This window comes from Trachurus japonicus, chromosome 8, assembly GCF_045865225.1.
Source record: "Trachurus japonicus isolate A0001 chromosome 8, Traja_1.0".
Taxonomy (NCBI): domain Eukaryota; kingdom Metazoa; phylum Chordata; class Actinopteri; order Carangiformes; family Carangidae; genus Trachurus; species Trachurus japonicus.
The window spans coordinates 33,782,548-34,044,417 of record NC_140914.1 but is presented as its reverse complement, the minus strand read 5'-3'; the positions used below and the strand labels follow the sequence as shown (position 1 = coordinate 34,044,417).

General features: G+C 43.1%; 5 protein-coding genes across 55 annotated transcripts; 3 read left to right on the top strand and 2 right to left on the bottom strand.

The window, feature by feature from the left end:
* Window positions 1-14,751: 14,751 nt before the first annotated feature.
* On the top strand, window positions 14,752-15,291 carry LOC146983881 (GTPase IMAP family member 4-like). Its single transcript, XM_085785327.1, has one exon. It carries the CDS (start codon window positions 14,752-14,754, stop codon window positions 15,289-15,291), a length of 540 nt encoding a protein of 179 aa, XP_085641453.1.
* A 2,990-nt stretch (window positions 15,292-18,281) lies between these two features.
* LOC146983880 (tetratricopeptide repeat protein 39A) lies at window positions 18,282-31,560 on the top strand. 2 transcript variants are annotated; one of them, XM_085785315.1, is made up of 18 exons: window positions 18,282-18,606; window positions 19,212-19,316; window positions 19,843-19,974; window positions 20,257-20,309; window positions 20,989-21,056; window positions 21,199-21,263; window positions 21,347-21,446; window positions 21,543-21,608; window positions 21,721-21,832; window positions 21,941-22,008; window positions 23,163-23,222; window positions 23,481-23,642; window positions 23,742-23,833; window positions 27,290-27,410; window positions 27,496-27,607; window positions 28,081-28,195; window positions 29,250-29,366; window positions 30,592-31,560. In XM_085785315.1, the coding sequence occupies exons 1-18, from the start codon at window positions 18,572-18,574 to the stop codon at window positions 30,698-30,700; spliced, it is 1,692 nt and encodes a 563-aa protein (XP_085641441.1). In that variant the 5' UTR covers window positions 18,282-18,571; the 3' UTR covers window positions 30,701-31,560. The 2 variants fall into 2 exon arrangements, with proteins under 2 accessions (XP_085641441.1, XP_085641443.1); XM_085785317.1 differs by having other exon boundaries at window positions 18,285-18,606; window positions 21,721-21,829.
* Window positions 31,561-31,904: 344 nt separating this feature from the next.
* Window positions 31,905-34,262, bottom strand: gadd45gip1 (growth arrest and DNA-damage-inducible, gamma interacting protein 1). Its single transcript, XM_085785318.1, has 2 exons — window positions 33,835-34,262; window positions 31,905-32,201 (listed from the first exon to the last, which is right to left on the bottom strand). Exons 1-2 carry the CDS (start codon window positions 34,224-34,226, stop codon window positions 31,910-31,912), a joined length of 684 nt encoding a protein of 227 aa, XP_085641444.1. The 5' UTR covers window positions 34,227-34,262; the 3' UTR covers window positions 31,905-31,909.
* Window positions 34,263-63,641: 29,379 nt separating this feature from the next.
* Window positions 63,642-209,340, top strand: nfixb (nuclear factor I/Xb). Of its 50 annotated transcripts, XM_085785263.1 has the most exons (15): window positions 64,705-64,940; window positions 74,479-74,562; window positions 83,313-83,348; window positions 109,195-109,726; window positions 179,987-180,052; window positions 183,918-183,992; window positions 185,430-185,550; window positions 185,888-185,923; window positions 186,659-186,789; window positions 190,532-190,606; window positions 196,209-196,334; window positions 200,811-200,986; window positions 202,720-202,867; window positions 204,740-204,831; window positions 208,967-209,340. In XM_085785263.1, the coding sequence occupies exons 1-15, from the start codon at window positions 64,938-64,940 to the stop codon at window positions 208,979-208,981; spliced, it is 1,716 nt and encodes a 571-aa protein (XP_085641389.1). In that variant the 5' UTR covers window positions 64,705-64,937; the 3' UTR covers window positions 208,982-209,340. The 50 variants fall into 50 exon arrangements, with proteins under 50 accessions (XP_085641409.1, XP_085641428.1, XP_085641391.1 ...); XM_085785265.1 differs by lacking the exon at window positions 83,313-83,348 and having other exon boundaries at window positions 63,681-64,940; XM_085785266.1 differs by lacking the exons at window positions 64,705-64,940; window positions 74,479-74,562 and adding an exon at window positions 79,714-79,878.
* A 12,239-nt stretch (window positions 209,341-221,579) lies between these two features.
* rad23aa (RAD23 homolog A, nucleotide excision repair protein a) lies at window positions 221,580-236,506 on the bottom strand. Its single transcript, XM_085785260.1, has 9 exons — window positions 236,240-236,506; window positions 233,833-233,994; window positions 233,514-233,710; window positions 230,293-230,336; window positions 229,337-229,464; window positions 228,214-228,301; window positions 224,419-224,549; window positions 223,131-223,292; window positions 221,580-221,868 (listed from the first exon to the last, which is right to left on the bottom strand). The coding sequence occupies exons 1-9, from the start codon at window positions 236,303-236,305 to the stop codon at window positions 221,755-221,757; spliced, it is 1,092 nt and encodes a 363-aa protein (XP_085641386.1). The 5' UTR covers window positions 236,306-236,506; the 3' UTR covers window positions 221,580-221,754.
* Between the last annotated feature and the right edge of the window lie 25,364 nt (window positions 236,507-261,870).

Sequence of the window (261,870 nt, the reverse complement as noted above, 5' to 3'; positions counted from 1 at the left end):
ACGGTGAACGTCGATCAACAGGATTCAGCAACTCAGCGCGAGTAAACCAGCTCTGTAAGTAACCTTTTCATGATTTCGGAGTTTGATTTAAGTAAAAATAATACTGTTGAAAGTGGTAGCCGAATTAAGAAGAGTACACACACACTCAAAAAAAAACTAGGCCACAAAGGCCTGCTAGCAGCATTTGACCGCACTCAGTCCAACACAGCGAGGCTGAGAAAATAGTCATGTAAGTTACTTGACTATACTGTTTTTTATGTTGAAATAAGCCAAATAGCAGATAAGAAAATACACACCATAATAACTAACTATTTCGTTATTTTCTCGCCGAATTACGAAAACTAGGTCGTTGACTAGGTGGCGAAGGCCTGCTGCTAGATGCTAACAGCATTAGCGCTTGCAGTTCAAACTGGGCCCCTCCTCTCGGGCTCAACTGTGTGGCCTCCTGCCCCTGACAGCAGCAGTTCATGAGTCATTTTAATGAACTGATTCTAACTTATTCAGTACAGTCAAAAGAACTGCTGTGTGTCTCAAGCGACGCCATGTAAGTTTCACATGATGGCCTCTCACAATTACAGACACTGGCTTAATTTGAAATTGTTTTTTGCATAAGGTACAATATGTGTATTGTTTGTTGTTCAACTGTGAATTGTGCTTTGTCAAATAAAGCAACGTTTGAGTAATGTAAGTAGTATGTAAGAATTAGCATGGAGGTTTCTGTAGAAGGGTAAACCTTTTCAGTGTACCATAACAGTAGTACTTTATTTCAGTGATCGCAAAGGCAAGATGGGTGTAGCTACATGCAAAAGTTATACTTTTCATTTAACTCTAATGTCCCATGCAAAAAAATTGTATACTTGCTGAAAATATAATGTAATTAATTACTTTTCACATTGTGCTTATACTATAGTGAGGAGATCCCCAAGGAAAAGCCAGCAGCCAACCACTTCCTTGACCTCACCAAGGAAGAAGGCGGCTGTTGGCTTGCCAGGGGGCACATCACCTGGGAAGAGGGGCAGCCAGAGGCCAACGAAAAGCACCGGCCTTCCCAGTGTCCCATGCATATACAATGAGTTGAATTGTATAAAAATGTAATGTTTTTGAGGTGATTTGATTGCATCAATAACGAGATCCCCTCCCATCTGTTGTCTGTTACATCCTTATATTGTACTCAAGTGCTCAACTAAAATATTGAATTGCCATACTTCCTCAAATAGTAGCCAGGGCCTTTATTTACACAATTGCTCAGTATGGCCTTTTTTTCTAAATACCTCAGTTTCTTTTTGCACATCAGTGACTAATCTCATCGTTCAGTAGCTCATCTTAATCTTTCTCACGTGCTGGTCTCCTCGCTGCGTGGTCGGACCTAGGTCTCTGTCTCCGTTGTGCACACTGTAGCACTTTGCTCCCATTCAGGTCAATCAGAGCATTTTCACAGCGTGCACTGCAGTCCGAGCAGAGACCTGCGGTGCAAAGCTGTCTCTCTCTGAAGCAGAGGATGAAGTTAGCTTCACTCCTGTCAGTCTTCATAGATAGTCCAGAAAAGTTGAGAGATTTTCTGATCATATTCTTGTCAGTTTGTTCCAGGTGGCGGAATTATTTTTGTTTCTTTGTTTTGACCTGGTCTTAATATGAAAACCAGCTATTATTTAAGGAAATATGTTAAAGACACACATTTTAGTTGTAATAAGATGCATTTTCTTTGCAATTACTTTTCAGAATTTCAACGCAAAGTCATAAGGAAACTTCTGGATATTGAGGACATCCTTCACGGCCAAAGCGTCCTGTTGCAGGTGGGACAGGTGTATATGGTGGTGGTATTGCTGGCAGTAGTTAGTCTGTTGGGTGGTCTTTGTCTTTTTTGTTGCATCCGGACCGTCCTCTCCACCTCAAGTGTTTGGGTCCCATTGAGGCACAGGCCCAATTCCAATCCAACCCCTCATGGACTCACTGACTTAGAGGCGCGTTCACGGGAAGTCCCTGAGTGTGTGAGGGCTGTTCCGTTGTCAGATCATCAAGTCAGTGAGTCAGTGAATGAGCCCTTACCGTAAGTCAGCATCGATGCTGATTTACGGTATGGGAATTACCCACAGTTCATAGCGTTGTGAAGTCAAATACAGGGGCAGCCTTCTGAACATGAGTGTTAAAAAAAATAAATTTAAAAAAAAGTAAATAAACAAATGCAGTCAGAGAGCTCTGCCGCTCTCTTTATTGTTAATGTACAGGAGCGAAAAAGAAACGTAGAAGAAGTTAACTGTCAGTAGTAACGTGCAGTTTGTGATTATTGATGATGATTTGATCAGATCTGATCCAGGAACATTTTGTTTTGAGTCTGCCCCCCTCACACACCTTGTGCGTGTTGAAAGTAAGGTAAATTATCAGTCCACAACATGTTGTTGTCATGGTAATGTGTCGTGAGAGTGTGTAAGTGCTGTTCCATTCATGTTTACAGCATCTGGACCCTCACACACTCTCACACTCTGTCACTTAGAGCTGACGTCACATAAGTCAGTGACGGTTCAACCCTCGAGTCTTTAGGGGGTGGATTGTAACTGGTGGACGGCCATGCTCACCAGTTCTCCGGGCTTGACGTTGCACTTTTTAAGTGCTGTTTTCATCTGGTCTTTAAATCGCTTCTTCTCTCTTCAGTACATGAAATTCTGATGTTCTTTATGCAAACTGAATAAAAACAATGCTACATGAAAACTCAGCTTTACCATCATTTTCCCAGTTATTGCCTCTTGTTCTGAGTTTTATATTGTTTTGTCTTTCTTCTATTTCAGATTGCTCACAAACAGCCTGATGGCTAGCATGAACATGAGGGGGAGGGGGATTAAGATGGCCTTCCGGCCTACGGCTCTACATGCTGTTGTCTTGGGTAATTACAATATTGTTTGTTATTAATGTTTTTACTTTACTAGAATTAAAGTTTTCAAACTCTGACATTGTTATTGATTTTGTATTACAGATGCCATCAAACACTGGGACAAGTCAGCTGTTGTCATCAGCTGTTAAAAAACATGCCCCAGGAAGGTCTGATGGAGGGGGTACGACAAAAGGAACCCGGCAAACAATGTGGCTTTTGATACCCCTTAAATGGCGTCATTTGCAACCCTCTCCTCTCCCCATAACACTGGCGAAAGTTAAATAAAGTTTTATAATGTTGAAGTGAAGGTTTTTAAAATAAATGTTTAGTTTCATATTTTTACACAAGTGAGTATTTTTAATTGAATTTGTAAAATGTTGTTTGTTTCATTAGTGTTGTTGTGTTCAAGGTTGTTTCTGTTCATTTGTTTAACAATAAATAGTTCAGTTTGAATGTTTTGTGTCTTCAATATTGTTTATACTGTATTTTTCAAAAATATTGTAGCTACTGAAATTAATTAAATGCTACATTTTGTAAAATATGATTGGTCATCACGTAGCTATTGCATATTGCCTTAACTTGGACAATGATAGTGTAAAATGAAACATTTGATTTGGCACTTTTCTCTCGCTCTGGATGTTTTAATATTACGCGAACGTTATTGCTTTTCAGCAACGTTTAGTAATAGGCCAGATCACAGCTGATTAGGGGGACATTTGGACGTCACTTCCAGGACGTGGTCACCAGGACGTCCTCTCGACGACATAAATTTGACCGGTAAGTGGTCGGTCAGGGTCATTAAAAAGCCGTCGAGGTGACGTCCTGGTGAAGACGTCCTGGAAATGACGTCTAAAACATCGCCGATTTGGCCTAGTCCGGAACGTCACCGAATGACGTCAGCTCGACGTTAACTGGACGTCATTTGGCTTGCTGGGTAGATTAACATGGAGGCTGGAAAGTTGACGCAGTTGTTATTGCTCTGTTTTGAAATGTTTTGTCTGAAAAAAAAATGAATTGCCTGTAATGCTTGTAGTTGTTATCTCCTCATAGTTCAGTTCTGTAACAATCCGAGTGAGTGGACATTTCCAGTAGGCTAATGTAGCAGCCTATTGAGTATTTGATTATTAAACCTGCACTCTGGGGCGGTGCGTGGCGCAGTGGTTAAGGCGGCCGCCCCATGTGGAGGCTGCAGTCCTCAACGCAGGCGTCCCCGGTTCAAGTCCCGCGTCGGGCAGCCCTTTCCTGCGTGTCATTCCCCCTCTCTCTGCCTCCCCCTTCCTGTCTATCTACTATATGCTATCAAATAAAGGCAAAAAGCCTAAAAAATATACTTTAAAAAAAAAACCTGCACTCTGCAACAATGTATCATGCACTATCATTATCGACGCACGGTCAGCACCTTGACGACTCCGCCCCCCCCCCCGCCACAAAATATATTTCTATTAGGGCCCACGAGGATAGCCGCAGGGGGGCCCCGCATGTTTACGTTACGGCGCTGGAATAAACTAAACAATATAATCCCCAATCTAACATGTAGGCCTATTGTTGTGCTGAAAAAGCCACTTTGCTTCCATACTGAATGAAATGTTGAAAAAACAATTTGGCAAGTTCATTACGTAAAGTCCCCCCAAAGAGGCATTTTAAAATTTGTAAAAATGCTCAGCTATGACTATTTTTTTTTAATGAAAATTGCTTTCCTACAAAAAAGTTTTCAAAAAAAAAACTCTTAAAGAGGCTAAAAACATGTCTACTATTTCTCCCTCATTGAAAAATCCAGATTCTATGAATATTCATGAGTATGCAACAAGTGCATAGTGTCATTCTCTCAATAAAATGTTTAAATAACACTTCTTAGATCAAGAAGGTCTTGTTTTGTTTTATGCCATGAAAAACACTTACATGGTAAGTAAACGTAATGACGAAACCAGTATGTGTTAAAGGGATGTTTCAACATTTTGGCAAATTCGCCTATTACCATAATCCCTATAGTTTTAGAAGTAGGTTCATTGGCTGTAGTAATAGTTACAGAGAGACATGTTCCATGTTTGGTATCAAAATGTAGATGTTTGGATCAACAGCTCTCCATGCTAACATCCGGTTAAGTTATCATGTTTGGTTGTAGGCTACTTCTCAAACTAATGTGATGAAGACTGGACTCAATACCTCAATGTTTTATCTCCTTCTGTTTTCTTTCTCTTTTCTCCTGCTTCACTTTCTTCAAGTTTACAAAACCACAACGCAACTACAACTCAAGTATATAATATATTTTCTTGTGATCACACATTTTGTGCACGGCTGCTCATCCTTATCCTTGTAAAGCAAATTTGGACAACTTAACTATCAATATTTACCTTTAATAATTTCCCCCTAAATAAAGTACACAATAATAGCAATCATGGGTACATACATAAACATTACTCATTTTTTCCACCATTGTGTCAAGGCAACACTTGATTAAAGAAGGTTAGAAAGACTTCAAAATATCATCAGTTTCAACCGTAGATAAAGTGCAGGAAAAACACAGTTTTTATTTGGACCTAACCAACTCACGTATCTCTCCGGCCCAGGGTTAGCGCCCGCCAATCAGCAGTTGGTTAGCTCCAAATAAAAACTGCATTTTTCCTGCACTTTGAGGGTCTGGAAAAAATTATATTATAGCGAACAATGGAACTGTGTATTTTTTTTTCAGGTAAAACCTCTTTTAGGCCACAAAAATAGGCCGTTTCTTTGGGTCCATTCACAACAATGTATGTTGTAAATCTCTGGGCAGGGCTATGGGCTGGCGTTGCTAACGGGAGGAGTGCAGAGAGTCTTCTACTGCAATTAAAGTACTTAGGGGCTATTTGTAGATCATACAACCCCACTTTTAAAAAAATGCTACTATCCCTTTAACAATTTAAACTGTTTACTCAGTTGTTGTTTTGTTTTTTTATTCTTTATGCAACAGGCGCCTTGGTTAAAGCGTGTGTGCGTATGGGGGGCTGTTCAGATGTAGCGCCCATTACTTTGCTGCATGGTCACAGGTTGGAGCATTGAAGGAAGCTGCTGAAGCTCCACACATGATTCAGTAGACTAATTAATGATTATTTCTGTTGGTGTGGAACAGTCATGTCACCAGGGCTGTCACAACCATGAAACTTTGGTGGGCAGTTAATTGCCATACAAATAATTGCAATTAGCAATTTAATTGGCTTTTTCTGATCATTTTAATCCACTATGATATTATAAGTAGTGATGTTACGCTCAACACCGCCTGCTCGACGAATCGAGCATAATGAAGTGGAAGTGTCAATATCTCAATGCTTTAAAAGGGGTTGTATCGCCCCCAAACCAATACAAATGATACGTTTCATAAATATGAATATTTAAAAGTTACACAAAGCCTTGTCTCACACTGATCACTGCCCTGGTTGCATAAACATGTCCTCCCATTAACCCATATAAAAATTCTTCAGATTATGATAATAGCTACTTCTCAGAGTTATGGCGCATTTCCACTAGCACGGCTCGGCTCGGTAAGGCTCGGCTCGGCGCGCTATTTGCGTGTTTCCACTAGCACGTAGTACCTGCAACCAGGTACACTTTTGGTATCACCTCGGTTCCAAGCGAGCCGAAGCGTTACTAAAACGTGACATCAGCCGACTCCCTTCCACTGATTGGCCGATGAGTGTCGTCACTGGAAGCGACGACCGACAACAGAAATGTTCCTGCTGAAGCCTGAAGCCTGTTATTACCAGAGAATTTCTAATATTTAGACTGGCTCTGTTATTACGTGACTTTATTAAGTTTTAATATTTTTTCATGCGAGAAAGTAACTGTTTAGATCCCCATGTGCGGTTAGTTTATCCAAACGACGGCTGTTTAGAAGTTTGCCCCGATGTTTTTCGGAGAAGTGAAGCTCCAGGTCCGAGCAGCGACCGCGACATCACAGAGGCAGCAGCCCGGTGTTGTGGCCCTACTGGTTCCTAATTTAACTGGTTCCCGTGCTGAACAGCTGCAGATGTTTTGCGCTCCCTCAGCAGATTCGTCACAAATTCACAAACATACACAACATATTACCAGCGAGTTTCAAGCCACAATTCACATCTACCGCGGCGAATATGCTGCTGTGAGTGAGCACTAACAGTTACGTACCAGCCACATGGAAAAAAAAAATAAAGTGGAGAAAAAATAATCTTCACATATTTGCGTGGGTCGGGACTCGATCTCGCTTCAGCAAAACCAATTACACCACTAACCACCTGTCTACCTCTGTAAGCCACTCAAGCTCACAGGTGCCAGCCGCTTCACTGGATATCAGTCAATTACGTCACTACAGGTAACGTTTTGACTCGAGCTGACCTGAAACAACTGGTTACCATCGGTTTGCCTTTGGAATACACGGACAATGCCTCGGTGTTTATTGTTCTTTTTCCTCCAGTCTAATCAACATATTCAGCGCTACACTTCTCTCCGCACACCACTACACACTATGACAAAGCCTGTCGTGTTGAGAAAGTGATGAACTAGCTCGGAAATACTGTCAAAATACGCTAAACAATATGTAAACACAAGCGAAACACTTTAGCCACTGCATGTGTACATGGGTGAAAAACGTACGACTTGCATTTAATCACATTACTGTATTGCGAATGTTTTGTGTACTTACATTTCTTTACACTTCTCTACAGATCTTATTAAACGCAAAGCGTATTTATTGGCGTGCATTAAAAGAAATGTCCATTTAAAGTCGCCTTCGAATCAGTGCATCACTTTCGGGGCAACTGTGTCAAAGTGGTTTAGTGCTTCAGAAAGCTTCGGTTTCACCACCACTAGTTAGCCTACTGTATAAGCCTGAACATAGTTTAATAATACACATACCTTAGGAAGAAGAACTTTAGGCTTTGTAACTAAATCCATGATGCTAAAGTCAATAGATGCTCATCCAAATGCAGTCATCAAATATTAGAAACTAAGCTCCATGAGATAAAGAGTTTGTGGTGCTAATTCTCCACTCATGTGTCATTAAACCACATAGAAGAAGGAGGCACAACGTGATGATGTCATTAAAAGAGGACCAGTCAAGCCTCTAATCATGGATCTATAATAAGAACTATACATCCATGCCTCTAATAGTGGAAAATGACGAGGAAATAATGGTGGAAATATGACATTAGTTTCATCCAGCTGTTTTTATACAGATGAATGGAAACCATATTAACCATTAAGCAAAATAATTGAGATCAGGGTAAGTAATAATAACTGTGACAAGCCTACTGTACATGTCATAACTTTATGAACATGTAGCCTACAACAATCCAGAAAAACTTAATCTGATCTGTTCAAAATACTAACTGCTTTTTGTGATATCATTGCAAATAATCCATTATTTTTAGAATTTTGTTCAGACTCTTTCCTGCTGCACACTGAACCTGTCAACTCTCATTTCGCTGACCTACCTTGGCATGAGGTACATAACATTAAAATTATAAAACTGCTATAGGTAGTGAAGTAGCCTAACAACTTAAATACAGTAACACATGACAGCCCATGTGATTATATGAATTACAATTCTTTTACCTGAGTTTGTTATACTATATTAAATGTGGTTGTGTCCAACCACAGTTACACTTCAAAGTCTATAGAACAATAATGTAAAACTGTGCAGTAACGTTGAGCACAGTTTGTGTAATGTCCTGTGGATATGTCTTCTAGTGATGTGTGGATCGATACTGAAATATCGATACTTCCGATACCAGGTCTGTATGCTCTAGAATCGATTCTCAAATGAAAATATCGATACTTTTGATACTTCAGTCATTTGTGGTAACGTATATCATTAACAGGAACACGGTGGAAAGTAACTAAACTATTGATCTTGTCTAAATGACACGCGGCTGGTCGGAACTACTTTTTCTTCTGCCTGGGTCAGTCTCTCTCAGTCTGTGTAAAGTCAATGGGGGAGCGGAAAAGGAGTCAGGTGTGGAGCTATATAAATGAATAAATAAAATTATATCAATAATACTTTTGTTTATTATTTTCTTATTTATTTTATGGTTTTATTATTTTACTTATGTTCTTTTTTTAGTGTTTGAAACACCATTTTCACATATTTTGTATGATTGTGTCCTCTGTTTGGTTTTTAATGTTGAATTAGCTGGGCTATATTGTAAACGAGGCCGCTACCTTCAGAGTTTAAAATAAATAGATAAATATGTTATTCTGATGTCTTGTATCCTTAGGAAGCTATGACTTAAAATACACTACTTTTTTTCTTCTTTTTTAAAAAAAAGATTTACCAGGCACATTAGGTGCCTTTGCACAAAGTATCGGTATCGGATTGGTATCGCCGATACCAGCCTGAATTTTACTCAGTATCGGATCAGAAAGGAAATTTGTGGTATCGAACATCACTACTGGAGACACAGCTGATTTTAACATTTGTGTTTATTAACATGTTGAACACAGATACATCACAGGTTTAAGATGTTTGATTTCAGACTGCTGCAGTCAGTCTGTTACAGCTCTGAAACAGTTAGAGAGGATATTAATGACATAAAGGATCAGTGCTGATTAATGAAAATGTTCATATTAAATAAATTAAAGCAGAAGTAAGCAGAATGTTTGTGTTAATATAAGTCTTAAATAGTTATATCTTCCAACGGCAATCACTTATATAGAGTGTTTGGTCTGAAACACGGGTCTGTCAGTCACTCTGCTCTGCTGTAAGCCAAGGAGAAAACTTTCCATGTATCCTACAGCCTTTATCCAATGAGGAGAGAGAACGGCATGAAGGGGCGGTCCTCTCTGTGTGTGCAGCTAAGGGATGCGCGTGAATGTGGTGACGTAGGGACGAGGGCGGGGACTGCTAACTCCATCGGCTGACAAGAAGTTAGCCAAAACCACCGGATCGCTTACTTCTGCTTTAAATATCACTGAATGGAACAGATACTTGACACAACTCCCACTATAGCTCCCACTGCAACTCCTTTTGGACCTGCAACTGCACCTCCAGCAACAGCTGCTGCCACACCAACAACAAATGCATTCCTTCCCTCTGCTCTTCTTCTTGCTTCTTTACGATCCATAGCTGGATTTCTTCCCAGTTTTTGTTATTTTTCTTGGTTGTTTTATGGTAGGGCTAACAAAATTTTTGGTGGGGCTAACACAATTTTTGGTGGGGCTATAGCCTAACCAAGCCCCACCCCGGCGCCGCCTATGTCTAGCAATCTCGTTCTTCACCTTATCATGATCTTTACTGGTGTCAACCAGTCCTCCTAAGATGGTGTTTCCACAGGCGCTCTTTCCAACTCTTGTTTTCCCGAGAAGTACAATCCTGATTTCTGTGGGAGAATATTAAAACTCATTATTGACCATTGTTGTTAACAGAGTGTAAACTAAAATTACAGCAGTGTGTCACCAGAGAGAAACAGCAACTGTCTTTAGAGTCCAGAAGGTCTAACTGAAGGTCTAAACAGCCATTAAATACTGGGTCCAGAAAACAAACTCACTTCATCACAGTCACATGAACTCATTTTTACCACAGGCCTTGAAGGTTGCTGTGACGCTAATGTGGAACAAGGAACAGGATGCAGTTTGGGTTTGATGGAAGGTCTAAACAAGGTTCACAGTGTCTCCTCTCCTCTCCTCTCCTCTCCTCTCCTCTCCTCTCCTCTCCTCTCTTCTCCTCTCCTCCTCCCTCCCTCACACATCGTGTGTTGTGATCGTGTGTCACCTTTCCTTTGTCCTGAGCTAATAAAGTAACAACAATAGCTCCATAGAGGAGCCCATGTGCTGCTCATTCTAACATCACATCTAACATAGTAGGCTACCAACTCTCAAGTGCTAATCTTCTGCTTAATGAGTAGCTCAACTTTAGAATAGAAAGGTATATTTTTCTAAATGAAGTCACTGTAAATGAAAAAAAAAACATAATCCTACAAATAACTTTGAATAGTAAAAAACCTTACCAGTCATGTTTGTCTTTTCCAGGTGGAGGATGTGTTGAGTCTCTGCTGCTGAAGAGCAAGTGAATACATTCAGTTCACTTTCCTCTCTGTTTTATGATGCTGCCCCCGCCCCCCAACACACGCACCCCACCACTCTCAGAAACATGTCAAGTTTCCATTGATAAAGAATATAGTCAGAGGGCGGAGACGCTGCCCTGTGATTGAAGACACCGTCAGCTTTGATGGAATCAACAGTGTCTCTGTCCACTATTGGCTGTGTCCTCAAACACATCAGACTCAGGATGAAACAAGTTACAGAGTGCCCCACACATGTTTTGTATCGTATTACAGTAACTGTACAGTATTCTATCTTTCTAACAAGACATTTCTATTCCAATGCAGGATAACTGGTTACTGCTCTCTCTAACTTGCAGCAGGTAGAGAAAAGTAAAAAACAAACGAAAAAAAAAAACACAGCTGCCACCTATTGGCCATTCCGTAAAGTGTCAACCGCTGAAAAGAACAGACAAATAAAACAACCTGGGCTACTTGTGCCTGTTACAGTTTTTTTCTGAATTGCTAAAGCACTAATTCCTGTTGTGTGAATCAGTTGCTCAGTTGCCTAAACTCATTCCCCGAATCGAACATCCTTTTGACAAAATCGTAACCATACACCTTTTTGGTCTCCAAAATTAAAGAAAAAAAAAAGATTTCACAATTCTGTGGATTTAGCATTTACTCTGCATTCATCAAACATGATACTGTGAAAAAAAGTAATTTTCATCATCATCCTGAAATTGATTAATGCAGAAGGTCTACAGCCTAATGTGATGTAAAGAGTAAGTGACTACACAACTGACGGAGTCATTGATCTTCACCTGGTCGTTGGGCTGGGTCAGGCCACTTAATCAACATCACATGCTACATTTATCCTATTTACACTTCATATAGTGTAACAGCATCGTTTTGATGGACCATCTCAACTACAATGTTTTCCTGCTGGGGTGTGAAGAGAAGTGTCCTCCCACCCCAGTATGGCAGTCTGGCAATTCTACAAAAAGTGAATGTGCAAAATATTTTTATTTTATATATATATTCCAGAAATGAGGTCTACATTAAAAATATATATACATATACATATACATATACATACATATACATACATATACATATATATACAGTAACTTTCATTGATAAAACAGTACAGTAAAGTACATTCTACCTGTTGTCTGAATTCTCCAGATTACATGGACGCAGAGAATCCACTGATGTTTAGTTGGACTCTTTGTCCTTCCTCCCTCATTGTCATGTACAAAGACATGGTTTATGACAGTATCAGAAATGATCACTCCGTGCCTTTTTGTGGGGGGCAACCACCAGTCTGACATAGGCCTCTAATTGTCTAAATGGCAACACTTAATTTTCTATCAAATGTCCCATCATTCCAACAATTTTTGCCTCCTATGGTCGGAATGACGGTATATTTTTTTTTCTTTTTTAAACGTCCTGCATTTCCAACAATTCCTTTAATAGCGTTTCCCCAAAAGATTTTGCACTGGTTGGGCTTAGGCAATGAAGAAAGGATTTGGTTAAGTTTAGTAAAAAGACCAGGTAGAGGCTAGACAGGCAGACTAGTCCCTCTCTGCGCTCTGCTGCGTAATTACGCACAACCATGTGGGTATTCCTATATCAACATGTCTTAAAGAAGGGAGTCACCTGTTGAGTAACGCACGTTTCCTTATATTGAAAGCCTTGTCGGAATAGCGGTATGTCGGAATGGTGGGATGTCGGAATGACAGCATGTAACCCTTTCTGCATTCTACAGTGGTTTATATTGGATTTCACACCATGAGAAACAAGTGTCATCAATTTTGAGTCATTGTGTTTGACAGATGATAAATGTGTTTTATTTGTTTTTAAGTTTTGCCACTTGTATTTACCATTATGCATCACAAGTGCATCACAGTGACTGTGTTTTATTGCATTAGAATTGTGTTTAGAGTTTTGCAAAAGCAATGACTGAGATCTGAAAATAATGTTTTAAGATAGTTTATGGTTTTGTCAGAAGGATGTTCGATTTGGAGAATGAGTTTAGACAACTAACCCACTAAACTCGCTTCGCAGTAGTACAGCCCTCTGCTTCCCTCATTGTCGTCCCATGATCAAGGACATGGTGATGATCTTCCTCGACACCTTCCTCCTGAGTCTGATGTGTTTTGAGGACACAGCCAATAGTGGACAGAGACACTGTTGATTCCATCAAAGCTGACGGTGTCTTCAATCACAGGGCAGCGTCTCCGCCCTCTGACTATATTCTTTATCAATGGAAACTTGACATGTTTCTGAGAGTGGTGGGGTGCGTGTGTTGGGGGGCGGGGGCAGCATTATAAAACAGAGAGGAAAGTGAACTAAATGTATTCACTTGCTCATCAGCAGCAGAGACTCAACACATCCTCCACCTGGAAAAGACAAACATGACTGGTAAGGTTTTTTACTATTCAAAGTAGGGATGTCACGATTACAGATTTTCTTGGTACGATTATTGTCAGAGAAATAATCACGGTATTACGATTATGATGATTATTATTATTTCTTTTAAACACTATGAATGTGTAAAATCAAATATAGCCAAAATATACTTACATAACTGATTGTTTAAACAAAATATTTGAAATATGTATTAATATAGGACCAATTATTAATCCCCCATGGGAAATTTTTCAAATCTATACTTTAATCTTTTTTTTTTTTTAATTACAAATGACACGCTTACATTTAAATTCCTACCAATTCAGTGTTATGTACTGCCTGACGAGCCAGACTATATCACTAAAATGTATAGTCTGGAAACGACCGGTAGACCTCGGCTCAATCCAGGGGGCGGGATGAAGGCTGTCTTTCAAACTGCCTCTGCACGCAATAGGCTACGACCAATCAGAGCAAAGAGCGGGATGACGTTAGCCTGACAAGCCAATTAAAATTTATGTCGTCATCACGTTAAGCCCGCCCAACGACTCTCTAAACAGATAGAGCGCTGTGATTGGTGAACACAATCGGTGTTCGAAACTCAAAAAGTTCCTATGGCTCGTTTCTAGACCCACCTACGGAGCAAATATTTTTGCTGCCGCTAGGGTGCGTCTAGATTTCTAGGCTAGTACATAGGTACATAGTACGTACATGTAAATTTACCAGTATCTGTGCATTTACCTTTACTTTGCCGACATGGTTCTGACATATTATCTTTTTTGGAAAGTGACGGTATTTAGGAATCTTTAGATTAATTAATTGTGGCTTTTAATACCACGATTAATTGTGAAAACAAGTAATCGTGACATCCCTAATTCAAAGTTATTTGTAGGATTATGATTTGTTTAATTTACAGTGACTTCATTTAGAAAAATATAATTTTCTATTCTAAAGTTGAGCTACTCATCAAGCAGAAGATTAGCACTTGAGAGTTGGTACCATGTTAGATGTGATGTTAGAATGAGCAGCACATGGGCTCCTCTATGGAGCTACTGTATTGTTGTTACTTTATTAGCTCAGGGCAAAAGAGAGGTTACACACAAATCTTTTTTACAGATCGCCGTGAGCATTTGCGGATCTGCCTCAGCAGATGTTGCAGAAATGACGTGTAAAAAGACAACCAATCAGAGCTCCTGCCTGACTTGGAACTGATGACAGACATTTACAGATCTATTATAGATCTGTTCACACCTTCACAGATTTCACTGTCTGTTAACAACAATGGTCAGTAATGAGTTTTAATATTCTCCCACAGATCTCAGGATTGTACTCGTTGGGAAAACTGGCGTTGGAAAGAGCGCAGCAGGAAACACCATCTTAGGAAGACGAGTCTTTGGATCAACATTGTTGTGTCAGAAGGAAACAGGAGCTGTTGATGGTCAAACAGTGACTGTTGTTGATACTCCAGGTCTGTTTGACACAAGTAAAGGAATGAACCAAGCCAAGAGAGGGATCGCTAGTTCCGTCTCATTTGCTGCTCCTGGTCCTCATGTGTTCCTCATCGTGATGCAACCAGGCAGATTCACTGAAGAAGAAAAAGAAACAGTGAAGATCCTTCAGAGGATGTTTGGAGAAGAAGCAAGAAAGTACAGCATGGTCCTGTTCACCCACGGAGACGACCTAGAAGCAGAAGATGCTACCATAGAGACACTGATTTATGGGATTCAACCTCTCAGTGACCTCATCACTCAGTATGATGGAGGATACCACGTGTTCAACAACAGAGACAAGAAGAATCATGACCAAGTCACTGAGCTGCTGATGAAGATCAACAGGCTGGTTCAGAGAAATGGAGGAAGCTGCTACACCATTGAGATGTTCCAAGAAGCTAGGAGAGCCATCAGAGAAGAACGGAAACGTCTGAGAGATCCAGCTATGGATCCCGAAGAATCAAGAAGAGCAGCTCTCAGAAGTGTGGGAGGTCCAGGAAGAGCTGTATCTGAGGCGGGTTGGTGTTGTGGTATTCTTTAAGAAAAATGACATAAAAGGCTGAAAACAACAAGACCAATGAAAAGAAAGTTATGCCACCTTTAAAGATCAAGTCAACAATAACCATATTACATTTTATGTTATTTTGTGTTGGTTTGAATAGTTAGAATATAATTATTTTTCATGTTCTTATGTTGTTTCACTCCACCGTGGCATTATCCATGCTGACTGCCATTATCTACCTACAGACATTGCAACATGCTCTTTAGCACCACTTAATGGATGAGAGTGTACAAGGCAAAGTGGAGAGTCATGAGACGAGTGAACTACAGTATGTATGACCCCTTGTAACACCTGTTGTTTTTCTGAAAGTTGTTATGCTCGTACAAATCCATTGAATAGCCACCAGGCAGGGATTGAAGAAGGGCTCGCGAAATCGTATGAAAGTCTATGGCAGCCTCTTGGATGACAATGGCAGAAGAGCTTGATAAAGAAGGATACAGGGCTGAAATCAAGGCTGCAGAGCAGTCAGCAGAGATAAGGTCACGGGATGGGAAAGTACTGGGAAAGTACAGGCTCACCAGCATATAAGCCACACACGGATGATATGAAATCAATCGCTCGGGCGCTCTGTCGCTCTCTTGGCAGTGCACGAAGTTCTGAACTTTATTTTTCTTATCTTTTGCCTATGTATGCGACTCGGGTTGTTTTTCTTTTGCTTTGTTCTGAAGTAAATTAAAGACAACTCTACTTGAAGATCCATCTTTTCCAGCGTCGTGTTTTGAGTTTTTGAGTTTATTTTACTTAAATGGAGAAGAGAATTTAAAGGCCCAAATAGGACGATATATACGTTCTATATATGTTATACATTGGCAAGCTTGTGTCATTCTGTGATATTTAATATTGATGATTGATTAGCTGCAGCCCATAAAGAGGGAATCATTAGTTCCATCTCTGTGTGATCTTAATGTGCAGTTCATTACTGTAGTTTCCTTTTAACTTTGACTTCTAACAATTACAACATAAAATCATTGAGATCAGACCATTGTTTATCCACATTCTGGTTCACAACAGTTCAGATTAAAAATGACACAAATATTTGTGATGATGATTTTTGTGCCACTCTGATGTGTTGACAGCACTGAGGTCTGCAGCCAGACTGTCTTGAATGATTTTGACTTAAGTGCAGTTGTTTAGCCACAGGGTGGTGCAGTTTCTACATGAATAGTAGACCTCAGTGCTACCACGGCGGATGGTGGCCAACACAGCCCAGGAATGTCTTGAAGTAGGCTACAAGTATAACTTCAGTTAGACTCAAATGTAACTTAAAGTACACTCAAACTTAATATTACAGTGTTGATATTAAAATGTATACTTATAAAATATGTTATCATTGCATGTTACAATGACAATTTTGAACATAGCCTACATTTCAAAATATATCAAAAATGTGTAAAAACAAATTTCAAATAAGTACACTTAAATTTCACTGTATTTTAGTGTAATATATTTCTTTCTGGAGTAAAGTAGTAACTGCTTCAGCCCGGCCCAAAATCTCTAGGCAAGTAAACGTAATCAGAAAATGTAGAGGGGTTGGGTGGGGGTGACCCAGTTAACAATACAAACATCATACTAAATTGGCCAGGGTGCCACTTAACGCCAGCAGGCTCTCGATACAAGAGTGGTACAAGGTCTTCTTAAGCTTGGCGTCTAGATTCTTCTTCCTGAGGACCCTGGACAGACAATGTAGTGGCCTTCCTCATTGTTGGGCCCATGTCTGGATCACTGGAAATGACAGTAAAATACACCCTAACATACAGTAGGCTAAAGAGTCAACATGTCAAAGTCTGTAATATGATCTTACATTTTTCTACTTGCAAAAACGTTGAGTGTGGCAAAGTGGAGAAACACTTTAATGTTCAGGATGTGAAAAACAATTGTAGGCTACTCATGTCTCTGCTACTTCATTAACTATTAGAAGAATCCAAACGCATTATAAAGTGTTACCATAACGAATAATTGAATAAATAAATCTCATAATGGTGTATCATCAGGACATGGATCTGCCTCACCTTAACTCTTGATTTCATCAAGTCAGCAGCTGCACCAACAGCCGCATCTTTGCCTACACTATAAATATGACAATAGTGCCCTCATGTGTTAGCTTTACAAAAACACATCTGACTGAGAGATGCGAATCTACATTTTTGAAAAGTGTTGAGTAAAGAAAGAAGTAGCGTAGGCGTTATACACTGAAATATCGAATTAATAACGAATCAATTAATAATTTGTCTCCCCTCCCAGTAAAGTAATGACCTACTTGGCATTTTATCTCCTACTGGCCTCGAGCAAAACTGATTTTCGTCCTACATATTCACATCCATATGTCAGGTTGTGTAATGCTCATGCTATATTGTTGTGTGTGTGTGTACATGTCAACTGTCATTTATGTATTTTATGTATATCAAGGCAGCTTTTTACCATGCCCTGAGTCCACAACAAATTCCCCCTGTGGGACATTAAAGTTTATTCTATTCTATTCTATTCTATTCTATTCTATTGTTGTTGCATTCAGGAGACATCGTAAATTATCTTCCACTTAGGGAAAACCCATTAATTCATGTCTCAACTAGGCTACATTAGTGACACTACCCTACCCGATCGTAATTGACATTAACATGACTGGTAAATTAACTGATGTGATGTTGATCAAGGGCTTAGGGGTGAATATTGTTTTCTGAGTTAACCATGACAACGCACATTTCCAACTTTTTTTTTTTTCTCAACTTGGTCGCAGCGTACGTTGCCTTGTGATAGTTTACTGAACAGTTTTCCTGGAAGTTTGACGGTTGACCATTATTTGGAGGATTTACTGCGACCCCTGCAGAAAACAGAGGAGAAGTGACGTTATTATAGTTTCGGGGGGGGGGGGGGGGCGTTGCGCTGTAGGCTACATGTCCCCGGCTATCAGCCCCTTTCATTCAGATCCTGTTAGTTGACAGTGTAACGAGTGCGTGGCAGTGGTGTCACAGAGGAGGAGTCAGGTGCGCCTCTATTGCGCACACTCACACACACTGTTGGATCTACACATATGAACACAAGCGACCTACTCTGCTCCTCCTGAGCGCTTCACTCGATTTTAACCAACCAGAAAGTTTTTTTGTTTTTTTTTAATTACTTGATGCCAGCTTCGATGTCGCCGGTCTAAGTTTGAGTGCTTGGTTTTCCAGTGCGAGTCCTGAATGCGTCTTGAGTTTCTGCGATTTACCTGTGAGAGCTCCTAACCTAACAGGTGTTGGGGCACGCCGCCCGGAAAGCGAACATGTCCAATGGGAAAGACGCAAATGCTGCAGTGGAGTGAGTAGCTTTACACACTGACAAACTGAAAACCCAGAGTCGCTAAAAGTCTGAGTGACTCTCACCACGAGTCATGATGTTAAAATATCTTGGTGGTCGAGTAGTAACCGGTTTGTATTTGCTCAGGCGAAACCTGCACTGGAAATACAAATACTTCTTATATAGCTTCGTCTGCAATAAGAAATGTCCATAAACCGCCTTCTGCTCTGCGTTTTTCTTTTTCTTTTTGGTTAGAGCGGGGTTTGTCAGCTGGCAGGTGGATTAAAGTCACTGCTGTGTGGTGGTGGTGGGGCGGAGTCCTGTGTATGCTACTTCTGGATGCTTTCAATGACTGATGCAGAGTGTGTGGATTTCCCGGTCCACACTTTGGAACTAAACTACTGATGCTTTTGTCAACATTGAACACTTTTCACATCTGATTTGCTCAAATTGCATCAAAATACATTATCTGAAAACTGGAGTGCATATTATTCATTGAGTGTAACACATGTTCATCAGTGCTGCTGACTTAGGCTTCCTAACCTCACCTTTTCAGAGCACACAGGCCAGTTACACTTTAGTGCATTTGCATGTGTTTGTTGATCCATGCTTGTTTTGTGTGGCAGCTCTTCGCAGATGACCCTGAAGGAGTGTCTGGATGAATGTGTGGAGGCCTTGGATCTCTTCCTTAACAACCACTTCAGCGAGAGCCTGGAGAGGCTGCGGCCAAGGTAACAGAATAATCCCGAGTCATGTTTGTCTCTACAGAGGTTTGAACCAGCTGTTGCTCCCTGAGCTTTCCAGTAGGTTTGTACTGTAACTTCTGTAGTTGTACATGTTCGCAGAGGAAGGCCATGCTTTTAGAATGATATCAGCGGCATTTGGCCTGTGCTGGTAACCTCTGTGGTGCGAATTGTGAAGTAGTTTAGTGGTGCTTCCTGTCAGCCAAGACATGAGGGTGGCCCTGGCAGGCTTCACTTCTCCAGGATATGAAGTGTTTGCTGAGGCTGACGCCCAAGGTTTGAGTGACTGAACAGCCAGGAGAATGGCAGCCCTGCAAAATAAACACAATGCACAAGACCGACTGGGATGGTGGAGCAGATAGGATGAATAAAGAGAGAAAGATATTTACTCTTATCTTCTCTCAACAGGAAAATGTGCAGGCCACACGGTAGCTGTCCTCCTAACATTAACTCTTGTTTGCTCACCGTGTGATGTGTATGATGTTGATCCTTCGCCTCCATGTTTCCTATGTAGAATCAACGAGAGTATGTACCATGCTCTTATCTACGCCACAGTGCTAGAAATGCAGGCCATGATGACGTTCCAGCATGATGACATCAGCAACGCAGGAAATACCATGAAGAGTGCCCAGGAGGTCTGTCAGAGGTCAGGACGTCTCTTGAGTGAAGACTGTGGATTGTTTCCACCAGCATTATTTTTCTCATTATACAAAGACTATAATTTAAAAAAAAAACACTCATCTTCAAAAACACCCCGGCTGCAAGAGGCAAATTTACATAGGTGCATTTACATGGTTCATCTCTGCTAATTTGACTGTGTCTTTATGAGAGAAGCCACAATAAAGTTGCTGTAAAGATAACCGAATTGGACACAGGCAATTCATGGATGCTTGTTGTGTTGATAGTAAAATGTTGTTTGCTGTTTCAGGTTTCGACAGAAATCTCCAGGTCTGACCAACAAGTCTGAATCTCTGACTGAAGGTAAAAGGCTTGAAGGTTGAGGGTATATTTTCTCTATACCCTGTGTTGTGATTGATTGCGTCCTTTTTAAATCTACAGATTGTTAAAAGATCAATCGTAACTGATTGCACTGGGAAAGTCAAGTAGTTTTTTCAGATATTTGATGACTGATTGATTAGAATCAATTTATCCTCAGGGGTGTACTGTATGCCAGTACGTACAGTATGTCTTTGCCAAATGTCAATGTCAAACATTTAAACAGTTATTCACTCAGGACCACAACTGTAATAATGAAGTGTTCTTTGTGAGACGCCATGAGATCAATCATGAATATGATATGACCATCCTCTGAGCCATGTGGCTGGTGAGGCTAAAAGCTACTTTAGCACTGTTGGTGTATGGTGGGAAAGAGTTGAGCAAATCAGGGATTTATCATTAGATAATGGATGGAATGGATTTTGCAAATGCAGTAGGAAGATTAAATCTTTTTCAGGAAAAAATGAAAAGATTGACTATATTCTTCTGAACCCACTCATCAAATATGTTGAAGTCATTTAGAGAGAGTGGAGGGTCAAGTCTGGAGGCTCCTGTTCTGTGGATCAAACCTACAGCACTGTCTGGATTTTGTGCTTTATTGGTTGTTGACAAATGATCATTTCATGCTATTTATCAGTGTGTGTGTATCAATGTGTTTTTGCAGTGCAGCTTCATGCTGAGGTGTGTTATGCAGAGTGCCAACTCCAAAGAGCTGCTCTCACCTTCCTACAGGTGCAGTAAAGTACCCCACCTTTTGAAACACAGAAACAATGATCAGTGAATAAAAAAATATAGGTCTCATATTTGTTGTATTTTAACCACATTTAATCAACATCTGATCTTGGATGATTTAGTTTTATTCTACTTTTTGCAGGATGAGAGCATGGTGAGTTTTATCAAAGGAGGCATCAAAGTACGAAACAGCTACCTGATTTACAAGTAAGTTAACAGATAGACAACATTAGGTTATCACACTGAGCTGTGGTGTTAATTATTTGACATGATTGTCTTTTATCTTCCAGAGACCTGCATTCCTTCATAAAATCTCGCAACTGTATTAAAGGACCCAGCCACATGCACTTAGAGGGAGGAATATCTTTTGGAATAGGAGCATTTAATCTGGTATGTCACTAATAATCTTAATCAATGCTACAGGTGAACTGCACTGTGTTTTGTGTGTCTGCACCACAGACTTCATCAGGTCTTCTTTATTCACAGACACTCTCTTTATTTCCTCCTCGGATACTCAGAGTCTTGGAGTTTGCAGGCTTTTCAGGAGACAAGGTGTAATGTTTATTAACGTCCCTCATTGTGAATTCACTTTTTAAACAACTCACTCACATTCATGTTAATTCATGTACATAAATCACTCATAACATGTGTGGCCCTGTTGTAGGAATATGGTCTGTCTCTGCTGAGTGATGGTGCCACAGGGATGAACCTGCGCTCCATGCTGTGTGCCCTGCTGCTGCTCTGCTACTACACCTTTCTGACCTTCATACTAGGTAGTGGTAGCTGTACTGTGCCCATAGGTCGCATCGTATCGTGTCGTATACTGTAGCAATGCAACGCTTCGTATCACATCAAATCTCATTTCTTTGTTTCTATCCTCACAGGGACAGGTGAGGGGGAGGTGGCTGAAGCAGAGAGGCTGCTGAAGCCTTTCCGTCTTCGTTATCCGCGGGTGAGTGCAAACAATTAAGTCACTTTGCATATCTGAATTAAAGGTGTTGATCAGGGTTGTGTGCTATTCTCGTGGAATGGTGCCCCAATGACGTACTGGAGTACACAAATAAACAAGTCATGGTGAGAGCTGTTGTCTGTGGAATCACCTGCAGACTTGGCAACAGTAAATTTCACAGTGTTGAGGGAAGTGAGTTAAAAATGGAGGGAATTATCATAACTTATTAGTTGTTGTTTGTTATCATTGTTACGCTTATAATTTAATTTTAATCTAATTTGTGTAGTTTATGATTTACATTAATTTACACTGGACTCACCAAAGGATTAAGGAGATCAAAGGTGGAAAAACGCTGCCAAAAAAGTCAAACGGGGGAACTCTGTGCATGAACTTTGACCTACCATGCTTGCCCTAGCTGCTATTTTCACATGCAACAAGGGGCTTTAAAATGGTTGGGATCAGCTGTTTTCTGGCCTAATGTAACTCATTTTAAGACATTCCCACATGTTACCACATCTCAGAAATGTAATTGTAAAATTGGCAAAAATTTGGTCCAAAACTACAAAAACAAGATCCAGGTTGTAATAAAACCTGATTTTTTTTTTTTTTTAATTATTATTGCTGATGAATTCAGACTGTGGTTTGTAATGTGTATTACATGCTGTTCTTTTTGTTGGTTTGTAATGTTTTGAAGTTCCTCATTCAAAGTTATGTTCTCTTTTGTTCGCATTTTTTCTTTTATTTCTATCGTGTATTTGCACACATGCAGTTGTTCCCTCACACCCTGATTGCTTTCATCCGATTCCTGCTCCACCTTCCACTTCCACAGTCTGTCCTGCTCCCTGAATCCTGACGGCATCTTTCCTTCCTTTATGTGTACTCACACACCTTCATGTTATCACTCTGCTTGACTCACATTCCTTTAAATTTACAGTCCCTGTTTCTACTCCACCTTTTCCCTACATGCCAGCCCATCCCAGAGAGCAAACTTAAAGCTCTGACACAGTGTGTACCAAACCACAAGACTAGTGTCTTGGTTACACACACCAATAGTAATAATTTGAGAGTAAGTTGACAGTCTCTTGTAATAATAAAACACTGGAGGCTGAAATGACATTTCATGTGTTTGCCCCCCCCCCCCCCCCTCCTCTGTCCAGGGAGCGATCTTTCTCTTTTTTGCAGGCAGGACTGAGGAGATCAAAGGAAACATTGATGAGGTGTGTTTCAGAAAATGTGTCTGATACAAGGATAGAAATGATGATGACTGGTGTTTTATTACCTGCAGATTAAATGTTCTTAATACAACATTTAATATATTAACATAATAGTAATGTGTGGCACCTTGTAATTGTAGCAATACACATTATCACTATGTTTTAGCCAGTGAGCTCTAAAGGACACACAACATACCTTGAATGCATCGTCACTGTTACACATTATTCTGCTGTATGACATCATTTCTCTGATGCTATCAGGCGGTGGCGCTCTTTGAAGATGGCTGCAAGGCTCAGCAGGCATGGAAGCAGTTCCACCACATGTGCTACTGGGAGCTGATGTGGTGCTTCACCTACAAACGAGCGTGGAAGATGGCCTACTTCTACGCAGACCTGCTGAGCCAGGAGAGCCGCTGGTCCAAGGTACATACCTGTGAACCGTCAAGTTTTTGTCTCGATTAATCTTGTCAAACATCTTGAAGAACAAAAGGAATGAATGCTGCTTGTATGTCTGTCTCTCAGGCCATGTATGTCTACATGAAAGCTGCTTACCTCAGCATGCTGCCTAATGACGAGTCCAAGCCATTTGGGGAGGACGAGGTTCAACTCTTCAGGTGATTATGTTGTCATTTTTGACTATTGTTCTTAGCCTCAGAGTGAGTGCATATAAACTAAGGGGTTAAAGTGGCATTGTTCCCACAAAGTTCAAAGACAGTTAATGACTTTGAACTTTGTGGGAACCTGGAGGGTTATAAAGTGGATCCATCTGCCAGGGGTACATCAGGACGCATTCAATGGCCAAAGCTGCAATGTCTTCTGGGAGGGCTTATGGTTGAACACTCGAGGAAGTTACTGAAGAGGAAGTTAACGATAATGCCACACACATTTTTAAAGATCTTATATAATTACCAAGTGCAGAGACATTTCCCCTCAGGTAGAGGAAGTAATAGTTATGACACATCAGTCAGATGTGACTAGATGGACTAGATATGTTAGACATCTAGTTGAAGTAATAAGAAAACTGATCTTTTAGTGTTCGGTATGCATTGACCTTTGTGTGTGTGTGTGTGTGTGTGTGTGTGTGTGTGTGTGTGTGTGTGTGTGTGTGTGTGTGTGTGTGTGTGTGTGTGTGTGTGTGTGTGTGTGTCATAATTAGGGCCGGGACTCGATTAAAAAAATTAATCGAATTAATTAGAGGCTTTGTAATTAATTAATCGCAATTAATCGCATATAAATATTTGACCTGAGAACAGTGAGAAGCATTTTTTTTTCACATGGATTTTAGTATACCATTGAATGACTGAATACATAAGCTTAAGCATTCAAGGTGGTACTTAACCAAGACCAACAGACTAGGGATGCAAATTATCGATTAATTCATTAATCGATATTTGATACATACAGATTAAATGGTCTTTCCTTCATAATGAGATGAGATGCACCTGTGACAGTGACAGGTCATAGATATAGCGCTGCAGCTGAGCAATTAGCGCTATATAGCGCATTTAGCGTGCGCCCGTGTCTGTGTATCTATGTGTAGGCAGAGATCAGAGATGGTGTTTTAAATAACCATGCTAGCGTTTCACCAGCTCTCATCTCTGCCAGTCAGCCTCTCAAACTGCCGCCTCTCTCGCGTACGGGCGCACCGCACGTAGACACACGTGAGAAAAAAAATTAAAATGCGTAAATTTTTTTAACGCGTTAATTTTTGTGTAATTAATTAATCGTAATTAACGCGTTAAAGTCCCAGCCCTAGTCATAATCTTCATCATTTTGATCATTCAAAATGTGTCTGAGAGCGAGAGAGACAAGAGAGAGAGAGCCAGTGGTAGCAGGTGGAATTATGGAATTAATAGAAAATAAAGGGAAAAGACAACATTGCTTCAGATTTAAAAAAAAAAAAAAAAAAAGCAGATTTAGTACTGACTGAGTTTCCTATCATTGTAATGGCAAGAATTGTTGGAATGTATGAAACTTAAACTGAACTCAGAACTGGTCTAGTGGGGAGCTGTGGCTGGAGAGCCAAAACAAAACTCATCTTTGAAATCTTTAGGCCTGGACCAGCCATTCAAGGGCTGTTCCCTCTGCTTCATGGGCCTGTTTCAGGCCACACTGTCTTCTTCCACCACTTCTACCCTGTTCTCATCACTATCTTAATTCCTACTGTCAGATATTAAGTATGAAAGGAGGCTCCCACATGCTTGAGCTTTACACATGTCCAGAGATTTGATATTAGCCTACCCTTTACAGCAGGTAGCCCACACACACACACACACCTACCTGTTGCTGTGCTGTCTCTCTCTGTTCCTCGGCTCTGACTGTTCTTTTAGGCTCTTAATAGCATGAACGGCCCAACCCGTCCGGACGTGCTGGTTGGAGCCGGATTCGTGCTGAGAATATGACTCAGTGAGGCCAGGCTGGGCCTCCTTCTTCTTCTTCTTCTTCTTCTTCTTTTTTTTCACATGCCTGTAATGTGCCTCTGCTACATAGCTAGCATTAGCATTAACAGCACCAGTCTTGCGGAAACATTGTGAGTTCAGCATCAAACCTTACATCTTTATTAACCATCTGCGTTCCGAGGCAGAAAAAAACACTGCAACAACTCTTGTCACTACCACATCTTTTCTGCTACATGAGTTAGCATGCTAACCAATGTCAGCTCGCCTTGTCTTTTTCCGATAGCGAGTCACTAGAGCCTCCTATAGAGGGTAGCCTATGCACGTGACGTCACAGTACTCGGAAGTCGCTGTGGAACGTCCACTGAGTGGCAAAAAGACGAGTGGCAGAGCCACCAAAGTTTAAAAACGAGCAAGTAACAAAGCGATTTCCTCCGAGCCCACACAAGTCTGACATGTCTAGCTTTGCCAGCATGTAAAGCAGCATGACCTAACAGAGCTGCTAAAAAGCTTGAGGATGCGTCTCACTTTGACCGAGTTACATTCAAGAACCTCAATGACAGGTGACAATCAGTGTTTACAGTTTCAGGTGTCATAGTTATGATGGTTAGACAGATAAATTAGTCCTCTAACACATCCTACAGTTTGATTGGTCAGAGTTTTTCAGGAGCAACTTGTGTTTAAGCGTCGGGAGTCACTATCAGGACGACAGTAACAGCTGTAATCTGTCTGTCACTCTGCAGGTACCGCGGTCACACTGTGTTACAGGAAGTGGAGCAGACGGTTTTGGGGAGCTGGTTGTCGATTCCTTTTGACATCAATTTGTTTTGATATAAGATATTTTATCCAGTTTATGAGTCCACCGCTATCCGCCAGCACGTTGAGGGAAGTTTGTTTTGCCACTCAGTCCGAACGAACGGGGCGTTGGTTGCCGAGGGCAACGCGACGTAAACGCATACCCTCTATAGCAGTGGTTCTCAACTGGTGGGTCGGGACCCAAAAGTGGGTCGCGGACCCGTTCTGGATGGGTCGCGGACAGCTGGTCAAAAAAGTAAATAATATTTAATGCACATCTGATGTTGGACATGTCTTTTATTTTGAAAAATAACTTATTTTGAAAGGCAAATGAGACACGTCGTGAACACATGCAGTTGTAATGGTCCTCCTCAGTTTCTTATTATTTGCTCCATTTGCTCTGAATGCAAAGATATCAGTTTCTTATTAATGTGGCCCGAATGCCTTGTTTTGTTTTGTGGGTCTTTATTTTGTGCAATTTGATATTTATTCACTTTTGTGACTGTGCTCTGAATGCAGAGATGCATTAGAGGTCAAATATATCGTTTTGTTGGTCTCCATTTTGTGCAGTTTGATATTTTTGTATTCACTTCCCTACATGCAGTTGCATGGTCCTCCTCAGTTTCATTCATGTGCTCTGAAATGTACTGTACTTTGCTCAATAAAGAGCAAAATGAGTTTTTAAAGGCTTTAAAAAAAAATCTTGGTTTGAATTCTATAAGAGTGGGTCGCTCCCATGGGAAAATGTGGAGCCCAGAGTGAGACTAGTTGAGAACCCCTGCTCTATAGCACTCAGCAGATTATATTCTTGCCAAGTGTGATCACCACCACCTGCTGGGAGGTCCACATTCATAACCATATATTGTCCTGTGTCTTTAGACAAGTACATACCTTCAAGCAGAAGATAGCAGGAAAGTCTCCTCCGACTGAGAAGTTTGCTATTCGTAAAGCCAGACGCTACAAGGCTCACTCTCCAGTCAAACTCCCAGTACCAGTGCTGGTAAAGCTTCACACACACAAACACACTACAGTGTATGTTTGACTCACAGAGTGGTTCTATAATATTGTTTCCTGCTACCTTTTAGGAGATGATGTACATGTGGAATGGTTTCAGTATGATCAGCAAACGACCAGAGCTGACTGAAGGCATGATGCAGACTTTAGTGGAAGCAGAGCGCACCCTGCTGGAGTCTCCAGGTAAAAGAGCATACCCTTAAAGGGATAGTAGCATTTTTTTAAAGTGGGGTTGTATGATCTACAAATAGCCCCTAAGTACTTTAATTGCAGTAGAAGACTCTCTGCACTCCTCCCGTTAGTAACACCAGCCCATAGCCCTGCCCAGCGAACAATGGAACTGTGTTTTTTTTTTTCACGTATAACCTCTTTTAGGCCGCGAAAATAGGCTGTTTCTTTGGGTCCATTCACAACAATGCATGTTGTAAATCTCTGGGCAGGGCTATGGGCTGGCGTTGCTAACGGGAGGAGCGCAGAGTGTCTTCTACTGCAATTAAAGTACTTAGGGGCTATTTGTAGATCATACAACCCCACTTTTAAAAAATGCTACTATCCCTTTAACCACAAACACCCACTCCCATCCCCCGCCTTTGCTTAAATCTTAAACGTAACTATTGTTTTAAGACGAGACTGACGGTGTGTGCTCTCTTATACAGAAAACGAGTATTCAGTAGATGACCGCTGTGTGATCCACCTGCTGAAGGGTCTGTGTTTCAAGAACCAGGGTCTGCTCCAGGCTGCTGAGGAGTGCTTTAACAAAGTGTGCTCCAGGTGAGCTGCAGTAGATTAATTTCCTGCTTAACCATTCTTGAGAAATCCATTAATCCTGCCAACAAAAAAACCCTCAGTGTTTGCACTGCATGTGAAAAGATGCACCGTTGCGCTAACATTGATTTGACTGTGTGTCTTGTTGAATTAGGACCAGACAATTACTGAATGTACAAAGTTTCAAACTAAAATTTCTATACGTCATTTACACAGTTAAAATAAGAACAAACAGATTCAGTTTAAGGTATTTCTGTTGCCGGTGTAAAACTATGGCATTCACAAAGCAAGGAACAGAAAAGTTGTTTAAGAAAATGTTTAAAAAAGAAAAAATAAGCGTCTACAAAAAAGGAGAAAGAGAAAAAGAAGGGAAAAAAGAATAGATAGATAGATAGACAAGCGGTGTCCACTGCTATTTTGCTTGTTATTAATATGTTTCATCATCTTTAATTTTTTGAAATAGTGTATGATATTGGTGTTGATACTAAGCCAATGCAATTAGAAAGGGGCAGGTGCTATAAGTTTTTCTTCATCCTGCTCCTTTTCATTTATGGTGACTATGTGTAGCCTACATTATGTAGATATGTGCAACCATGTGAAGTATGTAAACCATGAATGGAATAAATCAAAAATGAATGAATGAATACAAATAATCTGGAAAAGCCTTTATTCTGAAGTTTTACTTGGCTGGTTTCTTGGCTTTTCCTCCTATCTGTCCTTCAAAAAAATGTCTACGGGCATCTCTTAACTGGATGTACAGGTATTTATAGGTCTCAACTTACCTTCCAAGTCACACAGGGAATATTTGTATAGTAGTCAGGAATGGCATCATTATGACGGAAGAGGCTTTCAAACAGGCTTGTGCGAGAAACATTTTGTTTCCTCATTCATTTCAAAAGTCATTGACCTGCATGGAAAAACAAAACCCAGCTGTTCAGCGGCATTACTGTGGATGTCACATACAGTGCGGTGCGAGGTTCTGACATTTCAATATGGCAAAAATGAGATGGTATGCGACAGTGACAGTTATGTAATTCCCCCTCTGTCTGTGTGTGTTCAGTGAGAAGAAGATCAGGTTTGACCACTACCTGGTGCCAAACTCTGTGGTGGAGCTGGCTCTGCTCTACATAGACCAAGGCAGAAGGGATGAGGCTATTAAACTACTGCACAAGGCCAGGTAAGTTACAGCTGCACCATCGGAGAAACGGTGAAATCCTCCAACATAATTTAAGTCACATTATAAAGTACAATGTTATTTTAACTCCTGTAACTTAAAGGGATAGTATCATTTTTTTAAAAGTGGGGTTGTATGATCTCCAAATAGCCCCTTAGTACTTTAATTGCAGTAGAAGACTCTCTGCACTCCTTCCGTTAGCAACGCCAGCCCATAGTCCTGCCCAGAGATTTACAACATACAGTGTTGTAAACAGACCCAAAGAAACGGCCTATTTTCACGGCCTAAAAGAGGTTTTACCTGAAAAAAAATACACAGTTCCATTGTTCGCTATAATATAATTTTTTCCAGCCCTTCAAAGTGCAGGAAAAACACAGTTTTTATTTGGAGCTAACCAACTGCTGATCGGCGGGCGCTAACCCTGGGCGGAGGGATACGTGAGTTGGTTAGGTCCAAATAAAAACTGTGTATAGCGAACAATGGAACTGTGAGTTTTTTTTTCAGGTAAAACCTCTTTTAGGCCACGAAAATAGGCTGTTTTTTTGGGTCCATTCACAACAATGTATGTTGTAAATCTCTGGGCAGGGCTATGGGCTGGCGTTGCTAACGGGAGGAGTGCAGAGAATCTTCTACTGCAATTAAAGTACTTAGGGGCTATTTGGAGATCATACAACCCCACTTTAAAAAAAATGCTACTGTCCCTTTAATACAGTAATGCTGTGTTTTCAGAACATACATATGTTACACATCCAGCATTTGGCTGAAAATCATCTGTAGCCTATAGATTATTATGAGGGTAGACATTTTTAATTTAAGAAGATTTTAGTGATGTTGGAAGAAATTAAAGCCCTTACTGCCTTGCACACTAGGATTGTATTTAACACACACAAATGGACATTTTTGTATCCTACTATCAAGTTGAGAATGGGCCCCAACACTTATATTACACAGTAACTACAAATTACAAAGTGACAATTATAAGTAACAGCGCTCAGTTGGACAAGAAATGTGCTGCATTCAGGAACACTAGAGGTCACTGTTTGCCTGTTAATGCAGATGGACATAGACTGTCCCGCATTCACTAATATAATAAGGGTAATAATATTGCCTCTATATTAAAGATGTCACTTTTTGCTTCAACTATTTTCATCTGTCTGTCAGACAAGGGCATTACATGTGCACAATAAATGTTCTGTTGTCTAACCCTGTGTGATGATTTGACTTGTAGACAAAACTACAAAGACTACTCCATGGAGTCTCGTACACAGTTCAGGGTGCATGCCGCTCTGGCCAAACTCAAGGCTGACCCCGGTGATGAGGAGGACACTCACCTGTAAGACCACATGTCGTCATGACAGCGGAGGCTCCTCATGGTGGACCTCTCCACTTCCTTCACACTGTTGACTGTTTTAAAATGTTTTAATTTATATTCCATTCATCAACAAGTCAATACTGGTATTTTTGTGCCATACTGTGCGATTACATGTCACGGGACTAAGGTATAACTTGAATATTTACAAGAGCCGCCCTGTCCACCCAGAGGCTCCAAGCAAAATGAACACGGCGAGTTGAACTTTTGAGTTGGGGGACCTTTAAAGCTTCACCGTCTTCCATAGGTTAACACAGACTTGAGTGTATATAGAGTGGACGTTTTATTTTATGGATGATTTTTTTAATATTTAGATTGAAAATTTAGGAACACTAATCAAGTCAAGTTGATTGACAAGTCAAGTTGATTGACAATCACTATAAATATTAGATGTAATAAATTGTATGACTGTATTATAATATAGATATTGTAAGAGCTCTACATAGTGATTACTTCAGCATTATGTTGTTTCCCAAACAGCTGTACAACAATTTTATACAGAATTGTTTTAACTAATTTAGATATAAGTTTACAGGCTTGAATAATTGTATAATCCGACATACTGCAGCCAGTATCCTGTGCTCTCTGACAGATGTTTTGTCACCACACTTGTGTCGGTCTGTTTATGTTAAATGGGAAAAGACAGAAGCATATTAAACGTGTATTAAACATGTGGAACAGCTGCTGTTCTAAACTCACCATTGAAATCTTGGTGTGTTTAAAGGATGGAAATTCAGTGTTTAGATGTATCTGAATCGATGTGTGTTCTTTCCAAAAACTTCCAAATGTCTAAAAAATATTTTTGCACAAATAAATCTTACACATGAACATCTGCAAGTTGTCTCATATCAAATCACATATTAGCATTATTCTCTGGTTTGTCATCTTGTAATATTTGTCTTCCTCCTTTGAAAATATTCTAGACAAAATGCACAGAGATTCATTTATTTCAGTGACAGCTTAATATATGGAAATTTTCCAAATATGCACACACAAAAAAACTCTAGATAAAAGTTTTATACAGAAGAAGCAGAATGGAAGGAGTTTGCTTAGATCTGCGTGACAACAAACAGATTCTGCCCGGATACAACTGTCCCATTGAACTGTGCTGTGAGCACTGTCCAGCTCATTCAGCGCTGTTAGACCAAAGCCAGTCATTTCAAGACAATGTCCAAGACTATGAGGAGTCAGCAGGCGGTGTGACAGGAGCTGCCACCTGTTCTTCCTTCAGTCTGCGTTTGACTAGTTTCCTCTTCTTCTTCTCTTCCTTTTCTATCTCTTCAACCATTTCCAAGAACTTGGGGCTACGGGGGTCTATGGCGTAGCCAAAACGCTCTCTGGCCTGAGATAGCAACTTTTCTTTTCGAGCCTTCTCCTCCTTTTGCTTCAGTTTGGCTTCACGCTTCTCTCTGCGCCAGTCAGCGACCATCTTGGGCATTTTGGCCATGTTTGCTGCTATGAGTCTCTCCCTGTGGTGGAAATAGAAAAGATGAGTAAAACAGATGTTGATGCGGTGCTGGGTGCATAGTTGTGTGACGGGCAGTCCACCGCTCTGGTTTTGGGTGAAATGTTTAAACAACTATTGGATGGATCGCTCTGAAATCTGGTTCAGACATTTATGTTCCCCTCAGGACGAACTGTAATAACCAGCTCTGTTTCAGCTTTTCATCTGGTGCCACCGTCAGGTCAATCCCACTGGATCATATGGTCAGTGCTTTGTTTATTAACAAATACATGCAAAACTAATGACCACCCCCATCAGCCTTAACTGTACTGTGTGTTTAGTGCTCATTAGCATGCTAACTTGCAAAACGAAGGTGGACAAGTAAACAATGTGGCAGATAAACATCAGTGTGTTGGTATTATGACCTGGAACATTTTAACTGCATGGTACGGATGTGTACGAACTGACAAATGTATCATTGTGGTGGTGTTGCTAAAACTGAGGCCTGAAATTTAGGCTACAATTAAGAAAAAAATCAATTAAAAAAAGGGGATTTATTAGGATACACAGTCCGACTAATAAAAATGAAATCTGACTTCAATCCTTTTCCAGTTTTTTTTAGGGGCTGCAGGAAATCATGTCATTGTTGATTGATCAACCAAAATCCATGTAAACACACTGAGTTACTAGATTCTTATCATGAGGTGGAAAAAGCCTGGGTAGATGATGCAAATCATGAGTTTCAACATTTTCTATTCTACAGATTAGTTCAAAATTATAGTTTGAATTGAATTGCCACAAATGGGATGGCTTATTTACCAAGGTCAATGGTTGAACGACAGGCAAAGAAAATCATATTGTGCTTATTTTCACAGATGTAGCAGTTGTGATATGATCTAGTCTATGATCTCTGTTGGGGTTATTTTGGCATTTCATTTTCACTGAAAAATAAACAAAAAAAACAACTGAATATTATGTTGTGTGATTTTTGTTGGGTCTGGTCCAAAACAAGCAGATTGCAATAAGCCACGTTTCCATTTCAGTAATATGTCAATTGCTGTTCAGTCCTAATGAAGGATACTGAGCATAGACTGTAAAGTGATGAAGTATGACAACACTATGCAAACGAATAGAAAACCCAACTGTACTAGGACTAAAACCATGTGGTAAAAAGAAGAACAAGCAATATATTATATAAAATATAAGACAGAATGTTTTATAAATATGGGCCAAACAACAAGATATGAACAAGGTTTTAAGTTGTAATGAAAAAGTGACAGCACCATGTAACTGATGACAATTATCATGGCTCCTTAGTAGCAGCAATAACCTGATAGTTGTCATAGTTTACAGTTGTATTAACCTGTGCACAATATCTTGTTGTGAACTATCTTGCAGTCAGCTGAGTGTTTCACTCAAAAGGTGAGACGATCTTTAGAAATAACTAGTGTTGCCAAACGACCTTGTGGGAATTGATTATTTTTTTCAGTCTATGTAGTGTCTTATGTCAGTGGACGTTTTAATACGCTCTAAAGAACTGCTACAAAAACTGTTTTGATGAGATATAAAATGAAAGACTGAACTGGGATCAGAAGTTAGGGTTGCACAGTTTATCTTTGCTGTCCGATAATTGACGCACTAGCGTTAGCATGACTTACTTTGCCAGTCTTTTTTCGGTTTCCTCCTTCTCCCTGATGCTTATGTTTTTCAGCATCACCTCTAACGGAGGATGCCACTCGTTCTCCTCCGTGATGATCTTGTCTAGCTGCTCGTGGCTGGGCCAAAGCGACGCAGGGTCGATGCCCGATGCGGAGCCGTAGCGGCCGAACAGCTTCCTGTCGTACCGGGCCGTCCGCTGCCACTCCGGCGTCTTCTCGTCGTCCCGGTCCGGGATGTACGGCTCCCGGAGGTTTCGCCTCAGCGGTCTGGGGTTGTAGGACGCTGTCTGCAGCACCGAGCCACACGGACACTTTGTGGGTTTACAGGATGAAATTCCCTGTAAAGTCCTACAAAACACCGCTGTCCTCCTGGACAGCATGGACGCCGCCATCTTTCCTCTCCCACAGGAAGGACCCCGAATGAAAAGATAGGTGACCTCCGCAGCGCCTGTTCACAAACACCGAGGAGTCCAAGTTTTCTGCCACTGTTGGAGTTGGAAATTGTTCTTTGAACAGGTAAAACCATATTGCACACTATTAAATGCAAGGTATGTTTGTTTTTTTGTTTTTTACACAGCACGTTCTGTTTCTAAATGCGTCAATCAAATTGTCTGACGAAGTATAAAAGGCATAAAACAGGACATTTAAAAAAAAAAAAAAAGGAAATGGAGGGAAATGTGCATAAACAGCGTATTTGTTTATCAATATATTGTTGGCATGTGAGTATTTTCGACTTTTGTCAGTTCTGTAGGCCTACTACTGAAAATGTTGTGTTTTTTTTGTCTGTTTAAAGGGACAACGAGGAGTTTCTATTCGGTTATAAAAAAGTCTCACGTTAATGTGGATGAATCTATGCTACCCACACTTGTTAATGGGCCCATTTTCGATAAATATATCGTTCTGTCTCTATCGTTATTTTGTTATTATTAGTGGTGGCGGAAAGGTTTCGTGGCCAGTCATGACGCAGCTGAATCACCGTTTATGGTCGGAACTACGACGGTATCTGAACCTCTTTGAACCTCTGACTTTAATTCTTGATGAATGAAAACATGAGTCTGTCTTGCACCGGTCAAAGAATTTTACGGTGCACGCGGAGGCTCATAAATGTAGTGTGAAAACGCTTTGCTTTTCCAAAACTCCTCGTTGTCCCTTTAATCTGTTTAAAGTTCAAACATTGCATTTGTGCAGTTGTACCAGGATTTTCACTGATTACAAACTAACTTGTAATCATTGATGAATTGTGGTTATGAGATGAGATAAATGCAGAGAAATAAATATGGTAGGTTGTCGACTGCTTGAGTAGAGAACATTTAGCCTTTCTAGACTGGTTTAAAGTGGTCATAGGGCGCTTAAACTGTAATCTGTACAAAAAATAAACACTTTTTCCTTCAAGAGTGCTCTGTTGTATCCGTGGCAGATAGTTTGTTATACTGAGCTGCTGTAGTGGTCAAAGGTCAGAGGGTTATTCTGTTGAATTAATCACTTTTGGGAGGTGCTGTCAGCGACTTTGGTTTCCAGGAGTTAGCTGCCATGGTTGGGGACATGTTATTCACTCACCATCCCCGGTGACTTGGAAGGAGTTGTGAGCAGGTGGGACATAGCCAAGGCACCAGAGCAAGACGGGGAGCTGAGACTCTTTTAACACCTTCTTTGAACATTTAGGGACCAGCGGGCATGGGAATAAACCTTTGAAAGAAAGGATCTTTGTTTTAACCTCCTGAGCTCCACCTCCTCCTTCCTCCTTTAGCAGCCTCCACCCTCCCTCAACTTTTATATTTAATTTCTAGAGTTAGAACAAATGGGGTTGCTCTGGAGTGCAGCACTTACAGAGACAGATGTCATCGCTTTTGTGTCGTGGGAGCGTGCAGAGCTCTCCATCGTCATTAAAGATTTAGGGTTCCCATGGCAGGGGTAGCACTAGGCTGGAGGTGGGGGTGGGCATGACAGAGGCTTAATTTGGCTTAGGAGCGATCTGGTGCCAAGCCCGGGGCTTTAGGGATCACATCAACGTCAGTCACAGGCAAACAGGCTTGTTAGCAGTTAGACGATAAGGGGATGGTGGCAAGATGACAGGTCTATTTCTGAGTGAGTTTGTGAGTAGGAGGGATGGCTGCTGTATGTTGAGGGAAGTTATATAGAACACACTCACCTGAATTGGGACTCTGCTCCTCCTTGCAACGGCATTGCAGTTAACAGTTGCATATAACAATGTCCTTGTGTTGGATGTGAGGAGTTGCAGCTGGGTGAGGTGGTCTAAGTACGTCCAGTTAGATGAGCAACAAAGGCTCAGCCCCGTACACTTTGACCTCCTGCGCTGGTCAGATGCGCAAGCAAGGCCACATCTGTTCTTGGCAAAAGACTTAAAGATCAACCGCAGATCGCTCAGATGACGCAGTTGTGGTGAAGTTGAACCCAAGGTCACAGCCGAGCCGTGCCAACAGTTCAGGTGATTACCATCGAAGAATAGAGCCTCACTAGTTTGACTCACAAGTGTGGTCAGCGGAGCCCCAGAGAAACTCACAGACCACCTTCGTAGGGATGGAGGGACTCATGCACACCAGATCTGGTGTTGACAACTGTGGCTTGCTGAGGTTTAATACCAACACTGGTGCCTGCTCCTGCTCCTTTTGGTTCTGCGGTGCCAGGACCTGGAAAAAGTTACCTATGCACATTAAAATAATAGGCAACCGATACAATTTTAACTTTACCCTCCAGCCAAAATGTGCTCTGCTTATTGTTAGTGCGCTTGTTTATGCTTCAGTGTGCAGTAAAGGTGTGTGTGCGGAGTTAAACACTGAAAGGCAGTTTTTACATTCATCTGCTGGAGGAGGAAAGTTTCACCAAGTTTCACAAAGTGTCACTGTGTGACGGTGCAACTCTTTGGAAGCCAGGTGTGGTCAGATGCAGAGTTTGAGTTTATACACACAGTCTCCTGATTTTATATATAACTCCTGATTTTATACATAACCAGTACAGTAATATTTATCATTTCTGGATTTTCCAGTGAAATAGAGGAAGTGGATGTGGTTTGCCTTTTTTTATTTTAATAATAACAATTTTGTGGGGAAAAGATTGTTTTTACATGTCTTAAAACATCTGGATAGGATCCTTAGGGTTCTTGCCCTTTTTGTAATTTGTATGAATGTTTTTACAATTACATTTCTTATTTTTTCACTTTTCAAAAGCCGTAAAACCTGATTTTACATGACACGGCATGTTAAATCAGAAAACAAGAACAGAAAATGAATCTCTACCTGTTTCAGTAACCTGTTCGGCTTTAAAGAAAATATGATTTGCTGGTTTGGATTTTGGTTGTTTGTTGAACAGAGCAAGACATTTGAATTCATCCCCCGCTTTGAGCAGGAGACTTTTTCTTTTAATGATTGTAGTTGAACATGTTTTAATAATCATACCCTAAATGAAAGGCACCGTAAATAAAATCATCACCAGTGGCCGTGTCCATGTGGGCCACCCTATAAAATTTTAACGGTCTCCACCATCATATAAACACATGCAAAATTCATGTTTATATGTGCAGGAGCTTTGGTCTCGTGTCAGTGACCTTTGCCTAGCTGCACCCATTTAATCCTGTTATCACAGCCCGCGATTTTATAAGTGGTGCCCCCACCATGCAGCTGTGGTGTGGATACTTCATTAGGATGCCATGTGGAAAATACTTTAACCTTTTCTGAACCTAATGAACTGCGCAAAAAGTCCTGGGCTTATTACTTAGTTGTCATGTTAACATATATCAAGGGATTTTCTTTGCAGTAATAGAATATGCTCTCTGTCGCGCGCACACACACACACACACACACACACATAAGTAAGAGAGCCAAGGTTTGGTTTTGTATTTGCTGTGAAGCAATTTGCCAAGCCAGTGTTACTATTTGTTGACACAAAGAAGAAATCATAATAAATTGACTCTAAATGAACCACTCTTTTGTTGGCCTTAAACAATGACAGGGTTTTACTCAGAATCTGGCACCAAGAATGAGATTAGTCAGCATTTCCCCAGAACAAGGGATGAGGACAAAATCCAAATAAAAGAGAGCTGAGCCCCAAAATATCTCCATTTCCTGGTAATGGCAGCAAACTGTGGCTAAAGTCAGAGAAAAAAAAGAGGCTCCTTGGTAAGACGAGTCCCTGCAGTACGGGTGATAAATTACTGCTCTCTGCAGGAACATCACACAGAAATTAATAATCCTAAGGTAACTAATGTTGTCCTTGGCAACGTCGATGTAAATTGCCCATAGACAACTTAAGCTTCCTCTTCAAACATAAAATCTGCACGTCTGCGTTGCATTAGCCTACTGATTTCTCAATTTGTGGTTAGAAAAAAAAGGAAAAAAAGGAAAAAAAGACCATCGTGCTCACAACAAAGCAATAAGGAGTGTGCAGATTTTTTTTTCTTTTTACTGGAGCTTAAGTCATGGCTGTGATCACTCTTACAGCTCTCCGCAGGCTGCTTTTTAAACACCCCAACCGCCCCCCCACTAATGTTAAACTTGGACTTAACCCAATTCAGAACTGCCAGCGTAAGCGGTTTTATGGAGGGGGGGCTGGTGGAGGAGGAGGAGGAGGAGGAGTATGGGTGGTGTTGGGGGCTGATGTCTGCGAGGGAGAGCAGAGGGCAGAGGAGGATAGTGAGCTTTCAGTGGGGAGCAGCAGAGTATTTTATGGTAATAGATATACCACATGGAGATCCAGTTAGTGATGTGTTTTGAGTGCAACTGGGTGGAGAGAGAGACAGAGGTGGGTGGTGTGTGTGTGTGTGTGTGTGTGTGTGTGTGTGTGTGTGTGTGTGTGTGTGTGTGTGTGTGTGTGTGTGTGTGTGTTTGTGTGTGTGTGTGTGTGTGTGTGCGCGTGCTGGTGGGGGGGGGGGGGGGGTCTCAGTGCCCTGCTGCACTCTCCACTGAGTCTGTGGAAAAATGCAGGGGTGGCTGTGGCTTCCTGAAAGATTCATCCACCTGGGCAGAGGGGTGATGGAGAGACGAGGAGAGTGGAACGGCGTAACCACCAGAGAGCTTTTATTTCTGCTCGCTTTGCAGCGAAAAAGTGCAGTAAAAAACGGTGAGCCGGGACGCCCCGGACTCCCACTGCACTTCCTGCCACATAATGGCCGTAACATTTTACCTAAATTATCGTGCATCACAAATCTTTATATCTCACGCTCATGTAAACACCTGAAGAGAAGCACAGTCCTATAAACATATACACACGCTGGGTTTACATAAGGATTTGGCATTTGTTCCGGGCCTGTAATGGCAATGGATTCCCGCGGTAGTAAACAACTGTGCCACTCTCTGCCCCTGATACATTAAGATTTTTTCCTACAAATGATCAAACAGCCTTGGGAATTGAACAGATTGCGGTTTATAAAAACTGTGTATGTGCCCAATTTGACAGATTTGTAAACAACCGTGATAACATCCCCGAAATGTTTAGTTATGATGGAGCTCATAGTTTCTCCTTTCTCTTTGGGAGTCCTCAGGCCTACACAGCCCAGCCCAGGGTCCTAATGAGATGATGAATGGGAGCATACGGAGTGATGGAGCCGCTCGATCCACCAGTGACTGCTAATTTAAGGGGAGATTCATCAAACGCAGGCCCGGACTCGCAAGCACCTTCATAAAACAGAGCCGGGGTCCAGTGAAGATGAATGGAGGTAATTATCAGCTCTACCTGCTCAGAGCTGTCCTCCTCTTCTCCGAGGCTTCCTGGGGTTCCAGGGCTCCTTGTCCATCTGCATGAAGAGCTGATGCTTAAATCAGATTCCTCTTTTTACTGACGCATGTGAGCTGAGTCTGAAGAGAGAGATCGTTTCACGTTAGACTAACAGAGACGTGCTGCTGCTCTCTACTCACACAAAAAGGCCTGAATGCCTCATTCTGCACATCACTCTGGCACCAGACGACCCAATCACTGCTCCCTCTCCACTGATACAGTGGGACTGTCTGTGTTGCAGCTATCTCTTGGTCAACAGAGCTCTTACTGTTTGCACTCCCAGTTGGCATTATTGTAAAATGTCAATGGTTTCTATGAAGTCTCCTGCCAGAGGCACTGAGTGTGCCTCCTTGTTGCCAAACCACCAGAGTGGTGGTGATAGGGCAGTTAGGTGTAATATGACGGAAACTTGTACAGTGCTGGAGTTTCATTTATTTTCCAGAGCCACCATCAGAGGTTTCCACCTCAGTTGGCTCCTCCAGATTCACCCAAAGCCGGCAGGTCTAACGATAAAATGAGCTGTTCACTAAAAAGGCCTCCGCTGAACTGTCCAATCACAGTTTAGTAACTTGGTGCAGCAGAGCTGGGTATATTTCTCAACATGCTGAAGTGACGCACACAGGGCTTTAGAAAGAACAATACTCAGCATGAAACTTTGGAAGACGGTGCCACGTCTGATTCTGTCTAAAATGAAAAACACAAGCACTGACGTAGCTACATTTGTCTGCTTTCACTAATAATAACACATGCTACATGCTAATGTTAGCTGTCTACATTAAATAGTTCTATCTTCCGACAGCAATCACTTATATAGAGTGTTTGGTCTGAAACACGGGTCTGTCAGTCACTCTGCTCTGCTGTAAGCCGAGGAGAGTATACTTCCTTGTATCCTACAACCTTTATCCAATGAGGAGAGAGAACGGCATGAAGGGGCGGTCCGTGTGCAGCCGAGGGCGGGGACTGCTAACTCCATCTACTGACAGGAAGTTAGCCAAAACCACCGGATCGCTTACTTCTGCTTTAAGGCTAACGTTAGCAGCTGTTTTGCGCTTTACCTACTTTAGCTGAAGAATTGAACACTCCATTACTTTCAGCTAAGTTACCCAAGTCACTTTTACAGACACACTTGAGTCAGTTTTCATAGTTGAACCTTTTCCCTTGACAATAGTTTTCACTCTTACAGTATTCATTTTTGTTTTGTCTATTCAAGTTGAATCCTTCTGTTAATCTTTTTTTAAGAGGGGAATGAACGTTAAAAAACATAATAAAACAATGATGGTCAAAAGAATTTACAATACAGATTACAAAATTGTAATAACACACAAGACAACACATATGACAAGCATAACCATTCAATGAAATGCCACTTAAGACGTTTTGCATAATCCAAAAGGTTTAGGTAGCTAAAGAAGAAGTTTCCTTGACTTTCCCCCCTACCACCATAATAAAGCAGTGATATGAACTAGCCAAAACACTTAATGTACTTTCTTTGTTCTCTCAGTCTGATTGCGCTCTAAAAGGCTACATCAACAGAGAAAAATTGGAGAGTCAAAACCGAGCAGGTTAACTACAGGAGGAGTTAAAGTACAGACAATCAAAAGAATACAACTGTTTCCCCTGCTTTCACTTACCATAATTACAAACAACGTTGTTAGAAAGAATGCTCACAGTGGATCCTGAATTAAGCTCTATCCATCCAGGCCATCACCTGATTGAACCTGGACACATGTTGTGTTCTAGCTGGACGGTCCCCTGAGCACCAAGTGCAGGGTGCTGAGTCATGGCTTGTGCACAATCACATGCGGACATAAATTCACATATATAGGTCCAGACACTTTGACTCATTTTGTAGATTTTTGGGGATAGGGTGGGGGGGTCTGCAGAGAGGGGAAATTTAGGAGGAAGGGAGGGAGGGGAGGTGTGTGTGTGTGTGTGGGGGGGGTACATGTGGCACCAGCCTGGCGCAGACATCGTTCCCGTTGCTCCCTTAGCTGCGCCGGCGCCATCTGTCATCTGCGTGAACATCTGCAAACCCAAGGTGCCCTTGTCACCCAATGTTAGAGCAGTATGTTTGGCTTTTCCATTAAGGAAACCTGGAGTGATTCACCAGAACAAAACCTATTAGACTGGATGGTGTAGTGGTGAATCAGCTGGGTTGCAGAGGCACATTAAATAGTCGGATTCCTCCTCAGGCAACGCAGGCCCGCCTGTCTAGCATGTCTGGCTAGCATGACATCTCATCTACTAACTGACTGACAATTTGGCCTGAGTCTGCCGTTTCTTTATGAGCCCCGGCTCCTCCAGATTTCTTCCTCTGTCTCTCTGGTTTTACCGCAAAACAGATGGCTTCACCCCATCCTCATTTTTTAATCTATCTCCTCTCTGTGCACTGGAGGTTATGACCAAAATTGAAATCATGTTCGCATTAGACCCCGGGCGGCTTGAGTGGCTGCACCATGTTGTGGTCCTTTTTTTTTTTTTTTTTTTGGCGCAAATATTTGCAGTTGCATTTCTGGCCTCATCATCTTGATTGAAAAGGAACACAAAACAGATTCGAGAGTATACGGTTAAGACTGAGTAACATACACCATGAACGCCGCTCTCGCCTTTGATTCTGGTGCAGATATTTTCAGACACAGGGAGCCGGTGGCAGATGGATTGCAGTGCTAAGACTGGACAGTGTGTTATTCACTGCTGCAGCTCTCTAGAGAGCGTTGCAGTCTATTGCATATGGTGCTGAGCTGGATTACAGCAACAAGATCACAACAATATGCTCATTGTCCACCATGCAGGGATATAATCTCAAGGATTACTCTCCGATGAAACTGACCGCAGCCTCCCTGGATGATGGCTATGCGGTGATAGGGGAGATTTCACGCAAGACTTGGCTGCGAGCATCCCTGTTTTTGTTTTTGTTTAGATTCTTTTTTTTTGATATTTCAGGCTCTAGAGTGTCATTTCAATTGTCTTCCATCTTTGTCACCCTGCTTCGCGCAAAGCTGGATGCGGCGGTGGGCAAAGCCTCGCTTCTCCCCCACAGCTGCCTCTCCAAAAAAGAAACGGGCAGAAAACACGCGAACAAGCGAGCTCGCCGCCATCTGCTGCAGTGAATGAGTGAGGATGCTGCTGTCAAGTTAGTTGTGAATTCGAAACAGCAGCTGAGAGGACACACTGTGCCCTGACCACACAGAGTGGCACCGCTGCTGCCCGGCTGCCTGGCACAACAGGCTCCATCTGACACACTGATGAATTCACACACACACGATGAAAGATTTCGGGCCAAGAGCACAGACATGATTTGAATGTAGTGTGAAGCTGGAAACCTATTTTTTAATTAGCATCTTAACTCACAAGGTTGCAGAGGAAAAAGAAGTTCAGCGATGATGTCACCAACATATAGATTTATAACAGTGGACTGTGCGCAGGGGAATTTGACTATATAAGGCCTGTGAACTTGTGTTTACGTCTCCCTTTTACTTCTTTTCTTTTTCTTTTTGTGAATGGAAAAAGTGACCTGCGCTCTTTTGTGAGCAGGCTATAAGTTTTTGGAAAGCCTTAAAAAACATTCTTTTCAACAAAGTGTACTTAAATAACAGAAGAAAAGAGGAATAGGTATCAAGCAGGCATAGACACTAAGCATACAAAGCAGAACCCAAACAAACACCCTGGGAGCCCAACATTCAGCAGCGGCCAAGAAGGGTCTGGCGGAGTGGACTGCCTTTGAAAAGAGCACCTGCATGTTATAAGAGTCTCAAAAACAAAACGTCCGGCCTCAACGACTCTTTACAACACTGACACTCACTGGGTTTTTTCTTGTGAGCAAGTTTGCATCCGTGGACAGAATCCCTCACACAGGCTACTTGATGTTCGCCTATTTGCAATTTGTCACCTGGCTTGTTTACTTTTCTTTCCACTCATTTAGAACTCACCTTTGTCCGAGCGGGCTCATTAGCAGCGGCCTCGTTCCAGGAAGAAAACCACCAGGTTAAAGCCTCCCATTTCTGAACCGAGCCACACGGCTCAGGCGCCGCACTTTAAATGAGGCTTGGCCTCTTTTCTCATGGGGAAGCTGTGGAGAGAGGAGCCAACAATGTGTTTTCACTTTTATGTATTTTCATAAGTCATCTAGTTGGCCATTAGGCCGATATTTTGCACAAGAAACTGCATCTTTTCCAAAAAGGCAACATGCTCAAGCTAAAATTAAAATCTCTCTCCCTCCTTTTTCTTCCACTTTTTCAGCTTTCACTGCTCAGTTGCCTGCAGCAATAAGACTTTAACCGACATGCTCACCACACATTTTTATGCAGGAGCAGGTTTGTAACGTGGACAATCATTTAAATCCCAGAAGTTTCACATCTGGCAACTGTGTTGGTCTCAGTGTCCTGAAAGACAGACTGAAGGTACAGTGAAAGGACTGTATGTAGTGTGTAGGTGGTGCTGGAGTGTGTGTGTGTGTGTGTGTGTGTGTGTGTGTGTGTGTGTGTGTGTGTGTGTGTGTGTGTGTGTGTGTGTGTGTGTGTGTGTGTGTGTGTGTGTGTGTGTGCGCAAAGGGACTATAGACACCTGGCCCTGTGTGTGTGATATTTAAAAGACCCAGAACAAATAGTGAGCCTGTGATCCAGCTCCAGCTTTTTGCAGCTCCATGTGTCCACGTTGTGTTGTGAAGACTCGTGAAACTCATTTTACAGCGTGAGTTATTTGTCCAGGTCCAGAGCAGATTACAAAATGTGTATCTTTATCTTCAACAATAAATTACAACCAAAGAATTGAAACAGTTTGACATTTATTTCACTTATAATCAGTTCCCCAATTTTACAAAGCAAGAGGAAAAATATAAGAGAAGCAAAGTAACAGTGTAATGAAGAGGCTGTTCTGTTTCTGAGCCTCAGAGTTAGATGAGTGTAATCGAGCCATTTAAATGGTTTGAAGAATCATGTCAAGCCAATTTTGTGTAAACGCTGAGAATCTATTGATTTCTATTCACAGAATCATTTTATTCCTTTAACTTGCTTTGAGGCCCAGGTTATTGCTCGTCAATAGAAAACTACATCAAAAATATTTAATGAATATATAAAGCAGACTTTGGCATGTCAGAATAAATACTGTGTGCAATAAAATCATCTTAAACAAAGAAAACAAAACCAGATTAGAGCAGTGAAGCTGGGGAATAATCTGTGCTCATTTGTTCACAGTTTGAATCACAGCTCTGCATAAATATATAAATTATATTATTATTATCTAGGCACAGCTATTTTGCTGTCAAATGTTGAATTTGATTCATTAATTTTAATGTATACAAATTGATGCACTGTACAGCTGCATTGTGTAGAAAAAAACAGAAAGAAAAATATGCTATAATAAAAAGGAACCTGGATGAGCAGACACTCAGTATTTTAGGGCTCAGATAAGCGTGATCAGGACATGGACTGAGGCCTCTGGTTTTCTCTTCAGGCAGAAGGAGTGTAGGCTGCACTGGAGTGAGGAGAGCTTTTTGAATTTTATATTTTATCATATGTGATTTGGACTCTGTCTTCTCTCCAATATCCCGGGACTAGTGAGTTTTGCCAAACCTGCGAATTTGTTCCAAGCAAACACAGTTGACTGTCGCTTTTAAATCTCACAAGGGAAGAAAGAAATGAAATAAAAGAGGATTATAAGTAAAAAAGACTCTCCTTAGAAACTACAGAAAATATCCCCCACCCCCTATTCTAACCCACACTGTCCCTTGACTCTATTCATTTCCTTCTATTATCACAAGTAAGAAATAAAAATGTGAAATAGATAAATGAATGAATTCGTTCATATGGACATCATACACTCCCGGCGTGTGTGTAGATATTCTTGCACATTTAGTGCCCAATACTTTCCAAAGATGTCATACCTGAAGCTGATAGATTTCCCTTTGATTTGATTTCTCTGCACTTTTAATTTCTTCCAGGTATGTAAAGGGTGTGTGCCAGCGCATGATGGGGAGGGTGTCAGACTGATCTGATTGGTGGAAAATGAGAGAAAGAGAGACGGAGAGAGGGAGAGAGATGGATGAATCAGGAGTGTAGAGAGAGGAGGGGATCAGCTGAGAGCAGACAGAGAGGGAGGTAAAACTGAAAACAGATGGCAGAGCTGGCACCTGTCTTAAACTCAAATCTGTTTGGAGCCGTTTTCCACATGTCTTAAAAAAAAGGGGGGGGGGGAAGGCCAATTCTGCATATTATGCCAAAAAAAGACACTCTCAGGTTTTAACCCTTTGTGACCATGCCCTCCCTTTAGCTTTTCAGTCATAATAGGATGCCCCCCTCTGAACAGGAGGAGATACAAAAACCCTCTCAAATCCTTCCACTCTGTCTCACCCGGGCCTTGTAAGCAAACAGAGGGGGCATTCAGAGCAGGAGAGAGTCTCATTTAAAGCATTAATCTGTGGGCCACATGCTGCACAACAGCAGAGCACCAAACAAGCACCACGGACCTGACAACACACACACACACACACACACACACACACACACGTACGCAGACACTGGGAGCAGCCAGGATTGCCCAGGCTAAGCATGGCATGTATTTGGCAAGTGAGGAAGTCTGTTCCAGGTGGCTGCATATATAAGTTGCAATCAGCCGCTCTCCTTCAAAGAAGCATACTGGAGCTTTAACATGTTAGAGCCCATTTACTGCTAATCACGACACTCTGCCAAAAGAGTTCTGCAGAGAAAACTATCGTTAAGAAGATATTTTTGAATGTTTTTTGTCTTTCAGCCATTGTTTTCTGTTCGTTTCTGTAGCGGTACGAAAATAAAGTTGCAGAGACTTAGTGGAGATAAATAATCCATCAGGGTGAATGCTGTCTCTGCCAAGTTCACATGATGCAGAGGAGGGAACTGTTTAGAAAACTCTCATGTGATGATGAAGTAACTTTCTCCCTGTTTGTTTCGCTTTTTCTGCGAGTTGAAGATATTCAAAACCACATCAACTTCATTGCAACTTCAAATAACTTTGTTTGTAGTGTTTATCCATTTGGAACTTCGTTTGTGTAAAAGCATCAGTGCGTACATGAATCAGTGAAAACCACTGGTGGCCTAGTACACAGAGAAAAACAAATTTATAAGAGCAGATAAAAACAGCATGTGGTGTGTGTTTTTGTAGTTGCTGAGAGAACTATTAGATTTACTATTATTTTAACTGTCATATATGATCCGTCTTCCAGTTTCTCCAGCTCGACTCAGTGTCATAGATCATTTTATCACAAACTAACATTTGCTTAATCTCATTGCTCAATGTTAAACAATAGATATCGATAATAATACTGTATAATTTTGCACATTTCCATTCTGTGCTGCCCTCCAATAAAAATTCCTCTTTTTACATAATTACATCATTAATCATAATCTAATAGCATAATGTGTTATTCTAAAACAGACATTTCTGCATAATGACTACTCTTACTGTTGCTTGTGTTTACACATATTTACAAATATGTGTCAAAGCTAATTCCTCCGCATGTTAAAGGAGAATTCCGGACATTTTTGACCCCTAAATCGTTGTTCTGATGGTCACCCGGTGTTGGGGGGAGCAAAAAACGCCACTAAAATTGATGCAGGCAAACTGGAGTTACACCATGGCTAGACGGGGCTAGCGATAGCCACAAGGCTAAACTATGGGGACAATTTTTTCAATCACAACAAACACTCAAAAAACAATCAAATATATATGGTACATGACTGGAATCCTTATGACACACCAGTGAACTCATATAGTGTAGAGTATAAACAGTATAAACTTTGTGTTTTTGCATGTAGTCACTCACCTCAGACAGCCGAACTCTGAAACATCCTGGAAAGACATTACTATCCGATCGCAGAGCGCCTGCTCTCCCCGCCACAGAAACAAACACTTTTTCCCTGTTGTGATGATTTCTTTACAAAAATAAACGGTCGAGCAGTGCGGTGGTAATGTCCAAAATATCTCTGACCGTTTATTTTTGTAAAGAAATCATCACAACAAGGAAAAAGTGATTGTTTCTGTGGCGGGGAGAGCAGGCGCTCTGCGATCGGATAGTAATGTCTTTCCAGGATGTTTCAGAGTTCGGCTGTCTGAGGTGATAATAATATAATACATCCATGGTGATAACGTGCAAAAACACAAAGTTTATACTGTTTATACTGTACACTATATGAGTTCACTGGTGTGTCATAAGGATTCCAGTCATGTACCATAGATATTTGATTGTTTTTTGAGTGTTTGTTGTGGTTGAAAAAATTGTCCCCATAGTTTAGCCTTGTGGCTATCGCTAGCTCCGTCTAGCCATGGTGTAACTCTGGTTTGCCTGCATCAATTTTAGTGGCGTTTTTTGCTCCCCCAACACCGGGTGACCATCAGGACAACGATTTAGGGGTCAAAAATGACCAGAATTCTCCTTTAAAGGTGATTAGATCAGACATCCTTCTACTTGTAAAGCCAGTAGTTTGTCACTGTTGTGAGCATTATTTAGGCCTATGTTTTAAGTGGAAGGAAGTAGTGCTCTGAATTCTGATGGAGCAGGTGCAGCACAACAAACCACAACCAGAGGACGTGTTTATATCAAACACTGTAATGAAGCAAACAGGGAGTTATTATGTGGGTCAGTGGTGGTGTGTACAACAGACCACACCACTGTAACAGCCAACACATATCAAAGCTGATCCTAAAAGACAGCAATCTGTGGGGGATGAAAGAGTTCGAGGAGGACACAGAGGAGCATGTTGCTATGAAGGTGTGGTGTCGAGCAATGGTGACAAATAGTTAATAAGTGTTAACAAATCAGTTTATAACATATTTCTTAAGTTTGATCAGCATGTAACTCTGCATGGGCGCCATTTTAATTCATGCAGTTAATCAATTTAATTATTGCCAAACCTGCATTTTAAAGAGTGTGCACTTTTTTTTTTTTTTTAACAATTTCTCCAAAACAGAAAGGAGCAGCTTTAGCAGCAGTGTCTGTAGTCCTCCACAGCCACCAGCAGAGTGCGCCAGAGGACCCGGGTCTGTCCTCGGGCTGTCTCGTCTTTATTCCACACTTAATCTGCAGCTCACAACTCTGCGCGCATTCAGCTCCTCACTCCAACACAAAGGACGCACTGAGCCAGAGAGCGTACACCTGTCAAAGGTTGTTGTCACCCACGCCTTTCAACTCCCACCAAAAGTTTTATATACTGAAAATAGCTCCTTTCCTTCCCTCCTCTCACTTTTTCTCTCTTTTTTTTTCAAGGGAACCACAAATTGTGTCCAGGTTTTCACACATAGTAACTTAGTGTTTTGGGCAATTTGGAACTGAAACAATTACAAACAAACCTGTATTATACCCTTTCTCCGCCAGTGGATCTGACTAGAAAAGACAAGAAAATAAAACGTTTCTGTTTCCCCCCTCAGGTTATTTTAGATTGTGGGCTCATTTTCTAATTATGGTGGCCGTTCTTTAAGCATGCACTGCATGTTTCTCACTCATTTTCTAGCATTAATGAAAATCTGCACGCACCGCTGCACAGAAAAAAAAAACCCTGAAGATTATAGCAGATTTTCAAACCTTTGGCAACACGTTGCTTTTGTGATTTAATAGACCTAATGATATATAATAAATTGTCATCAGAGTAACAATTATGGGATCTTTCACTTTCTCTGCACCGTGCTGGTTCTTTGAAAAACCGTGTGTACGTGCGCGCACGTGTGTGTAGATAAAGTTGAGAAGTGAGACCATGAGGAAAGTTGTGTGTTGATGTTGATAGATTTCAGCCTCTTGCTAGTGCTGGTGGTGCCCAGAGGCTGTTGCCATGCAACTCAATGTGGCGCGCGCGCGCGCGCGAACACACAGACACACAGACACACACACACACACACACACACACACACACACACACACACACACACACACACACACACACACAAGCACCAACAATGGTCTGCTTTATGAGGTGCCCACTGATGCCATGGTAACCTCCTCGTTCTGGGCAAGACGGGCAGAGCGGTGTGCCAAAAAAATGCCATGGCTCCTTTTTTTCCCTTTCTCAAACCACGTTGCCCAGAAACCTTTTGAAACTTAATAAGTGAAACCAGTGGGCAGACAAATTACGACGGGAGTGTGGAGCGCGGGGGAGAGGGTAAACTTTGGAGTTTTTAGTGTATCCTGTCTCTCAAGCATAAATTTAGTCTTGAGTGGAAAAATGATGGTGGATGATGAGAAATTCACAGTGAGTTCTGACTCTGGAAGAACTTCATTAGAGGGGAGAACTTTGCGCACGCGCGCGCGTGCCTACGTGCACGCGCCTCGGTCTGCTCTACTCTGCTCTGCTGGGGAGCGCGCACGGGAGTGTAGTGCGAGGCGTGCAGCACGTAAAGGTGAGCGGGGTGCTGCAGAGTGGTGCACTTCACTACAAATGATCCGTGTGAGCTCTTGACCCGTGGTGTGAGCGCGCGGGAGAGGGAATGTGGTGCGGTTACATAAGGCCGCCAGGCCGGCCCTTTCTGCAAAGGTAGAGGACAAAGGCTGCGGAGAGAGAGAGAGAGAGTTGCTCTGTTGGCAGAGACAGTTCAGGTGAAATGGCTCTGATGGAAAACTCAAGAGCTGCCGCGCTGCAAGTTAGCGCCACAGTGTGTGTGTGTGTGTGTGTGTGTGTGTGTGTGTGTGTGTGTGTGTGTGTGTGTGTGTGTGTGTGTGTGTGTGTGTGCGGGGTACGCGAGGGACTGTGAGTAGGGTTGCTCTATCCATTTCAATATTACCGGGGGTCATATAGGCAGTGCGCCCAGTCCCTGTGCTTTTAGGCCCCGCTGAGGCCTGGCGAGATTAAAAACAGGATTGAATCATGACTGGAAGCAAGCGATGGATGGAGGGGGAGGAGGAGGAGAGATGGGGTCACACAATATAGCCCCGTCTAGTGCTTAAAATAGGGATCCAAGCCAAGCGTGGCCCGTCGAGCAGGTTATCACAGCATAACTGGCCCTGTAATTGCCACTCGTCCCACACCTCCTCCCCCTCCACGGTCACCCACTAACGCATGTAAAACACAGAGAGACGGAGCCGCAGCACTCACGGCAGGATCACCACTTGGGAATACACGCGATGTTAATGGCACTCTCTCCTTCACAAGCTGTCAATGCCCGTTAATGAACCCATACATAAACATACAGGTCTGTGTCGTCACACGAGGGGCGGGGGGAGGAGGAGGAGGAGAGAGAGAGAGAGAGAGAGAGGAGGGTCAGGTGAAGGTAGAGACAGTGAGGACTGCATGGACTGCATGGGGACAGAAAGGGCGCGCACAAGTGAGACAGATTAATGAAGACAGCATCACCACGCGTCAGAGAGCTCCGGCACAGGCGGATTGATCAAATAGATCCAATGCATCAGATAAAATCCGCCGTTCCATTGGATTGAGCTCGGGAACTCAAACAAAAGGGCAAACCCAATTTTACTCTCAGACTTTGCTTTTTATTTTCTATAATAGGCATGACTAAATAAAATCCACAATAATGCCGTCCTCATGTGAAATGACTAACTGTTTATACCACATAAGAAAATGACTTTCGTTTGTTTTTATTCTGTTCATCAGCAACAGATTTCCCTCTGGTTTGCATGCGCACGAGGAGCCGAGGAGAAACATGGAGGTGAATGTTTGGAGCCTTTTTCTTTTGTATCACACACAGTATAAACAGTTCACTTTTAGCACAGGTGGCCATGGAAAAGGTGACTTGTCTTTTCCTGTTGATCTGAAGCAAACCACAGAACACTCAGGATATCATGGGGCAGGAAAACACGACTGTGAATGAGAGTGACCTCAGTCTATTTACAACTGCATTATGATATGTTGTAAACGCTTTATTACATGTTTATATTCTGCGTAGACATGATAAGTCCCTGGAGGTAAATGTTGCCTTTGATTTTATACATGAATCCATTATATCAAATATATTTACTTGTCTCAGAAAAAATTATATCACAAAATAATTATTATTTTAATTATATAGAGAATTTATATTATGAATATTGAGTATTATATAAGTCTATTGTTGTGGATATGCTGATTTAATCACTATTTGCTATAGCTTAAATTTGCAACAAGGAATTTAAGACGTTTACATGAATTATAAAAAGCTTTCAGACAAGATATGATGTAAGATAGGCAAATGTAATAACAAACAAAATAAAACTATAAAATCATGAATTGGTCAAGGGTCAGATTAGATAAAACTGAAAGAAAAATGAAAGTGGAGTCACAGTGCAGAGAGACACGGATAAACAGTTTTAAGTTATACTTAATAAAAGCCAGAGAGGAGAAGAAAATTCTCGAGTCAAACTCGATTTAGAAGAAAAAAGTTTTCTGGGAGTTTGGACCAGATTTTTGGAGCGAGCAGTAAACTGATTCTCCATGTGCCGTTCGGACTGTGGGGCCAGTGAGCAGACCGGCCCCTCAGTAGCTGAGAGGTTACAACAGAGCAGAAATGTAGCTGAACCATCCTCTGCTGTATAAACCAACAAAAAAATCTTGTTTTGCTCATGTGGCATCTTAAATCTTCTTATTCTTGATATTGTTTATGCTTAGGATGGTATTTTGTAATTGCTGTTGAATTCATGATGTAAGATGCAGCTTATAAATTATACCGCCCGTAATTTTACTTTTACAACATGGTATATATTGATTTGCTGAACACCCCCTTGATTTTATATTTTTGTGTCTGTGGTAGTAACATGTCTGCCCAGCACTCACTGAAACGCTCTCAGACTAATTAGGACTAATTGGACCGAGAATCTGGTGTCACTCACTGAGGAGCATGTAGATGGAGAACTGACACGAAAGCTGCAGCCAACTGTCAAAACAGGTCATAAAATGTTCAGAAATAAAACGTCATAACGGCCCATAAAGTAAATGATTCAAACCAGATTGTAGAGCAGTAGGCTATATATTTTCCTAAAATGCAAATGTAAAAGTTGTAAAATCCTCTAGATCAATTAAACATTACAAATCTTCAGTGTTTCTTTAAAATAACTGGTTCTTGCTGACAGAGGAGTTTACTGCCAACCTGTGTATCTTGATTGGAAGCTCATTTGACTTTACACTGTGGTGTGTTATTGAGGTGAATAAGACAAATAGGAAGTTGTTAAAAGGGAGCACATTACAGGCATTGTTTTCAGCTCTGACCTGCCGTGTTGTGTGTCCAGTTGAAGCCCTTCAGTAACCTGGCTCAGACATCTGAGCTTGGCCTGGGGCCTTGGACCACATATATCAGCACAGAGCACAGCAGATAGATATACTACATGATTGTTTCTGACCGGCAATGTGACTCTTGAAAAATGTTCGAAATATACACAAGCACTGCAAAGATGCCACACGTGCAAGATGCTCTGTGTGTGAAGCGTAAAAAGCGAGGTGTGAGTGTGTTTGGTGCAGAGCTGGTGGCTCAGTAAGTCTGCACATGGCAACAGGAGCAGTTGGACTGGCAAAGCAGGAGGCACAGCTGCTTGGAGAGGCTCCGTGGCATTTCTGTGTCTGTGTCCCCTCTCCCTCCACACACACACACACACCAGCGCATACATACAGTATATACCCACACATACACACACCCTCTCTATCACTCATGCAGCAGCAGCATCCTGGTACCAGACTGCTCCTGATTGGTGACTCCATCCGTGTTTTTTGCCCTCACTCAGTGTGTTTTATATAATTATATATTTATCAGCAGTCCCAGGAAGAGGATTTCTGGCGTGGCAGTGTGTGGAATGGCGTGGGAGAGGCAGAGTGACCCCGGGCTCAGGTGGCAGCTGTGTTATGACTTCTCTGCCAGGTCATGGTGGATGGTAGGATAGATGCTCCCCGTCTCTCCCTCATTCTGTATTGATCAGTCCGTCTGTCTCTTGTCTCTTGTCTCCGTCACATTCTCTGCTCTGTCTCACGCTCACTTCCAACTTCTCTCATTCTGGATGAAGTATCCCTCCGCCGCAGAGTGTGACAGTGTGTGGCATAATGTTTACATGTTGTGCACGGTGCATGTTTCCACACTGTACATGTGAGAAGACTGCGTCCACTCACTTGCTGTGCATGTGTTTGGCACCTAAGGCCACAGAAACACCAACAGAGACTGGAGTATTTTTTGTTGCAGTTTTCTATTGCAATCCTCTCGTGAAGTGACGATGGTGATGTGTTTTACATTATATTTGCACATGTGGAAGATTTCTTCAAGTTATAAGAGTAACAGTGACACTTCCCCAAAAAATGTTACTTAGTTTCTCCTCCTAAATTCTAATCACAAAATAATTTGGGTGATTGACTCCATCAAAGATATCTAGGACTTATCCCAAAGGATAAGAGCTTTTAATTAAAACCTTTTGCCACCGGAGGAAATGATTCAGAATATTATTAAGGCCATGATACTCTTTTGAAGCAGCAGAGACAGGCACATTTTTTTCCCTGATCTGCGCCACTATTTTCCACCAGCAGCCCTTATCTGTGGTGCAGGTTGCCTTCAGTTTCATTCATGGTTTCAGTTCATTACAATGACTCTTTAAGATGAATGTAAAGTGTGTGACTTTCAAATGATTCATGCGAGTTGTCTGAGGTCTGTTATCTCTGTGCTTTTGACCTTCAGCTTTTCTGTGACATAAACACTCACAGTTTGGATCAGATCAGGGAGCTAATTTATTCCAGATTTCACATATTGACAACATCAATCACACCGATCTCTTGGTAGCGGTTGCTTTATTATTTCCCCTCATGTGGCGGTTGGTGTTGATCACAGAGGTGTCTCGAGGCCTGACACAGTTTGTAAACCCGAGGGTTCCTCTCAGTGCCAGCCTGCTGCGCTCGCTGCTATGTAGGGCAGAGCTAGACCCTCTGCCTGGGTGGGAATGAGAGGGGGTGGGGGGTCGAGGATGGTGAGAGAGAGAGAGAGAGGAGGGAGTGGGGGTGGTTGTTGAGAGGGATGGCAGCCAGCACTGGGGCCCCATGCAGGGATGCAGGAGATGGAGCAGGGGAGGTGGGGGTGTGGGGGGCTGAGGGGTGACAGGGTGCTACAGGGGGCAGGCTGGCCATGGCTGGCAAAGGAGCATTCCCTCTGTCTGTGGACATGCAGTGTCTCAGCTCCGTGGCGCACAAAGCCTGGGGGTGTCAGGCAGGTTTCACTGGGATTATTCTTCAGAGAGTTTTAGCTTTTGGCCGTACAATTCATTCATTTATCATAATTACACTTTTGCTTAATGCAGCAGAATCATGCCTTTTATTTGCCTCCCATTTTTCAAACCCACCACCTTCATTTGGTACTGCAGGCTTTCTCCGTCCAAACTGAAATAACTGTGATGACAGAATTTTGATCATCAATCCTGCTGATATCTCCACTTGTGACCCCTCAGGTTTTTATTGGGTCTCCTTAAGGAGGTCCAAATCCTTACATTGGGAACCAGGGCTTTTATCATTGTATGAGCAGGAACTTCTTTTTCAAGCATTTAATTCAGGTGTGACCACCCTCTATCATCTTGCCCCCCTGCTGTCTTGTGCCCCCCCTGCTTCCCACCCTCACTGTCTACCTCTCTCCCATCTTCTGTCAATCTGTCTCCCTCCCCGTCCCCAGACAGACCCTCCCATCAGTGCCCATTTCCCTCTGTCTGGCTCGTCCCCTTCCTTTCACCCAGATGACCCTGCCACCGCCCCGTTCCTTCTGTCTGTCTGGCTCTCCTCTACCCAGATGCCCCCCAAACCACTGCCCATTCCTTACCATCCTCTCTTATCACTATATACTACATCTGTCTCCCTCTTTCCCCTCTCTATCTCTTTATCTCTGTCCTCTTCTCTCTGTTTCTAACAGTGTCTTTTTTTGGTTGCTTTCTCCCTCAGTCTCTCTTATCCTCGTGCTCTCCCACTGCACAGATGCCTGGCTTGGTTTGCAACAGCTGTCTCGCCATGTGCCACTACCAAGTGTTGCCTTCGACTGCGGGGCGAGTAGGGATGGTGGTGGTTTGGGGGGTGGAGGGCGCAGAGCGGATTAGTCATGAATATTCATGTACTCTTGGATGTACTACCAAACAGAAAATGGCACCACAGAGGAGGCTCCACCCATTTTTAAAAAAGGGGGAGCAAGTGAATGTGGAGGGAGGCAGGAAAGGAAGGAGGAAACAGGGAGGAAGGATCGGGAGAGTCAGGGAAAAGTGACAGGGGAGTATGGGAAATAGAGGCAGATGGAAAGGGGTTGACCAGACTGAATGGCAGAGATTCATATAATGACCCCCCCCACCCATTCAGAGGTGTGAAAGAGGTAACACAGTGAAGCCCTGTTTACATTGCATTTTTAATCCGGTAATGTTGCACCTTTATTTCACCTTCCTATTCAGTGTTAAAGGTACAAACATGGAGGAGGGGTGGATGTAGTCACAGAGCTGGACCGATGTCTGCGTGAACTGGAGAATCGGCACCCGTCCTGCGATGCCACACTGTTGTGTTACGTCACACCTCTGATTAAGAAACACTGGAATATACTGTCCAAAATAACACATGGAGGCGGCAGTGTGCCATCTTTGTTTGGCTCAGAGTAAACAAGCAAAATATCAAGGTTTTTTTTAACAGCAATATATGAATATTAATTTATTTTGTGAATTTATGGATAAACAAGCGCCTTCAGCCATAGCCTACTAGCTCTGTGAGGCTCTACAATGAGCTAAATGCTAACGTCAGCATGCTACAATTTTAACATGCTAGGGTTTAGAGGTAGACTATTTATCTATATTGCATTTACCATGTTAATGAAAGGGGTTCAGAAAGACACAACAGTAGCTTCCATGCACACTTCCACTGTATGGGTTGGCATTAGCATCGGTAAAACATATACAAAGGTACAGGAAATTGGAATAGGCTATAACTGACTGTTTAGAGATGAGGTAATTAAAGTTGCACATGACTATATGAATGATGTTTGGGCCACATATTTGAGTCTATAGAGCTGGTGCAGTGCCCAACTGATGTGTGGATGGGTCTGATGATGTGGGATTATAATTTGACTTCTGCAATTTTTTCTGAAATATAATTTATTAGCATGGGATCATTATTAACTTGCTAGCTAGACTAATATAGCCTGCTATAGCTAACATACATAGGCTACTGATTGTATTTTTTGTCAGCACATTAGCTATATAGTCAGCGTTGACTTTGTCGGCACAGCAAAATTTGCTCGGGAAAAATTCTAACTGTTAGTGAACTGGGCAAAATGATAAATGATGTGCTGCTGCCATCTTATTGACACGATAGTTTCCAAAATTACACTCATTTTGCGAAGAAGTTACACTTGTTTCAGCTTAACAGAACAGACCGTTTGAGTGGGTCTGGCAGTGGGTGCAGACTGTGATAATCCTGAACTAATGTCACTTACAAACAGATGATAGGCTTGGGATGAGTCATGTTGAGCTGTAATACACATCAAATCTACACAGTTTGAAAGAACAGGTGTTTTATTTCTTGCTAGGAGGGTCTTTCTTTTTATAGGCCTATTAGCAAACTCCATTTCTAAGATAACATTAACTCATAATGCAGACTGTTGGTGGTGAAGGTAAGCAGATGAGATGCGTTTTGCCAGGATAGTCAGAAGAGATTGATCTCACATCCTTTGGAACTAGAAAATCTTTCATCGTGGTGGCGCTATAGGGAAAAAATTGGTGAATTACAAAATCATTACAAACCATCCTCAGAGGGGCTCATGTGTGTAGCAAATGTAATGATAGTCCATCCAACATTTGCTGAGATATTTACCCCAATTCCATAAATGTCAACTTTATTGTGGTGCTGGAGAAAAGGTCAGGGGATTACGAAAATAAGAATGTCTTCACTATATTCTGTGCCAATCTGATCGGTAGATGCCGAGATATTTCACAGGATGAGTAAAGGCCAAAAATGTCAACCAGATGGAGCTAGATGAAGAGTCAGGGATCACCGGAATCAGTTGGGGTTCTTCCTCTGGGGAGAATGAATGTCATGAATTTCGTGGCAGTATAGTTACTGAGATATGTGACTCCGGACCACAATGGTGGATCGACTAACCAACCAAAAGACGCACACTCCAGCACTGCCATCCCTGGAGCCACGCCACAGGCATGGCTAAACATGACAAAAGACAGGAACACAACAAAAAAAATGAGCAGATCTCAAAAGCAATAACTGGAATGGGCTGTGAGGAAAGATACACAATGAGCAAAGCGAAACGGATGAGTGGTGAAGTGTGGCCATGGGGAGATTCTGTGAGTGAGTGAAGCAAAGGATGAAGAGCAGGAAAAAGAGAGGGGGAAGGAGGAGATAGCAGATAGGAGATAGACAGTTGGGGTGAGGGGCAGCAGATCTAAGCGGACCGAGGCTCTGGTGGCTCTTCCTCTCTCTTTCATGGAGAGCCAGGAAAACAGATTATAGCAGTCCTGCTCTCTCCTGCGGGGGGTGGAGGAAGAGAAGGGGGGGAGTGGGGTGGTCGACCACACTCTTCCTTCTCCCCCTCGATTCCCCTCCCCCCTCCCCCCTCAGACGATGACACTCTCTGGTGGTACCGGCTGGACCCAAACCAGAGCGAATGGAATCACTGAGCTGCACTCTGCCGGGGAGGAGTGTGTGATCCAATATATCAGGATGACAAATGGTGCAATTTGATATAGACTTTACAAAGGAGAGACGTTTTTTTAAAGTTTGAAGCTTTGTATTGCGTCACAACCAGAGTGCTTTTGAAGGACGCTGTGTGGTTTTATGCTCAACACTCAGTCCCCTGCTTATGACCCCTCACTGTGTGTGTGTGTGTGTGTGTGTGTGTGTGTGTGTGTGTGTGTGTGTGTGTGTGTGTGTGTGTGAGTGTGTGACTTTCCCCGGTGCCTCTGAGAAGCTACGACTCGTTGAGGGAACAAGAGGGTTTATATGTGTCTGTCATCCTTCACTGTGTGGTTCACCAAGTGCTCACTGCACTCAGTAAACACCTTCCTCACACTCGTATCCACTTACCCAGGCAGCACTGCATACACAAACACACACATTAGACTACAATACACAATAATGGACTCCGGCTCTCTCTTCTTTTCTCATACACACAACACACATACAAACAGTGAGTTAATCAGACCTATAAACCCTCCTTGCTGGTAGAAGATAAGCGGTGTGCTGGTAGCCCTGCCCTCCTGAGAGCAGCACTCCTCTAGCGGTGCCGTGGAGCTGCCTGATAAGGCAGGGGAGTGTGGGATACCCTGAGAGATCCAGGCAGGCACACACACACACACACACACACACTGCTCAGCATCAGTTAGCCAGATCCTCCACTGAACCAATCAGCAGTTTTCAGAGCCTAAGGCTCCTCCAATCATCCTTCTCCATCAAGTGTTGTTCATCTCACCGCTCAGCCTGCAGGTGGATGCACTGTGTGTGTGTAGTTACTACACTGCCTTACATTACTAATGTCAGAAAATTGCACTCAGATAAAACTTGATCAGAGAGCACAGACATCTCCATCTGTTTTTTTTTTCTCTGTCTGACAACGAAATAAAATGTTGTTCTCCTGTCAGGTTCAGTGTAGCTGGGACAGAATTTACCTGCCTATAAAATCTATAGTCAAAATCCTAATCAATCATTAAAAAAAGGAAAAAAAAACCTTTGTTCTCTGCCCAGTAAACACTCGTATATTTGAAGTAAGTGGCTTCAAATCTAATCCTGCTTAACAGTGTTTTCCTACCTTGATGTATAAAGGGCCAACACACTTTCTCAAGGGTCTTCTGGTAATTAAGCACTGTTTCTAAACTAAACTAATTAAGCCTCAACCTGTATTTCAAAGACTCTCAGGGACCCGGTTACTTTTACAGATGAATCAGTATATCCTGTATTTCAACATCAAAAGTTATTTAAAGGAAAGGAATATGATATAGAATAATCCATTTTAATATCAAAGGCCACAGAGCTCTCTGGAAATTACAGTTAGAAAAAGTAAGTTAATAAACTACATCGTTAATCATGAACTCAAAACTAATGACCTACAGTGTAAGTAGTTTTCTTAATGTTCTAGTCAAACACTTTAGTCAGTTAAACACTGATCCACAGCTATTATTTACTTATATTGTACAAAATCTTGCAGCTGTTGGGTGTTTATTTATTCTTTATTATTTTAGTCTGTGTAAATGTGGCAGTCATGTAGCTCGTTCTGTCTTTTTAACAAGAACTAATTCATTGAAGGGAGTTTGTGATGAGCTGCAGGCAGCACAAAAGTCCAGTCCAAAACCTTGGCCTTTTTTTTTTTTCGTCAATGCTTTTCTTCATTTTGTTTTTTTTCCTTTGGCGATGAAGCATTTGGCTTTGAAGGCAGTAATAAAATGTTGGGGCCTCCCATCAGCGCTAAAATCAAAGTGAATTTATTTCAGTGTCCTTGTAGAGCTGCACGGCCCATTAGTGAGTTTCCCTTATCTCACTGTCTTACTCCTAACGCTGCTCTGTTCACAGTCAGTCAGTGAATGAACTAGTAGCTTTTAGATCCTTTTTAAATTGACTATTTTAATTTTTACCCTTTTATTTTATTTTTTTTACAATATACTTTCACTGTATTTCAGAATTAAATATTGTTTTTTTTTCTACATGACATTTACATGACAAACATTTTATTATAAAACTTCAAATTTTATTTTTTAATAAACTTTTTGGACTGTCTATTAAAAGTGATGCATTTTATTAAGTTTATTAAGTAAAAGATTACATTGTAGACAAGCAATGTATTATTAATAATATTCTAATATTCTAGAGTCCATTTTGTTTCTTATGGTTTTTTAAATGTAGATACTATTTACTTAATGATAATACTTTAAAGATATGACATAAAATTACAGGTAAATAATAAATGGAGGACTTTTACTGTATTTATAATGTGGTGATGCAACTTCTATTGATCATCTGTATGTTTTACCTTGATTTTCATCCTCTGAATTATCATTATCAAAGTCTTATAATATTAAGGGCATGCCGTTTTATTTCCAGATTTGAGGTCATGGTAATCTAACACCACTTGATTTAAAGTTGCTGCTATTTTTTTTTATTTTTTTTATTGCTGTGACTAACGGAGGGGTTTTAAGATGAGCTGACAGCATGCTTTCCTTCACATCCTAATTTACTTGCTCCTGTGAACCGACCAGTCTGTCTTCACCGGTCATTCCCATGTTGACACTGAGTCTATCTGTATGTTATAGTGTCTCAGGATGTCGGTGAATCAGTGCAGACCACCGTGGCACCTCTTGGAAGTTGGCGCAGGTCAAATGCGTCTTAATTCAAACCAAAAGAAACGAGAAAATGGCCCTGAGTCGGGCCGGTTCCACTGGCCGTGCCAAGGTCAGCATTCCTGCTCAGGCCGTTGCCTAGTGGAACTTTTGTTTCACAGTTTGTGTAAACCTCCAGGGAGAGACGGTATAGGAGCGGGAGAGGACACACACCAAGGAGAGGAGTTTGAAAAAGAGCGCAAGCTGCTGTTAGGACGAGTATAGAGAGTGGGTCAGATGTTAAGGTAGAGATAGTGGACACGCGACTTTATTGACCTGTTAATTAATCCCAGAGTGATCTTAGTTGATGAAGTGTCCTGATATTTGGTTTCGAGTCGACCTCTAAAATGTGATTATTTATCTGACTAAGCAAAGATTGTGTACGGTCCTGAGTTGTCAGTGTGTTATAGTCGAGGGGAGCGGCTGGAGGTCTTGGCCTGGGGTCAGTGTGGTGCGATTGACGCGTGGATCTTCATGCAGCACTGCGACTGCCTGCTCAGACAAAGATCACTCATCTGGAGTTAAAACAACATCAGCATCAGTGATCATGGTCTTCGGTCTAAACTGCTTCAACATTCACTTTTTGATCCGCGTTTCTATAACGCTGAGTTTTTTTTAAAGGCGCATCACACATTTATGAGCTTTTAATCGTTAAGAAGCAAATTAATAAGAGGTGTTGAGGTCCACTACAGGCCGTGGGGAAGTTCAATACTGCACTAAAGCCACTGTGTTTGGGCTAAGGTCACATCAGGTCAGGACAAAAATAAACTAATTAGCCTAAGCATTTAAACTTGTGTCTGTCACGCCCTCGTTTTAACTTTGATCCTACGTTTCCAGCCTCGGGCTTTAACCATGAGTTGCGCGGCAGTTCGCAGCCTGAATGATTGAGCAGAGCAGACGGACTGAATGTTAAAGACACAACATGATGTTGACACTAGACTAGACAAATACTACCACCATATAGATGAAACGCACTGTAGCAGAGGACTGTGCTCACACAGGCCTCACGTCTATGGTGAGGACGCAGCTTCAGCTGGAGGCCGCTCACTTGAAAAGGCCACACACACACACACACACACACACACACACACACACACACACACACACACACACACACACACACACACACACACGCACACACACACACACACACACACACACACACACACACACACGTTAAAACGAAGCACCTGAATAATTAATCAGACTTTAAGTACAGAAATATGATATCTGTGCATTTCTCCTCTGTCTCTTTATTATTATTGTTATTGTTATTGTAATTATTATTATTATATCAATTATTTAACATTGGCCTATTTTTATGATACAAATGAAAGAATTGGGAGCTATACTAATAATTTGTGTGTGTGTGTGTGTGTGTGTGTGTGTGTGTGTGTGTGTGTGTGTGTGTGTGTGTGTGTGTGTGTGTGTGTGTGTGTGTGTGTGTGTGTGTGTGTGTGTGTGTGTCACTGCTTAACTAACTGTAAATGAGGTTATAGAAACTGCACTTATTAAATGTTCTAAATAAAAAGAGAGGAGCTATATTAGTCAATGGAAAGACAGTAGCTCTGACATATTTAATCACACATTAATTCACAACGTTTTTCAAATGAAAACGGGTCAGGTGCACCTGCTGAATAAAGATAATTAACTGATATTATAGCAAAAAAAAAAAAGTACAATAGAAAACTTGAAGAAAAAAAGTTTGTTTTGCCATTGAAAAAAATCTAAGGCCATTAAAATGCCACTTTTCTCTCTGTTCTCAATCAATATATTGTCCCAGATTTCACAATATTACTATTGGATCTATTTTTTATTCTAAAGTAAAAATGAATATATATGTTCTTATTTTGAAGGTGCATCTTTATAATCTGTTAGTCTTATGCAAGGAATCAGAATAATCTTCCCAGCCAGTGATGTTGAAGAAAACTGAGGCTCCACTGGAATAAATCCTGCCTCAACATTTGGAAACTAAAGCTGCTGCTCCGCCTGTTTCTGTGTGTGAGGACAAACTCTGAGTCCATCAGCTTTTTATTTATTTGTTTGTGAAGTGATGAACTTGAAACCAGAGCTCACTAAACTGAAGGCAGGTGGGATCCATTTTGACTGCAGCTCATCATTTTGTTTTCGTGACGTCTACAGTTGCGCACTTCCGTAAAAAAAAAATGCTGTGCTTTCCATAAAAGGTCAAAACATTACTTTAGTAATTTATTCATGAACAGACCGGTCTCTGTCTTAAAAGGAGGGTCCGCGGAAATTCCACCTGAATTTCCGGCCATAATTGGATATTTATGGTGAATAAACATTGCGTTCATACTCCAGCCAGGAGTGGAGCACCTGCTCTGTGTGACCTGTCTGCACAAACTTTAGTCTGATTATTCATGACAAGATAAACACGGAGGACAAAACGGACATGCTTTTATATAGTTTGAGCTGCAGTGCAGTAGTCAGCAGTGACTGCTGAGCACACAAATCTTTAAAATAAGGCAAGACATATAAATCACTGTATAAACCTCTGACCTTATTCCAAACACAGACATGACATTATATATGTCTGTCCAATCATTTTTAATTTATGAGAATTAAATCAGCACTGCAGCACTTGAACCTTTTTCTTTACCTTTATGTCTTTCTCAGAGGATCCATGCGAGGCATTCATAAGTGTGATCTCATTATAATGTGTTTTAATAGGGGGGACTTTTATTCATTCATTTTTTTTATTTTAATGTAATTCCTGCAGAAATATAAATATAGTCACAGGTTTTGTTTAGACTGTGTGTTTTTCAGCAGGTGGAGGTCATATTTCACTCAGGTCCACGCGCACGTCTCCTCTACATTTAGACTGGATTTTAAACTTTTCACAACGACGCTCACTGTCCCACGTTATTAGAGTTTCTCCTAACCTGCCTCCCCCTCCGCTCCCTAACCTCCGCTCTCCTCCCGCCCTCTCCGTCGGCCCCGAGCTGCCCCTACACTGTTGCCGGTGAGAGCTATTAATCCCCTGCGTCCATGGTTTACTCTGAGCCCGTATTTAATTCCTCTAAACCCCCAGCTGCCGCCCTGGTTACTCACTGAACACGACAGACTGTGAACCGCTCTGGTTATTAATAATTCACCAGCCCTCCGCTCCGCTTCTCCGGCCGCGGCCACAGGACACCGCGCGTCCTCAGTGGTGCGTGTGTGCGTGCAAGCCTTTCTGCTGTGTTCGAATTTAGCAGCGTTTGTTTACCGCTTGATCTCGGCTGCTCCGTCTCTCTCACACTGAGACTTGCATTTCACCTCCTTGTCATCATCGTGTGTCCATAGAGCTGCTACACACTGTAGAGCCGCGGCTGCCAGTGGCCACCAAGTCCCGCTACACTCTCACCAACTCTGATGTCTCTCGTGTTGCGACACCCGTGCTGCCACATGGTGAGTTGTGTTTCAGACGCCGCTGCCGCTCTCTCAGACACTTTCCCCGGACACTGAGGAACAGGTGAAGGACCGAGGAGGAACTCCACTTTCCCCCCCTTCCTCTTCTCCTCTCTCTTATCAGCGAAGCCGGAGCATGCACAGGGGGAGAGAGCGCGCTGCAGGAGCAACAGCTGATCTGGGGAGCGCGTAAGCAGAGAGTGCAGGCTACTTACTGTCGGTGCACAGCCAGACTCCTGCGCTGTCGCTCGGGCTCAGACGGTGACTGTGTCGGTGGCGCAGAGCGAGGAGACTCGGTGGACATTACGGACTGGAGAGAGAGAGACACAGAGAGAGACAGAGAGAGAGGGAGAGAGAGAGGAGCAGCACGCGCTGACAGACAGCAGAGCTCAGACCACTTTCATGGAAATATCACGAGCTCACCGCGAACATTAACACTTTGCACGAAGAAGTCGGGAAGCCGGCGAATTGGATTACAGTGCGCTGTCCTCCTTTTGCCTTGACTGAGAAGAGTTGACTACAAATTACAGAAAAAAATGTTTACCGGGCATCAGGCCGTGTATTAGGGCTCTTTTGCTTCCGGTACAAGGCCCAGCTGAACAAGACACCGAGCAGTTTTCTCTCTCCCACACACTTTTTTTTTTTTTTTTTTGGAAGCCGAACTTTTGAGAGTGGAAAATGGGTCTTTGAGAGTGTTGGCACTTTTCCCTACACCACAATGGTACGTGCTATGTAAACCAATAATTTTCCCATTTATGCAGTCAGCTTTCAGATTCATTGTAGTTGTTCATAGATTTAATGATACACAGAGAGAACTTTAAAGTCAAGTTTAGTGGGCTGACTTTACCCACTTCATAACTCTTGTGTGTGTTAGTTATTTACTTGTAGCTAATGGGTAACAATCACTAAAGAGTTTGCCAAGTCCCTCCACCTACCTGTGTGTTTACTGTCTCAGCTACACTCATTATGGTATTATGGTTATTTTTAAAGAAGGGGGTTTGCCTTGCTGAAATTATAAGTGTACATTTAAAACGTTGCTTTTAGGAAAACATAAAACTCCTTAATAGTTTCATAATGTGGTGCCAACATTTCTTTCCAACCTCCTGGCCAAATCAGTATCAGCCCTCTCAGTTCACCACCGGATGCCCACTGCCTTCTGCCGTTTTATCCACATGGAGCACATGCCTCCTCTCATTGCAGCGGTCTGTGATTTGAGGCTGTCAGTGGACTATTTATAGCCACATATGTATAAGATGGGTGCTATTGATAACGGTGTAAGTAGCTAATAAAGAGGCGCCGTTGAGAGAGTCCCCCAGAAGCCCAATCTGCGCCTAAAGGCAAAGTTTAACATAGTTTGGAAACTTGGCTTTAAGACGGTGGAACTTCTTGTTCCATTCAATTATGTGCCTATTTGTTTTGTGCGTAATTACGCACAGCGGTTTGGACCGGTTACTTCATTATGCAGGTGATTTGTTCTTGCAATTCAGGGAAATCCTGTGACATCACAGGGTGCGAGTTAGTGACACTTAACCTGGGTCAATCTAAGCTTCCTTTCAGGAAGCATCCACATCTGAGATTTTATTCTTGGTTTCATTAGGCCTATAAGTTCAATTGGCTCTTCTGAGAAAATCTGTCATTGTTTTCCGTTTTATCGTCGTTCACCCTGAACAGGATATTTGTTTTAACTGGCAAATGTATCCCCTGTGAGGATGTGAAGACATGCGTTTGAATGCTGCGCTTGAAGGTCTCAAAAATTAGTAATAAAAAGTCTGTACAGAGTTGTGATATATAGCTTACACATCCTTGACCTTTAGATAAATTCTTTTCTTGGCATAAAATGAGTCAAGTCAGGCATAGTTAGGGGAACCTCCCACATACAACCTTGAAGCTGCTTAGACTCCAGGAAGGGAACTTATTTACACATGAATATGGAAGATTATTAGTATGAATAATTATTTGTTTACGAGCTTCCTCACTGACATGGCAGCTGCCCAAAAAGCTCATCAGTAAAAATGATACAGAATTCAGGACAGGCCTCACTTGGGATTATCTTGACTTGTTATTCTCCTACTTATAGCAACAACTCACCTCTTCTTTTTTTTTAAGAAAAGACTATATTGTGAATTTGTGCCAAACATCTCAGTTGCATGTTAGTCAGAATACACTGGAGGCATCTGTCAGTCAGTGTCAGGACTCAGTTAGCTTCTCCCTCCTGAGGCTGATGCTCCATCCCAGAAACACAAACACCAGTCTTCTGTCGAGATGATCTATATCTGTGGTTCTGCAGGTTATTGATCCCCCACCCCACCCCACCCCCCTTCCAAATATGTTTAAAAGCAAAAAAGCAAAACCTGACCCTTCATCATGAAACTGTAAACATGACAAATTATAATTTGTAAATTAGACCTTTATATAATAAGCAATCCTCCTCTATGGTCAGCATATGTGTCCTGTGCACTACTAGTAATCATGCAGGGCTGTGTATATAGCTGTGGTAATTGTATCCCACAGTGTTTGTGTGTCTCTGTGTGTTTCTGTGTGTGTATGTGTGTGTGCAGCCTGCCACATGATGATCAGACAAGCGGTTTTCCAGTCTTGTGTGATCTCCCTCTTGGCTGTTGCTGCCAGTGATGTCATCCCTCACTGTATACAGAATATTATGCTATTATGTTTGTCCTGGCCTTGACATTTCCCTGGAAAAATAAATAAGGCTTCAAGCAGGCTATGATAGCTCATGTGGTGTGTAAGCTTTTGCCGTAGTTTAAAGATGGAAACTCTGATATACAGTCAAACAGCGTAAATATTAGGATAGTGAGCTCAGATAGGGTTTGGCAGGTTGATTGGTTTTTAAGCTGTAACTGTTGTAGCCTGGTTGAGCGAAGAGGACAGATCGAGAGGTGCGGCCATGTGACCGGACCGGCGTCTTTGTTGCACAGGAAGAATCAAAAGTTTCAGACGTAGTGTCACTGTTGACAGTTGAAGAGTTGTGGGCCTGAAAAAAGTTTGGGGCCAGACAAATGGTAGAGACACAGAAAAGAAAAAAGTTATAGGGCCATGAGAGTGATTTAGTATCCACTTCCATAAAGCTGGAGGACTCACGAGAGACAGATTTAAGAAAAGAAAAAAAAGAAAAAAGGAAGAATCAAAATCGAAGCAGCAGATGCTGACATATCCTGACTTTCAGTTCCTCGTCTCCAAAAAACACTGGATACTACTTTTCCCACAATTCAATTCATTAGCATCTTTCGTTCAACCCCTCATGTCTGTTTAATGCTCTCATCTTTTTCAGCTCCGTTCCCACAGTTAATAAAGCAGGTTTTGTTTTCGGACGTTACTCCCGATGACATCTCTGTGATAGCATAATGATCTATTTTCTCAGGCGTTTAGAAAGATGTTATACGACTGCAGTACCCTGAAGAGTATTAATATAAAACACACCTGAAAAACAAGAGACAGGCTGAAGGATTTGAGAAGCACAGGCTAACAGAGACGTAGAGAAGAGAGCTCCAAACTCCTTTTGTTTTTTAATTCGGGTCAGTCCTATTTAGCCCTGCGTTGTCAGCACTCACTCTACTTTTTCATGCCTTTCAGTTAACACAGAGGAAGCTGTTCCTAACAGCAGTGCTTCTTCTCGTGGAGCCTGAAAGGATGGAAGAGTCAGTTTGATTCAGAGGAGCTGCAGAGCTCTTAGTGCAGGTGAAGGCTGCAGGGTCACATTCACTGTCAGTGACTGCTGAAACTCAGTTTGCTGATACAGTTTAAGAGTTTTCTGTAAACAAGTGAGACTATCTTAAACCGAAGCAGACCACTCTGGAGTGAGGATAATTTGAGGTGAGAGCTCAGCTCAGAGCAGATTAGTTTGCTTTGGAAACTACAGATCGCTTCACACAAACCCTGACACGTTTCTTTCATTTGTTTTGGATATTTTATTTTTTTGCAGTGCACGGCGAAGTCTCGCTTTGTCTCATCCGGCTCAGGCTAAGGAGACTCCTAACTCCTCCATCTCATTTCTGCCCCTGCCTCAATTACTTTATCAACACTTAACCCTCGCATTAATTGGTTTCACAAAACACCCCAGACTGCACACCAGCTGTGTAGCCGAGTAATTTGAATCTACTTAATTTGGGAAGGTGTTGCTATCTTCTGCCTTTCTGAGTTTAATTTGGAAAAAAGGAAAAAAAAAATTCACAACAACAATACATGTATTTTCTCTCTTCACTCTCCTCTTTAGGGTCTTAATGAGGAATTAGAGCCAATAGCATTATTCATTAAACAGAGCTTGCCAGCTATTTATCACTGTAACAATATTAGCATATTTGTTTAAAATTTCAACACTTTTTTTAGCATTCGTAACCAGGTTTAGCATTTTTAATAATCTGGCATCCAATGCATCGTACCAAATTGAATGCTGAAAAAGAACCAGTGGCAAGCCCCAGAAACATATAAAAATCCTTCACACACACACAGACACACACACGTGTACACACACTGCTCTAATTACTGCCTCCCCCGCTCCCTGTCTCTTATTCCTCACCTCCTGAGATGCAGGTGTAAAATATCACATTTTTCCAGCATTTCTCCCTGAGGTGGCACTGGCTTGGACTCACACTACGTAAATTTCCCCTTTCATATTCCCTCGCACATTTTTTTCTACAAACAAGTTCCCCCTCCCCTCCCCTCCCTTCCCTCTCTTTGATGTGTTTGCCACATCTGCACAGGTTTGTTAGCTTGTTACCAGGTGAAGAATGAGGATACAATTAAGGCTGAATGAAGTGGGACTGGGTAGGATGTCGGCGATGTTTCGCAGTGGAGAAGAAAAAAGTCTCCCCCACAATGCTCCAGAAAAACTGTTGAGCTTGCAGAGGAAAGATCAGAAGGTTGTTTAACAGTTGTTCAATTGCGAGGGTACCTGCATGTCTCTCGTGGATTGTTGTGTATCCAGAGGCCCTGGGTGGTTTTTTGTGCTGCCTGAGCGTGACCAAGAAAATGAGGAAGAGGAGGGATGGTATATATATATATATATAGCTGCTCAGAGCTTCGGCAACCAGTCTCTGCATTTGCAGAACAACTCTGTCTCGTAACATTTCATTATTATCTCATAGTGTGGTGAATGTGCAGGTCACAACTTGTCCACCAGAGCGTTGTGGAGTTGTTGGATTGTGTATTCGATGAGTTTGATGAGGGAAACCAAGAAATCCCATTAGCCTCCGTAGCGTAGCTCTGGGCAGCTCGCGGCTCTGCTCCACCGTTCTAAAAATAGCTTGCACCGACAATTAAAGGTAACGAACCTACTGCTAAAACTATAGGGATTATGCCAATGGGCCAATTTGCCAAAATGTTGAACTATCCCTTTAAGATGAGAGTAGTCATCCTGGAACACATCAACTAGATGGTTCAACAATCCATACTGCCTGGATAATAACTTTAGCATTAAACATTATGGGTAATGTTATTCTGAGATTGACTAGGTTAGTGTCAACACTTCTAAGGCTGCATCAACACTACTGTATTGTAGTTTGAGATTCATCTCACTGCTACATTTATGTCCAGTTCTCTCAAGTTTTTAAAACTCCTAAAATAAATCTGCTGGTCCTGTTCTGTTTTGAAGACTCCAGGTTGTGTTGTTGTCTGGACGAGCACAAGCAGACACCATGAGAAAACAATGATTCAGACGCCCTCAGTCACTCCCTGGGTCTTGACTAACAATGGTGAAAGCAATGTAGATAATGAAATACAAGTGTTACCGACCTTGTTGTCTTTGTTCGCAGCTGTTGTTCAGTTAAATTCTGCATTTTTATGCTAATAACCTTCTTTGCTGTTCCTCATTCATCGTATTTTCTGTGATGAACCAACTGCAGAGTGGATACTCTGCTTCCTATACAAAGTGGTATGTGAGTATGATGTGAAATGAGTTTGCGGGTGTGACAATATGGATGGTGATTATTCCTGACGCGGAGCTAAAATAGTCACCTGGTCGTCATGTTTTGTTTTAAAATGTCGTAGCGGTGTGGATGAGGTCTAAATCTCACTAATTAACACAGAAATGTGAAAAGGACAAGCTGTGGTTTCAGCAGAGTTAATACAAGGTTGAACTATTTCAGCACCCAGGCTCCAATTATGGATGGATATCTTATTGTGACAATTAGATTTCCAGGATTTTCCTGCCATTTTAGAGGGTTAACAAGTAAAATACACCAAGACTACATCCTCATTAACACATTTAGGCCTAGCAGGATTTTACTGCTCAGCACATCAGCTACTGACAAAGACAACAAGGTCGGTAACACTTGTTTTTCATTACTAAGGTTCATGCTAAGCCTCTTTTGCGACCTTGGGTGTATTCATTCATATAAAGCATCATTCAGACAAACAATTGACATTAAATCATGACCTTCTTACCCAGCAGCAGTTTCTATTTCTAACATATGAATAAAAAACTAATTAAAATCACCTTTCAACATCAGTTGTGCTTCTGACCACCGTACACCTGTGAAGCCACTGTCCCCTTTGGCCTTTCTCCTTAACTCCTGGGGGAGCGGTGGGGTCTGGCTCTGTTTTTAGCTGCTATGTTCACCAGCTTTAGCTTCGAGCTAACTTTGCCTGTCTGCTGTGGGCACATGGCTTACAGCAGGGTCAGCCTTTGTTGCCATGAGAGCAGTGAGAGACAATTGAAGCACTAAAGTTGGCTGTCTGAAGGACCAAAACAACGAGACACTGTGAAGCCTAAAAGAGTTGAGATGTCAGATAATAAATTCTCTAAGGGTTCATCATTATAGGACTGACCCTCTTCACTACATTTGACACATTGTTATTCTTGTTAATGGTATTCCCTAACACTGCTCTTGCTTTGCAATGCATCACAATGTATTGATCATGCTAATGATTCCGATGTGCTGGAGACTCTTCTCACACCTGCACCTGAGTCATGTGGATGTGCAAACATCCTCACCAGGAAGACAGCCCAATGTTATTATGAAAAGATGTTTAAATAATAATAATATTATTGAAAAAAGGTTCATATTTTCCCCTCCTAGGATTGTGTTGGAATGACTATTTGATTTAATCACTGAGAAACAGAAACTGATGGGACTACTTAATACTCAGGGACAGATATTTAATCTCAGCTCAGCTGATTAGAAAAGCAACTATAATCAAATTTCCCAAATAATTTTAATAATTTTAAGAATAACTTTGGGGATTCTTGGTTTTGGGTGTAAACTCATTGCAGTTTTTTCCACTACTGAGGCAATGTATATCTGTGTCGAAGCATATCCTCTCTAAAGGTGCTTATTTTATGCAGGTTCAGATTGTTATTATTAGAGTCTTGCAACATTATACCGATTTCCTACAGAGAAATAAAGAATGATTTTTTTTTTTTGCTTAACCAGAAACAACTGTTTAGTTGTTTTATTCAAGGCCACCAGACTCAAAAAGACAAAAAGAATAATTTGACCCTGCAGAGCACAGGAGGTGCTGGTTACTGCCGCAGCCTCTGTTGGTTAATATGTTTGTGTGACTTTAAGTGATGGTAGTAAAAGTACACGTACACACAGTAACACAAACAAACTGACTGGTCGAAGGTGCAGCAGACCAGCAAACCCTCTGTTATTGGAGGCAGAGTTATTGTTTTTGTCAGCGGAGTCTGGTGGCTTTGAATGGAGTGATAGTACCGCGGCCGTTTCTGGTTAAACAAGGAACTTAATCTTTTACTAAAAGCTCTGTTGGAATCCCATCCGTAATGTTTTTGGAACACTGCAAAGACCTTTGTCCATATCAGCTGTTTACACCTAGGTATAGGGATGAAAATCTGTTTTATCCTTTAACACGTCATACATACATAATAAACTCTTTTCTACTGTCGTTTCAAAGTCAACTTCTCCTTCAATGAGATCTGACAGTCAACATCCCCTGACACTAAATGATTTCTAGAGCTTATTTTTGAGTGTTAATTACACAAGGCTCTGCAACTCTTTTAGCTCTGGGCAGGGCATATGGATTGGGCATATGTTACATGTATATATACATATAGAAAAACAGACAAATATATATAATTGATACCATGCTCCATAAAAACTGACAGAGAGGAGGGGAAAAGGGGCCAGAGCTGCAGGGAGCGACATCAAACAATCAGCCTCAAACTAACGATGCCCGTCTCTGAGGGATGGAGTTAAAGATGAAGACGGAGAGATGCTGACCCGTGTTTTTATCCTCTCATTTATTCAGCGCTCCGATACCGATCTCCACTGTCTGTCAAATCAATGTTCAAGCTAAATAAATTACTTCAACCTGTCAGAGAGAGGTAACTAGACGTGTGTGTGTGTGTGTGTGTGTGTGTGTGTGTGTGTGTGTGTGTGTGTGTGTGTGTGTGTGTGTGTGTGTGTGTGTGTGTGTGTGTGCCCGGTCCTGTGTTAGTCTGTGATTAGCATCAGGGTAAAATATATCCTTCAGCTGGACCAGGCAGTTTAAGAGCTTATCAGAAAGCCCAGGGAGCTTGACAAGGGCACCATTTAGTGGGACAAATGGTTTCAAATGGTTTTCCTCCAGTGTTTCCCCACATATTAACGATGACAGGCCAGAGGTTGGATGCTGAGGCTGAATGCCACGGGTAGTGTTTTCTTAGTCACTTGGATGACTTGAATTCTAACTTTGTTTAAACAAGCGAATGCCTCATGTGGGCCCCCTGCTAAATTTATTGTGAGCAAGTGTGGCTCTGCTCAACAAAAAACCAATGTTAATCTTATGTTAATCAGCCCGCCTGCGAGACCTTTTGCCACAGACATTGAGTGAAATCACACGCGGAGATGCCCTTCCTGTGTTACAGTAAAAGGGAAAGGGAAAAGACTCGAGCTGTAACCTCTCATTCTGAAGGATATGAATAGCCTGTGTCTCCAGCCGCAGCTCGGTTAGCCCCGAGTCTGGGACTTATTATAGTGCTGTGTGTTTATGCATGTGTCTGCGCATGTATTTGTTCAAGTGCAATCCCGTGTCACCGTGTGCACGTGTGTATTTTTGCACATATGTAAATGCTTAAGTGACTTAATGTCTGTTTAAAATTGTTTACCCTATGCACCAGTTTAAATAGTATAACTTTACATTCTGTTTCTGGCTACGAGCAATGTTTGTTCCATTTTTTGGGTCCGCGTTTGTTCTGCTTAAGGTATGTTCAAAGATCAAGACATAAGTTCTGGAAAACAGGATTATTTCCTCTCTTCTTCTTCATCATCCAGCAAATGAACTTAGGTCTCCTGGATCCATTGTGAGTGAAACTTCCTTCCCCCCTAACTCACAAAGTTGTTTTCATTAATTTAGCAATTTTTAACCCTCATCTAACAGGTTTAGTTGATTCCCAAAACAGACATTCAAATTTAGCCTGGCAAAAACCAATTTGTACGAGTCTGGACTGAAAAGTAACAGCCACAGGCTAGCTAACCAGGCAGAACTGCCATCCCAGATCCAGATCCTCAGTCTGTGGTTCCCTCCCATCCATGTTGTCTGGCCTGGCTGCCTCAATTGACAGCAGAACTGCAATAGATGCTCATTCAGAGCCCAAGTCTCTGCTGGCGCGTCCCGCAGCATACAAATGAACCGCGCTGAATAGAAACAAACAAACAGAATAAATACTTTCACTGCATCTATCAGTGAATGCAACATATAGGGACCTGTTAGCGCGGCCAAGAGCACTGTGATTGGCCCGTATGCCGGGCAGACGTATGGCCTGTGTATGTGCGGGTCTGCGGCCAATATGTGCATGTGTAGGACGTGACAGTGCGTATGTGAAAGATTTGTGCTGAATCAGTGCACGCTGACAGAAAAGTGACCATGCAGGTGAAATAGCAGGGACAGGAAATGCCATTGTGTTGTGAGTATTGTGTGGTGCGGGTACGGCAGCTAAACACATTGCTCCCCTCATTCAAGTGGTGGTGACTGGCAGGGCCTGCACAGCATATGGTCTCAGGCATGCAGCACACACCATCAACTGTGTGTGTGTGTGAGTGACTGAGCATGTGCGTATGTGTGTGTGTGTGTGCGTGTGCGTGTGTGTGTGGAATATAAAGACATAAAAGTGTTCCTCCAGTAGTTATCTGGTGGTGGTGGGACTTGAACTTGGCTATGAACAGAAAAATCAAAAATCAAATACATCAAGATCAGGAATCATCTGATATGAACAATATGCTCTTACAGCTCTGATGTGTTTTTAACTCAGTGAAGCTGAAAACAGTGTCAACTAATGAATGAATGACTGTTGTGTTACATTTCAGGCAACCGAAACCTTTCTGTTGAACGAAGAACCCTCCAGAGGTCCTGGGATGCCTGAATGCTTTGTAGTATCAGATTCATACAGGGTATGCATCTATTTTTTTTTATTATTTTTATTTGTATTATTATTATTATTGTTATTATTATTTATTCTTGTTGTTTCATGTGTTGGTACTAAATGTGTTATTTGAGTCATTACTCATTACTGTGACTGACAGTCTGTTTTCATGCTCTTGGTAATTGCACCACAATCATAATGTCATTCACAGCTCCCTCTACTCAGCTGCAAACCATTACAATCATTATTTCCACAGGCACATATAAGAAAAAAAAAGAGAGAGAGAGAGAGAGAGAGAGAGAGAGAGAGAGGGGGGAGAGGAGGGGTGTGTGTGTGTGTGTGTGTGTGGGGGGGGGGGGGGGTCTTTGCAACTTCACCAAAGCGCCCTCGCCTCATGGGGGTGAAAATTATAACGATAACGTGCAGCGTTGCTCCGTTGTATGAAAACACAAAAAGAAAGCAAAGTTAAGGAAAGCGAGGAGCTTTTCTGAGAGGAAGGAGGAACCTAACCAGCGAGCAGCGGATTTACAATGATCGACGTGATATAAAACGGTCATAAAAAAAACAGAGAGTTGGAGATGGGGAGGTGGAGAGGGTGGTGGTGGTAGTGGGGGGGTTCTGTGGATGACTGAAAATGTGATTGTTAATGAGGTGGGAGCCAGTTTTCTAGGCTACAGTCTTTGTTTCCCAGAGTTAAGACTTATGCCAAGTCTCAGAGAGAATCTGGGTTGCTACAGTGTATCATGTGTCTCGGGGTACAGAAATGAACCATTATGGCTGTAATTGAGTAGCGCGGCTGGTGGAGGAGAGTTTCGGAGAGAGAGAGGGGGAGGGGGGGGAGGAGGAGCGTTGGTGGAGCTTGTATTGGATTCCGGGGGCAGTGAGTTCAAGAACATCCACAGGAGGGTGTCCACCTCCAACTTCTCACCAGGAGGTCTGCTGTCAGGGGCATCACAGGCCTGCCTTCTTTCTGTCTAGATTTCACTGTGTGTGTGTGTGTTTGGCTTTCATGTTAAGGTTCCTCTAAGAACCGCTGAGGATGACGGTGCAGTCGCTTTTGAAATGGTGTATGAATGGAAATGTGAATTGAACAGCCTGTTCTGGAAGCCGTACAGGAGCTTTCTGGTGCTGTTGTTGAGACGATGAGGCCAGAACCATTCTGGCCCTTGTGAAACCTTCAGATGAAGAGGTTTCCCCCTGTCACAGGTTCAGACCAGGGCCGGCTCTAGGATTTTGGTGGCCCTAAACAAGATTTTTGTTTGTGGCCCACTCTAAGCGCAAACACCAAATCACTGGTTAAAACTGAATAAGGACATGTTTATGCCCTCTGAGGTTTGAGGCCATTTTCTCGACTTTTACATATTTTCTTAAATTTATCTTTTTAAGATACTTGCAGATGTAACAATACTCAAGTGTTTAATGTCTAAATATTAGAACCTCCGCTGTAAGCACACGGAGGCCAATTTGCCCTAGAACACTGTGTAAAGAAATAATTTAAGCCAAATGCTGGAAATTTGAGGTCTGCTTTTTGAAAAATTTCAAATCCCTTGTGAAAACACTCCTTCAGTCACGAGAATGAACTGTTTTGGTGCTTGAAATAGGATATGAATACAGTAATAGATAAGTGTAGAAAACAAGTCTAAAATGAAATTTTGTAAGATTGTTTTTTGAGCATAAATGTTGTCATTCTGCCATTCTATTTTCACCAAATGTCTCAAATGTGAGATAAAAGAAGCTGAATATTGACTTCAAATTACATATACTAAAGCTCATAGCGTGCGTGCAGACCTCAGGATGTTTAAATGACTTGATGAACCCCGGTACCTTTCTGATCATGTGGCCCCCCACCTAGCGGCTGTGGCCCTAAACAACTGCATAGAGTGTTTATGCCAGCGGCCAGCCCTGGTTCAGACTCATCGTAATAATCAGTTTTTGCCTATGATCAAACCCTAGAAATGACGTCTGGCTGATATTATAGCTTCCTGTAGACACACAGCACAGATGCAGGTGTATATATGAGGTAAATGTAGCAACTGCGGTTCAGAAATGACAAACCAGGGTTGAGCAGAGACACCGTCATCGTTACTGAATTTGCCGGCAGAAGTGACAAGTTGACAATTACACTGTAAAATGCTCCACTCAGTCTGAGCCATGGTCACAATCGGTTAAACTTGATTTCAGTTAGGATTGTTGTTTCTGCTTCATTTATCATTTTCATATCTTACAAAAAACAACAAAAAAAGGAATTCTATTGGAAAACAAAAAAAAGAAGAAATTTTCTCACAGCTGTATTTTTTTTTCTGGCTCATGCCGGTGACATCATGATGTTGTCATGTTGTCCGTCTCTCAGTGTGACCTTGAAAGTTCAGGAATACTTGGAGGAGTTTTTCGGCCAATTCAGGGGCAATGTCTACTGAGGCTTAAAGGTCAAAGGTCAAGGTCACATTTTTGGGATACAGCTCAAGAATTCATTCTCAAATCACCACAAAATTTCACACAAATGTCTAAAAAGATAAAATGATAAGATGATGACATTTTATGTCCTAAAGGTCAAAGGTCAACTTCACTGTGACATCGTAATGTTCTGCTGAAACACTTTTTTTCTTTTTGCCAAAACATACTCCATATTTGGTGAGAAACTGATTTAGTGGCAGAAACCGTCAGTGACGGTATGGAGCCTCCGTGCTGTCAGGGTGAAGATGATCAGAATCAAGTACGTGAACACATACGAGGAGGCTTTGTTTGTCTCAAAGTCAAAGTCAAAGTCTGTCAAAGTGAGAACAACATAGTCAAATCAGTGTTATTTATGTATCCCTGAGTTCCCTAACAGTACTCCCTGCACAGACTTGGATTTAAAATGCAACAAGGAGGCCTGGCCAACAAGAGAGAGGCAGAAATTCTCGTTTCACTTGTTTATATGAAGCATAAAGGCTCAGGTTACATTTACAATGACTTGATAAGAGGGAGTTGTTTTTTTTTACAGTGAGCTTACGTCCCGTCACATTTATCAAATTGCATGTAAACTGTGAGCTGCTAAAACTGACATCTGCTAAGCCAAACAGCACAACCACAGTTTCTTTTTTTTGTGCTTATCTCCTCTGCACTGTCTCATCTCCTTTCCCACAAAACAGGCAGCCAGGTGTGGTGCTATCACTGGCTGTTAGTGTCACACTGTAGGCAAAGTTGCGGTTACTATCCTCGAACAACCTGTTTTGCAGACCTGAGGATTCTTAAAGACAGAGATCGATTGATACGACTCTTGCAATCAATCAACCGGCAGGAAAAAGCCTCTGTGTTTTTTTTATTTTTGTAACCCAACCGACATACAACTCCTCTGGTTGATGGCTGAAGTCGTCACGGCGGCGCTGGCCACTCTGGAGCAGTGGCAAAATATGTATATTTGAAGCGTGTGAAAAAAGCAGAGCCGCGGCAGACCCACCAACCGTAGCATATGGCTCTACCATGTGTTACTTAATGAGAGATTTACTCACACAGACCACTAAATGTGTGGCTCATTTAAGGAGCCACGGCAGAGTGTTTGCGTGTGTTGCATCCAAGTCAAGTCTATAAAGGAGGGGAGGTTTGATCCCCGGCTAACCGCGCTCCCTAACCTTTTGCACTTGCGCTGCTTTTTAATGACTGTGCTGCAGGAGAGGGAGCTGAGAAAGCAGAGACCATCGCTTGAATGTTGCAGCCTGCGGTTATGATGTCAGCACACCTGCCTAAACAGAAACAAATAGGTGTGTGCATAAGGGTGTGTCTGCATGTGTGTGTGTCATATTTACAGAGAGGAATGCTGGGTGTTATAACCCCCGTGTGGTGGTGGTGAAGGACAGGAGGTTAGACTTTTTGTGGTGCACATACAACTCCTGACCACACGCTCTCTCCCTCTCCGCCTGCGCCTCTGGCTGGCGTATCTGGCCGTGTGCAGTAATTGGCCACACAGAGCCCAGATCTCTTTGTTTTCGCCTGCAGAGGCTTTGCGGTAGAAAATGCACAAGCAGTAGGCCTCATAAATCTGCGGGACTCCGAGCGTCGGGGCCCAAAATTTCAGCTCTGCTCCTTCACAATGACTTCACTCCCACCCAAATTCCCCACTGTACCACACTCAGGCCCTGCTCCAAGAAACTTCACTTTATGACTTTTTGTGTGATATGTTTATCACTCACTACTGTTTATGTGTGTGTGTGTGTGTGAGAAAGGGAGAAAGAGTGAGAGAGAATTTTCTGTTTCCTCACACACCCCAATTTAGTACAATTTAGTATTTTGATGCAGCTTGGAGGCTGTGATTATACGTCTGTCCTCACTGTTTGCTGCTGCCCTACTTGACAGTGAACGCTGCAGTTGAACTGTTTGGCTTGGACTCACTTCACTGGGTTTGAAACTACAGTTGTGGGCTCCAGACCGGGTCAAATATGGTTCAGTAAATAAATAGACTTGACTTTACAGCCGTGATGAGATAATGCATTGATTTAAATGCCTGCAAATGATAAAAAGTGCAGAGCTCTTTTTTTTTTTTTTTTTTAGCTTTGAGGACATGAGAGATGAAATCTGAACATTTTCGTCCTGGTTTTGTTGATTAGGCCTATATAGGTACATTATACATTCTCAGTCAGATTGGACACGTTTTACAGCTCCCAACAAAAAATGACAGGAGAGTCTTCCTCCTGTTTTGTCCTACAGCTGCTGCAGCGCTCTGAACTCCTCTGGCGATGCGTTTACGTGTTTCCCCTCTAACTTCTAGCTAAAAAAAAAAAAAAATCCAAAACATTAAAGATGCACTAGACGACTCATCTGTCCCCTGGTGATTATTTGCGTCTTCAGATGACGGTATGGACGGGTCAGTGAACGCAGCTGAAGCGTAACATTTGCATGTAAAAGATGCGGGGAAGCGGCGGACACAGACAGGGCTCTGCGCTGCGGATCACAGAGAGACAGCGACGAGTTTATTACCAAAAAAACAAAAAAAACAAAAAGATTTTTGAAAGTTTTTTTTTCCTTGCTGCTAATGATGCTTTGATGAATGTGCAAAAAGAATAAAAACTAAAAAAGGAAATAGGGGGAAAAAAAGGCGCCATACGGAAGGAGTCGTTAGAAAAAGAGGAGAGCGATAAAAGTCCTTCAAAGAGGAGAGGGGAGGGAGACAAAGTTTTTTCCCTGAAAGTTTGTGCAAGCTTTCACTTTCTAGGCGGGGTTACTGTAAGCTGCAGCAGCATGGAGTGAGAGAAACAGGACGGCGAGCGATTGCAATGCAGCACTATACCGAGCTTCCATCCAACTTAAATAAGCTCTCCAATTCTCCTTTCTAAAAATAACCATGTACTCCCCGTACTGCTTGACACAGGTAAATTATCTTCTCTTCTTTCATTGTTGGGGTTTTAGCCTATAGTGGGGACGCCGGTGGGCTTTTTTTTTATTTTTTATTGCGCTGCCTGTGTCTATTATTTTCCATGTGTTTGATTGTTGTAGCGCAGCGACTTTCTGCTCTGACTCCGTCTCTAAACTTCACCTTCACTCTCCGACGCTCGTCCCGTCTCCGAGCGCGTTTGTGCCGCAACAAACTTTTTTCTCGTGCGTATTCCACCGCACATGGTTTTTTGGAGAGAAAATGGCGCTTCTCCCGAAATGTATTTCATATAAAAAAAAGAAGGAGGGGAGCCCGCGGGAGGAGGAGAGAAGAGAACGGAGCGCAGGGACAGACACGGAGTGTGGACTGGAGTTTAACGTTACTGCTGTTAAGACATTTCCAAGTAGTGTCGAGGCTTGCAGGAGTGTGTGTATATGTGTGTATGTGTATGTGTGTGTGTTTTTTTTGTTGTTGTTGGCCGGTGAGAGAGCGGGGCGCACACCGCCGCCTTTAGAGCTGAGACCGGGACGAGCGAGACAGGCTGGAGCTGGTGTGTGTGTGTGTGTGTGTGTGTGTGTGTGTGTGTGTGTGTGTGTGTGTGTGTGTGTGTGTGTGTGTGTGTGTGTGTGTGTGTGTGTGTGTGTGTGTGTTTATAAACTGTGAAGAACAGTACTACAGACAGTCCGCGTGCATCTTCCTGGGATGGTGTTTGCGCGGCGCTCTGCAGCAACACTTGACAGTGTTTTCTTCTCCCACCCATTCAGTTTATTTTTCTTTTGCTCTTGAATGCAACACGTGAGCACGTGCAGTTACAGGTTAACTGAATGCACCGGTGGTTGCATTGATTTTCATATTTATATATCCGTGTAGTTCTTTATCTTTATTCAACCTCAGCTTCTTCATTTCCCTGTTCGCCTGTGCAGAGCAGAGCGCAGTTCCTGCTTATGTCACACTTCACTCAGACTGACTTTACAAAATAAAAGTCACTACTTTCCCCCCCTTTTTTAAATGTGAAATTTCCTCCTTTAGTATCTTGTTGCAGGTAGTTGTGAATCTTATTTTGAAGGCTGTTGTGTCTTCAATTTTTAACACTTAAAAAAAAAGTAAAAAATAGGAAAAACTGCGACTTCTTAGACTTTATTGTTAATCATATTTATTTAGTCTATTTACTTGGTTGCTTCTGACTCTGTTCAGACCTGATGCCGTATTATTAACAGACTGCTGTGGACTTTTCTGACATTAAAATAACACGGCTCTGAGCTGTAATAAATCTAAATGCTCTAATGTTCATTTTTGACTCATTTTGATTGACTCTCGATAGCTTTTTATATCTACTGTGCATTATTCATAATTAATGACATTTCACTTGCAACAAACCTCTATTTTTGCAGCATATTTGCCTAAAAGTAAAACTTTTGAGTGTAAGAGCTGCAGTCAGCCTGGGCGCATGCAGTTGTATGCAGCTGTTTGCATTACACCACAGCTGTACAAAAGTTTTCATTCCAGACTGCAAAACCCCAACACGCTCAACCGCCTTCTAATCTAAATCTTATACGAAACAGTCGTTAGTCCTCTCACAGGCGTTTGCCCTCTGAAGCAAAGTCAAACTTAATTAAAAAACATCTTTAGTTTTAAATGCTTCCCTCCAGTGCAGGTCTGTGAGACTTTGAGGGAGTTTCCTTCCTTTAAGACAACCAGTGGCAAAGAGCTGCCCCATGTTATGTTATACAGCTGCTGGAAGTCTTCCTCTTATAAAGCAGACTTGTTTATCCCTCATTGGCTTCGTCTGACAGTGGACTGCCAGGGTCCCGTTTGATGTGTAATTCATTCCTGATTTTTACAGTGGTTTTATTAAAAGAGTTTTCCTCCCATCATGCATCTCTGACAGCTCTGCTACCAGAGGCTGAGAGGATGTTCCTCGCTCCTCTCATGGGCACAAGTCATGTCTGGTTTCCATTTAAAAACATTAGCAGTTAGGATCATAATGTCAGCCTCTCATTGACACCAGAGAGGGGAAGGAGATTTTTTATTATTTTCCCTTAATTCTTCTTTTTATTGAAAAAAATATTATGGGCTACTCAGTGTGTTGACTTAAGACTTTGGAGGGTGAAAGTGACTTAGAAATGGAAGGGAAAATAGAAACAGACTGGTAAATTATGACCACAGGCATCACACATATTGCATAGATCAGAATGCTCTCTGTATATAGGAGCCTCGCACAGGCCTTAGATATTTTTTTAAAATTCCAAGCAGGCCTTTAGATATGATGACTTTATCTGTAATTGATAAAAAAAGTCTTATACCGCAGATGATCCCTAAAGGAAAATAGATTTTATTCAGCTACATAAATTTCCCTTAATTAAACCTAATTGGTAGCAGAGGCTCATACAGTGCAGTGTAGTACACATGTTGCACATCACAGTAACTCACAGCAAGTCACCATGGAAGCGCGTAGATGACCTCACACACTCGGTTTGAGTTTTTTCTGCTAAATTTTATCCCTGTGTGTGTGTGCATGTGTGTGTGTTTTTTAGCAGAGAAGTAACAACCCTCTCCCTCTTTCTGTCTCTCCACACACACACACACACACACACACACACACACACACACACACACACACACGTTCCACCAGCATTCCCTTGCAGCTCCGTCTGCAGACGGAAAGGCACATTTTGTTTATTTAATTGCTGTTAATAATTTAAAAACCGAGCTTGGACCTCAGATATGGCAACAACTGTAAACAATCGAATGAATTATTAACTGTGATAAAAGACAGTCTGGAGAGGAGCAGCGTGCTGAGATGGTGACGTTGCGAAATGTCACCAAAATAGAGAGAGATCCCGAAGTGATACAGAATAGCATAGCCTATTATATCTATATTATATTATTATTGTGTGTGTGTGTGTGTGTGTGTGTGTGTGTGTGTGTGTGTGTGTGTATATATATATATATATGATAATCAGTATCGATGAAAGTGAACGTCAGTGTTTCATATTCAAATTCCCCAGTCACCTGTAACTAGTCTGTTAAGCAATAATATAACTAGGCCTATTTATAGAACTATTTCCTGCTCAGATTGTCACTTACATAATTTTTTATTTTGTCATGTTTAATTAATAACACAATGTCACAATTTCTTTGCCTTCATTTCTCCGTCTGTGCTGCTCTCTCCACACTTAAACAGTCAGCCCAAAGTGACGCAGCACAAATCTGCACATTAGGAATAACCGTTTTTTTTCCCTTTTCATTGCATTTAAAAAAAAAAAAAAAAAAAATGTGTGTTGAGTACTTCATGCAGCTCGTAATGTTGTCATCTCAGACTGTTTTCACTGGTGCGACATGTTAACTTATTCCTTCCCTCTGCCCCCCTCTGCCCGCCTGGACGCTGACCCCTGCTCTCCTCGCCTCTTAACACCCTCTCAACACTAAAGTATTACCCTACTCACCTTCTAAACAATGCCTTAGTGGTAAGTCCTGTTTAGTCCCTATTTCTTCAGCATTAGGTGTATGTGTTTTCTATATATATATATATATATATTTTTTTTTTTTTTCCAAATGTTTTCTGTGGTGACTCCTGCAGGGCCGCTCACGCTGACCTGCAGCTGGAATTATTCTAGGCTCGTGCAGGGAGGAGGGAAAGCTTTTATTTTTGCACACACGCACGCACGCACACACACACACACACACACACACACACAAACACACAAAGTTGCATTTTCTCCCTGTGTGTTTTTGTAGCCTGTTATTGGCAACATTATCAAACCAGACGACACTTTTTTTTTTTCTCGCTGCAGCAGCGGCGCAAATAGTCCAAAGCCCCGGCTGCAGCTCCGACCGCTGCTTCTCACACACATGTGTTCTAATGTGTGTTTAGGAAAATATCACATCCCACTGTGGAAATAGGGTTATTCCGCAACATAAGACCTTTTAGCTGCACTTGATAATAGTGATCGAGCGCAGCAGCTTTGATAACGCTCACATTTACATTTCCCGCGCTGGAGGAGGAGGTTGTGAACCAGCGGCCTGCGTCATCAAATGTTCCGTTTTCCATCTTCCATAGATTTAAAGTGCACGCGCTCCTCTGCACAGCTTTTTCTCATGCAGCTGAGAGCTCCTGTTTATTTTGGTGTGGGCTCATTATTATCGCTTTACAGATCCGTATGACAAGTGTGTGATTGTGTAATTGTGTGTGGGGGGGTGTGTGTGTGTGTCAGGGTCTATTTTCTCTGAGAGTCAGAGGTCACTTCTTCTTGGAGGTCACCACCTCAGTGCACATGACTTATTGCTCTGTCCTCCCAGTCTGAAGCGCCGCACTTTTCTTTATCTGCTCTATATGTTGCTCCAAGAGGATGTATTATATTTTTCTTACGTCACTGGCGGTTGTTATCACGCTCTATCACAGAGCAGTGTTTTCACTGAAAATATCAAAGCGATATTTAAAGGAGGAAGGCATGAGCTAGTTTGTTTTATGTGAAAATCTGATTAAATTGATGTAATCAATATCAGGACTTTGAAGCATTAACTTTGCATTGACACATATTTGGTGAGGTGCCCCCCCCCATCTCACCCTCCCAACCCTTCCCTCTCTCCCTCTCTCTCTTCCTCCCTCTCTCTCTGTCTCTTCCGAAGGCCTGGAAAATGAGTTGGAACAGCTGTTCAGAGGATTAAAATCTGATGGAACCACAGTCTGAATAAACAGAAAATGTTGGATTTTTCAGAATTAAAGACACACACACACACACACACACACACACACACACACACACACACACACATATGTGAGCACGAGCACACACACACACACACACACACACACACACACACACACACACACACACACACACACACACACACACCACGGACATGCAAACATGCACCTAAAAGCTTTGGGTGCCATGTCTTCATGCCAATTAGGCCTGTGAGTGGTTATCGCTGGATTAGCTGGGATCCCAGTTTCCAGGCGACTGTGTCTCACCTTTATCCTTTAAAAAAAAACCTTTTCCCGGCCAGTTGCTGGTGTTTCATTTCACAAGTGAGCACAAACCCAAGTCACATTACAAGGAGTAAAAATTGCTTGTATTACATTTCTCAGACATATCTCTAAGATATTATTGAATTATGATATCACTGTGAGTTCTGGTTCACTTGCACATAAGTTTAAATGCCTTGATTATAGACACACATGTAGCCTATATATATATGTATATATATATATATATATATATATATATATATGTGTGTGTGTGTGTGTGTGTGTGTGTGTGTGTGTGTGACTGCAGCGGGGACAGCTCCGTGACACTACTGTGAGGCTGACTGCTGGTGAGTGCTTAAAGACGGGGGTGGCCCGTTACTGAGAATGTGAAGTGGCGCGTTACTACGGTTTGGTTGAATGAAAAGCAGTGTCAGGTTTTGGCCACACATCAGCTGCCTCAGGTCAGGGCATGACGGCGAGCTAAGCTAACGTTAGCTAACGCAGCATCCGAGGCCGAAGCTGTGTCCCAGTTCAGGCTGCAGCCCCTCAACTGGGACACAAGCACCCGCTCCACCCGAGCAGCAGCGGTTGGAGTTCACGGCAGCACCATCTACTCGTTGAAAACAGCTGTGATACGTGCTTTCACGTCGGAGTCTTCAAACCAGAAACGTTTGTAACACCACCGGGAAAAGTCGCTAGATTTGTCGCTAGTCGTTTTTTTACAAGAGAAAGTCGGCAACACTGCTCAGAGCTCTCATTCTTCTACTTGGTCTCAGGGCTGGCGGCTGGCAACCAACTTGAAGGTGCCTTACCGCCACCTACTGGACTGGAGGTCCCACACTCCAGTCCTCCAGTCCAGCAGAGTACAAAATGGGCCGTGATTACGTAACAGCGATTAAAAAAATTTAACGCGTTATATTTTTTAAATTAATCGATTAACGCGTTAACTCTGACAGCCCTATATATATATATATATATATATATATACACACACACACACACAGCCTTCAGTGTAAGTCAATGAATAGGAAAAAAAAGAAGTTTAGTTTGTGTGGAAAAGTGACCCAGCAGCCAGTAAAGCTCTCTGCCTTTGGCCACCAGACAGAAGAATGAACTCATAGTATGTTTGATTGACAGGTAGGGCTGATCTATTGTGCTCTTTTGTAACTGAGAGAGGAAGACAGGCAGGGAGTACCAGGGTGAAATCGGAGTCCCTGATTGGCTGCGCTACAGCGGACCCCCCCCCCCCCAATCATGAGACAGCAGGAGGTCATAATGCCAGACACTGCCGGGGACACCTTGTTCCTTTCATTTAATCATTTACACCAGTGCAAAAAAAACCCCCAAAAAACGTCCTCCAATAAATTGCACTTGAGCTCCTTTAAGGTGCATTTTTGGTGTCCTCTTTTTATTTGGGCACCACCAATCCAGCCCAGACATCCCAGTGCTGCACATGTGAGCTTTTTGTTGTGCTTTTTGTAGCTTCTAAAAATTGGTAGCACGCTGTGGGTTATTTGCATTCTAAGTACATGCGGCATTTCTAAGCATATAAATGAGAGGCTTATGAAGTTTTCTGTGATTAATGTCTTTGTCAGTCATCAAAATTTTCTGTGTTTATTGTCAGCTGATGACTGGGGGCCACCATGCGTCAGCAGCAGCGAATTTACGGCAATTTTTCGCAAAGAAATCCGATGTTCTCTTTGGTGGCAGAGACAAAGACGAGATGAGCTGAGTGCATTTTGGCAGCAGGCGATATAGATTTGAGTTAAGTAGCATGTAGTTTTTATCTCGGGCTGCATGCAGAAAGAGGCAGAACAAACTGTGTCTCATTCAGTATCAGCACAGCTGTCCCAGCATCCGTGGAGAATGGATTCCTACTGCTATTGCCATGGGAGGCTCCAGCCAAGAAGAATGGGAGGATATCCAGTGTGTGCGCTTGTGTTTTAAAAGGAAGGCGAAGAGTGAGAGGAGAGAGTAATATGCTTGTGTGTGTGTCTGTGTGTACATGTCTGTCTCTGTGTGTGTGTGTGTGTATGTGTGATTTTTTTCATGTGTGTGATGTTGTCTCCACCCGCCTCACTTTTCCTCCGCTCATGTCACCTCTGGCATGGATTAGTCTTTGGCAAAACCCTGGCAGTGCCCACGGCCCCAGCGCAGTTCTGTGGTCGCCGATATGTTGTGCTGTTGCCATGGCTACTGAACACACACACACATACAAGTGCACACACACACACACACACACACACACACACACACACACACACACACACACACAGACACACACTGGCGTTCAATTACATAATTACGCTAGAATATACAGAGGAACACAAAATACTTAGTGTAGAATATGAGAGCAGAGAGAGGGGAAAAACAGACAGGGGGGAAATGAACTGTAGTGTGTGTGAGGGGGGGGGTCTCCATTTGGAAACCACCAAGACTGAAAGAAAGTGTGCCTTTACCAGAACAAACCATGATCAGAAAACAGCAGTTCATTGGTGAATATTTGTGAGCTTTGTCATTGCCGAGCTTCAGACAGCAGTACAGCGTGTTCTTTCCTCTGATTTTGAGTCATAAATCTTAGAAATAACAGTGCCACCATTATTTGGGTATTGGAGCGTTTTGACAACCGATCCGACAGGGCAATTGAGGATAAGGTGTTTGTGGTGACACACATGCGGTGCTTGTGTATGTTTGTGTGTGTGTGTTAAACAGTGAGGCACAGAGAAATTGAAAGTGTGTGTTGGAGAGAGGGTGTGGCTCCTTAAGTTTACACAGATACACCATGAAGAGCACACACATATTTCTTTCCTCCTCCTTCTCCTCGTCCTCCTTCTCTCTTCTCCTGGGCTCCAGGTTGTTTTGAATAGATCCTGGATCTGTGAAAATATCAGCAATGTGTCAAATTCCAACCACCATTTCTGTCACAGCTGGTTTACACTGAAGTGCGTTTTTAAAGAGAAAACCTTTCAACTGCAAGGCGGCGTATTATTTTGGATTAATGAGCCTGTTGGAGTAATTAAAGACTCATCTAGACATGTTTGAACACATACAAAGGAAGTCGTCTCCATTGGATTATAATTTGCTTCTGGTTGTTTGGTTGTTTTTTAAGATTTTTTTTTGTTTGTTTTGTTTTTAATTTTCAGAATAAAACTGAAACAAAATTAAATCAGGTTTTGCTTCCTGGCCAGTTGTGATGTCACAAACCCCTGCTTGCACGCACACGTCTCAGATTTAAGATGAGCTCAGAAAAACACTCCACCTGACGCATAAACTGATTTTTAATGTTACATTATTATGCACAGTGAAATTCAGACATCCATGTGGAGTAACAATACATATTTGTGAGTGAAAAGCAACTTCACATGGAGCAAAACATCGGTAGAAAAACCTCCACTGTCTTATCAGATATTGTCTATTAATGATTTAAAATGGGAGAATGATAATCATCAGCTATTTATTTTTACCAAGGCCACCAGTGGCACAAAACTGTCATTACTATAAAAGATTTGATTGAACAGTCATGTTGCAGGTTGTAAAATGAAAAATGTTGCACATTTTGCAGTGTTTAGTTAGTTGTGTTTCATGTCTAGTGCTACAGAGGACAGACTGAGAAATGTTTCTGAGCGTGCTTTGTTCTTGCATTGAGTAAATCTGAACCAATGCCAGTATCAACACACGGAGCAAACGTTGACAGTAATTCATTCTCTGCTCTTTCTTTTTCATCAACAAGTAACGTTTCTGTAAAGGCAGGCTGTACGGTACCAAATTTGCACAAAGAGGCAACCTAAGGGTTTGAACTTGGGACTGGGAAAAACAAGGAGCGTGCAATGCCATTGTGTGAGTCTGTCACAGGTCAACAGGAATAGATAAAGAGTTGTTGTTGCAGATCACTGACTGCCCACTCAAGGTCACTTCAGTGTGGGCAATCTGGGCATGTTGTTTGGCCTGTCCTGCCTGTCTGTCTGACCTACATCTCACTGCACTGGCTAAATATATACAGTAGACCCCTCATTACAAAGCTTCCAGATTAATCTGGATGAAATCTGAGCACCGCTCCACTCGCTCTGTTTGTTTGACTGCAGCTCTCTCTTCACAGACTTCCCCAGGCTGACTTTCCATCTCATTCACTTTCTAAGATGTACGAAAAATGAAAAGGATTCAGGCGTTCGCACAAACATGGCACACATATTATCATCATGTGAATGTGACCGGAACCATGGCAACATTTGGTCTCTCCATTCAGAAACAAACTCCCTCTCCGTAGGGCGTGTCTGTTTGAATTCAAGCCCAACTATGCATACAAGCTATATTTTGTGATGCCTCATGAATGACGCACCTGCAGATACTTACTCACACGAGGCACAGGTGTGCATTCTTTTAGAAAAAAATCACTTCCTGCACAACTGCGTTGGGCTACAGCATTATACCGTATGTGATACTCAATAGTGCCCCCCGAGCCTCATTGATGTGATTTAGCCTCACACTCAGTCAGATAACTCCAACGGCCATGTATCAACATGCCTGTCAAACTTGTCAAATGTGTTTGTTTAAGATGAGTTGAAAATGTGAATCATTTAACACCATTGACAATATAATAGCTGTTTGGTCGTGCAATAGCTACATTAGTTTGGTTTGCATATGTAGCCTGCTTTGTTGGAGTGGAGGACTTGGTCACCATTTTGTTTTTTAGCTAACCATTTTAAACATTTAAGCATCATTTTTAGCCTTATATAAATATAAACAGTGTATCCGCTACTTTTAGCTAACTTTTTTAACCATAACACTTTCATTCAGTGGTTATTGTTTTAACCGTTAAACCACAATTTTAGCTGAATGTTTTAACCATTTAGCTAACTATCTCAATATTTAACTGTAACGGTTAGCTTTTTTCACTTGTTGCTTTAAACTATCTTTTTGTAGCAAATTATTTAAATTATCAATACATTAGGCTACTTTAAGCTAACAATTTCAGCCATTATTGCTTGTAGTTTGCTACCTTAGCTACTTAACAGTAACATTTGTCTACTTCACTAGGCTGTTTCTGTAGCTAACAATTTTAATAGTGTATCTTCATCTCTTAGCTATTATATCCATGTAATGACTGTGTCAGTATAGCTATTCATAACTTTTAGCTAACAATTTCGAATTTTGAACGGTTTATTTATACCACAGCTATCTATTTATCCAGTCTTAACTGATGTATAGGCATCCATCCATCCATCCACGTCTGCACACCTGGTGGAGCCCGTAGAAGCAATTACAGTCATTTGGACACAGTGAACAAAGACCTCATCAGGCCACAGTTAATTTAGAAGTGGTGGTGGTGCTAGGAATTATTTTGTTGTCAAGACATGACCACACAGTGATGCCACTCAATGATGTCATAGCATTCATCATCTTTTCACCGCTTCTTTGGCTTTCCTTAAAGTAGCAGAGGCATAAAGAGGCATTGATTGGCTTGTTGATTGCACCTCAAATTTCCTGAGGCCGTCTTTCATCATCTTGCTACATTACGTCATGCTGTAACTCAGGCAACAAAAAAAAGAGTTCCCAGTAGAGTCCTGGGTATATGTTCACACAGTGACCATGAAGAAGACATAATCCACATCAGATATTTAGATTAAGATTATGAGCTCAGAAATTCAAGACTAAAAGCATATCAACAGCATCTGAGAACTACTTTTAGTCCCTCTCACCGGCACCATGGCTTGAAGGTTGTGATTAGGCTTAATAGGCATTTATTGGGTTAATGTTAGAGGGAAAATCTTTTCCTGTCTTGGGGGTGGGTGGAGGAACGTAGACGCTTGGAGGCTTATGAACCCGCAAGTCAAACAGTAATGAAAACAGTTGTGACCTGATTTCAAGAGCCGGGGAAAAGAGGAGAGGAGATGGGAAAGGAGGATTTTTAAGTAACAGACAAAGAATCACAGACACCAATATGTTAGGATGACAGGACTATATGCTTTTCTTTCTTTCTTTCTTTCTTTTTTCTTTTTCTTGTCTTTTCTTGCCTGTTATCTAACTTGATTGTGTTGCCTTTCATTTCTTCTTCTGCTCCTGCTTACCTTTCCTCTCTGTTTCTGTCTGTGTATCTAATTCGGCCACCCCGTCCAGCAAGGAATAGCTGTCACCCCAGGGAACAAAGCGCGAGAGCTTGCTCTTCGGAGCAGGAAGTTGGCACCGGGCCAAGGGTGGAAAATCTATACTCGGTTGCATAATATAACATATCTTTACCTCAGATGAACTCTGAGGAGGCCTGGCAGCTGTGAGCAAACAGAGCTGGAGGGCGGGAGTTTGTGTGTTATTAACTGACTCTGTTTGTGTGGAAGTGTCTGTGTATGTGTTGGGTATGACTGCATGCTCTATACTTCTTGTGACTTGTGTTTGCTGGCTGCTGCAGCAGGCCCGAGGCTGTTTGAGACCCCCCTTGACAGTGGAGCAGGGTACAGTAGAGTCAAATAGACCCTTGTTGAAATGCAAAAAAACAAGGATCAAGAGCAAAGTAGAGTCGAGTGGAGGAGAGTGAGGCCAAGCAGGGCTCGGGGTTAGACTCAAACACAACTCTGTGGCTTCTCCTTTTGGCCCAGCCAGCCAGTAACTACTATCCTAACTACAGCTGCACCGTACTCTGCGAGGGAATTCAGATATAAACTTTCTGCTCTGTTTAGGCTCTGAGAAATAGCTGCAGGATTAGTGTGTGTTACATGGAAAGTTGTATATTTAACTGGAAAATTCAGTGCAGGATGAGGATTCCATGTCACTGCTAAAATATAAAACACAGATGGACCACATTTAACTTAACGCTGTGAGTTCATGGAGTGGCACAATCCTCAAACACTCATTGTGACAGTTATAAATTCACTTCCATGTCGCAGTCAACTCCATACTCTCCTGTTATTGAGTTGTCTCGCTCAGTCCTCTGATAAATATTCTTCTAGGAGTCTTGGTGTGTGACGTGATTGCCTGCAGCCGTAATGGAGAAACAGCGTGTGCTTCTCCTCTTTTGTGGCTGCAGTTTCTCCAGCTCTGTTGAAACGGGACGGTGGAGGGGGGCCCGAGAGCAGAAAGTCTGCTGTCTGACATGTCAAACTGCTGTCAGTCAGGAAACTCAAAACCGGGCTCATTACAGTCATCATCTGGAATAAAGCGCAATCATCTCAGCCACCTGTGGCAAGCTGCTGTGGAGAAAAGACTCGTAGGCCTTATGGAGCTGTCTGTTAGAGTCGCGTATCAACTCGCACACATTTGCTCTATTCATGTTTTTTTTTTTGTTGCATGTTTTGTTTTTTTTCCTCTCTCCATCTGCACACCTGAACAAAAGTATTTGGAAGCCAGAGTTAGGACTCATATGGGGACCACAAATTGACTGTATATTGCAGCCAGGCTGTGGAGATTTATGATGAAAGTGAATAGGGATGGTGTGGGCGGGTATGCAGAGGTGCACATTATGGTGCGTTTTTCTGTGTGTGTGTGTGTGTTTTTTTATATATATTTGGGAGAGAGGACGGCCTTCAGAATGGCGTATAGAAGACTAAAGCTACCACAGCACCGCTATTTTTCTCTTGCACTTCTGACACACACAAAGCTTATGGAAAGAAATACAGCATGAAGCTGGGAAAGGAGAGAGGCAAATGGGCGGGAATGAAAGAGTGTGTATTGTAAATACAGTAGACTGGGGAGCACTCCACGTCCTTTTATTTTTTCACCAGCATGATTTGTTTGATTTACTCTGTATCAATCAGCAGAAGATGTATTTAAACGAAGTTGAAGTCTATTTGAGAAAGCTTCTTTATGGCTCAGGCTGTTTGTATTCTCCTTTTACTTTCCTTGGAAGCAGACCGTGATTAAAACGGACGATATAGGCGTATTGTATTTCCTAGGGGATTGGAAGGAATGCAAATGCATCATAACCATATTATACTAGTTAGGAGCGGTATGTGTTGCCAAGCCTCTGGATACAGGAGAGAGTAGAAGCAGTTACACTGAAAGGAACTGAGTCCCACAAAGAGCCAGGATCCCACAACTGCAACACCAGGAGAGGATATCTGACACTTTTGGACTATATTTGACATTTCATGGGATACACACGGTACCAAAACCTTTCTTTGCTACGTAAAAAAAAAGACAAAGCCAAATTTTTCTGTCTGTGAAAAACCTCAAAAAAGTTTTTTCTTTTTTTTCCCCTGCGTGTTGATGTGCGTCTGTGTGCCGCAGAATCCGTTTGGCATTTCTGTTGTGAGGGAAGCATGTTGCTGGTGGGACTTTGGCCTGCACAATCCCTCCTCTGTTAAAACAATGCGGCAGTTGTCCTCCCTAACCTAATTACTCCCTCCAGGGGGAGAAAGGCAACAGCACCAAATCCCATAGTTAGGAGCTCTGATCTGGGCCCTGCTGTAAGAAAAGGCCTCATTCATTTCCCTCCCTCCTTCCACCACACATGCACACATACACACACACACACACACACACACACACACACACACACACACACACACACACACACAAACACACACACACGCAAGCCCGTTCTATTTTTCACTGCAATTGGGTTTGGCCTGATAGAAGCTAATTATGCTCTAATACATCCAGATATTTCTCTTCATATCTGTTTCTTTTCGCTGTTGTAACATTTTAATAATGTTGTAATTTCATTGATGCTGTGGACATAATTGCATCTAAAGACTGGATAATGTTGTGGTGATCTGCTGTCATGAGCTCACTGTTATAAACAGCACACTGATGCATGAACACCCTAAAAAAAATGACCCACTTTGGGTCAATACAGCATAGTAGCAGCACTGGGCTAACTTTAGGACAAATGTGTTGTCACACAAAGCATGTGGCATTTTGTAATGTAATTTTTGGGTTATCAGTCTGACCTAGAATATGAATATGGACCCAGTATTTATCACAAGAAGCACAAATTTCACCTTCAAACTGCCACAAATTTATTGGAAATTGTACAAAAATGATGTGAATCTGAACATGAACATAGCTGCAAAACTGCATCGCTGCAATTGATGCACACAGGCTATTATTAACAAGAAATATGAAATAATGGTTGAAAAAGAGCCTGAGCAGATTATTATAATTAAGAAGCATGAATAATGCTGTTGTATGAAATATAACAATAACACTGGAACAAAAAGGCTCATTGTCTCGGTTAGTTTTCCACATGAGGTAAAGTTAACTCTCTACTGTGCTGTTGCTATATTGATCCACATCGGGTCATTTTGACCCTGTATTACATTCAGTTTTTATATTAATGTTGTTAGACTTTAACATGTGCATTTTGAACCAGTGTTAGAAACAAATAGCTTCAAGTTTTCAAAAACAGATTTATTGTCAGTTCCACGAAATATTATTTATTTGACCTGTAAAGAAGAAACATATTATTAATAATCCTAACAAGTAGTGACAAGTAAGTTTCAAAAGCTCTAGAGTGGATGGTAGGTAATAGTATCAAAACTGGCACAAACACTAAATCCAAATAATCCATTGTATTGGGTGGTTTTGGACCCGTGGGTGCAGGATAAAGTTAATCCACTATTGTGTTCGTGCTGTATCGATCTAAACCGGGTCAATTTTCATCAGTGAATGTTTCAGGAAAAGGTTTTGTTTATAAACGACATTAAAGCTGCAGATGTTACAATGCTAAATTTAGTAACATATTCACTATATTTTATAGGATTTTAGCTCATTACATTGGTGTAGGATGAACCTCTGTCTTCTCTTCTTTGTTTCACTTTCACAAAAATAACATACAGCACTACTTTCTGCAGTATAGCACTGTTCTAATAATACATCAGAGGATCTTATACTAATACGGTATATGATACACATAGTATAACAATTGTTTGCATTAACCTCCAGGCTTCATCTATTCCCAATATTATCTCAAATTCTTCATATTTTTAGTTTCAGTTTTGGTAACCTGAATTGTTACTATTATTATTATTATTATTATTTTACCTTAGAGTGTTTAGGCCCCGCTCACCTTTTTACAATTTACGGCTATTCCCTTGACACACACTGATAAAAACTGGTTGTCTGTAAAAAAAAAAAAAAAAAAAAAAAATACAATTATATATATATTTCCCATCCCATCTACCATTGGTTCTGGCTATGTTGACCCAAATTGGATCAACTTGATCCAGTAAGCCTGCCAAAATACAAATTGTACTTTGTGCTTAATCTCATCATCTGATTATGTGTAAAAACTAAATAAGTTAGAAACACTGCAGCTTTAATCAGAGTCATTTGTAGAAAGTCATACTTGTGTCTGTTGTGTTTGATGCTTTTACTGCTTCTCTTTACTGCTGTTTTCCACTCCTCTCCCTCCCCGACCTCTCGTCTTTCCTCACAGCCCGTCATCACTTACTGGCAACCTGCACATTTAAAAACTTGATTACTGTTACTTCAGACAAGGAAGTCCAGGAACAGGGAAAAGGGATGTGTGTGTGTGTGTGTGTGTGTGTGTGTGTGTGCGTGTGTGTGTGTGCGTGCGTGTGTGTGTGCGTGTATGTAGTAGTGGTATTCACCAAAAAGAGGAAAGGGTGTTAAGGTCTTAATTCTTCCTCAACCAACCTGTTTTGTTTATTTGTCTATCCTCTCTCAGGAAGATTAGAGCGTCCATTGTGTGCAGGCTTGGGAAATAAGGCCTACAGTTTATATTTGGAGATTGTTGCGGTGCTGCCTTGTTGGTCTAGACTGTTAGGGTTTAGACGTCTTTGTTTGTTTATCTGGAAAAAGAAAATTCCATTTGTTGCCACTAAGATCCAGATTTCTTTTGTAGGGTCCGGCCTGTCCGTGTCGTGCACAAAAAAATCACATTAACACCATCTCAATGTGACGCTTTAAACAGTTAAATCAACTTTTTTTCTGGTGCTTTTTGTTCTGCCTGCTCTGCACTCGGAAGAACAGGCTTAGCAAGACCACACGTCCTCATATTCTCGGGGCATATAAGGAGACAGCAGAGTTGTGTATATGTACGTGTGTGTGTGTGTCTGGTCGTGCAGTGTTTGTCTTAGGCCGAGCTCCTTTCCTGTGGTGTGTGTGTGGGCTTGAATCCGTCCAGCCTGAGTGGACCCTGCGCCCTGTTTGTGCGGCTCGACACTCGCCCTACGGCACAAGCGGAAGCTGTGCTTTAACAGCATTAGTAGGGCTCTTCCTTCAGCCTGCAGCCCTCTTTGTTAACCCTATCACCGTCCCCACGCTCCTCATCTCTGGCCCTCTTTTGTCTTCTCTTGTTGGCCTCCATATCTTTTCTTTACACTTTATGGATTTACATTTTCTGTATATTTTACTTAGCTCTCTCATTTCCTCTGTCTTTGTTAACTCTGCCCGTCTTCTCCATTTACAACTAATTTGTTAACCTTTCCTGTTTATTCAGTGACTGTGCCAACTTGTGAAAATCGCCTGTCATTGGCAGCCATAAATGACTTTCTTTTCAGTCACAGTATTAACCCTTTCTTTCTGCTTTTAGCCAGCAGTATTTATGAACCTCTCATATGCTTCAGTTCTGCTTCCACAGACCTCAAACATGCTGTTTTTGAGGCTCCACGTGACATTAATTTAATATTTTTATGTTTTAATAATTAGTATTAGTGTGATCTTAATTTCTCTTGTGATTCTGAACCGTTTCTTTTATGTAGACCCCACTCTCTCCCCTTTACCTCTTTCCTTTGCTATTACGGGGCGCCGGTTGTTAAAGGAAGCTGCCAACACTAAAGAGATTTTAATTAATGTAAATAGAAGATATTTTACATATTATTTTTTAAAATTCTTTTACATTATTCTTCTTTTGCCCCTTCTTGCCTTCACTCTTGGTCTTTGTCTTCCTTCTGTTCTTCTCTCCTTCTTTATCAGGGCTCGTACAGACACATACAACCACACCTCTGTCAAATATTCGCCCCTGGTTGGTGCTTTTTTCTTTTTTTTTGTCCGAGGAGGGCATGAAACAAAGTGTTGGCCTAAAGGCTGCTGAGTTTTTCCCTTCATTCGAGATCCATATACAGGGAACGACGTCAGATCATCAGGGGTTTAATTAATAACTTATGGCTGCGGCTTAAGCTCAGTTACTTGGCTAATGCAAATGGAAACGTATAAAGATAAAAAAGAATATATAGACAGGAGGCAATAAGCGGAGGGGGGTGGGGGGGTGGGGGGTGCGCAGACGTGGAGGGTGAGACAGTGGGGGTTGTGAGTTAGAGATGGCGGCAAAGCATTTGCATAAAGGGCAGGGCAGCATGCCCAATGGTGGAAAAGGTTGGCATCACGCCTTTCAGACTGGCATAGAGGGAAGACTGGAGAGAGAGACAGAGAGAGGGGGGGGGGGGGTGTAGTCAATAGTGCATCCCTTGTTCAGAAAGAGGAGGTCCCTCGCTGTTGGCAGGAGAGCAGGCTAAATCTCTAGTTTGATTGTGTGCTAGATTGCCCCTTTATTTGTCTGATTGCAAAGCGTTCAACACTGCATTAGTAGTGGGCTTTACCTTCCTGGAGTCTTTATTCAGGAGGGAGTTTTTTTCGTCTTGGCCTTGTCTGTGATTGTCACTACACATTATGTCTACACATAGTTTATATTGTGTGCAATCAGCACGTCGGGTGAATTTTGGGAAAGTTTCTGACCTGCGAGTCTGCATTTGCCTCCACCCTTGAACTACGAGCGTCCCGCTTAAGGTTGATGACAATGTTGACTTAGCGCGATGCCATATTCAGTTGTGTTTTCAGAGATAAATACAGGCCTGGAGACGACTGCAGCGAAGGCAGCCAGTGACTCTATCTGTGTGTGTGTGTGTTACCTTCTGTCTGTCAGAGTCACAACACTGCTGTTCCCCTCACGCCTGCTGTGGTTCTGGTGATGTCATGGTAGAGGAGAGTGAAAGGGATGATTATTTAGCGAGGGCCTGTTATTTCTGGCCCTGGCTCCATTAGCACTGTATATAGAGTTTCGGCGCTCTCCACATCGCCGGCCACCCGTGGTCATAATGACCGCTAAGAGTGTGATGCCTGCAAACTCATTGTGACCACAAACCTTGATAACCCTTTTAATTCAGGGCTCTGTGGGCCCTAATTAACACTGCAGATGTGAAGCCGCTCTATATGTTGAATAGCTTTTAATTCTCGCTCATTTTTGCCAAAAACTCTGAAGGAACTCACTTCATAATGATGTGAGATGGAGGCAGGAAGAGGCTGCAATGAACAAATCCCTTTCTTTTTCCTTGATAAATGACGTCAATCAAGACAAACTAGGTCCTACATTTAAAAGTCCTGCATTCAAAATCATAATTGTTTGAAATTAAAGTACACAGCCTGAGAGTAAAAGCACTGGTTCTGCTGTAAAGAATGAACATATGTTATAATATATAACAATATTAGACTGTTAATACATTAACACATAGTTGGAGCAGATTGAGCTGAGTCTTTCTTTAACTATTTGACAATTTATAGACATACAATACATTGTATTTATTAGCAAAAATAAAATATTGCTTTAATAAATACGTATTTCACTGAAGTGGAATCACAGCCTCATACAAATGAAAGCTTTCTCGTACCTTAGAATGAGTTGTTACAAGTCGTTACAAATACATGGGGGGGGGCGCACCGAACCGAGGCTGCCATGTTGCATCGCCATTTTTTACGTTGAGTGGCAGCGTGACCGTAGGTAACCACGGAAACTCAGCGGAGCTGTCGGCTTGGCCTGTTAAAACTGTCACCACTGTGTAGTGTGAGGAAGGACGGAGGCACTGGTGTTGCATTCAGGTGCAGTCAGGCAGACGGCCGTCGGCAAACCAACCGGATGTCATTTTACTCCACGATAGGAAGACGATAAAACGTGGGTCAGGTAAACAATACGACATCACCATGACAACATATTGTCACGCCTGTATTGTTTTGCCTCGTGCTGGCGGACCACTTGTTTATCCTGTTACATGCAGCGTCTGTTGTCTGTCTGACGTCTGCCCCATTTCAGGTGAATGCAACATCAAGAATACGTTCAGATATGCAACCGCACCGCTAGATGGGGGGAATTCCTACATACTATACCTTTAATGATTTTTTTTTTTTTAGATATAAAGTCTTAACTAGAACAGCAACTCTTAAATGGAGCTCTTAAATAAATGTGGTGAGGTGTTTGTGTAACGTAGAATAAAATGGAATTAATCACACTATGAAGTAATAAAACCTGAAGATGGTACATCAGAAAATCATATTGTTTCAATGGGCCAAAGCAAAATGACACAGAATATTTAAGAGAAACTGTTTACTGAAACAACAGGATTTCCTCACTGTAATGGAAAGGTTTGCAGTTTTTCAAAGTGAAAGTGTTTCCATATGAAGACTGAGACAGGTTAGTCCTGCTGTAATCATCCCTCCTCTTCTTATTGGTCATTAAAAGATCACTTCCTAATGCAAGTGAAGGGAAATTGTACATCTTTAGCAGAGCTGATTAGAGGAGCTGGAAAATGAAATTCAGGTGAAAAGGTGACCTTTCACTTTAAGATTGTGTATTGTCATGCGGTTTAATGCTCTATAATGGTATATAATCTAACATCAAAGGCTGTAGGAGTGTTAATGTAGTGCTTTGTGCGCTCTCGTAAATCAGAGAGGACCCAAGCGCCGCGCACCTGGTGAGAGGAGGGAGGAGACCGAGCTGCATTTCTCATTAATGACACAAAGTTCAAACCTTTGCAGGAGCAAACCTGGCCTGGTCCAGACAGTGAAACTGATCATTTATTGCGGTGTTGCAGGGACTCAAGTGGATTTCTGTCAGATTTCCTCAAGGACAACCAACTGTTTGCAGTCAGGTTTACCTTCAAACGCCGGCTTTCTGCTCCGGTGCAAAACACGTCTTGGGCATGAAAAGCACAACCATGTTGTTTCAACTCACTTTCCTCTCCCAGCAGTGTGTGAAAGGCCGACTTTTGTATTTCACACTCATCTCTTTGAAAAGAGGAGTAAAGCCCTACAGCTTTGTTAAGCGGCAAGTTAACACATGAACCTGAGGATCCTTTTCATTTTCAGGCCGTGTTGAAATTCTGTTTCTGCAGAGGGATCTGTGCATGAGAGCGACTGTGGTGTAACATCCCTCTGCTTTGAGCCTATTGATAAATCAATGTGCTTGTAATTCTCTGTGATGTATGTCAACCAGGCCCCGTCCGGATCAAAGATAACGTCGTGGCATGGAGCGAAGGCCACCAGAAACTCGCTGCTCATAATGTTAAAAAATGATGTCATATCTCATTTCTAGCATTTCATCAAAAATGTATTACCTTCCATCAAACCAAAATAGGAATGCTGGATCAAAGAGAATGAATTTGCTAAATGCATTTCTTTGTTGCAGGCCAGGCGCACCATGTTTACTGATTACAGAGCTGGTTTCTACCAGGGTAGAAAATTAACACCCGCCACCAGCCAAATGCTGCTAAAAGCTGGCTGCTTTTTCTAAGTTTGTCTCCTCTACCAAACAGTTTGGCAGGCGCGTTATTTGGATCTTGGTTGGCAAGATTGTGTATTTTTTTTTTAAGTATTTTCTTTCCTCCTCAGTTTTACCAGTTTAAACAGTTCGATTCAAATCTATAAGAGCTGAGACGAAAACATCAAAACAACAAAAAGTTGTAATGTGGTTGTCGTCGGTATCTCCGTCACTCGGCTCAGCCTGCACTGGCAGCAGTGTGAGCAGCAGTAGTGTGTTGGCTGGCACAGTGAGAAAACACTCAGTCATGGCTGTTGTGGTGCTGAGTCGGCCTGTCCCGGCACGGCCACTCACTCACGTGCACACACACATACACACATATATATACACACACACACACACACATTAGTGAGATGCAGGGCGGTTCCTTCATCCAGCAGCACATTCTTTCGAGACAGCGGCAGGCGGCTGAGGGAGGAGGGCTTTTATTTTGTGTGTACGTGCAGCGCTTGTGTGTGTCAGGCTGCACTGAGGTCAGCTCTGATGGTGTAGGTGAGTCCAGAGCTGCGGCGTGATCCATCTCAGCGACCGCCGTGATCATCACCACCACACGGCTGCACCCAGCTTGGATGTATAATATATGTCAGTGTGCTCCTCCATCCCCCCCCCCCCCAGCTCATCAATACCACTGTCTTCATCCAAGAACGTCTGCACGTCTCAACACGCGTTCCACCTCCTCGGGCAGGAACGAATGTTAATTTATGTGAAATCACGAAAGAGAATCACAAAAACACAACAACAGCAGCAGCAGCAGCACAGAACCTGTAATGTGCTTTTCTCCTGTGAATTCACGTCTGTCTTGCGTAGTTTGGGGTTTTTTTTGTGAGTGTGTGGACCCGACCTGCTGGATCCAGGCCCCTCCTGGGGTGTTTGTGTGGAGCAGCCTGCTGACAGTTGTAACCGACGAGCGGCCCCGACACCGGTGGCGTTTTTTTAAAGGGGTCTGGAGCAGAAACCAGTCCGCTCCAGACCCGGAGAGGTTCGGAAGGGCCCAGTTGTGTTTTGCAGTGCAGCCAGGCAGCAGAGCCCCTTTTGTGGGACTGGAATGTGCCGTGCGTGCCTCTTCCTCGGCTGGTCCCCACCCCCACACCCCTCCAACACCCCCCTCACATACACACGGGCCCACCCTGGGCACGTTAGCACGCAGCCACCACAAATTGCTTGCAGATTTTTCACACATAGTAACGTGCTGGTTTGTAAACTCAGATAAGTGCAACCGACGCAGGGCGCCGAGCTCCGTGGATCTTTACGCATCACTTGCTCGCCACAGAGTGCGGGGACTTTTTCCCCCTGTCTTTAAATTTTAATCCTGTGTGTGTGTGTCCTACCCCCCCCCCCCCCCCCCGCCTGTTTCTAATGATTAACAGGAATGATTACTGTGTGTGATAGCTATGGAGGGTCATGTGGCAGCCACTGTAGCTTGTTCTGATTACAGTACAAAACCACAGCCAGGCTAAAGAAGACATGCTCTCTGCAGCATCCTGGGATGGGTTTGGTTACCATGGGACCAAACCAGCGGACACACCTGCTACCTGCTGGTCTGGACCTTCTCCAAATGGTGATGTTAGAAAGTTTTTCGTGATTTGGAAGAAACTCTCTATGAGTTTGAAAATGATATGAGACCGGTTTTTAATAAACATCCACTTGGATGAATGAAAGGCTTTGTTTTTTTTAGGAGTTTACTGATTACCTTCACCTCCACCATCCTCTATGACTGAATCTCCACCTGTCTCCTCCTCCGCCCTGGCTCTCTGTCAGCGGTCGGAGCCGAGGTCAGGGGGAGCCGGTGTCAGGCTCCGTCCGGGGTCAGGGACACTCAGTTGGGCATGAGAGGACGGAGCTGAGCCCCAGCAGCACAGAGCCACACTAATGAAGGGCCAGGCGGCTGGGAGGCCCTCGGGTTATGCAGACCGTGGTTTAATTGGTCTAATGAGATGCAGCATGGCCTCAGCGAGGTCATCTACTGCAGGACAGAGGAGGACAAAGCAGGGCGGAGAGGCCTGCCGCTGGGTCAGAGACAGGAAGAGACTTTTATCACGGCCCGAGTTTGGTTTGTGTTTCTGGAGTTAAACATTTATGAGTGATATAGACAAATCATGTCAATTGTTCATGTTCTGGGAAATCAAAGGGGCTGAAACTGTTTAGATGATCAATGTTGGTTGGGAAACAAAACATTCAAGCAAAGATTTATCATAACAAAAAAAAGCATTTTACTGTGCCAACATTTTGATTATTTGGCTTAAGGATCTGGACTTTACAGCAAAGCTCACTCTTACCTCCATCATTTCCTGGAAAGTCTGTCGTTGTTGCCTGTAGAAAAAAAAAACAAAGGGATACTCCTAATTGTTTTGTCATTTAATTTGAACACATTTTATTGGCCTTCATGTGGCATGTATTTAGTGATTTGATGACAGACTTTTACTTTGTACAGACAGGGCAGCTTCCTGCTTCCTGCCTTATCAGATTTATTTATTTAAGGTTGTATTTTCATTCAGCATGCAAATATGTGAGAAAACAGAGTAAGTATATGAGCTAAGTGATTTTTCCAACACCCAATAGACCTGCTCTATATTACACATAGAACCAAAGCTAATTTTGAACCAGAATTAAAACATCCCTCATTAGCAAAAATATTTATTCATTGTTTCTTCATCTTTTTCCAATAAGATTCAATAAAATGCAAATTGTTCTGGCGTTAAAAAGCCTAATGGCAACAAATAATTGGTCATAATAGGATGATTTTTGAAGGCTATTCATGCAAAGTAATAAAAAAAAATCAAGATATCAGCTCTATTTGAAATGATGGATTGTTTAAGAGATTAAAACGCAGAGGGTCTCGCAGGCGCAGTGAGGAATCAAACTGGGTTTTTCAGAGTAAAAGAACCTTTTCTCTCCTCGCTGAAAGAGTTAATCTGAAGTTGGCAGCCAACTCCACAGTCTCGGTCAGACGTGCGGAGAATTGAAAAATAACGGACTTGAAAATCATTTCTTTTGTCTTTGTAGTCATAGACTGTTTAGACTCAGCTGAAGGGATTGGTTAATGTTTAAGAATGAAATCGACGGTTTTGCAGTGGAAGATCTGTGTGGATCTCTGACTTTTTAGAATTATTATTATTATTAGAATAAATACAGATTTTAATATTTTGGTTTGTGTATTTCAAATAGGCTCACACCTTCGTTTAAATAATAGTAATAATGATTCATATAAAAAATCTAACAAAACAGGTTCATCCATGCTTTAACACAGCCAAAAAAAAAAAAAAAAAAAAAGATCTCTCGCAGTATCACGGGTCATTTAGGGTCTTAGGGGAAAGTGCGGCTCATTTGCTCGACAGACTCCATTTTCAATACATATTTGCATGTTTTTCGTGTTTCCTCTGCTAATATTAATTGACGGCGGGGTTTGGTAACAGTGCAGCACAAATGTCGCTGGCGGGAATACCAGCCCATCTTTTTTTCTTTCTTTCTTTCTTCTTCTTCTCCTCTCCAGCTCTTTTCATTCCCATGTTATTCCTGGCAGGCTGCGTGGATGATGTCTTCACTTTTTTCTTTTTTTTTTTAAAGTATTTATATTTTAAGTGCCCTATGAGAAGAGGGAGAGAGGAGAGAGAAAAAGGAGAAGTGATGGTGCATTTTTAATTGTCTTGGCTTGAGTTTGTCGTCCTGTTAGCGGGGCCTGGATGGTGTTTGAAGGGAAGCAGCCAGAGACACATGATGGTGGAAAATAATCCATGACTTTAATTGGGTGAATATCGGTCTATTAGTCGTTTTTTTCTTTTTCTTTCTTTCCTCTTTTTTTTTTTTTTTTTTTTTTTTTAATTTCATCTCTGAAAATCATGACCCACAATGCACCAGGCGCAGAAGCAGCCCCACAGTACTGATTTTTTTTTTTCCTGAGGTTTTTTGAGGTGAAGGTGATGAGGCACAGGAAGCAGGTGAGCAGGTGTAACCCTCCTCCCTAGTCACCGGTTCAATCAGTGGGCGGGAAAAAAAAAGATAAAATAGCGGAAATAACAAAATAGCGGAAATAACGGCAAGAGCTCCGACTGCTAATTGATAATAAGCCCGAATTAAAGCTAAAGGCCAAGCGCATTTGGCCTTAATTTAATTTCCAGGTAAGGAGATTAACACCGGCGACACCTACGACGATGGGTTTATGCTGCTTCGATAACCTATGCCTTTTACTGTTTGAACACAGCCACCTGAACTGAGACAATATAGGCCCAGTGTGGCGCAGCAGATAGTGCAGACATGCAAATCTGCAGCGTGGCTCACCCACGGAGAGTCTGAATGAGCGTCTCTCCTCCCTCCAGGTTTTGGCAGTTTTCACAGATTCTGCATAACAGTTATTCCTGGAAAATAAATATGTGACTTTTTCAGCCCATGGAAGGCAAATAGCATAGCTAAGGAAAATGACTTAAACCCCCTTGTAGTCAAATTCCAGTGACATTTGAATGGTGGTTTATTTGCATCTTGGCAGGGTCAAGCAGAGAGCTGTCGTTCTTATTGAAAAGCAGACACACAGGCAGCACATTCAAGTGCCAGTTATCTGCTCCTGCTAAGTTTCCTCATGGTTTTTTTTTTTTTTTTTTTTTGCTGCAGGTGGCGAAGGAAGCAGGGCTCTCTACCTGACACACACACACACACACACACACACACACACACACACACACACACACACACACACACACACACACACACACACCTATGCCACAGTGAGGTTTGTGTGTAAGCCCCGGCTTCCTTTGTTGCGTTATCTAACCACATATCAAACTTTGGCGGCGGTCAGTGACACACAAAGGCAGTGTGAGTGTGTGTGTGTGTCTGTGTGTGTGTGTGTGTGTGTGTGTTGTGAGCAGATGATGGGTCAGAGCTGGTGTTTCATTAGGCTGATGTTCAGGACTGTTTGGAGAGAGAGAGGCTGTGACGTCTGCTGGCTGTTTGAGTGCCTCTGCCTTTTGTTTGTGTATTTGCAGTTTAGCTTTGATTAAACACACATTTTCAGCGACCTTGGTCAGTAGTTTAAACGTAGACTTCCTCTTCAGCCTCGTCATCCTCCTCCTCGCCACGTCTTGTTGCCTGTTGGATGCTGTGGCCTCACCTGAGGGCGCTTTTTTTTTTTTCTTGAAACAGGAAGAGAATTTTATGAATTCAAATTGATGAATCATTTTTCACAATCCCACTTACCCATTCTCTGTTGTCAATTGTGCATCAAGAGTTGCCTTTTTATCATTTCCGCAGCTCAAGGTGTCATCTTTTTTTTTTTAAACCAACTTAAGAAATATTCAGTTCATCATCATGCATGATTAAAAAAAAAAGCATCAAATCCTCATGTTTGAGAAGTTGGAATAAGATTATTTGTGATTCTTGATTTAAAGGTCCAGTATGTAAAATGAGGGGGAAACGGTGACATCTAGCATTCCAATTCTGTTATTTATCTATTACAAATTTCTATTGTTTATTTATGAATGTGAATCTCTTGAAACGTGCTCTCTGGTTGGCTGGATTTTCCATTCAGTACAAACATGGCGGCGCAAGATGGCGACACTCTCCAAGCAAGACCCATGCTATCCACCTTTTTCCGAACGTCAAAAACGCAAGCCGGTTTTGCTCCTCCGGTGGAATTTTATGTTTCCATGGTTTCGGTAGTCGCGGTAAATGCAGGGTTTTTCTTTTTTTTTTTCAATGAAAATCTGTAAAAGGCATGGATCATCACACCAGGTTTTAACAATGGATGTCACTCAAATTGACATCCGTGTTAAAAGCCAGCATCAATAGATCCATGCGTTTACCGCAACTATGACAACGACTGAAAACCATGGAAACGTAAACGTACAATTCCATTGGAAATGCAAAAACGGCGATGACGTTTGGAAAAAGGTGGATAGGCTATGTATAAAAGAAGAATTATAAGGCTATGAAAACCAAACAGATTTTATTTTATAGCAATTATACACTTATTTTTTGGTAGTATATTCAGATTTTGCCAGTAAACCTTGACAAATATTACACACTGGACCTTTAAAACCTACAAGTCAACTGTTGGTGTGTTTTCTGTCAATGGACTGATGGACTCCCTGCTCTTTCCCTCTGCAGCAGCGGATGAAGCCTGTGTGTGATATTATAGCTGCTGCTGCATTGGCAAGAGTTGTGGATGTTGACAGCGGCGCCGTGAACTGAGCAATCACATGATTTCTCTATAGGGTGAACGTGTGTGTGAGTGTGTGTGTGTGTGATTGAGCAGCCTTCAGACGAGCTGTCTGCAGAGCAGGTGCAACCCTGAATGACATGCTTCTCCATGAGGCAACATGGCAGCCGCCGCCGCCGCCATCGCTCCCCGACCCACCGAACGCCAAAAAAATAAAAAAGCCCTCTCCTGGGGGAGAGAGTCGGGTAGGAAGGCGGAGAGCACATTTTTTTGGGGGGGGGGGATTTGGTGTGGGAGACATTTCCCCGCTCCTGCTGACCGTTAATCCTCTAATGAAGCTAATTCTGCCTCCTCTAACTCTGCTGCCTTCCCCCTGTAACATTCTCCAACCATCTCTGCGTTTTGTGCGTCTTAAATGATCTCGTCAGTCAGTGTGTGTGTGTGTGCAGTCGGAGGAGAGAGTGTGTGGTTCTTTGTTTGCTGTGGTAAAGCCATGAGCAGCTGCCGGTGGTGGGGTCTGGAGGGATTCTGAAGCTGTGTGTCCTCTCTCTGCCATCCTCTGCCAAGGTGGCATTATGCAAGCAGGGAGAGAGAGAGAGAGAGGCAGAGAGGCAGAGGCGCGCAGAGGAGGGGCGGGGGTTTGGGTCTGTGTGTGTTTGGGGGGGGGGGGGGGACGAGGCAACGGCGGCCATAGTAAAGATGGAGGCAGGCTCAGGGCTGCTGGGATTGGTGCAGGAGAAGACTTGCTCCCCTGAACTTTGCCTCCGTGTCAGAGTGGAACTTGTCGATTTGGCAAATTGTGCAGCGTCGGACAAGGCTGCGCGCTCTCGCACTCCCACCTGCTCCCTCCCTCCCCCCATCTCTCTCTCACTCTCACTCTCTCTCCGGCGCGCTCTCGCTCCCTCTCCCTCTCATTGCCACTACACCCCACCACCCCACCTCCCCCCACCCCTTCCCCACCCTCTCCTCTTTCTCTTTTCCCTCCCTTTCAGCTCTTGAAGCTAACGCATTGGCTGGGCTACAGGCATCTTGTTGCCAAATAGGTGGGCCCTACTCGTGTTGGCAAAGGCTCAAGCAATGGTTAGGGAAAGAACGCGGAGAGGACGAGAGACGGCGAGCGAGAAACAGAAAGAGAAAGAGAGAGAGTTGGAGAGAAAAGGGGAAAAAAGAAGCAGCACTCGGCTTTGCCAGCGGTCGTATGCGCTCGTCCAACATTGATTCGGCTCTCTCTATTTTTTTTTTTTTCCCTATTCTGTGCTCTGCTCTCCCTGGCCCCCCCATCTGTGTGTGTGTGCGTGCGTGCGTGTGTGAGTGTGTGTGTGTGTGTTTGTGTGTGAGTCTTGCGCCGGGCCCAGGGATCAGAACAGACACCACTACTAATTACACTTTGCCAAGGATTTTTTTTTTTAATTTTTGGAAAGCACAAAGGACTGTTTATTTTAAGTGCATCTCTCCCCGTTGTTAAAGTTCTTTTTTTTTCCTCCCACAGTGCAAAACTGTTAACATTTCTATTTTTACCTTTCCTTTTTTTTTTTTTTTTGCTACAAGTTTTGAATCTGTCTTTTTTGTCATTTTGAGCTTGTGTCTAATGAGCTGCTGGCTGTGATCCTTCTGCAGTCAATTTTTTAGTTTCTAAAAATCTTGGGGTTTTTTGTTTTGGTTTTAAACTTTGGCCCACTGTTTTTTAGTGAGCAGCATATTCTGCTAATTATTATTTTTTAGAGACCCCCCCCCCTTCCCCCCCTAAGTTTTTTTTTTTTTCATCTGCTAATTCTCCATACCCTGCCAAACCAGCACTTGCTTTACATTGGGGAGCGCGGGAGGAAAAAAAAAAAAAAAAAACTGGTGCAGGAGATTTTTTTTTTCACTTTAAACGCTGTGCCAAATTTATGATGAGAGTGCAAAATGGTAACTACCAGGCCGTCTGTCTTCCTCTTGCAGTGTGGTTTTCTGTGGTGATTTCTGTCTGCTTTCAGTTTGTTGTGGAAATGTGAGTCTGGTTGGAGCTCCCTTTGCATGGTAGCAGAGATAGGAAATGGTATGGCTGATCTTTTAGCAGCACATTTCAACAGTGGTCTTGTGGCGGCAAAGCTTGGCGGTGGTGAGCGACCGGTGTGTGGCAACCCTGGCACAGGAACGCTGTGGCGAGATCTGGGCTTTGTTGCCCAGAGATATGTAGTGAAGGTATTATGGTACAGCAGAATAACTTCTCTTTTTACAGCAGAAACACGGGGAGCGCAACTTGGCTCAGCTTTTTCAGTCGCTTTTTGGATTTTGAATCCATTGTATTTTGTTTGTATTTGTGGTCTTTGTGTTTGTGAAAGCAGACGCTTTGCATTATACCGTTGCATCTTACAGTTAAGATGAATTTTCCTGTTATTTGCTGCATGTTTATTTACATTTGATCTGCATGCCAATAATTATGAAATACATTATTTTAGTTTTAGAATATTTGTTTTAGTAGCTTTTTGGAATTTAAATATTTTAATAAGCTATAATTACATTTTAAACTAGTATGTAATTATGATAATTTTGATAACATTTATAACTGCAATATAACTGTATTATGATGCATTTTACTACACTTTATTACTTTATTGCCTCTTCTACAGAAAAAAAAGAATTCTCATTAAAGATGTGCATGCTCTCTTTCAAAGTAAAAGCCTCCCTCAGCCTTCTAACAGCACGTCCGTCTCTCCCCCTCTCTCCCACCAGGATGAATTTCATCCCTTCATTGAGGCCCTCCTCCCCCATGTCCGTGCCTTCTCCTACACCTGGTTCAACCTGCAGGCCCGTAAGCGCAAGTACTTCAAGAAGCACGAGAAGAGGATGACCAAGGACGAGGAGCGCGCGGTGAAGGACGAGCTGCTGGGGGAGAAGCCAGAGATCAAGCAGAAGTGGGCCTCGCGCCTGCTGGCCAAGCTCCGCAAGGACATCCGGCCCGAGTTCCGCGAGGACTTTGTGCTCACCATCACGGGGAAGAAGGCGCCGTGCTGCGTGCTGTCCAACCCCGACCAGAAGGGCAAGATCCGCCGCATCGACTGCCTGCGCCAGGCCGACAAGGTGTGGCGCCTGGACCTGGTGATGGTCATCCTGTTCAAGGGCAGCCCGCTGGAGAGCACGGACGGCGAGCGGCTGGTCAAGTCGCCGCAGTGCTCCAACCACGGCCTGTGTGTCCAGCCGCACCACATCGGAGTGACGGTGAAGGAGCTGGACCTCTACCTGGCCTACTTCGTCCACACACCAGGTATGTGGACAGACACGCTGACACACACATACGCACGCACGGGTCAACGTGTGACGTGTCACAGATGAGACCCTGCCCTTTACCATGTACCAAGCAGAGGCCATGCCAAGGCTTCCAGAAACACACAGGACAGAGATAACCACATTTAAAGGGACAGTCTGCGCTCCATCAGCGCTTTAAAAAAAACAAAAGCCCAGTTTTTTCCGATCGATGTTTCTATCTGGTTTAAAGAGATTCTGAGAATTCGACAGTCAGGCTTAAAACCTGTGTTTACCTAGAGATATGTTTGCGCTGGTACATTTGTTCAAGTATTTGTGTGCAAATTTGTCTAAATCCAAATGTGCATGTTTTCCGGTGCCATCTGTAAACAAAAGCATCTGCAAACCTGTTTATCTGCGTGTGCATGCGTGTGCCTACGTGTGCGTGTGCGAGGCCGTTTGTCATGTGTCTGTAATCCATGTGTGTGTTATTGTGAGATTGGTGTGTGTCCATATAGCAGTGTATTGTGTGTGTGTGAGTGTGTGTGTGTGTGGTGGTCTGGAGAGCGCAGTGACAGCTGGCCCAGTCCCAGATAGTTCAGGAGGCAGGGAGAGTCACACACACACACACACACACACACACATAAGTGGACAGTCTCAGGAGCTCTCCCTTCGTTGTTTGTCTGATTGTACCGATCACACACACACACACACACACACACACACACACAAGCTGAGACTTCTCTGGTTGTGACAGCTCTGCTCTTCTGCTCCCTTCATGTTCTGTGCTGTGTGTGAGTGTGGAGTTAAAATAGAGGTGGTGAAAATGTCGTGGTGTGATGTGTTTACAAACCTACAGGAATTCTTGTGTCAGGGCAGCGATCCACGCTGTCAAATGGAATAGCTGGAATTTCCACTCATTTTACAGTGACAGAAGCTCAGTGGGGAAAAATAGATATTTCCATAATTTCATTTCACACTAAATCCAAGTGCAAGTGAATCGTTGTCTTGCAAAATAGAAATATTAATTCTTAATTAACATAGAATTAATATTAACTGTTTTATTACTTTTGTAAAAAAAAAAACATTTAGAAAAGAAATGTAACAAATGTAAAAAAAAAAAAAAAAAAAAATGTTAGATTTAGTTTGAATCAGCTGAGGGAGTTTAAATTCAATATTAGGCGTTTGCTCTCCAAAGACCACTGCAGTAATACCCCAGTAATTATCAGAGCTGTTATTCATTACAAATAATCCACTGCCAGCACAGCTCCATCTTCACATAACACATACATGTGAAAATGTGTCTTTAATCCAGTCTCATGTATAAAACAGCAGAGTTAAATAATAACACTCCTGTCTGCTAAATGATGAACTTAATTCTGTCCACACTCTGGCTTCATTTCCATTTCATCACAGTTATTATGACTTGTCATTGTTGCATTTATCTGTAGCTCCACCTCATGATCCAGGTGTTTGCAGGTGGAAACACTCTCTCTCACACACACACACACACACACACACACACACACACACACACACACACACACACACACACACACACAGAGCTACAGACCCTGTCCTCTGCCCTTTTCACTGTTCTCTGGGTTCTCTTACCACAGACTGGCATACAGTTCGCGGGCCTTAATGCTGCTGGCTGGCAGGGCGGTGCAGCGTTCCTCTGTGACAGCGCCCCATGCCAGGCTCCTTTCAGCCCAGTGTGTAACTCTGCTTGAGTTTGCGGGGCCTCCGTGAGCGCCTCTTCCTGTTCCACAATGCGCCGTGGCGAACCGCGGCTCAGATTAGCTCCCAGCGCAGCCTGGTGCCCCTCGGAGTAAAGCCTTTTTTTTACTCGCTGCCAGAATCCAGCAGCTCCTCACCCCCGTACATAACACTTGGCTTCGCCTTCATCTCTCTCTGCTTTCTGTGCATCACATTTGGATTTCCTTTTGTACATATATGATCGTTCTTTTCTATAAATCTGTCTCAGATGTTGTTGCTGCTTTTTCAGCGATGCTTTTACTGATCATGTGCCTGTTTTTTTTTTTGTTTGATTTTTTTTCCCTCCTCTTCTTTTAATCCTAGAAGCTTTTTGCTCAATCATAAATTAAGATTCATTTTATCACAGCTTCTTGCTTGTGGCTTAAAAAAGTCAAACGCTGCTGTGGGAGGGAGACTGATTTCCTGATTCTGCTCATCTTTTCCACAGCCGTCTGTGCAGCACCTCACACATACAAACCAGAAAAAAGAGAGAGAGAGTGAGAGAGAGAGAGAACATTAGGAAATAAGCAAAATAAAAAAAACACACCAACATCCACCTTCCCAGGCTCAGATTGCTGCGTGTTCCAGGAGGCAGTGGCGGGGTTAAGCAGAGTTTACAGAGGACAGACAGACAGACAGTGGCTCCATTCTAACCTTTGGGGTGGCAGCATTACAGTTTTATTCTTAGCTCCATTCCAGGGTGTCTGTGTCTTGCGGAAGCTATCAGTTGCCAGGCCTGATGATTGGACCGCAGCCGTCTCTCTCCCGCCTTGTCCCCACCGCCGTGTTTCACTTCTCTCGTCCCATTGATGTCATCGTCACCAGCTGCAAGAGGAGGGAGGAGGAGGAGGAGGAGGGGGGGGGGGGGGCTCTGCTTTCAAGCAGCTTTGATTGACAGAACAGGAGATATATACACACACACACACACACACCAAACCCCCTCCTCTGTTTCTGCTTCCCTACAGTACAGTATGTGTCTCTGCTTTTGTCCAATTATAGACCTGGGCCCTTCCAGGCTGGGACAGATCAAAGCAGCTGTACTCAGATCTGCACTTCTGCTCTGCAGCTGCAAAGCAAGCTTCCTCCACCCAGAAGAGTCTGATCAGTTTCTTTTGACAACTACCTGGCTACACACACACACACACACACACACAGTGCATGATATAACATAATTGTTGTGGACTGATCAGAAAGTGGTTCATTTTCTTTTCACTGACTCTACTGCATCTGATGATGATGATGATGATGATAATGATGATGGTTCGGGGATGTGCAGGAAGCGAGAGAGATAGCGCGAGAGACTGGGGGGGTTCTTATCCCATCTTTGATCACACATGTCTGGCTCAGCAGTGGGTTAGGGTTAGAGAGAGACCCCAAAAGATCAGGTCATGTTTTTTGGAGGCGACGTGTTCCATATTTATTTGTAGGGTCTGACGAAGCCGCACGGTTCCAGCATTAGTCATGTTGTTGGAGGCCGAGCTGCCTCATACGGCTTCCATTACTCTACGCTGTTATGATAAAAAGATGTTCCATATCTGTTCTCTGCGCTGGAGAACAGCGTCTGGGCCAGGTCCCAAAGCCAACTGTGTGAGTGTGTTTTTTTTATATATATGCGTGTGTGTGTGTGTTGGATCGTTCATTTACCCATCGATGCGTCTGTGTGCACAGTCCCGACGTTACAAATGGCCCAGACAATATCTTTTAATGAGGACGAACAAAGAGAGGGATGGACAGGGAGACAGGGAGACAGACGGCCAGACTGAGAGACTTCACGCCTTCACGTCACACTAATCCATCACACACATCTTATCTGCTTTGCCCAATATCCCGAGCTTCAAAAGGAGGTAACGTTATCAGATGCAGTTACATAATGAAGAGGGGACCAAACAGGACACGAGTGGGATTTGTTTTTTACACACCAACATGTGTGTGTGTGTGTGTGTGTGTGTGTGAGATGGGTTTGCAGTGGCTTCACACTGTGGCACTGTTCTCCGTTCAGTCAGAGCCGGCGATGTAACGGTTGTGGGCCGTGGGGTCATGTTGTCCCGTTAGGCTCTGAGTGTTTCCAGAAGAAGAAGAAGAAGAAGAAGAAGAAGAAGAAGAAAAGAGAGAATCATAATGATTAAAAAAAATCTCTGTACACGTCTCTTCTTCTTTTCCTTGGCTGCGCACGTCTGTGCCGAGCAGAGATTTCTGGACGGGGGGAGCAGAGCGGTGCTCCAGCGTTCTGGCACCGGGCCGTAATCCGGCCGACAGAGAAACAGAGAGCGTCGGCGCCGAGGGAGCCACATTCATCTGGTGTGAAAAACACTGCTGCTGCCACACTTTCAACGGAAACTTCCTTACGCTTTGTTGTCATTTGAAATAATGTGCCCAATAAAGTTTGAGCTTGGGCGACCGCCCCCACGCCCCCTCCACCCTCCTCTCATGACGGGACAGCGGCAGTGACACGGAGGCTCGGGGCCTCCAACAGCTCCAGCTTGGCCCATTTTCAGACACCCCGGTTTTTCCAGTTGCTTTTTTTTTTTTGCACTGTGTGTGTGTGTGTCGGAGAAGGAGGGAAAAAAGAAGAGTGGTGTGTGCGGAGTGTAAGGAATCGCTGGTAAACAGATGATGGGGAGCTTCCAAATGAATGAGTGAAAAGGCGGCAAAGCGTTCCACTGACATGGTCCCCGTGGTCCGCTCTGACCCTCCTCCCTCTGACCTCCCTCGCAACTTTTCCAGCACTCTATAGGTCCGACCGCTGAGAAACAGAGGCTCTGCGGGTTTGGTAGCGGGCCAACCCGCTTCTTATTCACTGTAATTATCCAGTTTAGTGACTAAAACTGGGAAAAGATACACAAAAGACCGAGTATATGATTGAATTAAGTCTCATTTTGAAAGAAAGGTCAGATCTTAGCTCTGCAAATAGAAAAATTCCTTGTACCAGAAAGTGCCTATTGTGGGCAACATGGATTAGCTTTATTTCCTAATTTCACTGTACAGTGATTTTTAATTATTTGTGTAATTAAGGTTAATAAATAAATGTTATGGTGTCTCTGCTAGCAATTCAGCTCAGCGCTGTGCACTATTTTCCCCATTATAACAGAAATTTCTTTTATCAAGAATACGCATAAATACAACATGGATGAATATAGTAAACACTTGTAATAAAATAAACAGGATTTATTTCACGATATTCCTGAGCAGACTTTGAGAACAAAACAATAGGAGCACAAAATAACACGCACGCTTTCCCCCGAGTTTCTTTGTGTATTATTTTTGGTCTCTGACACCGTCTCGTTTCTAGTGTGAGAATCTGCGTGACCGGTTGCCGTCTTCCTCTGTACAGGCGCCAGGCCTGAAATCTGTCTGTCCCCCTAAAAACATACGTATCCCGGCACAGGAGGAGCGGCTTGGCTCCTCCGCTGCCTGAGCCGAGGGGCAAAGAGCAGGAGGAGAGGAGAGCAGAGCAGAGCAGAGGAGAGGAGAGTGTCTTTTTTTATTTTTTTCTCCCTGGGCCGGGTTCCCAGCAGCACAGATTCTGATCGGTCCGCCTCGTGCCTTGTTCCCTCGGTCCAGTGGAGCAGAGCACGGGGAGACTGCCCTGTAATTGGGACAGCTCTTTCCATACGGAAAACCGGGACGGAACGCCGCGACACCGCCGCGGACAGACCCCCCCCATTTCTCTCTCTCTCTTTCTCTTTCTCTTTCTGTGTGTGTGTGTGTGTGTGTGTGAATTTTTATTTAAAACCAAACTCAAAATGAGCAATTATTCACAAACAAAATCCTCTTACATAAAACAGCCCAAATAAAATCCTTGAAACCGAAAAACACTAATAATGAATAGATGAATAAATATCTCCCTTTAATTTTCCCCTCTGCTGTATTTACTCTGCCGTTTAATGCTAATAAACGTCAGTCACTGCTGTTAGGATGATATTGAGCGCTGATATAAAGTAAAAAGAAAAGCGTAGAATAAAGATGATGCAAAATGCCATGGTGAAAACAAAGAGAGAGGGAGGGCAGATATTCAGGCTAGTGGGGCTGGTTGGCAGCGTTTGGCACCCAGAGCTGCAGCTCTGTTTAGAAGGTGCCAGCTTTTCAAACCGACACACGCTCTCTGCCAACTTCTCTCCTTCTGATCCCTTTTCTTTCTCTCTCATTTTAACATTTTTCGCCCCATATCCCTGTTTTTTCGCTTAACACTTCTTCCCCTCTGCCCGTCCCCTCACGCCTCTGCCACCACTCCTATGCTTTCTCACAGCGGGGTTGCCAGGAGCAGCGAAGCCGCCGCCACGCAACGTTTTTTTAAACTTAGCTCTTATTTTGTCGCCAATCCGTTGCCACATTGAATGAAATTGCTATCATGTTACCAGATGTGTTCTCTCTTATTTTTTTTCTCTCTCTCTCTCTCTCTCTTTTTTCCCTTCCTCCAAAATATTTTCCACCGGCTTTTAGCAGAGCGAATATTGTTACTCGGTGTGATGGTGCTGCTGTCGATTCAGGTCCAAAACAAAATGGAGGATAAAGCGCAGCTCCTCTCCAATCAGAGCCCAGAATGATTCCACATGTGGAGAAAAAAATAGATATATAACACCGGCAAATAAATAATTCAGAATAATTTCTGCTCTTATGTGAATATCATTTTCTAATCTGGGCATATTTGTGACTCTGGCTGAGCAGAAGAGAGGACGTGGCGGCCCCGGCTCCCAGCCCCACTGGCTGTGGAGGAACTGGTCCTGAAGAACATGTCTTGTACATCATTCAGAATCAGGACAGAGACCTGGGGGCCCCGTGGAGACGGGGACGTGGGGCTTGTGAGTGATGGGAGAAAAGCATTTAACGCTGGGTGTGGGGGTGGATGGAATTACTCAATAATGATCAGAAAATTAGAGCCATTATTGAGGGAGAGTAAACAGGCCTCTCTAAGTGTGAAAGGCCCCTATTCAGCCAGGACCAGGAGCAGGACTCCTTTCTTCCTTTTCATGGATCCACCCATGGCCTTGAGAGCCCCGCTTTTGTTCCTCTGAAATAACAGAGTGAATATATGAGGTTGCAGGGGTGGGGGTCCTGTTCCCACTGCTGAGCACAGTATGGAATCAAGCTCCAGGCCTGTAAGGTACACGTCATGTTCATCCCTCCTTCCTGTCCTTTTTCACTCCAACAACAGATCTGTCTCCTCGGGGCTGCACTTCTCCGTACTTGCACTTTTGCAATCAGACAAACTTAATTAATTTGTCTGTCTGATGTATTGAGATAAGTTGGTGTCACTGAGTTCAGAAAATCTGGCAAGAGTTTTTTCCTGCGTCTCCGAGTGCACCTGGGTGTCTCTTCTCTATTATCGTCACTTGAAAACGCAGCTCCCCGTTTCTCTCTCTCTTTCTCTCTGCGTCCTGAGACTCTGCAGTCGAGGGGGGGGAGGGGGGTGTAAACTAGGCGCTAATGTGAACTAACTTCCGTGTTTGTCAGTGGAAATGTTCTAATTAATGGGGAACGGATAAATAAATAAACTCGCCTTGTCTCCGAGCAGCTGAACAGTAAATGTGGCACTTAACATGGGGACAAAGAAACGAGGAGAGGGATTTACACTTTGAGCAAACCGTTGGGGAGAATAAAGGAGGCACTGTAGCTCTCAGATTAAAAAACATTTGTCAGTATAATACTGTTTTCTGTCGCTATTTAACCACCAGTACATTCAAGTCTTTTAACGCCGGTCCAGAATTTCACATGGAGCGTGGAAAAATAAAAGCTCCCTTCGCAGCTAATTTCAGACTTTCTCAGCAACGTGCCTTCACATTATCTGTGGGATCTCACGCTTCTTTTTCATAGCTCATCCTTCTTCATTCAGGTCTCCTCATTTCATACCTCGTCTGAAGACGCTCCTCTGAGGCAGGGCCGCGTCCAAGCTCCGGGCTCCCGCTCAAAAAAATCACCAAATCACCTGACACGTTCACTCACTTTCTCCGTCTGTTTGCCTTTTCATACGGACAGCCAGCTCCATTTCACAGGCATAATCTTGGATGGTAACATTCTCATTATACCCGTCAACTGTCAGCGCTCAACTCTCTCGTCTATAATTTCAGACTCATTTGAATTCTTATTGGCAGCTTGGACGCATAAATTTCATAGAAGATAGGAAAACAACAGAGATTTTTTTCCCTCCCTCCCCTGGTGAGCAATGAAAATATAAGCGAGATTAAGGTGGGAGAAGTTTATGAAATTATATTGTTTGTGTGGATTTATTTATCAGAATGTCACGTGTCTGATATTGCGTTTCAGTTTTCTACAAAAAAAAAAAAAAGTTGAGCGTGTGGACTTACGGCTGAATGTCCAGAAAGACTGATAAATAGAGTTGCCATGGCCCACGTAGCCCTTTTTTGTTTTTTTCCCTCAGTGTACCTTTCCTGGGTGATGTCCAAGGAGTGTCAGCGACTGGCCTGGTTGGCACGGTGAGTGGCCGTGCAGTGCTGGGCCGTTTCCGTGGCACTGCAGCCCACTGTGTGGGCAACCAGAGCACACAGCTCTGCCAGAGGAATCCACTCAGATCACTTTCACTCTATAGAGGGCATCCCCGCACTCACACAAATGGATAAACAGACACCTATACACTGCAGCCGAGCGTGGGACTCTGCAAAAATCATATTGAGATCAAGTACAGGTAGCAGCCACATACTTATGTTGTTAGATTTCCTTGTTGCTATGATATTCCGTCTCTGGATATATAAAACACTTGTCATTGGACGAGGACCAAGTGAGACATATGAAAATGTCAAACTGTAATTTTAGAGCGCATTTTTCCCTTAATGTCATTCACACATTTGGTGTGGCTTAGCTGAGTCCAGGGGGGTTACACATGAGTTTTATCCTCTAAGCAGCTCTAAGTGCCCTGTGAGATGGCGGCTCAGATATCACGTGTAATTAAAAAAGCAGAGCGATCTGTGATATGAAAGACTCCTTTTAAGCTGTATTTGGTTTTACCTTCTCGTTATCTGGGATCTCATAGACCACACTGCTCCATCTGTAAATGTTTCGTCCCATAAAATTTATTTTTCTTCATCTGTTTTTTTTTTCTTGACTACTATTTGTTTTGTGTCCTGGCCTTAATAATACTGTGTATGTAGGAAAGTACTTAAGAGACAACCCTGAGCGTTCACATTTTAATGAAGGTGATAAAATACAGAAAACGACCATACGGTGTTGTCATCACACCAAGTGAGCATTTAATCTTCTTTATGTTCTCTGGAGTTTACATGAAAACATATCTTCATTCATACTCCCACGGAGTCACTGACGGACAAAAAAATGTATCAGATTTATTACCCTGCATATTGATTGTTTGGGGTCAGTGTGGTCTAACTCCCTTTTATTGCCCTAACAAACAGTACCGAGGGACGGGAGGGAAAGTATGAAAGTTCATTCTGTTGAACCAGGTTTTAAAGCCCAAACAGAAGTAATATATCGTTTCTTGAAGCAGATCTCTCAGATATATATTACCAGATCAAAATAATTTTTAAGCAAAAGTCATGAAGTGTCAGGCTGGTACAACTCTGAGCTACTAATGTGAAGTTGTAAGGCTTGTGGAGATGTTGGTTGAGTTGGCTGAGGCTGGATGGTCAGAGGAGTGAGGCAGGTGGCCGGAGTCTAGTTTGGCGGAGCGGGACAGGCAGTGGGAGCTGGTGGCAGAGCGGGATAGATGAAGCTGAAGCGGCAATCCAAACTGGAACTACAGGCGAGGACCGAGCTGGACGTGGCAGGGAACAGGAGAGACAGGAATGATGAACCTGAGGCGCAGGCAAACACAAGATTAACTGGGTTCATGTGCGCACAAAGTAAATACTGGCAAGAAGAAAAAAAAAAAAAAAACGATCTGGCGAAGACGGAAGACTGGAGGGGAGAGCTGTGGTTGACAGAAGAAGTTGATTAGGTGATGAGTAGCAGGTGCTCAGGTGGGTTGGCGAGAGGAGGAAGCGGATGGCCACTCCCAGCTGGACGGAGCGCTCAGACAGGGAAAGTGAGGACAAACAAACCACAGAAGGGAAGTGAGAACAGAAGGAAAATAGAGGCTAACCTTAACAGCTGGAGACGACCCGAGGCCTCAAGGACCCCAAACAAAACACAAGAGCGAAGTGAATCACTAAAATAAGAAAGTGACATTTATGAGAATAGGTGAAATGAATCAGATTGGCTGCCTTTTAAAGCCATTAGCTCATCTTTCTAACTTCTAACCCCCATAAAGGAGGGTAGAGGTTTGTTATCATTACTCACCGATCTCTCTGCAAGTTTAAAACGTTGCTATGGGCGATGATGACCCCGAACATTCATTTCAGTTTGCATGCTCTACATTGACTCATTAATACAAGTGTTGCACATGAGCTGTCCAGCTGAATTGTTATCGTTCACACACACGAGCCTGCATCACTTCCCCCTTTCATCCTTCAAATGCAATCTGTTTTTCCTCTTAAAAGATTAAGCCTACATCCCCAGTGGCTCTCTTCAACTCCGTAAGAGTTAAGTGTGTGAAGTATGTTTTTAGGTGTTGTTTTGCGTATATGTGTGTGTGCAAGTCTGCATATGCTCATGTGTGTTATAGTAACAGGCCGAGCGACAACAAACGCTGCCTGCAGCAGAGCGTATGAGCTCTCACCGACACCTGAACCTCCCCCTTCACACCTGATGCCTGTGGGCCTTGTATGTACACATGAAGAGAAGCTGACACATTTGCAGGCAAACGTGCACAGAAACGTACACGCGCGTATACAGTAGGACCCAGCTGGCTCGAAGAGGAGGTAAACCAGGCCCCAACCGGCCCCCCCTCACTGGTGCTCGACTGGGCTCAGTCTGTCACTGCAAAAGTTATGAAATCATTTTAGATTCACTCTTGAAATTTAATCAAAACCCCGTTCCGCTCAGAAATTATCTGCAAATTGGGCGGTTGCGGATGATGAATATTACAATTACACTTATTAGTAGGTGTTTTCACTGTCTGTGGTGTCCCACTGGGAGCGTGCAGCGATGGAGCCCATGAACTAAGTTATTTGCCCTCTGTGCGGTAACATTTGATTGGTGTATTATTAGGCGCGGACCACCCTGCTTCTGAGCCCTACTTAAGTTTCCATTCTTCTGCTGCTCTGCTTTAATGCAGGGCTCTCCTCCAGCAACCCAAACATACAGGGGAGCACACACACAGAATTAACCTAAAGACAGAAAGAGAAGAGCGGAGCGCGGCTCGGTGCCGGCAAGTGTGTTCTGCTTCAGTGGAATGGTGATAGAGAAGGTAATTCAAGCCTCAGTGTTTATTTTAAGAGCTGATGATCTAGAGATGGCCATTAAAAGCAGAGGGCAAACAATTTAAGAGCAGTAAATCTGAATGGAGGAGAGGAGTGGGTGTGGGAGGACAGGAAGGGAAGGAGGGAGGATAGGGGTTCTCTCTGCCACTCTCTGTGTCCCACTCTTTCTCCATGCAGAAAAAAAAATAGTTGAGATGACAGTGAATTAGAGCAATCTGGCCTTCATTCTGCGGTTAGATTTTTATCTGTGGTTTTGGCCCTGAGAGCATCTCAGATCCCTGCTTTCTTTTTCTTTTTTTCCCCCCCGCCTGCGCTTTTACTGTTGTTTCTGTTCTATTCATCTGAGTTTACTTTCCGCTCTGGCCTGGCTGTAAAACTGACCCTAACGAGATACCATTCACACTGAAAGGCATCAGGAATGGTCCCAGACTCCCATTATCCCCAATCCCTCAATCCAGGGTCATTTTCCTCCACCAGGACCCAAACACACGGGCTAATGTGATTACTCCAAGGCCAAGTTTTCTGTTTTTGATACGTGCTCTGAATTTTTTTTCTCCCCCATCTGATGCACTGAAAGAGTTTGTCTTTGGGCATTGATTCAAACTACACAATTCTGGCAGCTACATAGGGAAATCCTTATGATAAGAGCCATGATTATCCCAGTAAAGTAAAGATGGCTTACACAGAGAGCTGCTGTTCCACAGTCTCGCAGCAAACTCAAGTGCCAGAATGCATAAAATCTTCTAAGAATATTCGACGAGTGTTTACCCTACATGACCAGTGTCACCTTCAATATATCAGTATCGGTGTTGGACACAAATGGACCTCAGTTCAGTCAGATGTGCAAGATACTCGTGCGTGTCCCACCAGGTACTGCACATATAAATAGCTTAGAGCAGCTAATTTAAAAATAAGGTTACATTTAAATTAAATGTCCACTTATTGATTCAGCTGTGTTGATAGTACATGAAAAGTGAAAAGCTGAGCAGACAGAGAAGAAATGGTTAGCTAAATACATTGGATAGATGGCTAAAATAGGCTAGTTGACATAGTGATGGATAAATTAGCCAGCTGAAATAGTTAGCTAAATGTAATGGATACATGCCAGTAAAGTAAAGAGCAGGACAGTTCAAACAGTTCTAAGTAGATGATACATAACATATGAAAGAATTAGCACAAACATAATGGATAAGTAGTTTCGAATTTGTAAAGTTAGCTAAAAACATTGGATAAATGGCTAAAACATTTACCTCAAAGTAACGGATAGAAAGCACATTACTAAAGAACAGACCGTTTTTAGCCAATGTTAAGCTAAATTAGGAAGAAATGTGAAAGATTTGTTAAAACTATAATAGATAAGCAGCACAAGTTAGCAGTAATGTAGGTGTCGTGGAAATATTGGTCCTGCCGGTGGCGAGTCAAAGAACAAGACGTCATCCTAGTGTCCTTCCTCTGCCCCCAGGTTTATTATGGTCAATACACAAATGTCTCCACTAATGGAGTTAACAGGATTGCTACATGGTCTTATACTACAACTACTTCAAAGACTATGTTACCACTTATTACAAGGAGAATACCCATCATAGCAATTTTCCACCACATAGGCTGTACCCTTTGACTAGCTAGCAAATGGGTAAAGGGAAAAAATGCTAAATGCAATTTACATTTTATAGTTTGTCAAATGGTAAAGTGGATGTTTGGCCTAATGTATAAATGATTTAAACAGCTATGTAAAATGAATGGATACATTCTGGATAGCTAAACAGCCCATAAACAGTTGATAATAAATGGTGGCGTTTTCAGTTCATCTGACAGGGCTGTGGGGTGATTCTAACACAAAAGGTTGGGAACCACTGCTATACATCATTATCTTGTTGCCAAATACTTTGCTGTAACTGTTGATTGATGTTGATTGAGGCTGTTTCTTTGGCACTGCAACATTTTTTTTTGTGGGGGAGCTCACATTTTTCACCACGCTTTGCTGAAGCCGGCGTCCCAGTGAGACACATCTGATATGCAACCCAAAACTCAGCTTAGAAAAAACTGCGGTTCCCCCCTTCTACTCTCTTGCCCATCTCCTTTTCACAGAGCTTTAGATGTGTGATGAAGTTATCCCGACATATTTTATATCCTAATGCAAAACAAACAGAGCCAAATTACACACATTCTTCCCCCATACTGATTCGTAGAAGTTGTTAACCAAATAAAGCTCCCTTTTCTCTTTCTCTTTTTCCATCTCACTTGTGCTCTCAGTGGATCTGTCCTGGTTAGAACCTTTAACTGAAATAGCCTCCAGCACAGAGCCTCTTTTGTGGTCAGGCTTTTTTTTTTCTTTTTTCTACAAGGTGTTTGTGAAAAAGAACAGGATTTTCTCTCCTTGGGCTCCGGTCCCTCCATCGCTCCAACGCTGCCTGTCTGGCTGTCTTTGTCCAAGTCTGGTCTCATAAACAGTCATGTCTTACACACACTGTTTATCACACGTAGGGCCGAAACTTTGATTTTATTTTGCAAATGTTCAGGTTTTGCTTGGAATACATTGCATCAGCTGTTCTTGAAGTGCACGATATCATGTCAGTATGAACCACTCAGGCATCTCTATGCATGAGGGCATCTGCTTGAAGTCCAGTCTCTGGTCTCCTTTACATCATTTCAACTAGTATGATGTATCCTAGTGGCCCACAACACAAGGATGCTATGGACAGAGATGAAGCAGCATACATTCATAGTAAACAGCTTTTAGTCATTGCATACAAGGATGGAAGTTAAACACAGCCAACTACTCTGGCAAGTACTTTTCCTCCCTGGCTAATGCAAAATTATAGTTATTGGTGTGAATATAATGCTGGTAAATGTTAAATCCACAATGGACTACACAAGTTTGAAAGCTGCCGTTGGTCTGCTCCTTATATGCAGTAATGCACAATATCAGTGGTATCACAGCTGATGTTTGCCTGTGAGAAGGGATGGAGACCCCTTCTGTGAGTACAGGTTTGAATTAATGTGAAGCTATGTAAAAAACAAAAAACAAAAAAACAAACCCATTATTTAAAATTACAAAATGAAAGTTCAATTCATTTTATATACTCATATTCATTGATAATTTGATCCTCAACCCCAGGGGTCAGGGCCAACTGCACCTCCCACCTGACCTGCCCTGTGTTCTGTCGGATACTTTGACCACTTCAAGCCTCTTAAAGGAGGGGAAATAAATCACTGCTCACAAATCATGTCCTCACTGAGGCCATAACCTGTGACTCAGGGAGCTGTTGCTTCATTTGAAAAAGTCTCGAGCCAAAAACGTTGAGGTTAGACACGACGGTAGAAGCAAGTAAGCTTTTAATCTGTGCTGCAAACAGTAGAGTACATGTGTCTGCATTGTCTGAGTGAGTGCAGAGTGAAGCACAGTCCAAATTAAAGGCCCGCATGTGCAGACTGCGCGCCTGTCAAGTGTTGCTTTGTGATATGTATGATGTAGTGTGCATGTTTCCATGCTGAGAATATTATTACTCGGTTAACTAAGCCATTTTTTAGTGCTGACAGAAGGGTGCACATGCATCACACGCAAACACACACACACACACACACACACACACACACACACACACACACACACACACACACACTCCCTCACTCAGGCGGACATGTGTTCTGCACAGCCTGTCATTACAGATGCCTTGATGTGGTCACTGGGTGGCACTGAGGCCTCTTATTATTGTCGTTTTATGAAAACTTTCACTCTCTGGCTCCGCAGCGCGCCCTCTGTCCCCGCTCCTTCTCTCTCTCTCTCTCTCTCTCTCTCTCTCTCTCTCTCTGTCCTTCATGTGTACCCTGCTCCTGCCTCTATCCCTCCTTCCTCCACCTCCCTCCTCCCTCCGTCTCTCTCCCGCTTCGTCCAAACCCACATCCATTTCTCTTGCTGTTGCAATGGGACGCCTGTTTGTTTTTAGTGTGTAAACCATCCTGACACATGTCCCCGGGGCAAATGGCGGATATAGGAGCGTTTTTCTTTTTCTTTTCTTTTTTATGTGTGTGTGTGTGTGTGTGTGTGTGTGTGTGAAGGGAGTGATATAAGGGGGTGGGAGGGGGTGAGGTTGGGGATCAGGGGGTTGCAGCAGCTCAGTTAGGTATAAAACGGGAGACGGATCGGTTCCAGCCGTTGTTCCCAGCTTTGTCGATTGCGGTTGACAGTTATTGTGTTTTGGTTTTGGAATAATAGGGTTGGTAACTTCAGGGTGACATCCCACCACAGCCCCCGCCGATGTCTGCGTAGCTTAATGCGAAACACGTAAAAAAAAAAAAAAAAAATCCAAAAAGACTTGTTGAACCTGCGGCTGGCTGACATTTACCTTCACTCCTTCACCTTTCCACCTGTCACACGTCTGTTTTTGCTACAGAGATTTATGACATGATGCTTTGTTTATCGTGGCGATAATTTATTATTCTACTGACTGAGGTGGAATACACCCCGACTGATTGAACAGCGAGCTCCTGTCCTCGGGCAAGAGAGCTCCGGTGCGGGGTGAGTGGGTTTGTGCTGCTCTTCCAGGGGCCTCTCTGTGGGAGTGGCACTGTGACACATGTATTTGAGAACGTTGAGAAAAAGATCAACTTTGTGTTTACGGGTGATAGAAGGTGACAGTTTCAGATAATTCAGTGCATGACCCCTAGTGGAGAGGAGACAGGAGAGGTTGTATCTGCACACCCAGACACACACACACACACATTTAGAACGCTTTGCATGATTGCACCTTAATTAACAAGGTTTTTAGGAGTTTGGGCCCTGCAGCAGTGTTGGGTAAATAAGTGAAGCGAGTCACCTTGGGACAGCAACAGGTAAATCCTGTTTAGATCAGCCCCAAGGCGCTATTTGTTCCTTAATTTGGCTATGAACACCCTCCTCCTCCCTGTCTCACCCTAATCACCTCTGCACCTCCTTTTAATCTCATGCATGAATCAGCTCTTCATTCCGAGGGGTTTTCTTCACTTTCCACATCCTCTCTTTATTGTAGTCCTCCTCCCGGTGCTCACCTTAAATTGCTTATCACACACACACACACACACACACACACATGCGTGCACACAGAATCTGATGTATCTGTTTGGGGGATGCGGAGCAGGAGGGCGAGGTGACACTGACACTGTTATGCCAGCAGAGTGACAGAATCTACTGCGGGTCAGTGAACTGTGAGCAGGCCATCGGACAGTTAGAAATAACACAAGGTACCGCATGGACACGGATGCAGATGCAGTCAGAGCGAGACCAGATCAGACCTTCGTCTTTTCCGTTTCCCCTTCCCTTGACCGGGCCGTTAGCGCGAGTCTGTAATTAGCACCTCTAACTTTGTTAGCTCCTAACCTCATTTGCCTTGAAAGCCCCATGACTAGCCCTGCTAACAATGTGTTAGAGCAGAAGATACAGCACACATGGGCCATCAGAGGCTCAGTGACACGTAGTGGCCCACTGCCCCTGACTTACTGTTCCACTTTGGTACACCAGTGGGGAATTTCAACACACAGCTTCCATGTTTTCTCCTGCACTGCGGAGGCGTTGAACCTACTCATTATCACATATTACATATTTGAGCAAAACTGCGATAATTGATTTATTTAATTTCCTGACATTAAGGGAAGCAGGCGATCCTCAGCAGCTGTGCTTAAGTCGTATTTTTAGGAATAGCATAACGGCTTATTTGCTTTTATTTCCAGAGCTGCTGCAAAGCTGAGATTTCCCATACCACAAAGTAGAGCAGACTTTTCCTCGACTTCCATGTCAGCGATCATTTCAGAAAATTTACAGGTCTCATCAACTCGTATTTCAGATTTAGAGCTAGTCTTTTTCACTACATGTGCTGTTTAGAAGGCCGGCCGAGCACCAATAGAATTTTGGGGTTTCTTCCTGATCCATCTGTGCTCCTGGTGTGAGTATAACTTACAGTAGCATGGAGAGTCTCCTGAGGTCAGGGAGCCGAAAATCACAAAGACATGTGGAATGCTGAAAGTTGGCCAATACAAACAGGCAGGCCTGGCTCTCCATCCGTGCAGAGCTCCACAACCACCAGCTAACTTACTACCATCCTGTGTAGATAGAGGTCCAGAAGCAGCCCAAAGCTTCAGCCATGTACCGTATGGAGGACAGAAAACCAAACGGAGCTGGAGTGTCATTTATTTTTGTGGAAGCCGGTAGATTTCAGGCGGCATGTTTGAGCTTGTTTGTTCAAATTTGCTGCCAACAGTGTTACTGTGGAAAACCAAAGACAATATGGCAAACAATCTGTGGAGAGCTGCATTAGTTTGCTGTCTCTTCATTGTGTTAGTCCCTGTCTTTGTCTTAAATTTCTACTATTCAAATTTATATACTTAATGGACCCATAATGTCCATGTCTTTTGTCTTTTAAATTCATCATGTAGTTCTATGGTATCTTCATGCAGTGAAAGGTGACTCAGCTCTCAGTCCACAGTGAATTACCCACAGTTCCTATTCAGAGCCTGAATTCAGCCGTTAGGACTTCCTGTAACTTTGATGTCACAACAAAGCAGCGACCACACTCAACCATGGACCACGTTATTCAGCCTTGTGGGATGTGGTTTACCTGCCTACCGCCAATCTCTCAGAAAACACAGAGCCAATCAGAAGAGAGAGGCTCTGAGGCGATGCTCTGATTGGCCCAATGGCCTGTTGTTGCTGGAGCTCCAGAGCTGCAAATAGTTTTATATCTCCTGAGATGGCTTTTGGTTCTTAAAAACAAATGTATTTTCTTATGGATCAACTCTTCAAACAAAATGATCCACTAATCACATTCCACCTGACGGCAGCTACTCCTGTTTACCTACAGCCTTTATTTAGTTTGGACATAACCTCAATTCCCAACAAGTCACTTCATCAAAAAAAAAGGTGTTTATCTATTTCAGAGACATAAAGGAGAAACCTAAACTTTAGCCTGAGCTAAGTTGTCCCCTCACAGAATACATGAAGTCCTTTCTTGTGTTGTGCTGGCTTGTGATAACAGGCAGCAGCAATAGCAGCAGCAGTGTTGCAGTAATAAGTGGGACATAAATTACTGCAGTCACATGATTGGCCGATGAACAAATGACTCATGGTGACTGGTGGTGACTACTGACAGCATGAGCTGAGTTGGGTGTTAGGTCGTCCTCCATGTGGCTGTCTGTTGGATTTGTCTGCGCACATGGCAACAAAAGAAAAGCGAAGGTTTAGTTTTCCAGCCTCGTTTGATGAAAGTCGCAGGCCGCACCTTCACCTTCGCCCGCAAAGTCCAAAGGTTTGCGTTTTGAAACGAAAACAGACTTCACAAGGAGCTGACTTGGTCTCCCCCCCCATTTTCTAATCAAAACCATTATAAGCTTCACCCGCAGAGGGTCGATCAATGTGGCTCAGTTTCTCTTCCCCGCCACACATCCATAACAATAGGGCATTTTGGTCCAGCAGAACTCAGTTGGCTGCAACAAAATGAAGGGAGCAGTGAGGGTTTCACTTACAGAGTCAGGGAAACGGAGCGAAAGGGGGAGAGGGAGGGGGAGACAGAGAGAGAGAGAGCGGCAAAGAGAGAAAACAAACACACAGGGATTGTTGAATTATGGGTAAAGACAGCTGAGGCTAACCAGGTTTGGTTTCCACGGTGCAGTGGGGGGGCTTATTGAAAAACAAAAAGTCTATGACTCAGTCTTGCACTCAAGGAGACTCTCAGGCTGTAGACTTTCTCTCCCCAGAAATTCAACAAAAACACATGCAGTTGAATATAAAGGAGAACACCTTCAAAAACATAAAACCCCAGGGTTCAATATGGTCACGAAAATGTTCCACGTATCCTCACTGTTAATGCCAAAAAGGGAGGAGGTAGGTGGGGGGGGGGGGTCGGCGGCGGTGGTGGAGGAATGGAGGGAGGGAAAAGTGAACGAGAGGAGGGATCTGTCTTCACATTTGCTATCAATTTAGGGCACTGAAAATAAGCACCAGGTTTCACTGGAGCCGAGTCGAACACCAGGAATGTTTTTCTATATAAAACCAAGGGAGGGAGAAATCAAGAGAAATGGAACAGGGAAGAGAGTGAGAAACGAGAGATATAAGGTTAAGAAAAGACGTTAAAAAAAGAGAAGAGAGAGAGAGAGAGAGGGGGGGGGAAAGAAAAGGCAGGAGAGGAGGATTGCTGTTTGACAATAGCACCTTGGGTCCAGATGTTTGCTCCGAGTTCAGCTCACGGGGCAAAAGTGAGGCAGTTTGTGAGTCACACTGAGCCTGTAGTGAAGGGCAGCTAGACAGTTTAATCATTTAACCATGATGTGGGGTGTGTGTGTGTGTGTGTGTGTGTTTTGGTATGTGATTATGTGGATGAAAAGTTTTGAGATGACACACGCACACGCAGATGTCGAGTTCTACACCTAAACACCTAAAAATGCACGTTTACTCATCTGTGTTGAAACGATAATCACCCTCACTCGGATGACGAGGCATTTCTTTACACTTGCTCTAGTCTGCACACACTGGCAGGTCTATTTGTAGGGTGTGTGAGAGACGAGACCAGAGACTCCCCGAGGGTCCCGGCTGGGCACAACGGATGAAGGGGGTTATCTTTTGAGAAGATAATCAATAGTTCTAAATCTGAGCTCCGACACGCTCCCGTCTATGCCCGTGACAGTCTGAACAGATGTGATGGTGCTGCAGCTCCACTTCTTCTGTTGCTTTCTGCAGCGTTTGGTTCATCAGCAGGAGGGTTTAGAAAGTCCTGTGGTTTAGTGGTTCCCTGGTGGCTACTCTGCAAATGCCAAGAGGTATGTGGAAATGATCGTGGAGCATTTCGAACAATTTATGATTTGATAAAAGGCGGAGAAAAAAAAAAAATCAAATACACACTCACGTTGAGTGACTTATAACTGCGCACTACTGTACATGTAGCAGTATGAGAAGTCTCAGCAGTTATAGGTCCCATATTTTTACATTTTTCCACTCTGAAGCATTGATGTATAAGAAGATGTATTTGTGGTTTTAAGAACCAAAAACCATCTCCATGTAATTTCACATCTCCTCTCTCAGGCCTCTATATAGACACAACAGGTCAGTCAGCCAATCAGAAGAGAGGAGGCTCTGATTCTATTAAAGGGACAACGAGGAGTTTCTATTTGGTTATAAAAAAGTCTCACGTTAATGTGGATGAATCTACGCAACCCACACTTGTTAATGGGCCCATTTTCGATAAATATATCGTTTTGTCTATCGTTATTTTGTTATTATTAGTGGCGGAAATGCTGGTCGAGCCGACCAGCGTTTCTTTACTTTCTTCTTCTTTACGATTTAACCTCCTTTGGAATACTATGACCTGGGCAAATGAGAATATGCACCGGCTTCTTTACTTTCGGTTTCGCGGACGCTCATGAGAATAACGCCGCCAAATCGCTGTTTATGGTCAGGACTACGACGGTATGTGATCGTCTTTGAACCTCTGACTTTAATTCTTGATGAATGAAAACATGAGTCCGTCTTGCACCGGTCGAAGAATTCTACGGTGCGCGCGGAGGTGTGAAAACACTTTGCTTTTCCAAAACTCCTCGCTGTCCCGTTAAAAAAAGATTACAGTTTAAACACTCAAAGAAAACAAATCTCGCAAGGTTGGATGGTGGGTCCAGGTGGGCGGGGCTTGGCTGTGGGTGGTGACTTTTTCATTGTGACATCACAAAGTTACAGAAGTCCTAACAGCTGTTTTAAGGCCATGTTTCTAGAGACAGTTTGCCTTTTTTTTTTTTTGTCAATTTCTCTATGAACTGAGACTTTGATACTTTTACAGTATTAATATAGAACCTGCTTTATAATCAGAAACGTTTTGGGCAACCACTTTTATACAGTACAGAACCTTTAAAAAGTTTAGCTAAATGGTTTAAAATAGATAATTAAAGATAATGGGTGAACAGCTGAAATGGTTCATTAGAAGTATGAATAAAGTAATTGTATAAATGCCACTCTATTCAAACCTACCTTAATAAGAAAATAGTGTTAACTAATTGATTTATATCAGTTTAGATGAGCACATCTGGAACATGCTAAGTGTTGTGTGAATGAAGTGCTACTGGAGATAAAATAGATTTGGGAAGCACAGTCCTAGTTTGGCAGCATGGGACACTGAAGGTGTTGAGGCAGATCAGTGTACCGTCGGTTACAAGTTTGTATACATGAGGTTGTGGGATACAGTGGACGGCTTTCAGAGGGAGCTGGACTCCGGCGACGGTCTTAAGTCGAGTGGTTGACCCTCTAACAAAGCTCCTTCACCCGGCTCTTCCCACCAACAAAGTGCTGCTCTTATGCTGATAGAAACAGTTGAAAAAGACTCAGAGTAGAAACAAGGAGGGAGTTAAAGAGAAAGAAAGCGAGAGGGGAGAAAAGGGGGGTAAGAGACAGACCAGATGTGTCTTTTGTTTAGATTTGAACGAAGCGGAAAGGAAGGGTGTAGGAGTTAGGAGGCGAGCTTGCGAGGAAGAGAAAGAGAGAGGGAAAGAAAGTGGGAGTGAGTGGATTTTTTTTTTTTTTTGAGGGGAGGACTGTAATGAAACCAAAGCATTCATAGCTGAGCGGCTGTATGTGGAGAGAGGGGGCTGTGCCATACAGTATGTGATTACCTACCAGCAAAACCACATTCATTATACTAATTGCTACAATGGTCCTGGCGGTTGGGGGCTGAAAAGGGGGCGACAGCGAGAGGGGCTGCATTGTTAACATTTGTTAGGCTCATTGACTCCAGAATTCATGGTGTCTGTCATTACAGGTCGCTGGGATATTCTCCAGGGCCTGCGTTTTAGAGAGAAACTGATAATCTGGAGGTCCGAGCCCAAGACCTGTTTCCTCTAAAGTCCCATAGAGCCTACATCATCGTCGTCGTTGTCTCCATCCCTGGGCCCCTGCAAACTTAATGCATGCCGAATAACACGCAATGCCTTTATCCAGATTGCCTCACATGAGCGCACACGTTCAGCATGTGTTACGCATTCAGGCCATCGAAAGCAGCAAAGACATTAACCAAAACAGAACCGGGGGGAGGCCAAGATTTGAATGATTGAAAGACGAAGGGCCTTTCCTGCATTTTGCTGCACAAAATAGCCAGGGCTCCCGGCAGCTTGTGTCAATATTTCGCTCTCTCTCTCTCCGTGTGTGCGTGTGTATGTGCGCTATGTGTGTGTGTGTGTGTGCCCAGTGTATGCAGAGAGCTCGGAGCAGATGACTGGTATGACAGTTAGAACATGTGCGATGGTGAGCACACAGAGACTCACACAGCTCAATCTGTTGAGCGTCAAACCCAAATCAACCCAGTGGAGGAATGTTGCCAGTTGTGATCACCAATATGGCCAGCAGTTGTTTGTGAGACATTTGCAGCACATTGCTGAATTTCTAGCGTGGCTCCACAGGAAATGAAGGACTAAGTGCCTACAACCCCACACCCCAACAGCCCCCTCCTCCTCCTCCTCCTCCTCCTCCTCCTCCTCCCACTGCCTAAGCCCACAGTGCAAAAACATCATCACTATCACATACTATCAAGAGCTCAAACTCTCAGCCCTTCTCTCTCTGCAGCTCAACTCTCCTATTAGTCAACCAACACTAATGACCTGTTTTTATTCTCTGGCTGCAGAAACCGCTCTTTTTCAAATTGTGTAGAGAAACTACAGATAGGGACACAGCACAGTAGGTATCTGGCTTCAGTCTCCTCTTCTCTTCATCTGCTTTCTTCAGCGGTGGAAGAAGTATTACGAACCAAGACTTAAGTGAAGTATCAGTAACACAAGAAATAAATACATCTGCTAAATGTATTTTAAACATAAAAAATGAAATGAGATTGGGCCTTTGTGAATAATACATAGTTATTTGACATTATTAGGTTGTTATAATACTAATGCTTCAATGCAATAATAGTATTTTACTGTTACAGCTGGAGGTGGAGCTAGTGTTAATTACTAAATATTAGATATGATTCACTTAATATACATAGTTACTGGTAATGTGTTCCAGTGGTTGTCATCTAGAAATAATAAAATACATTTAGTTAATGAAAGAATACAATATATCCATCAGTAAATGCACTTAGGTGCATTGACACAATATAAATATTCTTACATGCATTGTAAACAACATGATGCCTCTCATTGTTGTTTGTTATACAATATCTTCTGATTGGATTATTACATTCACATGTGCATTTCAGCTGAATCTGAGACAGTGAATCATATGATATAGTCTTTTTTTTTTCTTCTAATTTTTATTTATTGGAAAGCAGGTGCAGATCAACACATGTTTGTCACTGCAGACAAGAAATATAAACATACACCCGTACATGTACCAAAACATTAACCAAGACATAAATCATAGAAACAACAAGAAATAAATAAATAACAACAATAAATATACATGCAACTCCAAAGTCAAAATCATAATTCATATTGTTACTGTGTACAATTGGCAGACACGAGACATAACTAAAACAATAAAAGATAAAAGAAAAATAACACGGAACACCTGCATATTACATCTGGTTTGCCTGTCCACCTGCTGTCTTATACCAACATCCCTTGCTTTTTCTTTTAGTTTTTAGTATGTTTTCATTTGAACTTGTATTATAAGTATTTAAAACTATTTATGGCACCCCGCACTTTCTTTCTTTCTTTTTTCTTGGATATGTTTGCCTTTGTTACTGTTTTAGTGTATGTTATGTACTGTGTATTGCATGTACATGGCAGCTGTTACGACGCCACTTGCCCAAGACAAATTTCCCCTGGTGGGACAAATAAAGTTCATTTGATTTGATTTGATATTTTATAGCCCCTTGACCCTAACCATCATATGTCATATACATATAGTCTTAATCTGTCAGTAGTAACTTACTGACTCAAGTGTTTGACTAAATGTGGCCTGCTTCATTACCAAGTTACTTTGCACTCAGGCCTTTTTTCTTTCTGTGTCTTGGTGTCCCGGTGTGTGTGTGTGTGTGTGTGTGTGTGTGTGTGTGTGTGTGGGTGTGTGGAGCTGCTGCTGCCTGGGCCAGGAGAGACCCAGGAAGAGTCCGTCTGGCCAAGGTGGCTGCTGCTGCTGCTGCTGACACAGCCAAAGTAAATGAGCAACACTCCCTCCGCCCTCAGCCTCTTGGAAGTGTGTGCGCTACTGTTGTAGGAGGCTAAAGTTGGAAGGGAATTCCCTTATGCTGCACTGGAATCATATTGTGCATACGGCATTTAACAGATGTCAATGTATATGTTGGTAAAAAAAAAAGCTGTGTTTGTGTATGACAGCCAGCATGATTGAGGATAGATTCCCATCAACTGTCAGGTGTTTTTTTTTACATAGGTCAGAAATAGCCACGGGGCCATGAGAAGAATCGGGGGGGGGGTCAAGTGGTGCAGGGCCGGGGGTTGGCATGACAACCCGGCTCAGGGTCCACTCACAGATGATATTATGTTTACTTGCGCTGGCACATCCCCGTATCGCCATTATGGAAATGCCCCTACTCACACACAGACGCACACACGCTGACACACACTCCAACTACTCCAACCCCCCCCCCATGCCTGCGCCGCGCCGCCCGCCGCATACTCCCCAGGTCAGAGCTGAACCGCAGCGCAGCCGCCTGACTAATCAGACCACACACGCTAAAGGGAAACGGAGAGAGGAGAAGGACGGTGAGGGGACGGCTAACGCTCCACAGGGCAGCGAGGGGAAAGAGGGGAGCTGGGGGCTCTGGTGTGTGTGTGTGTGTGTGTGTATGTGCAAAGTGTGTTTTTGTTGTAGAGGAGGAAGAGACAAAGACTGATTAGGACTGTGACCTCAGGGAAAGTGCACGGCAGGAGTGTTTAAGGTGGAATGAACCTGTTAAATCCACTGAGCTGCCGGTGGGTCAGTCTGTCCATGCCGAGCAGCCACACTCACATTTCTGAGGCTTCTGAGTTTTGGAGAAAAGAGGAGGCAGAGAAATCAAACAGGTGCTGGAGCAAACAGCAGATATTATATCAAAAAGAAGGATCTGCTTCATTGTTGCCTGCTCTTTTCTTTTCATTCGCTGCTTCTGTGCATTGTTTTCATCAATCAGATCTTCAGCAGCCAATAAACAGCACAGACACATAAGAAGTGTTTTCCCTTTGTCTCTTTTGCTGTTTTATTCTTGCCTATTTAATTTTACATATTTGTATTTTTTTTTTCTGAATCTGCAAACTAAACAGTGATTAAAGTTGAAAGTAAGTTTACTTTGAAATGTAGTGGGAGATTTTTTCCCCCTTTTGATTACTTTTGTTAATTTGATATCTTTCTTCTCTCTGCAGTTGTGTCTGAGGCATCATTGTTTTACACTCCAGATGTTGACACCTGTGATTTATATATTTTTTAGACACATAAGCTACCTTGGGTTGTATCCAATAGCTGTTATGTTACACATCTGGGCCATTAAATCCACATACTGATACAGGATTTGTTGTTTTCATTGCTTTGATTGGCTGCATCGACATTGAATAGGAAACAATGAAAGCACAGATGAGGATCTGTGTGTGAGGATGTATATGTGTGTGTGTGTGTGTGTGTGTGTGTATGGAGCAGCCCCTCCTCCTCAGAGACTAAAAGCAGCTCTGGATTCCTGGTTTTAAAAAAAAGAAAGACAGAAGAAGTCACAGAAACAGAAGCAGAAACAAATAGTTGTGTTGTGTAGTGAGTGTGTTTTAGTGAGCATGCTGCTGTGTGACAGCGATGACAGCTGAGTCTCCTTCCCTCCTTCTCTCTGTGGCACGGAGGGGGGGGTGGGGGGGGCTCCTATGTAGGGTGCATTTGAAGTGGCTTCTGGGAGGCCTCGGAGCGTGCCGAAAGGTCAGAGGTTACAACAACTGGGCCTCCCTGGACCTCCCCAACACCCCCCCCCCCCCCACACACACACACACACACACGTTACCCCCTCTCGTTTTCATGTCAGGACCACAGATCACTTCCAGATCCCCCTGACACAATAGGCAAAAACCACTCCTGCTCCCATCGTCCCCCCCAACCCCCCCACCACACACACGACACCCCCCCCCCCTCCTCCTCCTCCTCCTCCTCTTCTCTGTTTCAGTGACACGTGACGTGTCATTGTAAACACACAAATCTGTGTTAGGTGTCATGTTTTGTGTCAGGGTGGAACCACAAGTATTAACTAGAATACATTACATTTCTTTTCTGTCTGTCTGTGTGTGTGTGTGTGTGTGTGTGTGTGTGTGTTTTTACATGTGGGCACGTTCACAGCTTCTCAGGAGGATGTTTTGTTCTCCTCCTCACTAACACAGAAGAATCTGTCGTTCGCTCAGCGAGGTGTGAAATTGCACTGTCATCCGCTTCACCTGTCAAAGAGGGGGGGGGCTCAGATCCTTCAGAGCATTATTATTTCTCTCTGTTATTTTCTGTCACCCTCTCCTCTCTTTTCTTCTCCTCTTCTGGAGATCTGTATCAGGCTTTCACCAGGCAGTGTTCGCTGTATCACCCCCCCCCCACCCTCTCTCCTTAACATCTGTTTCCAGTGAGGGCCAGAAAAGGGGGATGTCGAACTCTTAAAATTAATTAGCGCATTACCAAATGCTTGAGCTAGAAGAGGCCTCGCTAGACCTCAGTTACTCGCCCCCCCCCCCCACTCCGCCACTCCTCGCCTCTCTCTCCCTGCTCCACCAAGCCCCACATCTAACCAGGTCCCGGGGGGCCGGTTTATCACCCAGGACCAATTAGAGTAGGAAGTGAGGTCGCTGACCCTCTGTCAGGCCTCATCAGCTCCCGTGTCACCTGACAGGGGCCATGCCACCACCAGGAGGAATATACAGAGGAGGGGGGGGGGGGAGCTGAGACCACTGCACCGAGGCGTTCGTTGCACCTGTGTGATGATTCACTTATTCATTTATTAAATCTTTTTCTTTTCTTTTTCCTCTCTCTCTCTCTGTGGTCGGGCACTAGAGCCTTTTCCTTTTTCTAACAAACAGAGGGAGGTGAGCGAGGAGATGTCTGGTTTCCGGACTGTGAAAAGTACTAACAAAGATAATGTCAACACACTTAGCCTCAATCAGTTACCTGCCAACATTTTCCCTCCAGGAAAAAAAAAACAAACAAAACAAGAGTGAGAGTGTGCAGCTATGCTAGCAGCTCTGGGCATAGCAGCGCTTTAAAGGGCCTAGTGTCAGCATGCTAACAGTCACAATGCTAACATCATAATTTTCTCAATATTGCCATAATGTAATATTTCACATGTTAGCATGTTAATTGGTGGGTGATTCTCTGAATTCGGTGGCACTTTGGAAAAAAATACCACAAATAATTGTATTTCTGAACATTGCATCTGATGAAAGACTGTTTAAAGTTCCCACCTTAGGCACGAAATTCCAAACATTATTGGGAATGTGTTTGTCACTAAAGTTGTTTGCAGTTCAACCCCTTAACGGACAACTTGATCCCTGTGTGAATATAATTCTAAAACTTTTTTTTATTTTTTTTTGCACTTTTTGTGTGTTATACATAGATACATAGATACATGGATCTATCCATTTATGGCTTTAAAATGCACTTCATGGGTTACTTCATTTGAAAATCCTTGAGGTAAACCTGAGGGACATTCGGAGAATCACCCTGGTCTCTTTTTGGGATTAGACACAACATCAGTGTTTAGTGAAACCATGATGCTAACGCTGTGTCTTTCTCTTTCTTCTTCCATGTTGCTGCTGCTGTTGCTGTCGTGTCAACAAAAGGTAAGACACCTGAACTCCTACTTTACCCCCTGAACTCCTCCATGTTCTTCCTCTATGTCTTTCAATGTGTTCATTCTAAAACAAAAACAACCACCTGAACACTTCGTCTACACTTTACCTGATGACACTGAGTGAGACGAACACATGATGACAAGGACACATCTTCCAGTTCAGCCCTGCATCTCTATCAATCCACGTCATGTTCAGTGTCATGGGGAGGAAGCAGCGCCTGTTGTGTGTAGCCTACAGTGTTGGTAGCAGTGCTGTTTTAGCATGTAGCATATCTGAGTAACATGCAGTGGGGCTGCAGTTTGCAGATCAACAATAAACGGTGAGCACAAATTTTCCAGGCCTTAAGTCGTTCCTGCTACTTGAGGGGAAAACTCAACATTGTGTAAAATTCCAGCACTGAGTGTTTAAAACATTCTTTATTATCTAATCTGAAGCTTTGGAAGGATTGTTGATGAGATAAAGCCACATGATGTTTCGCTAAGTGCTTGAAATGTAAATGCAATGAAAATCAATAAGTGAGCTCCACATGGCCTGAAGTTTAATTGAGGTCATTATATTATCAGCTTTAATTCTAGGATCTTAACATGCCGCAACAATTAATCAGTGTCTTGCTCTTTTCACGAAGCAGCTGAAGTTTAGATTCTGATTAGACGTATCTGAGTCACAATCACTGCAAGCTAACTTTTAGATTCAGAATAGTTTTCTAGCGTTTTGGAACGCAGCCCTCCCATTGTCCCGCATTCTGTTATAATGGATACAACACAGAAGAGCGTTTGAAGCTCCCACTCCTCCTCTCCTTCTGTCAAGTCTCGACTGCAACACCTTAATTTGTTCCCAGACTACATATTTGTCACCCTCTCCACCCCCCCTCCCCCTTCCCTCCCAATCATCCGTCTCTCCGCCTCCTCCTCTTCATCCTCCACCTTTCCCCTCTCTCGCATCCAAATTCTCCACTTTTTTTCTCCCATTACTCCAACTCCTCCTCCGTAACATTCGGCTTATCTCACCCCATCTCCCCTCTCAAGATCTCTGCTTCTTTTCTCCTCCCTCAGCTGCCGCCCCCCCCTCTCCCCTCTCCCCTCTCCCCTCTTCCTCCCAGCCCAGCTCTGTTTGCGCCTGTTTACCTCCATCGTTCCACCAGATGGTTTGTGTTAAACTCTGCGTTTGACAGCTCGGCTCAATTTTTTTTTTTCCCTGATATTATTTTAACATCAGGGGGATTGCTCAGACCTGCAGGAACACAGAAGAAGGACAAGCAGGGGGTAAAAGGAAATTAAAATATGAAAAACCCTGATGTATTAAAAGCAATTATTCCGTCAAGTGAAGGGCAGCAGTCATCACTGGGCCCTTTTCAGTTTGGTTCCCTGTGTTGCTATTTTTTTGCTAAATACTTAAAGGCACATATAATGTAATATTGATTTAAATCACATCTGTTAGGGTGATTTCATCCACCCCCTCTCCCTCTGCTGCATGTCTTTGGAAGAGAGAAGGGGCCCGGGCTGCCAGGAATAATTGCTTGTTTGCTGGTATTTACTTAAAATCTGTCAAAGGCAGAGAGAGAAAACGGCTAAATGCAAGAATTAGAGAGGGAGACAGAGAGAAAGAGAGACCACTCGTCCCCTACACAGATCACTATTTGTTGGTTGTCTTAATGCTGCTGACAGGGAAACGTGTGTGTGTGTGTGTCACTTTCCATGTTTTCTCTATGTTGGTCCTTGAGTCACAGTGGAATATGATGCTTGTTAGAGGCAATAAACCTATTTAGCTGTTGTCACAAGGGTCTAGCCCTGATCCATCACACTGAACCAGGACATTGCAGCTGCACAGGGGTTCATACTGAAAATACAAACTCACTCGGCTGTTTTCTCAGTGAAATATAAAGTGAAAAAACATCCTGCAGAGCTGAACCAGCATGACAAGAAGCTATTACCTACAGGCTCCTTAATAGATCCTCCTGCCACCAGTTCTGAGAACTTTACATTTCTATTTGTGTAAAAAATGTGATAAATGAGATGTAGCTTCAGTTTAGATGTAGCCTACCTTATTTGAACTAGGGCTGACCAATTAGGCTAATCATAAGTCACCGCAATATGAACATGTGCATACACAAAGCAAAAGGTTGGCTTGCAAGAGGAGGCAGGAGAGGGTTAAATTAATGTTATGTTTAAAGCAGAAGTAAACGATCCGGTGGTTTTGGCTAACTTCCTGTCAGCCGATGGAGTTAGCAGTCCCCGCCCTCATCCCTACACCACCACATTCACGCGCATCCCTTGGCTGCACACACAGAGAGGACCGCCCCTTTATGCCGTTCTCTCTCCTCATTGGATAAAGGTTGTAGGATACAAGGAAAGTTTTCTCCTCGGCTTACAGCAGAGCAGAGTGACTGACAGACTCGTGTTTCAGACCAAACACTCTATGATTGCTGTCGGAAGATATAACTATTTAAATATTAACACAAACATTCTGCTTACTTCTGCTTTAATTGATTGATTTATGTGCAATTTATTCAATAAAAGTAGGTTACGCTCAAAATATGTTTTGAGTTAGTCAGGTCTATTAGTCGGTGTTTAGCAGGGACCATTAAAGCAGAAACACTCTGGAATTGTTGTAGTAAATATGCACACTTGAATATTTGCTTATTTATCGCAAATCATATCATCATCGCAATATTGAACAGTGTCATCGCACATTTTGCTCATTTCGTGCAGCTACTCTTTAGCTAAGCTAAGCTAATCACCTCCTGGTTTAGCACACTGACTGGGGTTCTAACATTCATACCTCCAAAGGTCATCAGTAATATTTAATCATTCTTTTCCCCATCATCATTACACAATAAAACATTACACAAGACATTACAGGACAAACATTAAAATGTAACCTTTATTTAGGCGAGCAACATTAAAACAGCTACAGCGACACAAATTGCTAGAGGGAGTTAATTTCACATTTTAACTTGACATACAATCACCATTGTCATTCTTACAATGATATGAATTTAACCAAAGAGATGCAACATAGTGACCTTTAGTGCTGGTGGACATTTCCTAACCGGACAGAGCCAGACACTAGCATCATTCTGTTGCCCCAGCCCTGCTGCCAATCTGTGTGCTAAGCTAAGGCTAACCGACTCACGGCTCTAGCGCCACATATTTAGCACACAAATAAGAGTTGTATGAATCCTTAATTTTACTCTGAAATGTCCCAAAATGTCACATTAGTCTTTATTTGCACATTGGATCAGTGTAAAGTAACAAAAAAGTGAATTAGCTAAGCCGCGCTAACCACTTCCTTCCTACTTAATGCACAGGCACAACAGTGGTAGCCTGTTGATTTAGTCAGCAAACTTTCTGCAGCCAAGCTTGTTTCTTAAGATGTTGAACTTCTCTGTAAAAGTTGCTAAGAAAGTTGCCTAACCTCATGTGTTTGTTGTTGTCAAGATTCTTCCTCCGATGGCCAAGTTACACCCATGTGTTTGTGTTTTGTGTGTAGTCTGCGAGCAGCCCGAGTGTGGAAAGTTGACCTCCTTATTGCACAGTGTTTAATCCTGTGCCATAGCTGTTTGATTTCCAGTGTGCTGGCCGTCTCCTGAGCTGCATTAGTCTGATTATACTGTGGCATTGCTTGTTTGGTGGGGAGGCCCGGGCTGCAGGCTGACGTCCCCAGCCCCTGCCAACACGCTGTTCCCACTGTCTCCCTCCTCCTCCTCCTCCTCCTCCTCCTCTTCGTCTCCTCCCCTCCGTCCTGCTCCCTTTTCCCTCCTTCGCTCGCTTCGTTGCCTCCCCAAAGAACCACAAACAATAAACCCTCTGTTACATTTAACCTCCTCACGTGTTTCCCTTTCTCCCTCAATCCCTCCCTCCAGCCCTCACTGGTTCTGTCCCGTACTCACTTGTTGCTTTTTTTTCTCTCTCCCTCTCATAACATTCTAGCTGTTTGGGTTCTGTCTTTGGTCTGTCACTCATCTCCCTGGGCTGTTTTGGGACTTGTTTGTGGGCTTGGACCATACAGTAGAACAAAGACAACACACACACAGACGCACACTCTTGGTCAGGCTAACTCTCCCACTCTAAGCCAATGACAGCGGTGATTAGTATCTCATAACAGCTTAGATTGTGTGGAAAGTGGGTGTGCTTGTGTGCACGTTAGCTGGTACAATACCCTGGCAGTGGCATTATTACCACTCATCATAGCTCCACAGCAGCAGCAGTAGCGGCGGTGGCATCGGGACAGCAAACAGATGTTGGCCTAATCTTCCCCTAATGAGATTGGTCCCTCATTCCTACGTCTTTATGGGAGCAGCAAGCAGGCAGACAAGCAGGCTGACACTGTCTTTATGGAAGAACCAGCACTAAGACAGAGTGTTGCCGACGTCTGGTAGTCTGGTAGTCAGACAAGTGGATAGTTAGGCAGGCTGCTGGAGGCAAGGTAGGCCAGACAGTCAGTCAGTCAGACAGACAGACAGACAGACAGACAGACAGGTAGGTAGGATGGAAGACAGACAGACAGACAGACAGACAGACAGGTAGGTAGGTAGGTAGGATGGAAGACAGACAGACAGACAGACAGACAGACAGACAGACAGACAGACAGACAGACAGACAGACAGACAGGTAGGTAGGATGACAGACAGACAGACAGACAGACAGACAGACAGACAGACAGGTAGGATGGAAGGCAGACAGACAGACAGACAGACAGACAGACAGACAGACAGACAGGTAGGATGGAAGACAGACAGACAGACAGACAGACAGACAGACAGGTAGGTAGGTAGGATGGAAGACAGACAGACAGACAGACAGACAGACAGACAGACAGACAGACAGACAGACAGACAGACAGACAGACAGACAGACAGACAGGTATAGTAGGTAGGATGGAAGGCAGGCAGACAGACAGACAGACAGACAGACAGACAGACAGACAGGTAGGTAGGTAGGTATAGTAGGATGGAAGGCAGACGAGCTGTAAACTCCCAGGACACAGTTTTATCGGATGGCCTTCACTGGTCAATTAGATTAGAGCACAGTACAGAAAAGTACAGTTAATTCTCTGGATTAACATCACTGCTGGTTTCTCAGACCACTAAACCAATTCACTTTTTCCATTTGCCGAATTTCATTACACGGCATATCAATATCCAGGGGTTTAACGTTCAAACTGTTTTCCATAACAGCACATTAGGATGTAATCTCTGCGAATGAACCAATTCTTTAAGTCTGATTTCTAAAACATCTGAGATGGTTGCATTGTTTTTTTTTTAGCCAATGGTGTCAGGGTGGACAGCTCTTCTCCCACAATGCACTCTGAGTAGACAAAATAAAGCAGGGGTAGGCTACTGATGGCGTAGGACTGATGTTAGCTAGGTGTGCTAGTCTCTGCTAGTCTACCTGTGACAACCCTGTAGATGTATGGGGCCACCTGCTGGTCTCCTTCACCCTGCACTTTGTTCTTCCTCTCACTTATATACTTTTTTTTTTTTCATATCCCTTGTCCAGAAACATGTTCCGTTGTTGTGGAAGAACATTTGAACATTTTTAGGTCTGGGCAGCGCACCCAATCACGCTATCCTCACAGGACTCTGGTTTTACTGTATTTTTCTTAGTTGCCATCTCTTGTTCTGTTTTTCTTTCTTCTGCCTCTTGCTTTTGCTCCCTCTGTAGCAGGAACACACACACACACACACACACAGACACACACATGCACAGCAGTCATAATAGCAGGGTTAGAGTGCAGGGCCGACCACTGGACAGTGTTTGTACAGAATGCTAGCATATGTCAAACCTGGCTTATTGAACTTAGACCGCAGCCTGAAACAGCCTACAGCTCAGCTCACAGCACCACTGAATTGCTCACAGGAGAAACACACACACACATGCGCACTCACACACGCTTTTATGCATGCAAAGGCATTTACAGTATACGTATGCGCACATAGATATGCAAAGACACACACACACTCACACACACACACGTGCAGCGACGGGGGTTATTCGGTACGTTCTCCAAAAAGAATTACCTCATTTGAGCCATTAAGAGGCTACAGGCAGAATGAAAAGCAGACATAGAGGGAGAGAGAGGGAGAGAGAGGGAGAGAGAGGGAAAGGGGGTTGTAGCGAAAGACAAAATGTCACATGAGAGAGATTGTGTGACGCATATTCATTTTCATGTAAGCTGATAGGCCCGCAGATGATCAGCTTTCATCTTGCGTTCACTAATGACCTTAGCAAACGTACTTAACACACAGTGTTACACATGATTACACAGGCTGAGAGACAGTGCCAGGCCGGTGGAGATGTGTGTGTGTGTGTGTGTGTGTGTGTGTGTGTGTGTGTGTGTGTGCGCGCGCGCCGTGTAACAAGTAGTGGTACAGGGATTACAATTTTGATATTCAGTAGTGGCATTACAGTAATTAATCCCAGTAACGCACCGTTACTCTGAGTTTGCATTGTGGAGGTTCACCAGCTTCAGCGGAGTTCAGTGGAGAGACTGGTTCAGTAGATGTTTGTCAGTGAATATCTCCAGGATATTGTGGAATATATATCAGCTTCTCATCATTTTTACATAACAAGTCTATCATATTAGCAGACTCAGGAGGGACAGTTTGAATGCAGCTACATAACCTACAACGCAGTCTGGATGTGTTCTTCTAGTCACAGATGAAGTAACCTCGTGTTCACCTCAAACAGAGACCAGGAGCAGCCTGCAGAGTTTTTGGGGGGAAGATCACTTCTGTTTAACTCCACGCCCTCAGATGTTTTTTTCCATTTTCAAACTTGTCAACTTCTCGAGCCACGCTGACTCATGTCACATCAGTGGAGCTGATTTATCAGACTCCACGGAACCACAAAAAGTTTTTATATACAACTTTGTGTAATCAATCGAGTTGCACTTTAAAGGCACCTTTTGTCCGAGCCGAGCCGAGTAATTAAAGTTGCATCACTTTCGCTGTAGAGTACATTGTAAAGTTTTGGTTACATTTGTCAAGTAACTTGCCCAGTGCTGGTTATGAGCAGCGGTCTCTGAGGCCTAATGTACTCCTGCTTCTCCCGGCTCTATTAGGACGAGTGCTCAGACTCCACGGAGCACATAAACCAGTTTTCTAAAAGCATCATAAATGTAATCTGTGTGTGTGTGTGTGTGTGTGTGTGTGTTTTTTTCTTCTTCACGCTTATGGCCTCTGAATCCGGTCCAGTGGTGTTTTTATTGCATACGTGCAGAGCGTCCTCCTCCTTAGGCAAATTTACAAGACAACTGTTGGGCCTGTCATCAGCGGATGGGAGGGAGCAGGATGCCAGGACGACCGTCTCGTTAAATTACTTTCGGGGACACCTCATGCGGAACTGTATAGTGTCTATAAGGCCCTTATATGATCCTTAAGGGATACTCCGAGCCCCACAGCGGGTGAAATTAGCCCCAGATAATCATCTCCTTCTGGGCCATAGTCACTTGGAGCACCAGGCCTGTTTTACACCCAATTTACCAAGAAGAGAGGCAGCGACTTGCCTCGCTGACCCCTTTGCTCTCGGGGCTATGTACTGTAGCTTTCGCTGGTGGAGTGTGGACCAATCATCAACCATTTCTTTAATTAACACCTAAAATTAAGCATACATAAATAAGGCTGGGAATGTAGCATGGGAGCGTGGCCGGGGAGGATGGGGAGGACGGGGAGGACGGGGCGGCCGTGCAGCTGGAGCTGACCGGTAATGTGTTTCCTGATTAGCAGCAGGGCTCGCACCGCTTTGAGACAAAAGCAGAGAGAGAGACAGAGAGAAGTGCCGTCCTTTCTCAGGAAGTGTCTCCGTAGGATGATGGATCGCGAGGACCCTGGTGTCCCCCCCTTCCCCTCACTTTCTCTTCTCTTCTCTGTCTGGTTCCATTTCTCCTCAGTCTATCTCTCCCTCTTCTCCCCCCCTCGTCTCTCCATCTCCCACACTCCCCTGCGCCTCTGTACCCGTCGTCATTGTGTCTTAAATCTCTCTTTCCGCCTGATTTTGTCTGAAAGGTGATAGTGGAGGTTCTCGCTATAGATGAAAAGAGGCTCTCTATAGATGAAAGGAGCTGTGTAGAATCAACACATTAGACAACCTTGCTGTTACACTCCCCCTTAAAGTAACAGCTCTGATGCAACACATTCCCTCACACACACACACATATGTACCATAAAGACGACTACACATTAAGATATCTTGCCCGTGGGAGGAGAGATACGCCAACAAGTAAGGAGATGAATAATGTTAATGCCTGTTAAACCACATATGTTAGAATCAGATGGGAATAAGCTGGGTTCTTTCCTCCCTCTAAGTCCAATATGAAATATATCTTCCTTTACATTCAGCTGTGATGTGTGTTTTTTTAAGTGTGATTTCTGTGTGTGTTTGTGTCTGTGTGTGCGTTCATGCTTTCACAGAGTTTTGATGATAAGAGAAAGATGTGTGCAAACAATGCAAGTCCACATCAACCACAAAGATGCATACCGTGCACGCATGAACGCAAATACACACACAACATGCGCGCCGCATACACACACACACACACACACAGCTCGTTGTGGTGTCCTGCGCCTGTGTGGCCCAGCACTGGGATGTGGAGTGAAGCAGGAAATGTGTGAGCCATGAAGGCATGTGTTTATGCTGGCTGCAGTCGCCCATCACCAGCCAGAGGGAAAACAGACACCAGCGCCGCTCCGTTTGCTCTCCATCTCTCTGCTTCTCCTCCAAACCCTCAACGTGATCTTTTCTCACCTCCAGGTCTCCAAGATTTCTTCTTTCACACCAGCTCCCTCTCTCTCTCTCTCTCTTTCTCTTTTCCTCCCCCCTCCTCTCGTTGTCCTCCTTTCACTTTTCCCCACCGACGTCGAGGCCCGCAGCGCACAGAGAAATTAGTCCGACTGCTACGTGTTTAAAACAAGATAATTCCCTTGATAACAGCGCAGTTTAAAGATGGGCATAAGCCACGGGGAAAATCAGTTCCAGAGACATACTGTATTTTTTGAATCGCACTCCACAGCAGCAGAGGGAAGCCCAGTGGGGAGTCTCTCTATCGGCTAATAAAGATAAGATGTTTAGATAATGACACTTATAAATAAAAGTATGAATACACATTTAAAGACAAATAGTGAAGCAGTGAGAGCAGTGTTAATAAAATGAAAATTTAATAACCCTCTAATAATACAAAAATAAATAAAGGCAGACTCGCAGCACTTGGCTATATTACTCAGTGCGGTTGGCCGGAGCCCTGAATCAACAGTTCGCTCTCATCAAGGCAGTTTTTCCACAAGGTTTGGACAATAAAGCTTTTGGACAATAAAAGTCCTGTCACAAAGTTGAATGGTTCTCAGTATTTCTCTGTTTGTTAGACAGCTACATTAGCTTAATCATTGCCTGATGTTTCCTATATTGTGTGTGTGTGTGTGTGTGTGTGTGTGTGTGTGTGTGTGTGTGTGTGTGTGTGTGTGTGTGTGTGTGTGTGTGTGTGTGTGTGTGTGTGTGTGTGTGTGTGTGTGTGTGTGTGTGTGTGTGTGTGTGTGTGTGTGTGTGTGTGTGTGTGTGTGTGCAGTGCAGTGACCCCAGGCAGCAATGTTAGATTAGGATCTGCTCTCTGGGATGGATAGGTGTTGGAGCATGGAGCAGGCCACTTCTCTGAAACAATGGGCCTCGTGCAGGAAACACTCATGTGGACAGATTTGTTCTTAAGTGGCACCAATTTTCATAATTTCCTCTGAGGCGCGAGTTCAATGAAAGTCTCACGGTCTCATCGTTTCTCCCTCCGTCTACAAGGAGAAACTGGCCTCTTTTGATTAAAGAACTAGGATTCGGGCGGTGGTTCGATCCCTAACTCCTGTCAGGGTGGCAAGAACCTGAACCCCTCATGATGGCTGCTCCATCAGTCTATTAATGTGAAGTAGCCTACGCAAAGCCCACAACAGCAACCATTCACTGATTCTGAAATAATTTTCCATATTTCCGTCTTTTATTGAAAGGTTTGAATAAATATTAGGGTTTTGTCGACATGTTTTTCCACAGCGCAGGATTACTGCTGGTCTTCATGGAGGCAGTTCAGCATCACCACACTCAGCAGCAGCGTCAGGGTGGGTTGGATCAGTCACCATCCATCTCTGTGACTGTCACAGCTCCCTCATCTTGAAGGATTTCTAGGTTGTGTCTGGTTATTTCAGGGCGAGGAGTAAACAAATGATAACATCTCACGCTCACATGCAAATTACTTGAAATCAGGAATTTTCTGAATCCATCTGGAGCACGTGAGGAAAAAAGTTTTCTTTTTTTCTTTTTTATAACAGATGTCAGGATGAGAATACAAAAATGTTCTTTCTTGAGGTCCACCAGGGGCCGCGTACAGAGCGTAGTGACACATTTTCCTTCTTATCTCCTGCACACTTGTTTTAATGGACGTCCTGTCTGTAACAAATAGTATGTGGTATATGAGGTGTGAGGGAGGAGGAATGATGTTAGTCGTGATGATAGTGGTATTAATGGGGTCTGGAGGGACAGGAAGTTAACACAGAGCTGAACCTCAAGACTTTATCATATTCTGTCTCCCTCTCACTCACATTTTTCCCTCTCACTTGCGCTCTCTTTCTGTCTCACACACACACACACACACACACACACACACACACACCTACACACACACACACACACACACACACACAAGTAATTCCTCTGTAAGAAGCACTCTTTGGCCTGTCCATTTAGAATATAAGAATAGTGAGTGAGTGATTATATTTGTATTCCATATTTTAATGATGCAAGTGTGTAAGCCTGTGGCTCAGAACAGGCTGGGGGACAAGAAGGGTGTCTTCATAGTATGTCTTCATAGAATAAACCATTGTCAGCGTGCAGCACAAGAGCTCTTTGAGTCCCAGAAATCTGACAATTTGGTTCAAATCTCTCCTCTGTTTTTTTTTTATTATTACTTTTTTTTTCTTTTTTGTTTTATCTCTTTTGAGTATTAGTCAGGAAATGTGCTTTAAAAATCTCCACTACAGAAAAACAAAGCTGGCCTCTAATCCTTCACCTACCTGCTCTACCTCTGTGCCACCCCCACCTCCCTCCTCTGTTTGATATCATCGTCCATGGCAAGCTGCTGAAAGTGATGGAAAATTGGTCAATACAGCAATAGAGACAGAGATACGGGATCATGGGCGGCTGTGCGGGTCAGCCCGGGAGCAGATAGATTTAGCGGTCCAACCACGGTCAATGTCAGCGAGATCTGTGAGGCTAAGTCCCAGAGAGCGTGTGGATCCCGGTGATTGAGTGATTGAGCGCTTAGTGTTTGAGCCTGCGGACAGCCCAAACAAGTTAATCCCCACCCCCACCCCCACCGCCACCCACCCCACCCCGACGCATCCCTCCGCTAACTCCCCATATACAGCAGAGGGAGAGGAGCTGAGGCAAAATTTAGAGGACAGGGGTTTAGCAGGACTACTAAAAAAAAAAAAAAAAAAAAAAGCTCCTTAATGATTTAATCAGCGGAGATATTCATTTGCTGTAATACGGGAGGAGGGGGAGGGGCTCAGCTCTGTACACAGCTCTGAAGGGCCAGGAAGGCCAGGCCGATGTGAACGGGAGAATTTGTGATTATGGGGCTGGATTAAAAGACGCGGTTGTGCTTTTTTGATTGGGGACAGAATCTGAGCCGGAGGTCAGGCTAGCTTGTTGGGAATTGGATGATCCTTTATGGACAGAGGAGATCCACTTAGAGCTGCAGGCATGCAACCCAGAATATTACCATAGGCTTTTTTTTTCACACAATCCAGATTGCATATCAAAACTTATTATTTTATCAGATTTGTTCATTCAGGTCAGGATTTTGCTCATTTTTGCTGGCGTACATTTAAAAAAAGCAAAGTTGTTGTAAAGCTCCATCAATTTAGCGTCGCACACAAAGGTACAAAATCAGAGCAGCGGCAAGAGAGATTTCCTTTAAAGTCATGTGTTATAATGTCGGATGCCTACATCACCCACAATTCAATTGATGACAACTGGTTCAGCTCAAGAAGAAATGAGATGGGGTCTCGTTTCCTTCATTCATTCTTTCACATTTGTAGTAGCCATATACAAAAGTCATAGATCTACTATCTTAACTAATACAAAAAAAGGAAATCACATTACTCCTCAGCTTGCAACGTTGCACTGGTTACCTGTTTCTTTTAGGATTGATTTTAAAGTTCATTTACTCATTTATAAAGTCGACTTTGGGCTGCATTCGTGCATGAAAAGTGCTCTATAAATAAAGATTATTATTATTATTATTATTTATGAAATATCTGTATATATAAGTTAAAAACAAGTATAAAATTATATATGAAACTTGTTGGAAAATGGAACAATTTCATACTTTGCCATGTAAAGTCACACATGTTTGAAATTGATGAGAAATGAAGATGGATAAGAAAAACACTTATAGCCTAAACATGTATAATAAAGTTTTGTTTCAGTCTCCAAACTCATATCACATTGTTCCAAAACTTCAATCAGTACCCTTCCCAAGCGCCTAGTGCAGCTTTCTAACTGTTGGGAGGCAAGTGTGGCTTGTTGTCGCTTGGCTTAACGACGCACACACACATGGACGCTCATGAATGGATCATATAGCTGCCGAATAATCCACCTAAGTCTGTGTGCCCTCTCCTCGGAGTGGTGTGTATAGGTAGTCTTTATGCTCCGCTAAGCAAGCTTATCTCTTCTCTTTCAGCTGTAAAGCCATAGGTCTTAAAGGTGCTCATGCCTGTGAGGCCCACTCAGTCTGACCCACAGGAAGACTGGGAGCTGTTGCATTAGTGCGAAAAGTTTTCAGTATGATAATGGTGCCACCGAGGAGGGCTGTTCTGGGATTTGCATATAGCAGGAAATGTAATATGTTCAATAGACAATATTTACATAATTCATTCAAGGTTACAGAAAGGATCTTAAACACTAGCTTTAGATTATGGCATTGCAAAGACTATGAGGATGTCTACTGCAGCTGGGTCGCCAAATTGGCTATGTAAGCAGAACATTTAGGAAGCGTAAAAAATATAGCCCATGTGGAAAGTCTCATAGGCGGTGATCATGAAATCACCACCTGTGTTTCTTCACTCACGTTGATCTTGGCTTTTTCTGCCCTAATTTAAAACTGTGCTGACTTAACATTTTGATTGGAATAATCAGGGCCTTCCTTCCAGGGCAAAGTTGTTTTGCACGCTTGTTCGGTGTTACTGTTCCTACCCTGCGGTTCCTCTTTGACTTGGGTTTGCTAAATGAAGGAGACAGAGAATTTGAAAAAGGCCGTGCCAACATGCTTCCTGTAGGTTAAAGGATGAGGAAGAGGTGAAAGAGGAGAAGGGAAGGAGGGGGGGAAGAAAGACGAGCAGAGCTGAAATGGAAAGATCCAACTTCTCGGATCGCACCAATTACAGGAACATTCAGTAGCCAGTTTCTGCAGAAAGCATTAGTAGCCATTCCACAATCTCTTCCCCTTCCTTTCCCTCGCTCACTGTATCCTTTGCTCTCCATCTCTACTCCCTCTTTTTTTTTCCTTTTTCCATTTTATCTTATGATCCCTGTGGGGTTACTATTGGTGAGGTACTTCCTGCAGTAAGTTTTCCTTCAGTGCGCGAGTGCTCTTTCTCACAACACCCGGGGAGCTGTGAAGCAGTACTGGAGCGTTCAAGCTCTCGCTGCAGCTTTTCTGCAGGAACAGTGAGCCGAGTGAGCCGCAATGGAGTTCGTTTTTGTTTTAGCAAACTCAACAACTGGCAATTAGCTAAGCCCCGCCCCTCCCACCTACACCTAAAGCTTTTCTGACTCGTTTTGCTAATTCACAGTTCTCTGTGAAAACAGCTGTGTTAACCAATCAAAATGCAAATATCAAGAGGTCATTGATTTCTAACTAATTAAGCTAACATTAGCTCAGCTAGCTGGTTAAAAACACTGTCTCTGTCTGCTTTTGTAATGTCTCCAGACAAGAGCCTTGTGAAAGAGGTTTTAACCTGAACGCTTTTTACGCTGAAATATCAGCGTCCTTACTAGCTAATGACATGATATGTAACTCTACTGTAGGTAAAACAACAAAACAGAGACCGCTTTTCCTAGTGTTATAGTTAAAGTCGAGTGTTAAGTAGTCGAGGTAAATGCAGCTGCTTGCCAAAAAACTGCCCCCGACGGGGGGGTACATCAGTGGTTTTGCATGAATTTACCTCGAAAACAACTGTCTGGTAACGTTCTGTTATTATCTCATAGCGTGGTGAATGTGCAGGTCACAACTTGTCCACCAGAGCGTTTTGGAGTTGTTGGATTGTGTATTTGATGAGTTTGATGAGGGAAACCAAGAAATCCCATGAGCCTCTGTAGCGTAGCTCTGAGCAGCTCACGGCTCTGCTCCACTGTTCTAAAAGTAGCTTGCACCAACAATTAAAGGGAACCCACTCTATAAAACTATAGGGATTATGGCAATGGGCCAATTTGCCAAAATGTTAACCTATCCCTTTAAGAATGATTTAAAAAGTAAGATTACTTACCGTTTTTCTATCATAAAGTTGCTAACGTCATTGTTAACATTTTTGATCAGCAATTTTTAGCTGTTAGCATTCCAAAGGGAAGGGCTGGAGGAGCGACACTCAGTAAACAGCAGGAAATAGTTGCTAACATTAGCCTAAACTCTGATATCAGAGATGCTGAAACTGGCTATATGGCTAGCAACAATTGCAGCTAACTGTATGTTAGAGCAGATAGCCTACTTATAATATTCCTTACACTGTTGTCGTTTTTATTTTAGAGTGGGTAAAACAAACACACCACCCTCTAAACTGTATTGAAAGTATTGCTTTCAGTAAACCCCCATGCGCATCGCTTTGGGATTAATAGGTTCAGTATAACCCCCTCTAAAATCGCCACGTAGTCCAAAAACTTTTAGTGTTACACCTGTTCATCTCTAAAACAGAATTTTATATTTGGGAAAAATCATTCAGCCAGTGTCTATATGTTTTAGTATTCTCTTGTGTGTATAAAATCTTTGCATTTGAGGAATAGGAAACTCTCCCGGCTCCAATGAATGGCTCATTGGCTCTGTCTTGTTTGGCTGTCTGTTCATTTTCTCATGGGATGAATCAACTTGGCCAGAATCGTCTCCCCCTGCTGAGATTTCACTTGACTTGAATGCATTTTGAGAAAAAAAAAAAAAAAAAAAAAATTGCCCAAACGTCAGTGTTTGCTTGTAACCTGAAATTCCATCTCGAGAATCAATTTTATAGCGTTCATTTTCTAAATCCCACATCACAGCCGTTCCTTCTCCCGATTGTTCCAATAGTCTTCGAGATCTCTTGACCTCACGACTCCAAGGATAATGGCTGATGCAGATGTCGGACACTACTCTCTACGGCTCATAAATGCACCAAAGGGATGAGAGGAAGGAGTGAAGAGATGACAGAGGGAGCCCAGAGCACAGTAGTATTCTCTGATCATCGTTACTGTGCCTTGAAGACAGCACCAGACCTCAGTGGGACCAATAGAAAGCGGAGCAGGATGTTGTTAGGACAGAGATGACTGACATGTTAGTGTTATCTCTCCACTGATGGCCTGATTGTGTTGGCTCAGCATGTCTGCACATCTGGGAATACCATGTCTGCGCAGGTCACAGAGGTGGTGATTAACTCTAATGACTTAATTCTTCCCTCTGGTGGCGTGGAAACACAAGACTGCAGGTATTACTGGGGGCGTTCAAGCCCGAAAACCTCACATCAACAAACTTTTGATGATGAGAAAAACTTGTCCTCCACTCGTGGTCTCTGTAGCGTTCAAGGGACCTCTTGAACCGGCACAGTCCATCCTGCAGAAAAGACCGAAAAAGACCACGCAACAGACAGGAACTCATCTTGTGTTCACAAGCAGAGAGAAGGAGCTACAGATCATTTTGCTGCTCCCTTTGTCTGAGCTTTTCTTTTTTTTCAATCCAGCATTTTTGTGTAGGTGTGGCGAGCAGCCCACATCTGCAATTTTTTTTTTTTTTTTTTTTCAGGCAGCGGAATTTGAAACTAAAGCAAAATATACAGGTCCTTTCATCAAGCCCTGCCACGGTGAGGAGAGAGCAGAGGAAAAGAGGTAGAGACAGCGAGATGACCATTAGTCTGTTCCTCTCCACTCTAATTTCACTGGAAGATAAGTGAAATCACATGTTGGCAGCAGTTCTAGGGGAAAAGAGGCAAGTTTCAGGATGATGCACAAGATGAGGAGGAATAGGGCTGGGCAGACAGATCAGATAAAAAAAAAATCATGTGGTAAAAAGAATAATAATCACACACAGAGCCACACAGGAAGACTATTAGCATTTGGTTCCTATTCCAGTCAAATTTGGAAAATGATGACATGTGCAGCTGTATGTGTACCTACTGAAATTTAAATGGGAGTATAGTTTTTCACCATTTTAATGAATTATTTTTTATTATTTAGCATTGGTATGAAGGTGTGTAAATAATTTTCCAATACCCACTCTCCTTTTAGCTCACGTCTTATTCCCTGCAAACACTTGAGGGAAATATTTGCTCCTGTAAAACGCTCCACTGTGTTCACCAGCAGGTCACTTCACTTTGTCTATTAAATGGGGGTACAGTGAGTTTAAGAGCGTTTTCACTGAAAACAGCACCATGAGAGCGAAATGAAACAGTAAAGTTGTGGCTCTGGAAAACCAAAAACAGCAGAGTCAAAATATATTATAAAGCTGCACAGAGCTACAGGGTTGGGTTGTAAAAAAAATTCTGTGGGTTTGTCACATGATCCATATAAAAATATTGATTACAGCTGCTGTAAACTTTGAACTCGGATCGTTCTTTTGGCTCAAATCAGGGGGTTATTTCATGTTTTTCCACAACAGAATCTGCGTCAGATCCAGCATCTTGATTTTCATACTGCTCAGTACCATACAGCCATGTATTAGTCAGCCCGGCCGGGGACACGCTGGCAGGTGTTGTAGCCCCAGTACCATTCAAATGAAGTGTTTGTCGAGTCATAACAACGTCTGAAAAGACAATCAGGCAATGTTTCCCATTCGTCCTCATCTGTGGAGGTGTGAAAGTAAGCAAGGTTTAAATCTGTAGTTTAATTCACAAATCTGTGTACAACTGCATACAACACAGTGAAGGACGGACAGTTCAACAACATTTGTGCAATTCATTATGTTAAGATCATTAAAGCAGGAGCAGGAAGCCAGGAGTCTGTTTGCTCCATCTTTGAGTGTGTTGGTTCAATACAAGTTTAAAACATTCAGCCTTCGGCCACAGTCAAAGGACACACAGTAATGTGTTTTAAAGACAAACAAAGATTGTATGAGTAGCAAGCATCAGATTATTAGCTTTCATAATTTTGCCCTCAGTCTGTTGTCAGTCGGTCCTCAGCTGTAACAGCGCCGTCTGCAACAAAAACCTGCACCGATCTCCTGCATGACTTCTCCACCGCAGCTGCTCATTTTTACCTGACATCCACAGCCATTACACAGCAAGTGCACGTTACGGTCTCTCCTCCTTTCACAGTCCCTTTGTTGACTGGCCTCCTGTTGGACTGCAGCCAGTGGCTCAGGCAGCCAGAGCCATCCACACCACCGGTGTTTAGCCACACCTCCTCCAACCTTATTCGTCTTCACTCACTCTCCGCAGCCTTCCCGGAGTTTACACTGCCGACGGGCCTCTAATCCACATTTAGGTATAATCCAGTCCCTGGTGCCTGTGGTAATGCTGGCTTGATTTCATTATGATGTTTAATGGGCATATCAACAGACTGGGTTACATGGCTGCAAGGCTGTGTAGGTCCTGTTAAGGGGAGAATTCCTCTGGGCATCTCAAACAATTACAACTGGTTTTCTTTGGGGCCTATTCTCCCAGCCGTCTCTGTGGGCCTGAACCTGACCCTTCCATCCCATTTTTAGCAGTGGAATCACTGCATTGCACTGCATTATCACATTCATGGTCCTCACACAATGAACCTTGATGATATTGGTCATTGTTTTGTTGCTTAATTTTTTTTCCTGACCCTTCCATCCCATTTTTAGCAGTGGAATCACCGCATTGCACTTTTTCTCTTTGTGAAAGGCCATGACTGCTCTTAAAAAGATTGCCTTGATATTTGGGACAGGCATTTATGGGTTCCCATTTTTAGCAGTGGAATCATTGAGGCAGTGTCAGTATCGCATTCATGATCCTCACAGAATGAACCATGATGATACTGGTCATGTTTTTTTTTTTTTTTTGCTTAATTTGTTTCTCTTTTATGAAATGTCATGACTGCTATTGAATAGATTGTCTTCAAATTTGGTACAGACATTTATGGTTTCAAGAGCATAAATCCCAGTGACTGCGGAAATCCCCTGATGTTTCGTTAAGAGTAGAGACCATTGCCATGAAATCTGGTATGCACATTAAAGTCTCTTCCTGGATGAGTTGTAATACCTCTGGTGATTCCTCGACTCTTCATACAGTGTCATCATCAGGTCATCATCGATTTTTATTTGTCCAGTATTTTTGCAAAACTAATGACATTCATATTAGCTCTCCTTTGTGTCATGTGCTAATTAGCCAATCAGCATGCAAAACTAAAAGGGTGAACATGATACTACATACCTGCTTGACGGCACTTAAATTGTTAGCATTTAACTCAAAGTATCTCGCAGAGACTCTTAAGCTTATTATTACTCAGAACAAAGATGAAGTACTCATTCACGTCGTTTCTAAATGTTTTCAGAGTGTGGTGACCTGCTCCTTTGCTCCTAAGAGAAAGGCAAAGATTTAACAGGGCTTTTTTTTCACGACTGGAGATGTTGAGCTTACATTTTGCATTGGCAGATTTAAAGATGTTTCTCCAGTCACAGCCGAGTGTCTTATAGCCTGTTTGCCTCCAGGCGCTGCACGCTGTTAAAACCTCCCTTTTTTTTCCTCGCAGAAAGTCCTCATGTGAGTGACTCTAAAGCCTGTTTACATCTTCAGACGATTCATTGCATCATGCACCGTGATCATAATGTGAACTGCCTTATCCGCCTCCGCATACATTTTAGATTCATACATGCAGACACACACACACATACGGTACACGCACACAGTCCATGGACAGACATAAAAAAAATAGTGAAGTTGAGAGTGACATGGTGGGTTTGTTTTAATGGCAGTGCTTTATGTCTTCTCAGGCTTGCATCTGTGTTTACATGTGTAGGCCTGTTTCTGTCTGTCCCCGGAGGTCCGGGTCGGAGGATGACAGACGATGTAAGGTGGACCGATGATAAATGCAGACTAAGTTTTATTGGATTTCCTTTTTTGTCCACGTTTTTTTTGGCCAGCACTCCGACTTTGCCCTGCGAGTGCGCTCAGTCTGCCGAAAGAGAGAAAGAGTGTCACAAAAACAGCAGAACTGGGGACAAAGAGAAAGAGAAAGAGAAGGAGAGTGAGTACACCTCAGGGACCACGACGTATACTACTCTCACTCTTTCCCCTGATCAGTTCCTGATTCCATCTTCCTTCTTTCCATGGCTCCATCCATCTTCTCACACCTCCCTCATTTCCTTTCTTTTCCTCTTCTTTCCTCTCTCCTCTAGCCCCCAAAGTCCCCTTTTCTCTGTAATTCTTCACCCCAACCCCACCCTGTATTTTTCTTCTATGTTTTTTTTTTTTTTTTTTTCATTTGCAATTACAGTAATATGTAACATCAGGCGCGGTGAGATTTAGGGCTTTACCTTACATAACCCCAGGATTTAGCTGCAGGGTTTTAAGGCTTCTCTGAGCCGCTGAGCTGGGGGCAATCGGGCCTCTTTAAAATATTTTCAAATGGCTGAAATCCCCAAAGGGCCTATGAGCATGTAGGGATAGGAAGGCTTTGAGGGCCTTGATATAGCGTAACCATCATTATTTTACATTACCAAGGAGCCTGATCCATTTAAAATACAGCCTCCTCTATTCTGTTCAGTGGCAGTGTTGGCGGCGGGTTAATAGATGTGGGTCAATGCACACGCACATACTCGCACACGTCCACTGACATATTCACGATTGTCCTCCACATGCTCATACACTTACATGATGTTGCTGTCTATTTCAGCTGTATAGCAAGTGTGAGCTGTTTATGCTTTTTTCCACTAGATGAATGATTCTCAGTCTCCGTACCCCCCACACTCACACACTCATACACTCACACACTCACACACACGCTTGCCAAACGTAACTGCCCTCTGTCCTCTTTAGGGGAAATAACTCTTGAGTCTTGAGTTTCAAGCCTGTGCGTGTGGATATACCGTATGCAGCGAGTCGAGGTGTGTGTATTTGAGCGTGCGTGCATTTTTGTAAAGTAGACCTCTTGGCACGCAGTGAGGTTTTTTTTTATTCGTTAAATTTAATTTGATATGACTTTATATTAAACTATAAAAGGGTAGGAGGAGGGATTTGGGTTTGGCCCCAGATCACCACGCCAACCAAAGCCTGATTTTATTCCTCCTCGAGGCAGGCCAAACGGACAGGCCGTAAATTTGAAATAATGAACTGCCTGGCCTAACTTGGTGATTTTAGCAGGGAGGGAAGTGAATTGTGGAGAAGAACTGGGTACGACCTGACGCAGGAGGAGGAGGAGGTAAAAGTGGAAGAAGCAGAGAAAATAACATATATGGATAATGGATTGAGAGAGAAAAAAGAAAGGTAGAGAAAGTGATTTGAGGACAAGGCTTTGCCTGGGAAGAATCAGCAGAGCATGTGTAGGCCGAGCTGATGGTGGCTTTGATAGTCAGGGATATGCCTGGTGTTATAGGATGTGTAATGTCAGCAGGGTTAATGTAAGTTTCCATGGAAAAGCTCACTTCCTCAGCTTCTTAGGGCAAAATTTTAATTTCTCTCTGGCTCCAGTCCTAAGCCAGAGGGGGGAAAGTTTTAAGATGCAAAGCCTCTTGGATTAGGCCTGTATGAGGGGAAGACATGGGAGACGGGGCCAGGATGAGCCCCTACGGGGGCCGCGGAGACTGCAGCTGACCGGGTTGTTCGTCACTTTACAGACGGTCAACAAGGGGCTTTGCAGCAGCCCTTGAAATGTTGTGTGTGTCTTGCTCCACACGCAACGGAGGGATGAGGGAGGGATGAGGAGAAGATGAGGGGAAGATAAGTTGGAGATTAGAAGCGAGGGATGGACGCGGAGGCTTGACGGTGTTTTGGTACAAGCACAAAACTCTTCTTATATTGAGAGAATCAGCAGAAGAAGTCCGACTTAATATGTTCTGTGAGAGCTTAGCAGCTGCATGAGCATCAATGAATAACACACAGTCTCTCATTCGGGGGTTACAGCTGCTGAATGACCTCTTAATTTGGGAAAGACTTCATCAACTTTTGAGTTTACGCTCCAGTAAAAGTTAAGTGAAACACATCTGTAAAGTTTACAGCAACTGAATTTTACGCCACTTTTTCTCTGTTTATCCTTTCATTTGACTTTTTTTTTCCTCTTCTCTGTCATTTCTTCACTCTGCGTAGTCGCTCGGCTCCCTGGCTCAGCCCCGAGACCTCCCTCCTACTATTTTTCAATCCATTTTAGTGGTCTTCCTGTGTTTTAACAGGCTTTTATAACCCGGGCTGCAGCTGCAAAAGAGAGCAGGAGAGTATGGTAGGGAAAGGGGTAGTTAGAGAGGGAGGGAAAAAGGGAGGGAGCGGGAATTGAATCATGAAATGAGGACCATATTTCCATACTGCGCTGAAATGTGGACTTTCCATTTTTGTAACTAGGGTTGCTCCCCCCCCCCCCCCCCTTCCCTCTTTTCTCCCTCCCCTCAGTGAAGTGCTCTGTGCAGCTGTTCGTCAGTAGTTGTCTGTTTGTTTGTCTCTGCCCCCCCCCCCCCTCCTCCCAGCCCCCTCCTCCCCCTCTCTGCCTGTAGCTCATGTAAACTTTGCTTTTCGTCATGCTTTTTCCACTGCAGAGCGTCTCTGCTTTTGATTAAAGTCAGAAAAGCAGCAGATCCCACTCTTGCTCTCTCCCTCTCCTCCAACTGTAACGAACAGAGACGCCATTTCATTTTTCTCTCCTTCACCCCCACCACCACCACCACCACCACCACCACCATCCCACCCTCTTTTTCTCCGTCTCTTCCCTCCTCTCTGTTCTTTCCACAGCAGTTTGTTTAGGCCACGCGGCTCTGTGAAAACTTCACTGCCAGTGTTTGTTGAGCTTTCCGGCAAGAGCATCTTGAACTGATATGGCTTCCCCCTGTGTTATGACAGTTAAAAAACAACCTTTCTTTCAATGTGATAATATTGCAGGCCACGGAGAGGCCAGAGCGCCGAGCCCGGTCTCGATCCCATGGTCCCAGCTCCTCCCTCCATCACCAGCGTGGGCCATAGACATAACACTGGTTCCCTTGTAACCTCAATATCAGCTCCATCCTTATCCTCAGATACAGTCTGAACCTCAGTCTGTCCCCACTCCCATGCCTCCGACCTCAGCATCCCAACATCCTCATTTTTTCCCAGCGCCGCTGCAGCCCTCAGCCAGACGCACTATTGCAGCTGAGTGGGCCGCAAGCATCTGTTTACAGCGCTCCTTCTGCAGTGTGAGATAATGATGGCCAGATACAGCCCACAGTAAAATAAACACGCTGCCACCTCCCTCCTGCAGGCCTGAGTTAGCACACATTCCCACTGAGGAGGGTCTGACTGTGGATCCAGACCTCAGCGGAAGAGACCCGGCTCATATTACTCCTCAAAGTCTTTATACGTTCCCTTGATTGTTTTATTGGGGGAACATGCCTTTGTAAAACAATGGAAGTAATGGGCCACATGCAGCCTCTTGGGTCAAAGTCCTCAAGGTTATAGCCTACAGTATTTAGCTAAAGTTGTTGTTTTAAAGCACAGCTCAGTGGAATGATTTGTGAAAGAGTGACACATAGGAAGAGAGTGACATGTAGAAATGATGAGAATGTGCTTCAACCTGCCTCCTGTTCTATGGATGAGGGTTGTTTTATTGAATCAAGAACGACTAAAACAAAATGATTTTAAAACTGTCAAAGCTTCCTATGCTCACATTTATGCTCATAAACACAATGACTACACATTGTCTGTATGATCAGGGCTTTTGTCTTTTTATACAGTTAATGATAAAACAGCAGTCGACAGGACCAGACCTCTGTTCATACTTGACCCAGCACGAGCTAGCTCTTAGGCTACATAGAGACTAGCTAGTTAGCCTAAAGAGTAAGCTAACTGCTAGGTCTTATAAGTGACCGAGCTAAGTAGCTAACTGATGTAAACTTGGAAAATTTTAAAATATATTCCACAAACTTCATAGTTGACACTAACCAGCGGAATGTAGCTGGTAGCATGACGCCCACTCATTCTCATTCCTGCGCAAGGACAAGGGTCCTAACCCTTTTTAACAGCGACTTCTACCTCTGTCAGTCAGCCCCTCCTCCCGCTCTCTCTCTCGCATGCAGGCGGACACACACACACAGAAACACAGGTGCGCTAGCGGGACAGGTCGCGCTGGACTACTAATAGACAAAGACAAATAGATAAATGCGCTAATGTACAGTGTTGAAATGACCGCGATCGACCCCCCCCCCCCCATTTCTCCCCCCTTCCACATCCCGCTATCGTTCATAACACTGATCTGATTGGCTGCTCTGATCAGCTCCCCGTAACACAGACAAACTGTCTTTGTATTTATTGTCTGATGTCAATAAAGATATAGCCTAGGTATGTGTCGGGAAAAAAGTAGTTTTGTTCAAGTGGTCCTACGGTGACCTCCTTGTTCTTTGCATGATGGTCTGGTGCTGCTCATTGCAAAAATAAATTGTAGCCTGTTGCAAATACGCGCCTGGTTCTTATAAACGCCTGGGCTCCAAGTCGATTTAGCATATTAAACGCCCGGGCTAATAAATGGTCATCTACGGTACATTCATAAAGAAACCAGGTGAATTTAATTTAACTGTATTCTGGAGCTAATATGCTATAGCCTAGGTCATGATGCTAAGTGCTACAAATAGCCTACTTACCCACTATTACTGCTCCCTAAGTTACCAATCATCAGTTTGAAACTAAACACCAATACACCTTGCACTTTTTTTTTTTTTTTTACTTATTTAGCCTACTTAGTATTAGGCTATCATAATTACTTACCATATCCACAGTATATCTAGGCACGTCAGGATCTACTCCCCTGGGCTCCCTGAAGTGATTCATAGTATTTTCTTTCCTCATCCTGTTTACACCCTTTTTCTTTTTCATAGAAAATGTTCTTTGATTTCACAACATCTCATGTGGTCGGCCTGGTTGAGAGCTATATGTGTGTGTATGTTCGTACCCTGTGTTACAGCTATAAATCCCTGTGTATTTTCTCGGTGAAGCTGACAGGAGGCAGACAGTGCAGGCGTGGTGACAGCTGAGACGGAGACCAAACCAGAAATCAGGCTCAGGGGAGTGGGTTTGTTGTTGAGGACTGGGTTTGACTGAACACAGGGCTGCCTGTCACATGTTAATCCAAGGAATACACAGGCTCTTCTGTGTGCTTACTGTACAAAAAATACTTTACACACATGCAGCCATGCATCTCTGCGCACATGTGATTATCCATGAATCACACTCACTCATGTGCGCGCACAGTTGTGGACATAGATCATATACACACACCGCCGTCCTTTGTCCGCAGTGTGTAATCACCAGCGTCACAGGCCTGTGTGTTTTGATATGTGGCGGCACCTGTTCCTCACCTGAACCTATTCACAGATCCCACCAGGGGCCCTCCGGCTCCTCGGGGGCCTCGGGAGAAACCCTCACACACACACACACACACGTTGCAGGCAGAATGGAAAACATCACATCATCATCTAAACCGGTTCGTTTTCTCATTTCAGCTGTCCAACCTCCTCCTCTCCGCTATCTCTCTTTCTGTCCTCTCATGTCATCCAGCTCATTCTTCTCCTCTTGTTCGTGCACCCCCCCCCCCCCCCACCACCACCTCCCCTCCTTCCTGGTTCCCTCCTTCTGTTTTTCATAAACTTCTGGCTGAGATTGGGCCAGCGATCCCAGAGGCGTAGTGTGAAACGCTAGACATTTCTGAGCGACTGCCAAACAGATGCAGGCTCCTCTGGTCTGCCCCTCGACTTGAACATCCTCTCCATTTAATACCACGGAGCCATAGGCAATAGGGCGGCCATCGCACCAACATCCCATCCCTTTACGGGGGCAGAACAGACCGACGGGAGCTCCCATCCAAATTAATACACAAAACGATCATTTTTCCACCGGTATGCTTGGCTCACACGCATCAGCAGCGACAAAGATGATGCGTTACCATGGAAAGGACCTGAACATTCTGCTGCCAGATGTGCTGAACGTTGCAAAGCATGGTCAGCACATGAAGTAATGACTGGATTGTCATAGACAACATAAAAAAACCTCTTTCCTCACTTTACTGCATGAAAAACATATCTACATTTTATTTCCTTGCTGCTTTTTCTCTCCTTTGTTCGCTCTCAGTACGTCAGCTTTTTTAAAACAAGGTCAGATTTTAAAGAGCGTCACTTGAGCTCACAGAGGCTGCATTCAGAGATAATAAGGCTGAGGTCAGTGATGCTTATTGATGAGTATGATTTTTTTTTTTTTTTTGGAACTCGCTAAGTGGATTGGCACATGTTTAATCTCTTTTCGCCGTGTTGATTCTGATGAGAGTGAGGAAGGACGGGTTTAAAGCTTTTATCTGGGTTAATAAGTTAATAGATGGATTGATAGATGGCTGGAATAAATCTCCAATTATCAGCTTGACCGAGGGAGAGCCTGAGTGGAGCCATAAGCTGTCCGAACTAGGCTAATCCCATATGTCCGACATGTATGTTTGATTCACTTGTGATGTAAAGCAGCAGCTCATACTGTATATGATGCAGCAAACTGAACTCCACTGGTCAGGCAGAACAATAAGGATTGTATTCACTGTAGTTGACCCGGAGGACGGTCTCTCTCTCAGGCCTGGGACTCGCCTGAATGGTTTGCCCCAGTGCCCCGGGCCTGATACCGGAGGAGGGAGGGGGGGGGGGGGGCTGGTTGCATTTATCACCTAGCATGTCAGACACAGGAAGGCCTGGGCGGTTGTTTACTCACCTTATCTGCCTGAGAGATAAAGCCAGCTTTGACACAGATAGCAGACGGCTCGTATGCACCGGGCATGCACACAAACACTGGAAGACTCTACTAATGCGCGCGCGAGTGTGCGCGCGTGCACACATGGAAATGAAGCTCACAAACACACGGCTGTGCTGGGAGCCATTGACCCTTGGGCCGGGTTCATCTGGGGACACAGACTGACAAATGCGGCTGGGCGGTGACTCCCAGACAGCTGGTGGTCAAAGGTTGCCTTTCTATCTGTGCCCTCATTTGGCTGATTGTTTTTTCTCAGGCCTCATCTGCTACTCTCCATCTCTTTCTCCCTCTGCCTATCTCTTCCTCCTCCTCCTCCTCCTCCTCCTCCTCCTGCTCTTCTTTACTTCTTTGTGTCAGCTGAAAGAATAAATCTGTGGTTCATGCTGTAGGTATGTGGAGCTGGCGCTTCATTCCCCCAGAAACACTGTTTTTTTGGACACCCAGTTTACTTGGGAAAGCCCCCACCATCTCAGGAGGATGCAGGCAGATCAGCTCCCAAGTTGCTGGAACACAAGTTGATGTTAGTGCATCCACGTGTGTGTGTGTGTGTGTGAGTGTGTGTGTGTGTGTGTGTGTGTGTGTGTGGGCGGGCCTGACTTAAGTTACTTTTCATGACAAATTTCAGACTTAATACAAGTTAACTGGGGGCAAAAGCCACATCCCCACTTGGGAAAAAGCTGATGTTTGGGTCAGTCTCCAGGCAATGAAAGCAAGTCTATGTCCATTACTATATATTTTTTTATTATTTGTATTTCAATATTTATCCAAAAGTACCAAGTAAATGTGCATGTGTGTGTGTGGTCTAGTTTGCGTGTATCATCCCGGATCATCTCTGCTGGAGCTTTTCACTCAGTGTCCTGGTTTGACACCGGTCTGAAAGGTTGAGGATGAGCCGCACGAGCTGCACAAAGGAGTTGCTGAGATGCACGCACTCACACACACACAAACAAAAAACAAACACACTCACCCCTCCTCCAGTGGACACACACACACACACACACCTATACATGCGCAGAAAAACCGACATGCAGTCATCATACATTTCTACCTCCGCTGGCATCACCCAGGGAGGATGTGGAGTTTTACGCAGCCATTCATCGTTCCCCTAATTCATTAGTCCAAATGAGCATTTATGCAGAGCGCACATTATTTTTACAGGCCTGCTTTATGTGTTTGTGTGGAGTTTTACAACCCTCATAAAACACGTCCTCCAAGCCCTAGATAGATTTGGGAGCATTTATTTGCATAGTTCACAAACCCAAAATAAATCGTTAGTGTTTTCTGGCCCAGGCCGGACCAGACCGACGGCCTGCTGGTGTAAATGAGGAGTGTGATGCAAACAATATTGTCTTGTAATTGGAATAAAACTTTGTCAACAACTTTAAAATTTTGAGAAGAGTGACACAATGCTTTTCTCTTTATGTATGATGTGTATGTGCATTATGTTTACTGGAAGTTACACAGTGAAAATGCTGATATACGATGTTAGATGCCTCATACACTACTGCAGTACTGTAAATAAGATTATACACCAATAAACCATATAGTGATGGTTGTGTGCTGTGCGTTTTAAAACGTTGGGCTCAAACAGTAAAATTAAAGGCCAGAAAAGCAAAAGAAATGATGCTAAAAGTTTCTTCAAAGGAGATCTGAAGTCAGGTTGTAAAACAGTCAGATTTCCTCACTTGAAATATATCTTTGACCTAACACAGTGCATTTGATCCACTGGTAAAAATAGGAATATTGATTAGGCTATTGCAGCTTTTAAAAGCTTCAAACCAATTCATTCAGTACCACTGCCCAGTTGATGGAGAGTGAATTACAGGCTGCTTTGTCTGTCGTATAATAATTGTACCACTTTCTCTGAGAGCAACATGAACTTGTCCACTGTGAGCTGAGAGTTTGTCCTGAGGGAGCTGACACTGAGTGGTGATAACACACTTAGCCAAAAGGTCACAGGGTCGTGCTCTCTGCTCCCTGTTTATTCCCTGCAGCAGCACACACACACACACACACACACACACACACACAGTGGTGGTTTGAGTGGCAGGTCAGCATGGTCTCTGTGTGAGTGATAGACCTGCAGCAGTGTATGAGACTGTGACTGTGGCTGAGCTGGATGTGTGTGTTTGCTTTTCCCTCGTCTCCCCCGTAGAGCTGGGTTTGATCATGTCTGCTCCCGAGCTGGTGCCCACTGTACGCTGCCTTCAGCCCCCCTCTCCCCTCCTCACCTCTCCTCTCCTCTCCTCTCCTCTCCTCTCCTCTCCTCTCCTCTCTCCTCTCCTCTCCTCTCCTCTCCTCTCCTCTCCCCTCCTCTCCTCTCCTCTACTCTCCTCTCCTCTCCCCTCCTCTACTCTCCTCTCCTCTCCTCTCCTCTGCCACCCCTCTGCCAACAAGTCTCTCTTTCTTTCTCATTCCTTCTTTTATTCTCTCTGCTCACGTCTTTCTTGGCTAGGCAAATTGTTCCCACAGCTCTTACAACCCCCCCCCCCCCCCCCCCCTTCAAGCCCCCCCTCCTTTTCCCTCACCCTCTTATCCCTCTTTCTCAGTCTACCACCCCCCTCTCTTTCTTACTCTCTCTCATTTACTTCTTTTTGTCTTTTTCCTGTCTCCATTTCTCTCTTCTGCCTCTCTATCCTTTTTTTTTTTTTTTGCCTTTTCTCCCTGTATTACTCCCTCCCCCGTCCTCCTTCTCTGTCTCTCTCTCCCCATTCCCTGGCACAGACTGGCATCACATGATCCCCGTTCCCACTTGTGCCCAGATCCTGACACACACACACACACGGAGCAAGAGAGAGAGAGCGAAACATGCGCACACACACATACTGTATATCACAGGGTGGCTCATGTCTTTCACTCTGAGCTGTGAACCTCACTTCTATACATTTTCTACTCACTTCTGTTTGTATGAAACTCAATCTACACAGACAGGCTGGATGGACATGTTTATTGTCCATGTCGTCAGGCCAGCTGTGACCCTGAGTATTATCATACATGTTCCAGGGATCAGGAACACAGAAAGAGGGAACATGGAAAATCAACTTCTTGTTTCTTTAAAAAAAAAAAATCCTAATATGTCTGTTGTGAAAAACACTGTAGGATTGATGTAGAAAATGTTGATGTCAGGTCTTTGGAGCCACAGATAGGTGGAGAGGAATTCTGACTGAAGCAAGATAGCACCCCCACCCTCCCCTCCCCTCTCTCCCCTCTTGCTAAAGCCATGGCAGCCCTGTTGAAATCTTTCCCACTGCTTCTCTCTCTCCCCCCTGCGAGAGGCAGATTTCTTTAGCATGTGTTGCTGCGCTGTGCCCCTACTGCCAACAAGTGACATCTGCTGGCCAAATGGAGCAACGACACTCCCCCATATGTGAACGTGTGTGTGTATGTGTGTGTGACAGCAGAGAGGTTTAAAATAAGAGGAGGGAAATCAAAATCAGGGTAAGTCAGTCACGGCTTTGAACAACAGCTTCGTATTGGCGGAGGTTTTTTTTTTTTTAACACAAACTTGCTTTCACTATCCTGAAAACACACAGTGCAGGAAAAAGAGATTTTTCTGTGTGTCCCTCTTCCTCTCTCTCCCTGTACATCACAGCTCATCAGCATAGGCACAGATAAAAGATAAAAGAAACAGGGCAGGAGGGGCGGGGGGGGGGTACGCGGGCAGCCAGCCAACTGCCCCCCCGCTCCATCCTCCTACCCCCTGCCCTCCTCTCTCTCCCATGGTTGATTCCCTTTAGGCCCCTCTCACCCCTTCTCACCCTCCTCTCACCCCCCGGCCCCCCCGCCCCCCCCGGCTCCCCGGCTCTGTGTGGCGTTGGCACAGAGAGGGCGCAGGCGGCACACAGACGGCCACGCAGATGGGCAACGGGCAACGCAGGGCTGCCTCCCCACACCTGCTCCTCGCTGGCACAGGGCTCGGGCCAGACACACACACACACACACACACATATACACACAAACACTCACGCTTACACACACACACACAAAAACACAGATGTGCATCTAATGCAGAATTATCTTTCTCAATTTACCAAACTTTCCCACATACTGTATGGACGCGGGGAGCGTGCACGTGCAAATACTCCCACGAAAAAAGAAACAAACAAAAAAAAAAAAGCGTTCCACTTGCGGACGCACGCGCATGCTTACGTGTTTTAATAAAAGAGCGCTGTCTCTCCCTCCCACACTCGGCTGCTCAGCCTGTCAGTCACAGATGTTTACACGCTTATCTCCAACTGCGCCTCAACATGTGCTCTCCAGAAATTTTTGCACATATACACTATCATAAACATATAGAAGACACAGTCACACATCCATAGCCACCAAGCACCGTATTTATAGTTCACGCCCACACGTTCACACTTCAGCACTACCAGCATAGAAAACACATTTCACAATTAATCACATGGCCCCATGCTGTGCTGTCACATGGAGTTACATACCAGGCATTCACTGAACTACATGGAGATGCACTATTGTCACTTTTTGCACTGAATGTGGGAACAAAGATTGATTATATGGGCTCTCATTGATGCTTTTCAGTGCATCAGAAACATGGGAGCCCAATAGCCTGGAACTGCTTTTTTTTTTTTTTTTTTTTTTGGGTTGTTGTTGTTGTTGACACCACCATAGTGCGAGAGGAATTGCCAGAATTCGAAGCTGCCGTTTTAATAGGTAGGGTGTGGATGTAGAAGCCAAATAAACTTCCCAGGAAAGTGCCAAAAATAGCTGAAGGGAAAATCCATCCTAAAACAGAACAATCCTGAGTGTTATTCTTTCAATCTTTCGAAAACTGGAGTCTTTTGATTTGAGAGCAGGATGGAGCTGCTCCATTGACAGCAAATGGGCCCAGAACACAACGGTGCAGCGCAGGCTGAGCTGAACCCAACAGCACGCGCTGACGAGACGCCGCTCTACCAACCTGTGGAACTTTTATTGTTTATTTCCATCAGTCCATCTGGGTAGGTTCTGTGCCCCCCCCTCTCACTTTTATTCCCACCTTCGGCTTTATTTGTCCTCTCAGTGTCCAACAGAGAGAGGAGCTGATAATCAGTTTTTACCATCAGCTCATTCAGACCTGTAAACTTAACAAGCAGAGCGTCTCCTGCGCTGTTGGTGGAGCATGTTGGCACACCACATGCACATTTGAGGGAATACTCCTGATCTCCTGTCTTTGAAGAAAAAACAAAGATTTCAAGAGGGTTTCTGTTTTATTTGTCATTTATGCCATTTTTATCATCATTTCTCCTACATCTTAAGGAGGAAAAAATCTAAATACAACTTGATACCATTTTTTAAAAAGTTAATAAATAAAATGTAGAGGTAGCGTACACGTTTAAACTGTATTTCTATATTTGTTAGGTTTCCAAATATAAGAAGTTCTGCACCCAGTTTTACCATAGTTCATTTGTTTCATTTATTGATTTAAATGTTACTTAAACTTAAAATAAAGCTACATAAACCTTGTATATTAACTGTTGTGCCAAAGGTTTCAGCACTTTAGATGTTTCAGTTCTTCTACATGACAATAACATCTGATTGGTCCCAGACTCACCCTGCAGTGTGATAGCGACACACTGTGCACAGCCTGCAGACCAGTTGTCATTGTGTGTATAGTTGTTGTTTTTTTTTAACTGTGTAAACCAAACCCAGTGGATCACTCTCAGGTTTGATCTGTACTTGCAGGGGCTGAACAAAGAGAAGCGAATCCATGTTCATGTTAGAATCTAAGTAAATGAGAGGGCAGCGGCTGAAGTGGATGAGTCAGTGTGACTGCAGCAGCTGAAACAGCTGTTCCACATGTCCTATTTGCTCAGCAGGAACACTGTATAACCACATTGTTCATCACGTCCCCTGTTATTATCCTGTTACACTCCACTGTACACTATCTAATGAAACAAATTCCCATGAAATATTCACCGCCACCTTTTTTGGAGAGAGCGCCCACTCCCCCGTCACAGCCCTTGTTGGGGGGGGGGGTCACTCACAGGGCAGATATACTGTACCACTGCTGCCCTCCCCAGCTGCAGCAGTGTCCAATAAGAACTGCTGGCTTAAAAACCCAGCTCAGAATGAGATTTGCTTGTAAAAAGATTGAAGTACAGGGGGCGGTGGGTAGGTGGGGTGGGGGGTGGGGGGGTTGATCGGAGGGCGATGAGTAGTTTTCGGAAACTGGAAAATGAATCTGCAAATGAAAACGTAGGGGTTTGGAGGGGGGAGGACGTGGAGAGGATGAAGGAGGTGGTGGAGGAGTCGGAGAAGAAGAAGAAGAAGGAGAAGAAAAAAAAAAGATAAAATGAAGTCCAATAAAAGAGCCGAGTGAACATCTGTGTGGGATAGCCGTGGGGATTAGGAGGGTTTGGAACATTTTAAGCGCATTAAAGATTAAAAAAAAGGTCAGAATGTTTAGCAACATACTGATAAACCTCTTAAGCGAAACCCAATTGGGGAGGCTGTTTGGTTTCTTTATCCAGAGGCTGGTGGATGGGGGAGGTGGGAGGGGGGGTTGAAGGGGGAGGGGGGGTGAGACAGCGCAGCCATATATACTTAAACCAAAATACAGTCCTGTGTATATGTGTGCGTCAGTCAGTGCAGTTGGCTCTGAGCGCCTCCTGCTTTACATCCGTCATCCGTCGGCGTGCAGCTGTGCACACACGCTACAGTGTATTTATTATTCTGGGTCTGCGTATGCGCGCTGCAATTCAATCAGGGGCTGCCCACATCACATCTGGGCAAGGGATGTACGGACACAGCGCCACAGCTGCATTCCCACATGAGCCTGGGACCGAGCCGCCGCTGCTAACTCCACAGTCCGACAGGAATGACGGGGGGTGGGGGGTTGGATCCGAAAACGCCTAAAAACGCCACTCGTCATAGAGAGTGAAGTCAGGGCAGCTGAGGAGCAGCGGTGTGTGTGTGTGTGTGTGTGTGTGTATGAGGGTGGGGGGGGGTCACAGATGCAGAGGCGAGACGGAGATGAAGAGGGGGAGAACAGTGGTGGAGTTGTCCACCAGTCGGAGGAAGAGGCCCCTATCATTTGACTGTGAAGTGAACCGTGTCTGCGGAGCTATCCTTAAATGACACGGCGCTCAGAGGGCGGAGGCTGGAGAGGCCGAGTCACGGGGGTCACGGGGCGGAGGCTGCAGCCCTACTGTCGGTCAGAGGCGTGTTGACTCTGAGCTGACCTGTGGATAACCGCTGCTCCTCCCCATATAAGAAGTTTAAAGAAGTACTTGAAATCGGTAAACCTACACTTCCCATAATGCACCTCAGTAACATTCCCTCTCTTTGTGTCTTTCTGCCCCATATATGCCCATCATTTTCAAACTGCATGTCCCAAATTTGTAATTCAGGCTTTCTGATGAACTGCTTTCATACATAAAAGTAGTTCAGGTGTGATCAGCCATATTCAGGTTCAAGTTCAAACTGATTGAATTGTCTTCCCAACCACATCAACGTAATAACACAGGTGCACCCTCACAGGAAAACATTTAAATCCAAGGCTAATAGATGTGCTGAAATTATTGAAATCATTACAAGACATTAAATAAACACATTTCCTAAAAAAGTCAAATTATTTCCTTAAAGCTCCCATCCACACATGTAACATCTTGTTCTTTAAAAAAAAAAGTCCAGAAAACAGAGAGAAACACATGTTGTCATGTTTTACAACCTCCCTGTCACCTGTCATCAGTTCCACTGGTCAGTCTGATTCTAGCATCACTGACAGAGAGGAGGCTAAAACTAAACAACAAGCAGAATAATGAGCTAATAATCCAAGCTGTGATAAACTGGAATTATCCTTTAAATCCTCTGCTGTTGTTGCACAGTGTGGAGACTCACTGTACAGTAGCAGTTGGCTGTGGCGCTTAAGCACTTTGCTCTTTGCACAACTCCCCACAGCGCACGCACACACACACACACACACACACACACACACACACACACACACACACGCACGCACACAAACTGATGAAGCATTACACATTAAAAAGTCTAAGATATTTTAGCTACATCTGGACAGCTGTTGTGTGTGTTTGTGCGTGTGTTTTACTCACCTCCAACTCTGGCTGAAAGGTTGTGTGTCTATTTGCATAAATGTGTTTTTTATTCCTCAGATAAATAAAACTGTGGATGCATGTAACACAAGTGTTGGTACCGACATGTGAAGACAATTTGTCCATAGACAGAAATGTGGCGTCCAAGTTTAAAGGAACATGAGAAAGAGAAGGTTTTGAGTTATTCTAAGTTTAACAGCCAAAGCTTTGATGTTTTATCTCCAGCGTTGAACTGGTGATGTTGATTTTATAGTCTGTCGTCAGCCTGAAAAATCACAACAGCAGCGCCTTCACTTAGTGCACATTAGATTGCAGAGAGCCTGTTTGCTCATGTGCGCTTGTGATGCACAAACAAACACTCTGAGCCGTTCGGTAAATTAGCCAAAAGTGTGCGCTGCGCACTCGTATATGAATATGCGCGCGGTAAATGAGTCCATTAGCAGCGGCGGTGGACGGACGCCTAGTGTAGCAGGCCAGCCAGCATGTGTATGTCATTTTACATTCAAGTGTCTCTAAATGATTTGCACTTGTGTGTACGCGGCGCGGCGTCTGTGTGTATGATGAATAGTGTGATTAAGTAAGTGTGAGTCTGAGTGTGTGTACATTAGCCTGGGTGTGAGTTATTAGCCTCTGTCTGCATCTGCAGTGTGACAAATGTATAAGCAGTGTTAACTTGTGTGTACACACTGCAGGAGTGTATCAGCAGAGACTGTATACTGACCAAACCACATGAACTCACTCTGTGTGTGTGTGTGTGTGTGTGTGTGTGTGTGTGTGTGTGTGTGTGTGTGTGATTAGAGCGATGGCATGGTATATTTGATGGCCCGTGTGTGTGTGCCTGTGCTCTATTATCTCAGGCGGGGTGTGTGGCGTGTGCAGGGGGGGGGGGGCGGCCTTGGGGCGACTGTGCGCAGGAGATAAGGGTGATTCATCTGTGTTTAAACGTGTGTGTGTTTGTGTGTGCGTAAGAACATGTTTGTGCTTTGGAAGCATGTGTATCCATGTTTGGCGTGTGCACATGCAGGCATTTGAACCAACACGCTAATAAATGTGCTTCCATATACCACAGCCGTGTGTGTGTGTGTGTGTGTGTGTGTTTTGTAGGTGTGTGTCCTGTGGGGATGAGTGGCCTGTTGGCAGCTGCTGGTCCACCGAGCACCAGCAGCAACGGAGGGATGATAATAATAACAATAATAATAATAATAATACATTGCCTCTCTATTGTTCACAATAACAGCATCTCTTGTTGTTTTGATGCAGCGCCTCCCCACATCCCCACACACACACACCTATGGGCCCTTACTGTGGAAACATACACACAATATACTAGTGTGTCTTTACATGAATTTTTTCATTTAATTTCACCTTTATTTATTCAGGGAAGGTCAATTGAGAGCGAGCTCTCTTTTTCAATGACGCCCTGATTACAAAAACACAATTATACAATATACAAATACACTCCAAATCATAATCAACAATTACATACAGGCTGTAGAACAGTTGATAGTAAGGTTTTGAAGCTATCTAAAAAAAATAGATGATCCAGTTTCTGACCGCTTTGTAGATTATTTCACTTTTGGGGGGCATAAAACTGAAAGGTAGTCTTCCCCAATTCTGTCCTGATACTAGGAGTTTGTAAAACCGAGGTATCTTGTGAATGAGTGTGCAAGTTACAAATTCTAAGTGAGATTAAGCTGGTAAACAGGTAAAATTTCAAGTAGGCTTTGTAAATAAAAACCATGCAATGTTGTTCCCTCCTTATACTTAAGGATGGCCATCCAACCTTATTATAAAGAACACAGTGATGGGTTGGGAACACATCTCCAGTAATAAAATGAGCGGCATGCATGTAAATGACATTACCGTAATCGAGTGCAGATAAGAAAACAGCCTGAACAAGTTCTTTTCTACATTCTATTGTCAGACAAGCTCTATTACGATAAAAGAAAGATCATTTTCCCTTAAGTTTCTTGGTCGGGCGCGGTGCGTGGCGCAGTAGGTAAAGCGGCTGCCCCATGTAGAGGCTACAGTCCTCACCACAGGCGCCTCCCGTTCGAATCCCGCGTCGGGCAGCCCTTTCCTGCATGTCATTCCCCCTCTCTCTGCCTCCATCTTTCCTGTCTGTCTCAACTGTGTGCTATCAAATAAAGGCAAAAAGTCAAAAAAAAGAAAGAAAAAAGTTTCTTGGTCAGTTCAGAAATATGAGTTTTAAAAGACAATTTGTCATCTAACCAAATGCCCAAATATTTGTAATTTGAAATTCTCTCAATTTGAGTCCCGTCTACTGTTGAGATACCACTGTATAATGGCAAGGATGAAAGCAATCTTGTGAATATTTTTGGATTAAGTGTTAATTTAAGATTAAATACAGATTGTTCTATGGTATGGAAATCAGACTGTAGTCCTTTAAGAGCTAGGTCAGACTGCTGGTGACACACACACGGTATATAGACATGAAAGCAATCTCCTCTGTTGCTCACCCTGAGGTTTCTCCGATTTTTCCCTGTTAAAAGGGTTTTCCATGGAGTTTTTCCTCAGTCGATGTGAGGGTCTAAGGACAGAGGATGTTGTTATGATGCCATGTAAAGCCCTTTGAGACGAAGTGTTTGTAAAAAACAGGCTATACAAATAAAATTGCCTTGCCTTGCCTATAGAACATATACAGAGACACACACACGTGTTGTAAATTTATCAATAGGTATAACCAGGAATGCACATGAAAAACTACAAGCCATGGTATAAGAATAAAGTAAAAGAAATAGAAATAGATGTTTGTTATGTTTTCCAGAGCAGTAGCAGATTGTCTAGAGAACAACAGAGACAAACATTTTTACAGAAGACTGAAAATGAGTCGTCAAACATGGTTATAACAATAACTATAAAATAAAACCAACAATAAGAAATCAATTCAAATATATCAATATCAAAATATTAAAAACACATCTAACCATAGTCAGACATGAGTAGCAGCAGTTACAAAAACAGATGTAATACTGACCTCATAGCAGGTTTACAATAGACAGATACCTTATCCCATTGCAGAAATGTAGGTATCTTTCCAAAGTCATGACACATGACAAGATGCATGTGCTCCTGTAAAGACAAAGCTGTGCACCTGCAGTCACTCAGCGAGAGCCTGTCAGTACCTCTGACACCATCTGCCTTTCATTTACTCATCACTAATGCTGACTTGTCTGCTGCCCTAGGTGCAAATAAACATGTCACATTAGCATCTATATCAGCATGTACTTATGACTTCCCCCCTAGAGTCTCATTATTTTATCTGTGCATTCCACACAGCAGTAGGTGGCCTCACACTTGAGTTTGTTTTTTCACTGACTGCAAAAGAATGAAAAAATGGTGGCAGGAGGCACCGTCAACACAGAACTGGCCATGTGGTCATATATGTGAAGCACACTCAAAGGATTAAGCCTCTTCTTCTGAGGTCCAGTGGTGGTTTGAAGTTTAGCTTTTGTTCCGTACTGACACAGAGTAGAGGGATGAACTATGGAAAGGACAAAGCTGAGGTTGTCAGCGTGTGAAAATAAATAAATACACCTGAAAGCTGCAGTGACAAGTCAGTCATATCATCAATCACAGTAACAAACCACTTCACTGCAGTTCATACTAGATACCATCGCTATCGTTTAGCTCATTGTTTTAGCTTTTCCACTTTACAACTTATCTGACTTGGTTCACTCTCATTTCTATGCTCAGCTGTTGCTCATGATGAAAACAAAAGCTCACTCCACACCACCTGCACAGGACTAAACAGCTGTAAAATACAGAGAGCAGTTAGCTTGTGAACATGACATCTTTTTGAGCTACAGCAAAGAGTCATATTCTCCTCACTAGCAGGGTGGAGACCAAAAACAGAGATCAAATTGGACTTATATCTGTCAGGGAACTTGAAAACTATAATGTTACTTTGTAACTTCTAGACAGATGTTTGCTAACACATTAGCAATGACCCCCAAAAACAAATGATTATATGTTTAATATATGAATCATATAATCATATAATGTAGGGCTGGACGATTATTGCAAAAATCATAATCACGATTATTTTGGTCAATATTGAAATCACGATTATTTACACGATTATTTACAAGATTATGCGGGGGGGGGGGGGACTATGCAGGATTTATAGCTTGACCATGCTACATTATTACCTTAAATAAACAGTGCCAATGTGTGTTTAAGGTTTTTAAGTTTATAATTTTAAATATTTATTCAAAATTAATTTAAAATTGTTTTATGATCCAGCAGCAGAAACTATACAGGGTGTTTAGCTGAACTTTTCTACATTTTTACCTTGAATAAACAGATTTGGAGTAATTGTCATGGTTTAACTTATTAAGAGGGAGAATGGAGGCTCTCTGCTTCCGTGTGTGTCGCTTATTGCGTCTCTGGAATGAAATCCAACCTGGGAAGATCAGAGCCTCCGCCCCGCTGCGCTGTCCCAGCTCTCGTCACAAACGCACCCCATAACTTTTTTTTTTCTTTTTTTTTTGACGCGCCCCATAAATGATCTCTTGTTTATGACAGATTAAACTACACAAATACACGTCGTAACATCGTATAACGTTATCCGTCGCTCTACAGATTGCTTTGTAAACATATGCACATGTAGCCTACGGCCCGTAGGGAACAGGAAGAGGAGGAGGAGGGTTGTTGTTGTGCGGCCGCTTTGAGGAGACGAGCGAGTGTTTTAAATTATTATTTCCCGTTCATTCGTCCTGAGCGGTGGCCGCTGCTCTCTCTTCACTGGCGCTGATTTTTAAACGCCGCCGTCAACACATGAGTGGACTCGTCCACAGCATTAACTGAGAGAGGAGTGCAGTGCAGGCGCGGGGGCGGAAGCGCGCATGTGCGTTTTTCAGAATAAAACACCAATAGACAAAAAAATAATCGTTTTTCTTCGATTACAGTGTTTTTATGATCGTGAGAAGCCAAAATCGTAATCACGATCAAAATTCGATTAATCGTCCAGCCCTAATATAATGTGGCTGCAGGTTTTCTTTCCAACCAATCAGCAGCACACCAGACCTGACTCATTTATAAAGGAACTAAGCAGGATTTATCCCGTGGCTATGCTACATTCTTTACCTTAATTAAAAAGCTCCGGACTAATTGTGATAAAGTTGTGATAGTTAACTACATGACTTGTGGCTTGTTATAAGTGACAGCTCTCCTCTCTGCGCACCGCGACACAAACACACTTCCTAACCCACAATCTTTTGTTTATGACGATTAAGACGACACAAATACACACGTCGTGTCGTAACATCATATTTGTTATATAACATTATTCACCACTCCATTTATTGATTTTTTGCCAGCTTCATTGTAAACAAATGCACATGGCCAGGCAGAGGGTTAGCAAAGCATCGGAAAAGCGACCGGACTTGCATAGTTCCCCTTTAATTAACTGATCTCAGTCTTCAGACAGCTGATAGGTCAAACTATGTGCTCTTGATTGGTTGGAACAAAAACCTGCAGCCACACGGCCCTTTGTGGAATAGTTTGGACATGTCTGGGATTAATGCTCGTTTTCCAATCCTGATCCTCCATTATTAGAAATAAATGATGAGCCTTTAGATGGCACCCCATAGTCAACAGTCCATGTGTATGTTGTAGACACAGGCAGCGCAGACCAGGAGCCAAGACATAATTAAAGGGTTAAAACGAAAAATTACAAAGATTGTTCTTCTCACGTACAGACATTAGTTTAATGGATGGAATGATCAATAAGATCCATGTGACTGACTAGAATCACTGTCTCAAAAAACCGGTATGACCTTCACCACAACCCATCTCACACAGTCAATGATGGTGCCCACCTTTCACAAATTCCAGTTAACTGTGGAGTGTGGTAGAGCAGCCAGGCATTATACCTCTAATAACTTTGAGACAACGGCTCCTGCTCACATTTTTTGCCAAGAAAAGGAAAAAACGTATGAAAGCTGTGTTTGAAAATGTGGTTAATAATCTAACTGGAATGGATTTAACACCTTAAAATGCAAAAAAAAAAAGACTGATATAGTAAAAAGTCAACCTCATTACAGTGTAGCGCGGCGCCCGCCGGTCTGCGCCGTGCCAAGAAATACTTAAACAAAACAACACATTGAGCCCATGCCAGTGGGCTATATTATTATCTTCATTCGAACTAATTGCTAGGCCAAACAGCGTCACATATGCACACACAGGCTTCAACAACCACTCATCATTAGGGACTTTAACAGTGGTGTGCCATCCCTGTTGTCATGACAACTAGGCACTGGATTTTTTTTTTGGCTTGGAAAGCGGCCTAGAGGAGAGGCATGCAGGTTTGAACAGTTTCATAACGGGAGTGAGGATGAAGACGGTCGGAGCTAGCGGCGGCGTGGCGGGAGGCCGCGGCCTTCATCGCTCCCATTCAGTCACCTTTAACCCCGCCTCGTCCGGTCTATGACTTTATGAGGGAGACTCGTATGTGGGATCATCTCTGGTCTTTTTATTGTAACCGGTTCAGTCGGTAACGCGCCGTCAGAGCTGACAACTCAACACACACAGGACTGAAGACAAACATCCCAGTGGTTTTATCCTCACTCCATTAGCATTGCATATCCTCTGTAGGTCTTTTTATCTTTAAGACCGTTGGGTCTCTGAGAGAGAGGGAGTGTGTGTGTGTGTGTGTGTGCTCTAGCAAAGCGTTTGTATGTGTGTGTGTGTGTGTGTGTGTGTGTGTGTGTGTGCGCGTGTGTGGGTGTGCCGTCAGCTAGCAGGAATGCATGGGTACCGCCAAAGCTAAGATGGCTGCCAAGCGCTAAGATGGCTGCCAGGATTCCACAGAGCGACAGCACGAGAGAGAAAGAGAAGCAGAGAGACAGAACGAGTGTGAGAGGAAGTGAGGGGGAAAAGACGTGAAGATGGACTCTCACTCCCGCAGATTGAGGGATGAGTGTTGCGAGAGAGAGAGAGAAGAAACTCTATCCCAGTGTTTTCCCTCCTTCTTTTTTTCCGACCCAGAGTGATGAGGTGATTTTGTTTGTCTCTTTTTTTTGTTTTCTTGGTCTTGGCAGCGGACAGACAGGGGTGAATAGTGCAGCAGTTTGCTGGCACGTAGCGCACTAATGCCACCCAAGATTAGGACGCTGATTGGGGGAAGATGTTGAGATTGGGGGGCCTAGCGCCGGCTGCAAAGGGGGCCGCGTTCTGGCGAGGGGACACTTGGCCCTGGATGGCCTTAAAGCCTCAAGTGCTGTGGGGGTAATTGGCCTGAATGGTATATATGATACAACCATAAAACCCTACAAGGCTGCATTACGCATTTGAAGAAGAATGGCAGCCAGTGGGCCAAACCAAACTCTATCTGGAGGCAGCTCTCTGCCCCTATACATGTCAAGGTAAACACACGCAGGAGGTGCAATCCAAACAATACCTAGCACCCCAAAAAAAGCACATTCAACAAGTCGGCCTCAACTTACAAGTCAACACCGGAGAAGCCCAGCTCTCCCGGGACCTCTAGCACTTGACTGCCTTAGTGCCTGAGCTTAAATACTGGCTGTGTCAGAGCGCGAGGGGAAAAAAAAAAAGTGAATAGAAGGAGAGGGAAGTGAAGCAAACACAAAAATGTCCTGAAACTATAAATGCACATTTTATGAGTCAACAGTGAGGAAGCTGAGATTTCGTGGGACCAGTTTACCCAACCTGCACTGTCAAAGGCCTTCACTGAAAAAAATGGTTTATGATAGAGAATGTGCGTGCGAGTCCCAGAAATAAAGGTACTTTTGTTGAAGTAAACACACGTTGGAGGTTCAATCCAAACAATGCTCAGAGCCCAAGACTGGATATTTCTGAATTACCCTTCAATTTCCAAGGTAGATGTGGAGATGCTGTGGTTTCCTGGGATCTGTCCACCGTCTGAGGCCTTAACTAAAATACTGTATGTACATGAGTGGGTTGGAGTCCCTGAAAGAGAGGGATTAAAACGGAGAAAAGAGCTTCGTAAGCAAAAAAGAAAAGAGACAAGACGGCAAACGGCTGAATTCTGCTTTTTGAAAAAGTTGGAAAAATGATTTTCCCACCGTGACAGGATCCAGAAGTCAGGATATTAACCTTGTGATTTGCCATTTTATGACTTTCAACTGAGCTTCAACCTGAACAGAAATATGCACCCATCTTTAATCTCAGGCCCACGTCTGTCTCTCCTCAGTGGAAAGAATGAAAGAAGGCGCCATTTCCCATCCCGTTCCCTCTCATGCTCGCCTGCCCCCTCACCTTGAGCAGTGTCCAGACATCTGTCCACCTGACTAACCATCTCCCTCTCTCTTTTTTCTTCTTCTATCTTTCAGAACAATCAGGACAATCAGACAACTCAAACCAGCAAGGAGACACAGACGTCAAGCCCCCACCAAATGGTAAGTCGAGTGTCTTCTCTTTTTTGCGCCGTGGACCGTGCAGGGAAAAGGTCTGTCATACCTGTGCATACGTGCAGTCACATGAATCCAGACAGGAACACATGTGCATGTACAGTCTATATACACGCTGGCCCTGCACACAGGCCTCTCTGTGTGTGAGTGCGTCCCAGCAGAGTTGGGTCTAAGTTTATTATGGTAAGGAGAGCTGATGGTACTGTAGCGTGGGGGTTGTGCTGGGATTGTGGCGGGCCACTCATAAATCACACTGACGTTATTGGAAGATGGGAACCACATGGCCGCTGCCGAGCTGAGCACTGACCTCATGCGCTGTCCCCGCTGTGGTTAACCCCGGGCAGAGACAGAGGGAGAGAAAGAGTGAGAGAGAGAACAGGAGGAGGAAAATGGAGGGAGTGAAAAAAAAGCGGAGTGAAGAGAACAGGGAGGAGAGAAGTGATGGACAGATGGAGAGAGTTATGAAATGAAGGGAGGGAGGAAGGGTGTGGATTTTAAATTCACTCAACCCTGGAGCTAAGGACATCCTTTATATACACACCACCAGTACAATGTCACATGTTTAAAGGGATAGTTCACTCAAAATTGAAATTTCACTCATTATCTACTCACCCTCATGTCGACTAAGGGCTAGGAGAAGTTTCAGAGTCCTCCGTGGCTTCTCTGACTTACAGCGGGGCTCCTTGCAGCACTGCATGTCCATATGACAGTTGAGAATGGATACCACTTTTCTTCGTAACAAAAAGACACACCAAAAAACATCCAAATAACCTCCATGCTGCTCGTATGTAATGTCCGTCTTGTATTGAAGCCCCAAAATGCGAAATTGTTCCGAAAAAAAATGAAATAAGTCTATATTTCAAGCTTGTTTGTAGCGGAAGCTCCTCTTCCTGGTCTGTCCAAATCTCGCGAGATTTGTGCCGGCGTCAGTAATCGCACTGATGCCGGCCCATTTGCAACCGTTATTGACACACTGCTATGCCGAGACCCCCTGTAACTCAGAGAAGCCACGGAGGACTCTGAAACTTCTCCCAGCCCTTAGTCCACATGAGGGGGAGTAGATAATGAGTGCAATTTCAATTTTGGGTGAACTATTCTTTTAACTAACTTTATTTGGGGGAACACACACAAAAAACAAAAAACTTTACACATATGTTTGAAGCGTTTGTTGCTAATGTTAGCAAACATGAATTAATTCACATGTACATATATACAGAGCAGCATTAGCTCTGCTTTTGGTCTCCACCAGCTCCTGAGAAAACTAGCTGGATGTTTATCTGATAAACACTCCGCTATGTTCAGCCAGCTGCAAACTTAATCTGCCCTTGCTTCGGGGGCGGAGGTTATCACGCAGAGGGAACTGTTGGAGCATTTCTCATTGAGAACAGCAGCCTGATGATAAAGATAATTAACACTGATGAGAGAGGTGACCAGTAAAGCAAGGGGGCTGGAACGCTACAACAAGTTACAAGAAGGGAAAGCACCGCACAGTCACGTGATAGCTCTTTGGAAGTCCATCACTATGAATGACTCCTTTCTCATGCCAGCGGTCATGTGATCCATCATGAATATGAAAATATTGATTATAGCTGGTTGAAGTTGGACCGATGTGAGCGGTGTTTCCCACAGGCCGGGGATTTAGCTGTGGTGGTGGGTGGTGCAATGTGAGACCAAATGTGCATGCGAACGCACAGTCCACATTGATCTCAGTTTAGAGCGAGAGGGAGGGCAACACACATTCTCTGTAGCTATCATTTACAGATGTCCCCTGAACACCTCGCATGGGGGCTGTCAGTAAACACAACAATTTACTGAAGTTCCCTAAACACCTTACAGTGAAGGGTATTGGTAGATACTGATATTTACCTTAAAGGGATAGTTCAACATTTTGGCAAGTTGGCCCATGGCCATAATCCCTATAGTTTTAGCAGTTGGTTCGTTACCTTTAACGGCGGAGCAGAGCCACAAGCTGCTCAGAGCTACGCTACAGAGGCTCATGGAATTTCTTGGTTTCCCTAATAAAACTCATCAAATACACAATCCAACAACTCCAAAATTCTCTCGTGGACAAGTTGTGACCTGCACATTCACCGAGATCCCATTAGCCTCTGTAGCGTAGCTCTGAGCAGCTCACGGCTCTGCTCCATTGTTCTAAAAATAGCTTGCACCGACAAATAAAGGTAACGAACCTACTGCTATGACTATAGGGATTATGGCAATGGGCCAATTTGCCAAAATGTTGAACTATCCCTTTAATGCCTCACATGCAGGCTGTTGTTAGGCATTTGAACTTACCAATGTTCCATAAACACCTCGGATGTAGACTTAATAAATGCAGTGCAGCAATTCAGACAGGTATGCAGCCAAAAATGAGTTTATAAGACAAGATGAGATGTTCTAAGGTTTAGATTCAGTGCTAAAATTACGTAGGTTTAAAGGATGATCATCACTCCTATCTGCAATAATGACCTTATAATTACTGCAGTTTTAATAATATTAATAATCTTTATTGTCATCAGTGTGGAACTTTGTCTTTGGCTTTTCAAATTATCATATAAAAACACAGTAAATAAGTAACGCATCATTCAATACACGTAACAATAAAAAGTGATACACATGGTTTCAGCCATGTGGTAGCCATTGGGCAAGAATTATATGAGCTCAGATGATCACATGGGTTTTATCTGTTTTAGATCAACTTATTTGCAAGCTGAAGCAAAGTTGAAAAGTTGAAAGGTTTCCCTCTGTAAACATCCATCACAGTTTGTGGACCAACTTCCACCATATAAATAAAGTGATTTAACTAATCCGGCTAAACTGTTAGCGTCTTTCCAATCTGTCTCATTGTGTTGTGTTTCTTTCCACAAACACAGCTACATGGCTGTAGCAGCAGTGTCACCATATTCCAGCCATCTCATCAGCCACTTTTGGTGAATTACAATGTAATCACAACGGATAGAGTCAATTCACCAAAGATCTTAGATGTAGATGTTTCCCCAGCACTGGGAGGGATCCGTACCTTATCCTTACTGTGACAGAGAGGACTCACACTCAATGAAAATCACATTGTTTACAATAGAAAAACGTTTTCTGCCTCCTGGCTTTCCTCAACGTCACAATCAGGCCGTATAGCTGCCTTTTAAAGAGCAAAACACACAGGCATTTCTCTTTAAGGTCATTATTAGTATTGCACCTGGCAAAGCCATCATACATAACAATGAACATCCAGCGCTGGAACAAGAGAGACTTGTTTCTTGTCACTGAGTGCGATTCCCCTCTCTGTCATCAGAGATGTGAGGCCAACACCCACGTAGTAAGAAAACAGATTTTTTTTCCTTTTAAGGTTCAGGTTGCTGTATCAATGGACTCAGAGGAAGGTGCTTATAAGGATAGAAGCACAAGGATGTGTGTATGCATCACTGCTCAAATACTAGTCATCATACACTTGTACACATGTGCTCTGATTTGCATGTGCATACACTATACAAACCGGGTTCAGAACACACAATAGTCTGTAGCTACATTACAGTGTGCAGTATAACCAGGTATGTGGTGATTCTACTCCCTTGTTGAACCTGATTGGTTGTGTATGTTGTGAACATGTTCAAACCGAGGGCCTGTTGTATCTTATAGAAAACACATGGCTGCTGCAGTGTGTCAGGCTTTACCATACATATGTTTTTCAGCTCCCTCTGCATGTGTGTGTGTGTGTGGGGGGGGACTGATGATTGAGTCTCATGTGTATCTCTGTAATTTTACGCATGTTTGGTACATGCGTCTAGCCTGCAGTGCTGCTTTCACACACGTTTCTCTCCCTTTCTCTCTCTCTCTCTTTCTTTTTTTTTCAACCCAGGCCACTTGAGTTTCCAGGACTGCTTTGTGACTTCAGGGGTGTGGAACGTAGCCGAGCTGGTCCGCGTGTCACAGAGTGAGTCACAGCTGCAATTTCTCCCGTCAATCTCTGGACAACACGCTCTGCCTGTCATTCCCAGTACACTTCATACAGGACCAGAAGGATCCCTCATACACACATAACACTTTTGAATTCACATCAAGAAGATAAATGACTGTTGGAGTCATGAGGCTGCTGATATTTTATACTCTCCTTATCTTCAACAATGACTTGATCCTAATGACATTTATTTTTGTATTTTTTTTAAATCAAAATCCAGATGTATTGTTGTCTAAAACTATTAAATCACAACTTGTTCCAATGAACTCACAATTTTTATTTTAACCCAGTACCACATAAACTGTCTGTTGCTGAAAACACTCACCAAAACACCAGAAAGTGATCTAATCCACACTTGAAATCCCCCCCCCAAAAAATGTTTTTTTTAAATGAACAATTTGTTCCTGTTTGACTAATGTTCGCTAAGAACTACAATGACCAGATGTTTTAGGACATTACTAAGGCATCTATTAAATGTGACAATATTTTTTATGAGCCTTTTTAAAGCTTGGTCTCCGTGGGTTGGGACTGAGTGTGGTACAGGCATGTCAGGAAGTGTTTAGCGATGGAAGAAGACCCGCCTGATGTTTTGCACGTATAAGTGTAAGGTTACTCCATGAAAGGAGAGCGCTATTGTTTCAGGGCCCAAGCTTTTGAGTTTGGCTTTAAAACCATCATCAGGAGCAGTCTGGTGTCAGGAAACAACAGCCCATAAATACCAGGACACCAAACTGTGCCTGGTGATGGTTCTGAAGTAGAAGTGAAAACAAAGCCTCTCTCTGGAGGGAGTGGACTGGTAAAATGAGAGGCGGACTAGTGGCGACTTGGTTCTGCTCTTCTCATGAGCTACAGAGCCAAACTAACCAGGAGAAACAACACAACAGCATCAAGGCAAGGCAAGGCATCTTTACTTATATAGCGCATTTCATACCAAGGCAACTCAATGTGCTTTACATAAAGACAAAACATTAAAAAAGAAGCATAAGACAGAATAAAAACAAACAAAACACTAAAAACAGAGTTAAAAGCAAGAGCAAATAAAAGTAAAATAAAAGAAAATAGGTAAAGTTTTAAGTTCTTAAAAGAGCTCAGCTATAAGCATGTGAAAAGAGAAATGTTTTTAACCTGGATTTAAAAGTGCTTACAGTTGGGGCTGATCTCAGTTCTGCTGGTAGTTTGTTCCAGTTGTGTGCAGCGTAACAGCTAAATGCTGCTTCACCATGTCTGGTCTGAACTCTGTGCTCCACTATCTGACCTGAGTCAGTAGATCTCAGAGCTCTACTGGGTTTAAGAATGATTCTTTCTGGAAATCAAGTTGTTATTATGCACAATATGTAGCCGTAAACCTGATGGATTCTCCTCTGCAACCTGTGTGTGTTTGTGTGTGTGTTTGCGTGTGTGTGCATTCCACAGCCCCGGTGGCCACGGCGACCGGCCCCAACTTCTCCCTGGCCGACCTGGACAGCCCTGGATACTATAACATCAACCAGGTGACCCTGGGACGGCGCTCCATCACCTCCACCCCTTCCACCAGGTACACACACACACACACACACACACACACACATGCATGCATGAATACAAACACACATAACACCCATGATGCTCAAAATGTGGTTTTTCTGTACTAACATTCTTCTTAATTCTCTAACCTCTGAAGTCTTTACGCTGAACTTACTCTGCTTTTTGATAGTGGTCTTTCTCTCTCCCCCCCCTTCCTCTTCCTCTTCACTGCTAATCCACCTCACTCCCTCTCACTTTTCCCCTCACCGGTCTGTCACACTGTCTGTGTTTGTGTCTTTTGTCTCTGTCCCCCCCCTCCTCACTCCCTCTGTCCCCGCCCCCCACACCCCACTCATCTTACGCTGCAGGACTGAAATGGAGCTTTATGCAAGTCTCCCACGGAGGTAGTTACACTCATTACAGAATATCTCCCTTGATACTAATGTAACACAGAACCCTGCATCACACTCGCACAAAAGCCACACACGCATGCTGTCACACAGATATGCACACAACCACACACATATTTAAACATTTTGGATCGTTGTACATTCACAAGTGCCCCCCCTGCTCCCTCCTCTTTTTTTATTTTATTGGTCACAGATGTATGAGTCTATAAGAATCTGCAAACACACACAGGAATTCATTCCAGGATCAACATGCACACTTTCTGTGCTGGGTTTTTCTAGTGCGACGCCACTCTCGGGGCCTGTATGGATACGGCATATTGAATAGATTCTGGCTTCGTGTTTGTCTTGCTGTCTCCAGTTGTGTTGCTTTGTCCCCTTTGGCTAAAAAGCTAATGTGAAAACAAAAGACTGAAGGGAAATCTTGACATTTTGCGTTTTTTGCTACACTTGGTTTCATGCAGACACTTGCCTGACTCCAAGGGAAACAAGCAGTCACATTTGTCCTCGCATGTCCCACAAAGTGCTATGTGTGCATTCATTACAGCCACAAATAACTATTAGTGCTGCTTGTCAGTTTTATTGAGAAACCTACTGTAGGCTAACATGCAAGTTTGAGAAAAATGGAAAAACAATCAGATTAGCAGATCAAGCATTAAAAAAGAAAAACATCCCCCGAATGCCTTCTCCAGGAATGAAACAAACTGACTCCTCTTCTTCTTTTTCTCTCAGCTCCAACAAGCGCAAGTCTATTGACGACAGCGAGATGGAGAGTCCGGTGGACGATGTCTTCTACTCAGGCCGTTCCCCGGCGGCTGGCAGCAGCTCTCAGTCCAGTGGTTGGCCTAATGATGTGGATGCAGGTAGTCCCGCCACAGCCTCCCCATCAGATTTTGCACGCATTCCAGATGCCTCTCCAGACGCTGGGTCAAGGTCCACATCAATTCAGGCACAAAAAACAAAACGGATCTTTAAGTTAATACTTTGATGGAGGCTGCAACAGAAGCAGCTCCTCCTGTGTTTTTGTTTTTGTTTTCAAATTTGCATTGGTTTTAAACTCAGTTTTAACGCCCCTGAAAACAATTGTGTTCTCTCTAACAGTACAGGAATGTATTGTAGTGCACAGGAATAGTATTTATTCACTCTCTCGTGAGTTACCTCTCATATCCAACCTGGCTTTGTATAAAGACTGGGAACGGGAGATAAAACTTAGACAAGTAAGGCTCGCTAGTCAATATCTAATAGCTAATTTTCTTTAAATGTGCACAATGACCAAAGCATGAGAACTACATGCTGTGGTTTTACGAGACGTTATGTGCCAGAATATTCTTTTGGCAGGTGCAGTGATTTACTGGAGTCTTCATTTCACTTCAGTTCTTGTACAGATTAAACAAAATAAATCATGTTTGAAATAGTTTTTATTACTGAGGTATAGCGGTGAAGTAGAGAGATTTTGTTGCCTCTGGACAAAGCAGGGGTTATCTGTCTTTGTGCTAAAGTAAGCTAACCAGCTGCTAGGTGCAGATTAATTGTACAGTGATGAGCATGATACCGAGCTTCTCATCTAACTCTGAGCAAGAAAGCAAATAAGTGTATTTCCCAGAACTTTGAACTACTCCTCAAATATTCCTGACTAGATTAACAGCAGTTCAAGTTCAGGAAAAATTCCTTAGTTACTATTTATCAACAGTTTGATTAGTTTGACTAGTTTGAATAGTGGAATTATGTCACACATTTATGAGATCATTGCTTAACAATTAACATATACACATACAAGCTTTTAAAAAATTAAAAAATAGAAAGCCACTATAACCTCATCAGTCTGAATATAACTGTTATTTTTAAGTTTCAGGAAAAAAGTCTGTATCCTGTTGAAATAAACACACTCAAAGAAAACTGTTAAATAGTTAAATTAAATCATTTAAAGTAAAATCAAAAGAAAAGGTAGTGCCCTAGTCTGGGATCAGTGAATTGTCCTGTTAGTAAAAAAAGAGCTTGATAAAAGCATTACTGCAGGAATATCTCATGTGCAGTGATCAAAACTATTCAGCCTTGAAGTAGGAGCCCATCACTCTAAAAATGTGACTGAGACGATTTGTTTTCAGGGACTTTAACACAAATGTTCTCAAGTGTTACTTTCTGACTTGAAATGGACCAGAAGCCACAGCTCACTTACTTCCACCATCTCCTCTTTCCACATACACAGCCCTTTGCTTCTGTGCTGTGTTCACCCCCTCTCTCCATCACAAGACCCCCTCCACCCCCCTCCCACATCATTCCCACTCTCTTTTTCACCTTCCTCCACAACTTCTACTCCACTTACAACCCAGTTCCTAATAAGACCCGACCCCCACCAAGCGAGAACAGGCCTGTGTGACGTTGAGGCACATCATTTTATAGCATCTTTCCTCACACACAGCAGGGGCTTAAAGGATCAGTTTACCCAGAACACATGAAAATCTGTTTTCTCAGTTATTCCCAGTGGCTTGACCGTGCAGATACAAATTTTATTTGCAAAGATTTTGAGATTCGCACCACTGAAACCTCACACCACCCCATTACAATGGAGGTGAATGAAATATATCTTGTGGTGAAACATGACATTTGAAAAACCCTCCGTCCAGAAACAAAACAATGTCCCAAGTTTCTGAGAATAATTTTCATTTGGCATTATTTTCAAACCAAAAAAATCATAAAATCTTTGTTGGTAAGGTCTGTGGATTATCCAGTTGTTTCTCAAATGACACATTACTGTCAAGTTTTTCCAGTATAACTTTTACATGAGTGCCACTCCTCTGCTCTTATGACTTCTCAGTGATGAGATCTCACAAACTCGGCAAATAAAACCAGAATCTGCATCCTTACTGGGTCAAAGTTTGAGCACTGTTTCTGTTCTGGGTGAACTTACCCTTAAACCAGACCACAAACTTTTGGTACATTGTACCCCCCCCCCCTCACTTTGGCAGTGAGAGGAGTGGCAGAGATGGATATAGTTTGTTCAGTTAGTTGTAATGGAGTTAGTGCTACCATTCATTGAGCTTAACTCTAGGAATGTGTGGTTGTGTGAGTGTGTGTGGTGTCTGAGACTGTCATAGCCACATGTGTATGACATTAGACAGAAAACTCACAAAAGCTATGCAGACTTTTGTTTATACAAATCTCCGTCTGTGTTTTATTTCGACAAGATTAGATTTTCGCTAACTTTCTGAGAAAGGCCATTAAAAAAATAAAACATGGCAGCATAGTGTAGTAGTATTCTTGAATGTTCCTCACCACATCATATTTTAGGAATAGTTAGATACTTTAGGAAAGGAGCTCATTTGCTTTCTTGTAGAGAGTTTTATGAAAAAATTAACACTATCTTGTGTCCGTATTGGAAAAAAAAGACGCTACAGTTAGCCTCCCATTAGCTTAAAACTACCTCTCCTAATCATTGATAAAAATTGACTTTCTGTTAATATGGATAAAGCGAGCAAGTTGAACATATTGGTTTGTTAATTATTAGGCAGATTTTATTTTCTATTAGGAAGACTAAATTTGGTTTTTCAACTAGAGTTGCCACCTAACCTTTGTTTTGTCACAAATTTTGGAACACGTCATGTTCTGAAAGTATTATGAATAATGTAATGCAAAGTAAAACCAAACCTGTACACGTGGCTTGGAGAGGTTTATCAATTAGCAGTAGCCTGACTGGCTCTGAGTGCTGTAAACAACACTGCATGTCGTCCTCTGTCCCTATTTCCTCTCTAGGTCTAATTCAAAATTAGCCACGGGCTATGTTTTTGGTTACCCACCAAGAGTAGGCTATTTGTATCACCAGGGTCAGATGGGGGTCACTTATCTTTTCACATAAAAGCTGTGGCAATTCTAGGTTGTTGTTTTTAGACTTAACAGTCCTTACTTTACTTTAGCTGACAAGGTGTAGCATGATCTCACTGAAGGCGGTTTTTATTGCACTTAGAGTTTAGCTTGATAGCTGCTAGTTTAAACGTTCTCTCAGTTCGTAGACGGTCTTTTCATAAAACTCCCAGCAAGAAAGCAAGGGCAGCAATTTTTCAAAAATGTCAAGCTATTCCTCGTAGCCTGTGTTATTCATATTAAAGCGCCTTCAGGGTTGCACCATCCCTGTGTGTTGACGCATTGAGTAAGGCAGGAGAGCAGCACCAGTGTAACCACCCATTTCTTAAATCATAACCATTCACCCTTTGGCTTGCAGCACTTTAAACCACCATGATGAATATCACGTCAAGTGTATTTACAATAGACTTCATGTATGTCTCTGGGGTGCAGTATTTGACTTTGGGGATTTTGTTAAATTACTAATTTATAACCGTCACTCCCACTCACATGCTGCCATTTTAATACTGCCAGCAGTAATGATGTAACTATTTAATAGACACTTGCTGCACTCTCTTAACATTAAAATCCCCTATTGCCCATTATCTAACCACCCCTCTTTCTTTCTCTCCCTCTCTCTCTCTCTCTCTCTCTCTCTCTCTCCCTCTCTCTCATTCTTTCCATCTCTTTCTCTGTCTCTGTCTTTTTCTCTCTTTCTTCTCCTCTTCCATTGTTAACTCTTCCCTTCTCCCCTGTTTGGCCTTTCAGTGCAGCACCATTTGGCCAGTGTGCAGGAGAGGAAGATTAAACATGAGAGCGATGGAGTGCAGTTTCCTTACCATGGTTAGAACAACATTAAACATTATACTGTGTATACATGTATACATGCTCTACTTCAGCTCACACCACCCTCAACTTATGTACATCTCTCTCTGTCCTTCTCTTCAAGTATGTTTGCACTTCCTGTGAGCTCTCAGAGCTGTTCTGCATTCTCTTCTCTTCTCTTCTCTTCTCTTCTCTTCTCTTCTCTTCTCTTCTCTTCTCTTCTCTTCTCTTCTCTTCTCTTCTCTTCTCTTCTCTTCTCTTCTCTTCTCTTCTCTTCTCTTCTCTTCTCTTCTCTTCTCCTCTCCTCTCCTCTCCTCTCCTCTCCTCTCCTCTCCTCTCCTCTCTTCTCTTCTCACTCCTCTTTCCTCCTCTCCTCTCTTGTGTCTTGTTCTCTGGCTATGCTGCCGCTGGGTGGGGTTTGTGTTTCTACCAGATGTCTGCTGTTGTCCATTGTGGGTTTACCAAAGCCTTTTGGTAGCCCAGTAGCTCCATAACATACACCGCCTGTCTGCCTCAAAGATGTTGTTGTAAATCTGTGAGAGAAATCAGACATCTAGGAGGATAAAGACATCCCCCAGCGCATCCAACACATCCTCAACACTCTCACATTGATGTACACTGTCTGGCTATATTATATATGTGTAATTATGTGTATTATCTTGACTAAAAACCACTTTGTACCGAGTCTCCAAGGTGGTGTGAATTTGTCAACAGTATTCAGCGACGTGCTTATGGTGTTGTAATTTTGTTGTCAAGCCCCGAGAGGGAACGCAAGTGATGAAAGAGGCAGCGGAGAGAGGGAGGGTGAATGAGGTTTTGTGGAGTAGCAGCAGCGTTAGCCGCTTGTTGAGACGGAGCTGTTGAGTGGTGTCCCACCTGCCGTAGGCCTGACTCAACTGTCTCTGAAAGACGGCGCAGGAAAAACAACACAAGACCCAAACAAACACGACTAAAGGCACTCAGGTGTGTCATCAACGCACAAGGCACCTTCTGTCTCAGAGACATGCTTACTCACTAACACACATTTACAAATGGCATGCAGACGCACACACACACACACACACACACAGGGCTAAATTTATGCACACTGTTTCTCTGATTTACATTCACACACACATAAACACACACACTCTCTCTCTCTCTCTCTCTCCCCAATCTGGAGTGGAGCAGCGTTCCGGTCCAGATGGCGCCTCCATGTGTCTACAGCGAAGGGAGCTACTGGGTTACAGCAGACATCTGTTCTGGTGATGGTGGTGGTGGTGTTGGGAGCGAGAGATGAGGAGAGCAGAGGAGGGGTGGAGGACGAGAGGAGGGAGGGAGGGAGGGAGGGAGGGAGGGGAGGGAAGGGGGAGGGCCTCCGCCTCTGCCTGCTCTGGAGGTGATCCTCTACCTGAATGAAAAGCTCTGAGGCATAGCAGGTGATCATGTAATTCATCATTAAGTCTGCTGTCTCCGGCTCGGCTCTGCTCCGCTCCGTTCTCTCCCTCCGCCTGCTTGCTGCTGCTCCTGCTGCTCGCTGGTGGGAAAACCCACTATCAACTTTTTTTTTCCAGTAAGGACGCGGAGTTTCCTCAGCATTTGTTGCATTGACCGAGGAATTCTAGCTAATCATCTGGGCATGAAACTGTGATGTGTGTGTATGTGTGCGGTGGCATTGTCGTTAACGTGTCCTTGCTTTTGCTGAAGCACATTATTGTAGCGTTTATGAGTGTTAATGATGTGTGAGGTAGTCAGTTAATGAGGGACACAACTCTGTTAATGCACATTGTTTCTTGCCTACCTGAGTGACGAGTGTGAGCTCTTTTTTTTGGGGGGGGGCGGGGGGTTGTTGTTAATATTCCTCTTCTCTTCGTTGTGTATGCATGTGCACATGCTAGTGGAGCAGTTCTGTGACAGTCAGGGGGTTTGTGTGGTCGCCAGCTTGTTAGCGTGGCAAGACTAGAGGGTCATGGGAGCAATTGGCTGCCAGTCTGCTCCTACAGTGTGCCAGGAGCAGGACACAGAAATAATGTAGAACAAACAACTCTGTATGTGTACGTGTGTGTGTGTGTGTTTGTGTTGATTCACTCACACATGCACGCACACGCGCACTGAGAATAAGGGAGAGATCAGAGTAACTTCTGTTAGCTTTATCAGACAAAGCTTTCAGCGGGCATCTGGGCCTCATTTGCCGCTCCTCACTGTGAAGCCACATAGCACCAGATATTTCAGCGAGATACCGACTAATTAGGGAATATCACAGAGACTAAAAACAATATGTATAATTTAAGGCTGTTTATGCATAATAAGCTGGTTCTAATTGAACTTGGGATGTGGTGGCACGCAGTCATGCCTATATATGTACCACAGAGGAGCTGGAGCCAAAACAGGCTTCATCATGGGGATGCATCGAATCCACGACATGCTGGGATTCAGCATGTCTTGTTCTCAACAGTGTGACCAGAGAATCCAACTGTCAGTTGAAATTATGCATTTTACTGTGACTCTATCAGCAAAAGATTATTAAACAGCCATAAATAGTAAAATGGCACTATCTATCTATTAGAAAACCTATCCATTTTCTAAATGAAGAATAGTACAGTACAATAAAAGTTACACAAGTGTGTACATATACATTGTACACATACACTCACACTACCATATGTATACAGTATAAAAGGAAATATATAGTGATATCTATTAGTATTATTGCACTACTTTAACCACATGCAACCAGATAATTGACCGGCCACTTCTTTACAGTAAACCCCACAGTCCAAACTGACAGAACTCACATCAACTCTTTGTCATTTGCAGAGGACAAACAACTGTATCTCACAGACTTACTCCTCCTTAATGACAGTCCCTTTAACAATGTTGTTTACATGGTGATGTATCACTTTGCAGTAACAATGAATAATATATTCTAATCATTTTATATAATGTTTTTATGCCTTTTACAATACAAGTCACATTTTTAAATCAGGACTTTCCCCAACTTGTTTAAATCAATCCTTCCAAATCCTGAAGGAAAACAGTGTGAGGCTGAAAACAGGACTGATGAAAAGCTGCATGGTTTCCTCAGCGCTGATATACAGCAGCTCCACCACCTGTACGGTAAATTAAGCTGCTTGTAATATTTTACCAAGCAACATTTCAGACATGTTAGCGGAAGTAAAATATGACTGCCAGATGGATAACAAGCCTACGCTGCTAATGTTCTGCTGACTGTAGCAAACGACTTGACACCTTTTTTTTTTTATCCTCCTGTAACTTTTTATGAATGCGTTTTTGTTTTCGAGTGCTCAGCTGCTCTGCTGCTACTCCGTTTTTGTTGTTGTGGATGAGTGATCAGCAGTGTGATGTCACCGACACGTTGGCCAAATAGAAAACATAAAAATGACACATTAACTCCATTTCTTACTCATTCTCCTGTCTCTTGATGTTTGAAAGGTAGTTAGTATCATTGCATCATTTCTCAGTGTGTTACACACTGTAGCTTATTATGTTCCTCATTAAAACACAGGCAAACATACTTGACAACAAATTTAAGAAGAACACCATCCAACAGCTCCTTATAGATCCCAAAAGCCTCGTTTCCCCTTATGGCTTCACACTTGCCTGATTGGCTCTCTTGGTATTCTTCTTGGCTATTGTAAATGATAGATTTAGTTGTTGTTTGCTTGTGTGTGGCCTTCATTATTTATGTTTCCCATAATGCTCTTGGTGAGCTCATCCCACACTACCCTGTCCACTCCTCCCACCTGCATGTGGAGTCACGTGACGTCGTCTCTTTGAACATAAACGCAGGCGCCCGCTTTTTTCTTTTCTTTTTTTCTATATACTTATCGGTGCCCACACAAGCACAGCTGCGCCCATGCTGCCTATAAGCATTGTGGGTAAATAGTGATAAAACATTTCCCAATGTAGCATTAAAAAGAAAGCTTTTCAGAAATCTGCTCTGTTAGACTTTATATGCTCAGCTCATAAAATCTATTTCCACATCTCTCTGGGCCATGTTGAAATTACCCACGTCTTTATTTGAGTGTGTTTGTTTTATATGTGTGAATATTGTGTCGTTTAGTAGTTTATTGGGCCTTTGCTCGCCAGGGTTGTTTATCACTGTATTCTTTCAACCAAATCTGAAGCAGACAAAACATGATCTCAGTATGTTCCAGAGAGAAGTAATGAGGTCTGTGGGTGCACGCCGATGTACTTTTCTATACTTCTGTTTCCTCATTATTCTCTGTTTTATGGATTGCTCCTTCCAGGGTTTTATTCCAGCACATATTCAACGTTGCGGTTCTCCCCGGCAGAGGTCAAATATACCATTTGGCGCTGCTCCTCAAACCCTGAAAGTCAAAATTGTGCCTTTGGATTACCATACATCAAAATAAATTCCCTCAGTGCCCACCGCACGAGGCCTTGATCACAGAAGAAAAGCTCTTTTATCTGTAGCTCTCACACTTTTGGCCATGTTTCTGGTCCGCTATTGAGCCCAGCCTATAGTTAGTGAGCCCGTTTTTACCAAACTGAGGGATATTTCATGCCGTGCTCCGGCCTCAGCCGACATTTATAGACAGAGGGGGGACACTTTAATATGTTTGTCTATGTGTGTCGGCCATGCCGTCACCGCTCCTCTCTCCTGCTTAACTCCTTCCATCTTTCAGCCAGCCTTCACTGGCAGGGTGCCGGGTGCTCACCACCCAGCCTCAACAGCTTGTGTGTGTGTGTGTGTGAGCTAGAGTGAGAGAGTGCGAGCACTTCTTCTTGAAATACTGTATGCCTTAAGGCAGTAACATAAAATACCTGACAGTCAGATATGCAGAAGGGCACTACATCAGAGGATCCATTGATGTATGTTTTGGCTTGCTCCTCTGCAGTTATATGTAGCTGCATAGCTCACGCTGGCTTTGGCTTGAAAAAAAAAACAACCTAGTCTGCCCCAGATATGAGGACGTCCAGGATCCCCATTCATCCTGCGCAGACAGCTCTTGACGAGTGCAGCGAGTAGGTTGGTTGCTGTGTTTGTTTTCGAGTGTGTCCTCGTGGCTCTCCCCGTAGCTGAGACTGTTGTGGCTCTGTGACTGTAGTGGGACAGTTTGGATCTCAGGGGGGGAGACGTCCTGCAGTGGACTCCTCTGCTCTGTGTCCTGTGAGTGGGAGCAGTGAGCAGGACGCGGCTGCTCCAGGTGGACCAGCGTTGCACTTCCCCAGCTCTCCTCTCCCCTTCCCCCTTTACTCTGCCCCCCCCCCCCCCCCCCCCCCCCACCTGCTGCTTCAAACCATGGCACCTCACCGGAGCCTGTCTTCAGCAACTCCCCTCCCCCCCACTCCCACTTCCACTTCCACTCCGCCCCCTAATCTGACGGACATGGTACAGAACAAAGAGTATTGGACAGACAGATTGTGAGAACCCATCTGTATGTTAAGCCAATCAAAACAAATCAATGAATGAATCAATCGATGAATCCATTGATTTCAGTCGATCATAATCATTCGATTCTTGTAATCAATGAAAAAGTCTGATAAGATTTTTTTTTCTATTTTTTTTTTTTTAGTAGTCGAAGTAAGAAACGCAGCCATGTTTGATTAAAACCTCGTCTCTGTTCTGCCATTTTGTTGATCCCCTCTTTGCCAGGACTGTCATCGCCTGGTTCTCTTAAGAAGTCGGGGAAATTCGATTTCAGCGCCCTGTCCTCCCAGACGAGGTCCCCCCGCATGGCGTTCACCCACCACCCACTGCCAATGCTGGGAGTGAGACCAGGTGAGACCAATCCAGCTCCCGACCCCACCCTACCCCCCACCCCCCCCCCTCCCCCTCCCCCCACACACCCGATCGCCCCCACCCTCTCCTCTCCCCTGAACCTCACCATCTCCCCCTACCCCAAACTCCCCACACTTCTCCAAGGCCCCCCCCTCCCCAAACCCGTGGTTCAGAAGTGGGAGCGCTGTCTTTGGGAGATGAGAGTGTCCGCGAGTTAAAAGCTGGCAGCTAGCTTTTCCTCCTCCTCCTCCTCCTCCTCCTCCTCCTGCTCCTGCTCTGACACTGTAGGGTGCAGGTCAAGCTGGTGATGGAGCTTCTCGGGGGGAGTCTGGGTGTGGTGTGTTGACTTTTCTGGGCCTGTCTGGTGGTCGGACATTTTCTGCTTCCAGTGGAGCAACAGATCCGGTGGTTTGCCGCTGCCTGTCCTGTCACATATCTAATTGCACGGGTGTCAGACGGTGGCAAGGCTTCTCTTACTTTGGCCTTTTGTTCTTTGGTGGAAGTTACTTCTCAAGTGTTGTGTCGGTTTCTAATCAAGTGTCATTTACTCATTGACGCCTGGCTTGTCTTGCCATGTTGTAAGACGCTTGTTTCAGGAGGAAGTTCTGAAAAAGGTTTGCAGGCGCACTCATCAGCAGGTTTTTTTTTAATTCTTTGAAAAAGAATTCTATCTGGTTTTAAAATGATCTAATGACATAATATGTACATGAATAATTTAATAGATTCATGATTTTTTTTATATATGTATGTGTCTATATATATATATATATATATATATATAAATGACTATCAACTCACCAGCCTCAAATGCACAGATTATAATCAAGAAAGAAGTAGAAACATATTGAAATTAAGTTCATTTTCTTAATTGTAAATATTTCCCACTAAAAGTAAAAAATCAAAAAGAATTATGAAGTGGATTTATTTTTTCCCTATTTGTTCTCCCCTTACAATTAAAATAAAACAGTCCAAGACCTCAGATTTGTGAGGACCAGGTTGCAAGTTGAGGAGTATTCAAAAGACTAAAAAGACCTAAATCAGTCCAAATGGTGACTTCAAACACTGCATCCTACGTTTCCCATAATGCAATTTCCCACCAGAGTCTTCTCGTGCTCCTAAAGTGATGAAGCCTGAGGTTCTGAGGTTCAGGTTTCTGTCAAAAGTTTCAAGCCCAAACCAAGATGACAATGACATCACAATGACATCATTTTGGGTTATTTTTTCACAGTGCTTCTTTCATAACACTGAAGATATTAATCCAACATTTTCATTGGCTGAGCTGAACTTGATGTGTGAAAGTGATGGACTGTCCCTTTAAAGCGTCCTCAGCAGTGTCCCTGCTGCCAGTGTCTAGTGTCGAGGTGTTTCTGGCAACATCCAGACACAGACCATAGTCCTGACTTCATTTTCTTTGAATCTAAAGCCGTGTTCTTCAGTCTGGGGGGAAATGGAGCCCAAGCAGCTAATTGTTGCAGGCCGATCCACACGCTTTTCACATTCTATTCCCTTTTTCCTTATAATTCCAGATTCTTATTGACATGATTTTTTTTACAGCGTGGAAACTGTAACCCCACTGTGGGTGAACGTGTCTTAATCCATGCTGCCGAGGCAACAGATGAGACTGTAACTTGCTGTGTGAACCATCCCATCCTCTACAAGGCTGAAACCAGGAGGCTCACCATCACATCAGATATCAAACGCAAGCGAAGGGGCTCCGACAATAAATCACCACTCTCTTAATTTTATCACCACAACACAGATCGAGACATCCTCCTCTCCTTGGAAAGTGCACATGTGTGAATTCATCCAGTGAGGCAGCTCACTGGAGATAATTACCCATGTGCTTTAGTTCTGTAGCGAGGCTACATCAAAGACTTTTTAAGCCACCAAGCAGATGTGAAGCACTGAGGTTGACCGCCGTGTCATTAAACCCTCCTCCGCGGTTGTTGACAAGACCCTGTGCCTCTTGAGATGTAGCTACAGCAAATCAAATCTGCACTCACACATATACATATTCACACTAACATGCGCACACATGCACTGTATCCTGTCCTCATTGTAGCCAGCAGTGGTGATTTATACAGTTGTGATGTGTTTCTTTTTTTTATTTTTTACACAAACCGTAACAGCGCGCACGCTGGAGCTGCTCCCGCGCTGGCGTGAAAGTGCTCACCACATCATCAGCGTTTGTTGTTGTTCTGTGTGGAAGACAAGATCCGTGGGGATTTAGGGTTTTTGGAGCAGTGGGATGGAGAGGCGTGTTGGCGCTACGGCTGCTCACAGTGGTGCTGGTGGTGCAGGGAGGTGGTTTTGGTGAATTTGTCTCTGCAGCCACATCCAGCCGTCCTTCCCCTGTACATGCAGTGGTTCCAACCAGGGGTGCTCAGGCCCCAAGGAAATATTATGAGCTAGTTCAGCTAATTAAAAAACAAACAAACAAGAGAACGTACTGTATAGGGAGACTGGTCCTAACTGGTTGGACTCTTTGCTGCTCATCTTTTTTTTTTTTGTTATCAAATTTTTATTTTCATTTTCAAGTCAAACAAAAATATTTCAGGGGATACAATATGAATTCTCAGAGAAAGACAATTAGCCCTCGTCATTCTTTTTCATGCCTTTATTAGATAGTACAGTGGAGAGAGACAGGAAATGGGAAGGCAGAGAGAGGGGGAATGACATGCAGGAAAGGGCCGGCCGATGCGGGATTGGAAGTGGGGCCGCCTGCAGCGAGGACTGTAGCCTCTACACACAGGGCGCCCCGCTCTGCCTCACAATGTCCTGTTTCTTTACCCTGTCCTGTCAAAATAAAAGCATGAAAAGGCCAAACAGATAACTAATACAAGAGTTTTTTTTAGCTCTTAAGTAATAGTTCAAATGAACCCTGACAGTTTAATAGTGTAAAAAAAGAGTTTATTATGGATAAAAGTGTTAAATAACATGCAGTCTGAAATCAGTGAAAATGAAGACATCTGGAACATGTGGGGGCATCGTTGAAGGGCTTCTTAAGTTCATCTGACAGAGCTTTGGAAAGGATTCCCCCTGATCCTGTCTCCACCACCCCACCTCACCCAATCCCACCCCCTACCCGCCCCCATAGCCTTTGGCCTTCACCCAGTCTCTAATGGGATTAGCACGGGGTAGAGGGGGGGGGCTATAGGAGCAGGGAGACAGCTCCACTGAGGAGCAGGCAGCCTGGCATGGGAGCAAGGTGTTGCTGCGCTCAGAGGCACAGGCCCCTGTCTGGGGGGTAATGCAGCGGGGTTGGCACTCTCATGGAGTACACTCACACACACAATGTATAAGATGCGAGCACCAAAGAGTGTTGGCAGCTCAACGAGGGCAGCTGGGGGGCCTGGATGGGGATGGGGTGGGTGTCAAACTGGCACGGCTAAAAGGAGAACAGGCCTCTAATACAAATCAAGGAGATTTAGTAATGGATATAGGTCTGACAGAGAGGTCTTTGTGTTCTGTGATTGGCCTCAACCAACTGCCCCCCCCCCCAAACCACACCACACACATTCAGTCTAGACCATAAGTATTTGGACAGTTACACTTTTTTTTTTTGTTGGTCAGGTTCTGTGCATCTATATTAGGATAAATATCCCACACAGTTTTTCAGTATTGATGTAAATCTTCTCAAATTAAAGCTGAGACTTGGCACTGTGATGCGGTCTCCATTACTTTTACTTCAGATTGCTGGAGCACAGAGCCCGAGGAACAAAATACTGTGCAATCATTTGATCACTTAAGGTCACGCGCATACGTGTATATCCGGGGATATGGGGCTCCGCAGCCCGGTAACAGAAACGCATCAACTGCATCCATCCATACGATGTGCACGTACAGATTAGTTCTGTCATAGAAAGAAAATGTGTCAGATAAAAAACAGCTTTAGCATCTGAATGCCAAAACGGCGTCAACGGCGGTGAATCACACCCTCAAAACAGCACACAGGCGTGCAGGCATTAAGACCGGCTAATTTAAGACAGTGCTCAATGACGGCTTTGTGCTTTTTCTCTTTACAAGCTCCTTGGATCCGATTTCAGAATGTGTAGCATTTGCGTCTATTGTGTTTGTGCACCTTCAGGTGTGTGTCTGTCTGTAAGTCTGAATGGTGCTGAATTGTTATGTAGTCTGTGTGTGTGCACATATGAAAGCAACGTGTGTGTGTGAAAGCTGTATAGATTTACTGGAGTGATCATAAAACATTATGAGCAATGCCCATAATGGCCATTAGCTTGAAATCAGCTTTTCTAGGGAAAACAACATTCCTTTCATGTACGACATTTTAGAACCAGATCTGAGCTTTTATGGTTTCCAGTTGTGATGTGATACTTCTGCTATCTTTCATTAATGACTTCATCCATCTCTTCCATCTGTAAGATTAAGTAAGAATTCAGTGTCTCATGATTTCCTCTCGCTCTTTTGCGCCTTTCTCTTCGTATGTTCCCTCAATACAAGCATCTCTGTCCACAGGAAGTCCCCGTGCTTCAGCCTCGGCCCTGCACTTCCCGTCTCCCTCCATCATCCAGCAGTCTAGCCCCTACTTCACCCACCCAACCATCCGCTACCACCACCACCCTGGACAGGATCCCCTGAAGGAATTTGTGCAGTTTGTCTGTGCTGATGGCTCGGGGCAGGCCGCTGGACAGGTAAGCCTCACCGCGGCAAAGGAGGAACTTTATTACCTTTACAAATGTCCCATTTATTTAAGAAGTAACCTGCACTTACATTTCAATAATAAGACTTTTTCCTGGAGGGACATTGTATGAAGATTATAAAAGTTATCCAGTATTTATAAAACAGAAAAGGGAGTGTACAGAGGCAAGGAAAGGCCATGGCAATTCGTTTTTTATGTGCAACTGCTTTATGTTGACAAAATGTATAGCACTGTGATATTTTATCTTGCAAACCACCAATCAGAAAGATCAGAAAATATTTTTTTATGTATGCACATGTAGAATATACTAGAATTATATTATGTTTTATATAGTATATCCACCTTTTTCCGAACGTCAAAAACATACTGTAAGCCGGTTTTGCTCTTCCGGTGGAAGTGAATGTTTGCGTTTCATTGTTTCAGTAGTCGCGGTAAACGCATGGATCTTTTTTTCATTGAAAATCTGTAAAACGCATGGATCATCACGCCAGCTTTTAACAATGGATATCACACAAATGGCCATCCATTGTTAAAAGCCAGTGTTAATAGATCCATGGGTTTACAGCAACTATGACAACTAGTGAAACCATGAAGTGAACATACAATTCCACCGGAAGAGCAAAACCGGCTCCCGGTTTGACGTTCAGAAATGTGTGGATATACGATATATGATATGAAAAATAGAACATTCTATTCCACATAATAAAATGTGGAATTCAATGTAAATATACAATAAATGAAGGAAGAAAGAATTCAAACCACATAAAATTATCTTTTCTTCCATATTAACAATTAAGTATAAATTGCTTTACTTTAAATTAAAAATTAATTGACCTGTTTTTGCTTCTATATCTGTGCATATTGTAGAAATGTCACTGCACAAGTCCTACATGACATTTCTCTTCAGAGTAATATTAGTGTAACTGTGAATCAGTTTGAAGGAGAGCGTAGGTCAAGGCATTTTTTTCTACCTCCTACATTTTAGAGAAACACATCCCATAGCATTACAAGTGCAACACAAGCGAGCACAAAAGACATTGGTTGGTGCAGCTGATCTACAAATATGTGTACTGTCTTGTCTGTCATTTTGCCGTTTGCTGTTCCAGACCCCGACGTTCCCCCTCCCTCCCCCTTTTTTCTTTTTTCTTTTGCTCCACCCAACCCCTCAGAAGTTACAACCATCAGCACGAGAGTGAATCAGTGTCACGGCACACTTCAGTCAAGCATACCTCGTCCTGTGTTATGTCATCGTGTTTCTGTCCTCATCTCTAGCTGTTACGATTTTAGTTTGGAGTTTTGGTTGTTTGGTGCTGGTATTGTTGGTGGTGTTGTGCTTGTGTAGACAAGTATTTTGCCATTGGTTTTGATTTCTTGCCATCTTCTGGACGAACCCAGTCAATAATTTGCTCACTTCCTTCCTCCACACCTCCTCCACTCACCACGGACCACTCTTGTGGAACCTCACCTCCAGCTCCAGCTCCCACTCCTCTCAATCCCTGTGGTGATTATTATTTTTCACACCTCCATAAAAGATGCCGTCCACATACATCATTCCTTTGGTTGTTGTTTCCCACCACCTCCTCTCCCTCCTTCCACCATCGCCTCCCTCCCTTCCGTCATGGATATTTTTTTGGACTCGGCCTCCCGAGCTACGTCCTCTTTTTTCATTCCGTGTCTGCGGACTGTCGCATGTCGCCCTCCTGACCCTATTTGTGTTGTCTGCAGCCAAACGGGAGCGGCCAGAGCAAAATGCCAGGCTCCTTCTTGCTGCCTCCACCTCCCCCAGTGGCCCGCCCAGTGCCCCTCCCTATGCCCGACTCTAAACCCAACAGCACGCCCCCTGACGGCGGACTCTCCTCGCCCGCATCTCCGTGTAAGTGACCCCGCAGAGACCATTCTCAAAACCAAACCAGCAACAAAAACAAATTGAAAATCCCCCCTCCCCTCTCCAGAGAAAAGACCCCTGCCATTGTTCTTCCTCCAACTTTGTGCCATCATTGTTCCTGTGTATCCAACATCTCACCTCCCTTAACCCCTTGGAGGGCTATGGAAGCCAGCACAGGACAAACTGTGGAGCTCAGTAGAGTAGATCAAGGCCACCAGAGGTTGGGTGAGAAATATCAGTCAGAAAAGGACTTCATGGTGATCCTCAGGGTTCTGTGTTAGGCCCCCGTCAGTTTCAGTGGCTCCTTCTGCTTTGTCGGGAATGGGAGGTGCATCATCACCCCAGTTCTTCTCCCTCTAAATCCTCCTTTCTTCTCCTGGTGGACTCTTCAGCAAATCTTGTGGAAAAACTTGAGAAGACTTTGACTATGAATTAATTCTAAGGGCACAAATTTAGGGCAGTTAATTTATATGGACTCCAAAACACTTCAGTACAAATTGGGACATTGGTGGAATCATTAGTTTTTGGTTGAGCTGATTTTCTTGATGGGATTTTTTGTTTTTGTTTGTGGTTTGTTAGGAAGGATAGGGTGTGTACCTAAGGTGAAGGAGTGATGTCAGTCCACCCGTGGGGCTTGCTCACACTTCGTTTGTCTTCCTCACCTGTGTAGGAGGGGCACTGGATGGAGCACTTTTTTTTGTTTTTAGCTTTCCTTCAAGTGTAGTGTTTTCGTTTTACCCCCCAGTCAGCGTCTCAAAGTCTTTTATGTCTTATGTATGTTACTCCAAGTCTTAGAAACACATGGATGTATATCCATACACATAAATCTGTCTCTCTCCTCTTGTCCTTCTGCCTTTTCCTTCACACAAACAGACTCACACATGCACAAGTCTGCACACTGCATCCTGAATCCCTCAGTGAGATTCAAATTATGGAGTCCGTAGGGTGCCTCAAACTGCCCTAAATTTGTCAGAGACTTTGATGCAAGTGGGTTTTAAATGTCCCTGACTGATGCTCAATGTCAGGATTCTGGTGTGCTCAATCACTTCCAACTGAGTATATTAATGGGACTTAATCATTCAGAGAGATCTAAGTTTGCTTACCAGATTTTGGCAAACTTCACTGTGGAGTTTTGATGACCCAAATACAGCTGTACTTTCTACTCAAATTAATTTATACGCATACGTTTTAGCTACAGTGATCCGGTAGGTTTACCGTAGTATCCTATTAAACTTTACAGCGATAACAAAAGTTGGAAATACACACATTCACTTTATTGCCTAGACTAGAATTTGATGAGAAGACTGATACAACTCTCACATTTGTGCAGTCAGCGTGAGGCTAAGGCCTGCAGCTAGTTAGCTTAGCTTAGAAACACTATGGGACAGAGACAGGACGGTTAGCTAGGTGGCTATCGAATAGTAATCACAAAGCCGTTAAGTAAAAGCTTGATATTCTGGAGAATTCAGTCTGTTACAGAGAGTTACAGATCGACACCACTCTTGTTTGTGTGACTGTTTAATGTTAGCATAGCTTAGCATATTGGAAACAAGATGAAATAGCAAGTCTGGCTCTGTTCAAAGGTAACAACCTTTGATTATTAATGTTCAACAAAATGATAGTCAATATTACAGTAAAAACATAAGGTGGTTTTATTAGGGTGTTGTGTGTCAATAGCTCTAGCCACATATTTAGAAAGACACATGAGCTGCTGGTCTCTTCTCATCTTACTCTTGGCAAGAACGTGAATAAGTGTATTTCCTAATGTGTCTGTTCTATTCCTTGTAGATTGAAGAGGAAGTTTGGGCAGTGTTTGTCTCTCTGTGCTCTGATGTCTGTTGTGTTCTTCTGTTTCCACAGCATACTCCACGCCAGGCGCCACAGCTCCCAACAGGTTTGTCGGCATCGGATCACGGGACAACAACTTTCTGAACATCCCGCAGCAGACACAGGTAGGAGTTTGGAGACAATTTCGGCAGCTAGTCTCTGCGTGTTAAAACAAAAAAGTGAGAGGGAAACTCGTCTGTTTTGACTGCGATTACCGGTCAAACTCAGGAAACTTATTAACTGTGTGGATGTGCGCCAGAGTATTTCTTATTCCCTCACTCTCCCTCCTCTCGTCTCACACCATCCCACAGCGCACCGTCAATGTGTGCATTTGTACATCTGTATTTTACTGTACGTGTGTGGTTTACCATATGTGCTCAACTGTTTATTTGGCCCATATGGAGCCTACCCTTCAGACAGCAGGCCTTCTCCCTCGCTGCCTTCCTTTCGCTCCCTCTCCTTGATACCTTTCCTTCCACTCTTCCTGCCAACCCACCACACACCTCCCACTCCGCTTCACTTTCTAACTCTTTTTTTAAGCTCCGTCCTGCTCTGCACTCTTCTCACCCTCGTATTCATTTTCTCTGCCTTTCACTTTTTCTCTCTTCCACCTTCTTCGTTCCTTCCTTTCACTGCTCTGCGCCGCGTTCATATGCCTCCTCCATTACCACCAGTACTTTTCTCATTAGTGTCCAACCACACCCGCCTGGAGCCAGCTCAGCTCCGCTCCTCGACACATGGAAACCATCTGAAACTGCTCTGCTGATCCCCTCCCTTGTTTCTCTGCCCTCCGTTCTCTCACTTTTCCTCCCTTTCCATTTCCCCCATTCCTGATCTTTTCTGCCCCTCTGCTCGTTACACTCCATTCTTTACTCTCCCTCCTCTTTTTCACTTCACTCTTTATTTCCTTTTCTTCATCATTCCCGCTTGAGTTTTTCCTCTTGTTCTTGATAATGATGTCTTTATGTTAACTTCACACTAAACAACCTACCGTCTTGAGTTGTTTCTTTAGTTTGCCCTGGCGTCTAACCCTAACCCTTACATCCACAAGTGATTTTCAACACATCATCCCAAACCTATGGATGTTAATACGCTATTACAACAGCCTCCACTCCTCTGGGAAGGTTTTCCACCAGATTCTTGAACCTAGCAGCAGGGAGTCGCCACAAGAGCAATGATAGTGTGATAGTGAGGTTGGGCAGTTGGCACTGATTTATGGTGATAAAACCTGGGTCAGTCTTCCACTGTATCCCAGTGGTGCTAGAAAGGGGTTGAGGTTAGGGCTCTGTGCGAGCCGCTCTTCCACACCAAACTGGGGAAAATAATCTTTTTTTATGGATCTGGCTTTTTGAACAGGGTCATTATCGTGTTGAAACAGGAAACAATCTTTTCCCCCAAAGAGTTCCCCACAAAGTTATTGTCTAAAATATCATTGTATTCTGTAGCATTAAGATTTCCTTTTATTAAAACAAACCATCACAACACTACCAAGAGTACATTAAAGCATATGGACAGGAGTATCTACGTACTTTTGGCTGTGTTGTGTGCTTTTGTTAAAAAACTCATAGATGCTCAGTCCTCAGTGGGTCATAATGTCTGAAGTATGGTTTTACTTTTCCAAACACAGCACTAATTGTTTGCATGTGCCTGTCAAAATAAGACACTAAAGATTAATGATCCACGACAAAAATGATGAATTACTAAACAAAGAGTCTGTCAGAAGTGAGTATGTGGTGACTGGAGGACAGACTGCAGAAGCCCTCACACTGACAACAGTGGGCATCATGCGCCCTCCAGTGGTCAGCGATGGGCACTGCAGCCGGAGGCAGCGGGGGCGGGGGGGTGGGGAACCAGATACCAACAGTAAAGAGAAAGAGAAGAAATGGAGGGAACAGAGCGTCAGAGTTTCGGCCCTTATAGAAGTCACGTCTCGGCCGTCTGGTTACCCCCGGCAACCAGACATGATGTCATAGCCAGTTGATCTTGAATTTGAGAAGGGGTTGCTCGAGAGGGGGTAAGGGTGGGGGGGGGGCAGGAAAGAAAAGAGGGTGGTCACTGTCTGCTGCCAAGGATTTAGTGGGAGTGTTCATGGGAGATAGATGGATTGTGTGTATGTGTGTGTTTGTAAGAGCACACACAGAAGGAGAGAGAGTAACTAAGAAGGGAGAAGTCACAATGCCCTCGGCCTGCTGGGACGGTGCCCGGGGGAGCAGGGGAGCTGAGAAGGGCAGGAGGCAGAAGGGGGGTATTCATGCGACCTGTTAGAGTCAAACAAAACAAAAGTCTGCTTCCCCGGAGGCTCCGAGTAGTTTCCAAGGCTTGACTTGTAGAATGTTGGCGCAGCAGCCCGCGGTGCCAGAGCCTGCAGGCCGAGCGGGGCAGCCAACAGCAGCCACGCTGACCCACTCCTGCTCCCTGCTCACGCTGAGTGGGAGAAACCCAACGTGAAGATGGCACAAGTGATGGGGGAGCGTCAGACTGCCATCCCCCTGCTGCTGCTTGGCCATTAGGAGACATGCAGTGCCTGGCCAAACTCAAGACATATTGTACTTCACTCCAGAAATGGGCAGGATTGATGATGGAGGCCCAGATGACTCCTCTGTCACTCACTGTGTGTAGCCCTACAGTCCTGCTAAAAAAAAAATGATTAGCAGCCCTGAATTTCAAACACACAATTAGATATGTAAATCTGAATTAACCAATTTCATATAACCAGAATGTTTGAATAATATATCCATGGTTACTTAACAAAACATAATTGTGAAATAATGCAAATACAAACTGTACCCTGGATACATTTATTGGCACCCTTTGGATGAACTAGAAATTTGGTCTTCAGTCAAAATAAAAAAAACACTCAGCTGTACTTAATATTCAGCATCTACATGACCTGAAATAATCGATGAATGATGGTTTTAGTTGGTGTGTAAAAAGAGGCCAATTGTTTCCAGTTTCTCTTTCACAATGGCCAAGACAAGAGAGTTGTTTGACAACATTAGAAATGCTTTTATTGAAAAGAAAAGACAAAAGACACAGAGGCTAAGGGGCAAGCTCCAGAGACATTAAAATCCCTGTTTCAACTATTTATAATGTTATCATGTTTCATTGTGACAAAACAGAAGATGCTATGAAGAGATTGCACTAAGAAGCAGCTCAATGAGTAGTCAAAACCACAGCACAAGACGTCTAAAGCTTCAGGCTCTGGATTGGTTCTTTCAGCTTTTCACACTAAACCAAGAAAACCCTCCTACAGTAAAAAAAAAAAACAAAAAAAATGGTGAGGGTTCTGTCATGTTGCAGAGATGCTAAGCTGCCTCTGGTACTGGAGGCACTGAATCTATCAAGGGAATGATGAAATCAGAGGATTATCAAAGCAAGACGTGTGTGACCCAGTGTCAGAACATTTATCTTAAGATGAAGGTCGACCCAATGCCCAACTCCAGCAGCACCAAAGGATGGTTAAAAAGGAAAAGATGATTTTGAACTGGCCAGAAATGAGACCTTAACTAAATTCCATTGAAAACCTTTACTGAGATCTGACCTTTAAACAGCGTAAACACAGAAATCAGTGAAGGAGTGGAGCAGAACCGAACAGAAACAGAAAAGTCTTCTGAGTGGCTACAAAAAATATCCTTTCTTATGTAATCTCTTTCTAATAATATATTATGGTTATTCAAAAGACGCTTATTAATTTTTTATAGGTTTAATCATGTTCTTGGAATTCAGAGATGCCAATGATTCTGCCCAGGCCAACAGTGTATGAGTTATTTTTAGGGATTAAATAATAAGTGTCAGTTGTTTGTCCTGATATAATATTTCTTAATAGATGTGTATGTAATGTACAAATATTCATATTCCCCAGAGGATGAATTAATGTTGGTTAAGCAAGTATGTGTTTTTTTTTTTTTTTTTTAATCAACCTATGAGAAGCATTAGGTCCTTTCCAATGTTTCCAATACCTTGGTCAAAAGCCACAGCAGTTCCACTACAATAGATAGATTCCACTACAATTTCAAGAAATTATGACCTGAATGGCTGAGAATCTGTTCTAACACCATGGATCAACTGATGATTGACCCAAGAGGGTTTGATGTCCATCCAAGCTTTGGTCCATTGTGCCATTGTCTTTAAAATCACCAAATTGCAGTTGGCTGTTATATTCAGAGGTGTCTTATTTATCTTGCCTATACCAAATCTGTCTGGTTGTGACATTAATGTAATCTCCCCCTCCACATCCCTGTCCCTCTTTCTCTTTTGCAGTCTTGGTTCCTCTGACAAGATCTGTGTACAAACCAGCAACTAGAATTCTTTCTTTACAATCGGAAATAGAAAAACAGAGAAACAACCCACAGGATAACTATTGTCCTCCAACCAACCAACCCACCCAGCCACCCACCCACCGACCCTGACAGTATGTCTCACCTGATACAAAATACAACCAAGCAACTAAGGAAATTGCAGCAGCACGATACTTTTGGAGGAACTCTGGACTCACTTACCCACTCAGAGGGAGGACCCGTTTTAAACAAAGGATGGATAGATGGAAAGATGAATGGATGGACAAGCGGATGCCAGGATATAGGGAAGGGAGTAAGAGGACAAACAGCACCACGCAGGCATCTCTCCTGAACAAACACAACACCCCACCGAACCAGCACAACACAACACAGCAGCAGCAGCGCAGGAGGAAACAGCGGTCAGCTTCTCCTACTTTGTGAAGACGCATTGTGTATCGAATGGCAAACGAAAATCAACTGTCCAACAGAACCAGATTTTCCAGACAAAACGTTTCAACCTACAAAGCTACGCCCAGCCACAACCTGATCAGAGCAAAAGACACAATTAGGTCTCCAATGAAAGCTGCAGTCCATGCTCCTGTTATATCTGTCATCACCCAAAACTAAATCAAATTGACAAACATTTCTCTCTCTCTCTCTGAATGACCATTGACTCTATAAAGCCCCCCCCCCCCTCTTTGTACCCTTACTACTAACTAGAGAGAGACCATGCCAAAACATTTCTTGATTAAGGGTTGCACTACAAGCTGAATCAATTAACACTAATCTTAAACGATGTGCACTATTTACCTACAAGGCATGGGGAGGTAAACCAGACTTGCCTATCAAGAGTTTTAAAGAGGAAAAATCAAAGTACAAGAAGCCTTCACGTGTCCTCAAAACCCCCATCGTTCAGTTCGACAGTTCGACAAATCATTGGCCTCCGCTCCCATTTCTCGCACCCCCCCCCCCCCCCCCCGCACAACACACTCACTACAATCTGTGCCATGACCACAGCATGTTATGTACAATTGAGAAAAAAAACACACACACACACACACACAGTTGCCCACTCTCACAGTTTAGATTGTAGTATTTATAGGTAGTGGTGTTGTGTTATCATATTTTCATTTTTTTCCATATTCAGTAAAAGCCCAGTGAAGTCTACCTATTTGATTAGACATCCAAACCAACACACAGACACACACACACACACACACACACTGAGACCCAGCGTGTGTACATCATTACCGACAGTTTTCACGACTATAGACAGCAGCTATTGATTCCCCTTTTTGCCCTCTTGTGATGTAGATGAATGATTTTGTTCTCTTGTGTGTTCTCTTATTTGAATTTATTCCTTTTGGATTTGTACTATTTTATAATTGTTTTATATTTGAATGACAGCACCTTATAGAGAAACACAGTGGGATGTTTAAGCGGCATAGGCAGGGTGGTTAGCTAACCCGGATCAAATAGTAGTTGCAAAAACTTAAAGGTTCAGTATTTTCTGGAAAATACACGTATTCATTTTGTTACAGAGGGCTACAGGTGGAGAAAGTCGATACTCTTTTGTCTGTCCACTAAATATGAAGCTACAACTTATTAAAGACTGGAAACAGAGGGAAGCAGATTGCCCTGTTTACAAAACCTGGAGTTTGAAAGTGACAAACTGCCGTTTTTGTTGTGTTTGGGACGTGGCAGCTCTTCACAGCCCAGAAATATTCTGTCTCTTAACCCTCATAAAACGGTTAATTTGTGTTTTTAGACTTTGGGTTTTTATACAGATTACACAATAGGTGTGTTTTCATTTACCTGTGTGAAAACAAGTCTATTTTGAAAAGAAACTCTTTATACGCTCTTTATACTCTTGCATTAGCTGGTTTTTCAGACTATTTGACAAAGCATTATCTTTGTGAGGGCTTCTCAGATTCAGAGAGAATGCACAACAATTTATTACAGATAACATTTGGTTGGGCTTGTCTTGACTGGACAGAGCCAGGAAAGATGCTTTCACTGTTTCCAGTCATAATGCTGAGCATCAACTGGCCATAGCTTCATTTAGTTCCTTCAGGCACAGGAGTGGCATCCATCTTCTCATCTAACTCCCAGTAAGAGGGTAAATGTGTGTATTTTGCAAAAAGTCAAACTTGAACTTGAACATGGTTTGTTTGTTCTCAGTGCCAGATGAACCCGTTTGCCACACACTGTGCTGCAGGACCACACAATGCAGAGTTTTGACAATCACAGGAAGCCTATTTTCCGGGAACCTACCTGCCCCAACCACACAGGTCAAGAAAAAAAAAAAAAAAAGCTTCTCCTATTTAACCCAGGTCCAGCTGCTGACTGGTGATGGTCATACCAGAGTGATGGAAAAGCAGAACGGTGGAGGGAAGGTTGCTGAAGATGGGACCCAGAGTAAAAGAGAAAGTAGCTCTTCTTTCTGTCTCCCTAAAGTTTACCCTGTTGTTTACACTCCCAGACGGGCCGCTGCTCCAAGAGCAGAGGGAGCCACACTGTGGAGCAAAATGAAATATGTGACATATCTGGCTGTTTTTCAGAGAGGGTTTTCAGTACGAGGATCACACATGTGCCCAGTATTTGAAGGTGCACAGGTAAAAGGATATGGGTTGCTATGGTAATCCCCCCCCCCCCCGCCCAAAAAAAAAAAAAACATGCGTGCACACACACACATATACACACATGCACCAGCACCCCCCCACCCACCCCCACCCCAACTATTGTGAACCGATGAGCCCCTGATGATCAAAACTGCACTAAAACAATCATGCCAGCCAACCTTGTGAGTTTGTTTTTGTCGAGAGAGTTACAGTAGATCGACCACCACTTAGTATTCCAAATCAGTGGATGTATCACTGGGATAGAAACACACCTGTAGAGCACAGATCGCCAATTCTTTGAACACACAGACTTAAAAAAAAAAAAGAAAAAGAAAAAAAAAAAGCCCACTCACTATTAACTCAAACACATCCCCAGTGCCCGACTGAATTTAAAGGGAAGTCTTAAACATAGACAATCTGAGGAGGCCTTTATGCTTTTAATTGTTTGAAATCATTAGCCCATACACATTCAGACTGATTCAGTTATCTCCTGTTAAAAGTTGAATTCAAATCATCCATCCAACCTCACAAAATAACTGGACTGCCTGGCCATGTTCTTCACTGCAGGGAAACACAACATAGTTGGCCAATGACTGGCGACCATCTCATCAGCTTCGTAGAGAGAACTAGCTCCGCTGAGTAAGACGTTAATGATGGCTAAGGTGATTTCTTTTCTAATCTATGGAAGTGCCTCTGTATTCCCATTATGCAATTTGTCAAACATGAATTCAGGTTCTTTTTCTCACATATAAGCTATAGTGAATGGTGAAAATTTTATGTCAGGAGAGGGGAAAAAAATGGTGACAGCTCACTAGATAATTGCAAGCATCTTTATATATAATACACATATATATTTATAGATATATACATTTTTTTTTATTTGCAAGATAAGCTCTGTGGCAGTCTAGTTATTTTTTGAAGCATGGCGTACATCGCACAGTCATAGGATGCATCTCAAAAACTGCTGATTTGAGCTAAAGTACCAGTCTCTAAACCCACCACTCGCATTAAATGACAGAAAAGGAAAATCCATGGCAAAACACAATAGATACATAGACAGTGATGAAAATGTAGTTGAGGATTTAAAAAAAAAGAACAGATTAGGTTTTGTTGTTTTCTTTCTTGTTCTGATGGGAAGTATTGTTCTTGAAACTAAATGATGTATGTTGATTGAGCCATGTGCAATGCCTTGGTAGAGGAATTGTGTTTGTTTGTTAGCAATTGTTTGAGGGTGTCACGAGAAAAGAGGGAAAACCCTCAACATTTTTTTCTTTTGTTTTTTTTTTCTTTTGTTTGTTTTTCAAGTCCATGTGCTCTAGGACTCTAAATATAAGGGTGTCCCAGTCTTTGTAAGTAAGTTTGAGGAAACTGTTTTTAATTTTCCTTTTGTTTTCTTTTTTCTTTCATTATTACTTTTTTTTTTTAAAGAATTTTCATTTCTAATGATTTTATTTCAAAATGTGGGAGGGCTGAAGGAACAATTTTGCAACTCATAAAATATATATCACTATGAAAACTGGTGCTTTCGTAAAGAATAAAGTACATTCAGTCTCTATTATACATAAATAATAATAAACGAAAAAATTAAGTGTTATCATAAAAGCAAATTTTAGGAAAACATGCATTATTCTATTTCTCTTTTTGTATTTACCAAGGGGGGAGGGGTTCATTGTACGAAAAGGTTGTTGTGACAAAAGGCATTTTTCCCCCCCAACCTTTACACCACAGCAGAGGGACAGTCACTGAGGGGAGAAAAAAAAACATCTTTTCCCAGACTGTCCTATCTTTTATCCAACAATAAGTGAACCTAACGTGGGACATAGACAAGATCTTCCCCGATTTGGGAGATGCACAAATATGGATTCCCATTTCCAAGAGAAACAAAAGAACAAAAATTCCTGAGCGATGTCTGGTGAGATTTATTTTAGTTTTCATTTGGTGTCGATGTCTGGTTGGTTCGGCGAGAGGGAATTGGCGACCTCAGAGGGATGCTGTCATCAGTTCAATAAGAATGTGAGCCCCACCCCCCCTCTCTCCAGTCCCCCTCACCCCTCTCCCCTCCTCCTCCCAATCTCCATCTCCCACTGTAAATGATTATAAATATTTGTTTGGTGATGTAGTGTTATAGACTCAGAGCATCTTAAAGGTTGTCCCTAAAAAGTGCCTTTTGTTCACAGATTCCATCTTGTAATCCTGAGTGCCCATCTCAAAAGAAAAAAAAGTCCCCTCCTTCATACTTCTATATCTTTCTCTTCCTCTTCTTCAAGCTTTTTAAAGCAGTATACATAGTACTAAAGGAAATTGGTGTGATTTAGTTCCTCTTTTTATTGTTGAATAATTAAGAAAAGCTGCAAAAAGACAAAAAAAAGAAGATATTTTCTGTCTTGCTTCTCTTCCTCTGTATCTTGTCTTCTGTCTATCTTGGACACTGGAGTAGTCTGTAGCTGCGTAACCTTCTCCTTCCTCCCCTCCCTCCTTTTCTCCTTTCTCCCTTTCTCTGAACGGCGGGGTTAAAAAAAAAAATCAAAAAAAAAAAAAAAGAATACGCAAAGATTTTTTTGTCTGAGCAGAATGCAGTTAGCTCACATGTTATTCTTGTCTGTACGCTTCACATTGTATTACCATACCCATCTTCTTCAGCTTCTCCATTCAACAGCTAATGTAAGTGAACAAGTTACACCACGGGGCTCTGGGCTGGTCTGAGGTCAGGGGCTGGTTACAGGGCAAAGAAACAGGTTTCCCCTCTGGGAGCAGTCAGCGACTAATGAACCAGGGCGGAGGGATGAAAGCACTCATGGGAACTTTTTGGTTTTGGTCTTTGGCGAGGGAGATGACCAGTAGGACTGCTAGTATAGGCAGGTTTGTTTGTAATCCTTGTTTCTATCTATTTATTTTTTTTATAATTGAATTTGGATTTGCTTTTTTGATTACTTTTTGTCATTGTTACTGCATATCTTAGGCAGCGCTAAGACGCTGCGTCGAGACCTTCAATTATGCACCTTTCTAGTGGTTGAATGAGACCAGCTATTTAAAAAAAAAAGAGAAAAAAAAGGAAAAAAAATGAAACAAAAATAACTCAAAGCACCTTATAAAGCGGACTGGTTCCACAGCGCGGAGACTGAGAGGCTCAGATTTAGCACAATCACTAGAAATGTTACGCTTTGTTTCAAAATGTTGTATTGATCCACCACCATTGACCAAAGTGATATGGTTCCAAAAGCTGTAAAGTGAGCAGACCTGGGTGACTTGAGGAGAAAGCACCTTGAAACTCCACCAGCAAAATCAAGTGATTAGTTGTTTTTTTGTTTAGTTTTTTTTTTTTTGGTCCTGCAAAAAGATTATAAAAAAATAATTCAATATATGCAATTTTTAATTTCCTTCATCAAACAAATGAAGCCAGCAGCAGTATTATCTATCTAGCCTTTGACAAATGAAAGCGCCACAGTTGAGAAGCCATATCAGAGAGGAACAGGTTGCACGGAGCAGTGTGTGAGTGTGTGTGTGTGTGTGTGTGTGTGTGTGTGTGCATGTGTGTGAGAGTGTGTGTGTGGTTTGTCAGTACCTGCCCCTGCACTGTTCAAAGAGCCCAGTTGGACCCTGTGGCCAAACCGTCCGCCATTTTGTTTTCTTTCTTTTTACAAAAAACAAAAAAAATTCCTTTGTTTGTTTTTAACACGTTTTGTAGGACGCTGGGCCGTGTTTAGAGATGTGTAGACTGAGGCCCCTGGCCGGCCTATCCCCTCGTCTCTGGCCTGTGCCCCCTCCCACAATGAGTGCCCCCCTCCTCCTCCTCTTCCTCCTCCTCTCCTTAGAGCAGCATCCAACCCTCAGACGCACCTCCCAGAGCCCATGGTGAAATGCATGTGTTAATTACAGTTTCTTTTCCATAATAATAATAAAAACAGTTTGAAAAGAGCAACACCTTTACTTGATTGAATAAAAGGATGTTCTTGACTGTATCATGCTCATGTCATCTGTGGTTATTACTATGTCATATCAGTGATGGACAAGCTGCCTGTGCCTCAAGCATGGACATGTTTGCATCAATACAACAATACATTTCAAAGTATTGCATTTAAATCCATCTGGAGTAAACATATCTAAAATATCAAAAGTAGAGCTACTCAATACAGCTACAGCAGGAAAAAAATGCTTTCTGCTGTCCCAGACATGATTATATGTGACATTAAATAATACTTTGTACAGTGTTTAGTCCAATGGTTACCAACCTAGGGGCCAGGCCCCTCCAAAGGGGTCACAAGGTCACTCTGAGGGGTTAGTTAACAGGTTAGAAATATTTGGGTAAAAAAAAAAATTAACTTTCACCCCGCAAACAGAATTGTATTGGTTTATACAATATAAGTAAAATTAAGTTTCAAATAAAGGAGACATTAGCATACAAGAGCCTATTTCCCTTGTGAAATATGTTGGAGTAGCCTAGCTACTGGCTAATTTATAAATAAAGCATCTCAAATTATACGAGGAATGTTATTGAGGAATGTAATTCAGTTGTAAAGCAGCATCAATCAATATTTTTTTTTAATATAAACAGGTAAAATGATCATGTGAAGGAGTTCAGTACAAACTCTATGAGGACACGTGCTCTCAGGTGATCATCTTTGAGCTAGCTGTTGTGATTATGGTCCTTGGTAGCCTTGGTTGCTGTTACATTTGAGACTCATAGGTCACATCAGCAAGGCAAGAAGATCTGATCAACCACAGTGCACTACTACTACTACTCACCTGTCCAGCACCAAAGCACCACACAGTGAACCACAAGCTAGTGGCCGTTTAGCCACTCAAGTTCTAATGGGTGAGGCACAGGGAATTAGGAGTTAACATTGGTGTTGGTGAGAAAAGGGATGAGGTTTGGCTCTGAACTCGCAACAATTAATGCTAATGCTAACATTAGGTATGTAGCAGTGGCATTAAAGGGATAGTTCACCCAAAATTGAAATTTCATAATTTCTCATTATCTACTCACCCTCATGTGGACTAAGGGCTGGGATAAGTTTCAGAGTTATCCGTGCCTTCTCTGAGTTACAGGGGGTCTAGGCGTAGCAGTGCATGTCCATATGACGGCTGCAAATGGATACCAACTGTCTTCGTAACAAAAAGACACACCAAAAAACATCCAAATACCTCCATGCTGCTCGTATGTAATGTCCGTCTTGTATTGAAGCCCCGAAATGCGAAATTGTCCTGAAAAAAATTAAATAAGTCTATTTTTCAAGCTTGTTTTGTAGCGGAAGCTTCTCGAAGCTCCTCTTCCTGGTTCGTCAAATTTGGACGAACTGGGAAGAGGACAGACCCTGGTTCATCCAAATTTGACGAACCGGGAAGAGGAGCTTCCGCTACAAACAAGCTTGAAAAATAGACTTATTTAATTTTTTTCGGGACAATTTCGCATTTCGGGGCTTCAATACAAGACGGACATTACATACGAGCAGCATGGAAGTATCTGGATGTTTTTTGGTGTGTCTTTTTGTTACGAAAGACAGTTGGTATCCATTTGCAACCGTTATATGGACATGCACTGCTATGCCGAGACCCCCTGTAACTCAGAGAAGCCACGGAGGACTCTGAAACCTCTCCCAGCCCTTAGTCCACATGAGGGTGAGTAGATAATGAGTGAATTTTCAATTTTGGGTGAACTATCCCTTCAAAGCAAATAGCTCCTTTAAATTGGTAACTAGCTGGGTCAAAGGGGGAATTGATGAAAATAAAAACGCCCTACGGAAATAGGCTGAGCTATTTTTTTTTCAGAATAAAATGTTATGCATAAACAATGTATTATAATTTTGGTTTACCTATCAATAATTAATGTATTCTCAGTTGTTTTCATGATGTGGTCCACTAGTCATTCAAGATGGAGGTAATTAATAATTTTCCAGACAGAAATGACTTGTTACTCTTCAGGTGTTCTTACTCATGGGATCTGCAAAGCCGGTGTATGTCTGGTGAACTGGAAACTTTACCAGGTGTACATGTGATGTCATTGTGACAGTGGCAGGTTTTCCATGCATCTCATCCACTGCAGGCCGGAACAGTGAGACTGGAGGTGAGTACTGAGCAGCTGACCTACACACAGATAGATGATGCTGCTGCTAATTGAGGCAAAAAGAGTCAAAGGCCTGAAGACTGCTGATATTTAATGTAGCACTAAGATCATGTTGATGCTGTTGGACAGTTTCCTGTAAAACTGCCATCACACACACACAATCATACTGGAGACGGTTTGTTTTCTTGTACAGTTAACGTCTGTTCATGGACCCACAGTGACCCTCAATAGAGGTTACCACACTCTCCCATCACACACACACACACACACACAACCAGGCCAGCAGGAAGCTTGTAGTGGACAGTCAGGCCATCTGTGCACATACAGTATGATGGTGATGATCATGGGTGCAGATCCGATGTCAAGATTGGGGGGGGGGGGGGGCACAAAAGTGATTTTTTTTTTTTGCCCATATGCAACTCATACCATGCTCCCATAAATCACAACTTTGTAGAGGCTCGCCAGATCATTCAAAAAGTAGGCTACTGCACAGGGACTCATTTACAGTGCTTACCTTTTTTGTTTATTTGTCCTAAACAGCCAACAGCACGTATCACTGCTTACTTAACTGTTATATTAGTAAATCATAATCTTAAGGGTCTCGGATATGTGATGTCTACTCACGTTCTTATCTTTCTCCTCCCTCCGACCCTCCCAGATCCCCAATTCTTCTCACCATCTTCCTTTTTTCCCAGTGTATGGGACTAATTTAAACATGATTAATTGATATGGATGAATATCAAAATATGAGGCCCTAAGATTGAGGGGTTCGTTTTTTTAAAGCCTGCTGATGTCATCAGCGTCTGTGTAAGAAAACCATTCATTTGCATCGTGGTGGAGGAGACCAGAGATGGAATATGGAGTCAGAGATATATTTGTCAAACATTATTTGTTCCAACATTTTAGATTCACATCTAAAATGTTAAGTCTAAAAATACTTTTGTTAAATTTTTAATAATTTAGGGTATTTTTATTGGGGGGGGGGGGCAAATCATGTTTTTCAGAAATTGGGGGGGACATGTCCCCCCCGCCCCCCCTGGGAACTGCACCCCTGGTGATAATGGATTAGACCTGCTCCTCACTGATCAATTCATTCTCATTAGCTGGTTTGTGAGTAGCTGAACCTCATTATGCACAATGTAGCCTTGATACTGATACACTAATCTTCCACTGTATTTGTTGACACTAAGCACTGGTCTCATAGTCCATGGTTGGAGGCAGAATGAGTTCTAAAGAGTGGCACGTTTATAAAATGAGTAAAACTTAAAGGAGCATTATCGCAAATACAGAAGTAATAGCATAAAATAAGCTGAAATATGCAAAAGATAGGTCGAATTTACAAAGAAAATAGCCAACAGTGTAGTGTCCGTGGGGCAAATGCAGAATTTGTCTTTGTTATGACACAAGCCGGCCCAGCGCGGCGCCTGCTGCGTTCGATTGCACTTGGAACTGAGAAAGATCCGACCTCCAAATCGGAAAAATGCAATAGCCTAGTAAATTGTAATGTAGCAGTGTTAGGCTGCTTACAGTCACTGAATCGCTCGGTAGGACACTTTGTCTCCACGTCCATGTGTCTTTCTTCAGCTGTCCTCTCAGCGTTATTAATGCGTTAACGCAAAATGATTTTAAGGGCACATTAACGCGGGCCACTCCGTAGTTTTGGAAAACAGAGAGGCTGCTTCTCTACAGACGCGTGTATGTGTGTGTGAGTTACTACGGTTACAGTGACGTGCACGTCACACCGACGATCGTGCATTTGTAGGAGGAAGTTGTAGTTGTTGCCGTTGTTGTGCACGATGATTTATTTCTTTTCCCCAATCGCACGTTCATTCAGAGGTAAGGGAGGAGGGAGGAGGAGTCTTATAATGTTACAGAAAACCTGCATGTTTTTTCTCCTCATGTCCTACACTAGAGAACTTGTTCTTCTTATCACCAAACGAAGCTGCTCTCTCTCCAACAGCTGATTTTTAAATACCATGAAGCCTAACATGTATAGGGGAGGGTAGAGACGCCCACTTGTTTCTATCTAATATGCTCCGCCACTGGCTCCATCTAGTGGCCGAATTAAGAATTTGGATTTGCGTTAATGCTCCTGTAAGTGTGATTTATGATCACTGTGCATCTCTTGTGTTGTTTCATGTTTGTGAAGTCATTTTATCTGTAAGTTCTGGTGAAGGTGAACCTGTGCCTGTTGTGATTCATCTGTTAATAAAATTATGTCTGTGGTCCCACCACCGCACCGCTTGAAATAAACTTTTAAGTTGAGCCGACTTGAAGCGTTTTTCAACGGATGCACACCAGGTGCCAGAAAATTTACAAAATCACAGGTGAGTCAATTTTATGTCATTTTTAATTCAGATCTTGATCTTAAGTTTCACTAGATTCGGAGTTAAATTTGAGACTACATTTGGCCAGATGAAAGGTACATTAAACGCCAGTCATCCACACACCACTACATGATTTTAACAGAAATTCCAGATGATTTGGTTCCCTCTTGTTTCCCTTAAGGTTTTTTTTAAGTGTCTGAAATCAACGACACAAGGCAAGAAATGTGCTGTTGTAGGCATGGTAGTACAATGTAGTAATCTGATAAGCCAGTAGAAGAGAGAAAGTCATCTGATGGTCTGGGTGAGACGCTGCTAAAGCCACACGCAGATGTTTTTTTTACTCCTCACCGAGCAGCACACAGATCTGCCTGCAAAAAAATGCATCCAACAGCTAAAATGTTAAATGTATGGGGTTTTAATCATTTTGGTTATGTAGTTCATGTAGTGTGGTCCTCATTCTGGTAAAGTGGGGAAAGAATATATTTTAGGTATAATGCAGAGAGCTCACCACAAACCTTCCACCATAAGTTTCAAATCAGTTTAGTTGCAGCCTTTTCATCTACTGACAGTTAAAAAAAAAAAAAAAAAAAAACGGAGGAGATTTTAAGCTGAATGACCTGTCGCTGCTCAGGTTTGTGTTTTTAAGATCCTAACGGAAGATTTTTTTTAAAAATAGATCAGAAACTTAAAGTCAGATGTTGAAGTTGCACAGTTGATTTTTCTGGGTAGTGTTAATTAGCACCAGAAGCAACGCACAGAAACAAAAAAAGAAAATAAAAAGCTGCACATTTGAGCAACCTAGACACAGGCAGGCATGGTGTTTGCAAAGGGTTGTGAGTGACTGGCGGCTGTTATGTGCAGCCACCAGAGAAGAAGAGATGAGGGCAGGTACAAAGTGAACAGAATAACCAGATACTTATTTGTCAGTTTAGTCCCCCCCCCACCCCCCCACCCTCCCCGCCCAAGCAACATCATGTCAGACAACATACAGAGGGCAGCACGGTCCGGTGCGTCTCTGCCAGTTTCATTCTTGGACGTACGTACATGAAGGCTTACAGAGGTACACACAAGCAGTTACACACACTGATAATGTTGTAGGAGATGTGCTTCTGTTACAGTCCAGCTAACAGCTTTAACAAACTCTTGCAAATTGATTACTTCTTTTTTCTGTTTAACTGTATCGCATCCATCGGCACAGGCACACGGACATGTACTCACACACACAGAGACGCAAGCACACGCTCTCATTGCAAACCCTTCAGCCCCCCCACTCCCCCTGCCATTGCCCCCTCCCCCCTTTCCCTAATGTTCACAAAGCGCATCTAAAATCAAATTATAGATCTCCCCTAGACAAACCCCACACATTCCATTGGAATTCACGTGGATTTTTTTTTATAATTCCTCCACTTTTTCACCCCCCCATCCCCACCCCTCCCACCCCTGACCTCAGATAATGCAAGTCTGACCTTCTGCACGCAGCCTCCTCTTTGTGTACTTGAAGCATGAAATCCCACCAGAAACCTAACCCACCCCGTTTCCCCATTGCCCCCCATCGCCCGCCCCACCCCGCCCCACCTCCCCTCCCACGCCCCCACCCCACCCCCCTGCTGGCTCTCCCCCCTCCTCCTCCCCTCTCGTCGGGTTGAGCTGAGGTTGGTAGCTGTACAGTAAAATTGGGGAGGTGGGGGGGGGGGGGGTGCAGTCTTTATGCTGAGCCAAAGAGGGGGAGGGCAGGAGGGAGCAGGAAGGCAGTGATCTGTGTTCAGTCATCGTCCAGTCCCTGGTTGAGGAGAAAGTTGGCTGCCAGGTTCTCGTTCTTCTCACAGGCGAAGTAGGCCTGGATGACCAGAGCCTCAGGGAAACCCAGCGCTTTTAACTGACGGAGGAGAGACACAGGACATTTTCAGCTTCTACAATATGACCGACATGTTATAACACCATACACTAATACATCCCCCTTCCCATTCATCCTTTGGAGAAGTGTTCTTTTTGACAGTTGATGGTTGTTTCTCTGTTTCACCCCCCAAAAGATGTGCAGTCTATGGCTTTAACTTATCTATGAAATAATCTCTGACATGCTTAGAAATTATGACAAATTTATCATGGAACAACGCAAACATGTTGTTTTTGCTTTTAAACCACGCCCAAGCTCTGTGCTGCTCCTCTATCTGTCACTCAGCAGAGGAGAGAAAACCCTCACATTCACGGTCCAATACTGGAAACACTCAACTCTAATGGCGCTTTTCCACTAGCACGGTACGACACGGCGCGGTTCTCATTGAGATTGTTTTGGTGTCCTGCGGCACGGCACGGCACGGCACGGCACGGCACGGCACGGCACGGCACGGCACGGCACGGCACGGCACGGCTCTATTGGGGTTTTTTTGCTTTTCTACTAGTCCCTAGTTCCTCCTGGTACCTACCTGGTACTTTTTTGGTAACACCTCGGCTCTGGTTCCAAGCGAGCCGAAGCGATACTAAAACGTGACATCAGCCGACTGCCTTCCGCTGATTGGACAGAACGTCGTCACTGGAAGAGTTGCGAGCACGACGTCCGATGCGGGAATCAAAAATCAAAAATTTAAAAACACAGCGGCAATGGCAGGAGCGCCCACTGATCTGTACTGAGACTGTTGTTGTTCTTTCACCTGAGTTAAATGTCTGTTGTGTGGAAAACCAGCTGTGGTCTGTGATGGAGGTGCAGACGTGTGAGTTTGGAGCTGATGAGAGGAGAGAAAAACGAGAGCGAGACGACGCGGCCGTAACCATCGTGATATGACGACCCCACCCCCGCTGAGGAGGAACTATAGAAGAACTCAGCTGTAAATGGAAAAGCACCTAAACCGAGTCGAACCGTGACTGCGTAGTGGAAAAGCGCCAAAAAAGTCTCTAGTTTTCTCTCAAGGCACTTCTTTGGAAAACAAATCTGGTAGCTCATGTCACGATGTGATAAATAATTTTCCAGGACAATTTAATCTTTTCCAGGACATTTGACTTTTTTCCCTAATTTTCCATGTGTTTTCCAGGACTGGAAAATTGGTTGTCTTTTCCCAGGTCTTCCAGGATGCATGGGAACGCTAATGTGGAACTCTGCATTTGAAATGTTGTGATGTTGGACAGTCTTCATCCTTCACTCACCCTTTCGATGGCTTCCTTCTCCTGAGGTGTAACCTGGATATAGTTGACAGGTGCGCCCTCCTCCCCCGCTGCCCCCATCTCTCCCACCTCTGGCGCATCGCCCCCCTCCCCCACCGGCTCATTCAACATCTGGATAAATAGCTCCTGATGCTGGCTGATTTGCTGGGGGAAGAAACACACAGAGTTAATGGTAAACACCTGAAACGCAACACTGGGACGCTGGGAAATAAACTTCAACAGGGATTTTATATATCATTATCATTTATTGTATCCATCTATAATATAACAAGGAACTGAGAAACAGCTTTGTCTAGAGAACACGGTGTCTGCTGCTGAATGAATTTGTTTGTGTGTTTCATGAATTAAGTGTAGTTAGAGAAGACTTTCAACTACAACATGGTGCAGGCAGGACACCAAAACAATCTCATGAATAATGATCAAACGCTTTTGTTGATGCAGTCGTATAGAAATTCAACTGACACACTCAAGCGCAGGCATTGTGGTCACATCTGGAGCTCTGGAAGGCTCCAGATGAACTCCTTCTGAACTCCTTGACCTGTGCAAAAAAAAAAAAAACACCAACCTGCCAACATTTGGCACCGATGACGCTCGAGCTCCTCCTGCTGTGAGTGAGCTTTCTCCAGCATGAGGAGGTCCTACCTGTCCAACAATATGCTCAACTAACACCTAGTACATCTCTGCTCCTGGCCCTCCTCCACAGTCTATGACTCAGTCAGAGGAACCATATGGTGGAGTGAGGGCTTCAGGGCACAAACACATAGAGAGAATTTCCACTTCCTGTGTTCCTTTTTTTTTTTTTTTTTTTTTTTACAGATTTCTTTTTTTAAAAAGAGGGAAATTCCTGTCTTAACATCTAAATAGACCGTCATTGTAATTATGCTTTTCTGAAGTGATGGATTCTGCAATGAAGAGATGAGTCCAAGGTCTGAAAGCCTAATGCACTTTAATACAAGTTCATCACCAGCATGGAGTGAACAAAGAAAACTTTTATAAAGGGGGAACATCTAGTTACTTGACTCTTTCAGACATAATGGTACCTTACTCATTAAGTGTGGAATGCATAACATGACTTTACAACCCTGAACTTAATTTTACCCTTAGTTAATTAGTTTCTTCGACTCATAGTGGTGCCTTGCCATGACCTTACAGCCCTGAACTTAGTTTACCCCTGCACCCACCAAGATTGTGAAATATATTATGTACTCTATCAGGTACGGCTGGCTCCACTCTGCAGGTTGTGTTGGTGCTGTGAGTCAGAGGGTGTTACCTGTAGAAGCTGAGGGTTCTCCCTGCCTAGTTGCTGGAGAAGAGCTGGTAGCAGAGCAGGGTTCTGTTGGATGGCCTGCCTCATGTGCAGGAACTGGGGCTGGGTCCGCAGGAATGCAAGTGGGTTATCTCCTAGTGACGACAACAACAACAACAACAAAATGAGAATTGGTTTATGCATGTGAATGTTTGATACTAGTAGACAAATTCTTCCTTCAAACTGAGCCTGTGTACGACTGGACCTGAGCTCGGATTGATATTCTGTCTGGACAGCAAATTCATTGTCCCACTGCAACATGAGAAACCCCTCCCTCACACATTTCTGACAATGAATGAGAGGAGGGGGGCGGTCTGTGTTGACAATCTACTACAACTTTCCAAAACTGAACATCCAACATTCACACCCACTTCACAACAACGATTATTTTCATTATCGATTAATCTGTCGATTACATAAATGATTAATCGATTAGTTGTTTGGTCAATAAAATGTAAAAAAAAAATGTTGAAAAATGTCAATCAGTGTTGTTTCCCAAACCACAAGATGACGTCCTCAAATGTCTCGTTTTGTCCACAAACCAAAGAGAGACTGTTTATTGTCATAAAGGAAACAGAAATATTCAACCCTTAAAGCCCCAGTATGTAACTTATTTGGCTTTTTATTAGCAAAAATCAAATATGTCTTTCATAAATACGTATTTCACTGAAGTACCTTAGAATGAGTTGTTACAAGTCGTTACAAATACATAAGTGGGCGACGCACCGAACCGAGGCGGCCATGTTGCATCGCCATTTTTTACGTTGAGTGGCAGCGTGACCGTAGGTAACCATGGAAACTCAGCGGAGCTGTCGGCTCGGCCTGTTAAAACTGTCACCACTGTGTAGTGTGAGGAAGGACGGAGGCACTGGTGCAGTCAGGCAGACGGCCGTCGGCAAACCAACCGGATGTCATTTTACTCCACCAGAGAAAGACGGTAAAACAATACCACATCACCATGACAACATATTGTCATGCCTGTATTGTTTTGCCTCGTGCTGGCGGACCACTTGTTTATCCTGTTACATGCAGCGTCTGTTGTCTGTCTGACGTCTGCCCGATTTCATGTGAAGGAAATATCAAGAATACGTTCAGATATGCAACCGCACCGCTAGATGGGGGGAATTCCTACATATTAAACCTTTAAGAAGCTGAAATCAGAGATATTTTCTTAAAAAACTACTCAAACCGATCAAAATAGTTGACGATTAATTTAATAATAGATTATTGTTCGATTAATCGGTTAATTGTTGCAGCTCTACTTTACACAACGGCTGGTCAGCTGAGAGACGAGTCAGACATTGTGCTTCTCACTCTGCGTCTCTTTTTTTCATTCATTACACAACTATGTGTGATACTTGTATCTCTGTTTCTAAACAGTGTTGTGTTGTTTCAGCTTCTCATGTTAAGTCTTAAAATAATCCTGGAACCCCATACATCTCATTTGTGTTTTATATGTCCACTGTAGTTAAACAGGCCACTGCAGACTGGACACATTTCCCATTACTGTCAGTGAAGTTGCAGGCTCACACACCCTGCCACCTATGAGCCAAAACACATGATTCCTGGATAGACCAACTGAGCCAGCTGAGCAGGACTAACATGTAAATGAGACGACTTAATCATCCAATCAGGGATGCAAACGGGTCAGGACCAAAAAAGAGAGGAATTTCCCGGGGGGGGGGGGGGGGGGGGGTTCACCATTAACAAATAATTACATTACAATATCACGGAAAAGTCAATTTCCAGTAGTTCAACCAAGTATTGAGTGCATATAGATGGACATAGTTTTCAGAAGGCCAACATTTCTATATTAAAAATGCTTTAAAAAAAAATTCCTTTGCAATACTTCAATTTTGGAGATGCTGATTTTTAGGTCTTCACTGAATGTTAGTCATAATTATTACTATTAAAATAAACTGAATAAATAAAGACATGGGATATCACACACATCAGTGTGTAATGGACATATAGGCCTATATAATGTGTTAGTTTCACTTTAATTGAACACATTCTACATCGCGGAGGCGACGTCTTTAGGGCTTCCTTCACCTCTGAAACGGGGCAGAGCTCCGTGGAAACACCTGCCTGATACAGCGACGTAGGGAACCGTGCATGTCCGCGGCGCACAGCTCCACAGACATGCACGGGGGGAAAAACGGCGTCGCCGTCGCACCGACTGCACGCGGCTACGCGCCGCTTTAATGAGCGCGCACGTCGCGCGTCTACATTGGAAGAGGCTGTTATCAGTGTAATCAGAGACAACCATGAATGAGTTCACCTCAGTTTCACGTGATTGTCACTGTCAGCCTGTTAGAAAAACATTTTACTGACCCCAGCTGAGACGCTGAGACCCCCCCCCCCCCCCAAAAAAAACCAAAAACTCTTCGGATCTGAACGATTCACACAAGTCACCTAATTGGTCATGAAAAAAGCGAGTTTCGCTTTTCGGCGCGCTGTTTGCATCCCTGCAATGAGCAGAGCACTGAAGCCGTTTTCCCACTAAAATTAGCGGGTCGACGCAGGTTTTTTAAACGCGGGTCGACCCGCTAACAATCGGCATTTGGCTCCTTTCCCATTGACCAAAATGAGCCGAGTCTGCCCCCCCGCTGGGGGATCAGACAGAGCATAAACCAGTCACCCCGCTTTCATCTGCGGTGCAAGAAACACAGTGTCATGCCACAGCCGCCCGCCGCGACGAGGCGTCTGGCTGACCTGAGCACCAGGACTGCGGAGGACAGCAAGTCTGCCACGGCCGTATGACGGACGTCCGCAGCACAACACGTTAGTTAAACAGACTGTCGCTTCTTTTGTTTTTCAATCGTTTTTGGTCAGTGTTGTTTGATCTTTTGATCCCAGTCTCGAATGAGAGCAGAGCTTTGTTTTGGTACGTGATATGAGACATGACCGGCGCGATGACGTGGCGTCACGTAACACTCAGCGTCATCACGTAAATTAGCGGGTTGACCCGGGTTTGGCATTCCCACTGCAAGCCGATCGGAGCCGAGCCGATTGAAGGCGGTTTTAACCCGTGTCGCTTGCCGAGTCGCTTGACCCGCGTTGACGCGGCTCGGTGCACCTTTCCCACTGCCACCAAAAGCTGATTGTTAGCGGGTTTAAACGGGTTTTTTGACCAGTGGGAAAGGGTTATGAGAGAAGTGCAGTTCAGGGTAATGAAACAAATACAGCAAATCCCTCCACTCCACTGTGACCATCACATTTTCGGAATGCGTGTGTGAAAATCGACAGAAGGTGCTGATTGATTGTCAAATTATCTTCCAGCTAACATAATCAGTGCGGCTGTAGTCCTGATAAATTCAATGTTTTTGTGGAAGTCTCTGCAGTCATGAAACTACACTAAAGGTGGAGCCTTGGTGACACCTAATAGACCTAACAATAATTTATTCATGCCCATGGTGCAGAAACATTCAGTGCCCAATGAGTCAAGTCATGAGTCACTGTCTCCCAGAGAATTGGGATAGTTATTTATTCTATTTATCTGAGAATGAGCCGTGTCTAGGTCCAGAGGCACGCCAAGGTACATTTACATGTCCTCAACAGTCTCCTTGTGGTCTGAGTTGCCGTCTAGTGCTCAATTTGATTCATGGATACTAGCTGGGGGCCGGAGGGGGGCCAGCATTTAAAATCCACTATTGTTACCACACCACCAGCACTGGTGTTTGTTTTCTCCACAGCAGACAGAGACACATAAAGCTTGACTGCAGGTATTTTTGGACCGAGCCGAGCTGCATGCCTCACCCTCTGCTAGAGACGGGGCTTCTGTGGGTCCGGACGCGGGGGCCTGCGCTGGTGGATTACTCTCCTGGACTGGGCTGCTGGGGATACCCTGGAAGAATGACAATACAAGTTATCCATCGCACGCAAAACACACACACACTCCCTGCATGGTGCCAAGGAACATCAACAGACCCTAACTGTAACAGTTAGTAACTAACAGTTTGGTGGCTCCAAGTGAATACATTTACATTTCATTTGATTTAACCCCCACAGCTACTGACCGTCACAATAACTGCCGCATAAATCCTTCAGTCTGCTCAACATATGCACACTTTAGTTTATTTAAAGGGGAACTATGTAAGTCCGGTGGCTTTTTCACTGTTTTGCTAACCCTCCTCCTGGCCATGTGCATTTGTTTACAACGAAGCCGGTGAGAAAGCAATATATGGAGCGGTGGATATCATATACAATGTTACGATTTGTATATTTGTGTAGTCATATCTGTCATAAACAAGAGATCACAGGTTACTGGGCGCGTTTGTGTTGCGGTACCGCAGAGACAAGAGACGCTAGGTGGAAGCCTAGCCTCCATTCTCCCTCCTAACAAGTCACAAGTCATTTATTTAACCGTCACAATTACTCCAAAGCTATTTAATTAAGATAAAAAATGTAGCATAATTAAGGTAAAAATCCTGCATAGTTCCTCTTTAATGCTCAGAGCCAAAACCAAGGTATCTATCAGGAAGGTTACCATTTTCAATCTTACTCTTTTACAGGGTTGATTTAACTTTACAGTGACTCAGTAGTTACACTTTGTGATGCTGTTGATATGTAATGTATCATACTGAATAAGTGTTTGTAAACTGTAGACTGAAAACAACACTCATGAAACACTCTCAGGGATCAAACTCTGTATCTGCAGTAATGAAGTATTTCTCTGTAGGAATTTGCCAGCGGGTCACCACAGCAGACTGATATGATGGCTGTAAGGGTTAAACCACAGGGCACTGTGATTGTTAAGTAAACAGACTAGTAGCACATATCAGATACATCATTTCTGAGGGAATAGGGCTGCATTTGGTAAGAATACTGTCTGTGTGTGTGTGTGTGTGTGTGTGTGTGTGTGTGTGTGTGTGAGACGTACAGTGAGAAGGTATTCTACAGCTCTGTGGGGGTTGTTGAAACTGGCCCGTAGTGCAGCCACCACTCTCTCCCTTTCGTAGCCCATAGACATGATCTCCGTCAGCATCGCCTCGTACTCGGCACCGGTCACTGAAAAAACACACGGCCCAGACGATCGAGTGCAGAACTCTCCATGGTTTGTATATTCACAAGGTTACACATTACAAAGTTATACTAGGAATGTATCACCAGGAAACTGATTTTAAAACTATGCGTCAATTCTGCCTGTGAGAAGCTGCAGCAGCAGGTAGGACGGCTTTTTAAACTTTCCAAACCACACAGAGAAACTTATCGTGAATCCACTTTTTGAAAATAAATTGTCAATAAATTATATTACAGTCACTGATTCTACTTTATGGTCTCCATGACAGAGGTTTTTACTGTCTGTATGTTAGTTGACCATCAGATATTATATCCACATGTGAAAATTCCTTTTGTTATACATTTTCTTTTAGAAAATACAAAATTACCTGAATATAAATATGCAATAAACAACATACAGTATCAAACATACAGTAGAGCAGTGTCACCTTCTTCACGAAGACAAGTATGTACGTCATCTTTGAGTGAATCAAATGGGAATCCCCATATCTCTCTGTGACACCACAATAAGAAATGGCTTACTCTTGTCACATCCTAAATATAGGAGCGGTATGTATTGCACTGCAGCCTGTAAAGTCCCTGACTCACAGCAGTAACCATTTCTGGCACACCAAGTATACCCTAGGATTAACACAAGAAATTCACTGCTGAGATATGAACCCCCTTATAGCGCTAACCATTGTCTGAAATTGTACAATTCACATTTAACAACAGTGGGGAAATGTCCAAATGACTGCACTGAGACTGTGAGAGGTGAACAGGCTCTGGTTACTTGTATATGATGTAAGTCTGGCAGAGTCCCCATCCATTACATACCCAGTGCTGAGGAAGCATCCAGGCCCTGGCTCCCACCACTGGAGCTACAAAACAGAAAAGGTGAGGAGGGGGGAAAAAATTAGACAGTCTGCACAACATTTCTGTGACTCCATGGTGACAAGCAAAGCAACAAGACAATGTTGAAAAACAAATTTTGCAATCAACATCTGTTCCGTACAACTAAATAGATCATGTCACACTGCACATCACTGCAGTAGTCAAAGTACTTGTCTTGGATATTATGGAAGTGATAGGATCCTGACCACTTAGTGACTCATGTTCTACTGTTCAACATATAGCTTGACTGATTGATTGCTCTTTCTGTTGTTGTTCCACTCTCCATTAGGATGAGTCTGGGTGGGTGATCGAGCCAATGCACAACTCTGATTTATCATAAATCACTGCTCTGTCAGAGACGACAATGAACAGTGAACGGAGGAAACTTGTTCTAAAATATTCAGCTTAAAGCTACGGTCGGCAACTCTTGTCGACCCCAAGAGGAATTGCATGCAACTACAACAATACTGCCAGCACTTTCACGTTGTGTCTGGCAGTAAACGCAGTGTTCAACTGAAATAGGGCAAACGTGTCAAAATGTCATTTTTGTGGACAAAAGGACGGTAAACTTGGACTGGCAGAGAATACCTTTGGCGGTGACGGTGAACGGCAAAGATTTTAATTTTTTTATTGTCCACCGGCCACGGAATTCACAACCAGATGTGACGTTTTGGTAGCCTCGTAAACCAGCCTCTCCCAGAAATGCATTTCATTTCATTTCACAGGGAGAGTCTGGCCTCATTTCCCGTGTAAGCGTTTGGGGTGGGCGGGAGCTGGGCGGGAGTAGTAGCATTGACAGACAACCCCATTCAGCCAATCAGCAAGTTGGTATATCAAACTTTTGCCGAATCCAGTTGGAAGAACAGCAAAAACATCTTTTCCTTCAAGAAACTCAACAAGAACCGACTCTTGCTCTTGTTTAATTGCTGTAATGGATGGTATTTCAGTAAGAACTTCCCTTATTGCTGTTTTTAGGCTGATATTGCTAGATAGCTCCGCCATGTTCGTTGTGGCAAGAGTCACGCAGTGTAGTGAGTGACGTTATCATCCGGGGCTTTGCACCAGTCGGCCCCTGATTGGGTAACGTGCCGTGTCAATTACAGAAATCTGAGCGGCGAAGCTGATTGGCTCGGCCTTCTGAGGGTTTCAGGCCATGAATGAGGCCAGACCCTCCCGTGAAATGAAATGAATTGCATTTCTGGGAGAGGCTGGTTTACGAGGCTAACGTTTTGGATGGAATCTAACATCTAGAGAAAGTTGAATTTTATAGCCATATAGCTATAAATAACACATACATAAAAATATATTTTTTATATTTCATTCAATTTGTTGTAAACAATACATTGCCTTAGAAACATATTGTCACGTGTGTTTATCGTTTTGCAGCCGTGCCGTTCCATTGGACCGCTTGTTTGTTTCTCCCGTTACATCCAGCGGCTGTCGTCCGTCGGCCTGATTCCATGTAAATGCAGCATAAAGCCTGAAGTCACACATACGCCAATGCAGACGAAGGAAAATCACCTGCCGGTGTTAAATGTGGCTGTGGTTACACACATGCGAATAACAGTGGTGAATATTCCTGTTTACTTCCAGTCTATGTGAGCGAGGGGGAGGATAAAACATTTGCTTCCTGTGGCAAAGCAAATCCGCATCTTGGATTTGCGGTGGGTCAACTTCTTGACAGTCCTTAACTCTACGTGTGGTGAGCTGCGAGTGATAGCTACCTCAGCGTCCCAGCACCATGATTCGTTGGTGTACACAGCCAGACCACCTGCCCAGAGTATCCTGGCTAGCGAAGTTACTCTGTCGGTTCGATGCAGCATTAAACCCTGCAGCTGGATCTCAGCGTTTGTGGTGCTCTGGTTCAGCCAGGTTTCCGTGAGAACGTAAACACAGCAGTTCCTCATGCTACGTTGAGAAGCTCTCCACAGTCTGATGTATTCCACTTTGTTTAGGAGGGAGCAAACATTTACTAGCATGGGTTTTGGCACGTTTAGCTTGTGTGGATTAGCACGTAGCCTGGCGTTGACACCTCCTCACTTAGGTGATCTGTTGCACCGCCTGTGGTAATGTCTCAGTGCTCATCAGTGCTGCTTGTCTAGTGATGGCTTACATACTGTACATTTAAAGGACATATACAAGTTATGTATAACAACTTTAAATGATAAGAGAACAAGATCGATACACTAAATTAAAATTCTAAATAATACTATTACAATTAGAGGAAAGAAATTATTTTATGAATAAATCAAATGGTGAGAAAATACATGAAGGAACAAGCCTGTAGTGAAACAGACTTTAACTGTTAACCTATGACACAAACCTCACATTGTCTTATTTGGAATTCAACGTCCAAAATACTTCCTCTAATGGACAGGGCAGGGCAAATTAAAGCAGAAGTAAGCGATCCGGTCGTTTTGGCTAATGCTGCGTTCCAGGCAGGCTTTTGAAACAGTAAATTACAGCTTCAAGTCACAACTTACGACTTTGTAGCGTTCCAGGCAACCCACTCGTGTTTTTCCAACCTGTTTTACCTGTGAAAGTGCACTATAACGGCCACTCGTAACTTCCGACCCGTGAACTCGTACCAGATCGAACTGGTACGACTTCACAGGTCGGAAAAGCACGAGTTACGAGTTGCCTTGAACGCACCATAACGTGTTGTCAGCCGATGGAGTTAGCAGCTCCCACCCTCGTCATGGATCTATTGGTCCTCGTCCCTACGCCACCACATTCAGGCGCATCCCTTGGCTGCACACACAGCCCTTCATGCCGTTCTCTCTCCTCATTGGATAAAACTTGTAGGATACGAGAAAAGTTTTCTCCTCGGCTCAGAGCAGAGCAGAGGGACTGACAGACCCGTGTTTCGGTACAAACACTCTATGTAAGTGATTGCTGTCGGAAGATATAACTATTTAAGACTTATATTAACACAAAAATATCGCTTACTTCTGCTTTAATTACAGTTAGTATCCTACAACTGTTAAATCATTTGTAATTAAAAGTGAAGACTGTTTTGTAGTTTTCCATGAACTGCTGAAAAGTTATTTTAGACTAAAATGAGTTAAAGAGTCACAGATTATATGTTTTTAATCAGAAGAATCATCAAACTATCAACTCATCATTGCAGCTGTAAACATGACACACTTCAAGCTGACGTCTACCTGGCCGGTTGTTGTGGTTCGGTGGGTGCGGCAGTTGGCTCCACTTTGTCCTCCTCGGGAGGAATGGGGACAGCTGCTGGGGTTGGAGCTGGGGTTGGAGTTGTGGCGGGGACAGCTGTTGACGTGGAGCCAGAGTCCTGTACAGGGGGCTTGGGTGCTTCTGACACTGGGGGCGAAGCGGCAGCTGCAGGCTTTGCCTTCAGCCAGTTCAAAAGAAGGTGCTGTTAGACTAGGAAACTCAACAGTGAAGCTGTATAACATTAAAATGAGTCAAACACAATGCCATGTTTCTTCTGTAAGTATTACAATAAGATCTCACCTTGGACACCATCACTACAACAAAATTCTTCTCATCGATTTTGTAGTCCTTAATGGGTGTGTCATCTTGAAGAATTTTTCCAGCGTATATCAGCTTCTGTCCAGATACTGGAAAGTTGTCTTTGCCTCTTTCTGCTTCTATCTTCTCTTTCAAAGCCTTCACCTGAGGACAAAGACAGGAACCAGTTTCCAAAACCATCAACAATTGCACACATCATCTCGGTTTCCTTAATGTTTTATAACAGGGTTGCCAACTCTCACGCATCTGGCGTGTGTCACACGCTTTTAGGTCCTGTCTCACGCTCTCACGCCACTCAAACTATTCTCACGCCAAAATCAAGCGATTTGGCAAAAAAAAAAAAAAAATTAAAGCAAGCTTTGGCACTCGTCAATAGGCTCTCTGATTGGTGTGCGCGATGCTTATCCGCGTGTCGATTGGACGGCTGCTCAAGCCTGTGATCACAGCACAGTAGGACGGGGAGTTGTCGATCAGCGACCCCCCCCACCTCCCCCAACAGCGGCACGGTGCTGAAGCCTGGACCCGACTTGGTCCGAATCCGATGGCCAAAAAAAAGAGGGAGAGAGCGAAGCCCGAGACACAACCTGACCTGACCGAGTTATGTTTTCAGACTGAACGCGGCTCGAACTGACGCCTGCGGTCGGGCTGGTTGGGCCAGTCCGTTGAAAACTATAAAATCAAGATGCAGACTAGGTAGCACAAAAGTACAGCCAGGCAGCTCAGTCCAGAGAGCAGAGGAGAGAGAGACAGCGCAGCAACAGGTGTGTGTGTGTGTGTGTGTGTGTGTGTGTGTGTGTGTGTGTGTGTGTGTGTGTGTGTGTGTGTGTGTGTGTGTGTGTGTGTGTGTGTGTGTGTGTGTGTGTACGTCTGTGTGTACGTGTGTGCGCAACTGCGCATGCATGCACGTGTGCCATACCTGCAAACTCCGAATGGGTATGTAGAATGTTTATTACAGAAGAGAAACACACATTTCAGGACCTGACTTGTATCATCAGGCTGTAATATAAGACTGAAAATCACTGGACATGTCTGTTCTGTCCTTTCATATAGGCTAAATAGGCTCAATAGGCTGGTCCAGGCCAAAAGCCACAGCTCCCCACTAGACCAGTTTCATACACTCCAGCCATACAATGATAGGAACCACAGATCTGCTTTTTTCCCTCTTATCTGAAGCAAATGTTGTGTTTTCCCTTTATTTTCTTCTCAGAGTACACCAGAATGCTTCAAATACATGTTAAAATCACAATTTTTTCCTGGGGGGGTGCCCCCAGACCCCCCTAGAGGGATATATTTTGTCACCTATTACACATAGCCTACTCGGTTTGCAGGTATAATGTGTGTGTGTGTGTGTGTGAGAGAGAGAGAGAGAGAGAGAGAGAGAGAGACAGAGAGAAAAACTACAATAAACATAACTATTATTATTATTACTATTATTATAGACAGCCCCCCCCCCCCCCCCGCTAACAGACCAACAGAATCTCACTCCAGCCCAGGACCAAAAGTTGGCAACCCTGTTTATAAGCCTGTTCATGGTCTGGGTAAAAATGGCTCTTTCACCCTCCTCTTTGACCTCTCACCTTGGTAGTCGACACTCTACCAAGCACCTGTTCAATGAAAAACTGTCCAGATGGACCAGTGACATGTCACTGTCAAACATCATACATTACACTGGCACCAGAGCTCAGGTGCAAGAGCCAGCTGAATTGGGACAGTGCAGATGTAGTAGCTTCATTCATTTCTCCCACAGCATGACGGTGCTTACTACTGTTAAAAAGTGTAAAATCACACGTGGTATGCCCACTTTGAGTAATGACAGTGATATGACAACAACAGATTGACCAGCACAGTCTGAAGTCCACTTAATGTTGCCCGGGAAGCTGTTTGAGGGATGTGAACATGCTAACAAACTTAGCCAGCTTTTTACGTGCGCTACCAATAAGGCTAATCGTGATTGTCATCAGGGTTAGCATTAGCTATAGCAGTCATAGCGTAGTGGACAGCTTGGTTTGGTTTGAAGTTACGACATAACTTAATGGGTCACACCACATAGCACCGAGGGGGAAATTAACCACTACACAAACCACAAAAGATGAGAAACTCGTTAACAGTCGCGTCGCGATCACTTTATCACTACGCTAGCTACCTAGCTACCTGGCTAACGGCTGCTAGTCAGTGAGATTTCGCGTTGTTCGGCGTTGTGTTTCATGTTGTTTACTCATATGTAACACGTGGAATCAACGGGCACCCTTCAGTGGGCACTATATTTATTATTCTTTATTTATCGGTATCAAGTAAAGCTGTAGCGTACACCCGTAAAAAGTTAAAACACAGGTCCCGCAGCTAGGAGCGTTAGCTCAAGTTAGCAGGTTAGCTGCTAATAGCCACTCACCGTCTGTTCGGGGTCTATCTCGATCTGAATCGTCTGCTGTTGCAGCGTTTTAAGGGTGATCTGCATGGCGGCGGCGGCTGACGCTGCGTCAGATGTGCTTCAGAGGGAGAAATAGTTGCTCGCTAAGCAGTTAATTTGTTTTCAAAGTTGGCGTTTCGGGTAAGATAGCAACTAGCCGACAAATGTGTGTATCCATGAGCACTCAGCAAATCGCCATCTTTGGTGACAAGCTGGTTGGTGGTGCGGCGAGAGCAGCTGCGAGGGAAGGGACGAGATCTCGTGCTGTACGACGCGACTATGACAAGACACTTAAACCAGTGATGTTTATCATTCATGTATATTTGCTAATATAGTTTGCTGATCTTTATTAGGGTATGTCAGTAATGGTAATATTGATAGGCTAATGCAACTCCAGATGAGAAGCTGAACAAACAAGTAAAGCTCAGATAGGCTATGATCAGCAGCAGCACCAGAGTGATTTTACTTTTTTTTTCTTTTATGTTCAACATAAATCTCCAGTTAATTTCAGATCAGCAAATAAACTTCGATCATGCAGGAGCAATGTTTGCAGAGATGAGAGCCTGCTGCTGTAACTCCTCAGAAGGCTGAAAATCACATCCTGGGCGCTGCTGAATCCCAAACAGAGATTATGATTCAACACCCAAAACCCGCTACCCAAAGCTCATAAATTGATGACCTGTCCAAGTTTTTTTATGAGCCTTAGGAAATGGATATTGTTAGGGTAAAAATTGTCTTAACATTGAATATTTACTTTTACTAACTGAAGTTGATATTGTGCCTTACTGATTAATAAATAAAACAGAACACCAATGTTTTACTGACTGATGAGATAAAGCTGAACCTGTGTCTCTACACTGGAGATTGCCAAACTGCACACACTTACCTTATCACCAGAATTAACACTGAGCATATTCTCCACTTTGACATTACTGATCAACACTGAATATATCTCACTGATGATTGTTTTATTAGATTGAGCACTTACTCATTTTACCCAATTAAACAAGTTAATCCTGCGTGGTGTGAAACATTTGCCTTTATGTACCTGTTTATGCATTCACTTTAAGTAGTAGTAAAGTTTAGTCTCATGTTTTAACTAACCTATTGTGTCTTATATTTTTGACTAACCCATTGAGTTATAATATAATGCAATGAGTACCAGTAGCCTAACCTGTTTGATCATTCAGAGGCAAAGTTGAGAGCACACAGAGCCACAGTGAAAGCAAAACATCTCCAAGGCCGAAGGGAGGAGAGGATGAGAGGCCTGTGGCCCGCCGAATGAAGCATTGTGAGGAAGAGTTTTAATGGTCTGTATTATCTGCCCTGACCCCTCAGACACCTGGGATGGAGAGTTATGTCAGTGTAGGGAGGGTTTGTTGTGTTTCAGGCCCAGAGGTTCGTGTGCTGGGAAGATGGAACCAACCTGTGCCAGCCAGAGGGCACCAACGAAGGGAGGGCTAAGTCTAAACCACAGCCACTCCCACCTGTTTTTGACCAATAAGAGTTAATTACACACACATAGTGCGAAATATTAAAAACCAATGTAACGCCTTTGTCTTGGCCAGATGCAAATTGCAGAAGACAGAGAATTCTCGCTCTCTTGGGATGGTGGTTGCAGCTAACTGCTTGCAGACTGCGATTTCCTGAACAGGAGAGTTTTTTGTATCTGATTCCTTTGATGATCCAATTTAATAAATAGTTAACCGGAACGTCGTTGTTTGTCCTCTCTTGGAATAAAGGAACACGCAATGTCAGTTTTCCTGTTTTTTCATCCTGACAATATGCATGGCTATTCTCCACACATCTGAACCTGAAGCTTAAATTGTAGGCTATGGTTGTTTGGCTCTGTCGTCATGTTTTTGTTTGTTTTTCACTATTTTTTAATCAACCGTGTGGTTAATTTCTGAACTGAGGCTAGATTTCGGCCTATTACACCCATTGGTGCACCGCAAGCAAAGTAGGCCTACACATACTTTTACACATAGCTAGAGATTTGTCGGTCAGCCTAATATCTGGAGTCTGGAGTAGGCTAAGTAATGCAACAATCACACCACATATGAAATATGGCAGTCATATGAGACTATCTCCAGTTGGCGATATTTTTTTCCCCAGCATGGCCATGCCAAGACCCGCCTTACTCCGCCTCTGACCTGACTCCTGAGCACCAGGCTGCTTGAGTCCAGACTCCAGAGCCCAGAGTCAGAGCCCGTTTTTCTGCTATATCTAAATGTGTATGTGTAGAGTCATGTTTATCAATCACATCTGAACTTGCTGGACTTTATGTCTGCTTTCACATTTTTAGTAGTGTACTGTAGCCTACAGATAAGCCGTGTCCTCGCTCCAGCGGCCCTGGGTTTGTATCCACCTGGAGGCCCTTTGCTGTGTGTCATCCCCCTGTCTCACCCCATTTCCTGTCTCTCTCCAGCTGTCCTGTCAGAAATAAAGTCATTAATGACCCAAATATATAAATAATGTGTGTGTGTGTGTGTGTGTGTGTGTGTGTGTGTGTGTGTGTGTGTGTGTGTGTGTGTGTGTGTGTGTGTGTGTGTGTGTGTGTGTGTGTGTGTGTGTGTGTGTGTGTGTGTGTGTGTGTGTGTGTGTGTGTGTGTGTGTGTGTGTGTGTGGTGTTTTCCTCAGGCTTTTATTTTGTCCAGACAAAAAGACCATCTTTTCTGAGAAGCCACACTCAAACCATCCAGTAAAAATAGACAACAAGGTGGACAGGAAGTGGATTGATAAGACGATGGTTACTTGGGTGAAAACATTGAAATATGTGCACATACACACTGAAATACATGCACATACACACTGAAAATGTTCACACACAAGTAGCCTATATCCCGCTGTGTGAGAAGGTCGTAGGGTGTGGAAATTTCCAGTGCGTGTCTGCACATCATGTCAATGTATGTGAAAGTATTTCAATGTGTACATTGTCAATGTGTGTGTGCACGTTTTCAATGGGTACGTGCACATTGTCAATGTGTGTGTGAACATTTTCAGTGTGTATGTGCATGTATTTCAGTGTATATGTGCACATATTTCAATGTTAACGGCCTCCCATATTACACACACGCACACTCTGCCTTTCAACCTTGTTCACCCCTCACCCATCCCACACATTCAGTGAGCAAATCGTTCAGACTCAACTTTTTAAATGCTTTGCACATCATTATCCAGCACCTCCCTTGAATCCATGGCCAGGAGCGTCTCAATTCTTTTTAGACTTCCTGAAGACCCGGCCATAGGCCTACGCATTCAGGTGGTCAGGCTGGATCTCACATCTTAACATAAACTGTTCATAAATTCAATAATCATATTCTAATATTTGATTTGTGTTATAGTTGACTAATGAACGTAAACGTGTCACTGTGGGCCCAGTGGTTGCATAACCTTCACAATAATGGCCACAACACAACCATGTGCATGCATAGATCTGCATGTGCCACATGCACTCCACTCCAGTACGTAAACTTGACACCTGACACCTCTGCAATGGTACTTAGACTAATTTTGGTGATATACTGCTGTCAGGACGACAACCAGAAAAGACACACACACAAAAAAAAAACTCAGGTCACAGCTGCTAATGAGTACAGTCAACAATAATGGAAATAATAACACTTACCTAAGCCATAAATGTCTCTACTCAATATTTGTAATGGCATTAATGTGTTATTCTGTCAGGTGACCCAAGCATGTGGCCTGGCTAGTAGCTCAGACAGAGGGGAGAGGCAGGGTCACAGGTTGAATAATGACTAGGTGACATGTCAGCAGTGAGATTCAGTATTGTGACGAATATTGGGCTGGTAATGTACTGTGCAACAGCGTTTCACCAGTGTGTGTTTGAAATAAGAGGTATAAGCACATGTTGTATTGTGTTATTGTATCAGTTGACAGAAGCCAGGAAGCAGCTCACTGGCCAGGCCTGCTCTTTTCAATACATGTGTTTTATATTCCAGAGGCTGGAGTGAAAAGTATTTCAGACACTTAATCAGACATGGTACAGTGGGCCTACAGGAGCGAGACGGACCGTCTGGTGTCATGGTGCAGCATGAACAACCTGGAGCTCAACGCTCTGAAGACAGTGGAGATGATAGTGGACTTCAGAAAGGACCAAGCTGCCCTCCCCCTGTCATCCTCTGTGACTCTACAGTGACCCTGGTTGAGTCCTTCTGCTTCCTGGGCACCACCATCTCCCAGGAGCTCAAATGGGAGCAGAACATCAGCTCCCTCACCAAGAAGCCTCAGCAGAGGATATACTTCCTGCTGCAGCTGAAGAAGTTTCACCTCCCTGTGAAGATGCTGGTGAACTTTTACACTGCCACCATCGAATCCATCCTCACATCCTCCATGTCAGTCTGGTGTGCTGCAGCTCCAGCGAGAGACAAGGCCAAACTGCAGCGTGTCATTCACTCTGCCCAGAGGGTGATCGGCTGCAGCCTCCCATCTCTTCAAGAGCTGTACATCTCCAGGACCCGGAGACCAGAGCCAGAATGACTGCTGACCCCTCTCACCCTGGACACAAACTCTTCCAGTCCCTCCCCTCTGGCAAAAGTCTCCGGTCCATCCGGACCAGGACCTCACGCCACAAGAACAGTTTCTTCCTCTCTGCATTCAGCCTAATGAACAATGGTTCAAGGTTCAAGGTTCAAGGTTTCTTTATTAATACCAGCTGGTAAATTTGTTGTGCAGACAGGCACTGCAGCAATCCCAGTATAAAAAACAGCCACACACAGACATCATGACACACAAATCACAAATAGAAAAAGACAATATAATCAAAATACATGGTCAAAGTCATAGGAATAGAAATAGAAAAGTGCTTCTACATAGAATGGCCCAGTTCCCCCTAAATAACCCTAACCCAGTCACTCTGCACTACAACATTTTGCACAATAACTTATTTAGTAGTATTTTGTATATATCTTTATTCTATTCTTTTATATAGTATATGTGTATTATTGTATACGGTATGCATATTTCCTTTTTGTATGTAGTATATGCATATCTTTTGCACTAGAATATTTTTAATTCATTCTATTTTATTTTATTTTATTTAAATTCTTAATTCTCTAAATTCTTATTCTATTCTATTTTTGGTACTTTTATGTTTGCACCTGACACCAAGACAAGTTCCTCGTGCTGTAAACTGACCTTTACTGCTCTTGGCAATAAAGCAGTTCTGATTCTGATTCTGATGGTTTTAATTAATGTTGGCATGTCAAAGGAGGTTAAATCGAAAGCAACTGGACTTAGTTATTTGTCTGGGAAGACGTTTCACCTCTCATCCAAGAAGCTTCATCAGTTACTATGACCTGGACAAATGAGAATATGCACAGGCTTAATGTTGGCATAAATACTACTAGGCTAGTGTGTTGTTTATAAATGAAAGCTCTAAGTAATTTGAAATTGCAGTGAGAATACTATAACAAAAAGTCTCTGGTTCCAGGAGGGAAACACTTTTATGCCCTCACCGACACCTGTATGAAATCAAACCTCCACCCTTGCCTGAAGTCATGTTGTCGCTTCGAGTCCAGCTGTTTCCTCATATTTCCTGTCGTTATGCTAATCTAGGCTAACTGACTGCTTGCTGTGACATACAGAGCATAGAGACATGAGGGTGGTATTCTCTCATCCAACTCTCTTTAAGAAAGCAAGTGAATTTCCTCAAAAGTCGAACAATGGCTTAAGAAATGTTTACTGAGAAAGGAAAGGGGCAGTGTGTCTCTGTTTTTCAGCAAATCAATTATTTCCCCAGTGGTCGCCGAAATACTCTCTAGTCTTTTTTTGGCAGCTTGTGTCATTGGAGTAAAATGTCTGTCATTTAAAACATCTACATATTTGCAGATCATCACTATTTCCTTTCATTATCACATCGTAATGCAGCTTTAATCGATTCAAAACAGTTTGATAAGTTTGAAATGAACTTGAGTGAACTGTATGAACTGTGACTGCTGACTCCATGGCAACCAAATATTTCAGCGCTGTGCCAGTTAGGAAAATACATACTGTGCACATCTGGTGAGTCTCTCTCTCTCTCTCTCTCTCTCTCTCTCTCTCTCTCTCTCTCTCTCTCTCTCACACACACACACACACACACACAAATACATCTGTGCAGTTTTCTAATGCAGTCAGCAGGGGGCAGAGTTTAACAACTCAAACAGTAAGTGCAGCTCTCAGCACAGAGCAGGGCTGAAAGCGAGGAAGAAGAGGAAGGCTGATTAATGAAACGGTTGTGTTTCTTTTTGTTTTTAGGTGCTTTTGTTGAAGTGTTCCCTTCAGGATAGCCAAATCTAGTGAATGATCTCTGGCCACATGGGGATCATGGGTGAATGGATGAGTTCACATGTAAACTACCTCCTGCTGTTGAAAGACAGTAAATGTGAGTGGACATATTGAAGGGACAGCAGAGAAAATGTGCTCTCATATCTGTGCATGTTCACTGTGTGAGTGCTGCAATAACACAATTTTATACACAGGAATAATAGGCTCTGTGTGATGTTTTTTTTTTTTTTTGCCTTTTTTCCCTGCACACATACAAACACACACACACACACACACACTGCTGACTGTGACCACCAGTCAAACCTCCCAGCAAGCATTGCGACATAAATATTTGATCAAATTACCCCCGATTCATCGCTCAGTGCCAAGTTTGCCCGGGTTTCCCAGTCATTTCTCACCTTCTTGTTGCTCCTCATATTTTCTTCTTCTTCCCTCCTCTCCTCTCTTTTCTTTTCCTCCCTCACTCCTCCAGATATTTTTCTCTCCCACACCTCCATTGAGTAATGCTTTGTTTCATCCTCTTTTTCCTTGGTTTTTCCCACTGACACTATCTATTCTCAATCATCCTTTTTAGTAAACTGGGGCTAAATCTGAGGAATGGGAAGATGGAGGCTTGGTGGGAGAGGAGGTATGAAAAGGGCACTAAAGACCAGAGGAAAGTGGAGGAGGAATGACAGAGGGAAAAGAGGAGGCGGGTAAGATGAAGTGCTGATGGGACATTGTCAGAAAGTGCAAGTGGGATGAAGGGAGAGAAGGAAACAGGAAGAGACTGAGAAAGAAGAACAAGAGACAACGAATCTATGCCTGTGTGTGTGTGTGTGTGTGTGTGTGTGTGTCTGCATGAGGGGATGGTGCCCTAAATGTGTGTTCATCTGGGTTAATTCTCAAGGACAGAACTATTAAAGATTAACAATGAACCACCATGTTTTATTGAGACAAGCTGCATTTGTGGGCATATGGCTCTAAACACAGACCCACTTAATGTCTTTGTGTGTGTGTGTGTGTGTGTGTGTGTGTGTGTGTGTGTGTGTGTGTGTGTGCGTGCGTGTGTGTGTGTGTGTGTGTGTGTGTGTGTGTGTGTGTGTGTGTGTGTGTGTGTGTGTGTGTGGTGTTTTCCTCAGGCTTTTATTTTGTCCAGACAAAAAGACCATCTTTTCTGAGAAGCCATGTCGTGACTGGAGGCATGTCTTTCAACTGCAGTGCTGCAGTCATACCTCAGTTAGACTGGCCTTCCCTAATGCATGGCAGCACTACACAACACACAGTACATCCCATATGATACTTATTGTAAAAGAGAAAGATCGGGATATGCATGCTGTTCTGTCCACTGTGTTAGATAAAGTGGACAGGTATTCACAACTAAACTTGTATGATTGCTGTCATTGTTGTGTTAAACCTTTGTAAATACACCACATGTATTCTGGTTGTTTGTAAACCAGTGAAATTAAAGTGTTGCGTACTGTACATGTTGCCTTTACCACTGGGACTTAATTAGCATATTGCTAACTTTTCTTCTGTTGCACAGTTAACCAGAAATCAGTTATGGCACAGTCTGGGTTGTAAAATATTGTGCTATATTGATTTTTTCTATTGCATGCAGCATGGCTACTGTCTGGTTCTTTAATATCTGATTGGTTGGCATCAGCAACAGTAGAAGGTGGGGTCAGGGCCCAGACCAGCCCTGCGGTGCTCTCTAACGACAGGTCAGCTGTTAGTCCTGCTCTTCCTGTCTGCGCCTAATTGATCCATTCACTTTGTCTTAAATCAGACAACAGGGGGGTGCAGGTGCTGCAGCAACCACAACTGGGACAATAGTAAACAGTAGGCTACACTATGAAGGTATTAAGAAGAAGAACATAAACACAGCACAAAGTGGCAGGAAAATGTACTGAATTTATGACATAACTGAAAACAGAGCCAGTTTTGAACATTGTGGCAGTACGCCCAGGGATGCATTCACTTATCTATGCTTGTAGTGAGGCGCGTTTTATCAACAAAGAAGCTGCTTTCTAAGACAAAAACTGAAAAAACCACATAGTGATTAAAATCTGATCTTCAGCTGAGCAAAATTATTTCTACCAAAGTGATTCTTAAATGTAACGACAAGAATTTGTTTTGTTGCATTGTCCACAATGGTGTTTGTGGACATTGAATACACTGTAAGATCATATTTCTCAGTTAAAGCAGAAGTAAGCGATCCGGTGGTTTTGGCTAACTTCCTGTCAGCCGATGGAGTTAGCAGTCCCCGCCCTCGTCCCTACGTCACCACATTCAGGCGCATCCCTTGGCTGCACACACAGAGAGGACCGCCCCTATATGCCGTTCTCTCTACTCATTGGATAAAGGTTGTAGGATACAAGGAAAGTTTTCTCCTCGGCTTACAGCAGAGCAGAGTGACTGACAGACCCGTGTTTCAGACCAAACACTCTATATATGTGATTGCTGTCGGAAGATAGAACTATTTAAAGCTCCAGTTGGTAAGTTGACGAAAGTGAAAGTAAACTCCGCGACTTGGTCGGAAATTTCAAGACAATACTCCGTCAGGTCCCTTTATGAACCTCTGCCAAGCGCCCCACACACACAGACACACACAAAGTAGCCATAAACGCACCCACAGAGAAAAAAAAAAAAAAAAGATGTACCGTATCCATAGCACGACGTGTAGGAGCGGCGATTGGCTGCTCCTCCTGCTCCCTCTACCTGACTGGTGGAGAATCGTCGGGCGCGGTGGATTTTGGCAAATACGATTACAGGCTGTAGGTGGAGCCAGAGGAGTTGGATTTTGTCCTAAATTACTCATTTAATGTCTGACCATCAGAATATAGTGACAGTTCCAGCAAATATGACTGAATAATTGTTACCAACTGAAGCTTTAAGACTTATATTAACACAAACATTCCGCTTACTTCTGCTTTAATGTTCTCCACAAACATGGTGGTGTTTGTGTTTTAACTTTGAGCCGTCGGTATATCACTGAACAGGCATAGAGCGCATAAATGTAATAAATCACTTCATGGACAAATACAGTCACACAAACATAAACTCGCACTCAAAAAAAGAGTGTGTCTTTAAAATGATTTTTAATTGGGTGTAGCTGGCAGAGGAGCTACCAACTGTGTCACTCCTCCTCCTCTCTGTTGTCTCTCTGTCCTCTGAGAGAAATCCTTCTATTCTTTCGCAGGAACACCCCCACAGTATCATCTGCACAGCCACGATATGTTTCTGTGTGTGTGTACGTGTGTGATGGTGCTGTCACCAGTGCAATGAGTGAGTCACGTATGCTACCCACAAGGATTCTCGTTAATATGAGACTTTTAAGACCCATAAGGCCCACACTCCACACACACACATGGTCGATTCCAATGTGTTTATCTTCTTTTTGTATTGTTCTAGCGTATTTTTAGTTGACATTTAATGCTGTACTTGTATGAAATCTCCACTAATAGAAGCATTATCTCATTACAGCAGTCCCTCCTCATTAGTTAGTTATGAACTGTGAAACCCACAATTCTCAGCTATCAATGTGCCACAAACCACAAATGTGCATTTTTGTTTGCTGTTCTTCTTTTGTGCAACATCTGGAAGCTATTTGTTGTCAAGAATATGTCTTGTCCTATCCCCACATCCTGTTTCAGAGGGGATATCAGAAGCAAAATTTGCTTTTCAGCAGGAACGAACGACAAAAACATTACATTACAATCATGTGTCAAGATATGAATTGTAGTGGTCATTCTGGCATTTAATTTTCACCAATCAATACACAAAATTGGTAGCTACTGATGTTATTCTTGTTGAGTCTGTACAATCATGGTTATTGGAGAATATGAGTTGTAGGCTTTTTGTAAACAGTCTATGGTTGTAGGCCGAGGCATCTCTACAGCATCACATTGTTTCATTTATGGCACATTGTAATACATTTGTCCTCTATCAAAAATAACTGCAGCTTTTGTGAATTAGATATCACACTTGGCTATGTTATAGTATCTGCATAGTATATATTGTGTGTAATATGATCTCTCGTCTTTTAAATGCAGCAGTGGCCAGAGCTAATGTCAAGCAACAACTGAAGGCTACCCCTTCCAGCTAGCCCCAAGAACTCACTAGGATGAGCTTCATAACTAACCAATAACATTTATTGATAATGTTACTATAAGATACATTATGTCTAGGGTACTAGTTTTAGTTAGGCTACACAACAGCCACACATGGTAAAAAGCTAATCTCACCTGCAGTGCAGTGTGTTGGATTTAGTGAAAGTTACATCTCCACCTCATGATTTCCATATTTCCAATCAAGTCCTGTATAAAACTAAAATTTGGTGAACTTAAAGGGCTAGTTCAACATTTTGGCCCATTGCCATAATTCCTATAGTTTTAGCAGTATAGGCTCGTTACCTTTAATTGTTGGTGCAAGCTGTTTTTAGAACAGCGGGGCAAAAGTGATTTCTTGGCATTTCTTTCCTCATCAAACTCATCAAATACACAATCCAACAACTCCAAAACATTACCAGTGACCAGTGTTACCAGTGTGGAGACAAAGGTTGATTTCTTTTCAAATACTGCTCAACTCCTCAGACTACCACCGGAGCAACACCAGCTGAGCTGCTCATGAACAGAAGGATCAGGACCCAGCTCGACTTGGTGCACCCTTCACTTACAGACAAAAATATTGAACATGTTTACTGTAATATTTACGATGTGTAGTAGCGACTGCGGAGACGGGAGTTGGACATGTAAAAAAAACCACTCAGATGAACTGAAACTTTGGATCCAACTCATCCTCATGACTTGAAGCTATTACAACTATGCAGTGAGAAAATAACGTAACGTTACGAGACGGAGTTGTTTTCGAGGCAAATGCAGAGACTACTTGCCGAAAAGCTGCCCCTGATGGGAACGCACATCAGCGGTTTTGCATGAATTTACCTCGAAAACAACTCCATCTCGTAACGTTCCGTTATAGAGTGCCGAAGCGGAAGCAGGAAGTAACGGTCGCATGGGACCTCAATTCAGAAAAAATCTCCATGTAGTGAACAGGAGTCAATATTTTATTTCGTGATCCGATTGAATTGTGCCATGAGAAAAAAATATGACCTCTACCTGTTTCAAACATCGCGTTTCATGCCGACAAATCAGCAATTTGTTGTAAAACTATTGTGAAATTCAGAAGAATCTGTAACCAGCCTACAGGTTGCATCGGTGACGTCACACACCAAATGCCGCCCTTTCCTGCGTCAGTTGGTGATGTAATTTTTGTGTGATACCCGATCTGTAGTCCATAGAGTGGTCTTCACACAAAATACATGATTCTTCCTGTTGCAGAGTGAATGTAGATCACTGCTGCGTTAGAGGGCGGTGCCGCTCTGGTAAAATAGGCACACCTATTGTGTTGCACCATGCAATGTTCCACCTGCTGGCTAATGTGTGCCATGTGTGTATGTAGCTGCCAATGTGAGTAAAAGAGCAAACACGGTATCCTACGTCTGCGTGTATTATTGCTATGCAAAGCAACCACTCGGGTTACTACACTTCCGTTTGCTGATTTTTTGGCATGAAACGCAATGTTTTAAGTAGGTTAAGGTCATATATTTTTCTCATGACACAATTCAATCGTATCACGAAATAAAATTTTGACTTCCGTTCACTTAGGCTACATGGAGATTTTTCCAAATTGAGGTCCCATGGCGACGTTAGCCTACTTCCTGCTTCCACTTCGGCACTCTATTATCTCATAGTGTGGTGAATGTGCAGGTCACAACTTGTCCACCAGAGCATTTTGGAGTTGTTGGATTGTGTATTTGATGAGTTTGATGAGGGAAACCAAGAAATCCCATCAGCCTCTGTAGTGTAGCTCTGAGCAGCTCGCCGCTCTGCTCCGCCGTTCTAAAAATAACTTGCACCGTCAATTAAAGGTAATGCACTATAGGGATTATGGCAATGGGCCAATTTGCAACTATCCCTTTAAAACAGTCAAAAAATGTAGAAGATGATGAATACAGGTCATCCAGGGGACTGCAGCATTCACAATGCAGAACAGCTTTCAGTTTTTGTTATGAATTTCCCACCTTTTCTTTCTTATCCTGCAGGAAGGAAATAGTTTCATTCTGACCAATAAATGAGCTCGGTTTTTGAAACCAGCCTCTCAGCTCAGCTTCCAAATCTGTCAGCCGACTAATGTCTGATGTGCTGAACGAGCTGCGTTTGAAGGTGACATCCAGAGAGGCTCACTGCGTCTCTTGGTTGCCATGGCAACGACGGATGTATGACTCCCGCGGTGACAGCTCAGAGACCACGCTGGGTAAACATGGACTCCCATGAGGGCGGGACAACCGGTAATGACACCACAGAGGAAAAAACACAGATTTGGGCACGGGCGTGCACACACATGCATACACACACACAAACACACAAGTGATCGCACACACAGGAAATTCACAGGGGAATGGGGAGCTTTAGCTGCCAACAACCCCAGCTTCTCTGTCTCGTTCTCCCTCCCTCCCTCTCATTTCTCACTTCTATCTATATTTGTCCCTCCTAACCCCTGACTCTTCATCGGGCCGACAGTATTCTCCTTATTCAGCCAAAACTGGGCCACAGAGCACAACCCTATCCCAGCTATACACACACTCGCCCACATCTACACACATACGCTCACTCTCATGGACACATACTTGCACACAATGCTAATTAGCTCTACAAACAGGTCTGAACTTGATCTGCCTGTGTGTGCGTGTCGGGGTGAGCAAGGGGCAGTGTGCCGTTAACTAACTAATGTGTTCAGATTTCTTTTTCTGTCCTCATTTACGGAAATGAAGTTTGCCCCCCGCGTGACCCATATCTCCTGACACAGGCCGACAAGAGAGGAGGAGAGGGAGGCAGAGAGGAGAGAGCCATATATTTTAATTTATATGAGAGAGACATCAAATGAGCAGAGGAAGATGAAGCGTGAGAGCGGGAAAGAGACATGTTGACGGACAGGAAGGAAGAGAAAGATGTGATGACTGAACTGTGCCAGTCAGATCTGAACCTTCCCTTGTAAGGCCAAGTACAGAGCTCAAAGTAGAAGTCAGATGGTACATGGCTCAGTGCATACGTCTCAATCAAGCAGATCCCTGATCCCATCTCCATATACAGCCATGGACATGATGCAGCAGGGTTTCTTTGAGAGCAGTGTAACCATGTTAGAAATCCCGTCTCATCTTAACATCCATCTTTTGTTTCCATTGCTGCAGGCCTCCACTGTTGTCCCAAACCTATTAAAGACACATGAATGAGCAGCACGACTGCAGTGGGCGATTTGTTTCTTTATTACAACAAACCACAGGCACTGTGTTTATTTTGACTCAATGCATTCCAGTTTTTGCTGCCATGAATTCTCACAAGTGCAACATAACGTGGATTTATATGCCACTAAAAATAGCCAATGCTCAGTTTACTTAGGTTTAGATAATAGCTTTAGCAAATGACTTAACACTTAAATGAGACTACAGTATGTTGCGGTTCAAACTTTACTGTTTTGGTTCACCTCCATCACTCTGGCACAGCAAGCAGCTGTTCTCAGCAAACAAACAACCAAACAAATGGAATATTGTGTAAAAGGTTTCTACCTGTCCTCTATAATCAAAAACTTCCTCAGTGCACATTTCACACAGAGGTATTTGTAACTGCTTTACAGAAGATTAAAAAAAACATGCAATATTGTGTGAAATACACATTGGGTGGAGATGGGTGGAGTTTGAGGCCACGCCCACTACAGCCAAGCAAGGCGCCACAGAGACTTGTGTGGCTATAGTGGGTGTGGCCTCAAACTCCACCCATCTGTGTATATGATTTCATATCATTTTGTCTCGGCCTTGGACTTTTTTGGGATCTGGTTTCTGCTTGTCCTCTAACAGTGCGTTCACACCAGGCGCGAGGCGAATTTTTCGCGTGATAAGATTACATACAAAGTCAATATTCGTGCGAATGCCGCGAGTAAATACAAATATTCCAGCGGGCAAACTCAAGCGAGTAGAGCGAGGCGAATATTTTACTCGCGCCCAGTGTGAACGCATTGTAAGAAGCAAAAAGTGCTTGTGCACAGGTACATTTGTGACCTAATGCCAAATTTTTCCTTGTGAGTTTGTGTAGTAGCTGGCTCCCTTATAACACTGTATCACTGAGCTCTTGTCAACTGGTGATGTATCCTGAATCTTTTGACATCAAAGGATGTAGGTTCTTCTCTCTTGCTGATTACCCGTGTTAGCTTGAGTGTAAAACGTCCCTGGGTGGGCTTGAACCACCAACCTTTCTGTTAACAGCTGAACGCGCTAACCGATTTGGCACAATTGGTTAGCGCGTTCGGCTGTTAACCGAAAGGTTGGTGGTTAAATTTTTTCTGCCTAAAAAGAAGCCTGTGCCATAGGTCAAAGGTCATAGCCATCTGGTGTAGCCTCCTTTTAGCACCAACTCAGTCCTGAACTACAGTCTTTGCAGGGTTTGACCTGCATAGAGAATTTGGCGGCGGCGGCCGCTGCTAAATTTCTCACCGCCACCAGCTCACGAGTCGGTGGTTTGTTTTTGTTTTTTTTTCTTCTTCTTTTTCTCCTCGATATTTTTTGAAAGGTGAGGTACAGGGAGGGGGGATTGACACAGCCACCTTATTTTCATCCAGGAAAAACCCTGGTATGAGTTGCATTGAATCCTCTGTACTTTTCTCAGTAGGACAGAGATGATCATACTTGGTCAAAGGCAGATAAGGTGTACCTGTGGAAATTTATCAGGATTATCTTGGCTCTGCATCAACATTTTTTACCTGGTTCAAAGAGCTCGTGTGATTTGTGGTTTTCCTCAGAACTTTGGCATTTCACTACTACACCATCATTTTCTTCTTTCACAGAGGCCATGATCTTGTATTTGAGGCTGCAACTTGATGCACTGACGTCACATCTATGTGTTATATTGATCTATTTATGTGTCAGAATGGTCTTGCAGTTTGTCTAACAACCCTAGTTAGGACAAAAGGTCACATGTTTGACACCCACCCTTCCTGCTGTGTCCATGTCTTACCTTGTGTTGCCCTGTGTGTTAATGTGCATGTCCTACAGTGGTGGGAAGTACATTTAACGCAATATTTTTACACTATTGAACCTGGGTCTATGAATCACTGAAACTTGTGGTTTCGAACTCAGAGTGTGAGGGGGTGGTGTGTGCTCAATATGGATCTAGTCTTGCAGCGAACCTGCTGATCAAAGATAGCCAAATGTGTCATCTGCAGTTACTTCGTACTTTGCTTGGATTAAGGATTACAAGCATATACGTAAGGATTGTAGAAAAATGGTGCAGTTGCAATACTAAGTGCATGATATATAATCATGTTCTAACACTGGCCATTGCAGCAGGGCTTGAAAAATGTCACTGATATATTTAGTGAAGACTAATATTTCCTAAAAACAGATTAGATATGTTCTGTAAGGTGAGTGTGGTAAAACTACTGTGTAAACAGTTTGGTTCATGGTTCAAAACTGGAATATACTTTTCTGTATGTGGATCCTCAAGATTGACCAGGAGGCCCACTCTTTGTAAACAAAAATAATAATTTTAGCGCAGGGTATATTGACCTTGGTCTGTATTCTTTAACATACATAGCATTGCAGTTTTTATGTTTTATATGAGTCAAATTGTTATTATTGCTTGTGTTGCATTCTGGGATAGTAGGAAACTTCATTTTCAGGTGACTGATGGACATTTTCGGTAACACTTTACTTGAATACATGTTCATAAGATTGACATAATACTGTCATAACCATGACATAACATCAATGTAACATCAATGAATACTTATGACAGCTGTCGTTAAGTGTCATTCGGTAAGTTATGTCACTTTTGATGCAAAATTGACATTGTTTGAGATGTCCTTGTTATGAGAACTTGACATAAAGACAACATAAACTGTCATAGCGGACCTAATTGCCAAAATTTTTAAATTATGTCAAGTTCTCATAACAAGGACATCTCAAACAATGTCAACTTTGCATCAAAAGTGACATAACTTACTGAATGACACTTAACGACAGCTGTCATAAGTATTCATTGATGTTTATGACAGGTGTTATGTCATGGTTATGACAGTGTTATGTCAGTTGAACACATATTCAAGTAAAGTGTTACCACATTTTCAATGTACCTCTCTTTCTATTGTCATTTTGATCACACAGAATTTCTTCCTTTGGTTTGATTTTCTGACAACAAATCAAGGTAATGTAGTGGTGTACTGAAGGCAACACCCATGTTACAATTACCCTGAACTTCAGACCGTCACATCAGCCCCAACTACCAAAGTATATTGTGGTTGCTCCTCCCCCCAGTGACCTGACCTCATAGTTGATCTGGCTGGGTTACGTGAATTGAGCGAGTGAGTTGTTTGCTGGGTTATTATTGATCCTGTAGCACTGAGCTTGGATTAATGCTGTGGTAATGGGTGTGGTGTTGATGGAGCTTTGAATATTATATACAATTTGACCAGACAGTATCTGTAGCGCCATACATCTTGCTAAGAGGCTTTTGGATACTTGGTAAGCTGTGATTATCTGATCTGCCTCATTTTTATTTCAAAGTCAAACAGGAAATAAAATACTCCAATAAAACCCTTAGTGCTTGTTTTATGTTGGACTTTTCCACTGTAAAATGTAGATGAGCTTAATCTGTTTGTGAGAATGTCACATTATCATCATTGTCGTAAACCCCTTATGTAATTTTATACCTTTTGGCCCATTGTCTTTGGTGAAATATTGGGTTCCATGTTGTCATAATATGCAGATTAAGGTGAATGTTATAAATAGTTTTTCAGTTGCATGCGTCATAAAATTTTAAATGTCACTGAGATCTTTTCACTGAGATTTTTCAAATGTAGATACAACCCAGGTATTTAGAAATATTATGACAACAGGGAAACAGACAGCAAGCAAGGCTACTATATATGCCTACCAGTAGCCTACCTGTAAAGCTTAATAGGCTACTTAAAAATTAATACGTAAGCCTAATGCAACATATAATTCATAATAGGTATCTCAATTAAAAATACATTAAAAAAATTAATATTATTAATCAATTGTGATATTAATGGCAGCAAAAGCTAAGCTAACCAGTTGCAACTTCTAACGCTCCTGTTTTTCACCAGCTGGTTGCCGACTTCATATAAGTAGTAGCCTACTTATAAGGCTATGGGAGCTAGGCTAATGCTAAGAAAGATTTTTCATAACGACAGTCATGTCAGTTGCTCAGATGGGCTAAACCTGACTTTAGTGTTAGCTCAACTAGGTTTTTTGGATTTTGAAAATTGACTTAAAGCAGAAGTAAGCGGAATATTTGTGTTAGTATAGGTCTTAAATAGTTATATCTTCCGACAGCAATCACTTATATAGAGTGTTTGGTCTGAAACACAGGTCTGTCAGTCACTCTGCTCTGCTGTAAGCCGAGGAGAAAACTTTCCTTGTATCCTACAACCTTTATCCAATGAGGAGAGAGAACGGCATAAAGGGGCGGTCCTCTCTGTGTGTGTAGCCAAGGGATGCGTGTGAATGTGGTGACATAGGGACGAGGACCAATAGATCCATGACGAGGGCGGGGACTGCTAACTCCATCGGCTGACAGGAAGTTAGCCAAAACCACCGGATCGCTTACTTCTGCTTTAACTCTGAAATATCATGGGAAACGGTATGGAGTAATATCACCCGGGCTTCAAAAAACCCTAATCAACCATACCTCTAAAAATTGTTCACAGAGCATATTTTACTCCTAAACTTAGACATACAATGAAGTTGGAATCATCCCCCTTCTGCCAATTATGTACACAAGGTTGCTTAGGCACCTTTACACATATGTTTTGGGAATGCCCTGGAGTACAGTTGTTTTGGTTACAGGTCACGAAATCCTTATCTAAAATTCTTAATAAGGAGGTTCCATGCTGTCCTGTACTTTGTTTGTTGAATGATCATTCTCAGTTTCCTATGTCAACACATGAAAAAAGAGTTTGGATTTCTGGCTTAACGGCTGCTAAGAAAATGTTGGTAGTACGGTGGAAACCACCACAAACTCTATCATTAGACCATTGGTGGAACCTCCTGATAGACATTCTACAACATTGTTTTAACGGTATTTCCTATATTTTATCCCTTATATGATCACAATTAGTGCATATCTTATTTATATTGTTATTTATAATGATGCGTCTCTATGTCATAATATGTCTCTGCGTTGTATGTTTTTTTACCTTTATGTGATTCTATGAGCTGCAACCCAAATTGCCCTTTGGGGACATGAAATAAACTGAACTGAACTGAACTGAACTAGAGCTTTCTGTTGCACGGTCTCATGGGGCAAAGGACAAAACACTAAAATCTTGGTCAGAAGCTATCACAGTTGTTAAGAAACTTGCCTATGAAAGGGTGGGTTAATGGGTGGGGGGGATGCAGATCACTCACCAGGGAGGGAAGAATTTTCTTTTGAGTTACGTTTGGTTTTGTTTTGTGTTTATTTTGTTTTGTCTGTAGTCAATTAGGCGCCAATATGTGATTATGGCTGTGGAGGACTTTGGACTGGGGATTGGGAGCTTGGATGAAATAGGAGTATGTGTGGAGGGCCTTGTGTACATGCAGAGATTTGGATTTGAGTGTGAGAGTGCATGAGTGTGTGAATGTGTCTGATTTGGGGTGGAGGGGTGGGGGGGTTGCCTCTGAGAAGTTAGAACATTTATGGCACCTTTGTTTTTGTTTTGTTTGTTGTTGTGATTCTTCTTTTTATATATATATGTATGCTTATATGTATAAACGTGTGTGTGTCGGTGTGTGTATATTTATGTGTGACAGTATATGTGTGTATTTATATTTTGCTTCTTCTTTTTATGTGTGTGTGCTTTCTCTTTTGTCGCTGTTGTTTGGATTTTCCTTGTCTTTGTTGAATTGTCTGTGTGTTCTTATTTTATTTTATTATACTGATTTTCATTTTTTGCTATATGTTGATATGAAAAATGAATAAAAAATTGTTGACAGAAAAAAAAAAGGAGAGAGAACGGCATAAAGGGGCGGTCCTCTCTGTGTGTGCAGCCAAGGGATGCGCGTGAATGTGGTGATGTAGGGACGAGGGCGGGGACTGCTAACTCCATCGGCTGACAAGAAGTCTGCTTTAATATGGAACCACATATAAAGAGTGCCTGTGTAAAAACTGTGCTACAGTAGATTATGGGTTTTGTTTCACATTGTCCAACACAGGACCTCTTCATTACCGTCATTGCATAGCTTACACATGTTTTTGTATTGTGCCAATTAATCAGTGTGGTAACTGGTATTTCAATATTCGCAGTCAGCAACAACAATGTAAGGGAAAATTAAAGAGCAAATTGGTCACAGCTTTTCCCCTAACACAACAGACAAACTAGGTGATACTGTTTAGCCTAATGATGATCAGGTAGTGTAGTGCTGCAGTGAAAAACAACGTCAAAAGTGAGAGCAATGAGAAGGAACCAAACGATAAATGTATAATCTCATCTGAAACTCACTATAAAGCTCCATAACACTTAAGGGCACTTCAGATCTGGAGGATAATTTATCCTCGTTTATTTTGTCAGTGTTTTTACTTTGTCATTTGATACATTGTTTTTATAGAAATATAAATAACAGCTGCTAACAGCTCCTATTAAAGTTATAGGCACTGTAGACATTGTGTAAGTTTAGACCTGGCATATTTTTTCCTGACAAAGACTTGAAAAGCCCCTTTTAAAGATTTTTTCACCTGGTGACAGGTGAATAGAGAGAGAAAAAGTCAAACACTTCTCAGAGGCTGAGCAAATTCAGCATGTGGTGTATGCCACTGAAAGCTGCACAGAGCTGACATAGCCTCGTAAAAACATTTGAGTTTCTTGACGGCTCCATCTGGATCAAACAGAGTGTTATGTGAGTGTCTAAGCTGCAGCCCGGGTGGATTAACCCTTGTGGCGATAATGAGTGTTGATGGTAACCTAAAGACGGTGGAATCCACTGCTCCAATCAGCCGATCAGCTCAGTAATCTCTAGCAGACCAGCAGATAGAGATCCACTTAAGATAATATTTGAGAAACCCTCAGCCGAGACAGTTAATATTTTCAGCTGAGAGAGTTTTCAGCAAAGGAGAGACAGAATGTTTTAAATGCCCAAAATAGCCTTCATGTAAAGAGAGAAAAGGCAAACAGATCTCTCTGTCTTGCTACTCTGAAGCAGTGGCAAATAATAATACCTTAATAAGATACTTGCAGGTTTTACTAATGTGATGTTGCTAGCAGTGGTCAGGTGCACATACACAAACAGCCAAGGTTGTCAGGTATGTAAACTCTAATCCATTTAGCTGCTTAGATTTAAAGTAATATAGCCTACAGTAGTTAGGCTACATATCAACACCTAAACATATAAAATAGCATTTAACCTTTTGTTCTATTAATTTGTGGATAAGTACCTTCTAATTTCAAATGATCAATTTCAAAACAATTAAAAAGCAAGTAGCAAGTAAAAATAAATCTAAAATGAGAAACCTCTTACTAACCTAACTCAACCTCACTGAAAGTTCTCAACTCTAGTTCTCGACCTCAGGCTTCCTTTCCCCCCCTCATAAAACACATTTCTGGTGTTAATTGTTGTTTGTTCACTTGTGAGTCTCAGACAAATATCCCACTCTGCATCTTGTGCTGCTGTGGGCAGAACGACTGAAACATCACTGCCGGAAAATGCCGACGCTACTCCACAGCTGGAGACTGTGGTGCATCAACAGCATGCACACTGGTTGGAGGATAAATCTCCACAAAGGAGCACCATTCCCGCGGCGGAAATTTAATCAATTGTGCCCGCTGATCATACAGCAAATGTAGCCTACCTATGTTAAAAAGGGATAGTTCAACATTTTGGCAAATTGGCCCATTGCCATAATCACTATAGTCATAGCAGTAGGTTTGTTACCTTTAATTGTCGGTGCAAGCTGTTTTAGAACAGCCGAGCAGAGCCGTGAGCTGCTCAGAGCTACGCTACAGAGGCTAATGGGATTTCTTGGTTTCCCTCATCAAACTCATCAAATACACAATCCAACAACTCCAAAACGCTCTGGTGCACAAGTTGTGACCTGCACATTCACCACACTGAAATAATAACACAACGTTACCAGACAGAGTTGTTTTAGAGGGAAATTCATGCAAAACCGCTGATGCGCGTTGCCTTCAGGGACAGTTTTTCACCAAGCAGTCTCTGTACCTCTAAAACAACTCTGTCTGGTAACGTTCTGTTATTATCTCATAGCGTGGTGAATGTGCAGGTCACAACTTGTCCACCAGAGCGTTTTGGAGTTTTTGGATTGTGTATTTGATGAGACGGAAACCAAGAAATCCCATGAGCCTCCGTAGCGTAGCTCTGAGCAGCTCACGGCTCTGCTCCGCCATTCTAAAAATAGCTTGCAATAGCTTGGTAACGAACCTACTGCTATGACTATAGGGATTATGGCAATGGGCCAATTTGCCAAAATGTTGAACTATCCCATTAAAGCAGAAGTAAGTGGTCCGGTCGTTTTCGCTAATGCTGCGTTCCAGGCAGGCTTTTGAAATCGTAAATTACAGCTTCAAGTCACAACTTACGACTTTGTAGCGTTCCAGGCAACCCACTCGTGTTTTTCCGACCTGTTTTACCGGTGAAAGTCACTATAACGGCCACTCGTAACTTCCGACCCGTGAACTCGTACCAGATCGAACTGGTACGACTTCACGGTCGGAAAAATACGAGTTTCCTTGAACGCACCATAACAGTCCTCGTCCCTACGTCGCCACATTCACGGCGTTCCTTGGCTGCACACACAGCCCTGCATGCCGTTCTCTCTCCTCATTGGATAAAAACTGTAGGATACGATAAATGTTTTCTCCTCGACTCAGAGCAGAGCAGAGTGACTGACAGACCCGTGTTTCAGACCAAACACTCTATGTAAGTGATTGCTGTCGGAAGATATAACTATTTAAGACTTATATTAACACAAATATATCACTTACTTCTGCTTTAAGTCCCACCCGTTAGTGGGCCGGTACTGGAGGGGCCAGATGACGTGAGCCAGAAGACGAGTGCTGCGTCACTGGCAGCAGCAGCACCCGCTCCGGCTGCAAAGAAAGCACGCTGCTTTTTTTTTTTTTTTTCCGGGCCAGGCCGGGTTCGGGCAGATAATTAATGCTGCTGTGTCGGGCTCCGTCGGGTCCGGGCTTAAAAACCCGCGGGTCGGTTCGGTTTGTAATTTTCAGGCCCGTTGAGAACTCTAGAATGGACATGTAGTAGGCCTACGCTTAAAACCTAAAATTGATCATTGGAAAATGAAGCGTATACTGTACTTTCTAATCATTAAATTCCTTTCACATTTACGTTAATTATTATAATATAATGTTTATCATTCACATTGTGGTGAAAGAGGAGGCTAGCGTGTTAAAAAAATGTCCCCCTTTTGCTCCAACATGATCTTTCAGGAAAAGTAAATTGAAGGTTTCTAAAAATGCCGGTTCGTCAGTCATTTGACCCTCACTCAGTATGTTTGCTGTATGAATCATAAATTAGTTCATCTGAAGCATAGCCTATAGGCTACAGGATAGGATATAATTATTTTACGTACACACCCATGTTTTTATTTCTGACTTCTTTGTGAGTGTGCTATAAAATGGCACTTGTATTGCTTTCTCTCATTGTAGTTGTTGATCTATTTTTTTAATTTTTGTATATTTCTTGGGTATTGCGTATTGTACGTATTTCTGCAGTCAAACTTGTTTTTTGCTGTGGAGCAGATGGTCTGAGGGCAGACTAGGCTACAGGGAGTTGCTATCAGTGGGTAGGCCAGGGCTAGCAGGTTAGCATGCTAACATAAGTAGAAGATATCACATGATAGAGGTAAGAGTTAAGGCCCCCACAGAGTCAGGCGTAGGCTACTTGCGAGCGGAGCGGGCTCAATGCAGACGCCCACAGGTTATGTCAGTGCAAAGTTAAATTTTTATGCCATTTTAGTGCGCAAGTAGGCTATTGTGGGAAATATTGGAAATTGACATGGGAAATGTAGGAAATTGGTACGCGGTGGTGCACTCGATTATGAAACCTCAATGCCCCTGGACATGCTGCAGACGTGCAGTATGCCCCACTCTGTGGGGGCCTTTAGCAGTAGCATTGCTTTCACCACTGTAGACAGCTTTTGGTGAGAAAAAGAACTATGTTTGATGTTCAACTTAAAATGTGTCTACTATATAGGCTACATAAACAGACTTTTTTTTTGTTGGCAATTCATCTTTCTCTCTAAATCTGTCAAGGACGGTTTATGAGCTCAGTATGTCAAGGGGCAGGGGGACGGTTTTACATGTCTGAGAATAACAAGATATGTTGTTATGTTCCGTTTCTGTCCACAGTCATCATTCTGTATCATTCAAGTACAAAGAAGTGCATTCATGAGAGAGTGGGGGAGAGAGAGAGAGAGAGAGAGAGAGAGAGAGAGAGAGAGAGAGAGAGAGAGAGAGAGAAGGTCCCCGAAAGAGTGGATTAAAGCTCTCAGATTAGATGGCATCTGGTGACCTCAGCAGCACAGAGAGCAGTCCGTCTAGTGTTGGGTGTGTGTATGTGTGTGTGTGTGTGTGAGTGAGAGAGAGAGAGAGATTATCACAAGCAGCAGAATGTGCATTAGAGATTGGTTCTGGTTGTCTTTGTATACACTGTGTGTGTAGTGGTGTAGCGGGTGGATTGTTAATCCTAATCCACTCGTGAATGTACATGCTGAGGACCAGCAGGCCATTAGCCCCTATTTCGTGTTCACGTGCACATGTGTCTCTGTATGTGTGTGTATATGAATACATGTTCATGTTTACCAGTGTGTGTTTAAGTCTGTGTGTAAATGTGCACATGCATGTGTAGATGTAGGCTGCTGGCCTGTGTGTACGAGAGTGTAATCTGAGAGTGAATAGAGGGTTAGAGGGCCATTAACCACAGCATTAGCCCTGACTGCAGACAGACCGAGGAAACAGAGTGAGGAGAGGGGCCGTGGGTTTTTGCATGTGTGTGTGTGTGTGTGTGTGTGTGTGTGTGCACGCGCATGGAGAAGAGCTGATGGTTTGAGGATTTCAGGGGGAAAGGGACAATGGGGGTAAGGATTTAGCAGCGAGGGTGAGGGGGATTGAGTGCATTAGTGAGTGCATGTGTGTGTGTCAGTGTGTGTCGAAGGGATTGAGGGGAGCTGACCCATAAAAAGCAGACAGACACACCCTGAGCAAGAGTCAGCCGTCCCATCATCCCTCCTCCCTATTACTCAAAGTGTACTTAACAAAACATAAAACACTGAACTAATACAGCAGAAATGAAAACGTGGTTATCTTCAGTTAACTCTGCATCCTCCTACGTATTACTTTTATACAACACATTTTCAACAGCAGTTAACAATTGTGTAATGGTGAAAGGTTAACCCATTTATAAACAATATTTGGTAAATTGCAAATACAATTGGGATATTAATGGAACACATTTATGAGTAATAATAATAATTTATGAGTTCAGATAATATGTCTTTCCTTGGGACACTTATTTTATCACAGAAATCTTCATTAAAAAAATTCATATAGATTTATCTGGCTAGGTAATTTATGTCAAATATATGTTATGGTAGAGCATGAGAGTAAATTTTGACGTAATAGACTTATTGACTCAGGGTCTATTTACTGGTTTAACAGTCTCTGTTGCTTTCTTTATTATGACCATGAGAAACCACTAAAAGCTCTGGAAATAGCCAGCTAGTGGATCTTGAAAGAGTGTAGGCTACCATTGACGTAGCATTGCATCACTTTCGGACTTTAGGACCCACATAGTAGGCAAATCGGTGGAGCCAGAGATATATTAATTATTCCACACACTTATCAAAACCTACAGCTACATTTCTTCATAGGAAGAAAATTGCCAGGCGCTATGTTCCTCTGTTCCTCTTCACTTGCTAATACGTTTTGTGTGTATTTAAATGTACAGTCCACAATGACTGTTTGAAATGTAGAAATTAAGCATAGCATAAAATGCTAGTGGAGAAATAGTCTCACTCATCAGACAGAAAACTGACCTAGCACAAGCAGTTAGCATAAAATTTATAGCCTGTGTAAATTTTGCGATCAGTTATTAACATGACCTTATAAGCGGTCCCAGATAAAGCATTTCTGTCATAACATGAGATATCTTTTTCTAGTTATATCCACTAAAGCTTCATTCTTTTGTTTTTAAATGTGATTTTCTATATGAAAAGAGGCAAGGTCTTTTCTTTTCTTTCTATCAAAAGTTATTGTCAAACCAC

Coding starts and splice junctions, on each gene's coding strand:
- nfixb (XM_085785261.1), top strand. CDS start 108,496: ATGGTAGCAGAGATAGGAAATGGTATGGCTGATCTTTTAGCAGCACAT. Junction 183,993..185,429: donor GCTGGTCCGCGTGTCACAGA/GTGAGTCACAGC, acceptor TGCATTCCACAG/CCCCGGTGGCCACGGCGACC. Junction 202,868..204,739: donor CTCCTCGCCCGCATCTCCGT/GTAAGTGACCCC, acceptor CTGTTTCCACAG/CATACTCCACGCCAGGCGCC.
- LOC146983880 (XM_085785315.1), top strand. CDS start 18,572: ATGTCCAATGGGAAAGACGCAAATGCTGCAGTGGA. Junction 21,057..21,198: donor CTGCTCTCACCTTCCTACAG/GTGCAGTAAAGT, acceptor TACTTTTTGCAG/GATGAGAGCATGGTGAGTTT. Junction 23,834..27,289: donor GACGAGGTTCAACTCTTCAG/GTGATTATGTTG, acceptor CTGTGTCTTTAG/ACAAGTACATACCTTCAAGC.
- LOC146983881 (XM_085785327.1), top strand. CDS start 14,752: ATGAACCAAGCCAAGAGAGGGATCGCTAGTTCCGTCTCATTTGCTGCT.
- rad23aa (XM_085785260.1), bottom strand. CDS start 236,305: ATGCAGATCACCCTTAAAACGCTGCAACAGCAGACGATTCAGATCGAG. Junction 233,711..233,832: donor TTGTAGTGATGGTGTCCAAG/GTGAGATCTTAT, acceptor AACTGGCTGAAG/GCAAAGCCTGCAGCTGCCGC. Junction 228,302..229,336: donor CTGTAGAATACCTTCTCACT/GTACGTCTCACA, acceptor TCATTCTTCCAG/GGTATCCCCAGCAGCCCAGT.
- gadd45gip1 (XM_085785318.1), bottom strand. CDS start 34,226: ATGGCGGCGTCCATGCTGTCCAGGAGGACAGCGGTGTTTTGTAGGACT. Junction 32,202..33,834: donor ACCGAAAAAAGACTGGCAAA/GTAAGTCATGCT, acceptor TTTCCACCACAG/GGAGAGACTCATAGCAGCAA.